At 45.4% G+C, this 288358-nt stretch overlaps 4 protein-coding genes and 3 non-coding genes across 31 annotated transcripts; 3 read left to right on the top strand and 4 right to left on the bottom strand.

Annotated features, from left to right (window-relative positions):
• Positions 1-5091: 5091 nt before the first annotated feature.
• On the top strand, positions 5092-5165 carry TRNAN-GUU. The gene has a single exon. It is a non-coding gene; the product is annotated as a tRNA-Asn (tRNA).
• A 16490-nt stretch (positions 5166-21655) lies between these two features.
• On the bottom strand, positions 21656-21727 carry TRNAA-UGC. Its single transcript has one exon. It is a non-coding gene; the product is annotated as a tRNA-Ala (tRNA).
• A 41196-nt stretch (positions 21728-62923) lies between these two features.
• Positions 62924-173860, top strand: RAPGEF1 (Rap guanine nucleotide exchange factor 1). Of its 11 annotated transcripts, XM_033138131.1 has the most exons (27): positions 62926-63267; positions 75212-75382; positions 127150-127289; positions 128946-129124; positions 130621-130777; positions 132667-132755; positions 133899-134051; positions 136353-136476; positions 137185-137368; positions 138710-139180; positions 140713-140915; positions 142090-142251; positions 151904-152194; positions 153519-153611; positions 156704-156792; positions 157629-157740; positions 159920-159995; positions 160910-160994; positions 163974-164066; positions 165078-165263; positions 165793-165877; positions 166909-167003; positions 168906-168984; positions 169598-169699; positions 171068-171165; positions 171680-171808; positions 172739-173860. In XM_033138131.1, the coding sequence occupies exons 3-27, from the start codon at positions 127182-127184 to the stop codon at positions 172887-172889; spliced, it is 3594 nt and encodes a 1197-aa protein (XP_032994022.1). In that variant the 5' UTR covers positions 62926-63267; positions 75212-75382; positions 127150-127181; the 3' UTR covers positions 172890-173860. The 11 variants fall into 11 exon arrangements, 10 of the variants coding, with proteins under 10 accessions (XP_032994022.1, XP_032994021.1, XP_032994020.1 ...); XM_033138130.1 differs by lacking the exon at positions 75212-75382 and having other exon boundaries at positions 142093-142251; XM_033138129.1 differs by lacking the exon at positions 75212-75382.
• A 6595-nt stretch (positions 173861-180455) lies between these two features.
• On the top strand, positions 180456-187914 carry UCK1 (uridine-cytidine kinase 1). 2 transcript variants are annotated; one of them, XM_033137650.1, is made up of 7 exons: positions 180456-180657; positions 181908-182067; positions 182753-182849; positions 183317-183459; positions 184948-185042; positions 186228-186276; positions 186519-187914. In XM_033137650.1, exons 1-7 carry the CDS (start codon positions 180517-180519, stop codon positions 186704-186706), a joined length of 873 nt encoding a protein of 290 aa, XP_032993541.1. In that variant the 5' UTR covers positions 180456-180516; the 3' UTR covers positions 186707-187914. The 2 variants fall into 2 exon arrangements, with proteins under 2 accessions (XP_032993541.1, XP_032993542.1); XM_033137651.1 differs by lacking the exon at positions 184948-185042 and having other exon boundaries at positions 186519-186698.
• Positions 187915-189221: 1307 nt separating this feature from the next.
• On the bottom strand, positions 189222-215040 carry POMT1 (protein O-mannosyltransferase 1). Of its 2 annotated transcripts, none has more exons than XM_033137577.1 (20): positions 214987-215040; positions 213712-213856; positions 212836-212942; positions 211938-211988; positions 210418-210564; positions 208655-208766; positions 206796-206861; positions 205300-205393; positions 204302-204457; positions 203421-203551; positions 202246-202341; positions 200565-200657; positions 199028-199124; positions 198059-198151; positions 197291-197411; positions 195986-196083; positions 194149-194262; positions 192547-192673; positions 191287-191464; positions 189222-189823 (listed from the first exon to the last, which is right to left on the bottom strand). In XM_033137577.1, exons 2-20 carry the CDS (start codon positions 213831-213833, stop codon positions 189649-189651), a joined length of 2178 nt encoding a protein of 725 aa, XP_032993468.1. In that variant the 5' UTR covers positions 213834-213856; positions 214987-215040; the 3' UTR covers positions 189222-189648. The 2 variants fall into 2 exon arrangements, with proteins under 2 accessions (XP_032993468.1, XP_032993469.1); XM_033137578.1 differs by having other exon boundaries at positions 215008-215040.
• Positions 215041-221318: 6278 nt separating this feature from the next.
• PRRC2B (proline rich coiled-coil 2B) lies at positions 221319-286127 on the bottom strand. 13 transcript variants are annotated; one of them, XM_033138400.1, is made up of 34 exons: positions 285872-286125; positions 270164-270331; positions 266854-267031; positions 264716-264818; positions 264456-264528; positions 264020-264163; positions 261322-261563; positions 261108-261229; positions 260147-260280; positions 259289-259379; positions 257482-257674; positions 256103-256415; positions 255609-255799; positions 254567-254768; positions 253429-253654; positions 249776-251956; positions 248009-248196; positions 246665-246810; positions 245439-245580; positions 244242-244324; positions 243275-243466; positions 242833-243027; positions 241528-241614; positions 240963-241067; positions 239653-239845; positions 234469-234561; positions 234265-234362; positions 232891-233018; positions 231729-231969; positions 228998-229189; positions 227899-227990; positions 223905-223963; positions 223546-223627; positions 222100-222228 (listed from the first exon to the last, which is right to left on the bottom strand). In XM_033138400.1, the coding sequence occupies exons 2-33, from the start codon at positions 270276-270278 to the stop codon at positions 223575-223577; spliced, it is 6795 nt and encodes a 2264-aa protein (XP_032994291.1). In that variant the 5' UTR covers positions 270279-270331; positions 285872-286125; the 3' UTR covers positions 222100-222228; positions 223546-223574. The 13 variants fall into 13 exon arrangements, with proteins under 13 accessions (XP_032994283.1, XP_032994282.1, XP_032994284.1 ...); XM_033138402.1 differs by having other exon boundaries at positions 229013-229189; XM_033138398.1 differs by having other exon boundaries at positions 223905-223966; positions 285872-286124.
• Positions 239152-239235, bottom strand: LOC117040533. The gene has a single exon (XR_004425861.1). It is a non-coding gene; the product is annotated as a small nucleolar RNA SNORD62 (small nucleolar RNA).
• Positions 286128-288358: the final 2231 nt, after the last annotated feature.

The following is a 288358-nucleotide window of genomic DNA, read 5'->3' as shown; positions in this document are numbered from 1 at the left end:
ATTTTCAGTAGGTTCCTGTTAAAGGAAGAAATATTTTGGTCTTGTAGACCTTGCAGATCTCACAAGTTGCAAAATGCCCTTTTAAGGAAGCAACTTAAATAACTTAAGGCAGGGGTGGTTTGTTTGTTTTTGCAAGCTAGGAACCCTCAGCAGGTATACATATTTCTGCTCCTTTTCCACCTTCCCCCCCCCCCAGCAAGTCTGAGAGTTCCTTTGCTCGCTCACACACACCACAAACCACTTTAATTTCTCTGCTGATATTGGACAAATGTAACAGGCTGGCTTTTTAATTTTCTGCTCTCAGGTCTCCCTTCACCCCTCATGCATTTTTCATACTGACTTTCCGCTCCTTCCCTGCCTGCCCTGTGAACAATATCGATTGGCTGATTAAGCCATCAAGCCACGGCAAACAACTTTTAATTTTCTAACCGGAGGCCTTTAAGTTTGTACTTGTATAGTTGCTGCCCTTTTGGTGTTTTCCATTTGAGCAAAAAAAAAAAAAAAATACAAACCCCACCCCAAAAACCTGAAAGTCTGAGGATCAACAGAATGCAGAAGTGATAGGGTGCATGATAGAAGTATATAAAATGCATGGATAGAGAGAAGTTTTTGCCCCTCATAATATTTGAACTGGTGGACATCCAATGAAACTGAATGTTGGAAGGTGTGATTCTATGAAAGTACTTCATAACACAGCTCAGAATTAACCAATGTCATTTGCCCCCACAAGGGACAGTGATGCTAACCAACTTGTGAGACTTTAAAAGAGGGTCAGACCAAGGCTAGCAATGGCACATGGATATGTAATCTCTCCATGCAGTATGCCTCTAAATCATGGGTCGGCAACTAAGGCCCGCGGGCCAGATCGGGCCCAATTGCCTTCTGGATCCGGCCTGCAGACGGTCTGGGAGTCGCCGTGTGGATCGCCAGCACATGCATTCTTTCCCTCTCCCTCTCCCTCTCCCTCTCCCTCTCCCTCTCCCTCTCCCTCTCCCTCTCCCTCTCCCTCACACGGTAGTGGCGCATCCTCCTGGCTTCTCCCTGCCCTACCTAGAAGAGGAAGGGGGCTGGGCTTTGTTGAGCTGCAGTTGGCTGAGTGCAATTTTAAGCAGCCCCTCTCCGGAGCCCTTTCGCGCACCCCTCATTGTCCCTCTGCTGCCCCCCAGCCCCTGCCACTCGCAAGACACAGGTAAGGAGCCCCCAGGGCTCGTGGTGCTCTTGCATCATTTTCCCCCACAAAAAAATACAGCCTGGCCCCCCACAAGGTCTGAGGGACAGTGGACCTGCCCCCTGCTGAAAAAGTTTGCTGACCCCTGCTCTAAATAATACCAGTTGCGACCAGTCACAAAAGGGAGAGTTGCTGTTCTGCTTGGGTCCTTCTTGCCAGCTTTCCTTTGGGGCACCTGGTTGGCCACTGAGAGAACAAGGTGCTGGACTAGATGGGTCATTGGCCAGATCCACCAGCGAGGTTATTATTATCTTCTCCCTCCTCTGTTGGAGGCAGTATGCCTCTAAATGCCTGTTTGATGGGAACCAAGGGTGGGGAGAGTGCTGTGCACTCAGGTCCTGCTTGTGGGCTTCCCATAACGGGCTTGACCACCATAAGGACAGGATGCTGGACTTGATGAACCACTGACCTAATCCGGCAGGCTCTTATGTCCTTTACTTCTTTATTTATAAAAATGATTATAATAATGATTATTATTTATTTATAAAAATGATTATATGGAGCCAGTGCGGTGTAGTGGTTAAGAGCGGTAGACTCGTAATCTGGGGAACCGGGTTCGCGTCTCCGCTCCTCCACATGCAGCTGCTGGGTGACCTTGGGCTAGTCACACTTCTCTGAAGTCTCTCAGCCCCACTCACCTCACAGAGTGGTTGTTGTGGGGGAGGAAGGGAAAGGAGAATGCTAGCCGCTTTGAGACTCCTTTGGGTAGTGAAAAGCGGGATATCAAATCCAAACTCTTCTTCTTCTTCTTATATAATGTCCACTCATATAGAATATAGAGGCAGTGTGCCGCAATATACACAAATAGAATGAAACGTAAGAGAGCATAAAGATTTGCAAATAATTGTTTAAGCTAAGCGACTGTCTCATCTTGTTTCCTGCTAAGCAGCTAAATACAGTGGAACCTCAGTTTTCAAGCATCTCAGAGAATCTGAACAATTCGGAACCTAAACACTGGAAACCTGCAAGTAATTGTTTCCATTTTCGAATGCACCTGAAAAGTCGAATGGCTTCAGAGGCGCGTTTCTCCATTTTCAAAAAGGAATTTGCCAACCGGCCTTGGTTGCCAAACGTTTTGGAAGTTGAACGGTCTTCCGGAATGGATTACGTTCAAAAACCGAGGTTCCACTATAGATCTAACCTGATACATGAAACCGGGGCTCACTTTAGAGCTGGCACCTTACCTGAGGTACTCTGCTAGAAGCTAGGTTCCTTGATCAGAGTGGAAATAAAAGGGAAGACAACCAGGATAATATCCAAAGTGATGCGGGCTCTTAAGCCTTTTGTCGTCGCAACAAAGACCCAACCTCTCTAAAGGTACAGAAAGGAGAAGCCCAGACAAAGTGTGCTCTGCCTTTTAAAGATTTACATTTCCTGCAAAACGGCAAGAAATCCCACCGCACAGACATCAGTGACACGTACGAAAACATCAAGGATACATCACCAATCTGGGGTGTACAGTAGGTCAGTCAGGTCAAAATTATAATGTGTCAATCAGGACAGTTATGGACTGCAGGTCTTACGCTTTTCCACATAGAATTTACATGAGGCATTGACATTCAGGAAAATTTCTGCAAGTTGCATTCAGAAGACATTGTGAACAACCAACAGGATGGTTACATCCTATTCATCGGACTGTCTGCAAAACATTGCTACATATCTTATCAGTCACCTCCGTCAATATCCTTTGTGTTGGAGAAATCCTGCCCAAACGCTTCCCCTGACAGGTTGCAGCCTACCTGCTCCCATGCTCAGGGGATTATTGTGACGGCAGCAGTTTCCCAGAATGCAGGAGCATGCATGAGATGGAAGTTAGTTACACAGAGTAAAGCATTTACAAACCGTTTCAAACAGCATTTCATTCATATGTACACAATTTCCTCAGTTAAACAGGCTTGACTAATTGTTTCTGGTTAAGATAGACAGTATCAGTACCCAGCTGGGCTGCTCGCTACATTTGCACAGCAGGCAATCCCATTCATGGAATTCAGCAGTACAGTATTGCCTGCTACTTCAACGGTGCAGCCACAAGGGGCGCTGTGGTGCAACAACTTGTAACAGCAGGGGTTTTGACAGCTTGTCCCTTTAAATTTCAACCTTATTACACAGTAACCTTATTGCACAGTTGCAAAGGAATTCAAATATGTGCAAAGGGACTGATGGGCCCATGATGAATCCAAGCCTTAGACGCAGCTTCATTGTTGAGTTTAGCACATTGGAGCCCTTTTCTCTGATTCAGGTGTGGAGGTATCCCTGACAAACACCACACATAGGTTAAATGCAATTTCCTCTTGGAGGTATTTTAAATTCCCACTGCGTTTGTGAACTTGGCCGGAGAAGAATCTCTCCCCTTCTCCCTCTCGCATTCATCTGGTATTCTTTGAAACAAATGATTATTTGAAAGGAAATGAAAAAGAGAAAAGGGGGTGTGTGTGCTTTATTTTATCCACGGGCAATGAGAAAACACATTCAGTCACTCCAAGAAGCCTGGTTTAGATTTGGAGTCCTGCTCATTGCCTCCCCCATTTCAAGCTGGTGAAATTATTTGATGTTTTCCTATTCCCTTCAATGCTGCAATTCTTGACCAGTTTGGGATGCAGATAATTATTCTCTGCGGAGGTTTTGTTGTGGTTTTCTTTTTCTTCATTGTCATCTTTGAATCAGAGAGGTGGTTTGCCATCCTCCCCTCTCAAGCCTCTTGGCATTAAACAAATAAAAAGATATTGTATGCAATCAAAAGGGGGAAATCCTCATTTGCTGTTCTTTAATATATGGAAGGCAAAAAGCTCTGCGTTGAGGTTGCTTTTTTAAAAGATCGGGTCTCTGAAGCCCAAGGTATCAACAGCAGCCAGTTAGCTATCAAATACTTGATTTTTTATTTTATTTTAAGGAAACTGTTTTATGAAAATACTTGCCAACTCGGTCCTGTCAAGATCTGGATGTTTTCTTAAAACAAATATATTATTGAAGAAGGAAAAAAAAAAGCATAATTCAGGCAAAGAAAAAACAAATATTAACAGTAAAATATTATAAATTTAACACAAGGGTTTTTGATATTAAAGTCAGAAGAAGAAGAAGAAGAAGAAGAAGAAGAAGAAGAAGAAGAAGGGTGTGTGAAATGGATAAAATTATTGTAAAATTATATATGGGGTATCTAAAAACTTATATTTTACAATTAAGGCAACAGGAAAACAGGAAAAGGTATTGTCTGTTTATAAACACCAAATAGACAGATAAATATTATTTATTAAATTAGTTTGTTGCTTTTTTATCACAGCAACTCAAAGCAACTTACAATATTTTAAAATAAAATTGCAAAGGTATTTGGCACACATGTGGATGCAATGTCATATAGCTAATAAATAGAGGTGAAATTGGAAGGATCAGCGTCACCCCTAGCTGTTCAACTATGACATGCCAATTTCTCTGACAGCAATGAATGTAACTTCCTTTTTTTGGTAAAGTTCCCCCCCCCATGTTATAATGTATATAAAACACAGGACAATTATAATAGTGGGCAAAAGTTTAAAGATGAAAAACAAAAACTGTAAAATGCACACACAGAATGAGTAGTTGCACATGAGTTTAAAATAGCAGAGTCCAAGTTAAGACTATCAACGTTATCAGATCATCAAGTCTTCTGTAGTTCCAGATTTCCCAGGCTTGTGGCGAGGGTTGTCTTGTGAATTATGGTTCCACTGTATACGTATGTCATAAAAGAAATATCATATACCAAGGATCTGGGAGGTTCTAGTCCTTGTTGAAATCTCAAATTATGTATGATTCCCTCCATTATAGCTATATTCCAGAATTAGCAGTACTAAGCATCTAGTGTAAGATTTTGGACTGTTTGGGGCTGTTTGGTCTCTGTAGCACAATGGGTCAGTACATCTGGCTGTTAACCAGAAGGTTGGTGGTTTGAGCCCACCCAGGGATGGCTATGGGCCAGATTCCTGCATAGCAGGGGGTTGGACTAGATGACCCTTGGTGTCACTTCTGACAGAACCAGTTCTGTGATTCTGTTATTCTAGGAATGTAACTTTGTTGAACCATTTATTTAAGGCAAAATAAAAAATTCCTTCCAGTAGCACCTTAGAGACCAACTAAGTTTGTTCTTGGTATGAGCTTTCGTGTGCATGCACACTTCTTCAGATACACTATATCTTCAATATATTTAAGGATCTGGTGACTTCTGTTTCAGTGTATCTGAAGAAGTGTGCATGCACACGAAAGCTCATACCAAGAACAAACTCAGTTGGTCTCTAAGGTGCTACTGGAAAGATTTTTTTTTAAATTTTGTTTTGACTATGGCAGACCAACACGGCTACCTACCTGTAACAGTTATTTAAGGGTATGTTATGAAGCCTACTTCCAGCCTCAATTGATTATTACTGTAATGGAATGACTACTAGAAGATATACCCCCAAAAAATCAAAATTAACCGTGGGGTGGGGTGGAATCTGACTGCTGTTTGGGCTTTTTGTTGTTTCTACTGGCCAGTAATCCTTTTGGCTGCTTTGATTCATGTTGTTGTTTTTATAACTGAATTTTAAGACATCCCTTTGGTCCCTTGAAGGCAGAAAGTTCAGAGCATTAAAGTTATGGGAGTGGGTTGGGCATAGCTTGCTGGTGGTGTTAATCACTAAAGAAATGTTTTATTTGATAAACATGTAGTGGACAGGGTTAGAAAGGGTAAACAGCCCAACCAGAGCATATTGGAGAAGAGTAAATAGGAAGAAACAAAGGGATTCACTGTTTTCAGGCTTGTTCCAGATAAAATTTGTGTGAGTCTGTTTTCTAAAGGGTTTTCTGCCCAGCCGGCCATTTTTCTATGCTTTTCCTTTTATATATATATCATTTTTAATTGTTTTTATATAAATACATTGAGAAAAACTTTCACATTTATCTTTCCATTCATTTAACATTTTGGCCTTTCAGGGCTGTGACTTCCCTCAAACCCTCCACATGATTTTCTAATATCTATTACTTTATACTACTTAATTCAATCATTGCTTTAAATCATCATACCCAACTTAATCACTATAATTTCATATTTACAACGACATTTCTTTGATAATCTACAAAGCTTCTTGCTGTCCTACCAAAGTATTTGATCGAATACCATTGTGCTTTAAATAATTCATAAATTTAGTCCAGTCTTTGATGAATTTCTGGTCCCGCTGTTCTCGGATTCTTCCCGTTATTTTATCCAATTCTGCATACTCCAGTAATGGGGGCCACTCAGAGCAGCCAATAAGGCCATATGTATTTACAATTTTTACTGTGAGGTGGTTTAATTTTTTAAAAAACAAATAAATAAATACTGGGCATGCAGGTATGTCATATGCAAAACTTCTCCCCCTATAAACCAGTCCAGACCCTGCGATCATCATCTGAGGCCCTTCTCTGTGTGCCTGCTCCATATAAGGTCCAGAGGGTGGCAGCACAAGAACAGACCTTTTTGGTGGTGGCTCCTGACTTGTGGAATCCTCTCCCCTTTAAATGCCAGGCAGGCAAAACATACTTTAAAAAAAAACAAAAAACCAGGCCTTTGGCTTTTAATTATCTGTGGCCTCCTTTCATGTGTGCCAGGTTTGCCTTTGTAAAATATGAATGTGATTTAGATTTTTATATGCTGTGTTTTGTGGTAGTTTTACTGTATGTTATTTATTTGTTGTTGCATGTTGCTTTGGGTTGCCCTGGCAAAACAGTGACTAATAAGTTTAATAAATGAACCATAAGTAAATATAGCATTCACAAAACTGTAAAGCTGAGTCTACAAGGTAAAAAATGGATTAAGGTAATACAGGATCTCAAATTATGGAGTCTCACAGTCAAAAACCTTTTGTCCTCTACCACTGAGGCAATATCTAAAAGTAGAAGCTGGTGAAGATGTTTAAAGGTTGCTCTTTGGTGCCCTCTGGCCAAAAAGGGAGGTGCTGCAGCTTGCTGCTCCCTGCCAGGCTAAATCCTATTAGCTGGCTAAGCAGCTTGTCAGGTGACACACGGGGCCAATGGCGTTCCCTCTTACTCTATAAAGGCCATCATTTCTGCTGCTGTTTGCTAACCAGCTTTGTCTCCCACAGAGTAGCAAGACTTCTGCTTCCCATCCTGCATGCTCCTTAAAACAGCAGTGGCTCCGATTCTCATTCCTGAGTTGAAATAAAATAGCTGTGTGGGCTATTTTTCTTCTTTGACAATTGTTATATGTTTATATGAAGCACCTTGGAGGGTGGGAATCAATATTTGCCTACCCCATGTTATCTGAAGCCATGAAAATGCTTCTTGATAAATTAGGGGTATATGAACAAAAAGGCCACACCTGCAGTTACTGGGCACTTAAAAAAGGCATTTGCTCTGCTTTCCTTAAAAACTCAGTGACGGCATCAGCAAGTGTGGGGAGGGAAGAAATGTTGCATGTTGATGTAAAGTGTCATTTGATAGAGCTGTAATATTGAGAAGAAGCATGTTTACGGGTAGAGGGAGAGGGAATTGTTTGGCAAGTAAAGTAATTTAAAACTGACTGACGGAACTATAACTCATGTGTTTCTTAAAACTCCTGCAGCTGGGGGGGGGGGGAATGCACCACTCCCCCCCCCCTCCATTTTTTTCTTTGGTAATTGCTTCCATTTACTTATTTTGGGGGAAAAAAGATGGAGGGTGAGTGAGGAAATAGAAACACCTCCCCCCCCCCTCTCCTTGTTTACTGTGTTTCTTTATTTATCTCCTATATAATAATAAAATAAGAAGTGCCCTGCTGGATCAGGCTAATGACCAGCAAGTCTAGTATCCTGTTCTTTCAGGATTTGTAGAGAAGCCTACAAACAGGACCTGAGAACAAGAGGAGAATCCCCTTCTGAGCTTCCAGAAAATGGTGTTCAGAACCATTACTGCTGCTAACTGTGGAGGCAGAGCCTAGCTGTTTTGGCTAGTAGCCATTGATATAGCCTTATCTTCCAAAAATTTGTCCAATCCTCTTATAAAGCCATCCAAATTGGTGGCCATCGCTGGAAAAGTAATTTGAAATGTGTTCATCTCTGTCTGCCTGTCTCTTCTTTAAATATTCACACTCCACTTGCGATATTGTTGCCCAATTTGTCATGATGGTTCCTAACATAGAGACTGGTCTATGTGTGGAAACTGTCAGATGCCATTTTGAATTAAGATCGTGGACTGAACCAAATTTGGCAGGGAACTAATAGGGCTGTGCACTGGGTTCAAATCCTGAACCAAATCAGGCTGTCTGGAGCCACTTGGAGCTATCTGGTACTCTTAGTATCTAGGGCATTGGGCAGGAAAATGGACGGCAGGCCATGCAACAGGGCTTCTAAACAGCCTCACATTGTGCTTAGAGTGCATACTGTTGAGGGTGGGGGAATGGATGGAAGAGGGGAATTTGATTCAGTGTAAATTCATATCTGAGGCAATATGTGAAGTGGGAGATTTCTGGCTCATAGCTTGTGCTCATTCTACACCAACTTTCTCCTTACCAACTTGCCTCTCTCTGCTTCTTTGACATGAGACACTTCTATGCAGATTCTTAATTCCTGCCTTTCAGAATGTTACAATCTTAATGCTCCTGAACTGATTTCCTATTAATCTCAATGCCTGAGCCCTCACAGCTTGTTATGGAAGAGAGAACCACACGTGCTTACTATGTGGAATGGGAGTGAGGGGCTAAATCTCTCTCTCTCTCTCTCTCTCTCTCTCTCTCTCTCTCTCTCTCTCTCTCTCACACACACACACACACACACACAATCACTTACACACCAGTGATTTATTTGTTACTTCTCCCTGCCACATTCCTTTTAAGACATGTGTCATAATAAATGATTATGGCCTGTACTCTGTATCCAGGCACTAAGAGCACATAAGAGCTATTCAACCAAGCATAATGAAAAATTTAAGTAACTAGTAATTATTAGGACTGTCAACCAGTTTAAGATTCTCCCCCCTGCCCCACCAAATCAATTAGTCATCTAGCTAGTTTTCAATTAATTTAGGCTCCAATCCTATATGGGAATTTACCTATCAGGAAGGCCACAACAAAGTTTGTGTCTGAGTAAACATGCATAAGGCAGGCTGTGTGGTATAGTGGCTAGAGTGTTGGAGAGCAGGGTTCAAATCCCCACTTGGCCATAAAGCTCACTGGGTGTGACCTTGGGGCCAACCACAGCCTCTCAGACCAAAGCCAACCTCACAGGGTTGTTGTGTGGATTAAATTGCCAGTAGGGGTGGGGGAGAGAGAACCATGTACGCCACCTCGAGCTCCTTGGAGGAAAAGGTAGGATAGGAATACAATAATAAATAGTAGGATTGCAGAGTTGACCAGTGAAATACCAGCCACTCCCTTTGATAGCTGTCATTGAGAAGGCCATCAGAAGGGTTAATGTCAGGCACCCTTCTCCCCATCTTGCCTGGATCCAACAGTAGCTGAGAAATGCATCCCATAGCAACTTGGTAGCAGAGCATCTACTTTACATGAAGACAGGTTCAACCTCCAGCATCTTCAGGTAGAAGTGTGTGTTTTTGCCTCACAATGTCTCTTCCTTGCCTGGGTGGAGGGTAGAAAGTGTGTGTTTGTGAATGCATGAAGCTAGACTACTGTACAAAGGCAAAATCTACAGTTGTTGCTCCACCCACTTCTGCCTCTGGTTCGACCATTGACACATCACACACACACACACACACACACACCGAAGTTTGCCAAGAAAGAAATGGAGTCCTTGGACTGAAAAAGATCCCTCACCCCAGATCTAAAGGGAAGAGAAAAGGTGGGTGCTGAGCATGCATGGAAATAGTTTCTGTGCAAGCCTCAAACAGAGAACTGGCTAAACTAAAAGGAGGATCAAGAGGAAAAGATCAGACTGCAGTGGGTGGCGTCCTCTATTTTTACATTGAACTTTCTGGGCTCTGTGTGAAAGGACAATCGCTGACTTCCAAAGCATCCCTCTGGTTCTCACCTATCGACTCAGAGACATTTAAAAGAAAAGGCTCCCCATTCTTCTCTCTCAGCTGTGCTTTCCTTTCAGCTCCCCACAATCACTAGGGTTTGGTTTATAAAGCTCTCTAAAGGAATATTCTCCCAAGTTTTGCAACAAACGTAGGCTGCTGCTTACACAAGGCAAGCTGCACTGCTTCTCAGTCCAGGAAACCCAAAATTCTGCTAGCGAGCAGGAGCAAGGGACCCATCCTGCAAAGGGAATGTACAGTGGTACCTCAGGTTACAGATGCTTCAGGTTACAGACTCCGCTAACCCAGAAATAGTACCTCGGGTTGAGAACTTTACTTCAAAGTGAGAACATAAATCGCGTGGCAGTGGTGTGGCGGCAGCAAGAGGCCCCATTAGCTAAAGTGGTGCTTCAGGTTAAGAACAGTTTCAGGTTAAGAACGGACCTCCAGAATGAATTAAGTTCTTAACCCGAGGTACCACTGTAATGGGGAAGAGCCATAAGTTCAGCGGCAGAGCATCTGCTTTGTATGCAGAAGACCCCCCAGTTTTAGTTCTGGTGCAACAGCATTTGGAACTGTGTACAGTCCTGGTCACCTCACCTCAAAAAAGGATACTGTGCAGTTGAGAAAGGTTCAGGAAAGGGCAAACAAAATTCTCAAGGGGATCAGGTCACTCCCCTATGATGAGAGGTTGCAGCATTTGGGACATTTTAATTTAGAGGTGACATGGTAGAAGCAGGGCCGTCTTAACTATATGTGGCGCCGTGGCACGAAGATCCCTCCGGCGCCCCTTGCGCTCCGCCAGGCAGGGCCAGGAGCAGTGGGAAGCCAGAGGGCGCTGCATGGCACCGAACTCAAACTATCCCTCTGTCTCCACCAGCGCGGCCGAAGCGGCAGTGCGGCGCGGCCATGAGGCTCGCCGCCGGCAGCGCCACTTTCACCTGCCTCTTCTCGGGCTGCGCAGCGCGACTGTCCAGGGAGCCCTGGCTGCCACACCAAGGGGAGGCTCGCCGCCGGCTTCCCCGCGATGGGGCCCACAGCCCTAGAAGAGGTGGGCGAGGGTGGCACTGTTGGTGGGGCTGGAGGGCAGCTCCTCCGGCAGGGAGGAGGCCCTGGGCACGGCACGGCATTGCGCCAGTAGCCTCTATGGCTAGGATGCCTCTGGGTAGAAGTTTGTGAAATTATGCAGGGTGTGGATAAAGGGGATATAGAAAAGATACTCTCCCTGTTTCATGACACGAGGATTCATGAAAATCCAATGAAGCTTAATGTTGAAAGATTTAGGAAGGATAAAAGGAAGTACTACTTCATGCAGTGCATAAACTATGGAACTCACTTCCACAGGAAATAGTGATGGCCACCAACCTAGACAGCTTTAAAAGAGAACTGGATAAATTCACGAGGGATAAGGCTATTGATGGCTTCTCGCCACAATGGCTATGCTCCACCTCCACAGTAGTGCTCTATTGCTCAAGTCCTGCTTACAGGTTTCCCACAGGCACCTGGTCATTGTAGGAACAGGGTGCCAGACTAGATTGGCCATTTGCCTGATCCAGCAGGTTCTTCCTATAGTTGCCGTTGACTGGACTTAACTGACCAGGGGTCCTTTACCTTTCTTGTAAATATTTTTTTAATTAGTTTTCCAATATTCCCCCCAATAATAGCCAAATTATAACAATATCAAATTATTATTGTTGTTATTATTAATACCCCGCCCATCTGGCTGGGTTTCCCCAGCCACTCTGGGCAGCTTCCAACAAAATATTAAAATACAATAGTCCGTCAAACATTAAAAGCTTCCATAAACAGCTTTAATGACACAGTATTGAGCAGGCTCTTCTTATGCTTTTATGTTCCAGTGCTAAGGTAGCTGGGAAAATTGTGTTCCTTTCGCCAGCCTCCAGATCGTCTTGTACAGACAAGGATGGAGAACTGATAGCCAGCCCAGATGTTGCTGGCTTCAACTGCTCTCACTCCCAAGCGCTGAGGCTGGTGGGAGCGGGCTGCATATACAGCATCTAAAGCACATGGCTTCCCCTATAGAATCCTGGTAACTGTAGTGAGAGCTGTAGAGAGAAGTGAGAGCTGGACCATAAAGAAGGCTGATCGCCGAAGAATGGATGCTTTTGAATTATGGTGCTGGAGGAGACTCTTGAGAGTCCCATGGACTGCAAGAAGATCAAACCTATCCATTTTGAAGGAAATCAGCCCTGAGTGCTCGCTGGAAGGACAGATCCTGAAGTTGAGGCTCCAGTACTTTGGCCACCTCATGAGAAGAGAAGACTCCCTAGAAAAGATCCTGATGTTGGGAAAGAAGGAGGGCACAAGGAGAAGGGGACGACAGAGGATGAGATGGTTGGCCAGTGTTCTCGAAGCTACTAACATGAGTTTGGCCAAACTGCAAGAAGCAGTGGAGGATAGGCGTGCCTGGTGTGCTCTGGTCCATGGGGTCACGAAGAGTCGGACACGACTGAACGACTGAACAACAACAAACTGTAGTTTACCTCTCAAAGAACTACAATTGCCAGTACCCTTAGGAGAACTACAGTGACCAGGATTCTTTGGGGGAAGACGTGTTCTTTGAATGTTCTTTAAATGGATGCTGTGCATGCAGCTATAGAGCCAAACAGCATCTGGTGTGGCCACAGGTTAGCCACACCTGTCTTGGGTTGGTGGGGGTGATGTAGTGCAACATTATGTTGCAGATCTCACTTGATTATATACAAATCGATCTGGTGGAGGAGAGGGGGGGGAAGGATGCTAGACAGCCCCTTTCATCTCATTTCATGGAGACGTTCCTTTTTCGTTTTTGTGCTTGATGAGGTGAGAGTATTTAATCCCACCACATTGGAAATCTTTACATGATCAAAGAATTATCCCGTACAGAAAGACTTCAGAAAGAAAAGGATAGGAGCCAAGAGACAAACTAGTACAGAAATAGATGTTTAAAAGGAGATGTTGGACTCATTGTGGTAGTGTCCAGCAGCGAAGGTTGTAAGGACATAACAAGAGCTCTGCTGGATCAGGCCAATGTGATCACAGTGGCTGACCAGGTGCCCCTATGGGAAGCCTGCAAGCAGGACCTGAGCACAGGAGGAACCCCCCCCCCCCCCCGCTTTCCAGCAACTGGGATTCAGAAGCACTGCTGCTTCCCATCCTGTCTAGTAGCTAATGATAGCCCTCTCCTCCATGAATTTGTCTAATATTCTTTGAAAGCCTTCTAGATTGGTGGCCATCACTGCCTCCTGTGGGAGTGAGTTCCATTGTGTTCATAGGTAAGCGAAGTGTTCACACACTATTCAGTTGTCATCTTCTACAATATTTATAAGTGTGCCATTAAAAAAATGGTTTCCAAGCTTTAAAGTCAGGTTACATACGCTTCAGGTTACAGACTCTGCTAACCCAGAAATGACGCTTCAGGTTAAGAACTTTGCTTCAGGATAAGAACAGAAATCGTGCTTTGGCGGCGCAGTGGCAGCGGGAGGCCCCATTAGCTAAAGTGGTGCTTCAGGTTAAGAACAGTTTCAGGTTAAGAACGGACCTCCGGAATGAATTAAGTACATAACCCAAGGTACCACTGTATAACACTTTAAGCCACACTAAGTGCACTTTATTGATTCCCCGCATCCTAATCAAATATCAGTTCAGCAACTTTCAGCCATTGGGAAAGGTTTTCAGGTAACTTTCATATATACTGTAGCATGTTAAATTACCGTGACACACTTTTAAATTTTTGTTTACCGAATGTAAATCAGATGAACATGCCAGGTTAGATCTCCATCAAATTAGGGCAGCAGAAATGTTTCTGGAAAATGCATGTTACTCTTGTGGGGCCAATTTCTCTCTTAATTTCCTCTCTCTCTCTCTCTCTCTCTCTCTCTCTCACACACACACACACACACACACACACACACACACACACACACTTTCACATCCTTACACTGCTGAAACAACAGTGGAGCTTGGTCCATGAGGACAAACAGGGCACTGCCACACCAACCAGTGTGCCCTCAACCAGCCCTCATCTGCTTGCCTTCTTACCTGCAACCTGTGCAGAGGGTGAAACTGCCTAGGAGCACCCTCCCTCCTCCTTATGTTTCAGCAGGGAACAGGATGGGGGACAAAAGTAGTTGTCTCTGCCTCTCATTGGCTCTAGCTCTGCCTGTCATGGGCTCTGGCTCCACCTGCTGTTGGTTTTCCTGCCTTCAGCCTCACCAATGGGCACCAGCCACCAGTGTGGAAAAAAAGCAGCCCCAGGAAACTTTGAGAAACTGCAGAAGTATGATCAAAGTTCATAAAGTTGTGTTTTATCACCAGGCGTCTACATGGGAGAAGGGAGAAGACCAAGCTGCAGCAATGACCCAGCAGAGGAGAGGAGGAGATGGCAGTGACTCTATAGTTCTCTCAGTCTCCTTTGGACCAGGGGCATAGCAAGGGGGGGCAGGCCACCCCATGTTCCATAATGGAGGGGGTGACAAATTATCAAGGAACTTTTTTTTTTGGAAAAAAATTAAATTTTATTTTGATTATTTTTTTAAAAAAATGCCTGCTCTGAAGGTCTTCTCTTACTATACTAGGGATTATATAGCTATATATGAAATTTCATGCATATCGGTTAATATCTTGACCCTCCTCCACCAAAATAGCTGTTTACTTGGCTGTTTTCCTACGTCGTGAAGGCTGAAATTTCAGTTCAGTGGAGCACTTAGTGTTCCCAACCCTAACCCTGTGGAAACCCATCTAATTAGACTTTAATTTGATTTTGAGATGTTTTTGGGAGGTAATTTAAATTATTGTTTGATTTTATACCAATGTTATGGATCTGATGTTAGCCACCCTGAGCCAGACTTCGGCCGGGGAGGGTGGGATATAAATAAAAGTTTATTATTATTATTATTATTATTACTTGTTATTATTCCTTTGTAAGAAAATAAGAAATAACGTAAAACCATTTTTGTGGGGGGGGGAATCAATGGGGGGGGTTGACAAGAAATTTTCCACACCGGGTACCACCTGACCTTCCCACGCCTTGGGGGGGGGGTTGACATTTTTTTTTTTTTGCCCCCAGGTACCAATTTACCTTCCTATGCCCCTGCTCTGGACATTTGCTGGGTTATTAGCTCCCTTTTGAGTGTATTGTCAGCCAGCTTTGGAAATGATCAGATGAGCTGCAGTTCTTCCTGGCTCAGCTTATACGGTTCTCTCTTGGCTCAGCTTCTGCTGCAGCTCAGGCTGAAACCCCCCCAGTGCCTGGTGCTAGTTGGGACATGTTGTGCTCCTTCAGGCACCTGGGTTCACTCACCATTTCGGACTATTAGCAGTCTCCTCCCATTTCAAGTTGGCTTCAGAAGCAGCCAGTTACTCTTAAGAACTCTTAAGAACAGCAATATGGGACCTGAAATTATCTGCTTCTGTTTTAAAACACTTGCAGCTGTGACCTGCAGTTTTCGAACTATCTTCAAAGGCAGCTCTATGTTTAATTCTCCTTTTCCAACTTAAGGGCTGCATTCCCTTCTGGGGAACCACATGCCCTTGGTGGGTGGAACAATAGGCTTGAACTTAACTCCAGCATTTTTGTCCACAAAATCAGGATGTCTAGAGGGACACAGCTTGTTGTCCGGTACTCTGGGGACCATCAGGAGGGTCGTCCCAGAGTGCTGAACCAGGAGGCGTCCTGGCCTGACCCTGCTGATGATCACCAGAGCACTGGATCAAAAAATGGGATATTCCAGGATCCGACAGAAGCTGGGACTGGCTTCTGTGATCCAGTATGTCCTGCTTAAAACGGAACACTTGGGAAGTCTGAGAGAGAGGACTGGAGAGCCAAATTAGGCCCCCCAGACCTTAGGTTCCCCGCCTCTGCTGCACCCCAGCAGAATGTTGGGAGAGTGATATGGGCCTATTTCCAAACTGTGTTGTGTATGTATGGGCAATCATTTCTGCTGAGTCATTCTTTCCCTGCTTGATTTTGATGACCCTGCATCTTTGTTCCTCCTGTCTGCCTCTGCCCTGTCCATTAGCTTGCTTTTCAATAACAAAAGGCTAGTATTCAATCAGGATAACTGTGTGTCAGCAGAAGTTGCACAGAGCACAAGTAACTGGCTTGATAAGGCGAGATCCTTTCTGACCACTTGTGAAGTGTGCAGCTTCTGTTCAGTAGACAGAGCAGTAAAACACCATCACTTACCTCCCCAAAGCCAGCTTTTCTTCCAAAGAGGAGAAACCCTGGAGGCTTACAGCGCCTTTGGGGGGTGGTGGGAATCCAAGATTAGTAAGAGGTGACAAGATAGAATTTTATAAAATTATATATGGTATGGAGAACGTGATCAGAGAAAGGCTCCCCTCCCCCCCCCCACTAGAACTTGTGGGCATTCAATGAAATTTTATGTTGCAAACTTCAAGACAGATAAAAGGAAGGGTTTCTTTGTGCAGCACAGAGTTAAAACTATGGAACTCGCTCCCCCAGGAGGTGGTGATGGCCACCAACTTTAATGGCTTTAAATGAGTAGACAATTTGATGGAAAAGAAAGCTGTTAATAGCCATGATGGCTGTGCCCCTGAGGACTCCAGGTAGGAAAACCAGAAACTCACCCGGGGCCAAGCAGGGCGTGGTCAGCAGTCCAACAGGGGGTCAGTCCGGCAAGGAGCAAGGCAGGAAGCAGGGCAAGGTACAGGTCGGGATCAGGTACGAAGACACAAGCAGGCACATGGTAGCAACTGTGTTGCTCACGCAACCTGGGGCTAGCTGGCTTTTATCTGCTCCGAGGCATAGGGCGGCCCCAATCCTCCGGTGACTTGCCTCTCCTTCTGGCCTGGAGGTGAGCACTCCTCCTGCGGCAGCTTACCGGTAGTTCCCTTCGCCTCTCTGCCCTGAGCCTCCGCAGCTCAGGAGAGGCTGGTGGGTTACCAGACCCAGGGACAGCCTCAGCTTCCCCTGACGGGGCTGAGAGTGGAGCACCGGCAGGCAATGAGTTCTCCATCGCATCAGGAGCCAGAGCAGGCTCCGCTGATGCCTGCACCTGAGGACCCAGCACAGGTGAGGACCCTTCAGACTCAGACCCTAGCACTGGCTCAGCTGGTTCTGGAGGCGCGGAATCCTGTGCAGGCTGGGATCCCTCAGGTTCAGCGTCTGAATCCCCAGCCATCACAATGGCTATGCTCTGCCTCCATGGTCAGAGGCAGTTAAGTGTTCTGAGTAGCAGTTGCTGCAAACCACAGAAGGGGTTCTGCTTGTGGTCTTCCCCTTGGGGCATTTAGCCAGCCACTTTCAGAACAGGATGCTTGACTGGATTGGCCATTAGCCTGATTCGGCAGGGCTGTTCTTATGTTATTATCTGATTAAAGGTTTGCGAATATGTGTCTGGAAATTTGTCCCTCCTGCTTTCATTCATTACCTTAAGTCTTTGCATAAGTTTTTCAGCTAGGGCAAGAGACCAGTCTTTGCATCACCATCGCTGTAATGAGAACTACATGGAGTATTTCCGGTGGTGCAGCTAGCTGAACAGCAACTATCAAATACGAGATTAGATATTTGTACAATAAGCCATTTGAGTTTTCCAGAAGTATCTAAGGAAGGGTATGCTCTGCTTGCTTCACATTGGGGCTCCTCCAAGCGCCCTGTTTATTCCACTTTAGCTGCTATTTGCTTGCACAAAATTTACATAGAGGTTAGATGATGTCCAGTCAAATAGTGAGCATTTTTTTCTGCTTTGTTTGCAGGGCAGCTCTACAATAGTAAATATTTGTCCCACATTTACATGGATTTGCTTGTGCAGGGTTTACACATCTTCTTGTTAACTTCACTCATTTTAATGCATTTCCCTGTCACCTTCCTAACAGCAAATACCTAAATGTCCAGTATGCTCTTGAATCCTTTCTGCAAAATGCTGACAGTCTGAAAGTGACCTTTGTATGTCCTTGAAACAAAATGCAGTATAAAAATAAGGTGGAATGAATGAATGAATGAAGAGCATTCCATGCAAATGAAGCTTTAAGCTGAGACAATTCTAGGCCATCTTGAAGGTTAGGTTAGATATACAATCTGGAGTGGCCCAACACTTTCCCCCAAGTGCAAAAGTGTCTATTCCCTCCCTTATTCAGGTTGCTCAAGCAGCTCTGTGTTTAAATAGCAAACTTGAAGCAAGGTCCCAGGATGAACAAGAAACTGGGAATCGGGAGTCTAGTTCACCAAGAAACCAGGAACCAGCTTCAGCCTCACCCTGTCACAATATATTTGTACCCTGCTAATTTGACAGCAAGTGGAAGAAAATCCACATATGTGAGTTTTTAATATGGTTTTTTAGTAATCTGACATTCACCTAGAACACAGGTTATCAGTATCCGGGGTGAGAAACCTCAGGCATGTGCCCCTTGGAAGGTCATGTAAAAGGTAATGTGGCCCTCAGGCTGAAACAGGTCTCCTACCCCTGATCTAGCAAATAACATAGGAAACGACCTTATACTGAGTCAGACCATTGATCCATCTAGCTCAGTGTTGGCAGTGGCTCTCCTGGGTTTCAGGCAGGAGTTCTTCCCAGTCCTACATGGAGATGCACCGGGGATTGAACCTGAGACCTTCTACATGAAAGGCAGGTGTTCTGTGGCCCTTCCCCATAGATGCTCCATGATAACCACACCAAACCCTACTGTTCTCTCTTCCTTTCAGCCAGACTTTGCCAACTTGGTGCCTTCCAGATGTTTTGGACTACAACGCCTGTCAGCACCAAGCCAGGCAGGACAACCTTACTTGCTGGGGTGCATGGGAATTGTAGTTTGAAACACCTGGGGAGCACCAGACTGGCAATGGCCACTCTCGACTGTGACTCTGAAAGCAGCTTCTGCGGACAACATTTCTGTACTCTGCCCTCGTCCTGTCCCAAGGGAGCCATTGATAGATTAATTTCCAACAAAGATAGATCAATGATTTATGCTGGGGTTTTCACTCACAACAGAACCCAGACAGACTTTGATGCACTTTGACATGGCCGGGCAACACCGCAGCTCGTAATTAAAACCTGATGCTGAAAATTAAAAGGTGGGGACGGTGCACGTGCTGCAGAATGCAGTATTGGCCTATTGGCAATCGAATCAATCTATGATCAGCGATGATGGATTGAATGCTTAAAATGCTGGGGGGGGGTGCTCAGTGAAGGGAAAGCAGAGCCTCAGCAGCCCAAGTCCCAATGACCAGATTAACAGGGTACATTAAATGTTAATACATTTATTGGCATTTGTGGTGTGGCCTGCCCTTTTGGCAGCAAGTGTTTTGTACAGTGGTGATGAATATGCTTGCGACCAGGGGATGGGGATACTGCAGCTGGAACCTTGTGTCGCATCCTGTCTCAAGAGGAGTGAAAGCCTTTGTGCTGAGTGGACTCCTCTGTGGAATGCTTACAATGCAATCCTGGGCATGTCTACTCGGAAGTAAGCCCCACTTACTTATTTCCTTAATAATATATATTTTTAAATATATACAGCTTGTTTTCTCCAGCTCCAGAGGGCAGGACCCAAACCAATGGATTCAAGTTACAAGAAAGGAGATTCCGATTAAACATCAGAAAGAATTTCTGGCAGTAAGAGCTGTTCAAAGGTGGAACAAACTCCTTCGGAAGGTGGTGAACTCTTCTTCCTTGGGTGTCAAATCCCTCCTCCTCCCCAGTCCACATTCATCTTGCCTGGCCTCCCTCTCAGGTGTGATGAGTGTGGGGGAACATGCTGGATGAGTATGGGGGAACATGTTGTCAGAGCATCTGACATAGGTTAAGATCCTTCTCTTGTTCCCAGTTTTTGTTTCTGGCCATGTCCAACAGCACCATGTGCTCCACCTCTCCAGAACCTTGGGTTGAAACTGGTGGGAGGGAACCCCCAATGGAAGAAGGCCTGAGGAGTGGTGGCGGGACAGCAATGAGTTGTCAGAGGGGAAAGACTGGGAGGAGGAAGTGTTGGAAGCTGAAGAGGAACAGGGCTTGGTGAGAAGGGAGAGTCTGTGGCAGAGAAAAGTCGAGAAGCAGAAGCAGGAGAGTGGGATGAAGGGGGCCACGAGGCAGAAATGAGTCAGGCAGGTGAAGAAGCACAAGTGTTTCTTCCTCTCCCTGGTCTCCTGGAACGCAGAGAGGCATGAAGCAGGAGAAGCAGAGAAGGCACTCAGGCACAGTTTCCGATTGCTTGGGGAAACCCCAGGGCTTAGGCAGTTGTGGGAAGGCCTAAGCCCTGGGGCAAGACCTACCGAAAAAGAGTAGGCCTAACACTCCTGTGCAAATCCTGTTTATTCTAATAAAGACACTGCCAATTCCATCATCTGTGAGTTGAAGCTTGCCTAACCCGTTTCATCTTTTGAAGCAGCTTCCTGGGTCTTTTGTTTTCAAATCTAATAAACGATTTGTCGTTCCAAGTCATTCCAAGGTTTGTGCACACAAACACAAGCACAAAACCCTGTCTCTTTTTTATGGTGTTGGTGGATGTGGAGAGTGCACAGCTTACATACTCTTGGATCGTAAAAGCTGACCTCAGCTATCTCTAGCGGAGCAATTTCCCCATCAATATTTTAGTTTGAAACTGTCACATTGCCACAGTTGTAACTCTGCTGAGTCACTTGGCTGCTCTTAAACTTGGCAGCTTACGATGGGATCCTCTCTTCATTTCCATGTGGCTGAAGTGAAATGTTGGTTGAAGTATACCCTTAAAAGTAAGTATACTTTGCTTAGGGGCAAGTAGAAGGGAAAATCTATTCTTCCAGTCCCAGCTGTTGGCTTTCAAACAGGCATTTGGTTGGCTGGATCTGAGAACAGGATGCTGAACTAGACAGTGGCATAGCAAGGGAGGGGTGAAAGGGGCGGGGCGCCCCGGGTTCCAGGGGAGGGGGGTGACACTCAGTGGCCCCTCCCACCACTCCCCAAGCCGAGACCCGGCACCCAGCACCCCGTCTGTGCTGTTTTACAGACGGCTGGGGCAGCCCCACAAGCCGCCGCTCGCTCGGCAGCTCACTCAGTTGCCGCGGGAGCAGCAGTGCCGGCCCGGACAGACCGAGCATGTGCGGCATTTCCACGCATGTGCAATCCATCCGACGTGACGCTGATGCCCCCGCCGCCAGAGGGGTGCCTCCGCGCAGCATTTGCTGCCCTGGGTGGCGAAGAGGCTTCCTACGCCCCTGGAACTAGATGAGCCTTTGTTCTGATCCAGCAGGGCTCATCCTATGTAACTGCAAGCAAGGGATTGCTGTTTTCTTCCAGCCCTGCCTGTGGACTTCCCTCAGGCATCTGGTTAGCCACTGTGGGGAACGGGAAGGAAGACTGGATATGCCTTTGGTCTGTTTCAGCAGGGGCTCTTCTTACGCATTTTGGGGGCCTCAATGAGAAGTCAAGTGTTGAGAAGACGGCCAACGCCAGTGCATTGGACTAGGGCCTGGGAGAGACAATCATGCATCGATTGGCAAAAACCCTCCAGCATTTCGGAAAATGGAACATTCCTAGTCCTGCCTAGAGATGCCAGGGATTGAACCTGGGACCTTCTGCATGCAGAGCAGATGCTCTACCACTGAGCTACAGCCAGGAGTGGCCCATCCCGCTTTGCTGCCTAAGGCAAAGCAGGAAGCTGCCTCCCTGTGTGCGTACCATACACTGCCCCCTTTCCCACCCCCGCCAAAGCCTCACATACCAGGGTTGCACAGCTGCAGTTATTGGTGAGATTGCACAAGAGTCCCATGACATACTGTGAGAGGCCCCTGGAGGCCCCTGCGTGATATCACTTGGGCTCTCACAAGATTTTGTGGGGCTCTTGCGAGATCTTGCCAGAAGCAACTTTAACCACCTCTCCTCACTTCTCTGGCAGCAGGGGGGGGGCACACTTCTTCTACCTGAGGCAGCTGCCATGGTCTGCCTTGTGGACAGGCTGGCCCTAGCTACAGCACAGCACTGTTTCAAATTCAGCCAAGGCAATGTTGTAGAGGAGACGAGAGCCCAAGGACTACATTCCTTGGAGGAGCGGGAAGGCCTTGCAAGGAGAGGGCAAGGTTGCTTCACATCGCCAGCCTTAATGACTCCCTGCATTGCTCGCCTCTTCCCCAAAGAGGTAAGCAGCGCATTGAAGTAATACAACGAAGCAATACCTTTCTTTAAACTTATCTTTCACAATACGGCCATCAAAAGCGATGGGGATGCAAATGGAGACAGGCGTTTTGCCGTAGCGTTCCGGCCCTCCCTATTAGAGCCGCTGCCTCCTCCTTTCAAACAAAGGCATGTTTGAGCTTCCTCCTTACTTATTTATTTCCACCAACCCTTTCTCCACCACGAACAAGGTGACTTCTCCCCCCCCCCTTCTTTTTTTGAAAAAGAGCGAGCAAGCTTTTTCTTGACATCAATTATTAACAGAGAGAGAGAGAGAGAGAGAGAGAGAGAGAGAGAGAGAGAGAGAGAGAGAGAGAGAGAGAATATTGGGATGAACTTGAAAACAGTTGTTATGTGTTGGGTATCTTTGTGTGTGTGTGTGTGTGTGTGTGTGTGTCCCAACTCTTTTTCTTTTCTTCTTTAAATTAAGGGCTTCCGGCAAAGGCACGGATGTTTAGAGTGAAGGGTGCGTCCGTGTGAGAATGTGGGAAGTTGGGAGGGAGAGGGAGAGAAAGGAAGGAAGGAAGGAAGGAAAGGTGTGTGTGTGTGTGTGTGTGTCTGTGGGCGCCTGGGTGCTGCTTTTGCCTCCGAACGGGCATCTCGTTAAGGTTGTGTGCGGAGGAATTTGAAAAGCTGTTTCCTCCCCTGCCAACCTTGTTCGAGCTTTGATTCCTAACTGACAGTGTGCTGAAGGATTGATCTGAGCGAGGATAAATAATTCATGAGCTGCTTTCCTCTTTTTCACCACGCCACTTGCCTGTTTTCTTTCTTTTCTTCTCTCTCTCTCTCTCTCTCTCTCCTCCCCCCCCCTTTGGAGCAGCTGCGAATGTCGAAAAGCCACATCCCGTTACAGCGCTTGGCCATTGGTGGTGGAAGTAAAAGACAGGTTGGAGCAGAAAACTGTATACATAGAGAGAAAGATATAGATCAATAGCCCTGTCTGGTGACATTAGCAATCTCTTAATCTCTTCCTGCCCACCACCCCTCTTGGACCTGATGTGTTCATCTTACTATTTGCAGGTAGTGGCAGCGACCATTTGAATGTCTTTCACTTTGGGATGCAATGGTCCTTCCAGAAAGGAACGTTTTTCAGCCCAAGGGTCATGTCCCCTCCCGGGGCTGCATGCAGGTGGTAGGCAGGGCCAGAGGCTCATGTTGGCAGATCAACAGGTGCAGCTCTAACTTTTATTCAGTGGCAGACCCTGTGCAACACCAAAATTCAGTGCTGTCCTCCACCTCTTGCCTTCCAATCTAAATCATAGTTGCAGCACCCCCTGCTGCACACACACACACACACACACACACACACCCCCGGCTCCATGCCCAGTCCATCTCTGCTTTATCCAATAAAAGTCCACCCAGGGACGCAAGAGACTTGATCACAGTGCAAATGCACGGTCATAACCACATACAAAAGAGCCCTGGTGGATGGGGCCAAAGGGAACCCGTGCAGTTTAACATCCTGTTCCCACAGTGGCTAACCAAATGTCCCAACGTGAAGCATGTGAGCAGGGGCCTGAGTGCCCACCAGCAACTGGCACTCAGAGGCAGACTGCCTCTTGGAGTGGAGGGAATGTCTGGTAGCTATTGATGGCCTTGTCCTCTATGAATTTGCATAATCCTCTTTTAGGGCCAGCCAAGTTGGTGGTCAGGCAAAATCACTTGATCCTGCAAATGGAGGCATGGACTGGTAAGGAACATGGCTGTCAGAAGAATCCTGAGAGCTAGATAGAGAGGCCTGGAAGACTGCATTCAGCCTCTGGATTTTCCTGGACATAACCAGGCAGAATTGACATCTGGGGGGATTTTTTTGGGGGGGGGAGGGGGCTCAAGAATTTTGGTGGTTTGCTAAGCTCAACAACTTTCGGGGTGTCCTGGCAACCCAACCTTACCTTGTCCTGCTATAGCACAGTGACACAGCATTGCAGTGTTGGGTACTCCGGCTGCCAGCCAGTCCATTCCATTTTCTATCCCGCTGTTGTGTCTGCAGCCCACAAGCAGAACCTGAGCACAAGAGCCCTCCCTCCTGCGGTTTCCAGCAACCGGTATTTGGAAGCATTACTGCTTTCAAATGTGCAGACAGAGCATAGCTTTGATGGCTAGTACCCCCCCCCCCCACCCATAGCTTGGTCCTCTGTGAACTTTTCTCGTTCTTTTTCAAAGCCTTCCAAGTTAACGGCTACCGCTGATTCCTGCAGGAGTGAGTTCCAAAGTTTAACTCTGTGCTGCATGAATAAAGTACTTTCTTTTATCTGCCCTGAATCTTCCAGCATTTAACTTCATTGTACGTCTTCTACATCTATGTTACATGAGAGGGAGAAGAACTTTTCTCTGCCACTTTCTCCATGCGTTGCACTAATCTATAAACTTCTGCCACGCCATCTCTCATCTTTTCTCTAAACTCCAAAGCCCCAAACGCTGCAAATTTCCCCTCACATCAGAGTCATTACACCCCCTTGATCATTGCCCACCTGGAAAAAAAATTCAGTGAATCCCCCCCCCAATCCTCTTCCTCAAAAAAATAAAAAAATAAAAATTATCTGCCAACAAATTGAGTGGTGAATTCTAGAGGCCGTTTTGCAAGCATATCTAAAAATCTAGAATATGGTTTCAGTCTGTCCTTTTAAATTTTATGTTTTTTTTACATGATGGCGTCATCTTAGTTAACTGGGTTTTCTGCGGTGGTGAACAGATGCCTGCCTGTGGATCTGAGGCTTTTTTTAAAAAAATGAGATTACAGCTCCCCACTTTCAAGAAGCCAGGCAGATTTCCACTGTTGTTGTTTTTAATTTCTCATCTTCCATGGATGAGCTGAAGCTTTGTTTATTTTATTTTTTCTTCTTTCCCCGCTCTGGTCCTTGCTCTCTGAAGCAGACTCTGTAAAGAACCCTGTCCAAGCAAACAACTGCTCATTACTGAAAGCTGAGGAGGTGGTGGGCTGGAGAAAACACAGCCCTATGGAGAAGAAATGTGTGTTTAGTTGGTGGGGGAGTGAGAAAAGGGGGGGACACAATGTTGTTTCTCTGTGTCTGTCTGTCTGTCTGTCTGTCTCTCTCTCTCTCTCTTCTTTCTGATCTGACTCATTAAACCCTGAATCCCAAGTATTTTGTTGCAGAGCTGGGTAGAACTGCATCAAACTAAGAGTAGGCCTTCCAAAATTAGGAGGCCTGTTTTGGACCACATCCATTCTATACTTTTAAAGCACTATGATACCACTTTAAGTACTCATTGCTTTCCCAAGGGGCTTGAGAGCTGTCCTTTGTTATGGGTGCTGAGGCTCCTATTCCTCCCCGCCCCCCAAAAAACACATGGCATTCTCAGAGTGGTTTGAACCACCAATCCCTACTCCTAGGGAACTCTGAGAAATGTAGCTCTATGAGGGGAATTGGGGGGTGAGAGCCAGTGTGGTGTAGTGGTTAAGAGCGGTAGTCTCGTAATCTGGTGAACCGGGTTTGTGTCTCCGCTCCTCCACATGCAGCTGCTGGGTGACCTTGGGCTAGTCACACTTCTTTGAAGTCTCTCAGCCCCACTCACCTCACAGAGTGTTTGTTGTGGGGGAGGAAGGGAAAGGAGAATGTTTGCGGGCAGCAAATATGTCCCTCCAAGTCTCCCTACCTGGCCCTTATATTAGAATTCTCTTGGGAAAGCTGTCAGTTGAGGGAGAATTAACCTCCCTCTCCATTCACTATACAAGCTGCAGTATAGGAGGACATGTTCAGCAGATTCTACAGATTCATACAAATATATGCATTCATTAACTTGGGGGGGGGGTCTTACTGAATTGTCCATGTAACGGTGCTGATGGCAGCCAGTTGAAGTATGCAAGAATAAGAATGTAAGAAAAGCCAGTTGGATCAAGCTAAAAGGCCCTCTAGTCCTGCATCCTGTTCTCACATTGGCCAACCAGATACTGGTGGGAAACTCACAAGCAGGATTTAAGCACAAAACCCTGCTGTGGTTCCAAGCAAATAGTATTCAGAAGCATTTCTGATTTCTGATTTCAGCTGTGGAGCAGCCACCCATAGCCTTCTCCTCCATGAATTTGTCCAATCCTGTGCTAATGCCACCTTAGTTGGTGGACACCATTGCCTCCTTCAGGAACAAGTTCCACAGTTTAGGTGCTGCATGGACAAATCTTTTATTTTATCTGCCCTGAATCTCTCAACAGTCGGTTTCATTGGCTGTCCATGAGTTCTAGGGTTGGAGATACATCCGTTTCTGCCTCTGTGGTGTTACTATGATGCCCCATTCATTCAAGTAAGTCCTCTCGAGGTTGCATTTGTCAAACAATGATTGTGCATGTATACAAATTAGCCCTATGTAGTTGCTGCATCTTAATCCTCCTCTCTCCCTCTTGGTCTCTCTGGGTCTCTCTCTCTCTCTCGGTCTCTCTCTCCTTTTCTTTCTTTCTTTTTACTGTTGAGTTTCCTCTCTCTCAATCTGCAACAGTCTGCAGGGAAGAAGGAACAGCTGTGCAGAAAGAAGAGAACTTCAAAAAACCCTTTTTGCTGCCTGTTGCAAAGAGATTATTATTTTTTGGTTTAGCGCCTTTCCCCCAAGAGTTGCAAAGATCACACAGAGAAGTTACCAAAAATAACATCTGTCTGTCTCTGTCTGTCTCAGAGGTGCACTTCTAAGTCAAGAATAATGTCGTCCTCTACCCCACAGATTATGATAACACATTATGTCAAATTAGGACTCCTTATGGACCATCCTTCAGCATGAAGCAAGTAGGCTACAATGCAAGGCAAACAAACGTATGAAAACAATATTATTCCTCATCCTCATCTGGGGTGGTTTGGAGCTGACTGTAGTAATGGTATGACTGAGAAACATGTGGCAAGGGATGGGGTGAATATATATATGTCCATATTCAAAGCATGGCTTTGAGAGAAGGCACTTGCCAATCTAGGCATCACAGCAAACTGCGGTTTGCCCACAACTAAGTTCTACACAGAGTGCACCCATTGAAATGAATGGACCTAAGTTAGTTGCACCCATCAATTTCAATGGGCCTGCTTTGAGGAGAACTAACATTGGATACCACAAAAAAATGTGCTTAAAATAAACAGAACTGTAAGTTACTTGTCTGAAAGAATGTATATTATTTCCTCCTTTTAAAAATAGCTTAACAAGCCAGGTTCTCCCCCCACCCCTTATGGTCTGTCTGTTTATGGCAAAGGAAACCCCATGTGGAACAATCCCAAAGCAACAGCAAGAAAATCTGTCTGCATGCACACGAAAGCTCATACCAAGAACAAACTTAGTCGGTCTCTAAGGTGCTACTGGAAGGAATTTTTTATTTTATTTTTTTGAGCAAGAAAATCTGTCTTTATTTCTTCGTGGTTAGTTGAAAGAAAAGGAAAGAAAATGTTGGCTACAGGAAGCACAAGTTCTTTCCGTTTCTAATTCTAACATGATGACAAAGTGCAATAGCATACAATATACAAAGCAAGCAAGCAAACAACCAATAAATAATAAGAGGAAGAAATGGTAACACACCAATATAAACCAAGACATCCATTGCACAATTTCTGACCTGGAAAATCATACCCTGAGTATTAGGTTGAAAATTACCCAGCACAGTGAAGAAAATGCCCTCTGCACAAGCTCAGAGGTAAGATGTTATTACATGGCAAGTGCTTGCTGCTTTGAATGGGTTTCATCCCATTTCTGTCCAATAAGTTTCACATGAATTTGGCATCGCCCCAAAGCATCTTCAGTTTTCAGGCATCCTCCCTCAGAATACTAGAACTGGAACTGAATGGCCAAAGGCTCAGGACAGACAAACAATGCACTTATGCAAGTAGTTAAACCATGGTGTTTGCTGCAAGAAGATGTGGTGATGGTTACAAACTTGGACAGATTTTTAAAAGGATTGGACGAATTCATGGAGGAGGGTAAAGGCTATCGGTGAATACACGAAAGCTCATACCAAGAACAAACTTAGTTGGTCTCTAAGGTGCTACTGGAAGAATGTGTGTGTGTGTGTGTGTGTGTGTGTGTGTGTGTGTGATGAATACTATGTTCTAGCTCAGTTGGTTAGAGCGTGGTGCTGATAATGCCAAGGTTTCAGGTTTGATCCCTGTATGGGGCAGCTGCATATTCCTACATTGCAGGGGTTGGACTAGATGGTCCTCAGGGTTCCTTCCAGCTCTGTGATTCTAGGAGTCTACCTCCAGGTCTCCGGATGCCAGTTGCCAGGAATTGCATGTGGGGAGAGTTGCTGCCGCACTCTGGTCTTATTTGTGGGCTTCCCTTGCGAGAACAGGAGGTTGGGCTAGATGGGCCCTCTTTGGCCTGATCCAGCAACCCATCTCTTCTTATCTTCTAATTATCCCCCCGTGCAGAGCATGATCCTGCTCTAGATAGACCCGAAATCTGATTCAACAGGGCTGTATGTATGTTCTCATTTACAACTACAAGGTTTTTCCTGTCTTTCTTTCTTTTTCTTTCTACAAAGACATACAAATTCTCCAGCCTTCTCTGGATCTGCCTGTGGCTGGTGGAGGAAGCTGGTGGGGGTGGACTAAACTATTCTGCTAACCAGACATTGCCTAATTGGCTGCCTCCCAGGGCTGCTTGTTGCTGCTGTAACTGCTTTATTTAATGTTCAGAAGACCCTGTGCTAACTTGCTGTGCACATTTCCTTGTTGGGGCCTCAAAGGCTTCCACATCAAACAGCCTGCCCAGGCATAGGAAAAACCAGCCTTCAGGAAAACAGCATCTCGTGCAATGCCTGGTGCAACCTTCCTTGAGGAGAGCTGAAAGGTATGGGAAGCACTGACCCATTTTGGAAACTGAGGGTGGTCCATCTTTGAAGGTCAAACGAGGTGGGGGCTCTCAGATAGAAAGGAATAGTGCATAAATTCTTGGGGGAGATCTCTTCCCTGTAATCTGGCTCTATCCATGTTATCTGGAAACATTTGCCCACTAAAACATCATTTTTTAAAACAACAACATTGTTTTAGGTTTCTAGACATCCTGGCCACAAGAGAGCTATCCGAATGCAATGTCTTGAAAATGGCAAAAGAAGTGGTGAGCATTTTTCAAGGACTTCTTTGATTCAGAGCTGGTCATTTGTTCTTTTATTATCTTACAATCTTAATGAACTTAATTAATGTATTAATTAATTACATTTATATTCACCTTGTTTCCTCCAAAAGGAACACAGGGCAACAAACTATAAAGGTTACAGCAGTTGTTGTTTTTCAAACAACTTTTAAAACAACTTAGTGTACAGCACCATATCTCTGCATATGAATGAGCTGGCTTGTAAACGTTCTTATAAAAAAATAAAAAATAGCAAGACAAATAGAAGCTAAGGTCCTTGCTCAGTGAAATAAAGCTTAGCCTGCTATTTTATGATCCTTGGGAACAGGGGCGTAACAAGGGGGGGTGTAGGGGGCGGTTCGCCCCATGTTCCATAATGGAGGGGGTGACAAATTATCAAGGAACAATTACTGCTCTGCTAGGGCGGTTCATTAAAAAACTTTTTTTTGAAAATGCCTGCTCCAAAGGTCTTATCTTACTATACTAGGGATTATATAGCTATATATGAAATTTCGTGCATATCGGTTAATATCTTGACCCTCCTCCACCAAAATAGCTGTTTACTTGGCTGTTTTCCTACGTCTTGAAGGCTGAAATTTCAGTTCAGTGGAGCACTTACTGTTCCCAACCCTAACCCTGTGGAAAGCCATCTAATTGACTTTAATTTGATTTTGAGATGTTTTTAGGAGGTAATTTAATTGTTGTTTGATTTTATACCAATGTTATGTATCTGATGTTAGCCACCCTGAGCCCGACTTCGGCCAGGGAGGGTGGGATATAAATATTATTATTATTATTATTATTATTATTATTATTATTATTATTTGTTATTATTCCTTTGTAAGAAAATATGAAATAACGTAAAACCATTTTTGCAGGGGGGGAATCAAGGGGGGGTGACAAGAAATTTTCCGCACCGGGTACCACCTGAGCTTCCTACGCCTCTGCCTGAGAAGGGCCCATGGGAAGCATCTACAGGCAGGGAGCATCTACAAGGTCTGCAGCAATAAAGGCTCCCCAGGGTCAGACTGGCCAAAATTTGGTGCCTCCCCGGTCTGCCCCAGCCCTAGCACCTAGCACTGTGCTGGGCTTTGGGAAGGAGATGCAAGGGCTCCTGCAGGGTCCTGGAGCCCTCCCAGATCCTTCCCAAAGCTGAGCGAGGGCAAACTAGGCTTTGAGAAGGAGGTAGGAGCAGTGCCAGATTTACGTATAAGCTAAACAAGCTATAGCTTAGGGCCCCACTCTCTCGGGGCCCCCCAAAAAAATTTAAAGGGGGAAAAAACCTGGATGTACCTTTCCAAAATATACGATAAGAAACAAATAAAATAAAACCTACATACAGCAACAGTGTTTTGTGATGTGTAGGCTTCTATGATGTAAGGAATGGGTCCCACCTGCTAGCCTGCTCCCTAAAATTTTAAAACAGCAATTTAACAATGAATCATGATAAAATTATATAGTTGAATGGATATTGGGTAGATGCATTAATAAAATTAGTCCTGTTAAATAATTTTTTGATATGCAGGTGTGTATAGTATTGGTATTATTTATGAATGTGACATATTACTAGAAATACCATCTTTTACACTCACTAAGTGTAACAGGGTACAAAAGTCTGCTATCCAAATGAACAGTGTGGACTACAATAGTGATCTTGATACTATATTTTTAAAAATGCATTGTATGAACTACAATTGCATTGTACAGGTAATAATTCCATATGAATAAAGCTATTTATCATTATGAGTTGTTTGCACCACATATTTAAACCTATCATTATTTCATGTTATAGCAAGTTTCTACACACTAGATGATGAGTCTTTGTAAATTGTGTTCCTAAAGGAACTTTTGTTCTTGCCCAATGCTGATGTGTTTGCAGTATTAAGTTTATGAATGAAAAATCATTTCAAGTTAGAGCTGAATAATTATTTCACTATGAATATACTTCTTAATTGTATTTCAGTTCAACAATGACTTTGATAAAATCCATCTTTTGTGATGTGCAAATGGCTTGAGATACCTATGAGGTCCATCAGTTACCATTGAGGGTATATTCAACATACAAAAAACAGTGACAATTTGTTGTTGACAAAGGACAGCTGGACATATAAAGGGCCCCATTACCTTCAGTAGCTTAGGGCCACAGCAAACCTAAACCCGGCCCTGCACACCACCTCACCTCCTCCTCCCAAGAGTCCCAGGGCAGACCCAATTCCAGAGTCGTCGGGCTCCTTGCCCCAGCTTGGGCAGCTTCACTTTGGGGGCGTCTGGTCAGCTCTGGACGTCAGGGGTCCTCAAGGAGGAAGACCTTCGTGGCTTCCCATGGATCTTTGTAGAAGACAACATTAAAGTGTGACATGTATTGTTCTAAAGAGGCACAAAGAGCGAAAACAGATCATATAAACATATTATTGAGATACCATATTGGCCAGAATATAAGACCACATCCACAAATAAGCTTCACCTTTAAAATTGAAGGCGTTTTTTGCAGGCACTGCCTGCCTCCCGGTACTACCGCCTCCCAAGCCAGCAGCACCCACTCCCCTGTCCCCCATTCAGAGGAGTAGTGTCAGGAGGTGGGCGTGCACCGCTTGGTTCCAAATATAGACCACACTTTTCACAGCTGGATTTTTTTTGGGGGGGAAGAGTGTGGCTTATATTCGGGCCAATATAGTATCATGCATGCAACCATATCATCCCACAAGCAATCATGATATAGGCATCATGAAAATCATACAATCATGAAATCATGATTGTGTGGCATTTTGTGATATATCACACAATCACAACATGATTGCATGATATTTTGTGATATATCACGCAATCATGACTGGTTTTGTGATATATCACACAATCACGACATCATGATTGTGTGAGATCACAATTTCATGATATCATAGCACGAGATCAAGATATCATGATTTCATGATCGTGTTGTCACAAATTGTGAAATCGTGATTCTGTGGCACCATGGTATCATGCTTTTGTGATTGTATGATATCACAATTGTGTGATGTCATGATTTTGTGATATCGTATCAGAAAATCGTGATATCATGCAATTGTGATATACGAGGCGTGTGTGTGGTGTTACGGGAGAGGTACCGTATTGGCCTGAATATAAGACGCACCCACATGTAAGCCACACCTTTAAAATTGAAGGCTTATTTGCGGGTGCGGCCTGCCTCCTGGTACTACCGCCCTGAACGGGGGACGGGGGGGCAGCCACTCCTGGCACTACTGCCTCCCGGTACTACCTCCCCATGCTGGCTCTGGCTGCCCCCCGCCCCCCGTAGTGCAGTAGTGTTGGGAGGTGGGTGCGTAGCACTCGGATCCAAATATAAGCCGCACTTTAACTTTTCACAGCTGGAATTTGAAAAAAAAATGAGGTTTATATTCGGACCAGTACGGTAATACCTCTGGTGGGGGACATGTCATGCTCCTTCTGGGTTAGTTTGTCCACCTTGGTCCCCACCCTGCACTTCGCTCTCACTTGTGGCTCCTTGAATAATAATAATAATAATAATAATAATAATAATAATAATAATAATAATTTATTTATGCCCTGCCCATCTGGCTGCACCTGGCTGGCTGGCTAAGCCAGGTGAGAGCAGCTGATGGGTCTCTAACCCTCAGTGAGTTAGATACTTCCCCTGCATGCAAAGGTGGGCTCAGGCAGACTGAGCAGATGAGACCAATAACTAGATCCAATGGTCAAGACAACAGTATCTGCATGTGCTGTGGAGGGAGAACAAACTGCATTGCCTTTAGTTTCATTGTTGACTTCTGTGGTTTGCTTCATGGAACTTGTCACAAAACTGAGATCCCACCGTGGTTTCTACAGCAGTTTGCCAGAATACAGCTGAAGCCACAGCTCCATCATGTAGAGCAATACCCTTTGCTGGAAATGAGCCCATTTCTTCCCCTTCCTTCTCCTCTAGCACTGCTGTGTTTTTTATTTATTATTATTATTATCATCATGATTATCATCATAATTATATTGCTAGATTTACGTATAAGCTAAACAAGCTATAGCTTAGGGCCCCACTCTCTTGGGGGGCCCCTAAAAAATTAAAGGGGAAAAAAACTGGATGTACATTTCCAAAATATAAGATAAAAAAACAAATAACATAAAACCTATATACAGCAACAGTGTTTTGTGTTGTGTAGGCTCTTGTAATGTAAATAATGGGCCCTGCATGCTAGCCTGCTCCCTAAAATATCACTGGTTTGCTCATTTCTATATACAGTGGTACCTTGGTTCTCAAACTTAATCCATTCGAGAAGTCTGTTACAAAACCAAAGCGTTCCAAAACCAAGGCACGGTTTCCCATAGAAAGTAATGCAAAACGGATTAATCCGTTCCAGACTTTTAAAAACAATTCCTAAACCAGCAATTTCTTCTTAATTGCATTTCACTATTAATATAATTCTTCTTAATTGTATTTCAGTTCAACAATTACTTTGATAAAATACATATTTTGTTACGTGCAGATGGCTTTAGATACCTATTAGGTCCATCAATTACCATATAGCATATATTCAACACAAAAGCCAGCGACAATATGTTTGTTGACAAAGGACAGCTGGACATATAACGGGCCTCATTACCTTCAGTAGCTTAGGGCCTCATCAAACCTAAATCCGGCTCTGGGTGGGAGGACTGTCGGAGCCCTTACACCTCCTTCCTGTAGCAGGGCAAGTGTTTACCAGGCTCCCACTCCACTCGGTGCCCGGTGCATGAGGGACCAGTCGCACTGCCCCAGAACCGCCTCTGAGACTCGTTCCCTAACAAAAGCCAGACTGAAACACAGGGGTCTCCTATGGAATGCTCTCAGCAATTGCTGTGGAGCATAATGGATCAGCCAGTCCTTATGGTACTAGGGGCCCAAGTTGTTCAGGGCTTTGCTTATGAAAGGGGAGGAGTTTCTGCAAACATAGGAAGCTGCCTTACACCGAGCAAAACTCACTGGTCCATCTTGCTTGGCATTGCCTGCAGTGACTGGCGGAAGCTCTTCTTGGTTTCGGGCAGGGGAAGTTCCCAGCCCCACCTGGAGATGCTGCCAGGTTTTGAACCTGGGACCTTCTGCATGCAAAGCAGATTCTCTGCCACTGGACAACACCCTTTTGCCAGGCTCAGCTGAGAGAGCATAGCTATGTCTGGGAATGTCCCCCTAACTGCTGTCTGGGAAGCTGTTTTCATTCAGAGGCTTTAATAAGGAGCTAGATGGCCTGATGGCCAGTCCTGCTGAGACAGCTCCCTATCTTCATAAACCGTGTATATAATTTTGTGTGTGTAGGAGAGAGAGCTACAGCAGAAGCAAGTTAAAACTCTTTTTTTGTGTGTGTGTGTTTGGGTTCTGAATTTGGACAGAAGCCGAATGCCACACAGTCTGGCAAGGTCTTCCTTTGAGCAGATGGAAATCCTATATGAGGCTGGTGATTCACTGTACTAAAAAAGAAAGCGGGGAAAGAAGAGGAGAAGAAAGAGGAGAAGTGGGGGGACGGGGACGGGCAGAGAGAGAAACAGCAACATGCCTGTTAGTCAATGTGCAAAAAGTGACAAAGTTGGGAGGGGGAACGTTTCCAAGTGAAGCAGGTAGTGCTGCTCGCATCTTGAGTGATGACCAGATGCCAAAGAGGATAGCAGAGCTCCTGCAGATTTCGTAGCTGCGTGGAAGATGGGATTTTGGCAGACGCTACTTGTCAAGGAAAAATCTTCACTTGCTAAGATTCTGCCCCAGCACAGATGCTTAAAAGTGCAGGAAAACACAGGGCCCTGCCGGATCAGGCCAGTGGCCCATCTAGTCCAGCATCCTTATCCAACCAGATGCCCCAAAGGGAAGCCCACAAGCAGGATCTGAGCATAAGAGCACTCTGCCCAGCTCTGCCTTCCAGCAACTGGTACTCAGAAACAGGCTGCTCCGACCGTGGAGGTAGTGCATTAGAAGAGGACATTGTAGAATCAGGACATTGGCACATCTTGCTTGGTCATGTCATGTCTGCAGCGGCTGGCAATAGTCTTCCAAGGCTTCAGGCAAGGGCCTCTCCCAGCTTTACTTGGAGATGCCAATGAGGATTGAACCCGAGACCTTCTGCATGGCAAAGCAGATGCTCTGTCACTGATCTGCTGCCTGGAGATGCTAGGAATCGAACCTAAGTATGTCTGCCTGCAGAGCAGATGTTCTGCCACTGGGCTATGGCACTGTCTGTTCTGAATTCTCCAATGTTCAGCTTCACCAGATGCTCCAAGATACAGAACAACTTCTCTTTATCTATTTCCTGCATGTCACACACACATTTCCTTGCACTTCCATCAGGAGACTTCTTTGAGTATCCTTGTTGATAGCAGACAACTGTGTGTGTGTGTGTGTGTGTGTGTGTGTGTGCGCGTGCGCGCGCCCACATACATGTGCTCTTCTTGAGGAGGAACAGGGCACAGAGCTGGCTCCAGAAGTGTCATCTGCTGGATCCCTTCCTACCTTGCAATTGCAGGCTCCAGTTCAATTTACTTGTGTGCTACTCTGCCATGGTAGACTGCTCAAAGCAGCTCACGATGAGAAGTTAGCATAGCAACATATCGAGATTATTCCCTAACAACTGCAAAAAAAGCAAAAAGCAAAGATTAATGCAACTATTAAAAGGCCAAAGAAGCGTCTCCTATTAAGGCACACTAAGATTAGACAATCCACAAATCACGTTAAGGCATAACAGTAGAAATACAAAAACATCAATGCAAATAGGAGCTAAAACGGTACACCTTAGGAGAGCACAGCAGGGGCTCAGTGGTAGAGAATCCATTTTGCAAGCAGAAAGCTCCAGGTTCAGTCCCCAATGGCATCTCCAGATAGGACTGGGAATGTCCCCTGAAACACTAGGAGAGCCCCTGCCAGTCAGTGTAGACAATACTGAACTATATAAAACAATGGTCTCGCTCAATATAAGGCAGCTTCCTAGGTCCCATCAGAATTAAACATTGCCTCTGGCAACAACCTCTGGATGAGCCAGATGTGGCCTTCAGGTCATCCTCATCAAGCCCACACTCTCCCCACTTGCAAGCAGACTCCAATTGGCTCCAATGACTTTGTTTATATAGGTGTGTGGGTGGATGTGTATGGATGTGGATATCTGTGTATGCATGAGAGAGTGGGGTGGCACCACCCACCACTGCAATGCAGCCCCCTGCAAGAGATTAGTTGCAGGAGAATGCATCTGCCTGGAAAAAAAGAAGTTCCATCAGCACCTTGATTTAAAGGTGAATGAATACAGCTGTCTTTCCAAACCTTGTGTCAAAATATGAAGACAACCAATGCGTTGAGCTCTGCACCTTGCCAAAGCAACTCATCTGCTGCCTTACAGCTGTCCGTAATCCTGAAGACCCCTCTTTTCTTACCCTCCCCTTGTCTTGCCTGCCTGCCGCTCTGCCTCCTTCTCCTGCAGTGACCTGTTGTCCTTTCTCAGCGATGCTGATCAGCTCCAGGCTACCACTGCACACTGTCTTAATGCTGCCGAAAAGGCCATTTAGGGCTGACCCCTGCACCCCAGCAAACCCAGACACCAGATGCTTAAGATTCATGGGTGTTGCCCAGGCATGGGGAACCTCTTTCCACTCAAGGGCTGCAATCCCCTTGTGGGTGTCCTTTTGCAGGTGGATGGGGACAGAGGCAAAACATGGCTGAGGCACTGAACGTGATTCCTACCTTTGTACAATAGGCAACATTCCAACCAGGCAAAGGCACCCAAGGAAGACAAAGAGCAGGGCCAGAGAGAGGGTGTGGCTTTTGGAGGGGGTGTGGTGAAGTGAGAGTCCCCAAGGGCCACATAGAAGGGCGCATGTGGCCCCTGGGGGCATGATGATCCTCACAGCTGGCATATCCCAGAGAATTTCAGCCTCTATCAGAGGAGCCATGGGTTGTATCAAAGTAAGTTCTGCTCAGAGTTGTTATCCTGAAATTAATGGGCCTGAGTAAGCCACGTCCATTATTTTCAGCCAGTCTGCTCTGAGTAGGACTAATTTATTTATTATTTATTTTGAAAACAAATAAAAGCAGCGCAAAGTGGCTGGCACTGGTTAAAAACCTGTGACTTTTGGAACATTCTTGGCCTAGTGCGAGCCTAATAGAGTTTGGCACAGAGCCCTTCAAGGGTCAGTGCCTCCATGACAATACCAGCTTGGGACAGCAAGAAATATTGGGGCTGGGGTGACTGGGTGTTCTGCCAAGGGGCAGGGTTCTTTTGGGATCTGGATCCAATGAACACACCAATGGAAGAAGAACAAATATGCTTTTATTCCTAGATACAATCAGCAGCAGACAAATGTAGCATACCTGATAAAAGCCCAAGCACAATCTCCTCTTCTGCCGCCCGGGGCCCCAAGGGAGCAGCGGGAGAGACCCCTCACGCCAGGAAACGCACAGCACCCAGTACCTGGTCTGTGGCGAAGCCCAATCAGTCCCCTCCATTCCTTCGTTTATATAGTTAACTTAATAGGTTTGATTGTTTCCACCTGGCTATCAGTTACCATTCCCGACTGGTCAGGCACCTGGGTGTGGCTTGGCTAAGGTCATAGGCAGCTGAAGGTGTTCTCAACTAATTGTATCTTCCTCACCAGCAACTTTACTTTGCTAATTTCAAGACTGAGGATGGAAAAGGGAGGAGGATATGCCACCTGACTCCTCGTGATTACAAAGATCTTCCACGAGTTTCCACTACACTGGGTGGGTGGGTGGCAGAATCCACAAGAACCCAGGGAAGATAGGAAGGCCTTAGCGCAAGGCTCCTCTGCTGCCAGTCAGCAGTTCTTCAAACCTCAGCAGGCTAATAATGTGCATATAATCGATCTAGCTTTTTACAGGGAGACATTTCCCACCACTGCCACCCCCTTCCCTTTACAGATCCTCCCACCCTCCTCTGACGCATTGCGCTTTTTAATCCATCCAGGTCACCACTTCCTCATCTCAGGCCAGCCACAGGGTCATTGCTAACAATATGCTAATGAGGACAGGCCAATCAATCCCACCCTTAATCAGGCAATCAATCAACACTGCAGGTGTTTCTGATCTCAGCCAACGAGGGGGGATGGTGGTGTGTTTTAATGCAAGCTGTGCTTTTGAACTGTGGTTGACGTTGTTGCGCTGTGGGCTCAGGGAGGCAGCCTGGGAAATGGGAGGGAAGCTGGGAGAGGGAAGGATCTTTTGAACTGAAGTGTTGATTCTAGCACCTGTTGACAAAATCAAAGGCCCTCGTCATGAATATAGCGTTGCGGCCAAGTCCTTAGATCTCTCAAACGATGACTCAGAAGAAGAGCCCGGCTGGTGGATCAGGCCAAAGGCCCATGTAATCCAGCATCCGGTTCTCTCAGAGGTCAGACAGATGACCATTACAGGAAGCCCACAAGCAAGACATGGCCTTAATAGCGCTCTCTCTTCCTGAAGTTTTCAGAAACTGGTGCTCAGAGGCAACTAGCCTCCAACAGTGGAAGTAGAATACAGTCATACCTCAGAAGCCAAACAAGATCTGTTCCAGAAGTCCATTTGACTTCCAAAACATTCGACTTCCAAGGCGTGGCTTCCGATTGGCTGCAGGAGCTTCCTGCAGCCAATCGGAAACTGCGGAAGCCCTGCCGGATGTTCGGCTTCCAAAAGAACGTCCGAAAACTGGAACACTCACTTTTGGGTTTGTGGCATTTGGGAGCCAAAACGTTTGACTGCTAAGGCGTTTGTCAACCAAGGTATGACTGTATGGCCATTGTTCCTTGTAGCCAATTGCTAGCCTTACTATCCACAAATTTGTCTAATCACCTTTTGAACCCACCCAAGTTGGTGAAAATCACTGCTTCTTGTGGGAGTTTATAAAATTATGCAAGGCATGGAGAAAGTGCATAGAGAAGAGTTTTGCTTCTTCTCTCAACACTAGACCTCATGGATATTCAGTTAACCAGAATGCTGGAAGATTTAGGGCAGATAAAAGTATGGCACCCGCTCCCACATGAAGCATCGAACTTGGTCCCAACTTTTCCCCAACAGTTGTCATGCACCTCCTGCCAAGCTTTTAAAAATGAGGTGGTGTGAGCTTACTTGGAAAACTCCCTCACCAAACACGTGCTTCATTGGGGTAGGTGTGTCTGATCACACCTATGGAGCAGTGTTAGAAATTAGGCAGGCATCAGGTGTGCTTTGTGACTGGTGTGGGTCTAACTGTGACCACATGGAAGTCTCAGGATGCCAGGTTGGCACCTGACATCTCCACCTGGCTGGCCCCATCAGCTTTCTTAAGCTTATTTGTTGCATTTATACCCCACCCTTTTGTCCAAGGAGTACATGGTTCACCAATAGGTGGCCTATTGGTCCATCAAGCTCAGTACTGTTGACACTGACTGGCAGCAGCTCTCTGGCATTTTAAGTAGGAAGTCTCTCCCAGCCCTCCTTGGAAATGCCAAGGAGTGAACCTGGACCTTTTGCAGGAAAGGCAGAAGCTCTACTCCTACAGCCCTTGCCAAGAGGTGGGAAAAGGTTCTTATTAAATGGTGGGTGGACATACCAGACGACACAGTGATTCTCCAAGCAGCTCTGTTTATTCTCAGGCTGGAACAGAACTGGACTGAAGGGCTCAGCAGCCTGCTTATATAGAACTCAGCTACAAGCAACAGTAACAACTTTCTGTAGTTACCCAATCCCTGAACGTCACTTTCAATCCCTCATTTGCATGTGCGGACCTGAGTGAAAACTGCAGCAGAATGAACTATATACACACACACCCCTAGTGGCCTAGGGTGAGAACTTCAATACATAACAGTTCTGCTGCAATAAAACAATAAAGCAATGGCACAGGTTTTAAAAGTGTGGGAGTGGTGAAATTGCTGAGCGGAAGGAAGCAGAGCAGGGGTATCCTTTGGATCTCAGTACCAGGGAGTGGGGGTCCAGTACTCAGATACTCAATTTATACCCAGCAGCTAGCCATATGGACATAAACAGAGCCCTGTTGGATCAGGCCAAAGACTCATCTAGCCCCCACACAGAGCTACAGCTCCCAGAGTTCTATGCATTCTCAGCATAGAACATGATAAACTACAACTTACTGATTTTGGTGATGAAACTGGTAAGTTTGAATCCAAAAAGAGCTCAAAAGAAACTGTCCTGACTTTGTAAACAGTGTAATGTAGCTATGATTCCCCTATGAGTGTTCTGTGTATTTGTCTTCATTAATTCCAAACTTACGAAAGTTTATAAACCATCTTTTAATCAGTGCTAAAATTTTAGCAATGTTCTACTTCCATGGAGTAGATAGGATGAGGTTTTGTTTCCGAAGAAGAAGAAGAAGAAGAAGAAGAAGAAGAAGAAGAAGAAGAAGAAGAAGAAGTTTGGATTTGATATCCCGCTTTATCACTACTCTAGGGAGTCTCAAAGTGGCTAACATTCTCCTTTCCCTTCCTCCCCCACAACAAACACTCTGTGAGGTGAGTGGGGCTGAGAGACTTCAGAGAAGTGTGACTAGCCCAAGGTCACCCAGCAGCTGCATGTGGAGGAGCGGAGACGCAAACCCGGTTCCCCAGATTACGAGTCTACCGCTCTCAACCACTACACCACACTGGCTCTCTCACACATGATCAGATGCTATTAAGTTTCCTAGCCCTGCACCTCCGGTTCCTTTAATCCAGGCCTGCCTTCCAGTCTTAACTAATGTCCATACTTGGCGGACCTGGAAAACAGGGATGAATATGTTGATTCAGTTCTCTTAACTCTTTAGTCTCAATGTCAGCTTAATAATAATAATAATAATAATTTAAAGTTTGTCAGCTTTTTCATGTGCATTTCTCCAATTAACATATATTTTTGTAGGCACTGTTGCCTCATCTACACATTTTTGCAAGCAATTTTGCATTATCATTAAGTATTATTAGTATTATTATTACTATTACTACCCCTACTACTACAATAATAAGAAAAACAAAAACAATTTTTTATATACCACAGTGCCAAAATAGGCTCCTAATGTAAAAACTCACTGCAAAGACAGTAAAATATAAACACTGAAAATTAAAATACGTAATGAAACGTCCCCATTAAAGTGTAAGCACCCATAGTTAAAATGCACAATAAAGCAGCTCCATTAAAATGAATACACATATTTCTGTACTCATTTTTTCCCCTTCACTTGGACAGCTGTAGGGCAAAAATCCAAAGGGCAAATTTTGAAGGATAGCAGCCTTTCTCTCTACATACAGTTCTGGAGAGTGTGGATTAGGTATGTTCACAAAATGAATCAAAATTTCTCCCAGTTCCCTGAAGACTGGACTCCTGATAATATAAGTGCATCTTCCCCACTCACAGGCTGCAAATGTTTCCTGATAAATCCATTTAATTTGTGCAAAAAACAAAAACAAAGAACCCACCACCTTTTTTTTTTAAATATAGGATTGCTAGTACCACTGGTCTTTGAAAATTGCATTGCCTATCTGAGGCAATTCGATATGAGAGGTCTTGTGACTTCCCCTCGTTAGCTGATTTAATTGCACTGAAGGCCAAGTGTTAATCAGGCTGTGGATAAGGGAGTTCTTGGCCTTGGCAGAAATGGCTGAGGATGCATGTCCCTGGTGGGAGTTTAATTAAAAGTCAGGCCCTACCATGAGGCAACCTGAGGCAGCCACCCCAATCAATGGGTTTAGGGCTCCATTAAAGGTGGCAGAGTGGGAGCAAGACATCCACTGATCAGTTCTCCCTCACTGACCCCCAGTGAAATGAACAGAAGCCTGTTTCTCCCTGACATGTAGTTACTACAAGTGGGGCTCTATAAAAACCAGTCCTCTGGTTTCTCAAAGCTTTGCTTCCTGTTGTTGTTGTTGTTGTTGTTGTTGTTGTTGTTGTTGTTGTTGTTTTAAGGCTTCAATTGTCCTGCCGCATTCTCAGGAGACTAGAATATCAGGGGGCATGGGGTTCTCAGCTTAGTTTGTCGTTGTGAGGTGACAGGAAAAAAATGGGAAGCTACCTTGTTCCATCTATCGCAGTATTGTCTACATTGATGTTCTCATAGTTCAAGAGCACTTTCCAGGATTGGTATGACAGAGTGTGGGAAATGATACTAACCCTTTAACACAACACTGTGGAGTCATGAGGGGTGAAACTGACATAGATAAAGTCCTTAAGGACTGGCTTCCTTTTATTTCATTCATTAATTCTTACCCAGAGGACCCCTGACAATGTACTATTCAGAACTCCCTGCCAGTTGAGATCAGGCAGGGACCCTGCACCGTATTCTTTGTTAGATGCCTACTAACAAGCCTACCCAGATATTTTGAACATTGACGCATGATTTAATCTGGGTTTTTTTTTTTTTTTACTTTTTTGAACATTTACAATTATTGTTGCTAACTCTTCTCATTGACAATTTCATTATATATATATTTTTGTAAACTGCTTTTGGGTTTTGTTTTGACAATTGAGCAGTATATAATTATTACGGATTTTTTTTAAAAAAAAACCCAACACTTTTTGGACAGGTTTGGTGTCTTAATTCTCGACATATTATCTCTTTCATTAATACAAGGTTAATTTTCGAATATGGATTGCATCCACAAACTATTCCCAAATCAATAGTCAACTCTGAGGACCAATTAAAATTTCTGCTGGTGGACGCTGACCCACGGATTTCCCACGTGGTAGCGGTCTTTGTGGCGAGGGCCATGAAAACTAGGGTAGGGTTCACGGACGATGTAGTGAGGGCCCTCTCATCGCTCTCCTAACATGTTGTTGTATCCTCTTTCCTGTATGGTGGGGGGATTTGGGTTTTGTCTCCTTTGCTGGGACAGCGCGGCAGGAATTTTAACTTATTTTAATAATTTTATTGTTTATCTTTTTAATAATGTTATATGGTATTTTGTGTAAAGGCATGGACCTCACAAATTTAATAAACTTGAACATAATAAACTTGAACATCTGTCTTAGTGTATTGCATCTTATTACAGGTACATCATTTTGTTTGGCCTCCTTTTTCCCCAACTGACGCAACAAGCCCCTCTTGCCTGATAAAAACTAGCAGAGGACACATTCCAAGCCAAACAAAGGCTCTCAAGGAGGGTGCTGAGAAGGGCCGGACACGGGGGCCAAGGGAGAGCTCAGAGGGCCAGGTAGAATGAAACATAGGGCCACATTTGCTCCCTGTTGCCTGAGGGTCCCACCTTGCCTTAACAGATGAGCTCCATCTTCACATGAGTCAAATGAATAACTCTCATTTGTTCTTTCCTTGTTTCACTTCTGCACAGTAAGCATTTTCCAAAGCCAGGGCGGGCATGCATATTACAAGCGCACAGGCTCCTCGGAAGGTTTATGGGCAGGAATTACTCATAAGCCTTCAGGATGAATCTGTTGAGCTGTAGCCTGGAGGTGTAGGGTGGTGGGGAGAGCAGAGAGGCAGGGGGAGGAAGGAGACAGTGGAGAGATCTTCAAATCAGCAGCAGCTGGCGCAGCTAGGCTGCAAATCCTGGTGGGGTAGGTTTTGGCCGGCAGTGTTTTCTAGTGGAAGCACCCAGAATCTAAGGAGATGCAAGCGGCAAAATGAGACCACAAGGCGTCGTGGGGGGCGGGGGGAGAGACAGACGTGAAATTTTTTGTTAGGCCAGACAAAATGTTCTTAAGTGGCGAGGCAGCCAAGCTGAGTCAGAGAGGGGAAGAGCAGAAGGTCCTGGGTTCATTCCCAACTGGCATCTCCAGGTAAGGCTGGGAAAGACCCCTGCCCAAAATCCCAGAGAGTCACTGCCAGTCAGTGTAGACAGCACTGAGCTACATGGGCCAATGGTCATACTTGGGCTTCCTGTGCTCCTATATCAACCAGCAATTTATTAATAATAACTATAATCTTAATTCATTTTTAGGGGAAGGGTCACAGCTCAATGGCAGAGCCCCTACTTTTGAAGACCCCGGGCTCCGTCCCCATCACCTCCAGGTGGGGCTGGGATGGTTTCCTGCCTGAAACCCTGGAGAGCCGCTGCCAGTCTAGATAGTAGAAGACAGCTTCTTATGTTTCTCTTAGGTCTGCTCAGGCCATTTCACATAAAGGAATACTTAAAACCACGGGAGTCACTGGAAGCACCGCGTCTTTATGGAAGAAAGGAAACAAGCTTGGACCACCCGACTTACAAGCACTTTGCTTGTTCATTGAGGGGAAGGGCCATAGCTCAGGCGCAGAACAACTGCTTTGTGTACAGAAAGCCTCAGGTTCAAGTGTAGGGCCTGGGGCAGCTCAATACATTTTGGCACCTGAGGCAAACCACAAAATGGCGCTCCCCTCCCTGCCAGGGAGAGTGAAGATCAGCATCAGGAACAAGGGAGGAATAAAGATTGGCATGTATAGGGTTGCCGTATGTCTGGAATGCCGAATTCCCGAAGCTCAACAGCTTTTGTATCCAGATTTTTACCTCTTGAAATATGGCAACCCCGCCCCTGTAGCTCCTGCCGCCTGAGGTGGTCACCTCACTTTGCCTCATGGGTGAGCCAGCCCTGTATTGGACATCTTGCCTTGAGGGGAGGGGAGAAGAAGCAGCAGCAACTTTTTATAAACAAACAAGCTGCCTCTTCCATTCATTCTCATATATATATATATATATATATATATATATATATATATATATATATATATATGATGCTTATTGCTGTAATCTTAGATAAATGGCTTTGTGAGGTCCACCTGAAAAGCAGCATATAAATACTATTATTAATTAATAATCCCCCAGTGCCATCACCATATAGGGATTTTAATGGGAACAGAGAAGTCTACCTTGTAGCAAGACATGCATTTATTTATTGCATTTATATCCCACCTTATTTTTCTCCAAAGAGCTTCTGAAGATGGTGCACATGGCTCTACCCCATCTCAATTGATCCCCACAAAAAGCCTGTTAGGTTAAGCTGAGAGGCAGTGACTGGCCCAAGGTCACACCCAATGAGCTTCATGGCCAAGTGGAGGGATCTGAACCCTGGTCTCCCCCAGATCTCTTCCACTCTAACTATTTACACCACACTGGCTGTCATTGCTCCACCCAGCTCAGTATTATCAACACTGACTGGCAGCAGCTCTCCAGGGTTTCCGGCAAATAGTCTTTTCCCAGCCTTGCCTGGATTGAACCTAGGACCTTCTGTAAGCAAAGCAGGTCCTCTGCCACTGAGTTATGTAACTTTTACCCATTCTGGAAAACTCCGGTGAATTGCTGCCGGGTCAGGATGGTTCCCTTGCAAAGTGGTGCTCATCCTTTTGCTTAGAAGCAGTTGACTTTCTCCAGGCCCGCAGGAGGATAATGGGCCCTTGCCGTCTCCCTCATCACGCAACTGTGGTTTGCGCCTTGGGTCCATTGTTCCCGCTTCAGCTCTTCATCTGAAATACGTGAGGCATTGTTCAGAACAATGTCAGATTTGCCAGAGGAGGGATCTCAACTCTCGAGTGACTTCATTAGCTCCAGTGCCTCTAGTCAGTTAAAGTCACCGCGATTCATTATCTCGCAACAGACTGGCTTTCCCCCCTCGCCCTCTCACACGCAGGATCCTCATTAGCCAGGAATACAGCACCAGTTAATGGTTCTATTAACTTAAACTCTTTGGACTTGTTTTTAACTTTTTGCTCTGCCAGAGGTCTCCTCTTTAACCTGATCAGGCTGCAGGTGGAGACTCTGGAAGGGAATTAAGTTGTCCTTAATTGCACAATCTAAGCCTCCCCACCCCACCCCCTCCTGCCCCATGCACACCCCATCCCCCCACCCCTGTCAAGAGATTCCTCTGAAAGTTGGTGGTTTTCGGTTTGCAAGGATTACCGGAGTGATTTGCAAAATACTGTTACACAGGGGTAATGCTGTTCTAGCACTTGGAATGAAGGTCAGCAGAGCATGTGGTGTCCTTAGGATATATGGTCAAATAAACAGATATAAACAGCCTGAGCAAAAGGTGGAAGGGCTTTCAGCATTAACATCCCAACAGATCTTGCATCTCCATTAGTCACAGTTTTGCATGCATCACAGATCAAGTATGTATCTGTGTCTCTAGCTTCCGCCCTGAATCCAGCTTAGCTCATGTTCACACTACCAGTGTGGTGTAGTGGTTAAGATTGGTAGACTCGTAATCTGGGGAACCAGGTTCGTGTCTCCGCTCCTCCACATGCAGCTGCTGGGTGACCTTGGGCTAGTCACACTTCTTTGAAGTCTCTCAGCCCCACTCACCTCACAGAGTGTTTGTTGTGGGGGAGGAAGGGAAAGGAGAATGTTAGCCGCTTTGAGACTCCTTCGGGTAGTGACAAAGTGGGATATCAAATCCAAACTCTTCTTCTTCTTCTACCTAGGAGCTAGGTGGAGGAGAAGCCCACTCATTAGCCTGGAGGGCACCATCACTTAGTTGTAGCTCTTGCAACCTAGTTCATCCTTTGGGGGTGCTGATGAGGACCCTTAACTGCCCAGGTAAGGTCATGTGTCTTACAAAGACTAGTTCAGCAACTTCCTCTCTTAGATTCCAGCCTCACTGGGTACAGAACTTCAAGAATTGGAAGGGACTCAGGTCATCATCTGGACTGACCTGCCACACCCAAAACAATGCTCATCCATCTTGCCTATGAAAAATATTGCTGTTATGTGAGCTACTTTCCAGCCCCATGATCCTCCTGACCCTATAGAAATATCACTTGTGATAATCTAGCTTTACTTTTAGGGTAGCCTACCTGGCTACCTGGCATGTTGATTTGCCTGCAGTAGCAAAAGTAGAGGATGCTTATTTCCCTGCTAAAACAGCAATGGGAGAGCCAGTGTGGTGTAGTGGTTAAGAGCGGTAGACTCGTTATCTGGGGAACCGGGTTCGCGTCTCCACTCCTCCACATGCAGCTGCTGGGTGACCTTGGGCTAGTCACACTTCTCTGGAGTCTCTCAGCCCCACTCACCTCACAGAGTGTTTGTTGTGGGGGAGGAAGGGAAAGGAGAATGTTAGCCGCTTTGAGACTCCTTCGGGTAGTGAAAAGCGGGATATCAAATCCAAACTCTTCTTCTTCTTCTCTTCTGGACTGCAACTCTCCTAATTCCTGGCTAATGCTGACTGGGGCTCATGGGAAATGGAGGCCAACATTTGGAGAGAATTAGATTCCTCATCCCGCTGCAGAATACTGTATATGTAAGTGAGTATCTGCCCACCTTGCATACTTCTTTCTTTCTTTCTTTCTTTCTTTCTTTCTTTCTTTCTTTCTTTCTTTCTTTCTTTCGCACCTTCAGAGTTTCATGTGAATCTCAACCTGCTTGTCTGGGACTGGGCAGATGAAGAGCAGTGGTGGAGACCACCTCCCCAGGAGCCCTCCAGAGAGGAAGAAGGGGCAGATAGTATAGATCCACAGGACTGGTTCGACACAGGGCACGTCCCAGAGGAAGAAGAAGAGGGAAGAAGTTGGGAAATAATGTGAGATGAGGAGCCAGGTGGCACTGAGGAGGCACAGCCCAAGCAGCAGCTGACTGACACGCTGTTGCATCTCCCAGAACCCATCCCGTCCCCCAAAACCAGACGTTCACTGAGAATAGCAGAGCAGAGGGCTCAAAGGCAGGTGGCCCTTAACAGCAACCATATGAGAGGGGAGGAGTACGGGGAAGTATGGAGAAGTGGGGGGCGAGGAACTTCACTCAGAGCAACGTTAGATACTGAAAGGTGCTTGGTTGCCTTGCCTTGGCATCTGGAATAATAATAAAAAAGGGACTAAAAAGCCTGTGGTTTTCTCTCTCTCTCTGCTTTCTTGGGCAGCGCCCGGACACTGCTGTCCTGCTACTAGTTATAATGGCTGTGCTCTTCCTTCGTTAATGGAGGCAGTATCACTTCTGAATACCAGCTGCTGCTGCAACTCACAAATCAGGAGGGTTGTTGTTGTACTTGGGCTCCACTTGCCAGCTTCCCATAAGGGGCTTCTCGTTGGCCATTGCGAGAACAGAGTGATGGACTAGATGGGCATTTGGTTTGATCCAGCAGAGCTCTTCTTATGTTTTTATATATGCTTGAGTGCAGTCTCAGAAACTTTTCTGTGGAGTCATTCATTACTAGGAAGTCACTTCCTAAAGGGTTTGAGAAGGACTCCTTCCTCTGTATCATTATAGTCACCAGCTTCAGATTGTTCCTGTCCTAGAACTCCCATCATTCCTGACCACTGGACCTCCTGCTGGGGCTGCTGGGAGTTGAGGCCCAATGGCATTTGGGGTGGAAAATTTCCCTACCCTGCTTTAAAACTTGTTGACAATTAACACCTCTGCTCTCCCATCTAAAATTTAAAATGGTCCACATGCACTTAACTTAGAAGGAAGAAGACAAGAACATAAGGAGAGCCTGCTGAATCAGGCCAACCCCCAGTGGTGTAGTGAGGGTGGGGTGCAGGGCACCCCGGGTTCCAGGGGAAGGGGGGTGACACTTGGGCCAGCCCCGCCCCGCCCCACCGGCGGGCCCTGAGCAAGCCACAGAGGCAGCCTCACCCGCAGCCTGCCTGCAAACCTGCTTGGCGGCCTGCAAGCAAGCTGCAGAGTGAGGTTGCTCCGCCCCGCGACCCATCCGGGGGCCGCCCACCAGTGCTGCTATGGGGCTGCCACGAGCGATCGGCAGCTCGTGGGGCTGCCTTGCCCCTGCTGCTTTTCATTCAGTGGCTCGCAAGGTCTCTGTGGAAGCAGCAGAGCCAGCCCAGACAGAGTGCGCATGCGCGAAATCCGGTGCATGCTCATTCCGTCGCCGGGCTGCCACTTTTCCTCTATGAATTTGTCAAATCCTCTGTGGCTTCCTGTGGGAGTGAGTTCCACAGTTTAACCATGAGCTGTGTGAAGAAGTACTTTCTTTTGTCTGTACCAAATCTTCCAACATTCAGCTAGATTGGATCTCCAGGAGTTCTGGTGTTATGAGGGAGTCAACAACAACAAAAAAACCTTTATCCACATTCTCCATGCTTTGTACAATCTTATAAACCTCTGCCATATCACCTCTTATTCTTCCTTCTCTAAAACAGCAAAGTTCTAAGATTTGTGTGTTCCCATCCCAGATCTGTAATAATGGATTGACTAGAGGGACAGACTTTTATTTCTTTAATCCTGCTTGTTCGAGTTCCTTTCTGCAGTATTTCACACCTCAGTTTTTATTCCCTGAAAAACACTGCTTCACCTTGATCTTTTGCAGAGGTCAGGGAGAATGGTCAGGCACAAGACGAGCGTGTTAATACTCAGCATTATAACCTTTGGAGATTCCTGTCACACTCTGGCCGGGCCGGCCTTCTGGGCCAGGTTCAATCCTGGGCTGGTCGCCCAATTGCTGCTATTGAGTCTGAAAGATCAGCGAGTAATCCCAGCCACTGTGCTGAAATGCATTATTCATTAGAGGGCCTCTTCTTGCCCTTATCATGAAAGATCAAGGTGGGTTCCAACAATATTTAAAAGCAGATTATTATTATTATTATTGTATGTTCAGGCATTAAGATTTAAAATCCCATCAATCCTAACAAAATGAAAATCTTGACTCTTTGGCCTTATGAAATCATTCCTGTGTCTCTGGATCTGCCAAATCCTTCAGACAGTGTGGGGAACCTCAGGCCCAGGAGATGGTTGTGGCCCTCCAGCCTTCTCTACGTGGCCCTCAGAACCCTTCCCCAGGTCATACCCCACCCTCACCAGCCTTGCTCGGTGCTGATGTTAATATAGACAGTTTTGGAAAGTCCTGACCTTTGCGTGTTGGTTACTATTTCTTGGGCCACTGATCGCTTGCGTTGCTTTTGCTTGGAACTTTTACCACTTCGGCAACATCATTTGTGCAATGAATGAAAATGAATTTGCAACTGAAGGTGAAAATGGACCATCCATTTAGATAACAGTCCCTAAAAAAAACAGACGGCTTCCATCTCAGAGGAATAAAGAGGTCAGAATCTTCTTTTGACTATAACGTTGCGTGCATTGTTAACAAATTGTTGTTTTAAACATTGTTACCTTATTACACCAGCTGTTTATTATTGATCGCCTTGCATGTCCTGTCCCTTGCCTGACATTCTCAGGACAGCATATGCCTGTCCCTGAGAGATGCTGCCTGGCCCAAAGTTATCGAGTAATCTTTGTGTGTGGATTTGAACCCTGATTTCCCTAGTCTAAAAGCCCAAGTCTCTCATACCTAATCCTGGACTGACACCAGCCATGGAGTACTCGACACCACTTGTTGAGCATCTTAACCAGCAGACAGAGTCTTCTGGTACTGGTGTTTGGGATCCCCTTGGGGGGGTGGGACCTCTGGGTTGGGACTTGCTGGAGAACCCCTGTAGCTGTTTGAGGAAAAGGTGGTGGTGCTCTGGTCCTCGAGAACATCAGCACCAAAAGTCCAGGCTGAACAACAGCATCATAGCATACATCTATGCGCCCAGGGTTGTTGTGCTACTCTTGAGTAAGGGGCCAGCTTGTAAGCAATCCCTGAAAGTTATTTAGTACTAGTGTCTGTGGCCAGTGCATGGTCCAGGAGGCCTGAGGTTCCCCATTCCTGAAGTAAGATTTAACTGTCTGTGTGGTATGTATCTCTGTGATTTTTTTTGTGTTGGGATGGGGAGGGGCAGTGTAATCTTGTCCGCCTCAGCCAGCAAAATGTATAGGGTCCAACATGCAAATCCATACACTGCTCTGGTCCTTTAAATTTTATTTATATTATTCTGGCACCTGTAACTGTGCCGGTTTCGCATATCGAAGTGGGCATATATGGCGACAGGCCATCTCTCAGGTAAACTGGCTTCAAGCTGTTAAAGGCTTTGTATACCATTGGTAATACTTTGAACTTGGCTGGTTAGCAAATCAGCAACCAGTTCAGGTCTCTGAGCACAGGTGTTATACACTGACAGGGCCTTGGTCCTGTCAGCGATCATGCAGCAGCATTCTATGCTAGCCTGCTTTGAATTCTGCCTCACACAAAAGGCCCATTCTAAATCAACCACTGAGTGACAATTAGCTCTTTGACAACAAAGAGACTTGTGGCGTTTTCAAGACTGGCAAAATTTATTAGGCATCAGCTTTTGTGAACTTCGATGGATGTGAGACACATTCAGAGACTGTATTGTTAATCTGCCGGGCAGTGTAGGGTTTAGTTTCCGGTGGATAATGTGAAAGGAATGAAGATGCCAAGAGGCGAAACCTTGAGTGGGGCCAGAATGAATGAGCCTAGTGGCTCCTTCCAACTGGGCTCGGTAGGAGCTCCCTGATGGCACAGTTGAACTCGATTAACTTTTCAAGGGTTGGGGACCTCCCGTGGCCATCGGGAAATGAAGGCACAACTGCCCTCCCTGCCATGCTATGGACACCCTTGCCTATTCTGGCCTTTGTTCCCTTTGTCTGATGAGGAAAAGGCTCTGTGTGTCAACAAATAGGCATTATGGAGGGCTTCTTTCCCTGCTGCTTCCTCTGAATTACCAAACGAAATAAATAAACAAATAAATAAATAACCTCCAAAGACGGAAATCTGGAGGCCAGGCTCTGAAAAGGAAAAAAAAAAAGGAAACACAGAGACTAAGCTGAGGCAGACATGAATTATAGAATTATACAACTGTAGGTTTGGATGGGACCCAAAGGGTCATCTAGCCCAACCCCCTGCAGTGCAGGAATCATGAAGAGGTGTGCTTAAGAAAGGAATAATGCTGTGGCATTTCTCTCGTTATCTGGACAATGTGCCCTGAATTTTTTAAAAAATATGTGGTCTGGAAGCAATTGCAAAGGCAGATGTGTTGTCTAATGGACCAGGCAGCTGAGTTAGCTTAATCACAACGTCGTGGGTTTGAGCCCCACATTGGACAAAATATTCCTACGCTGCAGGGGGTCAGACTGGATGGCCCTCGTGGTCCCTTCCAACTCAAGCTGGACTCAAGTTCTATGATTCTAAGAGAGATCTCCTCTTCTGCAGTCAGGAACCTCAAACCTAGGGGACAAATGCAGCCCTCCAGACCTCCCTGCCAGGCCTGTGGGACTTTCTAGGCTACACAGCTTCCTAGGTCACACCCCCTGTCCTCAGGTGACACACCTCAATCTGTACCTTCCCCAAGAGCTTCTTCTTGCCTGGGATGTGCCCTTCAGCTGTAATCATGTCTCTTGCTTGCCTGGATAGAGGACAGAGAGTGAGGGGAGGGGTATCTCTGAGTGTATGTAGAAACAAGTCTGGTGCACAAAAGTAAAGCGAGAATACATTGCTCCCCCTCACTTTTGCTTCTGGCCCTGCCCACCACCTTGGAAGGTTGCCCAGAAGGAAACATGGCCCTTGGATGAAAGGCTCCTGCACCCATCCATAGCACACGAAGCATTGTGTAAATACTAACAATGAACTCATTATTCAGGTGTGCCTCCTTAGTTATCCAAAACATCACCTTCCATCCATAAGAGGAAGGAATCAGAGAAACCTAAGGCCTATGTTAAAAAACAACACCAGTTTTTTTTTGTAGGGGGGAGAGTCGTAAAGGGAGAGAGGGGAAACCCAATGGCCACAGAATGCTGATTGTAGTAGGAAATGGAAAGCAGGGGATCAGGGTATGGAATGCAGTACTGCAGAGGAGGGCAGGTCCCATTTGAATTTCAGTCTTCAGGAGCACCCCCCCCACACACACTTCTTCACACACACCTTCCCCTCCCCTCCCCATTTCTGGTGTTACTGGTCCACTGTTAGCATCCAGGAACTTTGTGGGAACTTGGCAATATGGAGGGATGCTGTTTTTCTTGGCTCCAGAATAAACTCTGCATGCCCGGAACTAGAGCAAGGAGAAACGAAATTGGAGATCAGAGCTGTCATGTCTTGTAACATTTCTCGTGGGGGTCACCTTTCCTTCCAGAGCATGATTTTTTAGGATTTGACTTTGGGGTATTGATTTTGAATTTCCTTGTTTTTGTGTCCTGTTAATTTTCACTTGTTTCTTCTTCTTCTTCTTTCTGCAAAGCAAGCCCAGAGTCACCTTCAGCTCCTCTCTGATTTTGGATGTGGGGGAGGCAGGGAGGAGAGAACAACTCTGCCTTTGAATTTGCTGGTCATAGAAAGAGTTTTCAAAGGAACGATGGCTCTGTTGGTGATTATTTGACAAGAAAAACACTATGGGTTGCATGCTGAGATTTTATATGGAATGCCTCTCTTGTAGATGATCAAGGAAGCCAACTCAGTCTCAAACATGCATTGTACTGGCTTACTCTATGGCCTTTTGCCACACTCCTAACCTTTTCTCCAAGGAACTCAATGTGATGTATACACGTCTCTCCCCCTGCTACATTTTATCCTTAAAACAAGACTGTGGGGTAGGTCAGGCTGAGAGACAGTTGCTCAGACACCCAAAGTCACCCTTCATGGCTGAGCAGGGATTTGAACCCTGGTCTCCCAAGTCCAGCACTCAAAGGTAGCTGTGGACCTACTTCAGGCATAGTCTCATTCTACGGCTTCTTGGAGCCACCTTCGAGCCAGCTTTGTCTGGCTTTCAGCCAAGGCGTCACTGGGAGCTATCCAGGGTGCTGACCCATCTTTGCCTTCTCTACCTGGGTTTGTCTTCTGCTGTATTTAGCTTGGCCTTGCTGGGGCCTTGTTCTGCCTCTTGGATTACAAACTTGGTGCTAGCTGAAAAGGTGATGATGTTGAGAACCCCCTAAAAACTAGGCAAAACGTATACACACCCCAAACAAATGAAACACAGACATAAAAAAACAGGCAACAACATCCACTGCCCCTAAATAACACACAGCCCTAGGGAAAGTCCTAGCAGTGCTATGGAGCTTGAACGATTCGAGTGTTTTTTCTACTGTGGATTCTATCAATGGGTCAGATTATCATAGCTGTCAACTTTTCCCTTTTTTAAAAGGAAATTCCCTTATTCCGAATAGGATTCCCCGCAAGAAAAGGGAAAAGTTGACAGCTATACAGATTATGCATAATTTGTCCCTTTATGGGGCATTTTCCTGGTTGATCTTTAGAGATCCTTTTGATAACTTTCTTGAAAGGGGGGAGGGGTGGCAACATATTTGAATGTTGAGATATTTCTTCAACCTTCTATGACTGTTGATTCTTCTTCAGAGGCTATGATTATGCCCCCCCAATATATTAGGGGCTCTGCTCACCAACCCAGAGTTTGCCAATCCCTATTTCCCCACACCAACCCCACCTCCCTTTACACCTGACCAAACCCCCTCTTTTCACACCTCACTCAATGCTTACAGCTCACCCCAGCCCCTTTTAAAGAAAGGTAAGAAGCTACAGACAGCTACATGAACTGCAACATGATGGCATCCATTTGTTTTTATGTATATATGAAGATATTTGGCACTTTCTTTAGTGTTTGATAGACCATAACAAATATTTGATTGACAACTTTAAAAATTAGTTAAGAAAAAAACTTTAAAAGGAAAATATTGAAATGGGCAGAGGGAGCCCTTGGCGAGCAGCAAGGGGGTGTCTGAAGAGGTCAGGGTGCCTACACCTGGTTCTCCCCATTGACCACAACCAGGGATCAAGGTTAATCAAAGAGAAGGATTGTTCTCGTACTGTAATGTAATACTTTGGTAGCAAGTGGGTAGATCTTTGCTATGCTTCCATGCATCAGCCTGTTACACTGAATGCAGATGTCTCTGTTTAGAATCCTTTAATAATTAAAACTTCAATTATAACGGCATGTTTATTATGTCCCATGCAATGCTGCCCTCTAGAGAAAATTGATGGTATCAAATTATAACTTGTGTTTATAGTAGGCCTATTATTGAATAAAATAGGTTTAATCATGAATTGGTCGATTGATGGGTGGACAAATGAATGCTTAAAAGTTTTTGAAATGGAAAAAATGAGGTTGGAGCCAATGTTATTCCTAATCAGAGTAGACCCATTTGTTTTAATGTATATTTTAATCAGGGATGTTTTAATGCCTTGATGGATTTGTTATTACACATTTTCATTACATATTTATTTATTTATAGCTGTAAAACTGTTTTAGAGGCCATTATGGCATTTAAGTTGTGCATTAATTAATAAATAAAACAATGGACATAACTAACATGGATCCATTATTTTCAGTGGGTCTACTCTGAATAGAACTTAGCTGAAGACAACCTAGGATTGTCTATTCTTATGGAATTTATTTTTTGTTCTTGTTTTTCTCTGTCTGAATCTGTTAGATGCCTTGAGTCTCTTTTGTTCTTTAAGAAAAATACATCTAAGGACATAAATGAACTAAACTTTAAACACTGCCCTTTTAAAAGAGGACATTTTGGCCTGGTGTTTAACAGCATAACCACATATATTTGAAAGTATATCCATATACTTCAGTGAAGATTCCTGCCAGACAAAAACAATTTAAATGAGGTTTTAAAAATTATCAAAATGTATCAGAAATTGTGTTAGATTTATTACTTTGAATTTTTTCAGCCATCTGGGTGGCCACTATTATTTATTATTTCATTTATGAACAGCTTCCTGTGAGACATCTGGAAGTGAATTACAGTATCTTCACATATATTGCTGGAAACCTGGGGGTGCAGGGGAGTTGTTGAACTCGGGGTGCTGCTTGCAGACTTCCCATTGTGGCATGTGGTTGGTTCTCTGTAAGAACAGGATGTTGGATGAAGTGGGTCTTTCAGCCTGATCCAGCAGGGCTATTCCTATGTTTTTAACAAGCTGAAAATCACCAATCACGACACAGTTCCCTGGTGATGCCTCCCCCCTTCTTATATTCCTCCATTGTGTGACAACTGTCAACATAACCCTCCTGTGTTTCCTGTTCTTCAGCCAGTTGCCAGGAGTGGACTTTGGTCTTTCAAATTTCAGCAGTGCCCTATGCAAGGATTACTTTGGTGCCCGCCTTCCTCTCACCTTCTGTTCTGCTCAATTCACGATGTCATAGTTCAAGTGCCCCATGGCGCCCCTAGCCTCAGTGCCCAGTGTGGCAGAAGTGGTTGTGCTGGCCTAATTCTGCCTCTGCAGTTGCTGATCCTGATCATTCTGCATTCTCTTATCATAGAGTTACAAGGGACCCTGAGGATCATTTAGTTCAACCCCCTGCAATGCAGGAATATGCAGCTCTCACTTTCTGGGATCAGACCTGCAACCTTAGCATTATGAGCACCATGCAGTAACCAAATGAACTATCCTCTCATTCGGGTCCTCAGGTGGGTCCTCGTACCCCAGGGCAACAAGAGGAAACACTAAGCTGACTGCTACATTTATTCTGGAGTCTTTATTTGATGCATGGATTGAGTTAACAGGAAGACATTATATCTATCTATCTATCTATCTATCTATCTATCTATCTATCTATCTATCTACCTATCACCCGCCTGGATTTTTATTTTTTGTTCTTCTGCAGACTTTGGGGTTCCCAGAAACCTCTTGATTGCTCCCTGTTGCTTGTGCATTGATCCTGGTTAAATAATGATTGGCACTCGCCTCTGAACACCAGAATTAGCAAGAATACTGATGAGCAAGTAATGGAATGAAGTAGACCACCTCATCCTTGGAGCCATAGAACAAAAAGAGACACAACATTATACCCCTCTGGCCTAGTTTGATGTGTGTTGTGATTGATGCACATTAAAGCCCTCTGTTACACCTGTTGTTGGGAGCTGTCAGGGGCTCAAATGAATAACTTTTGGGTCTTTGTGCAGCTGCCCTGTGTGGTGAGGCACAGAGCTGCATGTGGCAGCAACAGCCTGGGCAATTTAGCATCCTTGGTCTCTGCAGTAGTGTAGCGTGGGTTGCCAGTGCCCAGTGCCAGTGGGTGGGAAACAGGTAGAGTATGTATGCACATTCAACTGCCTAACGCTTCACCTAGACCACAGCTGCAGAGATAAGAAGAGAGTTGTTCTGTTGTCTGGATGGAGAGGTCACTTCTGGTTTGCACAGAGAAGCCATTTTCAATGGAGCCCAGCGACAGAAACACGCAGTATTGAGGAATTGCTGGTTGTTGAAATTTTGCTCCTCTAACAATTTTGCACCTGGGGAAACCACCCCTGTGCCCACCACCACCACCACACTATGCCACTGGGTCTCTGCACCCACTCCATAATTGACTCTTCTGGACAAGAACAACAATAAGGGGTTACTGCTCCAGATAAACCTCGCTTGAGCTTATCTGCTTCATACAATTGCCCTTTGGTCTTGGCATTCTGGTTTGCCCCTCTACCCTGCCTCTTGACTTGCCCCTTGTTCCTGTTAGTGTGTGTGTGTGTGTGTGTGTGTGTGTGTGTGTGTAAATAGCACAGTGAAGTGCATAAATAAATAATCTGGTAAGACTGCTAGTTGGAAGGATAAAGAAATGTTAAGGTTCATCAAGTCTGGCAAACAAAACCAATCTGAGCACAAGCTTACATTTGGCCATCATGGAGTCATGAGGATGTGAAAAGGAAGATCCAACGCTGAAGAAGCAGCAGGAAGGAAGTAAAGCCTGAAGGAACAAATGGTTACTCAAGAAGGAATCGGTGAGGGAAGAATAGGATGCCTTTCTGTCTGCTGCCCCCCAATGGTTCTGGTAACTTATTGCAACTGTTGTTGCTTTAATTCCAGCATTTGCAGCCTCCTGGCTGGCCCTATGGTCCTTATCCACAGCTCCTGTCTCACTGCAGACCACTCCCCACAACTCAGTGCTAACTCCCTGGAACTCTGGGTGCACTGAGCTGACGGTAAGAAAATTATTATCTTAAATACCCCCAAAACAAATGCTGAATCTCAGTTATGGGAAACATATCTTGGCTGTGGATAATAACACCAGGGCTAATGACAACTAAGAATATAACGTTATGGTTGCCAACTGGCAGTGGGTGGGAGAGGCTTGGCCAGCTCCTGCAGCGTGAAATGCAGTAATTAGGAGGCAAAGCTTTTCACAGCATTAATGGGAGAAATGTGCCTACTTGGCACCCTCAAAACTCTGCAGGGGTAGAGGCCAATTAGAATGGCTCACCCCCAGAGTCTGATAGATCCAACTGTTTCTTAGTTAGCTCAGGGATGTGTGTGTTCCTGCTGACATGGCTTGTGGTTCTGTCAATGCCTTGGTCACCCTCTGGAGCTGGGAGCTTACTGGAACACCTGACCCTATTCTGCTTCATAAAGCCTATTCAACTCTGAGACAGCAGCCAGAGTGACAGTAGAGGGGAAACTGAGGCCACATGTGATTGAATGACAGCTAAGCATCCATTTCTGTTGTGTGCATTTACTGTTTTGGCTTAATTGCAGGTTTTTGGAGGAGAGCAGTGATGGGTCCTACCAGATGTTCCCTGGGAAGAGGGATTGATAAACCACTGTGGGAACTGTAGCTCCATGAGGGGAATAGGGATCTCCTAACAATTCTCAGCACCATTAACCATCCACAGCTCCCAGGATTCCTTGAGGGAACCCATAACTGTCTGAAGTGGTATCATAGTGCCTTTTATGTACTGTATAGTGAAGATGAGGCCTGGGAGGAGGACAGAAAACCAGAAGGGAGGAAGAGTAGCATATCATGGATGAAGTCATGAATGCCTGGACAAGAATACTCCATACTCCATACACAGCAAGATTTTGTTTTAAGTTTGACTTGTATTCCTTTAAAACAATGTTGTTTAGTATTATGAAAAACACAAGTTAATTTAATAAAAGAGTCGCCTTTCACATAAGTTTCAAGGTGATTTACAAGCATACAGCAAAAGCAACAAAAATAGGTTTAAGAGAAATACAAACACAAAGGTGTGTGTTAAAAACAACACAAACACCCTAGAACCGTGGTTGTACTGCTCCCCAGGGAGGGGATTAATTGGGGGGGCCACTGGAGGTGTAAATGACTTTGAAATCAACTTCATCAGTTTTGTTGAATTAATTAAATTAAATAGTTTTAGTTGGATTTTGAATAAACGTACAAATTAATTGTTACTGGTTTGAATTTTATTGTGTTATTATCTTCCGGAGAAGAAAAACATAAAGAGTAAACATTACAAAAATCTGGAGTCCCCACAGTTGGCTGGAACCTTGTATGCCAACTCCTGGAAACTCCTGGCAGCCAAACTGGTGCCAAACGTATTGCTCTGCTTTCCCTTGGACCACATCAGTGGTTTTATGGGCAGCCCATGACCTCCATGCACACTGCCCAGGCTTGCATCCTGGGGATGGCACTTTTGGTGCTGCTAATGCAGCAAAAACAACACAGAATGCAGAAGTTATGAATTACTGGTCTCTGCAGCCACAGCAGGCGCTGGGACTCTCTAAAAGTTTGACTTCCGCCCCAGAAATGCACTCCATTGTCTCTCGAGACAGATGGATGCCAACAATAACATTAGTTGTGCAAACAGGTGTTCTGAATCATGTTTTCTATAGAGCAGGGTAGGAGGCACTGGGGATGGCTTGAAAAAGTTTGGGAACCACTGCCCTAGGCAGAGACCTTGTTTTTTAAAAAATAAATAAATAATAAAAATAAGTCAACTGGAATGGTTTGTTGAAACATAAAAATTCTTCATTTGTTTTCAAAAACTACATATGTTGTTCCACAAAAACAGGGACTTCCTTAACATGGAGCTCTACAACAGTGTTTTTCAACCTTTTTTGGGCAAAGGCACACTTGTTTCATGAAAAAAATCACGAGGCACACCACCATTAGAAAATGTTAAAAAATTTAACTCTGTGCCTATATTGACTATATATAAAGTAATTCTCTTGAATAGGAATCAAATAAACAAATTTTCCCCACGGCACACCAGGCAACATCTCGCAGCACACTAGTGTGCCGTGGAACAGTGGTTGAAAAACACTGCTCTACAATATGGAAAAAAGCTTAGCTTAGGAACAGAGGGGGCAAGCCTGAATCTTTCCCACAATTATCTGGAAGCAATGGGGTTCTGTAGCAATCACACAGGGGGTGTCCAGAAGGCAACCTGGTGTGGTATGGGTTCCCTAAAAGGGTTAGAAAGTGTTGGAAAGTAATATTTTTTTTTAAAAGAAAATATTATGCCAGTTTTATGCAGCATTTCTTTCCCCACCACGACCACTAGAGGCCACCCACTCTCTCTGTCTGGCCAAAATAATTTCAGGGCTTTCCACTGGAACTGTCAAAAGAGTGCACCAATCAGGGTCAGGATTTCAACTGAAACAACATGAAGCCATGCCTTTCAGGCAGTTGGTTATAGAGAAGGGCACAGTGCCCAGTTTGAGGGGAGACTGTGTCATTTATTTATTTAACCTTTCCCTCCCAGTTACACTCGCATGATACCCTGTTTCCCATCATACATGGATGCACAGTCTCACTTTTTTAGGGGCTGGGGGGGACCTGTTTTTTGTTATTCCAAAGTCAAAATAAGACCCAATCTGGATAAAAATACAAGACTGTAAGAGCTGTTCAACAGTGGAACAAACTTCGCAAAGACTCTCCTTCTTTGGAGGTTTCAAGCAGAGGTTGGATGGCCATCTGTCATGAATAATCTAGTTGAGATTCCTACATTGCAGGGGGTTGGACTAGATGATCCTCAGGGTCACCTCCAACTCTATAGTTCTATGATTCTATAAGACCCATCTAGTTCAGCATCCTTTTCTCACACTAGCTAACCAGATGCCTCAATGGGAAGCCCCACATGCAGGATCTGAGCACAAAGGTTTTCTCCCTACTTCCACCAACTGGTATTTCTGCATTTCTGCCCCCTCAGACTGTGGAGGCAGACCATAGCCATTATTACTAGTAGACATTGATAGACTTATCCTCTGTAATTTGTGGAATCCTCTTTGAAAGCTATCCTGTCACTGTTCCTGTGGGAGTGAGTTCCACAGTCTTAACTATGCACTGTGTGATAGAAATATACTTGCATGCGAAAGGGAGCTCATAAATGCCAATGCGTTCTTATTCTGAAGATTAAATACACAAGTGAATGCAAGGCTGAGGCTTTGCATTGAGGTAAATTAACTAAAACCAGCAAAGGAAGGCTATTACCCATCTCTTAATCTCTCCATACCAGGAATAAAGCTTCACTTGAACAGAGATATTTAGAAGAGCAGGAAACCTACCCCCAGTTTAGTCTCTAAATCAGGGATGGGGCACCTATGGCCCTCCAGGTGTTGCTGGATTACAATTACCGTCATCCCTGACCATTTGCCAGGTTTTTCTTCTTAAATATTTATTTTTATTTATTTAATCAAAAACATATAATTCAATTAACATATTATCGTAAAGAAATAAAAGAAAAAACAATACAGTTGCATGAAAATTAAACACACACAATCCCTGGGATAGCTCAGTCAGCAGGGCATGAGACTCTTAATCTCAGGGTTGTGAGTTTGAGTCCCACATTGGGCTAAAGATCCTTGCATTGCAGGGGAGGTTGAACTAAACGATCCTTGTGGTCCCATACAAATCTTTGCTTTGCTGATATGGAGGGGGCAGTGAAAAATTGTTTTGTTCATAAATTGTTTTGTTTATGTCCTCAAGATCCTGCAATATTTTCACCTGAAGCTGAAAAGTGACTAACAATTATTAGCAGCAGGCATATTTCACATGAGGCATTTGAACTCTTGGCTATGTTGATGGGAGCTTGGAGTCCAACATCTGGAGAAGGCCATGGGTTCCCCAGTCCTGCTCAAAATGGGTACAGATTACTTTGCCTTTAGTTCTTATGTGATTTTCAGATTCCTCTTACTACATTTACTACAGCTTGGGGGGGGGAGCACCAGAAACTTTGGCTCTCTAGATGTTATTAAACGATGGCTCCCATTAGCCCTAGCAAGCACACCCAGCGGCCAGGGATGGGCAATTGTAGTTCAGCAACACCTGGAGGGGTAACAAAGCTTCCTTACACCTGGTCCACAGGCAACCCAATTGTCCCTGCATTATCACCTTGAAACTGTTTACAACTGCTCCTTAGTAGACACATGGACTGCAGTCCTATCCATGCTTACTTTATTAGCGTTATTTGCATTTATATCCCATTTTTCCTCCAAGCAGTTCAAGGTGGTGTATGTGGTTCTCTCTGCCACTCCCCCTCCCCCCCACATTTAAACCTCAGCCATGAAGCTCACTGGGTGACCTTGGGCCTGTCACTGCCTCTCAGCCTAATCTACCTCACAGGATTGTCATTAGGGTAAAATGGGGGAGAGGGTGACTTATTTATGTCACCTTGAGCAACTTGGGAGTAAAATAAAACCTATTATTGACGATCCTATATACGCACTTCCCTGGGAGTAAGCTTCTGCTGGACTCAGTGGGGCATAACACAGGATTTCCTTTAAGGGGTTTACTCCTGTGTAGGCAGTGTTTTGCCCTGAGGGACTGGACAGGACTAGGCTTGCCCTTTTTTGCCCCACTGAATTCAACGGGGCTTCCTCCCATGCAGGGTCACAGCCCTACTATACAGCGCCAGCTTCCCCAGAGTAAGGCTTGCTGAATTCTGTGGGGCTCCCTCCCTAAGCAGAGGGGCTGGTTCATGACCAGGCGGGGCGAGGCCTTCTCCCTGCCCCACTGAGTCCAGGGGGGGGGGGCTCCCAAGGCAGGCTGCCATCCAGCAGGGGAAGAGAAGGCGTGAGGCCTCTTCCTCCCCCTTAGCCACCGCCACCGGCTCCACTGCCTTCTCCAGGGCGGGCAGCAGGGCGCGCTGTGCGGCCTCCTCTCCAGCCTCTCTCTCTCTCTCTCTCTCTCTCTCACACACACACACACCGGGGCCCGGCCGAGGGAGGGGAAGCGAGACGAGGCGGCGGCGATCGAGGAGGAGGAGAACGAGGAGGCCGGGCTGAGCCGCTCGTCTTAGGCCCCGCTGCGGCGTCTTGAGGCGGAGCAGACTGGCTTCCTTCCCGCCCGGCTCGGGTTTTCCCCCGCGGCGGCAGCCTCGTCGTCGTCGTCGTCGTCGTCGTCGTCGTCTACCTCCTCCGTTTCCTCCAGCCGGGCTGGGCCTCTGAGCCCCGAGCTCCCGTCCCAAGCCCCCCTCTGCAGGCGGGCGGGATCGGAGCCCAGCCCCGGCGCGGCCGCGACATGTCCGGCAAGATCGAGAAAGCAGGTGGGTGGACGGCGGGAAGGCCGCTGAGAGAAAGTGGGGCAGGGGGAGGCCGGCCGCCTTTCCTCAGTCGGTGGGGCGGTACTTTGGGGACGGGGGGGGGAGGGAAATTGTGTGGGGTGGGGGCGCACTTGAGACCAGGGCTTTTCATTCACACACCGTTTTGGTTCCTGATTTCTTTCATCAGCTGGATTATATGGGTCTGAGATAGATAGAGAGAATTACACAGACACACACGCGCCCCCCCCCTCACCCATGCTCAATGGAGGCAGCCCCCACCCGGAAGGGTCTGGCCGCCCTATAGAATATAGTAACCCTCCCGCCCCCACGACAGAGATCCATTGAAGTTAGACTTTCCTCTTGCCCCCTTCTCCTTTTGTTTTTATTAAAAACGTTTTCCTCTTGCCCCATAGAATAGCAGCCCCATTTCTTTTCATTAAAAAAAAAGTCTTATAAATGCCAGAGAGTAGTAGGCCCTTTCCTGCCCTGTAGAAGAACAGCTTTTAAAAAAATGTAAAGGGTAAGGCTGCAAATCATAAATAGCAAATGTGAGAGGTGCACACACACATACCCACGCAGGAGCCCCATAGAAAAGGCTCTTCCCTACCCACTTTGGAGGAACACACCCCCTTTTTTCCTTTTTAAAAAAATGCTGTTTCTTATACTGTGGAGTAATAAGGGTTCCTGCCTCTTGGCACTGCTGTCAGTCCAATAGGACACATACGTTTGGGGACTAATTCAAACCATAGGTCCTGGGGATGCTCCTAATTTCCTCACATATAATGCTCTTTATTTTATGCATAGAATCAGAGCCATCTTCCCTAAATTCAATATCCCCCTGAAATTTGCATACAGCTTTTTTTCCTCCTGTGGAATAATCCCTATTGCACCCTGTACAGCTATTTGTTTACTCTTTCAGTCCTGTAGGAAGGTGCTATAAAACAGGTTTACTCCTGCCCCATGGAATAGCGGCTCTACATTCGTGCACCCCTGTTGTAAAAGACATTGAAGGCTTCTTGACCTATAGGGGGGACTTGCACCAAGTCTCACATACTACTGGGAGGGTTTCTCAAAACCAATCTTAAAAGAATGAACTGAATCCCCCCCCCCCCGACACACTTTATTTCTCTGGCCTGTGTGCCAGTTATGCTCCTCCCTCAGAACTATATAAGCTTCACAACTTCTTTCAGCTCAGAATCATGCAGAGTTCCTCGTATGGCAGCAGCAGCAGCAGCAGCAGCAGCAGCAGACCTTTCCCTGAAACTTCATTCAGAACAGACTCTTTCATATAATCATAGAGCTGTAGAGCTGAAAGACACCCAGAGGATCATCTAGTCCAACCCTCTGCAGTACAGGAATATGCTGCTCTCCCATATGGCAATCGAGTGGTGTAACCACTCTCATAGTGCAATACAGTAGATAATCTGTTTCCTGACCTGAACAATCATCTCCAGCTTCATAAATCAGATACTTCTTATTACTGTAGAATAGATGGTTTCCCCAATGCCACAGAGTATCTTGTTTTTCTTCCAATGCTATAAAATAAAGCTCTGTAAAACAAACTTCATTCCACTTGTAGATTAATACTTTTTATCCTCCCTGGCCCGGGCCTTTTAAATAAAATCTATAGTGTAAATTCATACTAGTATAGTACTGGATAAAGAATTGGTTCTTCCAGCTCCTTATTATTTATTTATTGCATTTATATTGCATCTTCTTTCCATGGAGCTCAAGGTGTGGTGTGCATGATTCTCCCCCTCATCATTTAATCTCCACAATAACCGTAGAAGGTAGAACAGGCTGAGAGGCAGTGACTGGCCCTAAGCCATCCTGTGAGCTTCATGCTGAGTAGGGATTTGAACCTGGGTCTCCCGGGTCTTAGTCTGACCCTTTAACCACTACAGCACATTGGCAACCCAGTGCCCTCCAAATATTTTGGACTCCCATCAGCCCCGGCTTCCTTGAGTCCGATAAAGCAGACTTTGTGGGGGAGCTTTCTCAAGTAGTGTTCAAGGGGGTGGTATTAATTTCCACTGACTGTATTCCACTAATAGGATTTGGTGGTACTGTATTTGGTGGTGTTGGGCTGGGACTGTGGAGGTCTGGATTCATATCCACACATAGCTATGAAAAGTTGTGTCTGTAGATGCTACTTCCCAAGGTGCTGGGTGGGCTTGATGAGAGTTGTTGTTAAAAATATCTGGAGGATATCAGATTGAGGATGTGTAGTTTACACAAATAACCTGTAGAAGACCTTGGGCTTTCTCCCACATCCTTCCAAACAGGGTCCTTTGCAGGTAGCATGGAACAAGGGAAGGAGGCTTCTTGCATTCATGTATATGCTTATCCTCTACTGATTAGCCTCATGAAAGTGTTCCTTGGCATTTTCTTGATATTTGCAGAAGCCCCACAGACTTAGAATTTCCAGAGTTTCTGCTCCTGATTTGTGGTATGAAACTGGTGGTGATTGGGGGAACTGGTGGGTGTTTCCAGATGTGACTGATATTGGGGTGTAGGTGGGGAAATGCCTGTCCCAGCACCCATTGAAGGGGGGATGGGGTTTTCCTGCTGAATTGCATTGCAATTGAAGTTTGAACAGAGAGGTATGAGTTGAGGCCTCTTGTGAGGGAAACTCCAAATGGCACTTTAAAGAAATTTTCTGCTCGTTTATATATTTGTCTTGCTTTTTTACATGTGTTGAAAGGGGTGCACTAGAAATGAGTTTCTCAGGTCTTTCTTATTATTTCTGAAAACTAATATCCACTGTTCTGAAAGTTGTATTTTTGCACGTTTATTAACTGAAAACAAGGCTGTTAATGAGTGGCATAGTTTTGTGCATAATGACTGATTTTTAAATTCTAAATGCCCTGTTTAGTGGAAAGAGTGAATTCTCTTAATATTCCTTCCCTCCTCTTCTTTGTTCTCCAGAATGCTGGATCTGGCTGGGATCTCCCCCTCCCCAGTCTTGAAAAGAGAAAGGTTAGGAAGACATTCCTCTGCTTGAAGCAGTGAACTGGGAAGCATTTAACTGGGATGCCTAGTGGCACTTCAGACTCCTAAAGCGTCTCCTCTGATTTTAAGCTGTAGCTGTTTATGGCTGCTTTTTGGTGTACCAGAGGTGTTATATTTAAAGATTCAATTAGTGTTTTGCAAATCAAGCAGTGAATTTATTTGGTTTCATTATGTAGCATTTAATTAGCAGAGAGAAATCAATGTTGTATTGTGTTCTGTGGTGTAAGGACTCTCTGGATATCTTCCTTGGGGGAATGTTGTGGTGTCGTGCCACTACCCTTTTCCCACCAAACAGGCACTGTTCAGACCTGTCTGTCCCTACTTGCTTGAAAGGCATGGAGAAATTTCTGAGTCTGATGATTTTTAAATGCTTTTTGTCTTGACTTCTGAGCTCTGTGCAGCATCTGTATCTGTCTTCCTGTGATAAGGTTTTGGAGGGACCCCTTGGGAATAAAAAATGACTTGGATTTCCTAGCAGCTGATTTTCAAGTACTATGCACTGTGCAAATCGTGTCTCCTGTACCAAGTAACTGTCTAAAACAAGTGAGCATCCCATTGTGTCAGAGGTCAGATTGTTCCCCAGATACTGATTAATTGCTGAGTAATATCTCCTGAATGCTTGGACCAGAATACTGTGACAGAGGGACACGGGTGGCGCTGTGGTCTAAACCGCTGAGCCTCTTGAGCTTGCAGATCATAAGGTCAGCAGTTCAAATCTGCCCAACGGTGGTGAGCTCCTGTTGCTTTGTCCCAGCTCCTGCCAGCCTAGAAGTTCAAAAGCATAGCAGTGTGAATAGATAAATAGGTACCACTATGGCGGGAAAGTAAATGGCCTTTCCATGTGCTCTGGCACTAGTCATGGTGTTCTGTGTGCCAGAGCTGGACTTAACCATCCTTTAAGGGGTACTTTACTCTTTTTATTTTTGGTGTGATGGATAAAGCAACTGTAGGGCAATACTTTTCAGGGGATCTCCCACTCCTTCAGTTAGGAGGCAAAGCAGTAGCCATGATCAAATACTGCCCTTTGGGCTTCTGTCCAGTCCTTAGCTCTCTTCCCAGGTTGCCATTCCCCTCTCAGGCTTCTTCCATGCCCTCCTTGAGTACTTTTGCTTGGCTAGGCTGTATCCTTATCTGTGCAGTTGCTACCTGTTTATCTGGGTAGAGGATGGAGACAGGCATGGAAAGGGAGTATAGAAGGCTCTGGCCTTTTGTACAGCTTTGATGAAGCCCACTGTGCCATTGTCAGAATTACATCTGTTGCCCTCCTACTAGTGGCATCTTGCTCCCAAAAAGTTGCCTATGAAGGAATGTGGACTGAAAAGGATTCCCCAACCCAGGGGTAAAGGAAGGACACAGGGGTTTGTCTGATGCTGTTGGGAGGCAAGGATCCCAGCAGCACTGTGGAGCACTGTGAACCTCTGGTGTAAGATTAACTGGCTATCCCAGCAGGTTAATTGGAGAAACAATATGTCATGTCATCCTGCCATTACAGGACAGCTAGACCTGGCTGTTCTTTCTCTTCCTGGCTGCAAATAATAAGCCCAGGTACTATATCTTGAAAGGCAGCTAGCAACTTTTGCAAGCTTATTTGCGAAGCTGCCTGCAAACCAGGGGCTTTGGAATCTTTTTCAAGAAGTAGGTATGGTAAAGGCAAAGGACTCCTGGATGGTTAAGTCCAGTCAAATTCGACTATGGGGTGTGGCACTCATCTCCGCTTTCAGACTGAGGGAGCCAGTGTTTGTCCATGAACAGCTTTCCAGGTCATGTGACTAGCATGACTAAACTGCTTCTGGTGAAACGGAACACCGTGATGGAAGTCAGAGCGCACAGAAATGCTGTTTACCTTCATGCCACAGCGGTACCTATTTATCTACTCATGCTGGTATGCTTTCAAATGCTAGGTTGGCAGGAGCTGGTACAGAGCAACAGGAGCTCACCCAATCGCACGGATTCGAGCTGCTGACCATACAATCAAGAAGTATTATCAAAGTTCAAGGGCACATTCCAGCCAAGAAATAACATTCAGGTGTGAAGGAGGGCCAGTGAGGGGTGTGGCCTCGGAGAGGGTGCATGGCCTGGGGAGTATTCCAAGGGCCAGAAAGAGAGGCTAGAAGGGCTGCATTTGGCTCCTGGGCCTGAGGTTCCCCCCCTCTGCTGTGGGATTTGGAATTTGCAAGGCTCATTTTGCACCTGGCTATTAGCCACTTGTGACCAAGTGAAGATGACCAAGTGAAGGGCAGCAGGTTGGCATCTGACATCACCATCTGGAGGTGCATGACTCGGGATCCTTGGATCTTGACTGTGTTCACACACTAGTAACACATCCTGTAGAATTCTATGGGTTATATTTTATCTGCACAATCCAAATGAATTTCAGTAACCCAAAAGTCATATTGAAAAATATGACTTTGGAGCTTTCTGGCCCCCAAAATGGCAACTAGGCATTTCATTTTGGTGACTGTAACCCTGATTTAAGGAGCCATTTGGTGCCTAGCTTATAATATTTGAATTTCTAACATTGCTCTGTTGAAAGTAACAGGTACTCTGTTGAAAGTAACATGAGACTGATTCTATGCATGCTTATTTGAAAGCAAGCCTTGTTGAATTTGATAGGATGTGTACTCCCAAGTAGGCATATATAGGGTTGCAGCATTTACATCATCATAAGGTTAATTAATCCACAGTAATTGATCTTACGCAAGCTTGCTTTGTCTACAGGAGTATTTCGCAAACTTTCGATAGTTGAGGCTTGCTTCTTCTAAATTAAAATGTGAGGTTCCCTCTGTTTCTTTTTCCAACAGGCTTACTTTTTAAAGCATTGAAGCAGCATCCCCTCCTGTGTTTTTGTCAATAGGCAACCACCTTCAAGGGCGGGTAATTCTGATGAGTGTGCGCACTGGGAGTGATTAAATGTCTCACCTGCTTCTAATGTAGAAACTTCAGAAGGGCAGTAGCTCAGTGGTACATCATCCCATATTCCATCCCTGGCATCGTCAGGTAGGGCTGGGAAAGACACTTATCCTGCAGACCCATTGCCAGTTAAGGCGGGCAATATGGTAGGGTTGTCATATTTTGAGGAGCAAAAAAGAGGACACGTTTGCCAATTTCCAAAGGATGTTCATATTTCAGCAAACACACTCCACAGATTTTTTTTATTGTTTATGGGAGTCCCATGGGATATTGCATTCAGAGGCTCTGGGCAAAATCTCATCTCTTAACCACACAGTGTTGTAGTGAGGGAGCTTAGGCTAACATCACTTTGAGCTTTTCAGACTGAGCCCAATTTAGATTTTTACAACATAATGTGTCAGAACAATACTAGCCCAAGTGCTTACTGCCTCTCTCTTTAAAAAGGGAATGATTTTCAGAGCAAAATGATACTTTCTTTCCCTTTCCAAAGAGATATAAATGAAATCTTCTACCATGAAAAGATTGTTTTTTTTTTGGGGGGGGGGAAGTAGACTTAAGCATAATGCATCTTCCTAAAGATAAACAAAGCTTTCTTGATTCGCCAAGAGCATCCCCTCTCCCACCCCCCCACCCCCGCTTCTGTAGAAATCAAGGGAAGTGGAAATTTGGGAGCAAATCCTGATGGCCCCAAACAGAAAGAAAAAAGCTGATTCTCTCCCCACCCCTATAATAGTAAATAACCCTCTTCCCCCACCCTAAAGAAAATTGATGTTTCCTCTCCCACCCATCCGCGCTCCCAACTCTCCCACACATAGCCATCTACTCAAGTTCCAGAAGGGCCGGTGCATCCTCACAGCCCTCGGTGGGCCAGATGGGGAGTCAACAAGTTCCACACCCAGCACACTAGGTCCATCTTGGTACCTCTGGTTACATACTTAATTCGTTCCGGAGGTCCGTTCTTAACCTGAAACTGTTCTTAACCTGAAGCACCACTTTAGTTAATGGGGCCTCCCGCTGCCGCTGCGCTGCCAAAGCACGATTTCTGTTCTTATCCTGAAGCAAAGTTCTTAACCTGAAGCGTTATTTCTGGGTTAGCGGAGTATGTAACCTGAAGCGTATGTAACCCGAGGTACCACTGTAATTGTAGGAAGAGAAAACACAGAGGCAAACATTTTCCAAAAATTAAAAAATCCACCTGAACAGTAATTTCATTTCACCCCTGAAAAAGAGGACATGTCTGGCAAAAACTGGATGTATAGCAACCCTACAATATGGAGGATATTAACCCAAGGAATCCGACTCATATATAAGTAGTTACCTTTTATGAGGTTGATGGTGGTGGCACAAAGCAGTAAATCATTTAGAGATGCAGAAAGTGGCCTCATCTGTGGGTGGGTTCTGCAGGAAGCTTTCAATATAGTTCTCTTCTGGCCCCAGGGATGTTATTTTTTAAAACAGATTTCTTTTATTAAGATTTCCCCATAATCTAGTAAATGACAACTGCAGAAGAAACAAATCAAATAAGTAAAATAATTATAGGTCCTTACCACCCACAGAGGACAGTAGTTCCTCCCAGCTCTCACCTGGAGTTTTTCCTTTCTCCTCCCAGTCTCTCACCCTGGGAGACCAAAATTTCCAGGGGTCTCTCTCCATCAACCATCTACCACCATACAATCTCCGGACCCTAATAAAGGCCCCAGACATAGGACTCCAAAGAAAGAAGAAAAAGAAGAGAAACAGAAAAAAGAAAGAAAATGACAATAGAAATAAATTAAGGAAGAAAGAGAAGAAAATGAAAAACAAAATTTTAGCAAAAGATACAAAAAAAAGAAATTTCAATTTTCCATCTGCCAGTTACATAAAAAAGAAATTATGATTATTAAAAATATTTAGTCCATACGAGCCTGCCTTCCACTTTGCTGTAGATACTTTAACAATTAGTTCCTTCTCTGTTTTCTCAACAACAGAAAGCGGTGCTCAAAGATTTTCAAATTTTAGATTTCCCCCACATAATTATCTTCTGTCAGTATCTGAATTTTGAGATAGTTATTCACTTTAAAAAGGTGTTTAAATTCATATTTTATGATGAAATATTTAAGAAATAAGTACACTGAGATAAAATACATGCTTGAGTATAAATTTCATTTTTTACAAAATAACATTTTAATATAGACATGAGATGGAGGTAATTTATGAATGGAAATCGAAATGGACAAGAAATCTGTATACATTGCACTCAATCCTGCAAATAACTGGCAGGCTTGCATTAACACTGTGATCAGCTGATTTCTGCTCTCAGGCTGGTGCAAGTGTATCTTACTGCTCACCACATGGCAACAAGCTGTATGTATGAAATGTACACCATGGGTGCAGTGCATAGCTTTTACATCCGGTAAATATTGAGTTCTGATGTGTAGTGAGGGAGAGCCGTCTTGGACATCTGAAGGGTCTGGCTCCTGGATCATGCCAAGGGCTTGTCTAGTCCAGCATCCTGTTCTCACAGTGGCCAACAAGAGGCCCATGATGGGAAGCCTAAAAGCAGGACCTGAGTGGAACAGCACTTCCCCAACTTGTGATTCCCAGCAACTGGTGTTGAGGGACAGGTTGCCTCTGATAGTGGAGGCAATTGAAAATAGTGTTGAAAATACTGTGGTTATATTCTAAAAAACAGTATTGCTAAAATAAACAAAGTGGCCAATGGACTCATTAAGGCAACACGCGGATGCCTGTTTGGGTATAAGAAAGGAACGTGTGTTTTGTGTTATTGGGATGGGGAGGGAGACAGCTGGAGTCTGCTGGAATGCAAGGCAGCTGGCATGTGACAACCAAAAAGCTGAATTTGGAAAGAATTTCTAAATTTATTTTCTGGGTGTGGCCAGTTCCTTTGGGCTCACCATGAAAGGGAAGAGGGGCTCAAAATCTGGCTAAAAATATATGTTGGTGCAACCCGGCAGCCCTTTTTGGCAAGAGATTTTTCTCCCCCATGTATCCTGAACCCATAATTTGCTTTTTCCAATGTAGTTGCTGCTGCCAGACTAACGATGGCAGAAAGGCAACGGTTAGTTCTTCATGTGGGATTTGGTCCTACATGAGGCAGTGATGGCCACCAACTTGGAGGGCTTTAAAAGAGGAATAGGCATATTCATGGAGAAAAAGGCTATTGCCTCCATTGTTGGAGGCAGTGTACCTCAGAGCACCAGTTGCTGAGAATCACATGTGGTAAGGGTGCTAATGTAATCAGGTCCTGCTTGTGGCTTTCCCTTGGAGGCAAGAGTGAGGAACCTATAAACTTCCAAATGTTGCTGAACTACAGTTCCCATCACACCTAATAAGCACGGCCAGTGGCTAGAGATGAAGGGAGTTTCAGCAACACCCGGAAGGTCAGAGATGATGAGTGTTAATGGCCCAGCAAAATCTGGATGGCCACAGATTGGCCAACAACAGTCACATAGTTTTGTTTTTGCCCTAAGTCACCAATTTTAACAACATTTGGCAATAGACCAATTTACACTCTTTCTGGCGACAGGTAGCTCTCTGCTAACTCATCTAGGTACTTAAGCTGTATTCAGTCTGGCGGAGAACAAACTCCCTAGCAGTGCTCAGAAAAAAACTTGACACTCCACCCCGAGGTTTGGAAACTACCTCAGTTCTTTTGAACCAATTTATGAGATTTTCAGAGCTTCCCAGTGCCACCAATGTGAGTCAGTAGCTCTAGGAAAACTACCATTCCCAGCTCTCCTTGCATTTGGCACGCACAACATTGGCTTGATGTTCTTGGCTATCCCACGATCATTCTGCGGGCCATCTGGGTGGAGCTTGTGAGCTACCAGTGGACTGCTGCCTCCACCTTTAGCTTCTCTGGAGTAGACACCTCTTTGGTCTGATCAAGCAAGACAGTTCTGTTCACTCTGAACCAGAATGCGCAATCTGAGGACTGCATGCAGCCCTCAGTACCTTTTTTTTGGGGGGGGGCCCTCAGCAACATTTGACACCCCCCCCCAACCTCATGCTGCCTTCCTAAAGCTGGGTGAGCAAGGCACTGTGCTTTGTGAAGGAGGTCGGAGGACTCTCGGTCCCTGCCATAGCCTTGTGCCTCCTTCCCAAAGCCTGACACCCTGTATAGCTGACTTTGGAAAGGCAGCATGAGAACAGGGTGGGGCATCAGATTTTGGACTCACTTCCCGGCCCCTATGCACACAACTGGACAGTGTGTGGCCCACAGGTTCCTTGTTGAAGTACTCTTGCAGCCCACGGTATGAAAAGTTGGACTGCCGTGAATCTGAATGATCTTCACTTACAAAGGGTTGTAGCAGGGTATTTCCTGCAGGGTATGACTTTTTTAGAGATATGCTGGTCATTAAAGAATTGCAACTGTGTGGGCAGCATAACTGTGAACTAATTTCATCCATTACTTACTCTGCAACTATCTTCAGCCCTGGTTCCTTTATTTATCCATTCATATTCTGTGTTTCCAGAAAACCATTCAAAGCTGATGACAATTGAAATCTGTAGAAAAGGACAGACACACCCCAAACAATCCATTGTGTACAATGGTCATGTACAATTGATTGCATTGAAAGGTTTCAGGAGTTTCTTTAGTGCCTTCCATGGGTTGTTTCGTCCTTGCGAATCTCTTACAGTTTACTGAAGTGTGTTTTCTAATCCAGTAAACCTCTGTACATGTGTGTGGTCTGAATGGCATTAAAATAGCCTGAGGAATGTACTCTGTATTTAGAAACCAGTTCTGTTTTTTTCAAAAAAAATGCCAACTGTCATGCAGAGAAAAGCTCAAAGGGAAATCAATAGTTTAGATAGGATGTACCCACTAGATTCAGGCTCATAACCTTCTGCCTAGCTCACTGCTTTCCAAGCTTCTGAAAAGTGAAGCTTGATTTAAAAATAATATTTGGAGACAATTTTCGTTCTTACGCTAAAAAAGCTTACTTTTAGAGCAAGGTGCGAGGAAATTGTGGCCCTCCACGTATTGCTGGACTCCAGCTACCATCAGCCTTGCTCATGTTGGCCAGTGGTCTGGAATAATGGATGTTGTTGATCTTATTATTGTTTTGCCCCGTCCGTCTTGGGAGACAATGGAAGAGTGTGCCTTTGGGAGTAAAGTCAAACTGTTGGAGAGTTACAGCTCCTCCTGTGGCTGTAGAGACTGTTACAGTTCCCCTGCCTACCTGGGGCTGCAACCCCATTACGGAATGATGCCTAACTATTTTTATGATCTGGTTACCCCATTACATCGCAGAATATTTATGTTGGTGTGCTTGAATGCCTTTCCGTCCGCTGTGTTATCTGGAAGGTTTAGAGGCACCCCTTTCCAGAACAGACTCTGCTCTTGTGGTCAGAATGTACCTGATTCTATTGACCACATGGTTTTGGACTGCCCCCCTTTTAATACCTTTCGTGAAGATTCTTCGATGTCCTCTCTATGGCTCAGGGCCCCCTCTAATAAACAACTCGTAGTCCGGTTCTTGTTGAGGGATGATGATCCTGAAGTCACTAGAGTTATGGCACAATTTCTGACCAGGATTTTTGAAGTAAAATCTGGGGCGCTCTGGCCTGAATAATAGCGGTTGTCGAAGACCTCTCCCCCTCTCCCCTCCCCCCTTATTTTACATCATATGTCTTAGAATTTTAGCATATACAGATATGTCAGGTGATTGACAGATGAGTTGTCCCCTTCACCTGTAAACATTGATGGTGGGGGGGGCGGGTTCGTGGGGGGGGGAGCCTGGGCAGGAAAAAGAGTGGAGGGAGGTAATCTGAAATCAGATGGGATGATGGGAGCAGCAAAAGCTCAGTTTGGACCTCTCTCAAAGAGCCACCTATTCCTCCAATAGCAGAGAGAAAAGAGAAAAGGAGTAGCTGAAAAAGAAAAAGGCGTGGCATGCAGTCTGAGGGCATGCAGATCTCAACAGAAAGGGTTCCTCACCCTGACTAGACTTCTTTTTTATTTTGAAATACTGTACTGCTTTCTTCTTCACTAGCTTTCTCTTTCTTCTCATCTTCCCTTTAGACTTGCTCACTTTCTGTCTCCACATCCTCTTCTCCTTCTGTTTCCTCTTCCTTGATGAGTTGCAACTCAGTGTGCCAGTGGGATGCCATGGAATGCATTGAGGCGATGTGGAGGTTCTCACTGTGGCGTTCAACTTGTGATGGCACACTGACACATGCCCTGCATCAGATGGTGAGGCCTGCATGTGTGAACATGAGACAAGGGCTTGCCCAAGGACATCCAGTGAGCTTTTGTGGATGAGTAGGGAGCCTGAACCGTGTCCAAGCTCAGTAAAATATCCACATGTTGTGCCTTTAATAGTGTTGTGAAAGGATTGTTTTCTCCCAATTTACTTCGTTTATGGCCTTTCATTTCTAGACTACCTTTCATCTATATAAATCAGGGTGGTGTGCAAACACTCATATAAAATTCAACAGCACATAACCACAACTGAAAAGAAAATCGAATGACAGTGTCGTGCATACTTTTAAAAAACTGGCAGTCATACAGCCTTTTCTTCCTACTTATCATCTCAAAAGACTGAATGGAAAAATATGCCTTCACATGGCAGTGAAAGATTAATATGGAGTGGAGCAGTCTTATTTCAAGTGGTGGAAGTTCCACAGTTGGGGTGCTGCTATAGTGAAGGCCCTGCCCCTACATCACCATTTAGTGAACTGCTTCTCTTGGGAGTGCCAAGAATAGGGCCACCCCCTATAGATGTCAAGGCATGAGTTGGTTCTGAGCCATTCAGAGCTTTATACACCAGCTGTTGGCACTTTAAATTGGTGATAGTCCTCACAGCCATAAACCTGCCTATGTCTTAAGATGGAGGTTTTGCTCAGTGGAACTGAGTATAGGAAACAGGGCCTTTTCTGTAGTGGTGCCTAAAACATGAGAATCCCTTTCAGGATAGATCCAACCAGTTCTGTCTTTTTGCTCACAGTTTGAAGGGCTAGGCAAGGCTACCGTAATTTCTTCCAGCAGACTTACATTCTGATCTTCTGAAGCAGGGTGGATTTGATTTAAATCAAACTGATTTAAATCATAGTTTTCTACATAAAGACTAATTCTTGCTGGTAAAACTTTAATATGCAAGTAGATGAAGATTTTTAGAATAACAACTTTTCATATTAGTTTTTTTATCCCCAGTTTAATAGGTTAATCATTCATATTTGGACAACTTTTCTGTTGTACTTAGGAAGGAGAAAAATAATCATTACCTTAATAATAACAATTTAAATAGATTTATTAGATCCATTCCACTCCAAACAATCAGAAAAATATTGTTTCCAAGAACAAACTTAGTTGGTCTCTAAGGTGCTACTGGAAAGAATTTTTTATTTTATTTTGTTTTGACTATGGCAGACCAACACGGCTACCCACCTGCAACTGGAACTATGGAAGGCACCACATTGAGCCGCATGAAATGGAAGTCCATCAACTAGGTATCTGAAGAAGTGTGCATGCACACGAAAGCTCATACCAAGAACAAACTTAGTTGGTCTCTAAAGTGCTACTGGAAAGAATTTTTTATTTTATTATGTCATGTTATAACATTTCTGCTGTGAAGAAGAGGCATGTGATCTCTGCTGAGTCAAATTCAGTTTTGAGAACTGCAAAAGTAAACCAAGCATCTGTGATAATATCTTGTAGGTAGAGAAACTGCCCAATAATCTTACAAAAACCTCTGGAAGAGCATAAATGACATTGTGAATGGATTAATGGAATTTATTTACAAAAAATAATAATAAACATATACAGCCTTATTCTACATAATTAAAAAACTAATCTTTATTTCATGATTGAATAACCTTTGGATGGTAATATATTTAACTCAAAAAGCATTTTATTTAAAAAAATCTGATTTAAATAAAAAAAAATCTGATTTAAATCAAAAAAATCCGATTTAAATCAAAAAATCCGATTTATTTTTTAAATCATTGATTTTTATCCACCCTGTTCTGAAGTCACTGTCCTGGTTGCTACCTCTGCAATTTTGATTTTGTGCATTTTCAACTTTTTATAAATGCTTCGCCACATAAGAACAGCTTGCTGGATCAGGGCAGTGGCCCATCTAGTCTATCTTCCTGTTCTCACCAGCTAGTTGCCTTTTATCTTTTCTGAATCTTCCTGCATTCAGCTTCATTGAATGGCCTTCGAGTCCTACTATTATAAGTGAGGGATGAAATCTTTTCTGTATCCATTTTCTCATTCCTTATAACACGCCTTTCTAAACTCAAAAGCCCCAGATGTCATGGCTATTCCTTGTGGAGTTTGTTAGTTGCTTGGAAACTTGACACTGATACGCAGGGGTTCAAATGCCTTGAAATGCTGAAATATATAGGAAGCCATTTTGCCTCCTGCCCTCCACTTTCCTCCAGCTTTCATAATTTATTTCCCAAGAGATATTTTTATTTTATTGGGGATTGGGCAGGTGAGGGGCCAAGCAGTTTGTCTTACAGATGACAACTGTGTTGAAAATATATGACCGGCTGTGGTGCATTTGAATATTCTTATCTTCCCTTGATTTGCATATTCATACAGTATCTTCATTTAATTTGTGCTACTGCTTTGATAAGCTGTGCAAATTGGCATTAAGAAGTGGAACATAGGCACTTCCAGACATGTTTTGAATTGGCTACACTCAGCTGTGAAGGAGCTTTGGCGGGGTTGATGTGTTCAAGACCATAAGGGGGACCCCCCCCCCCGTTCCCAAAGCACATCTAGTGTCTATTGTGCCTTACAATTCTTATTGCTCCTCCTGCCTTAGCTAATAGGGGTTGCTACAGCTCTAGCATCTGTTTTTCCAGGTGCAAAATGCCACTGGACCAGGGATGATTGGAATTGTTGCTCATGATCCTAGCAGGTGGAGGCATTGTGAGCGTGACCTTTTGTTTTCAGAGTACTGTACTGTCATGGGGAATAGAGGGTTTGGTCTGGGTAGACCTTTCCTCTTCTAAGAAGGAGCTTTTAGCTGATACCCACATGGTCCCCTTCCTAAGATAAGGATTGCGGTGTTCTCGGTGTGCTTGGGGTGGGTGAATGCATGAGCCGAACTGGAACTGACAGCTCACTTGAGTTGGGGTGCCCTCCCCTTCCCAGTTGTGGAAGGAGAAACTGATGCGGGATGCATTGCTAGTCAGTTTCGTATGGGGAAGGGCCTTAGCTCTGTGAACATCTGCCTTGTATGCAGGCAGCCTCAGGTTCTTTTTTAATAATTTTTGTTGAATTTTACATTATTATTCTTTTATCACAATTACATCAAAACAAATAATAACAAATTGAATTCCCCACTTCCTCCATGACTTCCCTCAACTTCCCCTTCTTGTTTTTTTACATATAAATTTGTCCTGCTTACAATACTATACTTCAATATTATATCCTTAAATTGAATGTTGTTATATTCTTATCATTTTAACTTCATCTTTATAGCTTCTATGTTTATATTATTAATTGTAAGTGATTACTCAAACGCTGCCAGTGAGTCCATTTCTTTACATTGATTCTGTAAATACAGCATAAATGGTTCCCAATCTTCTATCTATTGTCTTTGTCTCTGAGTCTTTCAGTTAGCTTCGCCATTTCAGCATATTCCATCAGTTTTTCTTGCCATTGTTCTTTGGTTGGCATTTCATCGCTTTTCCATCTTAGCCGCTGCTGTAGCGTACATGAACCATTTTTTTCTTCTCTTTTGGCATATCTTGACCTGAAATGCCTAATAAAAAGCTTCTGGTCTTTTAACAAAAGTTGTCTTAAACATTCTTTTTAATTCATTATAAATCTTTTCCCAATACTTTTAAATTAATTTACAATTACACCACATATGAAAGAATGTGCCTTCTTTTTCTTTATACTTCCAACACTTATTGGAGCCTGTTCTATACATTTTTGCCATTTTAGCAGGTGTAATATACCATCGATACATCATCTTCATGTAATTCTCAATAATATACAATTGGTAAATTTTAAATTTACTTTCCATAGTTTTTCCCAGTCTTCCATTTGAATATAATGTCCTACAGGCAGCCTCAGGTTCGGTCCCCATTAGCATCTCCAGGTAGGGCTGGGAAAGACTCCTTGCCTGAAACCCTGGGGAGCTGCTGCCAGCCGGTGCAGACAATATTGTGTTAGATGAACCTATGTTCTTATTTAATCCAGCCCTATATTCAGAACCTGGAGGACCATACTTTTACTTTACTTTTCAGGGAAAGGCCATTGTGCAGTGGTAGAGAACCTGTTTTGCATGCAAAAGGTCCCAGGTTCAACCCCTCCAGGTTTGGCTGGAAAAGACTCCCTACCTGAAACCATGGAGGGCTATGGCCAGTCATTGTAGACAATACTGAGCTAGATGAACTGAGGGGCTGGCTCTTTATCAGGCAACTTCCTCTATTGAGTACCCCTAATTCATGCTTGTCACCCATAGTGAGTAAGAATTGCCTTCAAGGGACCAGAACAGGAAGTTATTCTGCAATGGTTTTGCCTTCTCTTTCAAGCTGCTGATTTGCCACAAATACATTCTATAGATAGATACGTCTGAGAAGCAGTCATTTTTGTGGACGTTTGCAAAACTATACTGTTCATTTATTTATAGCCATTATATTTCGAAACAAAGCTTTGTAGCCACGATGACTTAGAAATTAAAGTTTGGCCTCCCAGGGTTTCTCTTCCTTGGTTCAGAAGAGCAAATGGGTGTGGGATGGGTTTTGTGGGCCTGCAGTGGAGACATGTCAAGAACACTTAAGCACCAGATCACCTCACCTGACACTGCATCTTGAGCGGTTGTTGTTTAACAGCTTTGATCCCAAGATGTCCCCAAACGTATGCAAGTTTAATTGACCTCAGAAACCAGGATTCTTTTCTTTTTCTTTTTTAGAGAGAGATTACATAAGTACCACTAACTATTGCATGTTTTAGCAGGTCTTATTTTCCAACTCTCTGAAAAATGCATGGTTCAGAGTCTGCATTGCCAGTTGTCTGACATTAGAAGCAGCTGTAAGGTGAATTATTCATCTGTGCTGGTAACTTCCAGTAGCTGGGGGGATACCTGTGGAGAGACTTGAAATGACTTGGCCTGAATGTTCAGGAACTTAGTGCCCGGGCACACAGAATTGCTTGGTGCCAAGCAGTTAGCTGCACCCTCTAAATAATTGGGAAAGTGGGGCAGAAAGTATTAACAGCCTGGCCTTCCTAGAAGGTGGGCTCATCAGATTTCTTTTTACAGATGAGAATCTGAAACTTGAGGGGCAATGTTCAATTTGTTCCTTGTTTCCAAATGTGCAGATCATAATAAAAAATGTCCAGGTAACTGTAAAGGTTGTGTGTGTGTGTATGTGTGTGTGTGTGTGTAGACAGTAATTCTTCTTAATACCAGTTGCTAGAAACCACAGGAGGGAAGAGTGCTCTTGTGCTGGGCTCCTGCTTGTGTTTTTCCTGCAGGCATGTGGTTGGCCGCTGTGAGAACAGAATACTGTACTGTACTAGAAGGGCTGTTGGCCTGATCCAGCAGGGCTCTTCTTACATTCTTATGTTTTTAGAGACCCACACACCCTTTTGCCTCTATTGTCCCAGAAGTCGGATCTCCCAGTTTTCATAGAAGGAGCCTCTTCTCCCTTGCTCCTCTTATTTTGGAAACACCACCAAAAATCTTAGTCTTGAAGTCCTGAAGAATTCCTGGAATTTGGTGGGGGGGGGATTGCGGGAAAGGAGGAGAGTTCAGATTCTTCCACAGCAACCAAATTCCACACATGTTTAGAAACCATCCAACTGTTGAGCTTCCAGTGAGACAAACAAACATTCTTAGAGCAGCCGGATTGTGTTAAGTGATTTTGTTTGGAAACTCATCAGTTTGACTTAGAAAAAGAATTGTTTGGAAACATTCTGCAATCTTAAAATAAAGCTGTCAGGAATGGAAACCAGGAAACAGATGACTGAAAGATCAGCACTTGGTGTTTACAAGGAGTGCTTTGGAAATAAACCGTGTTGAGGACAGATCATTTGATCTGAATAGGTGGAAGACATTACAGGCATTTTACCAATCAGTTCTGACCTGTCATTCCTATCACCTTTTAGGAAGACACACACCCATTCCATGGGTCTGAGAGGTAGGGATGGATGAGTCTTTTATCTGGTCCCTGCTCCTTGAATATGAGTCAACTGGCTGACTGTTCTATCCCAGCTATCGCATTCCAGGATTCTCCTCATGCTTCAGTAGTAATGTAGGAACTTCATATGATCATACAGGAAGAACTATGCTAGTGTCAATTCTGTGCCTGGGATTTTCCCTCCCAGTCGCTTTTCATTTTGTGTCATGTCTTTTAGATTCTAAACCTGAGGGCAAGGACTGTTTTATCACTGACATTTGTAAACTGCTTTAGGACCTCTCCCCCCTTTTTATTTTTGCTAGAGGAATGAATTAAACATGCTTTAAATAAATAGGTCTTCCCTACCCTGGTCCATTATCTGATTTTTATTTGTTTATTCTGACTAGTTCACATGGTTCCTCCCCTTTTAACTGCACCTTGAGTAAGATTTGGTAATGTCATCAACCGTGGGTGGTGGGTAGTAAATAAAACAGCTTCCAAGACTGGCTCTGGCCCTCAGGCTACCAGTTTAACTGTTCCTGCTGTTAATTGAAATGGGTGGAGGCAGGGAAGCTTCTAAGGCACAATAATAGACACATCTTTGCATGCTTTTTCTACTCAGTATTTTTTTCTCGCAGGAGAGAAGTTTGGGAGACAGCTCAAAAAGGGCGGTGGCGTGGGTGGTAATTGTCCCTCAGGGCTACGCTTCCTTGTCGGTGCAGGGGCAATTAGACCATTGTAAACAAGTTGATTTAGCAATGTACTCATCTGTCTAAACTGGAGCAGGGCATGACATCATTCTCTTTCTCTCTTTCTTTGGCTTGCATTAGGCTGCCATTCTTGGCACGGTGTTTGTGGAGGAGTCTGCTGCTCAAGTGGAGCAACGTGCTTCAGACTAGATTGGTGTGGGGCAAGCAGGGTGATGGCATATGATATCCCTAGTTCTGGGTGAATTACAACTCTCATCATCCACAGCCAGCTTAGCCCAGTGTTCAAGGATGGTGGGAGTTGTAGTCCACCCACATCTGGGGACCCACAGTTGAAGAACACTAGGTATGTAATATGATATGTTTTCCACCTGAAGGTTTCCAAGGTAGCTAAATATTTTATTTATTTATTTATTTCATTTATGAATCACTTCCCGTACAACATCCCCAAGCCCTTGATAGTAAAAACACCAAAAATGAAAAACATGTATGAAAACAACTTCTAATCCATTACAGATACAAACAAGGATAAGATTCTGCACTTAAATTGCTTTTTTAAATTGAAGGTCCTTCAGTGCCCTTTTAATTCCTTGTCCTCCTTTAATGACTGAGAGAAGCAAAAGAGATTACATGTATGTAGACAAAATGAATTTGTATCATTTATACTACCAGAAGCAAAAAATAAAATAGATAAATAAAAATTACTTTGTTCTTTACAGCAGGGGGTACATGCAGTTCTGACCACAAGTGTGTTGTTGAAATGCTAGTTAGCCCCTGCCTTTAGAGAAACTCATGTTTTTGTCTTGAGAGGAACAGTACACTTTGTTTGCCTGGAGCCCTCCTGCAGCTTTGCCCCACTGAAGAAATAGTGAACAGTGACAATGGATGGCTGACTACGCTGTCAAAGCAATGAAATAAAACAAACCTCTGCTCAATCATCAGTGCTTGTGCCTAACTGGAAAAATAAGCAGGAATCTAAAGCATTCAGCTTTACAGATGTGTTGAACCAATTAAAGCCAGAGCATTCCCTTGAATGCAACCCTTGAGCAGCTGAGGAATCTCTTGGAAAGCCGACACCTTTGGTGAGTGAAGGGTGTGCCTCTAGCTAAGATGTTTTGGGAAAGCAGCAGCCTGGGATGCCTTTGGCAGCATCAGCGGGAAGCTGAGGCAACCTTATTGGACCCTTATTTTAATCCCACAAACCCTGGCAGCTGTTGCAGCCCCCACTCCCATCTAAAGCCAACAAACGTCTTAAGTTCTGTACATGTGCATAAAAGCCTTGATGAGTAATTTGAGTATGACTTTGCAAAGGGTTGTATCTCAATGGTAGAGCATCCAGGTTCAATCTCTGGCATCTCCAGGCAGGGCTGGGAATGTCCTCTGACTGGAACCCTGGAAGAAGCCTCTATAGGTTATATTTTATCTGCACACTTCAAATGAATTTCAGTAATCAAAAAGTCATATTTAAAAATACGACTTTCAAGCTGTCTGGCCCCAAAATGACAACTTGGCATTTCGTTTTGGTGACTGTAACCCTGATTTAAGAGGAGCCATTTGGTGCCTAGCTTATACATCTGATTTTCTAACGCTAGGCTCACCTCAAAAAAGGTTATTATAGAGTTGGAACAAGAAGTTCAGAAGAGAGCATCCAAAACAATCAAGTGACTCCACTATGAAGAAAGGTTGCAGTGTTTGGGACTTGCAGATTTAGAGAAAAGGAGAGTAAGAGGTGCCATGACAGAAGTTTATAAAATTATGCATTGCCTGGAGACAATAGATAGGGAAAGGTTTTTCCCTCTCCCTTTCCCTCTCTGCACCAGAACTAATGGACATTCAGTGAAGCTGAATGTTGTAAATTCAGGACAGATAAAAGACTCAGGCTGGCGCCTCCATGGCAGCCAAGCTTAGATGTTGCTTCAGCAGCAGTCCCCCCCCCCCCACTGAGCCTTAAATAAGAACTGAAGCCCTGTCTTAGCTGCTGGCTCCTCCTTCAGTGGGAGGAGAATCTTCATTTAAAGGGGCCAAGCCCGCTTTAGCAGTTGTTTCTGATGGGGATTTAGGTTTCTCTAGGCCGGCTTCTGAGCTAGAACACAACATCCTTGGGTCAAATTGATACTGCCATAATGGGCTTCTTTTACTTAAGTGTTTTTGCTTGCTTATATACCACTGAGGGCAATTCCTTCTCCTGCTCCACATCCCTAGACTAATCTCCTGGAGAAAAAGAGCCTGGAGGTCAGGGTTCCACCCTTGATAAGCTTGCATCAAAAGGTTTGTTTGGGGAGTGAATGAGGTCAGAGCGTGGAATAATGCATCCTTTGAGCTCAGGAGTTGTTACTTTAAAAAACAAAACAAACAAAAAATTCCTCCCAGTAGCACCTTAGAAACCAACTAAGTTTGTTCTTGGTATGAGCTTTGGTGTGCATGCACACTTCTTCAGATACATTTTTTTAAAAAAAAAAATTAAATTATTATTTTTTAAGGCAGGAATGGGGAAACTGTGGCCTTCTAGCTATTGTTAGACTCCACCTCTCACCATCCCCTACCATCAGCCTTACTGACTGGGGCTAATGAGAGGGGAGTTCATTGTCATCTGCAGGGCCATGAGTTCCCTATCCCTGTATAATGGGAATGCATTTCTCATGATGCACTAGCTTCCCTTGGTGCACCATTTGAGAATCAATGTCCTCTTCCTCTTCACAGCACACAGATGTGCAGGGCACAGAGATGTGCAGGGCAAGACATGAGGACTGGTTGGTCTGCCAAACTGGTGATCTTCAGCATGGCTGTGTCACCTGAGGCTGATGGAAGTTGTAGTCCCAAACATCTGGAAGACACCAGGCTGCTGATGGCTGTATGGTTCAGGACTGGTAGTGTTTGTCAAGGCAACTTTTCAGTGTCGTCTCTGAGTGGCGTTGAAGATGCTTTTGTGCTTGACTCTCTTGTCACAACACTTGGAGCACTCTCTCCATGGCGAGTTGTGAGGCTGTTCTTTTAATAACAATAATAAAAATAATAAAGCCTCTCTTGTCATTTCAGTTGATTCAACAGATGCCATTTAATGTCATAATGTTTGTCCTGATAACTCTGTGTGACTGTGGCTGCATTGTGAGTGGGTCTGGGTTTTACAAGGAGTCCTTTGTGTGCTGTGTCTCGACTTGGATACCCAGACTGCGGAAGGGATTGAGTTTTGGGCCAAGCCATCCTTGCTCAATCCTTGTAGCTGTCTGCATCTGTGGACATTCTGGGAGCTTGTGTTGCCAGAGGTGGTCAGTGGTTCAGCAAGAGGCTGTGGATTTTCCATCCTGAGCTGAAAGGGCACAGCTTGATTAGCAAACATTTTTGTATGCACATGTCATGGGTGATGGATGTGTTTTCTGTTAAAAATTCGACCAATGGTCACCAAAACTATGTTTCAGGCAGCCTTGCAGGAGTCCCTTGGAGTCACTGTCAGGCTTTTGAGTTGTTGCCCAGTGAGGCATTAAGTGATATTGGACAAGCTTCTCTGCAAGACAGGTTAAGAACGTAAGAAGAGTCCTGCTGCATCAGGCCAAAAGTCCATAAGAACATAGCATAAGAGAAGTTGTCAGGGTCAGGCCAATGGACCATTTAGCGCAGCATCTTGGTCTCACAGTGGCCAACTAGGTGCCTCAATGGGAAGCCCACAAGCAGGAGCTGATTGCAAGAGCTTGCTCCCCACTTGTGATTTCCAACAACTTGTATTCGATTTAGAACATACCGGTAGTCATCATGGCTAGTAGACATTTATAGCCTTCTTCCTCCATGATCTAATCCACTTTTAAAGCCATCCAAGTTTCTGGCTGTCAGAACATCTTGTGGGAGTGAGTTTCATAGTTTAGCTATGTGCTGTGTGAAAGTATTTATTTCAGTAGCCATGAATCTTCCCCTATTCAGTTTAATTGGGTGATCTTGATTTCTAGTAGCTGGAGGGAACTGGCAGGATCCTTGCAGTTGTGCTGGACTCAGGGTGTGTGTGTGTGTTTGTGTGTGTGTGTCCTATTCAACTCCAAGCAGAGAGAAGGCTCTGCTGGCTGGACCTGATGGGAACTTTAGATATAGGATCATAGAATTGTAGAGTTGGAAAGGACACTGAGGGTCGAGTCCAACCCCCTGCATTGCAGGAATCTCAACTAAAGCATCCATGGCAGATGACCATACAACTTCTGCTTAAAAACCTCCAAGGAAGTAGAGTCCCCAAGGAAGACCATTCAACTGTTGAACACCTAATACTGTCAGAAAGCTCTTCTGATGTTTAGCCAGAATCTCCTTTCTTCTAACTTGAATCCATTGGTTTGGGTCCTACCCTCCAGAGCAGGAGAAATTAAGCTTGTTCCATTTTCCACGTGACAGCCCTTGATATATTTGATGATGGTGATCACATCTCCTCTCAGTCTCCTCTTTTCCAGGCTAAACATACCCAGCTCCTTCAATCATTCCTCATAAAGCCAGACCCTTGATCATCTTGGTTCCCCTCCTCTGCACATTCCAGCTTGTCCATTGTTGTTCATAGAGTTTCCCCAAAGTCCTTTTCCCATCTAGTTATCAGTGTAGTAAGTTGGGGAAAGCACCGGAGGACTGTGAAGGTTATTGCTGGTGAAGAGAAAGCATCCCTATATGGGAAACTCCCGCCAGAGTTTTCATTGTAAAAGAGGAGTGCCTTCCTCCTGAACCCCATCAGACAAGGAAAGTAGACTCATGCATGGAAACAAAACACCTGGAGGGTACCATGTTATGGAAGGCAAATGCATAAAGTGTCACAGGTGACCAGGCAAGTGGCTAAATGCAAGCCTACTCAAGCTGTGGTAAATAACAGTTTCAAGTTGAATCTGTTGCCAGTTAGGAACAGAGGGCTTCAGTGGTGCCGACTTGTGCCCCACACCATGAGTGCCCTTGTGCACGTGCCACGCTGTGTTGTGAAGATGTCACAGTGACATGATGTCATGGCCCTATTAGAGGCTTTGCGGCAGAGGTGCAGACCCAGGCTCAGTTGCCACTAGAGCGTCTGAGTACCAGAGGTAAGGTGGTGATGCGCTGCGGGGGGGGGGGGCGAAAGCTGGGCAGCAGTAGGGGGGACATGTACAACAACAAAAGTTGTAGGTTGTCCCCAAGGACCCCTGGAGTTGGCACCAGTGGAAGGCTTATACTACCTTATACTACATCAGACCATAGGTCCATGTACCTCAGAATTGTCAACATTGGCTGGCATCATTTCTCCAGGATTTCATGTGTGTGGATATGTTTCTTTCTCAGCTCTGCCCAAAGATGCTGGGTGTGGAACTTGGGATCCTGTGTATGCAAAGTATGTCCTGTACTGCTTGAGCTCTCTCTGCTCTGTAAAATTTGCTAAGACTAATGTCTTTGCTTAGAGAGTAATTTTCTTGTGTGAATTTTGAACAGTGGAGAAGGAAACATTTGTTTTCGGTTTTCTTTTTTGCCATCTGGAGTGTGTGTGTGTTTCTGAGATATTATTCTTATGCTGGAAACAATATCGGTCACACTCAAGGGACTTTTGGATGTCTACTTACCCTGGGAAACCTGTCTAAAACATTTTCCCTTTCAGCTCTCTTCCTTTTCTCCAGTTGTATAGAGGGTGTAACTGTTTCCTCGAAGGGAGCGCTGATGGCAGGAAGCCAGGGTTGCAAGACACACACACACACAAACCCGATCTAGGATCTGGATTGTTTTAAGGGGGGAAGGTTTTGACTTCCCCCTTTGTGTTCTAATACATTGATTTACTGTATATTTAAGCAAGGAAGTTGCATGTTGATTCTGACCCTTGCCAGAGCAGCTGTTCCTTATGAGTAAGCCACATGAAGCTGGAGGGATGGATGTGTGGAGAAATCTCGGGAAATCCTCAGCATCAATAGGAAGTGGTTACCGCCTTCATTGGCTGGCAGCAAAACACAACAGCTGCATCCCTCTCTTCTCTTTCTCTCTCTCTCTCTCTCTCTCTCTCTCTCTCATCTATCTCTCTCTCTCTCTCTCTCTCTCGCTTCTGGATTATCATGTAGATTAGAGAATAAATGTGGAGAATCTCTTTAGAATAAGCAATGCTAAGTAATCTTGTACCAGCACTTTCCTGATCAGTTATCCCTTCTATCTTCTGTGTGTTCTAACCATTTACACCAGATTTTCCTTTTTTTAATTGTAAATGGAATTGAGGGACACACACACTCTCCAACTTGGTTTTGGTCTCTTCTGAGCAGCGCCTTGGCCTGACAGACCCAGATGACACAGCAGTTTATCACGGATTTTAATTATTTTTAACTGTTTTAAATAGATGTTTTAGCTGTTCTTTTGTAACTGATGAAGGGTTTGTTTTTTACACAGTAAAGTGGTATATAATTTTTGTGAAATAAATAAATAAGTTATTAAGTAAGGTGGCTTGCAGCATTAAAAAATAATTGTTGTTGTTGTTCAGTCGTTCAGTCGTGTCCGACTCTTCGTGACCCCATGGACCAGAGCACGCCAGGCACGCCTATCCTTCACTGCCTCTCGCAGTTTGGCCAAACTCATGTTAGTAGCTTCGAGAACACTGTCCAACCATCTCATCCTCTGTCGTCCCCTTCTCCTTGTGCCCTCCATCTTTCCCAACATCAGGGTCTTTTCTAGGGAGTCTTCTCTTCTCACGAGGCAGCCAAAGTACTGGAGCCTCAACTTCAGGATCTGTCCTTCTAGTGAGCACTCAGGGCTGATTTCTTTGAGAATGGATAGGTTTGATCTTCTTGCAGTCCATGGGACTATCAAGAGTCTCCTCCAGCACCATAATTCAAAAGCATCAATTCTACGGCGATCAGCCTTCTTTATGGTCCAGCTCTCACTTCCGTACATTACTACTGGGAAAACCATAGCTTTTTTTTTTTTTAAAGATTTTTTATTATTTTACAATAAAACAAAGAAAGAAGAAAAAAACATTACATAAACATAAACACAATAAAAACACAATACATAATAAACAATAATCAAAATAGAAATAATAACAATAACAACAAACAAAGAAGAACATATACAAACCTTAACAGATATCTATCTTTGTACTTTTCTTGTTTCTGACTTATCTATTAGGGGACTTCCCCTGTTCCCTCCACTGCCTTTAAAATCATATATACTCTTTAGGTAGCTTTATATCTTTTTCCAATAACATTAACCAAATCTCTTAATACTCTTTAAAATTACTTAATCTAATATAAATCATCACTTATAATCAATATCTTAAAGTATTCTTACACCATTAAATCATTCACAACATAAATTTCTTCTGAACAATTTTTCTAATATTAACCTGCTACAGCCGATTCTTCTAGTTAATTCTGCTCAAATATTCAAATGTTCAATTTTACACACTTAAGTAAATAGTCCTTAAATTTCTTCCAATCCTGCGACACCTTCTCCTCCCTCTGGTCTCGGATTCTAGCGGTCAGTTCAGCGAGTTCCATATATTCCATTAACTTCATCTGCCATTCTTCCACTGTTGGGATCTCTTCACCCTTCCAGGTTCTTGCCATTAAAATTCTAGCAGCTGTTGTGGCATACATGAAAAATACTCTATCCTGACTGGGAATCTCTTCATTGGTCATGCTCAAAAGGAATGCCTCTGGTTTCTTACTAAAGGTAATTTTCATTACCTTCTTTAACTCGTTATAAATCTTATCCCAGAAAGCATTCACCCCAGGACATGACCACCACATATGAAAAAAGGTACCTTTCGTAGATTTACATTTCCAACACACATCAGACATTTTAGAATTCATCTTAGCTATCTTAACTGGTGTCAGATACCATCTATACAACATTTTCATTATATTTTCTCTTAAACTATTACAAGCAGTAAATTTGATACCTTTCTTCCACAATCTCTCCCAGTCATCCATCATAATATTGTGACCCACATCTTTCGCCCAATCTATCATTGTCGATTTAACCAATTCATCTTTTGTATGCCACTCTAGCAACAAGTTATACATCTTGGAAAGGTTTTTAGAGTTCGATTTGATCAGTTCTGTTTCCAGTTTTGATTTTTCCATTTGAAAACCAATTTTCTTGTCTAATTTAAATGTTTCATGAACCTGATGATATTGCAGCCAGTCGGGGACTTGACTTTTAACTTGATCATAGCTTTTTAGCTTAATTGAGTCTCCTTCTCGCTGCAATATATCCACATATCTTAGCCAACTTGCAGACATGTTCGGTCTCTTATAGGCCTTGGCCTCCACTGGTGAGATCCATCTAGGAGTCTTTCTCTCTAACAAGTCTTTATATCTTATCCAAACCATAGCTTTAACTATACGGACCTTTGTCGGCAAGGTGATGTCTCTGATGTAAAAAATAATAGCATAATTATTTTGAATAGGTAGAATGTATGACAGATTTTAAATAATCATTTTAGCAAAGGGGGAAAGTATTACTTGCCTGAAGCCACCCATAGCAGCTGAATTGAGATTTGAATTCAAAGCTTTCCAGCTCACGCTAGGTGTTGGTGTTTCTGGTGATGGGAAGGACCATAGAACATCAGCTTTGGATGCAGAAGGTTCAAGGTTCAATACCCAACATTTTTGGGTAGGATTAAGACAGACTCTTCTTTGAAACCCTGTAGAGCTGCTGCAAGTCATTGCAGACAATACTGAACTAGGTGGTCCAATGGTCTCATTCTGTGAATCATCCACTCCATCTAGGGGAAGGTCTGCAACTTGGTGGTAGATCATCTGCCTTTCATGCAGAATGTCCCAGGTTCAATCCCCAACAACCTCTCCAGGTAGGGCTAGGAATGTGCCCTTCCTGAAACCCTGGAGAGCTGCTGCCAGACAGTGTAGACATTATGGAGCTAGATGGACCCAATGGACTGACTTGGTATAAAGCAGCTCCCTGTTATCTTGCTCTGCACCAGTTCCAAGATCAACAGATCCCTTCCTGTTAGGAGATGATAGACTTCCTGTCATTCTCTGCTTTCAAGGCCCATACCAGATAGACAGCATTGCTATTTGGGTGGCTACATCAGCAGAAAACACCTGCCTTGAATGGACATCAAGTGCATAATTTTCTTGTAAGTTGACAAATGAATGTTGTGCTGCATAATTTTCCACTTATCTTTGCATGAGAAAATATCCCTTTCTCTTTCTCTTTGTCTGTCTCTGTCTCTCACTCACTCAAACACTCTCTCGCAGCAGGATGGTTATCTTCTTCTTTGAATGAGCAAGCCCAGCCAGAGAAGATACTAAGATACTGCCTGGAGCTCTAGGTGAATCACAGCTGTAAGAAATGCCTAGACTGCTCCTGCAGTGCTCATTCAGGCTAGTAAATCCTCACCTGCATGGTTGCCTTTAAGTAACAAATCCTCTGCAAAACAAAAAATAAAATAAAATAAAATCCTTCTAGTAGCACCTTAGAGACCAACTAAGTTTGTTCTTGGTATGAGCACACAAAAGCTCATACCAAGAACAAACTTACTGTAGTTGTAGTTGGTCTCTAAGGTGCTACTGGAAGGATTTTTTTTATTTTGTTTTGACTATGGCAGACCAACACGGCTACCTACGTGTAACTAAATCCTCTGCAGCCGACCAGGGAACAGAGTCAGGTGAGTCCAGGCCTGCCTAACTTCAAATCTTAGCACTCAGTCAGCACTCACTTAGAAAGCTGCCCTATACCGACTCAGATCCCTGATCCACCTAGCTTAGCATTGTCTACACTGAGTGGCAGCAGTACTCTAGGGCTTCAGGCAGGGCACATTCCCATTCCTGCCTGGAGATGCCAATGGGGATTGAACCTGGGACTTTCTGCATGCAAAGCAGGTGCTCTTATCACCAAACTCTTAATGTTGTCGGACTGCAACTCCCATCATTCCTTGACCCTCGGCTGTGCTGGCTGGGTCTTAGGGAAGCTGTAGATGAAAATGTCTGGAGGTTACCAGGTTGGTCTAGTGGGATCTCATTCTCTGTGCCTATCATTATTCTGTTTCTTGTATGTTGTATGGTAAGACCAGCCTTAATCTTCCCCAACACTTTAGTCTCCCTTCAATAGTTAGCCAGCCACATCTGCTGTGACATCTTCCTCTCGCCTCAAGGCTTCCATGTTTGATCATTGGGGTGTATACTGGTTCCATGATTTCAGTCGCCCAGTTTCCTCTTGGGTGTCAACTCCATTGCTGCAGCCAAAACTGTTACATGCATCAGCAGCTCCTCCAATGTGTGGTTGGTCCTGCGCATAGCACATAGTAGGCTCGGCCTCTTGTTGTGCTGAGAGCTTCCAAGCCTCCAGGCTGCAGACATCTGTTGTCCACTCCCTGTTAATTAGGGAGGCAGAAAGAGAGCTGGCTGGAGTGACAAGGCACCATCTCCCTCAGGCTATACATTTTGATCTGATTTAAAAGGACCTTATCAGAGAGAGATGGGGGAGGGAGACCTCCTTGCACCAGGTTGGACATTTGCAAACATGACTTTTAAAATCATACTTAGATTTTGGACATATTTTCATAGTTCAGAAGAATGAATCTGATGGGGACTATCTATGGAGGATAAGGCTATCAGTGGCTACTAGCCACGGTGGCAAATTCTGCCTCCGCAGTCAGAGGCAGCAGTGCTTCTAAATACCAGCTGTTGGAAACTGCAGCCTGGGAGAGGACGCTTGTGCTTGGGTCCTGCTTGTGGGCTTCACATTGAGGCATCTGACTGGCCATTGTGAGAACAGATGGACAATTTGCCTGATCCAACAGGCTCTTCTCATGTCCTCCACAGACTGTCAACCCATCCCCACTGGTGGTTTCTTGCTTGTAAGACTGAGAACACATCATACATTTGAAGTATGTGACTTCCCCCAAAGGATCCTGGGAACTGTATTTGACCCCCCTGAGATCTACTATTCACACCACCCCTTAATAAGTGACAGCTCCTAGGATTATTTAGGGGTAGTCAAGGGCTTTAAATTAGCTTTAAATTAACAGGGGCCTTTTTAGAGCTAACATTTGCTACAAACCAATACCAGCAACAATATACTCTCCCAGTTAGAATTCTTCTATTGGGAGGGTGGTGCTGGTGGGTGCTGGTGGAAGGCTTTTAGCAGCAAATAATTTTACAGCTTTCCTCCTTTTCTAGCATTTGCTCAAGTGGTTCCTTCTCTCACCCCACCCCCACCCCTCCATTGGAAGCCTGTGAGCATTGACTGCTTTTCCGAAGAGTTATGAGATCAGGGACCTTAAATGTTTTTTATTGCGCCTTGTGGGTAATTGGGTTCCTAATGAAAATTGCTTTCCAGGGGATGGGGTGGGCAGTCCTTGGAAGCCTCTACTCAAGTGCCCTCAGTTTGATGATTTAACTCTTGGACAACCTAAGAAGCAGCAATCAGATAATGCAAGCAAACAGTAGAGCTCAGGCTTGGAGGGGAGGCAGTGAAGAACTTTTGGCCTGTGGGTGACACAACTCTCCAAGGGGATGGGTGCCTGTGTTCTATTTAAGGCAACTGTTGTTGATCTGATTCTGTGGGCAACTGTTGAGTGGGCTCAGTGTCTTTTAAAAAGAAAAAAGGGTATTCCAGTATGTAAGCTGGTGAAGCATTTATTTAAAAAAAAATATGGTTGTTTTAAAAAACCATTGTAGCTATAATGCTGCTGCTTTGGTGATAGATACCTCCTTTTCATTTATTTTTTGCTGGAGTTCTTGATGTTGTCCTGTGGCAGGGATGGGGAAGCTGTGTTTCTCCAGATGCTGCTGGACTACAACACCCATGACCCATCTGGCCATTGCCTGTGCTGCCTGGCACTGACGACCAGTGCTTTAAAAAAGGGGGGGGGGAATGTTTAGGAGTTCTCTCATTTTCCTACTCATATTGAAATACTGTCACTCAATAAGGCCAAACTTAGATTCACAAAATGTTTAGGGGTATGAGTCCCCCCCACGTCTCCCCAGAAAAAAAAGCACTGCCACAGACTATTGGTGGTCCATGTAGCACAGTTTGTGAGGCAGTGGGCTACAGGTTCTCCATCCTTTTCCTCTGCTTTTGTAACTGATTCGCTGACTGGCCCCTTCCTCCCACAATATATCGTTGTCTGTGAGTCTTGCTCTCCCTTCACTCACTAAAGGAAAGCTATATTGTACAAATGGAACTCCGCGTCAGCCAGTTGTGAAAAGTTTTATTTATGTTGGCTACTTGTAAGTAAAAAAGCATGGAGCTGTAGGGAATGGCTATAATAGCATAGAAGGGGCATTTTTCTGCACTTGTGTTTCTGACCTTAGAATCATAGAATCATAGAGTTGGAAGAGACCACAAGGGCCATCCAGTCCAACCCCCTGCCAAGCAGGAAACACCATCAAAGCATTCCTGACAGATGGCTGTCAAGCCTCTGCTTAAAGACCTCCAAAGAAGGAGACTCCACCACACTCCCTGGCAGCAAATTCCACTGCTGAACAGCTTGAACCCTGAACATCAGACTTGCTTGAAAACTGTAGAAATAAAGATGTAAACTAGCTGTTTGGTGTTTGTTTGTTTGTTTGTTTGTTTGTTGCATTTTTAGTGCTTTTAAAAGGTGAGTTCACTGCATCTAAACTGATGGATTGCTAGGCTGAACCTTAGGTTAATGAGAACACTCTCCGGATATGATGGTATCCAGGCCTGACCTCTCTTGGCCTCTGACATTTCATGTGCTGTGATGCTAAGGCTGGGCTGTGGGGTTATTATTACCACTCCCCAGATGCCCTGTTGGCTGTCTTTCCCTTCATTTTGGGGCACCATCTCCTACTCCCCTCCCCTGTTACTAAGTTTATTTATATTTTTTTATTGCTCAGGTGTTCCGGCTCAGACTAATTAGCCTCCCCACCTGTCCCTCGGAGGTCCGTCAATGAAGTAAACTCCCTGGTAGATACAAAACGGGAGTATCTTAGTAACCGGAGTGTATTTGTCCAGCTGCCGCGGCCGTTTATAATCCTTGCTCTGGGCTTCAGGGGTTAAACACCTTATTGCCTACAGCCCCAGGGTCTCTCTCTCTAGATCCCTCACTGTAGCAGTCTGCTAAACCCTTTTAGCAACTCAGTGGCATTCACAATGTTTCAGCCCGCTAGCCCCTCCTGTGAAACCCCTAAGACACAAACTAACACCCCGCAGGATAGTTTGGACTCTTCCCTGGGTTCACCTCTTCATGAGCAGTTTATAACCAGCTGGACCCCAAAACTGACAACGACTGACTTATAGCAACAAAACTAGTCTTTGTTTTTCTTTATAGAGCATAACGGTTTCAGAGCCTCAAATGTTTAAACCTTTCTCTTTCACACTCACACATACACCACTACCACCCTCTTGCAATAGTAGAACTGCTCAGAACAGCAAAAAAATTGAGTTTTTTTGTACAGCAGCACAGCATTGGTTCCTCAACTGCTCTTGAGCCTGAGGGTAAAGCTGGTTTGGTTAGTGATATGAAGAAGGAGGTCCTCTTTCAGGAAAGTCTGTTCTTCTCCCACCCTCTAAAATGCATTTAGGAAGGTGTAGGAAGTTGTGGCCTCTGGCCCAGAAGGCTTTCAGTTGATGCAAGGCCTGTTTTTAGTTCACTTACAAGTGTCTCCCTATTCCTGCTGCCATTATGTGGGCTTTTGCTGGACTTAGTTTGCAGGAATGCTTCACACATGACACACACTGAATAAACTTCCATATGTTTCTACTGCCAGGCTTCAGAAATGCATCAAATTCTGAGCACGATTAGTTGCCTGAGTAGCCAGGTGCCTGGGAATTGTCTAACACTGGATCTCCTGGCTGAGTCTGGGTGATTTGTGACTGGTTCTAGTGGACCAGGCAGGAAGGATGCCACCAGGCACTCACAGTTGTCTTCAGATTGAGGAGCCAGACCGAGGTCAGAACTTTGTAGGATCGGATCTTCTTCTTCTTCTTTGGTGATCACTTGCAGCCAAGAAAGATTGTCTTCCATAAACATGGTTTTAACATTGAGCCCTTAAGTGACTGTGGAGGCCAATTCTGGATCTACATGTCCTTCCACAGTGGCGACATTGGTTTCCGGGCGGGAGTTGATCACAGTGTGGGTTTGCCAAGCGTGCCTTCCTCTTAGCACGTTTCTCCCTTGCTTCCTGAATTCAAGTGTCTTCAAAGCCCATGACACCTTTGGTAAAGGCTGTTCTCCAACTGGAGCGCTCGCAGGCAAGTACTGTTGGCTGCCTTGTGCCCCCTGGTCTCTGCCAAGCTACAGTGCCACCTTTGAGTTGGTGATGGTAGTGAAGCACAAGACAAGCCAGGCTACCCCAGTGGTACAGAGAGAGTAAGGTACTTGGGTCAACCTGCCAAAATCTCTTATTTGAGAACCCTGGTTCCCTTCGCTTAGTTTTGTGTTGCACAGTTGTGTACAAGGACTGTAGTTTGATGGCAGAGCATCAACCTTGCATGTGGAAGGATCCGTGTTTCATCCCTGGCATCTCCAGGTAGAGCTGCAAAAGACCCTGTACTGCAATGTTGAAGAGCTGCTGCCAGGCAGCGTGGACAGTACTGACCTAGATGGACCAATGGTCTGATTCATTATAGTGAAGGACTGTAGCTCAGTGAGAGCATCTGCTTTGCATGCAGAAGGTCCCAGATTCAATCCCAGGCATCTCCAGGCAAGGCTGGGAAAGATTCCCTGTCTGAGACCTTGGAGAGCCACTGCCAGTCAGCATATGTAACACTAAGCTAGATGGACCATTGGTCCGACTCCGCTTAAGGCAGCTTCCTACGTTCTGTGCACAGCTATCAAATCCAACTGTATATGCATTAATGTTGGAAGAGGTTTGCTATGTGACACTCAAAGGTCCATTCTGCTTTCCTTAGTGGCTAGCCTGCTACCTCTTGGGGAGCCTACAAACAGGGTGCAAAGGCAATAGCCCCTTCTTTTTGCTGCTTGTCCCCAACAGTTAGCATTAAGGGGCACCAGATTCTATCAATTTAACTACAGTATGTGTTTTGTCAATAAGTCATAGAATCGTTGAGCTGGAGTTAGTGCGCCATCTAGGGCAGTCTCCTGTTTGAAGCAGGAAATCCACAGCTAGGACCCCCGCCCAGCAAACAGACAATTGTCCAGCTTCTGCTGGAAGATCTCCAGCCAGAGGATGCACCCCCACCCATAGCTAGCTCCATTATTGAATAGCTGTGACCTTCAGGAAATGCCACCTAATGTTCAACTGAAAATCTCCCCTCCTGAAACTGAAGCTCACTAGATCTAGTGTGGGCTCTTCACCACAGCAGGCAACACACTTTTGCTGTCTTCTATGTGGCAACCTTACAGAGATTTGAAGACAATTATCTTGCCTTCCCCACCCAATTCTTTTCTTCCTTGCTAAGGATGTCCAGTCCTATCAACCGTTCCCCTGTTATCTTTGGCCCTACCAAATCTACTGCCAATCAGTTGTTGGATGACCCCCAAATTCTAGTCAGTCGTTGCACAATTTTATTGTCTGTGGTCATTTGATGGTCCCCTGTTGTCTGTCTGCAATCACTCCTTAACTTTGCCCTATCTTGGAATGCAAGTGTCCCTGAGGCCACTTGACCCATCCTTGGTTCCCTTGCTACACACATTTTTTTTTTAAATTGCTGTGGAAATCCAGCTTTATTTCCCACCTTAGAGAGCAGGGGTGGGGCTGCTGGGCTACAGATGTTGTTGGACTACAGTTCCCATCACCCCTTACTATTGGCCATGGTGACTGGGGATGATGGGAGCTGGAGTCCAACAACATCTGGAAAGCTGGAGTTCCCCCCATCTTTGTCTTGGAGTCTAAATGCCCCACTTGGAGCTGGCTTGTTCTGGAAGATCAACAGACAAGATGGAGAGATGGGTGATTCTTAGACCCCCAGATATGAAAGGGCCCTTGTGGAAAAGCCTATCTCCCTGGCCCTCTCAACACTAGTTTATAACAGTTGCAGTCTGGGATTGAGGGCTGGGAAGATAAAGGTTTTGAGAGGCAAGTCTGTAGGATTGGATCTGGAAATGCAGATGGCTTCTGGTGTCACCAAAGAGGACCAAACCTGGTGTTTTTGTTTTGTTTTGGGAGTTTCCCAATCTCTGATTGCTTCTGTCTTGTCCCTTGCCCCCATGGGGCACAATGAGGGGTGATGTACCCACCTTGTGTCCCAAGTATAACTTTAGGTTGCCCAAACCAGCATTTACTTAGTTTTACAGTGAGTCTTGCTTTTCACATAGCATTGAACACCATCCTCAGATGGGTTGGTGTTAGACATTTTGACTAAAAATGGCTGTGTTGTCAATATTTTCCATGGAAAATATCTAAAGAGGAATGAGGCAAAGTCCTGGAGGAGGAAGAGTCTGTCAGTAGTTCTTAGCTATGATATCTGAATAGAGCCTCCAACTTCAGAAGCAGTGTACCTTGCATGTCACCTACTGAAGATGCAGGCAGTATTTGGAAGGGGCGGGAGAAAGCTGCGATTTTCAGTCCTTGCTTGTGGGATTCTAGGAAGCATCTGGTCAGTCGCTGTAAGAAAACAAGATGCTAGACTAGGTAGTCCTTCATCCTGATGCGGGGGACTTGTCTGCTGCAAAATGTGTGTTGTATTGGTTTAGATCTATGATTTAGAGCAGTGGCCCCCAATTATAAGTATTACGGACTCCCTGTTTTTCAAAAGCCAAACCATTGACTCCCTACTTTTGAAAATGTTGATATCTCTATGGTAGTTTTTGTTATGTGAATGGCGCCACCATAACCTCCAATATGTCCCAGCACAAAACTGGGACACATGTTTTCAGGACCATGCATCCATGCGAGTCACATGACCCATGAAAGAGTACAGTGCCGACAAACGTGTTTTGGGTCACCAGAATCTTGGGTAAGATGTGCATCTGGCTGTGATCTCATGTGGTTTTGGGTGCCATGTTCATGTGAGAAGAGCATGGCTCTCAAAAACAGGATGTCCTGGACAGTTGGTGGGTTAATGTTTCAGATCCCTGGGTGGTTTACACAGGCAGCCTGATTAGGAGCCACTGGTTTAAAGCATTAGCCTTCACCAACCTGGTGTGCTCCAGATGTTGTTGGACTCTTGACTCCCATCATGCCAAACAGCATGAGCGATAGTCAGTGATGATGGTTTATCCCTGCCCTGCTTGAGAGTGTGAAAACAACTACAGAACGCTTCCTGTTCAAGTCCTGAAGAGATTTTCCAAAATAGGAAATGCAGAGCATTTGGTGACACAGATCATTCCACATGTATTTAACATGAACTAGAATGTTTACTTCCAGTTCCCGTTTTGGATGAGGAATGGACTAGTAATATCTGCAACAAAATGTTGCAGTGTCAGCTTCACCTTCTAGCTGGGTTGTTCTTGTTCAGGGAGCCAGCTAGCCAGTTTCCCATAGTGATTGGTCCCACCATGGGACTGTGCAGGGGATGAATAAGAGTTGAAAGGGGGTCAAAAAGGGCCTGGGCTAGTTTCTAAATTGTATTCTATACTGCTTAATGTAATTTATGGATATGTGGAACCCCTTTAAAAGATATGCGAACCACTTCCGGTTTCCTGCTGTGGGAAATGGCTGCCTCCCACATGAACGAACCCCAGCCGTGCCCATAATTCAGGGTTGATATGGGGGTAATTAGTCCTGGCAGACTCCCCAGGTTGGGGGAGGACTGTCTCACAGACCAGCAGATCGCCCGTGATCTGTCAGCTGTCATCAAGGTGTGAGCAGCTGGGGCGCTGGGTCTAAGAGCATGGCACAGCTGGCACCCTCCAGAGCCACTCCTCCACGCAGGAGACACTTGTTTTATAAAATAATAAGATTTGCATAAAAAACTGGCATGTTCCAGATGGAGGAGTAAAAAGAAAAAAAACTGCCAAATTATACAGTTGTTGGATGCTGAATTTCGGACTTTAAACGGACTCTCATCTTGAAACGTGGATTAAGGAGGTGAGCAACCGCTATCTTTCCGTACTTGCTATATTACATCACGATTTGGCGAAGCTCAGCCAGAAAGAATTTAATTACTTAAACGAAACACAAGAGGCGAAAATTTTAATCGAATGTGTAACGCACAACCCTCAACAGAGAACTCTAATGAAAATTAGAGCTGGCAAAACATGATCAGATATGGCATCTCGGGCTGAAGATGGAAACAAAATGGCAATCATAATAATAGTTTTATAATTGGAATATATAATAGGTAGTGTTATTGTAATTTGAACTGATTTGATTCAATTTGTCATTAATTGGAAGATAGCTATTGAAAATTAATTTAAAAAATTAACAACAACAAAAGATATGCATACCAGCTATCGGCACACAAATTCTTCCCAAGGATTGGAATAAAATTTGGGAATTGTGACCCTTAAAATCTGTTTCCAGAATAGCTAGGGGGGAACTCCTTAAAATTACTACACAGTTGGTATTGCACTCCTTTGCAAAATTTCAAAAATGTTTTCTACTATATCACTTAATTGTTGGAGGGGTTGCAATAAAGTTGATACATATTATCATTTGTGGTGGGAATATCAGTTGGTGCAAGGTTTTTGGAATTTAATTGTGACAGAAATAATAAATATTACTAAATAAACTCCAAATAAAAAGTAAATAAAAAAAATCCAAAATTAATGTTACCAAATATTTTTTGATAATACCAATGTAAATACATCGTGAAAAGAATTGGTCTTATATATGATCTTGTCAGCATGAATAGTAATTGCAACTCAGTGGAAAACAGCCCAAAATCTTACATAGGAAACTTGCTGCCACTCACTCTGGAATATAGCTATAAATGAAGGAAATCACACATACTTTGAGATTTTGACAAGGACTAAAACTTCCAGACACTTTGTACGGTGGACGCTCGGATTGCGAACGTGATCCGTGTGGGAGGTGCATTCGCAACCCGCAGCGCCGCGTCGCAATTCGGCGTTTCTGCACATGCACAAAGCGCCGAAACCCAGAAGCAACCTGTTCAGGTACTACCGGGTTCGGCGCGGTGCACAACCTGAAAACGCACAATCTGAAGCGTCCGTAACCCGAGGTATGACTGTATATGATTTGGCATTCCTTTGTACAGTGGAACCATCATTTTCAAGACAAGTTTCTGACAAGTTTCAAGACGAGTTGCTTGGCATCCATCTTGCTTGGTAGACAATGGAGGAGTACACTTTTGCGGGTGGAGTCATACTATAGGCAGGTCACAGTGCCTGCTGTGGCTGTAGAGGCTGATATGGGAGAGAAATGTTTTGTTATTATTATTTTTTTCTGGTTTTTTTTTAACTTTATTTCTTTCAAATTATACACAAACCACAGACAAACAAAGATTTATCATAACAACAACAACAACAAAAAAATGTGCATCACATAAATTACCATATCATTACATCTTATTACAACTTATTCCCAGTTCGGTCCCTCCCCCCTCCCTCCGTTCTTTCCTCCCCTCCCCTCCCCTCTGCTTCACAGTTTACCTTACATGTTGTCCTTAATGTCTGTTAATCTATCCGCACGTCCTTTTATCTATCCAATTTTCTTTTACAACTTATTCATTTGGATCTTTACCATTCTGCCAAGAGGCTGGCTCTCTTAACATATAATTTAAAATAGTTTTTAAGCGTTTCCCAATTCTTTTCTATCTCCAATTTGCCTTTCCCTTGTAATTCTTCATATTTTACTGCCCAATTGTAGTAAGTCAATAATTTTAATTGCCATTCCTCTTTTTCCGGTACTCTTTGTGTCTTCCAATTTTGCGCTACCAACAATCTCGCCGAGACCGTGGCATATAGTAATAAATGTCTATCTTTAGCCTGTATTTCATTTTCCATCATTCCTAAAAGAAATAACTCCACACTTTTTTTAAAAGAATATTTAACCATTTTCTTTATCTCCTTATATATCATTTCCCAAAACACTTTAATTTCTTTACAAGACCACCACATGTGCATGAATGTACCTATTTCTTTTTTACATCGCCAGCATTTATTGTTTTCGTTCTTGTAAATTTTTGCCAGTTTGACCGGCGTGAGATACCATCTATATTGCATCTTCAATAAATTTTCCTTAATGTCGTAATTTGGGGTTAGGTGGTTATCCCTCCTCCATAATCTTTCCCATTTCTCCAGCATTATTGGCCGGCCTAAGTCTCGGCCCCATCTTATCATGGCTTCTTTAATTTGTTCCTCCTCTGTCTCCCATTGCAATAAAATTTTGTATAAATTTTTTGTATGGCTTTTTTGCGAATCCAATAAAATTTCCTCTAATTTTGATTTCCCTTTTACAAATCCAATTTTTTTATCTTGTTGGAATTTTTGGTTTATTTGGAAATATTGGAGCCAACTAGTTAAGTAGTCTTTCAAATCATCATATGCCTTTAGTTTTAATTCTCCTTCTTTTTCTTCTAATAAATCTCTGTAGGTAGGCCAATTGGAGTCCATATTCCTTCTCTTCATTGCCACCATCTCTAGGGGGGATAACCACCACGGAACCTTTGTCTCAAAGTATCTTTTGTATTTTAACCAAATTCCAAATAACGATCTCCTAATTATGTTGTTCATAAAGATGTTTTGTTTGTTTATTTTCTCTTTCATTAGGTACCAATGCCAGCCAAACCCCAGTCCTTCTCCCTCCAAGTCTAACAAATCGTTATCTTTCAGTTCTATCCAGTCCTTGATCCAATATAGTGCTGCTGCATCGTGGTACAATCTTAAGTCTGGCAATCCGAAACCCCCTCTTTCTCTACTGTCTATTAAATTTTTGTGTTTTATTCGGGGGTTTTTCCCGTTCCAGATAAACTTTGCGATGTCTTTTTTCCATTCTTTAAAGTAGTCTGTCCCCCCTATTAATGGTAAGTTCAGAAACAGATAGTTCATTTTAGATAGTACTCCCATTTTCACCAGTGAGATTTTTCCAAGTAGTGATATTTTTAATTTGGACCATATTTCCAATTTTCCTTTAATTTGTCTCCATATTTCTCCGTAGTTTTCTTTTAACAGGTCTAAACTATTTGTTGTTATTGAAATGCCTAGATACTTTATTTTTTTTGATATTTTTAATCCTGTGAGTTCCTGTAGTTTTTCTTTTTCTTTATTTTCCAAATTCTTTACCATCATCTTTGTTTTCTCATAATTTATTTTTAAGCCTGCTAGGTTGCCATATTCTTTTATAACTTGTAAAGCATTCGGGATGCTATCTATGGGATCTTCTGATGTTATAAGTATATCATCCGCGAAGGCTTTAATTTTATGTTTCGTTTTCCCTATCACCACCCCCCTTATTTTCTCATCCTCTCTTATCGTTTTTAATAGCACTTCCAAAACCATTATTAAAAGGGATGGTGATAGGGGACAACCTTGTCGCGTTCCTCTTGTAATATTTATACTTTCTGTTAATTTATTATTGATCAGTAATCTCGCTTTTTGATTCCCATATATAGCTCCTATTGCCCTTTCAAATTTTTCTCCGATATTTATTTCCTTTAGTATTTCTTTCATAAATTGCCAGGAAACCCTGTCGAAAGCCTTTTCCGCGTCAAGGGATATTATTGCCGCTTTTTTGCCTCTATTATTTTCTAGGCATTCCATTATGTTTATGATGTTTCTTATATTTTCTTTGGCCTGTCTGCCTATCACGAAACCTACTTGGTCTTTGTGTATTATATCTGCCAATATATTATTTAATCTATTTGCTAATACTTTGGTGAAAATTTTGTAATCGCAATTTAGAAGTGATATTGGTCTATAATTATGCGGTGATTCTAAGTCTGTTTCCTGTTTTGGGATTAATGATATCACTGCCTCTTCCCATGACTTTGGTATTGTCCCATTCCTCATAATATTGTTCATTAATTCCTTCAGTGGTGGTAATGTTACCTCCTCCAGGTGTTTATAATATTCTATTGGTAATCCATCTGGGCCCGGTGTTTTTCCTTTTTTCATGCCTTTGATTGTTTCCTTTATTTCTAGTATAGTAATTTCTTTATTTAGCATATCGATTTTTTCTTGGGATAATCTTGGGAGTTTGTGTTTAGTAATATATTCCTCTATATCTTTCTTCGGTGCTTCTTCATTTTGATATAAGGTTTTATAATAATTTTCAAAAGCTTTCATAATCTCATTGATATTATTTGTAATCTTTCCCTCTGCTTTAATTTTATTTATTAATCTTTCATTTTTTCTTTTTTTTCTTTTCCAACTGAGTAATTTACTAGGTTTATTTGCCCACTCAAAATTTCTATATTTCCATAGTTGGATTTGATATTCCATTTCTTGTTCTATGATTTTTTGATATTGTAATCTCAAAATTTTTATTTCATTTTCTATTTCCTTTTTCCCTGACTTATATAAGTTTTTTTCTTTAATTTTTATCTCTTCTAATAATGTCTCTTTATGTTTTTCCCTTTTCTTTCTGATTATGGCATTTTGTTGGATAAAATACCCTCTTGCCACCGCTTTCGCTGTATCCCACACTATTTTCGAATCCACCTCTCCATTATCGTTAAGCACAAAAAATTCCTTCATAAGCTCTAGGGCTCCTTTTTTAATCTCGTCATTATTCAATAGAAATACATTTAATCTCCATTTCCTGTTTATCTCTTGTTTCCCTTCTTCTAATACTATTGTTACCGGGTTATGATCAGAAAAGGTCTGAGGTCCAATCTCTACTTTTTGTATGTGTAGGGTCAGTTCCTTGGGTATCCAAATACTATCTATCCTACTTGCAGTTTGATGTCTGTTTGAGAAGAAAGTGAATTCTTTTTTTATGGGAAATTTATGTCTCCAGGCATCTACCATATCCAGATTACTCATCATTTCTACAAATAGTTTCGGTAGTTTATTTCCTCTCTTTTTTCCTGCATTTGTTGTCCTATCCAACTCAGGGTTGATGACTCCATTTAAGTCTCCCATAATTATTACCCTCTCTTCCACATAGTTCATTAATTGTTTTTCTAGGTTTTTGAAGAAAGTCACCTTACTTCCGTTGGGTGCATACACCCCAACCCAAAACCACCTTTTCCCCTCTATTAATGTCTTAACTATTATTACTCTTCCCTCTTTATCCCTCCATACTAGTTCTGGTTCCCATTTATTTTTTACGTATATTACTACTCCTCTTTTTTTCTTTTGGTGTGAGGATATAAATTCTGACCCTAGTTTTTCGTTTTTTAAAACTCTTTCATGTTTTTTATTTACATGTGTTTCCTGGAGGCAGATAATGTCCCAACCTTGTTTTTTTAGTGTGTGAGTTATCCTATTTCTCTTCTTTTTATTATTCAGGCCATTTACATTCCAGCAAAGTGATTTTATCTTCATCCTTTATTAATACTATTATCAAATTTGAATGTATGAGGTTTTAAGGATTCGTTCAAGTGGATAGTGTGCCGATTGAGTAAAAAAAAGAAAAAAAAAGGGAACCACAGATGTGTGTATATAGTTCTTACTCCTCCCCCTTGTCCTCTGCTTCTTCTTCCTCTTTTCCCTCTGCTTCGACCTCTTCTCCCTCTACGTCAGTCTCTACGGCGCCTTCTTCTTCTTCCTCTTCCTGGTTGTGTCGTTGTTCTTTTATCGACTTCGTTTTGCCTCCTCCCAGTTCCTGTAGATATGTTCTTTCAAATCTTTTAGCTTCCAACACAGTCTCGAACCTTCTCCTTCTTCCCTTGAATGTGAATGATAGTCCTTCTGGGTATTCCCAGCGGAAGCGGATTCTTTTGGATTTTAGGGCTTTTGTCAAAAACTGATAGTTTTTCCTCTTTTGAATCAACCTGGGAGGAATTTCTTTCAGGATTACTATTTCCTCTCCATCTATTCTTAACTTCTTCCTTCCTTTTGTTTGTAAAATTTTATTTCTCATCCATAAAGTTGTAAAAGTCACTAAGCAGTCCCCAGGCCAGTTGTTGATTTTTGCTTTTTGTGAGTTAACTCTGAAGGCCTTTTCAATCCGTATTTCAACTTCTTGTTCCTCTAAGTTCAGCCATTTCGCCAGTTCACTAATTATTTTTGTCTCTATTTCTTCATTAGGGTTTTCTGGTATATTTCTGGTATATTTCAGAAATGTTTTGTTATTATGATGATGTTTTGTTGCAGGTGCAGGTGCACCATCCTGTTTCTTTTCCTCCCAGCAATGGAAAATAAGTTTCTGAGTTATAATGCAGACAATCTAATTAGATGCGGGAAATTTAATTACCGGTAGGAACTATGAGCCTCAGAAATCAAGAGCTTGAGCATGTACAGAAGGCATCTGCCTTGCCATTAAGGAACATCTGTATTTAATCAGATGATTCCACAATATAACAGTATTCTCAGGCCATATTTCTTTCTTCATAGCTCATAGAATCATAGATAATTTGATTTCCCCCCTTTTGAAGATGGGGGCAACATTTGCCCACCTTCAGTCTGCAGGGACCTCACCTGTTCTCCAAGAATTCTCAAAGATTATAGACAGAGGTTCTAAGATTACATCTGCAGGCTCCTGTAGTACCCTTGGGTGCAGCTCACTAGGTCCTAGAGATTTGAATGCATTTAAATTAGCTAGGTATTCCCTTATCACCTCTCTTCCTGTCTTGGGCTGCAGGTTGGGCATTGCGTTCCTAATGGGTGAAGACAAGAAGCAAAGTAGGTGTTGAACAGTTCTGCCTTCTCTTTGTCACCATGTCTCCATCTTCTCTACACAGAGGCCCTACCACTTGCTTGTTCTTCCTCTTACATGTAAAACTCAAAAAATTAGAATATTGTGGAAAGGTTAATTTCTTTCAGTAATTCAACTTAAAAAGGTGAAACTAATAGATGAGATAGACTCATGACATGCAAAGCGAGATATGTCAAGCCTTTATTTGTTATAATTGTGATGATTATGGGGTAAAGCTGATGAGAACCCCAAATTAACAATTTCAACTTTGGGGTTCTCATCAGCTGTACACCATAATCATCACAATTATAACAAATAAAGGCTTGACATATCTTGCTTTGCATGACATGAGTCTATCTCATATATTAAACTCCAGTAGCTAATGAAAACAATTGCTTACATAAATGGACTTTTCAACGATATTCTAATTTTTTGAGTTTCACCTGTACTGCAAACAAGAATTGTAGGCAGGTTCAAAGTTTCACTTTTTAAACAATTTCAAGCCTATAGTCCAGAATTCGCAACTTGCTAGTGGCTAAAGTAAAGTTTACCAGATTTTTTTCAGTGAATCTGGGGACACTTTTCAACTTCCTACTAAATAGATGGATTTTGTCAGGAGATTGATTTGTAAATCCGGGAACTGTCCCCAGGAAACGGGGACGTCTGGTAACCTTAGTAAACCCCACCCAGGTGCACCCATCTCATCAGAGAATATTAAAAGTAGGGTATCATTTCCCCCCACTTGTTTTGCTTATTTATTTTCTTCCTACAGATTACAAATCCTAGTAATCGTGGTTGGTAATAAACAAGTGTAGGTGATATATTTATTTATTTATTTATTTTTACTTTATTCAATTTATGCTTCTAAGAATCTGAGTTGGGTACAATAGCAACTTTTGCAAAGGGTCATTGAACTCACAATTTTGGGAAACCCTGGTCAAGCCCTTCTTCGAGCTATTCCAGCCCATTCCCACCCTAATTTTGCATTTCCAGCCCATTCCATTCTGTGGCTACTGAGCCTGCTCAATTCTCATTGGAACCTGTTCTCATTGGAACCTATGCCCTTTAAAATTTTGGTGGGTTTTTTGGGGGGGAGGGGTATTGGGTTGTTGATTTTATTTTCATTGTGTATTTTGTGGTTTGATTTTGACTGTGAACCATCCTGAGACTTCTGGGTATAGGGTGGTATATAAATTCAATAAATAATAAATAATAAGGCCCCCCCTTTAGGCATTCATTTATATATATTCTGTACTGCTTCAAATCTCAGCATTTCCCTGAGCATGGCAGTACCAGCTCTCTTGTTCTCAGTGCTTTTATTCTGACTCCATTTATGTTGGCACTTAGTATTGGAAGATGCTTGCTTTTTTATTTTATTTTATTTATAAAACTCTCTGTGGAGTGCCTTACATCTGAGCTCTTGAACCCTAGGATAGCTTGTTGTTAGCACTGGTGTCCTCCACAGCCCTTCCCATAATTGTGTGCCTTACTGGTGAGAGGCAATGACATCACCCCTGTTGCCTTGGCAATGGGTAAACAGCCCCTGGCAACATGGGGTTCTTTTTAGAAACCTGTATTCCAGCCAGACAAGTCGCATGCCTTGAAATCCAAGCCTAAGTTGCGAAGTTCGTTTTCCTTTCCCCCAAGAGGGTGGGGGGGCGGGGCAGACGCTGAACCTTCCAAAGGGAAGTGACAGGCAGGTCAAACAAGAAAATGGGCACAATATCAATGTTTTACGCCCTTCCACTGTTCCTCCAGCTTGAGGCTGGTGCCTTGTGGGGGATGGGAAGGGTCAGAGCCTTTTGTTCTTTTCAGGAGGATGTGACTTTCCAGCCTGGAAATCCAGCCACTGAAGGTGCTTCAGACCTTAAGTGCCCGAGCTATTTGTTATTAGCCTTTTCACACTAGGATTTTGGTATAATCCAGTAGCAGCCTTGGTGGTCCTTTGCGCCCCTCCCGCAACATCTGCTGGGCTTGCCTGCAAGCAAGAGATGGGTTTCTGCATGCTGGTGGAGGGGGGCCTCCAGGCAAGCCAAAATAGTGCTTTGTAAATTGAACCTGGACAAACTTAAGCCACATGATATAAGTTCAGCTTCCTGTACTCCTTTGGGGTTTTAGTTTGCTGGTGCAGGTAGCCTTCTGTCAGCTCTGACTTTTTCTATTGGGAGTTGGGGGGGGGTATGCAGATTACATTCCCACTTGATACCTTTCTGGCCCCATGCTCAGGACTGCTATGCTGTTGGCCTGACACCAGTTACTTCACCCTTTTGAGGAAGTGCCACTAGTAGAGGATTTGTTTTGCAAGCAGAAGGTCCCAGGTTTAATCCCTGCCAGCATCCTCAGGTAGGACTGAGAGTGCTCACCACTTGAAAGGCTGGAGAGCTGCTGCCTGCCAGTGTTGATAATTCAGAGCTAGATGGACCATAACAAAGAGATTGATGGATTGAATAAGAGGTGTGCATTTACATAGGTTTAAAAAAATCTAGTGTAAACCCAAGGATGGTTCACCTGTGGCTATCCCTAGATTGCTGGACTATATCTCCCATCATCCCTGACCATAGGTCAGTAGGTTTTATAAAACTCCAGCATCTCTAGGTAGAGCTGGGAGAGACCCCTGCCTGAAACCTGAGACAGCTGCTGCCAGTCAGTGTTGAAAATACTGTGGTAGATGGACCAACCCTTTGAGTGATAGCCCTGCAGCTAGGAACACATTGACTGCTGTTCCTTAGGGTAGGTGGCTAGGATTCCAAATGAAACTTCTCCCTCTGCATTTTTTTGCTTTCTCCACCAGCCCCTATAGGAGACATGGAAGGTAATGACATCTGTGAGTCATGGAGCATTCCCCTGGCCAGCAGAGGAAGGAGAGAGGGCCCTCCCTTCTCCAAGCTTCAGGTGGTGCCATTGCCCTCCGTTATGAGCTGCCTGGTTCAGCCCAGCCATTGAAATGTCAGTGAAGTCAAAAGTCGCTGCTGGCTGCCTCTGCTTCCTGAGGGCCAAGCTGCTTGGGAAGGTGACCTGCAGATCAAGAACAAGTTTCTCCCATCAATCTGGCTGGACTGTCTGGATTCAGCCCATGCCTGCCCACCACCTCCGCCTTCTTCCACTGAATCATGGCTGCTTTCCTAATCTGCTCATTCCCTACAGAGTCTTGGGACTTGGGACAGCTCCACCCAAGCAACAGAGGTTAAGGGTGGGCCAGTTTCCTGTATGTTGAAGCTTCTTCCCTTGTCTTTAGAAAGGAAATGAGCCTAGGCTGCATTTATACACAATCAAAGGATGTAAAAAAGGGGGTTTGTAGGGCAGCCTGCCTTGACCTGGTGCCCTCCAGACATGGTTGGACTCAAATTCGAATAAGCCTCAGCCAGCATGGCCGTGTTTGGGGATGATGGGAGGTGTAGTCCACTATCTGTAGAGCATAAGGCTGGGAAGGCTACAGTAGGACTAAAATTTCTCATCAGATTGGGAAATTTCCCACCGGCCTCGAGGGGAGTGCATTTATATTGCAAAAATACACAACAAAACTATTAATACAAATTAACTAATAAATAAATCCTAATGTAAATCCCTTCATCCGACCATTTTCTGCCACTCCTTCAGACACCCGGCTCTCACACAGGACCCAAACAAACTCACAGATCACTCCACTCCCAAAGAAGTTTCCTGGAATCTGCTGGCACCACCCTAGTCTTTCATGCTGGGGTTTATGGACAGGCACCCAGGTCTGATGGTGCTTCCTTGGGCTACCCACCACTGCATCCCATTCAGCTCTCAGATTAGCTGTACTGCATGAACCCAGTTCCAGGCGGCAGCAGGTTTGGTTGGGTGAGTTTCCTAAGAGGTCCAAAGGATGGCCAATATGACATCCATCCACTTACTGTTCTTTCTGTGGCCTCTGCAGGGGTAGTGGTGGTGCAAGCAATGCAAGCAGTGAGCATGGTTTCTCTAGAACGTTGATTTTGAAGATTTACTACTGCCCTAAATTGATGAGAGATCTGATTTAGTATCTTTGACTTTTATAAACAAAAGCAAAAAATAAAGAAAATAAGCCATGTTAGTTTTTTTCATGCTATCTTGACAAGTTTTCCCAAATAATAATAATAATAATAATAATAATAATAATAATAATAATAATAATAAAATTGAATTGGAATTGGGACTGGGGTGGATTTAATCAAATGAGAGTAGAATGGCTTAAATGTTTGAACCAACAGTGCTTTACTTGGAAACTATTTTTATTGTAGGACTTGTAAATATTTTAAGACAGGAAAATGCAATAGCATTTACTTCTCTTCTATTGTTTAGAATTTAAGTGGGTGGTGGTTAAGACACTAAAACTGTTAACAGACTAATTTTAGCATGCCTGAATAGCTCTGGGCATAAATATGTGATTCCTAGAGGTAGTCACCAGAATAAGTGACTTACAGCTTATACATGGTCCACCACAACATCATTAGGGACAATAAATGGGAAATGATGGCCATTACACACTTATAAAAGTACTAGTGGTTTAAGCCCGTTAAAATAACGGGCGCTAGAACAGATGGTGGAGTGGTGGCATCCAGTTCACCTCCTCTCCAGCCACCACAATTCCTTTCTCCCCACACAAAGGGATGTGTGGGTCTCTCTCCCATAGGAGACACCCCATCCCATCTCTTCCACCCCCTCACCCCATCCTTCACTCCAGTTCCCCCAACACACCCCTCACCTGCCAAGCCTTTCTCCTCACAGGCCGCCATGACGCGTAGAGGGGGGAGGAGAAGGGGGCGGGGCACACGGGGACACCAGAAGCGGTCTGAACGGCGCGCGTGGCGGCGGCGCTGGGAGACCGCGGAAGGCGGGGTTTGCGTGTGAGGGGAAGCGGGGAGCATGCGCACCCGCGCGCTGAGAGGCGAGCGAGAGAGAGAGAGGGAGGGGGAGGGGGAGCCGTTGTGGAAGCCCGAAAGCCTCGCAAAAGACGGCCTGAGGCACCAGCGAGGTCCCCACACCCCTACACCTCACCTCAGCTTCACGCCGCGGTTTCTATCCCTTTATTTTCTTCAAGCACCTTTTTGAGCTTCATCTCAAAACTATGTGGCTCAGTCACAGCCAGCATGTTTCAAACGTTGAAGTTCAGAGTGGTTAATTGGAAGTCGCCCATTAAGTCCTCCCCCCCCCCAGCCTGAAATGTTCTGTATCTCATTTGTAGAGAACGCACTTCCTCTGCCGACAGACAACCCTCTCAGCTTTTCTTTACGTCCCCACAGCTTTCTTCCCTCTAGCATGGCATACATAATAAATGCATCACACTTCTGCCTCTGTTGCCAAATGTGTTCCATGTCATTCCAGTCCTTCACTATGCCGTGCTCCATAGGGTAGCGGATGGAAAGAAGGCCTCTGTGGGGCGGGGCACACGGGGACACTGGAAGCGGTCTGAACGGTGCGCGCGGCAGTGGCAGCGCTGGGAGAAAGTGGGGTTTGCATGTGAGGGGAAGCGGGGAGCATGCGCGCCCGCGCGCTGAGAGGCGGGCGCGTGAGCGAGCAAGAGAGAGGGAGAGGGAGGGGGAGGGGGAGCCGTTGTGGAAGCCCGAAAGCCTTGCAAAAAGACGGCCTGGGGCACCAGCGAGGTCCCCACACCCCTACACCTCACCGAGTGAAGGGTGGAGCGCGCGCATGGTCTGTCCAGGGCGGGGGATCCCTGCCTTTGTTTGTCACATGGCCCTTGGGGGAGGCGCCTCCTTCTCTGCCGGTCGGAGATGCAGCTCTCCGCCCGCTTCTGCTGCTAAGCCGGACCGCGGTTGCTGGGGAGGGGGGGAGGAAGGGGGGACGTGAGCCCAGCTCTCCTCAAGTCTCTCACAGCGCGCCACATATTGACTCGCCTGTCCCGCTCAGTGCCCCTTTCCTCACGTCCCGCCGCTCTAGACCCTCGTTGCTTGGGGGGGGGGGGAAGGCTGCCGAGTCAAAAGGGTCTGTGAGCCCGCCCTCAGCCCATGCCTGCCTGAGGGGAAGCGGTGTGGGTGCCGGCCAGCTGAGCCTGCGCCAAGTCCAGCCTATGCCCGGAGCCACCCGGTCCAGAGAGACACTCAGCCTCCTCAGCAGCGGCTCCTGGAGGCGGTGGATTGGCAGAGGGGTGGCCGGCGGCAGCGACCCCGACATGCTTGGAAAGCAGCCCCCTGTACTGACTGGCAGCAACAACAACCGGCTTTCAGCAGCAAGAGCGGCAGCGTGGCCTCCCTTCTCAGACTCTCTCGTCCTATGGAGCGCCAACATTCCACTCCAACCGCCAATTCAACTGCTGCTGCTGCTGCTCCCGGCCCGATGTCTCTCCATCCAATCCCTGTGTCCCTGGGCCACATGCGCAGTAGTGCAAACCCAGAGACACACGGACTGGACGCAGAGACACTTGCATTTTATATATATATAGATAGAATTGGAAGAGAGCTGAGAGACTGTTTAGTTCATGCTTTGCACATGTATCCATAGGCTTGGTGGAGTGAACTGGTAGCAACATGGAATGGCATGCAGGTAAAGTGTGCAGACTGGAGCACTCTATCCCTCTGCTGCACTCAGCATAGAAATGAACACTTACTTGGCTAATGGAAAAAGGGGTGGCACTCTCTTTCTCTCCTTTGCCAGCAGGCTAGTAAACATTATTTTGCAGGCTAGTAACTTCATTTATAAGGGACCCAGGTGGCGCTGTGGGTTAAACCACAGAGTCTAGGGCTTGCTGATCAGAAGGTCGGCGGTTCGAATCCCTGCCACGGGGTGAGCTCCCGTTGCTCGGTCCCAGCTCCTGCCCACCTAGCAGTTCGAAAGCACATCAAAGTGCAAGTAGATAAATAGGGACCGCTCCAGCGGGAAGGTAAACGGCGTTTCCGTGCGCTGCTCTGGTTCGCCAGAAGCGGCTTTGTCATGCTGGCCACATGACCCGGAAGCTGTCTGCGGACAAACGCCGGCTCCCTTGGCCTATAAAGCGAGATGAGCGCCGCAACCCCAGAGTTGGACACGGCTGGACCTGATGGTCAGGGGTCCCTTTACCTTTACCTTTTAACTTCATTTATACATCTGGCTTAAAGACCCTAGAATCCTCATTCCCAACTGAAATTTAACCTTATATAAATAAGAAAGTGTGGATTTACATTTCTGAACCACCACTTGGTGCTAACAAGGGCCCTCAAAGCTGTTTACAGAAAATTACATCTGAGGGATACAGAACCTCTAAGGTCCAAGAGCCACATCTGGTGCTCCAGATTCTTTATCCAGCTTTTGGGAGTCTCTAGGCCATGTCTCTTCTGCAAGCAGCGCCTTCCCTGGCTCTCCTCCACACCTTCCTTGACTGCTTTTGCCTGGCTGGAATGTGTCCTTGAGCTGTGATAATCTCTCTTGTTTGCCTTAGATGAAGGGTGGGTGTGTATAGAAATCTCTTACTTTTGCATGCATGGAATGTAAACAAGCTATACAAAAAAGTAATACGGAATCATAGAATTGTAGAGTTGGAAAGGACTCCAAGTATCATCTAGTCCAACCCCCTGCAATGAGGAATCTCAACTGAAGCATCCATGACAGATGGCCATCCAGCCTCTGCTTAAATTCCTCCAAGGAGGGAGAGTCCACCATCTCCCGAGGAAGCCCAAGCCCAAGTTCTGCTATTGAGCAGCTCTTACCATCAGAAAGTACTTCCCAATGTTTATTCGTAATCTCCTCACTTGTAATTTGAAGCCATTGGTTCAGGTCCTACCCACCAGAGCATAGCCTTTCTTGAAAGCCTGAGTTCGTTCTTAGCTTTAGCCCACCTGACATTCACCCTGCAACTGTTGGCTACTCATCTATACTCTTCCTTTGTAATTTCCCCTTTCTTGCATTTCTTATACATGCCCTTCTTAAATCTCAGCTCATCTGTAATCTCCTTATGCAGCCACACTGGTTTCTTTAGATGCCTCCCATCTCTCTTGTTGGAATTGTCTGTCTTTGTGCCTTCAATATTTCACCTTTAAGGCGTAGTTAGCGGGTGGGGGGCACTGGACGGCACACTGCGGGGGTGGCACTTACTGCCTGAGCCACGTGTCTCTCCTGGGAGTGACACGGTGGATCGGGTGCCTACAGGCTCCGCGTTGCCCAAAACAGCAGTGTAGGGCTTGTGTCTGCCCACCACCTCCTGCAGGCTCAGCCAACATACAGCTGAGGGGGAGGCAGTGAGCGGACTGTCTGCAAGCTTAGTGCTACTTTTTTGAGCAGCACAGGGCTGGCATCTGATAATCACTTCCCCCTCAGCTGTAGCGCAGCTGAGGGCGAGCTGGTGGGCAGACGGCAGCATGGGGCTTGCTTCTGCCCACTGCCTCCCCCTCAGTCGCCCTACTGCGGAGGGGTAGGGGGAGGCTTGGCTCTGCACAGCTCACCCTGCCACGGCTTGCCCCGCCCCCATGGGCAACCTGCCCTGGGCGCAGGATGCATGTGCTGCCTTGGGTGCCTGAGCGGCTAGCTATGCCGCTGACTCCCATTCATTTCTCACCATGCGACTTCACCCAGTAGTTCCTTAAGTTTTTTGAAATCAACCTTCTTAAAGTCCAGAGTGCATGTCTGACTACACTCAGTTTTCCCTTGCCTCTGTATTATGAAACCCAGGAAGACAGGATCACTTCTTCCCAAGTTTTCGAGTAGTTCCACTTTATCAATCAGTTCCTCTCTCTCGTTGAGGATCCAGTCCAAAATAGATGATCCCCTTGTTGCTTCTTTCACCTTTTGAGGAAGAAAATTGTAAGCGAGGCAATGGAGGTGTTAGTTAAACCTTACATTCTCGGCAGAGGTTGAGTTCCAACAGATATCAGGGAAATTGAAGTCTCCTATGAGTATTATCTCTCTCCTTGAATGTTTGGTAATCTGCTCTAGGAAGTGCATCCAACTCTTTAGTATGGCTTGGCAGACACCCGCAGTAAGGTCACTGTTGTTTCTTTCTCTTACAATTTTTACCCATATACACTTCAATCATCTTTTCATGCTCCAGGTCATGGATATCTTCACAAGTGTACATTTTACATAAAATGCTGCTACTCCTCCCTTCCTATTTGGTCTATCCTTTTGGACAGGTTTTACCCTTCAATTTCTACATTCCAGTCTTGAGTCTCATCCCACCATATTTCAGTAATGCCTACCAGAAAACAAGCTTACACTGTCTTCCATTAGACAGCACTTTAGATACAGTAGTTGAAAATGGCTTTAGATATTGGCAAATCACATCTCCTCTTATCCAGATGAAACATACACAACTCCCTCAACCATTCCTCATAAGGCTTGGTTTCCAGACCATTTTATCTTCTGTGTTACCCTCCTCTGCATACATTCCAGTCTGTCAATATCCTTATTAAACTGTGGTGCCCAGAACTGGACACAGTACTCTAGGTCAGTGTTTTTCAACCACTGTTCCGCGGCACACTAGTGTGCCGCGAGATGTTGCCTGGTGTTCCGTGGGAAAACATGGGCTGGCGGTTGCGGCACTGGCGGGAGGTGGCGACGCTGCTGCTAGCGGCAGGTGGGCTGGGCGCGTCTCCCCCTCGGCCCACGGCGGCGGCGGGCGCCTTTGACTATGAGCTGCTCCTCCTGCGGCGGAGCCCGCGGAGCGCCTTCCTGCCCAGTGCTCACGTCTTCGCGGGCGGCGTGGCGGACGCGGCCGACTTCTCGTCCGACTGGCTGCAGCTGCTGGCAGGCGGGCCGCGCTGCGGACTGGGCTCGGTGCGGGGCGAGTGCCCGAGGGCGCCGCTCTTCGCCGCCGAGTGCCCGGAGCTGGGCTCGCCGCTGCCGGGAGACATGGCCTTCCGCCTCTGCGCCATCCGCGAGGCCTTCGAAGAAGCCGGAGTCCTCTTGGTACTGCCCGGCCCGGTGGCTGATGCCGCCGCCGCCGCTACCACCGCGGGCCCGGCCCGCCTGCTGCCAGCCGAGCGCCTCCCGCCGTCCTCGGGACTGGCTGAGTGGCGGCTGCGGGTGCAGCGGCAGCCTGGCAGCTTCTTGCAGCTGTGCCAACACCTGAGCTGCGTGCCCAACATCTGGGCACTGCGCGAGTGGAGCAACTGGCTGACCCCCGTGGGCCGTGCGGGGCGAGGCGGCCGCCGCTACGACACCGCCTCCTACCTCTGCTGCCTACCTAGCATTGGGGCATCTGCTGCTACCAATGCTATTTTTCTAGAAAAAGAGGTGCTGGAGCCTGGAACTCATCACGGACGCCTTCCCTCGTTCTCTTATAATGGCGAAGGCGCCCACCTGAGAGGTGCCAGAACTGAGTTCCTGTGGCTGGGGGGAGAGTCCTGACTAGTACTATAGTTGTTATTTATTATTATTAGCCTGGTGGGGGCGGGGCAAGGTGCGCCATCTTCACATGCTCAATTCAGACATGAGAAGAATTATCATTTTTATTATTACTACTACTACTATTATTGTTATCTAATGGTGGTGTGCCTCGTGATTTTTTTCATGAAACAAGTGTGCCTTTGCCCAAAAAAGGTTGAAAAACACTGCTCTAGGTGTGCTCTAGCCAAGGTGGAATAGAGCAGTATTATTACTTGCCTTAATTGGGAAACATCCATTGCTCCACCCACTTTCTGTCTCTGGCCCCCAGCACAGCACCGGCCCAAGACATTTTGGCACTTGACGTGAACCAAAAAATGCCAGCCCCCCTGCCAGGGAAGAATGGGTGAGTGCAGATCTACATCAGGAATGGTGTGTGTGTGTGTGTGTGTGTGTGTGTGTGTGTGTGTGTGTGTAATGAATGTTACCCCATGGCTGAAGTGGGACTCAAAGGCCGGCACAGATGGAGGGAAGGGGCTCACTCAGAATCCTGCCAAGCAGGTGCATAGTCCAGGAGACCCTATAGTACGTTGGCTCCCAGTATGTTTCCGCGCACAATTCAAAGTGTTGGTGCTGACCTTTAAAATCCTAAATGACCTCAGCCCGGTATACCTGAATGAGCGTCTCCACCCCCATCATTCTACCTGGACACTGAGGTCCAGCACCGAGGGCCTTCTGGCGGTTCCCTCACTGCAAGAAGCCAAGTTACAGGGAACCAGGCAGAGGGCCTTCTCAGTAGTGGCACCCGCCCTGTGGAACACCCTCCCATCAGGTGTCAAAAAAATAAACAACTACGGTATCTTACTTTTAGAAGACATCTGAAGGCAGCCCTGTTTATGGAATAATCTGATGAATTATTGTATTTTAATATTTTGCTGGAAGCCACCCAGAGTGGCTGGGGAAACCCAGACAGATGGGCAGGGTATAAAATTTTATTATTATTATTATTATTATTATTATTATTATTATTATTATTAGCAACCCTGCTATTTCCTCCCTAAATTTGGAAGACCAGCAGTGCCTCTTAATTGCCAAGAGGCCACTGTAGAGGTGGCATGGGAGAGCAGATCCAGCCTCTAAGGAGTTCACTGCAGCAGCGACTGATGCATTCCTCTGAGGACAGATCTGCTGCCCTTGTGGATCCTGCTGCCTGAGGTGGCTTCCTCACCTTGGCTCAGGGGTGGGACAGCCTTGCCCCAGCAGTTACCTATACAGGCAGAAAGATGCTCTCCATTCCTGAATAAGCAATAAAACAACTGAAGCAGATTTAAACACTTAAACCAAAATTGAAGCCAGTGAGTTGAAAAGAGAGCTCCATATTCTTCTTCCTTTATTACTCTTCCTTTTCCATTCTTTCCATCCCTTTCTGGCCCACACCTGTCAAAGCTTACGTTTTAAACCCTCTTGTTTCAGGGACACCTACCCACACACCCTCGTTGCACTTTTGCAGAGCTTAGGAAGTGGAGTCATACACTGGTATAATGTTAACAGTATGCTTTGGCCGCTAAAGCCCAAGCTTTCTCTTTCATCTGGAGTTCATCCTTCTGCTCTACTTCCACCAAAATCCTCACGCGCACCCCCCATCCCCATCCCCATTGGCCTGGGCTTTAATTGAAGCTTTTCTGTCTTTGCCACTCACTCTTCAGATGACAGAGAGGCGCTCAGTGAAGAGGGAAATGCCATTTTAATGGGCAGCGTTGTGTAACTCGTTACATAAGTCACCTCTGTGCTCAGAAGCGCTTTGGAAGAGTTCTGTTCACTCAGAGGCGCTTTGTGGCTTCATTATCAGGTGGGAAGAGAGGACCTTTGTTGCTCTCCCTCTGGTAGCTTTTGGGATGCTTCCTTCCTTCCTGTCCCCTTAGGCCTTTTTTGAAAAAGAGTGACACAGCTTGTTAGCCCTCCAGTTGATTGCACGATTCTTAAATTTTGAGAGTTCTTTCAAAAGCTGTGTCTGCTTCCAAGCATCATTGTCACAGTGGGGGAAATAAATGTTTTGACTGACCTGGGGCTTTTTTATGTGTGTGAAATTGTCCGCCTGGTCTTTTAAATGAATCATTTTTTAAAAAGCAGTTTTTGAAAAGCATCCTTTGAGGAAATCAAGGGCTTTGGGTTTTCTGATTATTTATATCTAGGCTGGATTGGTCTCAGTCCCTCTAATAGTGAACTCATGTGGTGGGTGCCACTATGGCCGTATGCTTCCTCCTGATTCACTTGCACAAAACTTACACAGGAGTTAGATTGTGGGTAATAATCCAAGATTCGTCCTACTCAGAGAAGACTCATTGAAACTGATAGACATGACTAACTTAGGTTCATGAATTTTGCATGGTCTACTCTTAGTAGAACTTTGCTGGCTACAATCCACAAGCAGCACACTACACTTCCCCCCAAACAAAAGAATCACTTGTTTTATTTTGCAAAAAAGTAAGCGTATTTTTTTCCTGCTGCTTGGATCCTGCTGCAAGCCTGGGGCCAATAAATCCTCCACTGGCTCCTTTTTTCTGCCTCAACCTGCCCCTATGGTTTTCAATAAATAAAAATAAAAAATGGACCTCCTTCACTAGGTTTTAATGTTCTGCCTTGGCCAACTGACAAAGGCTTTGCTCAAGCAAATTGCAGTGTGTCGAAATGTCGCCCAGCTGCTCTGAGCTGCTCCAGCAGCATTCGAAGGTGACTCAGAATTGCTGGTGCTCGGGGCTGGCTTTGTGTGCCTGAAGGCAGTTTCCCAGCCAGGGCACTCTTGCCTGGAAGTCACAGGCTGGTTTTTAAATGTTTGTCAGTGTGTGTGTGTGTGTGTGTGTGTGTGTGTGCGCGAGAGAGAGAGAGAGAGCTGTGTGTGTTGTCAGGAGTTAGGCACGCGCCGACTTGTGGCAAGGCAAGCTGTAAAGCCAGCATAAGGCCATGACTCAGCAGCTGGACCACGTTCAAACCCAGCCTGGTAAGGCACATTCGTCTTTGCCAAACAGATGAAATGAGGAAGGTTTGTATGCAGGCTTATGTGTTAGATTTTCTCTCGGGGAAGTGGAGAGGAGGCAAAGGCTGTGGCCCAGAGATCTTGGTTAGGGGCGGGGGCTCTGTTGTTAACTATTTTCGAAGGCAAGGAAGCATCCATGCAGATGAAATGCAGGTGCCCATGGGAGGCTGTTTTGAGAGGTTTGAGGTTAGAGTAAAAGGGTATAAAACTATGCATGGCATGGAGAAAGCAGTTAGAGTGACATTTTCCCTCCCCTTCTCATAACACCAGAACCCCAGGATCATCCCTTGAAGGTGAATATTTAAAGATTTCAAGACAGGCACAAAGAAGTAGTGCTCCACACAACACATAGTTAAAACAGTAGGATTTGCTGCAGCAGGATGATGCGACAACCAGCAGTTTGAATGGCTTTAAAGAGGACGTAGACAAACACATGGAGCAAAGACTGTCAGTGGCTGGTAGATGTGATATGCTTGTTTATGCCTCTGAATGCCAGTTGCTGGAAATCACCTGTGAAGAGATGGCTGTTGCACTCAGGTTCCCACTTGGGGGTTTTCTTAGGCCTCTGGTTGGGCACTGTGAGAACACGATGTGTGACTAGATGGGCCATGTACCTGATCCAGTGCACCAGGCTCTTCTGATTGGAATTCTGATCTCTGACAGACTTAACCGCTAAAAATAATGAGCAAGCTTTCAGAGGTTCTCCATAATTCATCATCACACCTTAATGACTATAGCAGTTCGCTTTCCGGTTCATTTTTGCTCTTTCCCACTCTCCCTTGCTGTGGACATCTCAAAATGCTATTTTGTGACATTTTGATAAGTTGGATAGCAAATGTGTTGCCTAGTTATGGATTTTGGAATTGTAAAAATTGAACATTTTCATATCATTTACAGAAATAAAAGCTGTAAATGTGAAGAACTATTTTCACATCATATCGATTGCACCACACACTCTGGCATGGGGTAGGAGGAAAGAAAATGTAACGAGGGCATTCCTAACCATACACATACATTTATTTGGTTTTCAAATTAAAATTTTACAACCACAAACATACAACGTAAACACAAGATTCCAGAGAATCTCCTGGACTTCCCTCCTCCCCTTTGTGGGCCCTATTATTAATAATTTCCTCCTGCATCTTTTATAATAATCCAAATCTTTTCTATCTCCATTACAGGTATATCAAAAATTCACCATTAAACTACAAGTATTACTCAAATCCTACTAACGATTTTAACTGTTTACAATGGTTTTTAAGGTAAATTATAAAATTTTCCCATTCCTTATTGATCTTCCTGATTTCTTATTCTTCTGTTCATTTTTGCCATTGAGGCATAATCCCACCAACTTGATCTGCCATTCTTCTCTGGTAGGGATTTTATCTTCTTTCCATCTGTGGGCCAGTAATATCTGCACAGCTGTGGTTGCATACATAAACAGACTTTTCTGCTCCCTTGGGATTTCAGCACCTAGAACAGTGTTTTTCAACCACTGTTCCGCGGCACACTAGTGTGCCGCGAGATGTTGCCTGGTGTGCCGTGGGAAATTACTTTATATATAGTCAATATAGGCACAGAGTTAAATTTTTTAACATTTTCTAATGGTGGTGTGCCTTGTGATTTTTTTCATGAAACAAGTGTGCCTTTGCCCAAAAAAGGTTGAAAAACACTGACCTAGAATTCCTAAAAGAAAGGCTTCAGGGTTTTGTTTTTTGTTTTAGAAAAAAACATAACTGTACACAGTCTTAGCTAGGAGTAAGTCCCATTAAACTTGGTGGGAATCAGGACCCATCTGCACTGTACGTTAAAAACACTATCATACAAAAACACTTAAAAAAAATTAAAAACACTTTAAACAGTCATTGTCCCCCCCCCCCAAAAAAAAGCATCTGGGGAAGTGTAGCTTGTACAGGATGGTGAGAGTTTTTAGGAGATATCATATTCTCTTCCCAGATCTACGATTCCCAAAGATCCCTGGGGAAGAGGGTTTAGCTGTTAAAACCACTCTGGGAATTGTAGCTCAGTGCAAAGAAAAGGTGTCATCTAACAACTCCCAGGACTCTTAACAAACTACAGCTCCTATAATTATTTTTGGGGAAAGCCATGACTGCAAAGTGGTATAGTAGTGCTTTAAATGTTTGATATAGATCAGAGGTCGGCAACCTCCGGCCCATGGGCCAGATGTGGCCCACGAAGACTGTTTTAGCAGCCCACAAGCCACCCGTTCGGGAAGTCCCCTGCGCGTGTTGCCGGAAATCACTTCTGCGCAGGCGCGATTTTCGGCATCTGGGCATGCGCAGAAGCGATTTCCGGTGCCACGGACATGTGCAGATGTGATTTCTGGCATTGCACTGCGCTAGTCCAGCCCACGGACGATATTCATGGGATTGATGCAGCCCATGGCCGGTAAACCTTGCCGACGCCTGATGTAGATGAAGCCTTAATTCTTAGTAAACATATATATAATTTCCCTCTCAGTTACTTACTAGACAAGAGGGATAAGGAAAGCTGAGCGTTGGAGGAAATGTTATTCTTTCCGTGATTGCCACCCAATCAAATTTAATCTCATTCAAAAGCAGAACATGGTGAAGGCGGGGTAAACCCATCTCACTGTGGAAATACTAGAATTAGGCCTGTCACCGATTTTAAAAAGCCTTGGCTAATCTGATTGTGTGAATTTTAATCCATGGAAGGAATCTGTGTAAATTTGCATAGAAATACAAAAGAGTTCTTTCCGTCTTTGTTTTAGACCAGAGGTCTAAAACCTTTTCAAGCCTGTGGGCACATTTGGATTTTGGAGTGAACTCTGTAGACAGCATCCCCTCTGGTCACTTCAAGATACGCACACCCAAAAAGACACTCACTCATCACTTTACTAAGAGTTTTGGGTAGAAGTTGGATCTACTAGAATTAAACTGAGCCTTAAAAATGTCATCCTTCCAACTTCCCCTTTCAGCTCTATGTACTTTTTAAGGGAGAAAAAGCCTATCTCATGGATCATGCAGCAAATTATCCTCCTACTCCTCCACAGGGGAGGGGTAGGACAGGTCCAAATGACAAGAAGCAGAATTTTGACAGAACATTTAAAAATTCAGAAGGCAGCAGACTTACCTTTGCTAAGAGATTTTCAAGAAGAGGCCACCTTCCAGGGATATTGGACCAGATTATCTTTGACGACCCCCCCCCCCCCCATGTCCTATGCATCTTTGGCACACTGTTATTTGGATTAGGAACACCCAGAGCACCATTTATGTCATGGCAATTTGTTTTGATGTTGGACAGTCACATATGCTGGAATATAAAAGGCTAAACTTAGCATTTATCATTGTTAGAGAGAGAAGGTTAGTGTTGAAACAGCTGACAGTCATAAGGCAGTAATTTTTCGGCTAGCACAGAGGGAGTTTTGCATAGTGACCTCAGTAGCAGACTGCAAGTACAGTCTGCGCATGAGCGTGACGTCACTGCACGCGTCTGCGCATGCACGACCTGCTGAACCCGGAAGTACTCTGTTCCATTACTTCCAGGTTTGGCGCGTTTGTAACCCGTGTTGTTCGCAACCCACAGCGAACGCAACACGAGGTATGACTGTAATGCTTCTGAATACCAGTTGCTGGAAACCACAAAAGTGGAGAATTGCCCTTGTCCTCAGGTCCTACTTGCAGGCTTCCCATTGGGCCTCTGGTTGGCCACTGTGAGAACAGGATGCTGGCCTAGATGGGATGTTTGCCTGTTCCAGCAACCAGGCTCTTCTTGCATTCTCATGTATTCTGTTTGCCTAGCCTAACTGCAGGCAGATAGACATAACAGCCGGTGTGATTTATAAACTGAGGCAATCGCATCTTTGAACAAGCTGAAGGAACAGATTGAGAGAGCCACTGTTTATTTTTGTCTGATAATGTACTTGAAGGCCAGGTGGTTGTTTTCCATCTGCCTTGCCTGCCCCGTCGCTCAGCTCCCCCTGTTGTTGTTGTTTAAATTTATATACTGCCCTTCATCTGTTGTAACAGCGGTGTCAAGATTCCAGTGGATGCAAGCAATTTTATCCTCAAAAGCTTTGCAAACAAGTCACAGTGAGTTGCCATAGGTTCCGCCACCTCCTTTGGGCCAGACTGTAGAAGGCTGTATACTCATAGCTGTCAACTTTTCACTTTTCTTGCGAGGAATCCTATTCGGAATAATAGAATTTCCCTTAAAAAAAGGGAAAAGTTGACAGCTATGTCTATACTACCTGGAAAAGCTCTGTTGGACGGCACAATGAGGATGCAATGGAGGCAGCAGAGTAAGGCTTCTTTGCAGGCTTCACTGCTTACTAGGTATACTCAATGATGAGCTCCCACCAGAGTTTGATTGCATTCAACCAGATTTTTCTTCCACTCAGGTTCGAACCATCTCCTAGCCTCTTTCCTCGCCAGGGGCAAAACTAGGCTGTATTTCACCTGGGTCAAAGACCAAGTTTGGCACCTCCCTGTGCATATTTGCATACACAGAGAGAGAGAGAGAGAGAGACACTGGGAGCCTCAATGGTGCCCCTCTGGAGCCTTCACCCGGGGCTAAACACCTGGCTAGCTCCCCTGTAGCTATAACTCTGTTTCTTGCTCTAAGCTCTGGAGCAGGGGTCAGCAAACTTTTTCAGCAGGTGGCCGGTTCACTGTCCCTCAGACCTTGTGGGGGGCAGGACTATATTTTGGAAAAAAAATGAACAAATTCCTATACCCCACAAATAACCCAGAGATGCATTTTAAATAAAAGGACACATTCTACTCATGTAAAAACACCAGGCAGGCCCCACAAATAACCCAGAGATGCATTTTAAATAAAAGCACACATTCTACTCATGTAAAAACACGCTCATTCCCAGACCGTCCGCGGGCCGGATTTAGAAGGCGATTGGGCTGCATCCAGCCCCCAGGCCTTAGTTTGGGGACCCCTGCTCTGGAATATATCAGGGAGCCAAACACTCCACCAAGCAGGAGAGGGCGCTCAGGGGTGATCCTGTCAACAGCCTGAGCCATTCAGTTGTTCCAGAAGTCAGCCAGGGCCCCAACAGGAAATCTCCCACAGCACTCTGGAAGCCCACTGGATCCATCGGCTTCTAAGGGCAGACCATCTAACAGGTCCCCCACCGCAGTGGAGGGGAAAAGGTACTGAAAGCCTACATCTCAACAGGAAGTGACCTGACAAGGGACTGATGTCAATATCCCCTACTTTTAGATCACCCTCTTCCTATCCAGTTGAGAAAACAAGGTCCAGAGTGTGGCCTGCCACATGCGTTGGGCCGGTGACAGCTGCATTGTCATCACTGGAGCCATGATGTTGAAGAGCAGCATAGATATACATACATATGAACATGCGCACACACACACACATATACAAATGAAGTCCTGAGCCACCCCAGAATCAGTCGCCTCAGTATGGATGTTGAAGTACCCCCCAAACCAGTTGTCTGGGAGTCCCAAACCTCTTCTGAGACCAGTTGTGTCAGATCAGGAAGGAGACTGCCAGCAGTAGCTTACTGTGAAATCACCCGGACTTGTTTCACTTTGAAGTTTAAGTGGTTACAAATATGCCTGCTGGTGTTAAAAAGGTACCGCTTCTTCTTTGCAAGGGCTACAGACCGTGAAAAATGCATTGAAACTAAAATAGCTCAGATGAAAATGAGGGTAGAGAGGGGGAAACCCCTTACATGATTATGCTTCCTCTCCTCATTTAAGCAGCCAGTTTAACAATATATCATTACAGTGGTACCTTGGTTTACAACCATAATCCGTTCCGGGGGTCTGGTTGTAAACCAAAACAGGTTGTAACCCAAGGCACACTTTCTCTAATGGGGCCTCCCCCCAAAAAATTGGTTGTAATAATAAAAAAGGGTTGTAATCCAAAAAAAGGGACACACACTTCTGTATTTGACGTGGTTGTAATCCAAAACGGTTGTAATCCAAAGCAGTTGCAAACCAAGGTACCACTCTATATCCTTTTCCGCATTTATTCCAGTTACCATGGCCTCCTCCCATATATCTGCTGGAATGTTGGGTTGTATTCAACAGAGGCCACATTCACATTGTACTCTCAAACCATTATGATGCCACTTTAAACAATTACAGTTTCTGACAAAAGATTCTGAGGTCTTTAGTTTGTTAGGGGTGCTGAGAGTTGTTAGGAGACCCCCTATTCCCCTCCCAAAGCTACATTTCTTGGAGCGTTTTAACAATCCTTCACAGGGAGCTTTTGGAATTGTAGCTCTGGGAGGGGCACGGGGGGTGGTCTTGTAACAGCTCTCTGCACCCTTATATTGGAAAAACTGGGAGAAGTTTAAAGCTTTAATTTTGAAAATATAATATCATGAAAGCCCATATTGATCCTGTACTATTATTGACAAATTATACTGAAGACAGGGAAAGAACACAAAAATCTTATTGGTAACTGCAACAGCTATTCTTCTTGCAAATAAATAGCAGTCTTGACCCTCTGCAAATCAGGTGGAGTTTGCTGTAAAACCTTCTGGTGAAGGCAACATCTGTCATAAGCCTATCTGCTTCCACCCACGGTCTCCACTCAGCACCGTTGAGGCATATTATTTAACCTGGCAGTGTTTTCCTTCTAGAAAAAAAGGTGTTGGTACTCACCATGAAGTTGTTAGAGTAAGTGCCACACTTTTAACCAGTGCTTCTGGGGTGGGGGGAGGTGCTGGCACTGTGGACCAGAAAAAAAGAAAAAAGCACTGCTTTCAGGGGTCAAATAAATTGGGGTCAAATACTGTAAAGGAGAATGTGAGCTGCTTTGGGACTCCTTCGGGTAGTGAAAAGCGGGATATCAAATCCAAACTCCTCTTCTTCTTCTTCTTCTTCTTCTTCTTCTTCTTCTTCTTCTTCTTCTTCTTCTTCTTCTTCTCCTTCTTCTTCTTCTTCTTCTATCTGTTACTGACCAGTGGCAGAGCATATCCAGGTAGAGCAGGGAAAGACTCCTAGTCTGACACCCTGGTGAGCTGCTACCAGTCAATGTTGACAGTTCAGGACTAGAAGGGACCACCAGTCTGACCTGCAGATGGCAGTTTTCAATGTACCTATTTGAAGATTGTAATATGCAACACCTGCTATAATGGTCAGTTTCTCATTTGTCATCTTGAATCAATAATAGCTAGTTCTTCTGAGGCTGCTGTATTGCTGTATATCATTTTGTATTGCTGTATATCATGTGCTCTGTTTCAGCATCAGCCAACCATAAAAAAGATTTGATTTATGGATATGGGCATATTGCTTAGTGCAAGTTGGATTCCATCCCAATCAGATAAATATACTCATGCCCCTCTTCTTCTTTTTTGTAGATTCTCAGCGCTCCCATCTCGCCTCATTCACCATGAAGTTGAAGGACAAGTTCCATTCTCCCAAAATAAAGCGGACACCATCCAGGAAAGGGAAGCAGCCTGACCTCATGGTGAAGACTCCCGAGAAGGTGGTGAACAAGGTAAGTGGGTGGGTGTCATGCCCCCCCCCAAAGGCAGAGCCCATGAAAGGCGGGTGGTGCAATAGAGGCATTGTTCTTAAGTAGATATGTTGATCAGGAAGCAGTGGAAGTAGGGAGGTCCACCACAGAAACTTCCTTGCATCACAGGCCTGCAGGCCAGCCTTGCTCCTTGGTCTGAGTTGAGTCTTTGTGGATTCCTGCCTCCCCCCCCCCCCCCGGTGCATTTCCGGTGTTGATAGGCCAACAAGGCACGGGGCATAGGTCCCCAGTGTGGAGGCCCCACTCCAGGTGTCCCTGGACCAAGACCACCACCCCCACTCTGCCAGGCTTGAACATTAGATCCATCTCAGGTGTGAACATCATGCTGTATGTCGGAGTCACCAGCAAGCCTCCTTGTTGGTGCCACTGGTCTGATGCACCTGGCCAGTCTCCATCCTGCTTAGTCTGCTCCTCTAGGTTGGGGTCCTGGCAGAGGGAGAATGAGGCAGCCTGCAGCATTGGGTGAATTTATTTATGAGGCCAAGTGTTTAAGCAGAGAGACTTGCACAACAGTCAGTCTTTGTGGGGATTAGCTCCTAAGCAATGTTAACTATTGTCTTCAGCCAAATGATTAGCCGGAAGGGATGCAACTGATCAGGTTCACAGTGCAGGCAAGGAGGATGCGGGTGGCCCATGGAAGGCTCCCCCAAGATTTTATGCAAAGCCAACATGGGTGTTTCAGAGCAAGCTCTGTATTATTTGTCCTGTATCTGTATATATTTATTTTGGCCAAGCCTGGTTAACCATTGATTAGGGAGAGTCTAGCTAAAGCGGAAATGGAGTCGCCAAAAGTAACATTGAAATTCCTGGGTATGGTGCAACACCCGCCCCCCACCCACCCCGGAAAAAAAATTCTCAACCCAAAACAGAGTTTTAAAAAACCCACACCTGCTTACTTTTAACAGAGCCCTGTTTGTCTTGTCCTAAATTTGATTCCCAAGGCTTGCTGCAGGAAAGTGTCCCCAAAACATTCCATGTTATTTCTGTATCAGGGAGAAATAAAGTGTGCCTTTCTGATACAGCCCACCAGTTGCTAGGGCTCCAGTTTCTTGGATTGTGTAGGTGTGAGTCGCTCATTTAGTTTTTTGAGAGAGTTGTGGTGGTTCGACTCTTCTAGCTTTTGTGTGGTATATTCCCCTTCGTGTAGCTGGAGGGAGGCACATCCCTTTGGAACCCCCTCCTGTTACATATCAGCCAGGCACCATTTCCAAGGGCCTGCTTGGCTGTGTTGAAGATGCTCCTCTTTCAATAAAGTGGGGGTTGTTTTTTTAATCACAGTTGGTATTCATATTGGATTCGAAACCATTTTTAAAATAGATGTTTTTCTCGCATTGTGAAATACCTTCAAGGTGCTTCATCGGAAGTAATCCATAATTGAATTCTGCCAGGGATTCTTTTAGTTGTGATTCCTGCATTGCAGGATATTGGAATGGATGACTCTTAGGGGCCCCTTCCAATTCTATAATTCTGTGATTCTATGAATAATAACAACATGCAAGTAGACACAGGTAGCAGTTAGTTGACCCAGTATTTTTTGTGATAGCTCCTTCCTTCTTGTATGGTCACTGACCAAAACAGTAAATGTTTCCCTTTCTCCTTCCTTCCATTCCTCCTCAGAATCTCACTTGGCTGGAGGAGAGAGAGAAGGATGTAGTGAGTGCACTACGCTATTTCAAGACCATCGTTGACAAAATGGCAATCGACAGCAAGGTGCTGGAGATGCTGCCGGGATCTGCCAGCAAAGTACTGGAAGCCATCTTGCCACTGGTCCAAGCAGAGACGCGGATTCAGCAGAGGTGAGTTGCTGCCAGGGGATTAACCAGGAACAAGGAGGTTGCTGCTGCTGCTGCTGCTAAAAACACATTGCAAGCAATTACAGCTAATAACAACCTTCCATCCAGTGACCACAGAGTTCCCAGGTGATCAGTTAATGTCATTAAGGTAGATCTATTGGGTCTGCACTCAGTTGGGTATGCCATTGTGATGTGGAATATATTCAGTTTTGAAAGGCTCAAACCCTGCCTACCTCCAGCCACATGATCACCAAGAAATTCACCAGCTGAAAAGTCACCACAGCAGTGTGGTTGACGTCAAATGCCTGCAAACTCAATGCTCCCACTACAAGGCCTTGGATCTGAACTCATTTTCAGGATGAATGTGGACCTAACAAGGTCAAGAAAGTATTGGCAGGGCAAGAGTTATCAGAGCCTATGAGAAATGTCTTTGCTTGGGACACTTCCCATTGCTTGCTGAGATAAGTTCTGGAGCTGCACAGCTTTGTTCTCCACCGCCAACACCCCCAGGTCAAGACTGGATCATTAGTATAATCCAGCCAGACACTTCTTGCATTCACTAGGGAATATATGATCCACTCCATTCATATATATGGCATGCAATAACTTTCATATAATTTTGCCTTCCTGACACATGTGTCTAGATTTATTTCTCTCTCCTTCTCTCCCTCCCGTTTGAAGCCAACACATTTTGCATCATCAACAGGGAAAGCAGAACTATAACAAGAAACTGCTTAGTTCTACATTTTCTCATGAACGGTGACCATAGTGTGCTGTTTTCAGAATTGGGGAGATGTGGCTGAATGTTGTTTCCTTATCTGTCATTCATCAGACCGTGCAGCAGAAAGGGGGATGGGGTGGCATGGATGAAGCACAAATCCAACAAATTCAGGTCGCACATGGCATAATTAAAGTCTATAAGGAGGAATTCGATGCCAGGCTGCTATTATTGTTCTGTCAGGGCAAGCATTCCCATTTGCCAGATGGAACAGTCTCCCTTGTCCTCCCTCTGCATGCTGTCCTGACCCCCACCACAAGCCAATTTGAGGAGGCCAGGGGGAGCAGGAGGAAGCCTTATTGCAACATTGTGCCAGGGAGAGTAGGGAGAAGCCCCATTGCAGCCCTGTTTAGGAAAGTTTTTAATGTTTGGTGTTTCATCATGTTTTTAATACTCTGTTGGGAGCCTCCCAGAGTGACTGGGGCAACCCAGTCAGATGGGCAACTTACAAATAAAACTATTATTATTATTATTATTATTATTATTATTATTATTATTACCGTGTTTCCCTGAAAATAAGACATACCCATAAAATATGAGCTTATCTTGACTTGCTTATTAAATATAAAATTAATAGTCTTCAAATTGGGTACCAGGTGAGTCGTACATCAGAATAAAATGTATTGTGACAAAGGATTTTTTCAACAGTTTTCCTTTATTGAAACACCTCTCTCCATGTATTCCCCCTGCCAATGCATTATTTATTTATTTGCTCCTACAGTTCGGCCATCTCTTCCTGCTATAGCCGTGTGTACCAGAGCCTGGGCAATCTGATACGTTGGTCTGATCAGGTGATGCTGGAGGGCTTGAATTCTGAAGATAAAGAGGTGGTGAACACAGTGAAAGGAGTCATCAAGGCTGTTCTGGATGGAGTCAAGGTACAGTGCTGTCTTCCCAGCCTCTGACCATACCTCAGACACCTTGCTCCCACCATGAGAATGGGCTGTCTCAAAACTGATGGTAGCAATACTGAGGCTGGGTTCTTCTGACACACTTCTATAGATGCTTAGTTATAGTGCACACCTCAAATGTATCTGCACTCACAACTTGTTCAGAAACAGTAAAATTCCAAGGGAGCTTCCCCCACCCCAATAAAGCATACCTTTCTCATTTGAAATCCTGATTTGCAAGGTGCGTCTGTCGTGGTTTATTATTATTATCATTATTAGAGCATAGACAGTTGTGTTCTACTTAAGTCATCTCCAGACCATCAGTAATTTGCAGGAGGAATTTAAGCATGTACCGGAACGTTAGGTTTGTGCAGTTAAAATGGATTAAAACTCTCCGTTGCTCTGATGCAACAAATCCACTTTTCAAAGGGTTTTTTTGCACTTAGTAAAGTGATGGAGGAATGCTCTACAAAGTTTCAGTGGGTCTACACTGAGTAGAACTTAGTTGGATGCTGCTCATATAGTCTAACCTCCAGGTAAGCTTTGTGCAAGGAAATCAGAATTGCTCTGTCATCTGGAGGAACCCCATGTCTTCCGGTGAAGCGCCATACTGGCCGGTCGGGAGAAGCCCCAGCTCCGGGGATCTCTGATGCCTAGCTGGAATGTTGTCTACTACTATACAAAGGAAAGAGCCACACCCATTCCCCCCCCTGACCCTGCTCAGCACTTTGGTGTTGGTGCCCTTTCTGAAAGTCCAGCAAACCTCTTCCGTTCCACTTCCGCTTTCCAGTAGCCACTTCCCTCTTTGATATATCTTGCGTTCACATGAAATTTCCATGCATACATTTCAATACACACGTACATTTCAATGTAATACACCTTTGTTTGGAAGTCTTGCTTGAACCCTCCTTATTTTTTGCATTGTGGTAGATAAGAGTTCAGAAAAGAGACTGTCAGTGCTATGATCTATTCTACAGTGAACCAACCCTCGAAGCCTGCTTGGAACACAAACCCAGGCAGCCACCAGTCTGCATGGAGAGAGCTATTTTCCATGTGTATATTACCTTGCAATGCATGTGTCACTTCTTGCTTGGTTGCCCCATGCAAGCGCTGACATGGTTACACACAGGTCTCAACATCTTGAAAACATACGTTACCCTGTAAAAGCCAGCAAGCTGCTAGCCCTCATGGACTCATCAGCATGTGGATGTTTGCCGGGGGGGGGGGGGGGTTAGAAGCTAGAGAGGTTGGGGTAGTGGTGAAGCAGGCTTACCGGCATTAGAGGGTGTGGCTTAATGAGGCATAGTCCCCCCGCTTCTTATGAACAGCAAAGTCAATGAAACTGAGAAGTGGCCCCTCTACAGAAAGTTGGGATTTAGAAGAGGGGCCCCAATCTGAAAAGAAAGCCGGCTGTCCTATGTTATTACACTTCTCTAGTTCTCAGACCTCTTTGTGGCCAGAGGGTGGAAATTGCAAGGGAGCAGATTTCAGCTCACTATTAGGTGAAATGTCAAAGAGGCCGGAGCTTTTCTCAAGTGGACAGGACTGTCTCCTAGGTTTGCCAGACTTTCTGTTGCAGGAGGGGGTCTTTTAAGCCGAGGTTGGGCTGGTCTTTCTTTCAGGGTTGCTGTGTTTACACCTTGCAATGTAAGCTATTCGTGGATTAGACCACTAAGGCATCTTTCCAATTCTCACATTCTTCTGTTCTATTTCTTTCCGCCCAGGGCATTGGGTGAAGGTTTTAGAAGGGGTTGGGGGATTTGAAAAATCCAAAACTTTGAAGCAGAATAGAAACAAGTTTTCTCTGGTGGAGAATAAAGTTGCAGTGGCCTTTGACTGAACCTTCCTTTTTGTCCTGTATTCCATTTTATGATTAGGAGCTGGTGAAGCTCACCATCGAGAAGCAAGAACACCCGTCCCCCACAAGCCCCGTTAAACCCAGCATACCTGCTTCTTCAACGGACAGGTGAGTCACAAAGAGTGTCTGATGAAGCAGTCAGAAACTAAAGCTACTCATGGGACAGGCCACGCCTGTATCAGTTGCTTGCAGGGTACACACCCAAAAGAGAAATAGTGAAGATGAAGGGAGGAAGCAGCAGCAAGTTCAGTGGGGTTTCTTGCTCTGGTTTGCTGCTGAATCCGTGGAACATAAGGTCACATTTTCACCATACATTTAAGGAACATTCATAGCCCTTTAACTGTTGTGAATTCCCCCACCCAAAAAAATCCTGGGAATAGTAGGCTTTTATCTGATGTGAATCCTACTCAGAGTAGACCTATGGAAATAACTGGGAATGACTAATGCAGGCACATTAATTTCAACATGTCTGCTTTGAGTAAAACTCAGTTGGCTACAAGCTTAAAAGTTTATCCCCCTCAGAGCTACAATTCCCAGCACCCTTAGCAAACTACAGTTCCCAGGATTCCTAAGTGGAAGCCACAGGCTTTGAATGTATGGCATGGGTGTGATCAAATGCTCGTGTATTGTGATACCCTCTTATCCAGTAAATTACAAGACTAGTGTTTAAAAAATAGTACCCTGCCTATGGGGTTAGTAGTTAATTAATGAACTGATTATATTTGGGTACATTTATATATTACGGTAGATAAATAGTTGTATGAGCAAAAGGAATATAGGGAGAGGAACTGAATTAAATCATATCAATTAATTGTTAAACATGCATGTGGGGAAAGGTGCTTTCTTAAAGGGCCAGAGAGAGTGACTGGGTCTTCCAAATACTTATGTGTTCTACACAGGGCCTGGCGTCCTCTCTGGGCCCCCAGTGCACAATGCCAAATGAACCATAATGCTGCAAATGCTGTGAAGTGATCTACCCCCTTTTGGGGTTCAGGTCAAAGTGGTTGAGCTTTTTTTTAGGAAGGAGGAAGGCCCATGGGGGGGGTTGGGTCAAAGTTGTTGGGGTTTTTTTTCAGGGAGGAGGTAAAATGTTGAGCTTTTTTTAGGGGAGCCACAGTTGTTCAGCTTCTTTGGGGGGGGAGCCCAATGATCTACGGCAGACGTCCAGTGATCTGCCGATAGATCATTATCTACCTGTTGGACATGCCTGCTGTATACAAAGCAAGCCATGTTTTTTTCCATTCTTCCCAGCCCTTCGGAGCTTCCCCTGACGGATCGTGAGATGGAGATTCTCAACAAGACAACAGGGATTGCTCAGACGGCGGAGATTTTGACGGATCCTATGGACGAAGAAGTCGCTCCTCCCAAGCCTCCCCTTCCCTGCATCCGGGTCGCTGAAAACAGGTAGAGCTGGAAGAAATGAGTTCAAGAGTTGCCTCGATAGCCTCTTGTTGCTACAGTCAGGTTTGAAATAATTAACTAGTTGTCATTCACAGGTTTTCAGACTTTACAGAACCCTTTCCATGTCAGCTTGTCAGGCAGAGAACCATCACTGTTCTGGGTTCATGCTGCTGTTTTGTGTTATGTGAGTGGACTGTAGAACTCCAGTAGTGGCTGGTGCGGTACTTCTTGGGGCTGGTAGGGCAGAAGTAAAAGGCAGCATTTCCTGCTCTGGTGACAAGAGGCTGGAAATGATCTGTCTGTCTCTGTGTGTGGTTTGTATCTGTACAGTGTGTGCATATCTGAGCAGGCATACATTGGCCACACTTAGCACTGGTACTGGAAAACATTCTGATTTCCTAAGCAAGGTGAGATTAGATCAGGGGTTGGCAACATGCGGCCCATGTGCCAGATGCGGCCCACAAAGACCGTTTTACTGGCCCACAAGCTGCCCCTGAACCGAGCTGCCTGAGTGGCGAGTCCCCAGTGCGCTGCGCTAAACCAGCGCAGTACAGTGCAGGGACTCGCCGAGCAGCACCAGAAATTGCGTCTGCGCACACGCAGATACTGGAAATCGCGTCTGCGCATGTCCAGACATGGAAAATCACTTCTGCACAGGCACAATTTTCGGTGTCTGGGCATGTGCAGAAGCAATTTCCAGTATCTGCGTGTGCGCAGATGCAATTTCCGGCTTCGCGCTGTGCCAGTCCGGCCCACGATCTCCATGGGAGTGATCTGGCCCATGGCTGGTAAACCTTGCCAACCCCTGGATTAGATGCATAAGTTGAGTGGGTTTCATGGAAATGGGGGTAGAGGGTGTGGGGGGGGGAGCAAAAAAAAGGTGGAAGAAGACAAAGCAAAACTCTTGTTATCGTCCTTAAACAGCAAGCACACAAAAGCTCCTAAATTGTGGCAGAGGTGGCCACAAACTTAGATGGCTTTAAATTACCGGTAGGACTGGACAAATTCATAGAGTAGAGGGCTATGAATGGCTACTACCTGTAGACATGGTGGCTTCGTTCTGCCTCCATGGCCGGATCCAGTAATGCTTCTGAATACCAAGTGCTGAAAACTGCATGAGGAGAGAAGTGTCTTGTGCTTGGATCCTGCTTATGAGCTTCCCTTAAGCATCGGGTTGGCTACTGTAAAAACAGGGTGCTAGACTGGATGGGCAATTAGCCTGATCCAGCAAGAGTCTTCTTACATATTTTTGAGAAGTTGGGTGGGTGGGTGTGATATTTCTTATGACCCTCTACCCAGCTGTTCAGGGTTGTTTAAGAAGAATGGCAACACCTTGCTTGTTGAAGTGTGTGATGGGGGATGCAAACAAATACTGTGTGGCTTGCTAGAATTGTGTGAGATTCTTTTCCTTTTGCAGGCTCTGTGGTCACTGGTATGAGTTGGCTGTGCAGCTTTCTCACTGTTGAAGGGCTTTGACATCAAGACACCCTCTGGGGCAATGGGTGTGCCCCCAAAGCAGAACAATTTGCAAACATACTGGCATCTAGAAAATCTTGCCATTATCTGGTTGCTTGGGGTGTTCTTTTTTTGGTCAGCCCCATGAGGAAAAATAAACTCCCCCCCCCCATCGAATGCAGAGGAATGGTTGGTTTGGGTTTTACCACCATTTTCAAACTTCATGAGAAATTCCATCCTTTGAAGGAAATAGCAGCTAATGAGGGAAAGGCTATATCTCAGTAGTAGAGCATCTGCTTTACTTGCAAAAGGTCCTAGGTTCAATCTCCAGCATCTCCAGGTAGGAGATGCCTACCTGGAGATTGCCTCCCTGAAACCCTGGAGGACCTCTGCCGGTCAGTGTAGACAGTACTGAGCTAGATGGACCCAGCGGTCTATCTCATTAGAAGGAAGCCTCTTAGGTTTTCCTGTTTAAATCAGTACTTTATTCAGAACCCTGAATAAAGTTTTTAGGGGAAGGGCCTAGGTTCTCTCCCCAGCATCTTCAGGTAGGTCTGGGAGAGACTCCACATCTAAGAAACAACTGGTCAATCTAGTTCCATCTTGTCTGCACTGATTAGCAGCAGCAGCTCTCCAGAGTTTTGGGTGGAGGGTGGTGGTCTCTCCCAGCCTTACCTAGAAATGCCAGCAGGGATCAAACCTGGGACCTTATGCATGCAAAGGAAATGCTCTGCCACTGAGCTATGGCCCTTCCCCAATCTTCTTAGAGATGGTTATTGTGGCTTTTGATCCAGAAGTACTTGATTGAAGCAGTTGTGTTCATGTTTTTCTTTGACCCACCTTTCACAGCCCACCTCCTGCACTGCCGCCGAAGAAACGCCAGTCGGCACCATCTCCCACTAGAGTGGCTGTTGTGGCACCCATGAGCCGGACAACCAGTGGGTCCAGTTTGCCAATTGGAATAAACAGGCAGGTAAGTTGGAAGTTGCCTCATGCCGGTTCAGACTGTTGGCCCATCTAGTTTTCTGCTCTGGGTAGCAGACCACTGGCTTGCCAAGGCTGCACTGGCAGCCTCACCAAACCCAATTTAATTGCTGGTGGTGGGACATGAAAGTGCAGAGTACCAGTGGGCACTGCATGATGTTGGGGTGTGTGTGTGCGTGTGCGCGTTTGCAGCTTTTTTGGGGGGGTGGGGAGAGAGGTGAGATAGTTTTATTGCAAAGGTTGAGAAGCCTAGTTTCTTAAGTAGATAAACATGGTGGGGGTTATATACTTTACATAAAGCTGGAAACAGCAGGCGCTCTCCCCATGTGTGTGGGAGGTCTTTTGGCTCCACCCTTGCCAAATCGCCCTCCTGCCCCCACCCCCACAACTAGGAAAACTGTGTACAGCACATTGAGCTCCTTGGAGGAAAGGCGGAATATAAACGAAATAAATAAATAAAACTCAGTTGCAACAATGAAATTTCCAAACATTCCAAGACAACGAAACCTTAACTTTTCAAAACATATTAAAACCTGAAAGCATTTTATTGATGTTTTCACATTATATCATCCCTTTGTTGTGCTCCGCTTTGTTATTTATTTTTAATGAAAGTGTGGCTTGTAAATATTTGAATAAAATAAATACCTTGAATAAATGAAACAAACACAACTCCCCTCCTCTTCTTCTGTGCCTCCAGGATTTTGATGCAGACTGTTATGCGCAGCGGAGGCTGTCAGGAGGCAGCCAGTCCTATGGCGGGGAATCCCCCCGCCTCTCGCCATACAACAGCATGGGCAAGCTCAGCAAATCCGATGAGCAGCTCTCCTCGCTGGACTGTGACAGCGGGCAGTGCTCCCGCAACACAAGCTGTGAAACGCTAGGTAGGGAGTGGGTATTCTTGCCAGAGGACCTGGAGAGGGGAAAGGGGACAGGGTACATGCACCCTGCAGCTTGGGTTTTGAGGGCCTGGTGTTTAGAAATGCCTCTGTATCATCTAAGCTGATGGTGATTGATTAGTAGCTCCTTTTCGCAAATGTGAACTCAAAGCAACTTACAGAAACAAACGTTTGGAGAAAGCCTAGAATGATAAACTTTATGTTATGTTTTATTCTACTCGACCTACCCTGCTAAAAAAGAAAGAAAGCAGAAAACTAAGGGCCAGAAGCCTGGGTGAATAAAAATGTTTTTGCCTGGCAAGTTACAGGTGGGTAGCCGTGTTGGTCTGCCATAGTCGAAACAAAATAGGAAATTCTTTCCAGTAGCACCTTAGAGACCAACTGAGTTTGTTCTTGGTATGAGCTTTCGTGTGCATGCACACTTCTTCAGGTATCTGAAGAAGTGTGCATGCACACGAAAGCTCATACCAAGAACAAACTCAGTTGGTCTCTAAGGTGCTACTGGAAAGAATTTCCTATTTTGTTTTGCCTGGCAAGTAAGACCAGATAGTGACAGCTGCTACTGGAGCCTCACTGGGAAGGGACTGTTCTGCAAACAGGAAGCCACCACTGAGAAGGCCCTTTTCTGGTCTTGCTTTTTGTGTGCAGTTTAAAGAAAAGGCAAATAAGAGGGAGATGTAATAGAGGTGTATAGTACAAATGATGCATGATGTGGAGAAACTGGATTGAGAGAGGATTATCCATTGAAGCTGAATGCTCAGGACAGAGTGGCTTAACAGCCACTCCCTCTTCACAGGGATCTCTGGGAAATAGTAGTTGTGTGAAGGAAATTAGGTTCCCTTAACATCTCTGGGCACCCTTACCAAGCCACAGTTTCCAGAATTATTTGGGGGAAGCCATGGCCGCTTAGAGTGGTATCATAGTACTTTAAATATATGGTGTTGATGTGGCCTTAGTTGACTCTGCCTGTCATTGTGTGTGGAGCCACCTACTGTTGGCCTCCTTGACTTCCTTCAAGTGGCAGACCCTGGGGTCTCAGTGATCAGCAGTGCCCTTTGCGATGCCAAAGTTTGGCACCTACTCCCCACCTCTTGCCTTCTATACTACATAATAGTTGTGGTGCCCTTGATGCTCCATGCTCAGTATGACTGAACTTGCCGTGCTGCCTTAAACCCACCTCTGCTTCTGCCCCACCAGTCCCAAGGGGCACCACCCACTGCTAGTCTGTCCTGATGTGTATCAGCACCCTTCTGACCTAGCAATTGGGGCTCACTGTTGCCCATCGGCTCAGTCTCCTGATGGTTGCCTCTCTTCTATTCTCCACAGATCATTATGATCCAGACTACGAGTTCCTGCAGCAGGACCTCTCGAATGCCGACCAGTTACCTCAGCAGGGGCCCACCGCCCTCAGCCCTTTGCCAGAATCTCTGGGGGAGGCCGGCTCCCCGTTTTACGGACGCACTTTCCAGCTGCCAGTGGCAGCCGCTTTGGCTGCTGAGGTCCCTCCGGCTCTGCCAGAGAAGAAGAGGAGGGGGACAGTGAACCCTACTTTTGATACCTCCGGCTGCCGTGTCTTGTTCGAGAGGCACCCCTCGCAGTATGACAACATTTCAGAGGACGATCTGCACAACCCCACCCTGCTCCCCTCTATGACCTTCACGCCTTTTGCCACCGTGCTGCCCTTCCAGCCAGGCAACTCCCCAGCCCCTGTTGAATTCCTCACTGACTTTCTCATTCCGGACTCCATGAGTGACTCTGAGAAACCGCCACCTCTGCCAGAGAAGAAAAACAAACACAGTAAGTATATGAAATTGATTCAGTTTCTCGTGGCTCATTTGCCCATTGCAGCTCAGGAAGGGGCTCCATGTTAGCAGAGTCACTTAAAATAATGCAGATTGAGTCTAGAGCAAAAAGACCTGATAATACTTCCCTGTGGAAATCAGAAAATACTGTGTGAAGCTTGATGAGAAAGGAACAGAGAGGTTTTGTCTTTTTTTCGTTCACTTCATGTACATAGCAGGAAGACATACAGTACATCCAAATATACAGAGGAAAACTCCCTTGGAACCACATAGCCAATCATACCAACTGAATGATCCCTGCTGTTGTACTTCCAACATTCCACAGTGGTAGAGCACATGATTGCATGTAAAAATTCTAGGGTGAATCGCTGCCATCTCCAGAAACGGCTGGGAAAGACTTCTGCCTGAAACCCTAGAGAGGCTCTGCCAGTCAGTGCAGACAGTAATGACCCCAGATCACAGGTATGGTGATTATGGCCCTCTGCATATTGCTGGACTACATATCCCATCATCCCTATTGGCCATGTTGGCTACAGGTGGAGCTAGAGTCTAGAAGTTTTCTCTCAGTTCATTTTTCCAATTTTCAGTTATCCACATTTCAACATCACTTTGCATTTTTTTTAAAAAAAAGTCATTGGGATGACTTCTCAGCATTCAGGTGTGCACATTTCTTTCTCTCGACTCACACATTGTTGTATTCAATTTTCTCTAATGCACATATTTGTTTAAGCCATTTCCCCATATAGAATGCATTTTTGTTCATTATTTTCACTAATATGCAGTTTTATGCACCTTTCCCCCTTCGATACACTTTTTTTTGGTACACATTTTTGGGGAATGGGAAATGTACAAAATGTGGAGGTGTTAATCTGGCAAAATGGCTACATTTGGATGCACTTACTATTTCAGGAAATGGGAATGAGCTCATTCTTTGCTATGATGTAACCAGACCAATTTCGCACATCCTCTCCAAATGGCAAATCCCCGGATTCCTCAAGGGAAGCTGTGCTCCCCCCCCCCCCATATAGAACAGCAGTCGGGAACCTCCAGCCCATCATCCACCAGTATCTTGTTCTAAGTGGCCTACTTAGGCTATAACTTTGCCTGTGAGGCTGTCTGCACCTGCAAACCATTCCAACCTGGTTGAGAACTGGCATAAGGTGTTGGGCTTGCTGATGCCACAGATTAAATCCCTGTGCCTTTGCCTACATAGGTTCATTTCCAAACCACGCAAGCAGATAGAAATGCTTCCCCTGACCTCATGGTGATGTCAGACGATTGACAGGTGCACAGCTGCCATAATGGCCTTTGGAGGATTGGGGTGGGCAGATGTAAGGATTCTTTTCCCCTGCTATAGGATGAGCAAAATCTCATTGGTGGTGATGGCTACCACACAGTTGAAATGGCAATGCTAGCTTGGATTGGTTCTATACCTTGATCCATCGATGCAGCCAGTGGTATTGGAGAAGGGAAGGGTCCCCAGAAGCCTCCCAGGTGGGTAACCATCCTGTGTCTTTTCTGTTCCAGTGATGGCCTACATGCAGTTTGTAGAGGACTACTCGGAACCGCAGCCTTCTATGTTCTACCAGACACCGCAGAATGAACACATCTACCAACAGAAGAACAAGCACCTGATGGAGGTTTATGGGTTCAACGACTCCTTCAGCAGTGCCGACTCTGGGCAGGATCTTGCTCCACCCCCTGCCCTCCCACCAAAACAGCGGCAGTTGGTGAGTGCTCCTTTCCTCCTCTACCTGACCCACCAGATGTGATGCATTTCAGATCTGTTTATCCACCTTGCCGAGGAGACAGGCCCCATTAATTGTATTTCTTCTTCCCCCGCCGAATGTTTATAGATGTTTTTGTTTTTATTTTACTTACTTGGGTAATTTATAGGGCCTTGACCATATGACCTAAAAGCCACCAATGAAGGCATTGGATTCGAACATCGGAAGAGCCTGGCTGCTGGATCAGGCCAAAGGAGACCTGTCTAGTCTGGCATCTGGTTCTCACCATGGTCAACTAGATGCTCACAAGTGTGACCGGTGTGCAGCAGTGCTCTCCAGTTGTTCCTCATCAACTGGGCATGGAGGTTGTGCTATCACCGTAGACCTCCAGACCAGGCGCCAATCTAGTCAAGCGTTCTGCTCTCACATTGGCGAACCAGGTGCCCCAGTGGAAAGCCTGTGAGCAGGACTTGAATGCAATAGCTCTCTTCCTGCTTCCAAATCTGGCATTCAGAGGCATATTGTCTCTGACAGTGGATGCAGAACACAAGAAGAAGAGCCTTGCTGGATCAGGCCAAGGACCCAGGACCCAGCTAGTTCAGCATCCTATCCTCACACTGGCCAACCAGATGCCCATTATGATAATTGCATAATAGTTAAATAGCAGAAACTCTCAAAAATGGTGAAACACTTTCTTTGGTGGGGGGAGAGGGGTAGTTCTTGTTGGACAATCTCCCTTTCTTGGTGTTTTCTAATTTAAAGTCGTAGCAGACTTTTTGTCTGCAGAGAGAGCCCAGCTTTACAGTTAACGTGGCAAATCTAACACAGGCTCATCTGTTCATTTCCTGCCCCACAAATGTTTCAGGTGGGAGGCCATCAGAGAAACGCAGCCAGTTCTGCATTTTAGATGTTTCCTCATAAACATGCGCTGCAAGACAATGAAATGAAACAAAGCTCCTGTTGCAGATATTCCCTTCTTTTCTATAATTTCGTCTATTTCCTTTAGCAATGTAGAAGAATAAGAAGCTATGCAGGTCTCAAAAGATCCTGCCCCTGTCAGTTGTTTGATCTGAAAGCTTGCAGCGCCTGGCTTGAAGCCATTCTTTCCTCGCTTTCTTCCCTCCTCCTCCTTTCTTCCTCTTTCTTCCTCTTCCTCTCTCATTCTCTCTTCCTCCAGCAGGCCTCTTTTGCTGCTTCCTCCTCCTTCTCCTCTGTCTCCTACTGTGTCCAGCCACCTAAAGTGCCCATCGCCACCGAGGACATCGGCACGGCTCAGGGCCTCACTATGTCCATCTCTAATTCCTTCCTCCACCAGCATAGCACCCTTCCTGTGCACTCGGTGAGTTACTAACTTTGGACTTCTTTTCTTGTCTTGCTGACTTCTGCTATCTCTTTGGTGGGGTGGCGGCGGCTGTGATTTACTGCCTCGGATGGCGATGGGGTGTGTGTTGCAGGGGGGGGGGGGATTTGTTTGTGACTCTTTGGGTGCCAAATATACCGGCCATAACTGCACCATACATTTAAAGCAGTAACAAGCCACCAGAGGCATAGTGTTGCAGGAGATCGGGAGGGGTCAGAGATCCATTGCTATTTCCACAGCAAGAATCCCTGTCTCCAGCATTCTAAAGCTAATTGGCATGAAAGAGGAGCTTTTTGGCTACTGAGAAGTCTTCTTACCCTTTGTGCTTATTGGAGCCAATCAGAGTGAAAGGAGATGAGCCAGCCACTGAGGATTGACTCCTAGGGAAACTCTGGAGAAGAACACTGAGGAGTTGTTGTTATGCATGCACCAAACCTAAGCATTTAGGAACACTGACATCACAAAGGGCTTCAGGTGTGAGGGGGCATGGCTGTGGCTATCGTGAAGGGACCCTGCACTTCTGAATTTGCCACTGCCCTACTTTGTACCACTTTAAACAGTCATGGCTTCATCCACAGAATCCTAGGAACTGTAACTTGTTAAAGGTGTTGGGAGTTATTAGGAGACCCTTTTACTTTCCGCATGAAACTACAATTCCCAGAGTTCCCTGGGACAAGGCATTGATTGTTAAACCACTGTACCATACAACATTCCTAAAACACTCATCCAACTAGTGGGACAAGTCCTACTTGACCCCTCTCAATGAGCACCACAGTAGAGGCTTGCTTCACTACCAAGGGTCTGAGTAATACAAAACTGTCTAACCTGAGGCCTGAAAGCTCCCTAGCAAGAGCATTCCACAAACTGGGAGGGTAAGAGCAGGCACCACTGAAAAGGGCTTCTCATGGGATCACTCCATACCTGCCTCAGTCAGAGCACACAGAGAAAAGCCTCTGATGAAGACTGCAATGTATGGGCTCACACAGGTAGTCCTTCAGGTAAACTCCACACCTTGCATCCAGCAGGAGTATATGGGAGGGAGGGGAAGAGGTGGCTAGTAGCTGACAGGAGTAGGGACATTTGCCAGGGAGTCCCATGATGAGAAACACCCTTAGCCAATGGGGAGACATGCTGGGAGTTGTAGTCCAAAAACGTCTAGGGATTCAAGGTTGAATGGTACTTACCTAGCCTATTCTGAACAACGACACCTCTCCAGGGTCCACTGCAGGGGCCTATTCTAGCTCTGCTGCTTGCAAGCCTTGAAATTAAATTTGACTCTTAGGCTTTCTGCATCCAGAACCACGTGCTATATTTCCCATCCATCCATTGCCTTTGAAAATCAACTGTGTAATAAATGAGGGTGCATAGAGGATCTTTCGTAGCTCCTTCTGCACCGTTTTATTTCCTTCCCTGGTGATGTTCAGTTGATTTTTGGGAATATTTTGGAATATACTTTCTTCCTTCTCTATCAGGACTAGAATCTTTCAGCCTCCCCCAACCTAGCTCTCTGCAGGTGTTTGCATAAGCCCCAACCTGCACAAGCAGTGGTCAGGGATGATGAGAATTGTAGTTCAGCTGCTTTCCCTTAACCTGGTATCCTCCAGACATAGTTAGACTACAGCTCCCATCAGCCCCAGCTAATGTAACCAATGGTCAGTGGTGATGGGAGTTGGAGCCCTGGCAACTTCTGGAGGTACCATGATGAGGGAGGCTGCTCTGTGGCAGCAATGGAATTCAGCCACTGAACATGAGTGTCACTTTTGCTGGCTCTCTGAAATAAGGCCTCATCTTCACTATGCATTTAAAGCAGTAGTGTTCTTGTGAAGAAGGCAGGGGAGAGAAAAGTTCCAGGAACTGGTTCTACATAGGGATGGAAGAGAAATACTTTCTTGTTTGTTTTAATAAGAAAATACCTAATTCCCACTTCTCCAAATTTTGCAATGCCGTTATCTAGTAAAATAATACATACAAAAACATACAAAAAGGCTGTATATTAGGAGAAATTGCTTGCAAAAAATATGTTCATTAGACAAAAACTGCATACAAAAAAATATAGTCATTTGAAATTTGCGTGAAAATATTGATGAATTTTCTTGAGGAGAACTGATCTTGAAACTTGAAAAATGAAGAATGTAGAAAACCAATATGATAGATTTGGTTTATTTAGTAGAGGATAGTCTCCTGACCCATTCTGCTTGTGACAACAACAACAACAACAACAACAACAACCAGAACAAAATATCAGCCTCAGCTCCTTAGGTTGGTAGTGAAATGGAACTATTACCCTGGAGGTGAGTGAGCAGTGCCTTAAGCTCACCCTTTCCCCCTTAGCAAAAAAGGGATTGAAGCTGAGAAAGAGAGTGATTTTCTTGGGAGCCAGTGGCCAGACCCGTGTTTTGAACCCTTATCCAGTTCCAGGGTGCCTCCAGATGGTCAGTGATTTTGTGTGAGGGATTCAGGCCCATACCAGAACTTTAGGTTTGTGTGATGGTTGTGAATTAAAGCACTGTGTTGCCCTAGCCTAGCGCAACAAATCCACTTAAAATACAACAACTTAGGAAAGTGATGGAGAAATGTGCTGAAAAGTGTGGGATGAACAAATGTTTAACAGGAAGACATAGAAACACACTCGAACGCCCTAGCAAATCAGGGTGGATGCTTGTTGTTGTAAAACTCCCCTGCCCAAGCTCAGACTGAATGCTAGTGAGTACCATGCAGCATCTGGCCTCTGCGTAAACTTTGTGTGAGCAAATGAAGGTAAATCAAGGAAAAAGGACTTCTAGCCTGCACTGTTTAAAGCCAGTCCTCTTAAGTTGGGAGACTTAACACTTTACCTTGCTCTCCTTGGAGACATACTTTTAGACATCCTCACTTAAGTTACCCACTTGCATTCTAAGTTCTGGCATTGTTCTCTACTGGTTATTAAGACAAGCAGGTTATTAAGGATTTGTTCTGGTTTGTTTGCAGGGATCTTAGACGGCATTGGCTATTTAGTGAGCATTCATTCTGGTTCAATTGCAGGAAAGTTAGGTGACATTGTGTCAGAGCCAAATGTCACCCTGCACTTTCCTGTGTGTTTTCCTGTCACTTACAGTGCCATTTATGTTTTTTTAATCTTTTGGCAAAGTGGGCTTATTGCCCAAGACCCTCCCAATCAGCTATAATTATGCAACCTGAATTGGGCAGTATGAATCATTCCCCAAAGTAACAACTGTTGGTCTTCATTCAGCTAGCTTTCTTTTTAAAACAAAAACAAACACACAATCTCTTCCTTTGACCCTAGGCTGATTTTGGCTGACCATTTCATCGTTATTATTTAAAAGCCCTTGTCTTCCAAAGCTTCTGTTCTGCATTGCCTCGGTTCTGCTTTCCCACTGGAGAATTGCTCACTTGACAGAGGAGCCCTTGCTGGGGGGTTTCCAGGCCACAGTCAGCTGTTGGCTTTAACCCATCTGACCCTGCAGGAGGCAGAGGAGGGGGAGAACCCACAGGCGCCGGACAGCTTCCAAGTTTAAATCCTCAGCTGCGATTTGTTAAGCTTGTAGCAATTCTGTGGACTGGACAGTCCCTCTTCCTGGCTATTGGATCCTTCAAAGAAAGAAAGAAATGTGGGCTAGGGGTGGAAGCACCAGTGTTTTCTGGAGAGGTTTGCTTTGCTTTGGTTTATCAGCCGGCGATCAGTGAGGAGGAGATCCAGGTAGACAAAAGACATAAAGTCTTCTCAGCCACGCCACGCCCTCCGGCACATATAGACACACGCATATTGTTAAATACTTGCTTCATAATTGGCACTGGTCCCAGCATGACTGCATAGTTAAGATTCCACTGCCTGATTCCAGACACGCTGATCTGCTTCAAGGAGGGGTGGGGACAGCCCCTCGAGAAATCATAACAGTAGCCTCCTTCAGGAAATAAAATAAAAAATTGTACCCAGACAATGCAGTGTGTGTGTGTGTGTGTGTGTGTGTGTGTGTGTGTTCTGCAAGCTCAGTAAATTTTGCAACCACATTTGCATAAATTCTGCAACAAGTCTGCATTTAGCTCTGCAGCATTGTTCTGAGTTTGCCAGGTGTGGAGGAGGGGCACACCGTTAGGCAGAGGAGCAAAGCTCCCACCTACCCCCAGCCCACTAAAAATTGTATTTGCACACACCGACTAAAAACATTTTTGTTTAAACCCAAATGTTAGAAAACTGATGCAAGTTTTAATCTGTTTTTAGTCTATTCTTAGTTTAACTTTTCAGAAGTCTTAAATTATTGTTATTTCTCTTATTGATAATTTTATTGTTTCATCTTTTTTGGAAAATTACTTTGAGGGTTGTTGGGGTTTTTTGTTTTTTACAATCCAGTATTGTATACATTTTATTAGATGGAGGATGGATGGCTGTCATTGAGATCTCAGCAGACATTGACTATATATTTTCCAGTATCTGTTGACAGGTATAAGAACTAGAAACCTGATTGGAAAGGAAAGGAAAGGAAAGGAAAGGAAAGGAAAGGAAAGGAAGAAAGCCAGTTAAGACTGGCCAGATTGAACCCTTTGTGGCCCTTCAGTCCTGAATTGATATTTCTAACTTGTTTCCTTTTATTCTTTGTGATGATGCTGGTTCTATTATCCGTTCCATCTTCCATTCCTGGTTGCTTGGGACCAGCTAAAACAGAATGGACATTGATGGACAGCAGTAGCTCTCCAGGGTCTAAGGCAGGGGAGGGGGAGTCCCCAGAGCCAACTTGAGTACCATCAAGGGTTGAAACTAAGATCTCCCTCACACAAGTGCTAGATTAAGCAGAAACCCAATAAGTTGCTTTGTACCAAGTCAAACCATTGGTCAATCTAGCTCAGTATTACCTACCCTGACTGGCAGCAGCTTTTCAGGGTTTCAGGCAAGGGACCTTCCCAGCTATACCTGGAGATGCCACTAGGCATTGAACCTGGGACCTTCTGCATGCAGAATAGGTGGTCCATCACTGAATTACTGTCCTTCATCTAAATGTAATGTAAGACTATAGTCTTTATGATCCTGAATAAAAGATGCTGGGGATTGAGGCTGGGTCCTTTGGCATGCAAAGCCAGTACTCTTAACTACGGGAGCTTTCCATGAAAACAGAGAGTAAGAGAGCATGTGTGTGCAGTGAAATAACTAGATCCTGAACAGGACACCCTCCAACCTGCAACTTCCACGAATCTCTCCCCAGTAGGCTGATCACGCCAAAGGTATCAGGCAGCCTGGGCCAACAGAATGGGATTTGCTGAGCTAGGGTGATGTCATGAGCCAGGAGTCTTAACTGGGGATTTAATGTTTTCGGGCCGGGCAGGCATGAGAGACTCTCCAAACTGCTGTCCGTGACCCAGAATCAATATGGAGATTAGGGCTGTCGGGGTTACTGAGGCAGCACCAAAGGCTGATGTTGCCCTCCACCCACCCCCTGCACACACATTCCCACTGGCTCTGCTCATCTGGAACAAAGCAGGCAGGGAGGGGCAAGAAGAGCCTCATCTGGAAACCAGTATCTTCCTCTTATGGGCACAGGATGCCTCTCCTTCCCCCCTCCATACACCTTTAGTTTCAGCCACCAAGATTACCCCCACCCCCACCCCCACCCCTACCCCCCTTACCCTCTTCTCAATTCTTTATGCATGGAAAATCCAGTCAAGTCCCAAAGACGGGAGATGGGAGACGGTCTTGGGCAGGCTGCGCTCGATTCGGGAAAGGGGAAAACTGCTCCATCAGTAGACGGTTGGGAGGTAAAGTGTGAGCCGCCGGCTTCTCTGCCTTGGGTGGGACCTTTTTTTAGCCTAGTAGTGGACTGCATGTGGGTTTCTGTCCAGACAGTGGGCAGGAAAAGAACAATGGATCAAGGAAGATAGCAAGGGGTGGCTGCCAGCAATTTATTTATTGATTGATTGCATTTCTTATAGCACTTTTTACTCCCAAGGAGCTCAAGATTTCTTTCTTTATTTCATAACATTTATGTAGATTATCTGCAAAAGCAGCTATTTAAAGCATTCAGAGATGGTGCCCATGGTTCTGCCCCCTCCCTACTTTATCCTGTGAGGTAAATTACCCTGTGAGGTAAATTAGGCTGAGTGACAGTGACTAGTCCAAGGTTGCACCCAGGGAGTTTCATGGCCGAGTGAGGATTTGAACTCTAGGCTTCCAGGTCCTAGTCCAACACTAACCATTATTCTGCACTGGCTGCCCAGTTGCAATTAGATGTACTTAGACATTTGGGAGTGAGGACTTAGGGATAAAGCCAAATGTGGGTTTGTTTTTTTGAAAGTGCAGAACTACCCGGTAGCTATTTTACAAGACCTGTACATTGTTTGCTTTTCATTTGCAAGTAATCAGTCTCTTGAGTGTTGCTGCAACTATTCTATGGAACTCCCTACCTGTTGGTGTCAGACAGGAGCCTTCCCTGTTTCCTGTCCCTGCTAAAAACTTATTTTGCTTAGGATAAACCTATTTAGACACATTGTGTGTGTGTGTGTGTGTGTGTGTGTGTGTGTTTGTACACACTGTTGGTTTTACCTATATTCTGGTAATCCTTTTATATCTACTGGTTTTTAAATAGTCTCTTATTGCTAGTTTTTAATGAATATATTGTGCCATAGTTATGTAAAGCTTCTTGAGATTTTATTATTATTATTATTATTATTATTATTATTATTATTATTATTATTATCATCATTATCATCATTATCATCATTATCATTATCATTATTATGATGTGGTACATACATTTTGCTAACTGAATGAATTAAAGAAATAAAAGTTGGGTTTTGAGGGAGGGATTTGAAGTGGAGGGAGCAAAATAACATCATGTAGGAAGTTTTGGGGTGGAGTTGCAGGCATAAGGGGCAATGGCGGAGGGTGGGGTTTAAGGTAATAAATTACAGCTGTTCCTGATTTGGGGTGTGAGTCATGTGCCAGCAAGTTCTGGTTGTACTTACTGGTAGATTTGTACTTAGATTTGCAGAAGCTGACCCCCTTCCACAAAAGGTCAGACTTTTGTGATAAGGAAAGTGAGGGGGAAATGCACCAAAAAGTGTGGGGCAACCCAGTGTCAGCTAGCCTCCCTGTAAACGAATTAGAATGAAATAGCCAAAAAAGCCTAATGTCCTTAGCAAACCAGGATGAGAGCTCAATGGACAGGTTGTCTGTTAGCAACCTGCTTTAACTCATAGCCCCATGAAGTCTTGCAAATGCTGGTTTTACACTCGGGGCAACTTGTTTGAATACTTTTTTAAAAGTGTGAAATTGGATCACTGTTTGTGTGTCCACCAGAATGCAGATTAGCTCTTTGTGCAAATGTTGTTTTATTTTTGCCCTGACATTTCACAGATCAAGAAACTCCTGTGCCAAGTGTGCTAAGAGCCCAGCCCAACAACAATTCATTTATTTCATTCATGTATTACCTTCCTTTCTCTAAGGAGATCAAAGTGGCATGTGTGGTTCTTCCGCCCACTCATTGAATCCCCATAACAACTCTATAAGGTAGGTTAGGCTGAGAGGGGTAGTGACAGGGCCCAAGGTCACCCAATGAGCTTCATGGCCAAGCAGAGATCTTTCAGGCCATGGTATGACACTCTAGCCACCATACAACACTGTCGGCACTCTCCTTTTTTTCTTTTCTCCCCCCCCCCTTTTTTTGCCAGTGGCAAGCACAGTTGGGAAGGCCCAGTGGTCTCTGGGACTGATCTGGCATGGCTCATTTGCCTCTTTCAAAACCCTGACACTTTCTTGAGGTCTTGTTCTGAGGTGTGCATTGTAAAACCAATTACTCCTTAACCAAGAGAGGTTACCTCTTTCTTTCTTTCGTTCTTTCTTTCTTTCTTTCTTTCTTTCTTTCTTGCTGTCTCTCTCTCTCTCTCTCTCTCTGTGCTGAAATTTTGAGCTGTGGAGGGAGGGAGATAGAGAGATGATCCTGCGGGCTGACTGAGGCTGATGGGAGTTTTAACATCCGGAGAGTGCCTGGTCGACAGAGACATGTCTCAGCTCTTTTAATTCCACAATTTTCATAAATTATACAAATAGAGCAAATGCCATATCATCTGCTCTCCACTGTTTTTAGTAAGTTTGCATAATTTCTGCTTTTTTGACAAGTCAGTTGGACAGGCTAGAGGCTAAGCTTGGCACTGAAGACCCCCCCCCCCCTCCCTCCGATCTTACCCAGCAGTCCCCCTTCTGGCTTCTGGTATCTTTGCATCAATAAGGATTGGAGCCTTCTTTTGTTTTTAATAAATCCTTAAAATGTTGAATGTACCATTCTGGTGGAAGTTTGTCTTCTTAGGGTAACAGCAGAGGCATGAATTGCTGAACTCTTTTTGATGCCTGCTGAAAACATTGTTGTTTAGGCAAGCCTATCAATACATTTTCATAGATTCCATTCCAAGCTTATCCTGTTTTTATGTAATATGGGAATTGCCCCCAGCCAGCATCAGGCTCTTATCAAGAAGAAGATCCTAGCTCCCACTATGGACACATCATGTCAAAAAGAAGACGATGCCCGGGATTTCATGTGGGTACAGTCAAGTGTTTTGCCACGTGCAAAGGAAATAGTTACTTCTGTACCAAGGAAAGCAGGTTTCTATGAATTCTGTAAAAATTCTTATTATACTTAAAGTTATTAACCCTTGTGGTTGCAAAATTAACGGCAAGCTTGTAAGTGTATGGGCAGTGCCTGTTGACACATCAGAATCCAGGTGGTTTACTGGACAACAATATCAATGGTCAAGAGTAAATGCTTCCTGTGTAGCTAAGTACTGTTCAGTAACAACTCCTCTTGTTCACCGTAGATGACTGGGAATTTCATGCAGGCAAGAGAGCAGGCTGGTGGAAGAAGGACATATCTTTCCATTCCTCATCAACTAGTCAACTTGGTTTTGTGCTGGCTACAGATGAAGGGAATTTTCCTCTCAACTCTGTCTCTCCTCCACCAGTCTGCTAGATAGAAAGCATTTAAAGAAGCAATTAGTAGTCTGCTAAGAGGTTGATATAAATTTCCATGCTGGCTACAAAAGAAGAGGACTTCCCTCTCTTCTGCAGCCATCATGAGAACACAAGCTAGTAAAAAGAACAAGAAGGAGTGGGCAAATTACTTACTTTTTTGAGTTTATTTACAAGCCTGGCTCACTGGCTTGTGAAATCTAGAGTGCTTTTGTTTGTTTTGTTGTTTTGTTTTCTTTCGTTTTCTTTCGTTTTGTTATTAAAAAGCAGAATAGATTGTGCAGAATAGGAGATGAATATGTAGATATTCTCAATTTGCATCATGGTATGTGGACTGCAGAATGCCACTTCCTGTGGTGCGGAATGTTTTGTTTATTTGTTAGTGCACACAGTCCCGGCTATGCCCTCCAGTTCATTTTTTTTAATTAATTTTTTTGGCACGGTAGGAACGTTAAAAGAATAGAAGGGAGGAAGGAGGCTGATGTGATGGTGTCGCCTTGGCCGTGGACTGCTTTGCCTAGAGCTGACATTGTGACTTTGCCTAGAGCTGCTGTTGATCTAATTTCTTTTCTCTTTTCTCTGTCTCTCTTCCTCTCCTTTCCCCCTGCTCCCCAAATCCCTCCCCGTTGGCTTGGCCCTTTTACTTCTCCACCACTGTTGCTGTCTTCTCCCCACCCACTGCAGTACAAATCGGTGTTCAGGTCTTTCTCCCAAGACTTTGTGCCTCGCAGCCAAGTTTCCATCCCTCCTTTTCTCTCATCTGCCTCTGCCGCCTCCTCCCTGCCTCTGTGCTTCCCACCTGCACACCAGTCTCCGAACTCTGACCTGGCGGCAGGGTCTGCCGCAGCCGGCCAGCCTCTCAGCCTTGCAGATGGCGGGGTTACCTCTTCCTCTCAGGAGAGCAGCTTTAGTGGGACTGCTTCTGTCTGCCTTCCTTCTGAAACCTCTTTCACTGATTCTCTCCAGACATCTTCGGTGAGAACTCCTTGGCCGTTTGAGGCACCCTCTCTGTTGTAGGCTGCTTAGGTTGCCTTGTGCACTGTGTTGATCATGATGGGGGGGGGGGTTGTTGCGTGTTGGATGGCTGGAAAGAGAGCAAGGTGGGCATACCTGAAATCAGTCGTGCAAGCGTAATCTGCAAAAGCTGCCAGCCAGCTCGCCAGCACTTTGGCCACACCCGTCTAGTAGCAGCAATGGTTGATGCCCATTGAGACTGGTGGGGTGGAAGGCAAGGGAGCACAACCTGCAGGAGAGGCCACAGCCCAAAGTGATCCTGATTATTTTAATTTTGAGAGTCTGGTGGCTCTTGTTTCTTATGCAGGTTGTCTTTCCTGCTCCCCTCTCTATGAATATTCAGCTGCATGCCAAATTTGGAAACCAAGAGACTAATCGCTAAAACCGTTTACCTTGATGTGGGGGGGTAGGATGCTTAGAATATCCTAAGGCACGAAGGGATTCATTCCCAATCTGCGTGTCATGAGAGGCCCTGTGGGTCCAGAGCACCTACCCATAAAAGACCCACTCGTCACACTTTTGTATGAGTTCTTCTGTTTGCCTCCTTCCAGTGAAGCAGTACATCCCAATCAGTGCCGCTGTTAAGTAATTTTAGAGTGGTCTTAGGGATGCTCACCTCTTTAGATGGCAATGTTGTGCATTAGGTCACTTGCTGTAGGCTAGAGTAATCTAACACCGGTGCTTTTTTTTTGAGGGGGGACGTCCTGCTCAGTCTGCTGATTGGAACCCTGGGCAACTCCCCCAAAGCCATAATGACCAAGACCAGTAATGCATGCAGGAACACAGTGATGGCAGTAGGAGGGACACTTCCCTGAATGCGGGGAGGGTCTTGCCCTTACACATTCTAAAAGTGAGCTTTTTCATGTAACGATGTGAAGTCTCCCTCCGAATATAATTCGGAAGGAACGTTCATCTCTGCCATCCGAAGCTGGTATCTACTTGTGTCAGCCCTCCACACAGATTAGTCACTTGGTTTTCAAGAGACCCATTTCCCGACTGTGATGCTCCCCACCCTTGATTGCACACTCATTAATGCGTCCTGAAATATATATATATTGGGGGGGGGCAGCTTTTACAAGGTGGAAAAATGCTCCGTTGCAAAGACCCTGAAACTGAATGAATGCTGTAAATTCTCTCCGTCTGCCACCTTTAAGTTTTTTTGGGGGGAGGGTCTCAGCCCTGTGAGCCCAGACTGCTCGCTTTGCTGAATGGACTGTGCTCAACCCATAAAGCCCACCCACCCACCAAGCCAGTCACCCACTTTCTTCCATCCTGTCTCCTGTAGAGTGAAAACGCCAGTGAGGAGGCAGGGGAGGGTGAATACGTCAATCTGTATTCCTCCAGTCAGAGCAACGGGGAACTCCCTCACTCTGAAGGAGTAAGTAAAACTGTGGTTGGGGGAGACCTTTTTGCCATTATAAGTGGTGGGGCCTGCATGCTGGCTGGGCTGCTGTCGGAGAGGTGAGTGGCGCTTCTTGCAAAGCCTTTCTCCAGCCATGCGGTGCCCTGGGTTACTCCCAATTAGGCCTGTCTGTTGGTGTGTGGGCTGCTCAGCGCTATTTGCTGGTGTCGCGCATGGCTCTTAGGGATCTGGGGAGCGTTTTTTTCAAACAGGCCTTATGTTCTCCCCCTCCCCTTGCCACTTACCATGTGCTTTTGCGGTGCCTCCCCACCCCCCATAAAACACTATGATAATTGGCTTCTGTTTTTATTTGATGAAATACATGGATTTGAAAAGAGGATGCTTTGTACCTGCTGTCCTGTGCTCAACAGAGATGTGCCCAAGTTGAGTGTTGAATGAATCAGCTAAATGGGGCCACCTCTTTGGAAAACCAAATAATCAATCCAAAACTGTATTTTAACACAGTTCAACTAAGTGACATCATCTGCAATGGAGGCAAATGAAAAAGGTCTCAAGCCTTCAGAGCCATAGAGGAGGGACAGCTCACTCATTTTCAACCCAGGTGTTGTTGTTTTTCTGTTTTACTAGGAACTCCCAAGATCCAAACATAGGCAACAGACATTTAGAGTTGAAAGATCCTGAGTCTAGGAATTGGTTTTGAATACCAGTACTGAACCAAGGCCACGCACCCACCCCCCAATCCAGCTTATGGTTATCTTCCCCTGTTCCACCTGTAAGCTTCCTACATTTCAGCAATATAATATAACGATGGAGGGGGGGGGACACACACGCCACATTTTGTTGTTGCCTTTGGTAAACAATCCTTTCTGATCTGCTTGGAATCAACCAGAGATTTGCCAGTAGATCCCAAACTACCCCCATCCCGGTTTAAGCATTGTGATGACGTTCTGGGGCCTTGAAATAATGTGATCAGAAAAGAGTCCAGTCGCTTAGTTGTTATATCATTATCTGGATACTAAAAGTGAACTCTCAGTGTGTGTGGGGGGGGGGGTGATTGAGAGCGTCTGCATAAACAAGGTGTCACTATCTATGCCCAAGTGGGAGGCAGGGTGGGGAGGGGGACTCTGAAGATTTACAGAAGTATAGAAAATTTTGGTGGCGGGGGACGGGGGACGGGCTCTATTCAGGAATGCAGAAAGAGAGAAGACCTAAGCATTCTCAGCGGGCAAATATTATTAAATAATAAAAAGGATGGGGGTGGAATGGAGTACCCCAGCAAGTGTATGGTTGGCTGTTTGGAGCCCTTTCTCCACCCCATTCCCACTGTGATTGGCCAATGCCCTTCTCTATTTCCTGTCCGAACTTCCTCTTCCATTCCGTGCACCAAAGTGATTCACACTTGTGGTTCGTGATACAGTCATAGAAGACGGCCTAAAGAAGGCAGGTGTGCCCTGGCTGAGGGGTGTGTGTGTGTGTGTGTGTGTGTGTGTGTGTGTGCAGAGCCTCAGTCACCCTAAGGACCACTCCTCGCCATGTTTGGGTAACTAGTTGCAAAGGAGGAACTGCAGGGAGGGCTATGCTTTTAGACAGTATGAATGGAAGAGGAGATATCAGGAGCTGCACTTTTCCCACTGCACACCTCTGTGTTTCTAGTTGTGGGGGTCTAATCCAGCACTTGAAATAAAGTGTAACCCTTTGATGGCAGCAGAGACTTGTACTTTCTACTTCCTCCTGTGCTTTCCTGCTTAGAGGTGGCCTGCAGCTGTAGTCCATGTCCACAAATTGGGAGGGGCCCTCTGGTCAGTGGCAGAGCCTCATGGATGCAAGTGAGGAGAGAGAATGAGGCTGTGCCTGGTGGCTCAGCCATGTCCTAATGGACTTTTCAGTACAGAGATGATAGCTAAGGATCTCGTCAAGCCAAGTAGGAAGTAATCTCCCCATTCCTGCTACTTAGTTCTGGCCCATTGCCCTGAGATGGAAGCTTATTAACCCTGGAACTTGGCACTCCCAAGTGGCAGGGGGAGGGGGGTGTTGAGGGGTTTTCAACTTGCTCCAAATGAGGGATTTGTTTATGCATGACCCTGATTTCTGCTGGGCTGGGAAACAGCAGCTCTTCACTCTGCTCATTGCTGTCAGATAACACCCACCCATCTACTCCATGATGCAATTTTAAAAGGTACATTGATGTGGCTCGCCCATGGCTGTTATGGACTTTGTTGAATATTTGCACAGCCAATGTGTTGGCACCCAGTTGACAATGATTTTAAAACTTGCCAGTGGCGATTGGCGTTAGATTTCATGTCACAATGACTCAAAGGAAACAATAACAGCATGTGAGTCAAGAACAGAGAACCTCTAGCCATCCAAATCTTGCTGAAATATGAATGGCAGTTCCCATAATCCCTAAACATTGGCGATGCTGACAGTGGCTCATGAGAATCTCTGGAGGGACACAGACTCCCAACCCCTGTTAGGTGACCGGGAAGCATTCTGATTTCCCCAGGTTGGATTCAGTTATGTTATACTTGAGGGTAGACCCATTGACACCAGTGGGCTAAACTTCATCCTAGCTAATGATTTTAGTGGGACTGCTCTGAGTAAGACTCAAGCTACATCCACATCATGCATTTAAAGCAGTATCATACCACTTAACCAGTTATGACTCCTTCCCAGCCCAAGAATCATGGAAAGTGTAATTTGTTTAGGATAAAGTGTCATTTATTTACCGTAGTTCTAACAACTACCACTATTTCCCTCACACAGCTTCAGTTCTCAGAGTTTTCTGGAAAGACAGATTGACAGATAAACCACTCTGGGATTGGTAACTCTGTAAGGGCAATATGGTTGCCTAACAACTCTCAACACACTTTACACTTCCCATGATTCTTTGAGGGAAGCTGTGACTGTTTAAAGTGGTTTGGTAAAACTTTAAAATGTATAGTGCAGATGGGGCCTTAGTTGGATACAACCCCCATTCTAACTGAGTTGTGCGTGTTCTGTTGGTGTATTTAATTTGTACAGGTGGGTTAATTAGACACTGCACATTGAGTTGGCACCCCTGTGAGAGGTCCTGTGTTAATAACGCAAAGCTTGTTTCTCTTTGGCAGGAATCCCCAGCAATAAAAGACGGTCATGCCAAGGACTCTGCTTCTCTGAGCAGCACCCAAGGGAAGGAGAACCAAGATGAGAGTGAAAGGTGGGACTCCTGTTGCCTCTGCTTATATGTTTAGGGTAATCAGTTTGCTGGATTTATGCATCTTCTCCCACAGAAAATAAGTCCACAAGAAATTTACAATGCAGTTTTGCAAAAGAATAAGTATTATTTACCAGCTGGCTATGTTTTCTCAAGATGCAACTCATGCCTTCATATATTTGAAAACTGCCATACACAACTGGAGATGGAATCTTGGTTGGGATGATGATGATAATTATGCTGCCCATTTGACTGGGTTGCACACCTGACAGGGCTGCCTTCAGATGTCTTCTAAAAGTCATATAGTTGTTTATTTCCTTGACATCTGACAGGAGGGCATTGCACAAGGTGGGTGCCACTACCGAGAAGGCCCTTTGCCTGGTTCCCTGTAACCTCACTTCTCACAAAGAGGGAACCGCCAGAAAATTTGCTAGAGGGGATGTAGGGGTGTCAAAAAACTTTTATCCTAGGGTTGGCCAAACCTCACAACCAAGGGCTGGGAAATGGAAGGAGGGGGCCTGGGTTTAAGTCCCATATTCTTGAGTATAGAAGCTTGACATTTCCACTGAGTCTGTATCAGTCAGCTTGTCATCATATGGCAGGCTTCCCCCTCATAACACCATGAAGAGTAGAACCTTTTCTCTCCCCCCCCCACTTTTCTCATGTGTGTTCATCTCCTTCCTTTGTTAGCTTTGCCTTATCTCCACCCATAATCAATATGTTGATTGTGACCTCCTTTGGTCAGAGACCTACCTCTTGCTTACGTTACATTTCTTTGAAACACCAGCTACACTGTGGGCTAGAAACTTGGCAATAACAATCTCTTGTTCTGCACCCAGGCAGCAGAAGTCAGCAGAATCTTCAGAGTCTTCCCAACTGGAGGAGGAAGTAGATGAACTGTCCTTGACTGACCACAATGAAATCATGGCCAGATTGACATTGAAGCAAGAGGTTAGTCCAGCAGCAGCATGGCTTTTATGCTATCATATTCAGGCCCGAATCAAATTGGATTGAATGCTAAACCAAATGTCATAGCTGAACCCTTGAGCTAATATTTTCATGTTAGCAAGCAGCACAGCTGAGTGTCCTTTCGTTCCACATAGAATCTTACTGCTGGATGGGACTTGTAGTCTTAAAACAGTAAAACAAGTTACTAGACCTTAGGCCCGCTGCAAGTTTTGAAACTCTGAAGAAACTTGTATTGACCTGGAAAAATTTCATTCGTGGCCTGGGGAGTGAAGAGTTAACATCATCATAGGCCCAACCCCCCAAAAGCGTGCTTCTGCCATCACTACTGGTGTAAACTTTCTTTTATTGTAAGTGTTCCTCGGCAGCCGATTGTCAAGCAGAAAAGTGTTCTGCGTTGGGTGCTGTGAACACACACTTTGAAAGTTATCTCTCTCTCTCCCCCCCCCCATTGAACTAGAAACTTTGCTTTCTTTTAAAATGAAAGCTGAAGTTCTTGGGGTGCCACAAACTGCATGCTAGCACACAAGCAATGCTTGACAAGCAGCCTTGATTCCCAGTTATCCCCCTAAATGGCTGCTTTGGGGAAAGTGAGAGGGGGGGAGGAGGGAGGGAGAGAGAAAGAAAGAAAGAGAGAGAGAAAGAAAGAAAGAAAGAAAGAAAGAAAGAAAGAAAGAAAGAAAGAAAGAAAGAAAGAAAAAGAAAAGCCCCGGTGGGTCCTCTGCCAGGCAGCCTGGCTCACTTGCTTTCCTGGGGCTCCAGGGAATGAGGCTGGGCCTTTGAAGCTCTCAGACTGTCAAGAGGTCCTGTCTGGAAGAGAGCAGCAATTGATCATTTGTGGGCACATGCTGCATGTGTTTTTGGAGCAGGAGGCGAGAGAAGCGCTCTGGCCAGCCACGATCCGCCAGCAGGCAGGGAGAAGCCATTACTCATATCTTAAGTGGAATTCCAGGAGCCTTGCCAGAGAAATAGCTCAAGGATTGTGTCATGAACATAATTTCTCTGATAGATGCTGGTAGCTATCCCCCAGCCCTCCTGGTGTTCTTTTCTATGAAGAGCCAGGCACCATTTTGACATCTTTTGCACATGTAACACTTTAAAGTCAGGTCTGTGTGGTATCTTCCCCCGCCCCTCAAAAAAATCATTCCTCTTAGGCAGGTGTGGGGAAGCTATGATCCTCCAGCTGTTGCTGAACTACAATTCCCAACAGCCCCAGCAAGCGTAACCAATGGCCAGGGATAATGTGGATTGTAGTTTGAGGGCATCTAAAGGGTCACAGGTTCTCCCAACACCTGCTCTAATGCAAGGATGGGCAACCTATGGGTACCTTCAGAATGTCTGAATGTAATTGCTGCATCCCTGTGGGGTCTACATGGGCTTTCCAAGTAACACCTTTATAGTTAATCCTTTTCGCTCAGCCTTTTGATGTACACCTCGAAGATCTGATCAAATTGTTCCTTGTAGTGGTGGGATCTGGCTCACGATACACCAAAGCCCACTCATGCTGGCCCCCACATAACCTCCAGTGATACACACATAGATTTTCCTTCTCCTCGCAAGCCTCAAGAGTTCACAGGTGTCTGCCCACTCCCTTTAGTCTGACAAAACAAAATCAAGTTTGGGCTGGAGGTCACCTCCAGGGTGATAGCAAGCCCAGATGTCTTCCCACCCCCCAGCTCAAGACTCAGCATGCAACGTGAGGAATTTCTGTGTGGCTTACTAGTCTGTTCAGGCACCAGGGTCTCCCAGAAGGCAAAGGCAGGAGTTCAACTCACTTTGCAAGTAGAAGGCCCCAGGTTCAATTCCTGGTGTCTTCAGGCAGGCCATGTGTCCTCTTTTTCCAGGGGTGACATTTCAGGGGTGACATTTCAGACAAATTGCATTTATTTGCTTTGAATGGCCATCATAGCATCCTTTTTTTTTTTTTGCTCTTCGAAGTATGGAAACCCTAGCCGAGAGAAACCCCCTACCTGAAACCCCAGAGATCTGATCAAAGTTGGTCTTGAGCTCTTGGATGATGGTCCGAGGTGGTATAATGCAGCTTCTTGTCACAGATGACAATGTTGAAAATGGACCAATGGTCTGACTTGGTGTAAAGCAGGTTTCCTTAGTTCCTGCGGAGCCACCTGAAGCACAATCTCCATTTGTTTTGCTTCACATACAGGGCGACGACGGACCAGATGTTCGTGGCGGTTCGGGCGACATCCTCTTGGTCCACGCCACAGAGACCGACAGGAAAGGTATCGCAGAAGTGAGAGTGGCTTGCTGAAAACTCCCCACATCACTGTCACATTTTGCAGATTAGGGCAGGCAGGATCCTTGAATCAGGGGCAACACACAAAGGAGGATTCTGCTTAACTGCAATCAGACAAGAGATAAGATAACATTCGCTGCAACAGTTATAGTTGTGTGCATCTGTGGAGGGGAGCGTGTTAGCTCCCTGACTGCAAGTGGAGCCACTATGGATTTCATTGGGGTATATGTGGGCTTGTTGTTTGCATATTGTCAGTCATTTCCATTTACGGTTCTGATTGTTGTTTTTGCTTAGTAAGAGCTTCAAAGTTGACTCTGCACTGCTCACATATTAAATTCAACTGCATTCTATCCAACTAGGTTCCACTCAAGAATTGGCTCATTGAAGTTAATGTACCTAAGCATCTTATCAATTTCTGTGGGTCTGCTCTGAGTAATACGCAACCCACTGAATGGTGACTAGATTCCCATGCAACTGAACATGCTGAAGTTTCCCTTCTTTACTGTGATATTGTTTGCTACAACATCTCTTGTCTTAATTGATTTTGAGAGTTGTATTGGAGAGTCATGATAAATGAAGAGTGGGTAAGAAATTTAATAGATACAGTTGTTGTTGTTATTATTAGCAGCAACAACAGCAACAACACACTGTGGTTTGGGTGTTAGGGTTGTGCCTTAGAGTCATGTGCTCCAATTCTCTCTCTGGCTTCCTGACCCCCTAACCATGATCTGAGTAAACAGAGACCATGTGTTTATTTGATTCTTCCCCTTAGGCATGTTTGCTGGGACGGATGAGCGTTGTAGCCCAAACCACTGAGAGGGCACAATATTGGGTGAAAGCTGTTCTGTTGATTGACAGATGTCTTATCTTTTCTTCTCTTCCTCCTTTTGTCCTCAACAGATTTGGTGCTGTACTGTGAGGCCTTTTTGACCACTTACCGCACGTTCATCACACCTGAAGACCTCATAAAAAAACTGCAATACAGATATCCTTTCAAACACTCAGCAAATCTCCCCACCCCTCTCTCCCCTGCCCAAATTGTGCAGTGTGTCTACCTTCCAAGAGGCAGAACCCCTAGTCAGTTTAGAACAGTGTCAATGTGGCCCTTCCTAAGTGCATTGGCAGAGTATCTGCTTTACATGCAGAAGGTCTCAATCACCAACATCTCCAGGTAAAAGACTCCTTCTTGAAATCCTAATAACTGATGCTGGGCCCTGTATTGTCTAGTTGGTCTGACCTGGCATAAGGCAGTTCCTTAGGTTCCTATTTAAAATCTTTTTTTTCTGGAACATGAGGACCAGATCCTTGCTTTCATTTTAGGGGAAGGGCCATATCTCAGGGCACCCGCTTTGCATGCAGAAGGTCCCAGGTCCATTCTCCATCCTCTGCAGGTAGGGCTGAGAATGTCCTCTTGCCTGAAACCCTGGAGAGCCACTGTCAGTCAGTCTGGGCAGTACTAGGCTCAGTAGAAGGCAGCTTTCTATATTGCTTTGGGTTGTCAGTTGCACCCAAAGATTCCAAACAAGGTGATGTGAAGAAGCTTGAGGTTTCTCTCTTCTTCCACCCCCCAGGAACCAGGTTGTATATCAGAAGAGGAATTTGTGAAGACTGGAGTCTTTGGACAAAAAGAAGGGAATATTTAGACTTCCATTTGAGCTGGAAGGGGACCACTGCACTGTGGCCACTCCCTGGATGCCGTCGTGTTTTCTCTCCTTAGGCATCCATCACATTCACATGCTGAAACACAACTTTATTTTGAAATTTGCACTTTTCTGAATTTTGTGATGCAGTTCTCCAACCCAGAAGCAGGCACAGAAAAGAGGGGGGGGTTGGGGGTGGGAGACCGCCACCCTATGGGCGAATCTTGACGCACCAAGGGGGTCCATTTTTGCCTGCAAGGCCATTTCCCCACAAATAAAGCCCACCTACTGTCTTCACTGGTGATGTCAGCTGATGGGCAGGAACTTCTCCTTTAAGTGAGCTGCAGGAGAGCAAAGAAAAGGCTAAAGAAGCCTGTGAAATGCAGGCTTCTTACCCATTCTCTCCCCACCACCTGCTTCAAGGAGAAGTGCTTAGTGGGACCATAGCAGAGAACCTGCATACAGAGCTACATATGTGCCAGGAGAAATGTGCATGAAAGTCGCTTGCTGTTTTCACACAGACTTTTTTTTGGGTGGGGGGGGGGAGAGAGAGATGTGTAAGTAGATGCAGGAATGGGTCGAGCTGAACCTTAAAAACGAAAAGCTGAGAGTAACCAGAATTGACAGATTTATCCATCAGCATCTTTCATAAGGGCTACTGTTTCTCTTTAAGGTTTCAGGGTAGATGGCAGTTCTTGCCAATCCCTCTCCTCCCTACAACCATCTTCTTCAGTTCTGGGGGCCAAATGAAGCCCCCCAGGCCTCTCTTTTCTGACCTTTGGAACTATCTCCAGGTCACAACTCTTCTCTTCAGGACACACACGTACACCTCTCACTGGCCTTGCAACAAAATCTGAGTGCTTTCACCAAGCTGGAATGCATCCTTGAACTCTGATAGTGCCCCTTGCTTGCCTGGTTGAAGGATAGAGGGTGTTGGGGGGGGGACTGGCCTAATGTACAAAGATAAATGTTACATCCATTCCTCTGTCCTCTTTTGCCACTGGCCCATCCATGTGGCCCCCACAAGGTATCCCAGTAGGGAATATGGCCCTTGGGCTGCAAATGGCTTCCTGCCCCCAATCTTTCTGCAATGGTAGGGGTGTTTTGTGTCTCTCATTTGCCTCTCCCCCCCCCTTCCCTTCCACTCCTGCACGCAAAAGGAGTGATGCTTTCCCTTGGTGTTGCAGAATGCCATCCCTGCTGCCTTTGTCCTAGGGCGATATATTTTTCTAAACCACCCACGTTCTCCACTTGAGCGCACAGGCCTTGAGTCGTGTGCCAGCGTGTTCCAGAGGCATGTGCCACATCTGGCTCATCACTGCCACCTGCTGCCAAGAAATGGCCCCTGCTGCTGCTGATTAATGTGACGCAGCAGCCTCTGCACTGCCCTCCTCCCAGCTGTCGGTGGAAATCCTTTGCTCGTGGCCAGAAGCTGTAAATCTATGCTCCCATCTGCACAGGCAGGAATGAAAGCAGCAGCATTCTCTCAGGCAGAAGGCAGGAATGAATCCGTGTGTGTGTAAAGCCCCTGTTCGCTTTTATTTCTGCATCTCCTTTCTTTCTGTGGCATCTCTCAGGGATGTGGGTTATTAGATCTGTACCGTTATATTGCTTTGCCTTATAGGTTTCAAGCTGGATGAGAAGCAGAAGCTTTGGAATTATTATTATTATTATTATACCCCATCCATCTGACTTGAGCTTCTCCATCCACTCTGGGCAGCTGGAAGTGGCACTGTGCCGTGGGAATAGGTATGGCCAACAGACTGCTGAGCTTTTCCTCTGTAATTATGACGACTAGCAACTGGCTTTTATTTTTGCAGTGTCCTTAGGTGCATGTGAATCCCGGCATGTCAGCCAGGAGCTCTGGGTACAAGTCTTAGTAGAATGGGGTCTTTGAGCTCTTTGGGAGAAACTGGATCTTACCTTACCTGGGAGCATTTACAGCCAAGCCAGGCCAAGGAGAACCAAACAGGCTTCCTAGGTGGGCAGAGTTATCCTGGAACCAGGAAGATAACGTGCAGCTGTTTCTTCGTAGCCTGCTGCAGCCCAGGAATTGGGATCCCTTGGTCCTCCAGCTGTTGCTGGACTCCAACTCCCATTATCCCCTGCCAGCATGTCCAGGGGTGATGGGAGTTGTGGACTTGTGTCATCTGGACTGGCAACAGTTTTGTGATGCTTGAATTTAATGCTTCTCCCTGAGGCTGCTCCTCCAGGTTCAGAGATGGAGGGTTCATTGTAAAGGAGAGGTGCCTTAAGGTGTTCTGCATTGGTTTGGTCCCTGCAACTCAGCTATATCATGTTAGTCCTTTAACTTGCCCCTCAACATATGAGAAATTCTGCCACTGTCCAGACACCTTCAAGAAGCGAGTAAGCAAGAACACCTTCTTTGTCCTGGTCCGAGTTGTGGATGAGCTGTGGTAAGTGAGTTTTTTTCTCATTTTCTAAGCACAGTTGCGTGGATCTGAAATGCCAGTCATTGCACCACATGGAGGAGATGTATCCCCACCCCCTTTGTGAGGTTACCCAGGGCAATGGACAGAAGTCCCTACAGAAGTCCCTGATGAGAAACTACTACAACCCAGTCACCACTACTGCTGGTCTTTATGTATTTTTTCAAAGCATTAAACATGCATTAAGACAATTGAGAAGTTATTAGATCTGCACCATTTAGCTGCTTCACAGCACAGATTTTGGGGCAGATGATAAGAGCAGCTGCTTCAGAAGTGGCACCATGCTTCACAGCAGATGCAGAAAACAGGCTGTTGAACTTTTTCTGCTGTGATCATGAGGACTAGCAGCTGGTTTTCATGCCTTTTAAAAAATAAACAAAAACTCACATCAGAATGAAGAGTTTTCATTAAATATGACCATGGCAAGAGTTGGCCTGGAGATTGTCACCAGCTCTGCTCCTGGATCTGATGTTGGGGGTGAGGGGAAGTATTTTTGCTCTTTATTGAAAGCAAGTTGGCTGTAAATCCAGGACCTTGTGCTTGTATTTTTCCTCCTCTCTTTTCCTCATGTGCCATGTCTTTTTAGACAGCTTTTTTTGGGTAAAACACTGGTTGTAAATGGTGTGGGTGAGTGCAGCACATGTACATATATACTGGCTGAAGGGGACTTGCCCTGGGTTTCTCACACATTTTCTTTCTCTTTTTTTAATGAATATTCCTTTATTAACAATATTATCAACATTTACATAGTTTACAAATTTACAAGCTTTCCATATCATACCTTTCCATTCCAAATACTAATAAGTCGTTTAAAACCAAGAACAATAATGATGATAATAATAATAATAATAACAGTGAATAACAAAATACAAAACAAACAAACAAAACTAACATATATATATACTAATTAAATAAATAAAATAAATAAATAAAAAGCAAAAATTAAAATTAAATAAATTCACACATTTTCTTTCTCAGTTTGGTAGAGCTGACGGAGGAGATCCTCAAGTTGCTCATGGACCTTGTGTTCCGCTTGGTCTGCAATGGGGAGCTCAGCCTTGCCAGAGTCCTGCGCAAAAACATCCTTGACAAAGTGGATCAGAAGAAAATGCTGCGATACACCAATTCGATCAAACCTCTTGCAGCCCGATGGGTGGCAGCCAGGTGAGATGATGCTGTTTTTGGTCTCTGCCCTCAAATGTAGGGGGAAACCCAATCCCAAGCCAAGGATCCCAAAGTCTTTGTGAAATATATTTGCTCAAATATCTTTTGCAAAATGTCTGGCACTTGCAAGGTTCAAATTGCTTTTATTTATATATAATTTCTTGCAAGCATTCAATGCCAGAGTAGAATGCAATACTTGCAGTTCGTTGGAGTAAATTGCACCACACTTGAAGTGCTTCTTGGTGCCCACATTATTGTGTATGATTTCTTTTCCTCGCTACTCTGGAGTACTTTTAGGTCAAAAAGGAAAGCAGTCCCATTGAGTGGGAACCTGCTAAAAAAGTTCAGGAAGCTGGGGGCGGCACCTATATATTTATCCTACCTTACTAGTTTCTGTGATGTCACCAAACGTGTGCAAACCTCCCTCTGCAACTAAAATGACTAGAAACTTGGGGAGGCCTAAAAAGGAAGCGCAAACTAAGACAGTCCAGAGTTTGTGCATCACCTTTTTCATTCTTTCCTTGTCCAGACCGGGGACCCTCCACGATTTCCACAGCCATGAGATAGCAGAACAACTGACCCTCCTGGATGCAGAGCTCTTTTATAAAATTGAGGTATTACAAACAACGTGTCAGAGTTGGCCTGTATTCTTGTAGAAGAAGCACCTAAACTGTACTTAGTGGGAGAACAGCTGCTGCCCCACAAAAAATACATTTTGTGAAAAGGTGAAAGGCTCCTTTTAGCCCAAAGCACCACTCATAGGTGGTTGCCTGCTAACTCCACGGTTTTCTGGTTCCTGGGGTCACATTCACACTTAAAACACATGGCTTCCCCCAAGGAATCCTGGGCACTGTTGTTTGTTAAGGGTGCTGGGAATTATAGCTCTGAAATGGCTAAGCTACAGTTTCCAAGGATGCTTTGGGGAATCACAAGACTGTTAACATGGGATTGATGTGCTTTAAATATATGGTGCGGATGTGATGTGTGCTGGCCTCCCTCCTAAACAACTTTTCCAGGGCGGGGTGCAGTTTTTTAATACACACTCAGAGAGAGAGCTTTCTTTTTTAAATATATGTTCTTATTATTATTATTATTATTATTACCCATACCAAACAATTGCAAAAGTAATATTGATTAAAGTATTAATGTAAATTAGCCTTCCTCTCGCCTTGAGCTGGATTTCAGATTCAGATTCCATTTCTTTAACGCACACGTCCTATTCTACATATAGAATTAAGAATCTTCCACTTAACATAACATGCAATCTACTGTGAAATACAGCACTAATGTTCCCTTTACAGCATTCATTGTTGTTGTTTCTATAACCCATCATCAAAACAATTGACTCCATGAATTGGATTTGCATTCCATTTTTCTTCATTCATCTATCCATTCTTCAACTGATCCTGTTTTTACCTTTAAAAGACCAAACCATTTTATGTATAGTTGGAACCATCCTACTAGATTCCTGAATATTTATAAAATAAGTGAGCAGTTACACGCATACACATTTTGACAGTGCAGCTTGGGCAGCTCTCAGTGTCAAGGGGAAGCACTCCCTTCCCTGGACGTAGCTGTGTTTTCAGTGGCAAAGGGGACAATCAACCTTTGTCCCCTTTGTCACCTTTTTTCTTTCCCTTTGCAGATCCCTGAAGTTCTACTTTGGGCAAAAGAGCAGAATGAAGAGAAAAGCCCCAACTTGACACAATTCACCGAGCACTTTAATAACATGTCCTACTGGTAAGAAAGAAGACAAAAGAGCAACAAATCTCACTTCCTGTCTGGTTTCGGAGTTGCATATTTTGTTGGGAGGGGAAGCTGCATTGATGACAAGAGGGTGTGTGTATTTTGAGGGATCACAGGAAGGGCTGTGGTTCTGAGCAATGCACAAAGGAAGTCCCTGGTTTGTGGCTCACATTTTTTTTGCCAAGAGGCAGGCTTTGGAGGTCTAAGAGGTTCATTTTTATTCAGAGTAGTGCCATGAAGTGTTGTTTATTTGTTTACTGCATTTCACTTTTCTGAACGCAAGGTGGCCTATACAGTTCTTCCTCTCCTTTCCTATATTTTATCTTCACAACAGTCCTGTGAGGTAGGCTAGTGACTGGCCAACATTCCAGCATTCTAACCACTACACCAGGCCATGCTAGATGTGATCTCCACGCAAAACATCCTCCTCCCCATGAAATCTAATCCAGCTTGTTCATGCCCTCCCACCATGGTACTTTGCATTTTCCCACACCTGCATTAATTTGAGGGAAATAAAGTAGCTCTGGTGGTGAAGTCCCTCTTCTGAAACCCAAGAGAGCTGCTGCCAGCCAGTGTAGACAATACTTCTTTTCTTTTTTAATAAATTTCATTAAAATTTGGAAAAAGGAATACAAAAATTAATATCAAATATCTTTTTATCAAAGCTAATCTAAATAAAAACACAGGCCAGGAAAGAAGAAAAAGAAAGAGACTGGAAGGTAGAGAAAGCTTACAGGAAAAAGGAAAAAAGAAAGAAGGGAACAGGAAAAAGGATTTCTGATTCTTCATTTGATTCTTCATATAATATTGAGCCCTTCCCTTAGAAATTGCCTTTTCCCCTCTCACCAACCAACCCACCTTTTGAGTTAGCACAATCTACTAGTCCTCAGGAAAGGTTGCTAGGGATGACACAGCCTTCCTCAACCTGCCAGGTTTTGGGGTGGTGGTGGGAGATGGGACAAGGCTGACATTGGGGTCCCTGCTAGGAAAAATATAACACACTGACTCACAAACATCAAGAAAAGTGTTCCACTGTCTGCTGTTCTTAAAGTGAGTGCTGAAGATTAGTTCCTGTGTGTAGGAGGTGCACATGTTTCTTGGTAATTGAGAGAGAGAGAGAGAGAGAGAGGAAAGCTTTTTGCGCAAGAGAGCAATCATTTTAAACCAGGGGTCAGCAAACTTTTTCAGCAGGTGGCCGGTCCACTGTCCTTCAGACCTTGTGGGGGGGCCAGACTATATTTTGAAAAATATATATGAACAAATTCCTATGCTCCACAAATAACCCAGAGATGCATTTTAAATAAAAGCACACGTTCTACTCATGTAAAAACACCAGGCAGGCCCCACAAATAACCCAGAGATGCTTTTTAAATAAAAGGACACATTCTACTCATGTAAAAACACGCTGATTCCCGGACCGTCCACGGGCCAGATTGAGAAGGCAATTGGGCCACATCCGGCCCCCGGGCCTTAGTTTGGGGACCCCTGTTTTAAACAATAAACAAAACACCAAAAACAAACAGTAAAAAAACAACAACCAAATGTAACAATTTCAACATAGAATCATAAGAGACAAAAATTAACAGCAACACCAGCAACAACAACCCCCCCCAACAAACCCCCTAAACGGCACCCCAGCCCAAGATTCTGTTCCGCAGCCTCAGCTTCTGTAGCTGGAGACAGGATGCTGCCCTCCCAGGCCAGGTGGGAAAAGGCCTGCAAGGCAGGGGGCAGGTCTTCCAGGACTACCAGCCAAGATGAATCAGGAAGCCAACATTACTGGTGCTTCAGCCAGCGCTTAGCAGCTCAGCAGGGATTCCTGGATCAGAAACCTGCTTGAACTGTTTAATCCTGATGGCTGCGTTGTTGCATCTCTCCCAATCTGCAAACTCACAGGGTCCGCTCAATAATTATGCAGCAGGAGAAAGCCCAGGACCGAGAGAGGTTGCTCCTGAAGTTTATAAAGATCATGAAGGTAAGTCCTGCAAAGGGTTGCTATTACCACCACCATCATTGTGAGGGCCCAGGGACTTGGAGGCTTGAACCTCATTGATGTCACAGCCTAAGACTGAAGCCTGATCTAGGGATACACCTGTGTGGGTCAGACTGGAGATGCTTTGTGAATTTTGGCAGGTCCAAATTCCAAAGCAGACTTAACCTGATCCACAGTTCCAGGACTAAGGTGTGAAGAGGAAAGTGACCCCTTACGAAATCTGTACTGTTAGCAAATTCCAGGAGGTTCTACATCTGCCCACAGCACAACCCTTTGCCCTGACAAGTGGCCTTTCATTTCATTTTGTTTTCATGTTTTTATATCCCACCTTTCCTCCAAGGAGCATGCGTGGTTTGCCCCCTCCCCATTTTATCCACACAACAACCATGTGAGGATAACCTTGTAGTTGGCTAAGCAGCACAGTGACTGCCCCAAGGTCACAGCTTCCTGCCCAATTGGGGATTTGAATCCTAGTCTCTCCAAGGCGCAAGCCCAGCATTCTAACTACTATGCCACACTGCCACCTTCTCCCCCCACCCCAGAACACCTTGGAACACCTCCAACCCTTCGTCCTCTTTTTTCCGTTTTGCTCCAGCACTTACGAAAGCTCAACAACTTCAACTCCTACTTGGCTATACTCTCTGCCCTGGATTCAGCACCCATCCGGAGGCTCGAGTGGCAGAAACAAACCTCAGAGGTCGGTTTTTTAATATATATCTTTTCAAAACTGTTTTCGTCCTGTGTTTCCAAAAGTTAAAAGTCCAGCACTAGAAAGAACAAAGAGCAAACATGGCTGCCTTTGTTTCCTCTTGACTAGTTAGTTAGCATAAAACTACAATCTTTTCTATCCATGTTAATGCACTTCCTAAAATAAGCAACTTTGCTATTTTTACTCTGCTAATATTTCTCTGTGTGGGATTGCAAAAGGTAAAGCCAGCTGTCTAGCCAAATTCACAAGCCACACTCTGCATACCACAGAGGAGCTCACTCCCGCTTTGCTCTTCCCTGGTACGTTTAGCTCAGTTTTTGCTCCTTGAAGCAGATGAAGATGTTTTCTATCAACAAAGCCTTCCAGATGTTGTTAGACTCCTCCACCACCCCATCAGGCCTAGCCAGCCAGGGATGACAGAAGCTGTAGCCCAACCACATCTGGAGGGTACCGCATTGGCTAACACGTACACCTTGCCTTAAAGGCAGTGCTTTTCAAAGGAACCACTCAATGCCTTCTGCTGCCGGTTGTCAACTCGTTTTGGGTTTGTTTGTTTTTTGGTAAATAGCTTCTCATAGTATTTTCAACAGTGACAGTACATAAGAAATGACAACAGGAGCATAGCAAAAGAGAAGAGCAAAACGGAAAAAGAAAGAAGGGAGAAAGAAGGAGTGAGGTGGGGGAAGAAGGGAGAAAACCATAATAAAAAAAGAAACCAAATTAAGCAACTTCCCTGTTCCTGCCACCCACATTATAAAACAACAAACCAAACATTAAAGTTGGGATCACCACAATTTCAGTATACATGAAAGAGAAGAACACAGCATATTACAGTCAGGTGTAATTCCAAATATCCCAAGCTTGAGCAGACAGTTGTGAAGAGAAAGTTTCACTCGCTGTGTAAGAAATAAAAGAGTGCAAACCATTTGAAAAGAGTCTGGTGCTGCTGATAACCCTCCTTGTCAATATTTTGGGATGTGCGTGATTTCTCCTGTATAATCTCAGTATTCCATAAAAGGTGGTATCCCTTGTCTAGCGCAAGTTCTTGAGTTTCTTTCCAGTGGATTGCAGTAACAAGACGGGCTGCCGCCAGTCATCAGCTGTTGATGGGAAACACTGTGTAGTAAAAAGTTTTCCACCACAAACATGAGAGCTAGTAGCCACTTGCTTTTTCGTTTTTTGTTGCTGTTTGGCAGGAATGAGGTTCTTGAGGTGCTAGATGCTTCTGTGTCCCATAGAAGAATACAGAGAGGTGCATCTTTTGTTTCTGACCCACCTGGATTTGTGGAGCATCCAAATGTGTTCAGTCTCTCAGACAATTCATGCTATGTCTCCATGTTTTGTGTCTCCTGCCAGGGTCTGGCTGAGTATTGCACTCTGATTGACAGTTCTTCCTCCTTCCGGGCATACCGAGCTGCCCTCTCAGAGGTGGAGCCGCCTTGCATACCATACTTGTGAGTAGCTCACACAGGCAAACATTCTCTGGGGTTTCACTGCTGGCTGCAGGGGAGTCTTGCAATCAATCTGGTCCACCTCACCTGTTGCTCAGTTTGGGGAAGTCCAGAGGAAGGTCATCACCAACAGATGGCTGGCCGAGTCTCTCACAGCAAATGAGAGACCACTATCCCTCCAGGTCAGGAGCAGAGATCCCATCAGACTGAGTAAGCATGACCAGTTGCCAGGGATCATAGGTGTTGTAGTTCAGCAACATCTGGAGGGCCAAAGGCTCCCCACGCCTGCTTTAGGTCAACAGTTCCCTTTTAAAACTGTTCTTCCCATCAAGACATTTCTCCTGATGTTCACCAGGAATCTACCCTCCTGTAACTGAAGTCCTGCCCTCTGGGTTGTACCCATAGATATTAATAGGCTTAAGTGAACACATTTGTCATTTCAAACCATAACAGAAGGCCTTCCTCTTCCACTTTCACATCTCTCTCTCTCTCTCTCTCTCTCTCCCTCCCTCCCCAGAGGTCTCATACTGCAAGACTTGACCTTTGTCCACTTGGGGAATCCGGACTACATTGATGGCAAAGTCAACTTCTCCAAGCGCTGGCAGCAGTTCAACATCCTGGACAGCATGAGGTGCTTCCAGCAAGTGTAAGTGGCACCCACTGCTCTCTAGCATTGTGCACACCTATGAACACTTGAGGACTAGGAGCATGCTATGTGTGACTATAGCAAAGAACAAGAAACTTGTCTAGACTGGCATTTTATGAAACGGTGGGGGGGGGGGGTGGAGAGTTACACTTCATTTCACTGTTCACTCGATTCAAGCCAGAAACTATTAGCCACAACTTTGCTGCTGGTCACCAACAGCCATTTTCAGGCAAGAGACAGGGAGAGAGGTTGGACAAATCAGACAGCAGGAGAGTTTTTCTTTTGTCTCTTTGCTGGTTGAATGCAGCCATTTAAAGAAGAAGCCATGGGGGGGGGGGGAGAGAGAGAGAGAGAGATCATGGATTAGAAATGTTCCCATAAGAGTCAATGGAAATCATGGACTTTCCTAACAAACAATTTCCAGGAAAGTGCCTGGTAAGCAGGACCTGCATGTATATTGGAAGACAGGAAATACCTCTTGGTGTGTGAGGGGCGCCACCTTCCCCATGCACCGGGCTGCTTGTCATGTTGTAGACATTTGCAGGATTACGTCTATAGTAGCCTTGTACAGGATATCATTGAGCAGGCAGAGAACCAACCAGCTTTTTATTTTAGCCTAACCATTTGGGGACATTTATTGCAGCCTCAGAAGCAGCCAAGGAAGATAGTGAAGGAGGGGGAATTAGGTGAATCTGCCCAATTTATACAGACCACAGTATCTGGCTTCTCGTAGCACAGGATTTGGGATGCTTGGATTGCAGAATTTTTAATGTTCTGGTTATATCAGTGAGCCTTGCCTTTTGGGGTGGGGAGGCAGTGAATTGAACATTGTGTTCTTTTGGCTTCGAGCTAGGGGGCAGTCCTGAATAAAGCGGCACTTTCTGTTATAAAACACCTGTCTCTCGTTCTCTCTCTCTCTCATTGCTGCAGGCATTACGACATCAAACGGAATGATGACATCATCTCATTTTTCAATGACTTCAGTGACCACCTGGCGGAGGAGGCCTTGTGGGAACTTTCGCTCAAAATCAAGCCTCGAAACATAACAAGGCGGAAGACAGACAGGGAGGAGAAAACCTAGGGGGGAAGCAAATGAAGGCCATGGGCGAAAGGATCGCTGGGCGCCTGCAGAGACGGCAGCTATGAGACTTGGACCTGTGACCGGGCCACATCCCCCCACCTCCTCCCCTCCTGGGCCCCAGCCCAGGGGTTGAGTTGTCTCAGCGGCAGGCGTGGGCTCCCTTCCCATCAGGCTGCAGGGGAGAGTCACCAAAGCAGCGTCCTGCTCTCCTTCCTCAGTGCCATAGATGAGCTTTTCTGCCTGAAAAGGGAGCACACAGGAAAAGGGGTCAGGGTTTGTTTGTTTTTTAGTGCCAGAGTGTTCCCACTTTTGCCAAATCTGAACGTTTTTTTTCTTGCGCTCCTCGCACTGCTACAGGAAGAGAGGGAAGCGGAGTTGCTGCATCTTGCGTTGAGCCACATATTGACGTGCCCATGGCCTCGCCCAATGGGCACTTAGCATGCGTGAGGGATGAAAAATGGATTGCCATCAAGGTCAGACCCGAGGAGAACCATTTTTCACAGTGCTTCCCCACCCACAGACACTGGGAGGAAAGGAAAAAAGAGTGAAATAACATTCTACCCTTGCAGAGTCTTACATGTTTACAGGGATATTTAATCAATCAAACGGCCCCCATCACCAATGTGGAAAAGGAACGAGATGGGCAGCTGCCCTCTGGACAGTATGTCCACCACCGTCACCCCTTCCCCAAATTCACCTGGATCTCCTCATATTAAATCAACCAGGAATCTCTTTGCTCTTATTTGACTCAGGAAATCTGGAATTGTTGAGGTTCTGTGACATCCACCCCCTTGTACTTGCTATGGGGGCCCCTATATTGTAGCAATGGTACTAGCTGTTAATGCAGTAAACTTGTAGAAAACGAGACCGCCTGTAAATACGAACCTCTAGGCAACATCATCAGTTTCCTTTCCTTTTTCTTTGGATGCATGACTGAGTGGCCCATGGGGTTTTTAAGAAGAAACTTCAAAGTGCTAAGCAATGCGTAAAGGAAAACAAAACAAACAAAATACTTGGCTGTCTGGAGGCATCAGGCTGAGATGGGGGGGGGGGGGTTGTCAAAAACCAAAGTGAGAACTTGGGGTGGGAGGGGCACATCTATGAGGAGCTGTGGCGCCATCCAGTTGGGGCAGAACGGTTGAAAAGCAGCCTCAAATTAAGCGGGTTGGAGAGACCTGCATCAGAGCACTCCTTCGCATCTCCCGTTTATTTCATTGATGCTTCTGTAGAAGAACTTCCCAATGGATTTTCTCCTCCCCATATGAGTCGTATCTATCCACCTCACTCTGCTAACCCACCATGGTACCTGAAATCAACCTCCTCAGGCCAGCGGCTTCACCTTATATAAAACAGCTCCCAGGTCACACTGGGTTCTTGGTCTGAGCAACAAGAAAGCATCTCCTTGTCAACAGGTCGCCTTCACAGGAGCTGCAGCTGATTTGGGGGCCAGCTCAGAGATAATGATCCTGGTTTAATAAAACTTTACTGGCCTGGCAATGAGTGCTGTGCCCACTTACTTGCTCACTCCTGTGCCTTTGACCCTTCCATCATGTTATTTTAGACCAGAGTTTTTTGTTGCAGCTGAAATATTACCGTGGCCAGGATTTAATCCTGTTTTTTTTTTTTACAACGAGTTTGGAGCCTGAGGATTAAACCACAACATTTTGGAGTCAACAGGAAGCATTGGGTTTTGAAGCAAGCATGGGGAACTTGGGGGTCTCCTGATGTTGCTGAAGACAATTTTCATCATCTCCAGCAAGCATGGCCAGGGATGAGGGGAACTGTAGTTCAGCAACATCTGCAGGGCCAAAAGTTTCCCAAGCCTAGTTTAAAGGAACCATGATGCACTGCTGGTTTAGCAAATTAGGATTGTTAAATCCAAACCAGCCCACATTCTCTCTTTTTTAATATAATATAAGGGGCCCTAAACAGAGCAGTTGTTGTTGTTTTTCTTGATGCCAAATAATCTTGAAAGCAATTTGTTGAAAGTTGGGCTCAAGACGTGGACTCCTGACTTGCCTGCCCAGGATTTGGGAATGACTTTTGCTTTTCAGTTTGTTAACTGTAGCCAATGGCTTTGTTATCTATTGAGGCAGAGGCTTCTTTCTCTTTCCTTGTCCTGTGACTAAAACTGGGAGGAGGAAATCCACTGGGCAGAAGCAGACTACCCACCTGGCCCCAACCTTCTCTGCAGAATCCTCCAGCCTAATACTGTGCAGCTCATCTTGTTTTGTTTTGTTTTGTTAATTTAAAGGGTGTTTGCAGCAGGCAATATGTTGCCGTTTATACCCTTGTGTGTGTCTTTCATTTCAACTTGCCACAGATGGGCATGCGTAGGTGAACCTCCTGTGCAAGTTGCCGGTGACATCAGGAGGCCTGGGGGTGGGGGTGAGAAGAGTTTGGTGAAGGACTCCCCTCCCCCCCCCCCCAGTAAGAAAATATTGGATGTTTTGTAATTGCCCTCAGTCTTGCAGCTAAGGTAGGCCTAAAAAGGTCCTTGCATTTCTACCGCCTTTGGAGGGGGTTCTGGCCCTCACCAGAATCTGCAGCTTTCATACCCTGGCAGCTTCAGAATGATACCTATTAGTCACCTAATTGCACTTCACATTGGGGAGCGAAGGGTTAGGTGTGCCTTTGCCCCTGTGTCTTGGTTCATGAGTAAGTGGATAGAGCCAGGGACGCCACACCAGTTGTAGTCTAGCCTGCTAGAGGTTGTCAGTCCACAATTCCCATCCGCCCCTAAAGCCAGCTTGGGGTTACATGGTGGTGGTGGGTAATGGGAGTTGTAGTCCAGTCGCATTCAGAATTTTCTCTAACCCTTGCTCTGTTCAGAATTCGGTGGGCAAGGTAGGTGAGAATTTTAAATGATTGTTAACCTAGGCATTGGAGCTTTTTAAAAAAAATATATGCTGGAATTTGAACCCATAAAAATTGCATTTACTGCAAAAAATACCCAGCTTCAGAATCCGACTGTTGGTTTGTGTTAATTTCAGCACTATTTACTGTGGTGCTCTCACAGTCATTCCCTTGGCAGGGATGGGGTTTTAGTTAAATTGGGGGGGAAGGGCTGAAGGCATTGGGGGCAAAGGGAAGAAGAGGTGGTGGGGTTTCCCCCCCAGTTCAAGTTGTGACTGTCAGCTTCTAAAAACATGGGGCGTTCCTTGCATTTTCAAGCTTGCTGAAAAATTTCCTTGACTTTGCTGTTCTGCCAACCAGCCTCCCTCGGTCTGATGGTGTATATTTATGGTTAACCCTACCCACCCTGAATCCTGATTGTAAAAATGTCCAAACCTGTTACTTTTTTATATATTAAAGAGAAAGGGGCGGGGAAGACAAACAAGTGACAATAAATGTGGTTAAAGAACCCAGCCTTGAATATCATCCTATTTTACAGTGCATGCCTTGGTCAGCCAAGATTAAAGTGACAATCAAATCCAGTTTCTCCCATTGGTCTGGTTTCCTGCTTGTCTACCATGTCTCTCTTCCTGGTTCCTGTTGGTTGGCCTGTTTGGGCCATTAGCCTGATGGGAGATGGGGGGATCCACAGTGGGAAATCCCACGCCAGAGAACCAGGTGGTAGGCGAATTTCCATGGCCAGCTTCAGAATCAGTATGTCCCTGAGTAAAGTTTGAGGGCTGTAGCTCACTGGTGTAAGCATCTGCTTTGCAAGCAGAAGGTCCTAGGTTCAATCCCCAACAGCTTCAAACAGGACTGGGATAAGTCTCCCTGCCTAAAACCCCGGAGATCCACTGCCAGTTAGTGTAGACTATATTGCACTGGATGGACACAATAGTCTGGCTCAGGATAAGGCCAGCTTTCCAGGTCCCGACTTAAAACCAGCTTTTCAGGACCAAAGAGACTAGAACATTACTTTATCTTTGCAAGTAGACTACAACTACTATAAGTGGTATTGTGCTTTTTTTTATGCAGAAGGTCCCAGGTCCAACCTCCGGCATCTCCAGGAAGGAATGGAAGAGATCCCCTGCCTGAAAGCCTCTACCAGATATTGTAGACAGTACTGAGCTGGATGGCTCAATGAGTCTGATTTGGGTTCCTAAAGTTCCTTCTGGTCTGAGCCATCTTTAGGCATCTGCATGGCAGTGACAGCAACACTGCCCTCCAATGATGTCCGGGAGCTGATTTTTTAATTTCTCACAGTGCCCAAGGGCACCCAGTATAGCGCTACTTTGTGGCATTCTGCAGTATTTAAATTGTGACTCACAGAACAAACGGGCCAGAGGCTGGTGGGCCCTCCTGGGGTCTTAGAGTTTTGCAGCCCTACCAGGAGATGCTGGGGGTAGATGCTGGGACCTTCTGCTTGCAAGGCAGATGTTCTACCAGGGAGCTATGGTTCTTCAAAGAAGGTCATCCCATGTTGGGACAACACACGCTTCATTCATGTGGAAGCCATTCCCTTTGTGGAGGCAAAAATGTGCCCAGACATTTGTATCAAAAACAGCTACCTTTCTGTTTTGCCATACCTTTCTGTTTAGCCAAAGGCCGATGGATCTTGACACAAGAATACCAGACCCTGCTTTACACAAGGATACAATAGGAGACAAATGGCAAAGCCCTCCTTTCAGCTGCAGAAAGCCCCAGGGATGTAGCAGCAAAGTACTGCACTTTTCCATGTATAAGACTAGTTTTTGGGTTTTTTTCTTATACAGTGGTACCTCGGGTTAAGTACTTAATTCGTTCCGGAGGTCCGTTCTTAACCTGAAACTGTTCTTAACCTGAAGCACCACTTTAGCTAATGGGACCTCCTGCTGCCGCTGCGCCGCCAGACCACAATTTCTGTTCTTAATCAGAGTTCTTAACCTGAAGCGTACTTAACCCAAGGTACCACTGTACATGGATAGTGCATAGGGTAGGCGCTTGATTGGTTGTTGCTGCGGCTGTCAGCAGCTATTGGGCGTGCTACTGGTTGCTGCGGCAATTGGGCAGGCTACAGGCCACTTCTGCTGGTGAGGGGACAGAAAAGAGGCACGGAGTTTGGGGCATGCGGGTGAACAATTTTTGGTATCCACCCCCTTAAAAAAGCTCAACAACTCTGTGCCATCTCCCCCCCCCCCCATTTTCTTAAATTTGAGTCCCCCAAAATGTTGTTGTTGTTCAGTCGTTCAGTCGTGTCCGACTCTTCGTGACTCCATGGACCAGAGCACGCCAGGCACGCCTATCCTTCACTGCCTCTCGCAGTTTGGCCAAACTCATGTTAGTAGCTTCGAGAACACTGTCCAACCATCTCATCCTCTGTCGTCCCCTTCTCCTTGTGCCCTCCATCTTTCCCAACGTCAGGGTCTTTTCTAGGGAGTCTTCTCTTCTCATGAGGTGGCCAAAGTACTGGAGCCTCAGCTTCAGGATCTGTCCTTCTAGTGAGCACTCAGGGCTGATTTCTTTGAGAATGGATAGGTTTGATCCATGGGACTCTCAAGAGTCTCCTCCAGCACCATAATTCAAAAGCATCAATTCACCAAAATTGGGAGTATCACCAAAATAGGGAGTGTCTTATACATGGGGGCATCTTATAGACGAGAAATTACAGCATATTTCAGTCTGGCCAGGCTATGCAGCACATATCAGCAGTTTAGAACTGCAGCAAAGCTTCCCTTTCTCTAGGTTACCTTCATATGACATGGGGGGGGGGGTCCCATGATCTAGGTCAGCAAAGCAGTCAACCCACAGCTGGGCCATCTTAGAACAGAAGCGCTCCTGCAAGCAATTAAGTCAGCAGGAGTCAGCATTAGACAAAGGGTGAATTGCACAAGGACACCTATACCACCTCAATTGCAATTCTTCTGCATTTCCACCACATTCCACCCCTTTGCTTTACGCTGTCTTCCCTTCATATCTTGCTAATTGCTCCACTCTCTCAGCCCCCCATAACAGTTTGCACTTTGGAATGTGACTGTTTCTCTGTCACATCACTCTTCGGTTCTAGAAATGAACTTGCTGCTTCCATTAAATGCTTCTTTCCCTCCTCCATGCCCTGTTTGCCCCCAAAAAACAAAAACAAAATTGGTTATATACAATATGGGGAACATAATACACACAAGATAAAGGACTGTATGACACAGGTAGTGTGCCCAGTTATGCTTCCTCTAGGCAGGCCAAGAATCCTGTTATTCCTGCACCTTACTTAAGCTGTATGCAGATAAATTGGGCAAGTGGTGTTAGCTAATACCATCCAGTAAGTAGCTCCGGCTGATCATCTCATCAGGTTGGTTGGGTTGTTTGGGATAAACAACTCATACCTTCTGTCCTGGTGTTAACTCGCAGTCTGTGGATCCGAAACCTTTCCCCCTTCTCTTGGTGGCAGGCACACTGACTTCGGCCCCACACTGTGGGTACTCTGCACGCACCACATGTGACATCACATTGCCACATCATTACGCGCAGCGCACAAGCGTGCTCCAGCACTGCGACAGCAACTGGGCCAGGGCCTGGGCCTCTGCTATAGAGCCTCTATTGAGGCCTACTGCGGAAGCACTCCAGAACCACATCCGTGGCTGCAGCAGGCCTCAACAGAGGCCCCACAATGGAGGCACAGGCTTCAGCCCAGTCACCAGGTGGCAGCAGCAGCAGGGGCGGAGGCTGGGCACCCACAGCAACATTTTTGTGGGTGCACAAAAGCCCACAGGGCCCCTGGAGTTGGCACCAGGGGTTGGTGGGCTGCCCTGGCTCTGCTCCCTGCTGGATGGCAGTTATATCCAGTTTTTCACAAATCAGCTGGGCTATGCGCTGGCCACCCAGATGACCATATCCTCTGCACTGATATTAAGTAGCAACACCTTGCAAATCTGCCCATAGGTGCCTCATAGAACTATGTTCCCTTCACCTAGGCTCTAGGGCACTGTTATGCGCTTCCTCCTCTGGTGCTATAAGATCCTGCACTATTGGGTGTTGCCTGGAGGCGCAGCTTGCCATTTGGCTGAGCCTTCCGCACCTTAAGTTGTTTCACAGGTGTAGGTTCTTCCAGTCCTATCATAATGGTGCATGGGCAGTGCTCAGTGGACGGTTGCTCTGCCACTGCTGCCCCAGCTTTAGAATGTGATTTGGGGTTAGCTGTTTTACTTTCTGCTGCCAAGTCCTGTTCAGATATTCAGTTAACCCTGTAGATACTGGTAATCCCTTGACAGTACTACTATTCCCAAAACCCTTAACAAACTGCAGTTCCCAGAATTCTTGGTGGTGGTAGTGAATAATGCACTTTAAATGTATGCTGTGTACTCAGCCTTAAGTGTGGTGCAGCGCAATGAACAGAATTTGGTTGAATGTACTGTAGTTGCTCGGATTTCCAAGTCTTTTAACTTTTTTTTTTCATCCTACGATGCAGCGCTTTATTGCGCCTCCTTCCCAGCTTCAGTCCCGCCTCCTAACCCCGAAAGCCCCGCCCCCTGCGCCCCCGCCCCGCCCCTTGTCACTACCGCCTTCGTGCGCAACCGACTTTGCGCAAGCTCTCCGGAGGCGGATAAAGAACTTCGTTTCCCAGCGTGCCCTGCGGCCCGCCCGTGGGCCGACCGAGCGCTCACCGCCGCGCTATGCTTGCTGGGAGATGGAGTCTGCGCCCTGGGGCAGTGGCAGCTGCTGCATCTGGGACGGGGCTGGCCCTTTCTGCAATGCCCAAGCCATGGCCACTACGGGCAGCAATGGCATCGGGTGCAGCGGTAGTAGTAGTAGTAGCAGCAGCCTGCCGGGCGCCGGGGAGGCGGAGCGGCCGCACCCGCGTCCTTTCCTGATCGGGGTGAGCGGAGGCACCGCCAGCGGCAAGGTAGGTAAGCGGGGGGTCCCTGGCTACGTGGGCCGCCGCGCCCCTGCTAGAGGGACGGCTTAGCGCAGCCGAAGTGCAAAATAAAAATGCAAAAACAACAACAACAAAAATAACGATATTGCAAGCAGAGCAACAGAATGTCAGTTAATTCTCCTGATTGTATTGCATTGCACTGCGGACCAGTTTAAACCTGTCCGCGATTCTTGCAAAAGCTTCAGATCCCTGAGAATTTCCCCTGTATCTCTCCTGACACCTTTAAACATCCCGGATGATGATGGTGACGCTTATATTGTATTTATTCTTACATTTGTATCTCATCTTCCCCCCAAGGTGGTCACGTGCATTGTTCTCCCACCCACCCATCCCCGCGCCGCCCCATTTTATCCTTACAACAACCCCGTGAGGTAGGTTAGGCTGAGACACTTATGGAACTGGCTCAAGGTCACTCGGTGGGCTTCGTGGCTGGAGTAGGGAAGTTTTAGAGCCTTGATCTCTCCCAGGGCCTAGTCTGACACTTTTTAGCCCCTGCTCCGCAGTGTTTTTTGCCTGTAATCCTCGCTCCACAATTCAGGGGCAGATGATGATCTATTATGAAACTATTGAAACTTAATCTTCAGAGCCCCTAATCCCAGAGGGGGCGCAGAAGTGAGTTTAGTCCACATAGCTTACATTTTTTTTTCTTTTAAAAGGACACCCCAAATTTTCCCTATTTTTCATTCCCTCCCCCCATAACTAGAAAGCATTAAGGCATAGGATTTTTTATTATTATTATTCACACCAGTGACTTTGACATGCAAGATAATCTAGTACAGCAATTCTAATCAAAATGTGAAATGCAGTAGTTACAATTTATTTGAAAATTGTTGTGATCTGTTGTGGAACAACCCACTGAAGAAGATAACAATGGTTACCCGACCTCGTTGCTGGTTGGGAAGGGGCCACCATAACAGTTCAAGCTTCAGGGGCCCCCAAAATGTAGGTCCACCACTGCTTCTTCCCCCCCCCCCCCCCAAAAAAAATCACCCAAGTCCCTCATTACTTTTTATGGTAAAGCAGGCACTGTGAGGTTTCTGGCTTTTAGGGTCTTCTCCTTCTGTTCAGTTTAAATTCATGGTTACATCTGCCTCTTCCTTCATGGACTTTGGTGCTATGTTCATTGTTTTAGGCATGTTAGGCTGAGAAATTTAAACCATGTTCATTGGTTTGTTTGTTTTTCTGATATGTTCCAAAATTCTCCCTCCCCCGGGCAGTCGACAGTGTGTGAGAAAATCATGGAGTTGCTGGGGCAAAATGAAGTGGATCACCGTCAGCGGAAAGTCGTTATCCTCAGCCAGGATCGGTTCTATAAAGTGCTTACGACGGAGCAGAAGGCAAAAGCCCTGAAGGGACAGTACAACTTTGATCACCCAGGTATACCCAGTGGGGCAGCCGGGTAATTTTTAGACAGTGGACTTAGCAGTCCTATGGGTGGGAAAGACGGTCTCCCTCAGAGTAGACGTCTCCCCCCCCCCAAAAAAAATTTTATGCTTATGGCATCCAGCAGCAATCTCACTCTGTGTTTTCCAGCCTGTGATCTGGAGAATCTTGGGAACAAATATTGCCTATATTTAAAAAAATAAAATAAACCCAGCATTCATTCATTTATTTATTTTATTTAAAAAATCCCTTTGCCTTTGAAGATGCTGTTCATAGATAGCTTTATGTTGCGGCCAAGGTAAGCCCTGTTCAGAGTAGACCCGCTGAAATTTAAGCACCTAAGTCAAGGCCATCCATTTCGGCGGTTCTACTCTGAGCAGGGCTAGCACTGCACAGAACCATCTGCTTTTGCCCCCTTGCGTAGGTGAAATTGCCTCCACATCCCACCTGTCAAACAGGTAATAAAGCCCTATTTGTTAGTTGCTGCTGTGATACGGGACCAGTAGTTCACATCGCCTGCATGGGTCCTCAGTACATGAGATCAGACGGCGTGAAAGCAGCTTTTGTGCCACCGTCGTAGTGCCTGACTTGCAGTGCATATTAAATCTGAAACTGCCTCTGCTGCTGATCCAGTTCTGTTTGGCCACACACAGCCCCCCCTTTTTTTTGCATTGCACAGATGCTTTTGACAATGAATTAATGCAAATGACGTTGAAGAATATTGTGGATGGCCAAACGGTTGAGGTTCCAACGTACGATTTTGTGACCCATTCCAGGTCAGTATGTATTTCCTGTCTTTTGTGCAAAATGTGGTCTTACGAGTTGGAAAGGACCCCAAGGGTCACCTCGTCCAACCCTCTGCAATCGCGGGGATCGCAGCTAAAGTATCCCTGAAAGACGACCACGTCCTGAGGTAGCTCGTTCCACTGGCGAAGGGCTCTTACCATCAGAAAGATATTCCTAAGGCCATTTGAATTCATTGGTTTGTGCCCTGCCCTCTGGAGCGGCAGAAAACAAGCTTGCTCCCTCTTCCATGTGACAGCCCTTCAGTTCTTTGAAGATGGCTATCCTATCACCTCTCAGTCTCCTGTTCTCCAGGCTAAACATCTCCAGCCCCCTCAAGCATTCTAAAGTGCTGAAACGGGAAGCATGACATTCCAGATGTTCTCCCTGGGCATTTGGAACAGTCACACTGGGACCTTTCTTAACCACATCTTGCCATTCCATGTCATGTCCACTGCAGGCTGCCTGAGACGACTATGGTCTACCCTGCAGATGTGGTGCTTTTTGAGGGGATTCTGGTATTCTATACTCAAGACATCCGAGACATGTTTCATCTCCGTCTTTTTGTTGACACGGACTCAGATGTCAGGCTCTCCCGGAGAGGTAACCCCTGGTTCCTTGAATTTATTTAAACACTTTTACCACAGGGGTCAGAAACTTCCCTAGATGTTGCCTCCACCATCCCATAAACCATTGGCCATGCTGTCTGGGGCTGATGGGAGCTGGAGTCCAACAACATCTGGAGGGTCACAGATGGGTCACAAAAAAGATCTCTTTTCTCATTAGGAAATGCTTCTTCTAAGGTAAAGGTAAAAGGTAAGGGACCCCTGGACCATTAATTCCAGTCAAAGGCGACTATGGGGTTGCGGCGCTCATCTCTCAGGCTGAGGGAGCCGGTGTTTGTCCACAGACAGCTTTTCGGGTCATGTGGTCAGCATGACTAAACCGCTTCTGGCGCAACGGAACACCGTGACGGAAACCAGAGTGCACTGTTTACCTTCCCGCCTTAGTGGTACCTATTTTATCTACTTGCACTGGCGTGCTTTCAAACTGCTAGGTAGGCAGGAGCTGGGACAGAGCAACAGGAGCTCAACCCATTGTGCAGATTCGAACCAAGAGACTCAGTGATTTACACCACAGCGACACCCGCATCCCTATGCTTCTAAACAGAGGCGTTGAAGATGTATGCTGCTACAGTGGTACCTCTGGTTGCGAACGGGATCCATTCCGGAGCCCCATTTGCAACATAAGCAGCATGCAAGCTGAAGTGTTGTATCTGCGCATGTGCGACGTGCCGAACCCGGAAGTAACCCGTTCCGGTACTTCAGGGTTCGGCATGTTCATAACCTGTGCCGAACGCAACCCGCAGCGAATGCAACCAGAGGTATGACTGTACTTCAATCTGGGATGGGGAAACCTAAGGCCTTTTGGATATTGCTGGACTCCCAACTCCCGGCATCCCTCTTGGCCATGCTGGCTGAGACTGATGGTAGTTGGAGTCCAACAACATCCAGGGGGCTGCAGGTTCCTCATCCCTTGGGTATACAGGAAGCAATGTTCTAAATATGTTAGGGAGAAGTAGAATGGAGACCATGGAAGTAGAACCTAGACATTGTGACACATAACCATTGATAGCCTCTCCTCCACAAATTTGAAGCCATCTAAGGTGGAGGACATCACTACATCTTCCCCAACCTCCAGATGTTCTGGACTAAGAACATAAGGAGAACCCTTCTGGGTCAGGTCATTTGTTCATCTAGTCCAGCATCCTGTATTGATAATGGTAAACCAGAAGCCGTAATGGGAAGCCCACTAGAAGGACCTGAGAACAACAGCACTTGTGATTCCCAGCAACTGGTATACCAAGGCATAATGTCACCAACATTGGAACACAGAACATAGACATTGTGGCTTGTAGCCATCAATAGCCTTATTATTCCCCATGAATTGGTCCAGTCCTCATTTGAAGCATTCTACATTGCTGGCCATCACTACATCTTGTGGACTTGAGCTGTGGTTGTAATTCTGTGCTGCTTGAAGAAAGACTCTTTTGTCTCTTTAAACTGCCCTGTTTGGTTCCTCCGGCTGTAGTTCTCCGGGATATGAAGCGGGGAAGGGACCTGGAGCAGATCCTGACCCAGTACACAACGTTTGTCAAGCCTGCCTTCGAAGAGTTCTGTTTACCGGTACCAGAATCTTTTATCCCCCCCTCCCTCTCAAACCCATTTTGGAAGCATGGAAGGGTGGTAGAGGAGCATTTCCTCCTCGCAGCATCTCTCTGGCTGTCTCAAGAGAGGCTCCATTGACATTGGCTTGGAATCAAACCTATGGTTTCTTTCCCCCTCCCCTTCATGTTAGGAACATAGGAAGTGGCCTTAAACCAGGTCAAACTGTTGGTTCATCTAGTTCAGTAGTGTCTATTCTGACAGCAGATTTCCTGAGTCTCAAGCAAAGAGGAGGTATTTCCCCCATCACCTGCTCCCTGGTCATTTATTTTAGCTGGAAATGCTTAACTGGGCCTTTCTGTGTGTTAAATTGTGTTATTCCACTGAGCTTACCGTAATTGTGTGGTTCCCCGCTTTCTTCTGGGACAAAGCCTCACCTGGGAATGGAACCCAGAGAGAATTGTGCCTCTTTGACAGCCTTCCCCCAAACCCTGGTGCTATCCAGATGTTCTGAACTACAGCTCCCATCCCTCCCTGGTTGCTGGCTGTGGTGGCAGGGGCTGGTGGGGCGTGTTCTCCAAAGTAGCTTGTGAAAAGTCAGCCCTGGGAAACTGTAAGCCTTGCAGGCGTATCAGGCCTTCAGAACACTCCCCCAGGCTACATCTCTCAATGACCCTGCTGCAAAGCGTGTCTTTCCCTGGCTGGAATGCCTCCCTGAACTGCACTGATGCCTCTCACTTGTCTGGGTGCTGGAGTTGAGCGCATCAGTGTCTGTATAGCAGGCTAGTTCCTACAAAGGTAAAATTTACAAGTTGCCCCATCTGCTTTTGCGTCCGGTCCCACACATCACTGGCATGTGGCTCTTGGAGGGTTGCCCGGAAGGGAACGGGTAACCTGATCTGAGGAAGGTTCCTCTGTCATAAATGACACCAGTAACAAAGAGGAAACATCTTTACAAATTCCACATGGACTTAGCCTCCTTGCTCCCCTTCTGGCCTAAAGGCAGAGGTCAGGTGTCTCCAGATCAGCCTTCCTTCGCCTGGAACTCTCTAGATGTGGTTGGGACTCTAGCTCTCATCAGACTGAGCCAGCATGGGCAAGGTTCAGGGATGCTGGGAGTTGAAGTCCACCAATGTCTAGAGGGCACTAGAGGCAGCTCTGGAGGTATGTTCTTAGACTCACAGTTGTTCTATTTCTTATCTCCAGACCAAGAAATACGCCGATGTGATTATCCCTCGAGGAGTGGACAACATGGGTAAGAGGCATTTTTGCCGTTCTAGGCTCCTGGAGGCTCATTTTGTATATTCATTTCAGGAGAAGATTCACAGACTTCTGAAATGATGGTTATTAGCTGGAATTTTCCACCACCTGCCCTGTGATTCCTTTGTAATAATTAGCAATAATGTAGATGCCAGACTCTGTGCTTAGTTTGCCACTGACCTCTGGTCCCTTCCCATAATTAATTCCTCCACCCACCTCTTGCCTTTCTTCCGGCAGTTGCTATAAACCTCATTGTGCAGCATATCCAGGACATTCTTAATGGTGACCTCTGCAAGTGGCAGCGTGGGACGATGAACGGGCATGGACGCTCCTCCAAGAGGCCCTTCACTGAGCAAGGAGACAGCAGCCCCCTGCTGGCTCCCGGCAAACGGTCCCACTTGGAGTCCAGCAGCCGCCCCCACTAAGGGGGCCAGAAGCCCTTCCCACACCAGCTGGACTTTTGAGCGGATCCCAGGTTCCCTTTGGATGCCTTTCAGTGCTCCGTATTCTCTTCCAAGAGGTGGAGAATCTGTGGTTGTAAACTGCCTTCTGTTTTTAGTTTCTCTCTTTTCAGATAGTACCTAAATCTGCCCCAGAAGTTAAAAAGAGAAGAAAAGTTCTCATTATTTTTTTTTGGTGTTCTCTCTAGTCTTTGACTGCCATGGTTTTTAATTTTCTGGGAAAGGAAATGGGTCTGCCACAGGCAAGCAAATTGTCTTTGTGCTTAAATTTCTCCCTATTTCTCCCCCCCCCCCAAATATAATTTGACACAGGAGTGATGGCCAGAAGGCTGCTTTTCAGAGTCAAATTTATCTCCCTGCAAATTCATTTCATTACAGCAAGACTTTTGCATAATATTTTGAGATAGGAGAGGGCTATATGGAATTGTGTGCAATTTCTCTTCTGCCACGTATTGTGTCTCTGCTAAGGGAAAGAAGAAAAGGGTGGCCATTGGCTTAAAAAGCCAGAATCTTTGTAGTACAACAGCATCCAGCATCACCATTATCTTCTGGCATCCATGGGGGTAGCCTGCCCCCTTCTATCTCTCAATTATATGCTGCTTTCTCAAGGGAGGGCATAACTTTGGTGTTTTTATGCACTCCACTAGGTAACAAAGGGATAGACTTAGGAGGATGTGTGTTTTTAAAATATAAAGCAGCTGCCTTTTCACAGACTGCATCTAGCTAACATAGAGAGAACTGACTGAGCAGTTCTGCATTCTCTATGTAGCAAGACAAGGGGCAACCGCTGAGATCAGCTATGGGCAATGGCAGAATCCATCCCTTTATGGCTTCCAGTTGGCTTGTAGTTTTAACGAGTGGTAGATTCTTCTTTGATCAGTAATCACCACCAAGTAAACAGTGTTTGCCTCATCCAAAATGTTTTTTCTATTAAAATGCATTTGTGCTGCTATCGCTGCCACTACCAGGTGGCGTTTTTCAAAGTTCGGATATCTTGTTTCGACGTTGGAAATTACCTGGACAGTGGTTTTTATAGAGTCATTTTAACCCCCAGGCAAGTGGTAAAAGTGAGGCCTTGCCAGCTCTACATTTTCTAAAAGCAAGGCTTGACTCGGTTAGTTGGTTTGTTTTGGCTTTGTTAATAAATAAATAAATAAAACCTGGAAAAATGACACATGGGTGAGTTGGTTTTTTCCCCCCTTCCTCCATTGTGTGTGTGTGTATCCATAATATGATCAAAAGGAATATGGTCAGTGCAAATCCCACCTTGGCTTCAAGTACACTAATGATACAGTAGTTGCCAGAATTTGTTCAACAGGAACCATCCAGGTTTATTGGAGGCTCTGTTCAGCTGAGAGGAGACAGTGAACTGTCCAGCATGGTATGGTGGTTAAAGACCTAGGAGAACAGGGTTTGAATTCCTGCTCGGCCATGAAGCTCACTGGGTGACCTTGGGCCAGTCACTGCAAGGAGGGAAGAACCATGTTCGCCACCTGGAGCTCCTTGGGAGGAAAAGGTGGGACACAGAGTCATGGGGAAAAGAAAGTACACCCTCTTTGAATTTGGTGGTTTTACATATCAGGACATCATCATCATCATCATCATCATCATCTGTTCCTTACCAAATCTTAAAATTAGATAAATACAACCTCAGATGAACAACAACACGACATACTACACCGTGTCATGATTTATTTAACAAAAATGAAATCAAAACGTGGAAGCCATGTTGTGAAAAACTTAAGTACATCCTTACTGCTTCCATAGGACTTAAGTGACCAAGTAGAAGGCAGGTCCTGCTAATCAAATGCCCCTGCTTAATTGATCATCAGCAGGTTTGCCCACCTCTATAAAAGCTGAAGTTTTCGCAGTTTGCTGGTCTGGAGTATTCAAGTGTTTTAACACAGTGCCACAGAGGAAAGGCATCAGCAATGCTCTTAGAGGAGCAATTGTTCTAATGCAAGTAATGATACTGCCTTTCTCTACACGGCAACATTCCTACTTCTCAACTCAGCCCTTTTTGGTTCCCACTCTCTGTTGCAATACTAAGCTACCCTGCTCCTAATGTGGGCATGAGTAAGTTCTGGCCCTCCAGAGTTTTCTGAACTACAGTCCCATCAGCCCTAGCAAGGAGAGCCAGGGCTGATGGGATCGGTGGGCAACAAACACCTGGAGGGCAACAGGTTCCCTATCACTGCTTGAGATGAGCTGGAGTGCTTTCAGAATCTGAGCAGACCCCTGTTTGGCAGGGATAGGTGCCACTTCTGTTATATCTGTAAGAGAAGGTCCTCCCAAAATACACTCAATAAAACAGTCCACTTCAGGGTGAAGGGCAAAAAAAAGTTCATTAAACTCCTTCCTTAAGGAGGAAGGCTCTATCTAAAAGGCAGGGTTTAAAACAAGAGCATGTTGAAGATCACTCTGTGACATCTGCTTTATTAGCACCCTAGGCCAAGTTTCAGTTGTTACTATTTTTAAAAAAAGCTGCCCAGCTTCCAATTATTTCTCCTCCCTTGTCTACATTTTATTCACTGATTGTGCTCCACCCTCATTCTAAAACGATACATACAGTTCCAACAAGGAAATAAAATAATTTACAGTGACTAATCACAGAACGCCAAGGTGAGACATTGCCCAGCAGTGTCTCTGCACTCTTCACATTCTCTGGAGACCATCACCCTTTCCTCTTGAGGAACGAGACTGCCTGTGCCGCAGAATCACAGAACTTGATCCGGGTTCAGCAAGAGATGGACTCTGCTGCCAACCATATTCAACCTCCTGGACTCTAGTTTACCAGAAACAGAGTGTTCTAAGTCCTCACATCAAGCAATCAGAGTACATGTGTTTGCAGACACGATCAGTGAGCTAAGTTGCCCAGGGGGCTGTTCGTTGCCCGTCTTGCAAGACTAGTGTTTGCTGATCAAGATGTCCCAGCTGTCCTTCCAGCGTAGGTCCTGGAGCTGACTTTTGGTGAGTGGAGGCTTCCCATAGGTGAGCGGTTGGAATGTGTGGTAGGTCAGGTAAACGGAAGAGAACCAGGCAACCACAAGAGCACTGTGCATGCTCTTTGAGAGTCTGGATCTATAAAGAATAGACACACAGGCTGAAGCAAACATGGACCAGCAGTTTAAAGGAAGATTGTCTCAACCAATGAATTTCTGCCCCTCCTAATGTTGCAATAACATCACTTGAATTTATATAAGTAGTGACCGTTATTCTAAGCATAGCAACCTGCTTTATACAGAGTCAGACGCTTGACCCATCCAACTCTGTGTTGTCTGCACTGATTGGCAGCAGCTCTTCAGGATTTTGGAAAGGTGTCTTTCCCAGCTCTACCTGGAGAGGATGGGGATCGAACCCGGGACCTCCTGCATGCAAAGCAGGTGCCCTACCGCTGAGCTACAGTTATCCCTCTGGAAGTAAGATTCTACTCTGTATGGTTCTGAATAAAGGGCTAATTTAAATAAGTTGCCGGATTATTAAGTCAGGCCAACGGCTCATCTAGCTCTGTATTGTCTACATGGTTTGGCAAGGTTTCAGGCAGGGCTAACTCACAGCCTCATCTGGAGATGCTGGGGACAGAAGCGGAGACCACCTGCAAGCAAGGCAGAGGAGTCTTTTCCAACACTGAGCCTTCTAATGGCTCCCAACACAGTTGCTCCCTTGGTAAGCCATAAGGCTCCTCCACAGAATGTGGAAGAAAGAGCTTTTATTTGATCCAAGCCCCTGTTCAGTGCAGGATCCACAGTGCAAGATGACCCCTTAAGGTAGTCAATTCCACTGCTAAACAGCCCTTATCTCACAATGGAGAGCTCAGAAACAGAGTTCACTCCACTGGCTCGGCTGCGACAGACAGGCCAGCCCTCCTGTCCTTCAACTGTCATCTGGGGGAAGTCATTCCATCAGGCTGTCTCAATGGGAGAGAGAGGAAGAAGAGCTTACACCATCAGCTGTGTTGGAGGTCCAACTCTACCAGGCACTTCCTGCCTCTGAACTGTGGAAACTGGTCAATATCAAAACAGCTGTCTAGAAATTGGTGTATGAGTTTTGATTTTCCTTTTCCCTCCTTGTCCCCTTTCCCTTGTGTGTTGTGGGTTTTTTTTTTTAAATATTGTAAACCTGCAGGTAGGGAGTGCCTTGTTTTGATATTATGTAATCCGCTCTGGGAGCCTTTATGGCTGAAGAGCAGGGTACAAATGCTATATATAATAAACCAACCAACAAGCCAACAAATAAGTCTTAACTACAGCCTTCTTGCCTGCTGTTTTCACCACTGGATCAAATCCTGATCTCTGGAGTAACAAGAACAGGGCAGTTCCATCTTCTGTGGAACAGGCCCTTCTGATATATGAAGTCAACCATAATGTCTCCCCTTAATCTGCTCTTCTCCAGGCTAAACATACACTGAGCCTTTCATTTGCTGCTAGTAGGACTTGGGTTTTCAGACCCCGCCGTCAACTGCCTCTGGACATGCTAAGCTTTGTCAACACCCCTGTAACATAAAGCCTCCTGGCAGAGAGCAATCCTGGCAAGAGAAGTCATACCTGCAGAGGTATTCGCTGGTGTGCTGCAGGACAACAGGGATCAGGAGGATCTGGAAAGTGAGAGCAGGCAAGTAGTGGTAGAGGAAGAGTGTCTTCTCCATCAGGAAGAATGGGAGATAATTCATGGCCCAGCCTCCCACGCAGAGGCCTCCTGCTGACACCCACTGCCACCATGCCTCTGTCAGGATAAAGGGGCAACACAGAGAGCTGCATTAAACAGACCATGGCTTGATCTAGCTCATTGCTGTCTACACAGACTGGAAACCTCCAGGATTTCAGGCAGTGACATTCACAGGCCTATTTAGAGAAGAAGAAGAAGAAGAAGAAGAAGAAGAAGAAGAAGAAGAAGAAGAAGAAGAAGAAGAAGAAGAAGAAGAAGAAGAAGAAGAAGAAGAAGAAGAAGTTTGGATTTGATATCCTGCTTTATCACTACCCGAAGGAGTCTCAAAACGGCTAACATTCTCCTTTCCCTTGCTCCCCGACAACAAACACTCTGTGAAGTGAGTGGGATTGAGAGACTTCAGAGAAGTGTGAATAGCCCAAGGTCACCCAGCAGCTGCATGTGGAGGAGCGAGGACGCAAACCCGGTCCCCCAGATTACGAGTCTACCGCTCTTAACCACTACACCACACTGGCTCTCTCTCTCCCCAGAGAGGCTGGGAATTGAATATGGGACCTTCTACATGCAAATCAGGTGCTCCGTTACTGAGCTATAGCTTTTCCTCTAAAAATATAGGAGTCTTTGTTCACATGTTCCCAGTAAAGTGCTGAATTAAGTAAGAATGTAGGTCCATCTGGTGCAATACTGTTTGCACTAACCGGCTGCAGCTCTCCAGGGTTTAAGGCAAGGGACTCTCATCCCTACGTGGAGATGCCAGGGATTGAACCTTCTCAATGCAAAGCAGGTGCTCTGCCACTGAGCTTGCAGCCCTTACTAATAAGGGAGTGTTAATTCCATTCCATTTATATTCTGACTTCCCTCCAAGGAGCTCAAGTTCTCCCCAATCAGTTTTATGCAGGTTCAAATCCACTGTCGGGCGCGTGAAGCTGACTGGGTGATCATGGGTCAGCTTCTGTCTCTCAGCCTAACCAACCTTGCAGGGTTGTTGCGGTGGTATTTTTTTAATTACAGTTTAAATTTTTTTCTTGCTACTTTGCAAGCTGTTTATGGGAATATAAATTTATGTTTGAAGCTGTGAGTTGTAAAACAGGTCATGAAATAAACAAACAAGAGGTGGGATGATAGTCGAAATATCTGACCTTCAGGGATGTCACAGATATTCCGTCTCCGCCGGAGCAGGTACCACAGGAACAGAGCCGTGTATGCAGCAGTGGCTGCATTGGCAGACATCCAGGTGACGATGTTCCCCAGAAGGTGGATCTGGGCCTAGAGGACCAATAACCAGCAATGTTGAAAGTACTGCTGTGGAATTTGCCTTCCCCATCCTGGCGACTCCCCCACCACTGATGCTTTAAACTACAATTCCCATTATCCTTGACATCAATTTACCTTCATTTCCCCCCTAATCCAGGAGAGGTGCATTAAAGCCATTTTCATCCAATGGAGAGAGAGAAAACAGCTCTTGAATTCTGAAATTTCCAAATATATAGTCCACACACTTCCAAGCAAACTTTCACATCCATTAGGACCAAAAGCCTGGGTTCTTTTTTAAGTCCCAGGAAGCTGGGGTCTGCATTCCTTACTACATTACCTTTTTCTGTACTCCCACAGAATCATAGGGTGCATAGGTAAAGGTAAAGAGACCCCTGACCATTAGGTCCAGTCGTGTCCGACTCTGGGGTTGCGGTGCTCATATTGCGTTATTGGCCAAGGGAGCCAGTGTACAGCTTCCGGGTCATGTGGCCAGCATGAATAAGCCACTTCTGGCCTAAAGGGCGGATCCCACATTTTCAAAGGCCTGGCCACCTGGGAGCAGTTTTCTGCTTGCCACAGGCAACTGGCAAGTTGCAACCTTGTACAGGCAGGTTCCTCCTTAGTTTTTAAAAGCCAGCCCCCCCCCCCCACACACACACAAATGAATGATGCGCTCCAGTTTTCAGATGTGAAGAAACAGATGCAAAAATAAAATAAAGACGGAGCTGTGATAAGACACTTCTATGGGCCTCTTCACCTATTTATACTTTCTGCCAAGAGAAGCAAAAATTAATGTATTGTATGCACCCTATGGGGACGCGGGTGGCGCTGTGGGTTAAACCACAGAGCCTAGGGCTTGCCGATCAGAAGGTTGGCGGTTCGAATCCCCGTGACGGGGTGAGCTCCCGTTGCTCAGTCCCTGCTCCTGCCAACCTAGCAGTTGGAAAGCACGTCAAAGTGCAAGTAGATAACTAGGTACCGGTCCAACGGGAAGGTAAACGGTGTTTCCGTGCGCTGCTCTGGTTCGCCAGAAGCGGCTTAGTCATGCTACCCACATGACCCGGAAGCTGCACGCCAGCTCCCTCGGCCAATAAAGCGAGATGAGAGCCGCAACCCCAGAGTCATCCGCAATTGGACCTAACGGTCAGGGGTCCCTTTACCTTTACCTTATTGTCCAGTTCTGTGGCTCTCTGTCCAGCTGCTCTCCAACAGGGCTTTTTAGTCTCTGTTTTAATCTTTCTGGTTTTAAAACTTGGAGCTTTATTGTATTTTTTAATGTATCAGGAGGACCAAAGCTCAGCAACAGAGCATCCTGCTTTGCATGGAGGACCCAGGTTCACTTGCCAGTCTGTGAAGACAATACTGAGCTAGGAGCACCAACGGCTGGATTCAGTGCAAGGCAGTTTCCAAACACTGAAACCAAACAGACAACATTTCTTTTGTTGGAAGACAATATATAAATAATGCCAGTTAATGGATTAACCTACCCCCGAGGTGGAGTGGAACCAGTAGGCGATGTTTGTGTCCAGGGTAATCCATTCCAGGGGAGAAGAGCTGTATTTGTGCTCTGTGTCTTCATTTTTCAGAGTAAGTATCTTCCACTGAGAACAGAACAGGACAACTAAGAACTTCTCAGAGCAATACAGCTACAACCAGTTCCCTGGCCTAATCCTGATTAGCACTGCAAACTAATGAGCAGGGCAATATATTTCTATGAATGAGAACTTACTTACTCACCAGCAAATCACTTTTGACGATTTGGGGGACAGGCAGGTTACAAAGTTCAGCAACATCCCCTGGTGTAGTGGTCAGAGTATCAGACTAAGACCTCAGAGACCAGGGTTCAAATCCCCACTTGGCCACAGGAAGCTCAGGGGAGATCTAGGGCCAGTCACTGTTTCTCAGCCTAATGTATCTCACAGGGTTGATGTGGGGATTAAACGAGGGGGGGGGGACAACTGTGTATGCCACCTTGATCTCCTTGCAGAAACAGGAGGAATATAAATGCAATACATAACCAAACAAACAAACAGGGGATAACCATGTATGCCATCTTGAAGTCTCTGGAACTACAAATATTTATAATGTATTTATCTGGACAACTTCTATACTGCCTTACTTACAATCATCTCTGAAGTAATGTACAAGAAATGCAATACCACAAAAAATAAAAATCAGTTAAAATGACAGAATCAAGATTCAGTTAAAATGCTTGATAGAATTTAAAGGTGAGGGGGGGAAATAGTCTTCAGTGGGTGCCAGAAGTTCAACAAGTCAGGAGCCTCTCGCAGATTCCATAAAGTTTGGCCCACCGTACTGGAAGCAGATAAGCATGAGCTGGGCATCTGAGCCATAGGGGAATCCCTGATCTCCATGATTTGGTAAATGTAATAACAAAGTAAATATAAAGTAGACTAATAAACAATCAGAGTCAGCAGCTATCAAGGCATCTCAAGTCCTTCCCAGGCTGGGTACCTGAGATCCTTTCGGGTGAAGATACCAGGAATGAAGCTGAGGATGTATGGATACAAAGGAGACACAACCCATTCCCACTGTCTGCTATCACAGACAAGAGTGTTTGCAACCCTCCTGATGATGCTGGACCCTCCAGGTCCCATCAACCTTAAGGGAAGGGAAGGAGTTGCAGTCCAGAGACATCTGGAGGGCAAGAGGGGCCTCTTCCCTGGCCCTACGTCTTATACTGAGCAAGACCACTGGGTCCACCCAGCCCAGTGCTGTGTCTCTGCTGATTCACCATGAGGTGCTTGGCTTTCAAGTGAGAGGATTTCCCAGCCCAGGTATCTCACATCCTTTAAATGGAAATACCAGGTACTGGGCCTGGGGTCTTCTCCCTCCAAAGCAGCTTGTCTGGCCCAACCAGCCCCTTCTGTGAGTCACACACAATGCCCAATCTATTCACCTTACAATCGCTTTTCTACCTGCAAATGAAACAGCAATAATAAAACATTTTAAAAATCTATTTGTGTCAGCCTGTGAAGCTGGAGGGAGGAGGAACCTGCGGCTGTCAGGCATCTTGTTGGACTACAACTCCCATCATCCCCTGTTTGGGACTGATGGGAACTGGAGCCCAAAAACCTCTGGAGGGCACCGGGTTAGAATACAACTCCCATCAACACTGTCTGGAGGTTTTCCACAGGTGAGCTCAATGCCAAGCTCTCCTATGGGAACAGGCTGGTCTTTCTGTCTTCTTTAAGGTGCAAGGCTTCAATCCGGAAGCCAACTGGGTGGCTCCTGCACTGGGCTTCAGTGGGGAGATTCCTCCACTCTACTCTTTGCTGCCTCCAGCCTCTCCCTGCTTCTCACCTGCAGTTCTGTGAACTTGGCCATGAAACTGAGGTTCTGGCTGATGCTGATCTGCGTTGGGGAATGCAGTTCCACCTCCCTCTCCTTCTGTTCCTGGCCTGGAAGAGAAGCCAAAACAAACTGGTCTGAGACATAACCCAATTCGTAAGGGGGTAGGAGAAAGAGAAGTGGTAAGCTTCCCTACAACACTTTTTAAAAAAAGTTCTAAAAGCATGCAGGTCCTTGGATGAAACTCGTTCCAAAGGAACATGGGAAGCTGCCTTATACAGACCATTGGGGTCCATGTAGCTCAATACTCTGTACTCTGGCTGGCAGCGGCTCTCCAATGTTTCAGGCAGGGAATCTCTCCCAGCCCTAAACTGAGATACCAGGGACTGAACCTGAGATCTTCTGCATAAAGGGCAGGTGCTCTGCCACTGAACTATGGGCCTTTCCCTAAAAGTAAACACAAGGTACTAGTCCTCATGGTCCTGAATAAAGATCTGTAGTGTCAGAGAAACAGGCACTAGGTGGTGCTTCTCCTGTCCTCTGATGCAGCTGTAGTTTCTATTGTTTATATATTTGCTGTAACATAAGTAATGGCAGAAGTTCAAGGATGCCAGCCAGAGAATATAACAGGAAGATCAGGAAGAGGACAACTTCAAAGTGTGATCTCCAAGGACATACCCTTAGAAGTGGATGAGAAAACGATGGCATCATGAGCACCTGTATATCAAAGACTACATAATCTTGGCACAGGACCTCTACAGATGCAGGTATAGGGTGGTATATAAATTCAGTAAATAATAATAAATAATAATAAAAATATACAAGGCCCCAGCCCCAGTGATGAGATTTCAGCTTAGACAGGTAAAGTGTCAAGCATATTTTGGCCTAAGTAAGAGTGGAGCTGTCACTGGTTCCGGGAATCTCACTGGCAGAAATGATAGGTGCTGAACTAGCTTAGCAACTTTATCTTTAAATTTATATCTTTTAATTATCTTCACTTTGTACACTAACACCTGTTGCTGTTTCTATGCTTATTATTATAGCAGTTAAAAAAGCTTGTTTCTGCTCCTTAAGGGTTTGTTGCCCTCCATTTACTGAGAACCCAAAGGACCTTGCTGCTTAGTGATTGCTCCTGACTGGGGTAATTCTTGAGCAAGCATTATAAAAGCTGGTTTTAAATAGGAACCCGAGTCAGACCAATGCTACATCAGCTCAGTGCTGTTGGCACTGACTGGCAGCAGCTCTCCAGGGTTTCAGACAGGAGACTCTCCCAGGCCTGCATAATGGTCTTAAAGAGTGTTTAGCTTTTGAACTGACTTTTCCCATATCTGTGTTCTTCCACATTCCACAGCATGCTCTGGTGGTAGCCTTTAGAAATCTTCTCCCCAATTATCTCCAGCTGCCGATAGCCCCACTCGGGTAGAGATGCGCCACTGAGCTGCAGGATAGTGAAAGAAGAGAAAACTGATTGTGCGGGAGAAGGCTGGTTAATATGCCAGCTGTCTTTCATTCCCAAGCCAAAACCTGGTGCCTTCCAGATGCTCCTGGACTACAACCTCCATCATGCCTCACCACTGGCTACACCGGCAGGGGCTGATGGGAGTTGTACTTCTTCACACAGCACTGAGTTATAGCTTCGGAATTCACTCTTGCAAGAGGCAGTGATGATGACCACGTAGCCTTAAGAGAGGACTGGACAAATTTATGGAGGAGAAGGCTAGCAATGGCTAAACGCCATGGTGCTTGTGTCCTATCTACATAGTCAGAAGCAGTATGCTCTTGAATACCAGTTTCTATAAACCACAGGAGGGGAGGGTTGTGCTCAGATCCTGCCTGTGGGCTTCCCTTTGGGGAACAGGATGCTGGACTAGCTCAGCCACTGGCCTGATCCAGTAGCCAAGCTCTTCCTAGTCCAGAACAAGAGTTCCAGGTTGGGCAAGGCTGAGTTAGCATGTAATAAATCAAATGAATAAAGGCTTCCAGGAGCCCAAAGTAGCCAGTCATGAAGGGGGTTGCCTGCTGTGCCTCTGGACAATTCCTGGTGGGAAGCTCCCCAGGGGTGGGGAAACTCCAAAACCCACATACCTTTAGCACTGCCGAGGTGTTCACATGGACAAGCCTTACTTCAGACAGGATTGTTTTCCAGACATCTGTATCCGAGTCTCGGTTCACAATTTCCTGCAACAATAGCAAGTTAGCACTTGAATTTCGATCATTTTTATAGTTGAGCGTGTTTGCAGCTGAGCTGACTTTTCCAGCCAAGAAACACAGCCTGCGGGTATTTAATGTGGGTTTGTTTGAGAGACTCCTTCCCTTTCACCTCTCCCCCTAAAACTGGGCTGGGAAAGCCTTTTGAGCAAGCTTCTCTAAGGGACACATGCCAGTAGTGAGCGGAGCCATGAATGTAAATTTCACCTTTGTACAGGAGGATATATTTATTCCAGTGTTACACACACAAATGCCTGTTCTTCATTTTGGCAAGGAAGAAACTTGATCACAGTTCAAGAACACATTTCAACCAGGCAAAGCACTGAAAAGGGGCATGGAGCAGGACTAAAGAGGAGTGTGGCTTAGCAAGAGGGGGTATCACCTGACAAGAATCCTGATGACCAGCCAGAGAGGTCTGGAGGTCAACATTCACCCCCCAGGCCTGAGGTTCCCCACAACCCTGTTCTCAACGTTTAGGTTTAAATGCACAACATGTTAATTCTATGTTTGCATTATATAATCATTGGAAGGATGGTAGTTTAACGTCACCAAGAATGCCTTGACAGTGCAAAGCAGGCAGGATTGGGCGTGAGTAAAGGAGTACATGTGTCTGGGTCTTCCTCCCACTGCAACATCTGGGTGTTTCAAAAGAGAGTCTGCTCCTCCCACCTGTGCACAAAGATTACTGAACTGAATGCGTGAGCCATCGCCGTGATGCGAAATAAGGAACCAAAATTGACAGGTTTCTCCATCCCTATTGTGAGGACAGTCTTTAAGAAGCCTTGCTCATCTCAGATTGGAGAATATGGGGCGTGTGATTCCCCTTCCCTCCGATCGACAACTCACCACTCTCCAGAGGTTCTGAGCCACCATGGAAATGTTGTAATCAATGTAGCAGGAAATCTCTTGGGAATGAGGGCTCAGGGGTGCAGCAACGTCATGTCTGTAAAGGCAGAGGGATAAAAGAGCTGCTGCAGATTCCTTAAAGCCTCTCCACGGGGCTACTTCAGCACCTGACCTGTGCTGTTCCTTGAAGCTGCTTCTGAGAAACTGCCATTAAAGGGGGGGAAAGTAGCTGCTCAATTACTTTAATGGCAGTAGGGCCATGTGATTGTTACACTCTGTGCTTTGGCAATTTGTACTGACCCCACCCCCAAACCAGCTTCCCAATGCTGGTTTTGACCTTTAAACCCCCTTCATGGCTTAGGAGCAGAACTTGCTTTCATCAAGATTTAGTGGTGGCTCCCTCTTCTGGGAGAAAATTTATAATGAACTTAAAAAAGTGTTGAAAAGCACATTTATTAAGAAACCAGAGGCCTTTCTGCTGGGCATGACCAATCATGAGATCCCCAACAAAGATAGAACATTTTTTATGTATGCCACGACAGCTGCAAGGATTTTAATTGCTAAAAACTGGAAAACTGAAGAACTACCAACAGTGGAAGACTGGCAGATTAAGTTGATTGAGCATATGGAACTCGCAGAACTGACCGCGAAACTCCGAGACCAGAGGGAAGAGAAGGTGCAAGAAGACTGGAAGAAATTTAAAGAATATCTGAAACGACGTGAAAAGTTAGATATTTGAATTTGAAATCAGTGGACATTATAGGCGATAGCATTAAAATGTTAGTTTAAAATAGGACATAAGAAGATATAATTGTGATTTTTATATTTTCTGTATTTTGTTAAGAATAAGGTGATAGTTATAAGATGATAGACAATGATTAAGATTAGTTGCTAAAGTAGATATAAAGCTACTACAGTATATTTGAAATGAACGCAGAAGAGAGGACGTGAGGAAGTCCCCCAAGTAAGATTCTAAATAAGATTAAAATAGTTAAATAGGTGTTTTGTTGTTTTAGATGTGTTTTATGTTTTGTATAAGTTTTTTTTTTTTGTATTTTGTCGTTTGTATTTTGTATATATTTCTCTTTTTCTTTTTCGTATTTTCTTGAAATACGAATAAATTCATTTAAAAAAAAAAGATTTAGTGGTGGCTCCCAACTTGGATAGCTTTAAAAGGGGAGTTGACAAATTCACAGAGGATAAGGATACTAGTAGCCACCACGGCTATGTTCTACCTCTGTTGTTGCAGTAAGTATGGTTCCGGACACCAGTTGCCAGGAATCAGGATGCTTTTGGCCTGATTCAATAGCTAAGTTCTTCTTATCAAGTAGAATCATGGGGACTGAACCTGCAACCGTGGCATTGTCAGCACAACACTCTAACCAACTGAGCTATGTTCTTGTTTACCTGCACATGCCTGCCAGATCTCCCCTCTTTTTAAAATGCTGGATGTCTACTGTAAATTACCACCTGAACAAAGCTGAATCACTGCAGCTGGGGGCAGGAGCAACCTTGCTGAGAGCCAAGGGCTACTTACGTGTTGAGGTAGCGAGTTGTGATCCCGTGAACAAGCTGCACGATGCTGCCGTGGCGCACAGGGCGAGGGGGGTTGCTCACCACCAGCTGCTGCCTGTTTGGAGAGATGTGCAAAGATGATACAGGGGGAGTTAGCATGCCTGGAAATACCAAAATGGAGCAGGTCCAAGTAATTAGCCAGGAAAGAGGTAAGTGAAATGTTCAAGAAAAGAAAGAGAAAACCAGACCTAAGCTAAAAAACCAGGAGAAATATGTCTGAGGGTGTCAAGCAGTGGAGGGTGGTCCATTAGGACAAATAAGGGAACTGCCCCACCAGTTTCAGTCTGCTCTCAGCTAGCCCCTGCCTGCCTGTTTTTTTTACTTACAACCAGCTCAAGGAGTGGTTCTGCCTGTCAGCTTCCTCCTCCTCAGTCTCCGTATTGCCCCTTGTAGAGGATGGGGTAGGGGGACAGAATTGGTGGGCTCTGCCTGTCATTTGCTCTGCCGCCATCTACGGTTCCGCTCCCTGAATTCCTCCCTATGAGTCCCAGTGGGCACCAGCCACCACGGGAGTCAAGCAGTGCTGCAGTCGGCTTGGGACTCAAGTACCTAAAGGAGTGTCTCCTTTAACATCAGCCATCTTGAGCCCTTTGACTGGCAGGGGGAGGCACTGTTGGTGGTGGTGCTGGATGCTGCCTGGTTGGCATTGACCAGTGACAGCGTCTTTTCATTTCTGGAATGAGGTACACCTGCCTCCCTATTAACATTCAGGAGCGATTCAAAAACTCTCACCATTTGATGGCTGAAAGGATATTGTTTCCAGGCAGCTTTGAAATTAGTAGCTGTGAGAGTAGGTAATTTTCAAAAACATTTCAAAATGTTTTAGCTATGTTTTTATTTTACTCTTTGGGAGGAAGGGTAGGATGTACATGGGATAAATACAAGAAAATAATAAAGACACCTAAGAGAACTGGTAATCCAGAGGAAGCTCAAAATAACTGCTGGTTTTACAAATATCAGAGAGCAGTAGAAGGATCATCACAATTATCATCGTCACTACTGATTCATTACCCACCTTTCACCCTAAGGTTCCAGGGCAGGTTGCAACAATTTTAAATATAACATGAAAAACAGTTTAAAACCAATTTGACAATCACAAAAATAGGGTGGGTCCTAAAAATATGTATCCCCGGTGTCAAAGGCCAGGGTAAAAGAGGCGCGCCTTCAGCATTTGCCAAAAACTGTATAGTGAAAGTGCCAGGCACACCAATGCGGAAGGAGTGGGGATTCCACAACTGAGGGGCTGCCACAGAGAAGGCCCTTTCCTGGGCCACCACTCCAAGCTTCTGAGTGAGGCAAAACTATCACAAGGGCCCCTCTGTTGATCACGACATGAGGTGCTGGCCACTCTCAACCCATTAGATAATATCTACAATTTCAGCTTATAAACACACCTGGCGTGATCCTTGTGCTTAAAAAAACCAAAACAAAAAAAACCCAAATCAAAATAAATCTTGCACCCCCATGCCGATCCCAGCTCAGTTTTGTTAAAAAATGCATAAAGGTTGCAGATCAATATCTGTTGTTTTTTCCTCTCTTGCATAGTTTGGAAAGGTTGCTCAGAAAGAGAATGCAGTCCTGGGCCTGAAAAGGGGGCTTCCAACCCTCCCCCCCCCTTTTTAGAGAAATGTCTGTCTACTTACATCCCAGGGTCCTTCACGATCCACCAGTTGTTGACGTCCTTGAAAGGGTAGCAGGTGACTTGTTGCTGGTGGGAGCTTCCACGGCCGTTTTCATACCTAGGGATCAAGAATGGAACTTGTGGGAAAGATTCACTCCCAAAGCATCACATGAATCAGGCAATAATTCAGGAGTTAAGAACATAAGAACAGTTCTGCCACATCAGGCCACCCTCCTGTTATCACAATGGCCAACCAGACACCTGAGGAAAAACCCACAAGCAGGAACTGGGCACAATGAGCCCACTCCCTTCCTGTGATTTCCTGCAACTAGTATTCTGAGGCATGATTGCCTCTGGTTTGGATACTAGGAGTAAATCTCAATCAACAGCCCAGCCGAGGGGGGAGGTGTGACCCCTCGCTGCATTAAAAAGGCTGGCTTGCTCTGGTAGTGGGGGTAGTCAACACAATTTCTGAAATTCCTGTGATCCTGTGGATTACACAGAATAGGAGCAAGGGATCTGGTGCCCTCCAGATGTTGCTGGACTCCAACACCCATCAGCCTCCAGCCAGCATGACTAATAGTCAGGGATGACAGGAGTTGTTGTCCAGCAACACCTGGAAACCAAGGATACTCCATCCCCTGATCTAACAACTAGCATTATCTGCAAGAGACAGAACAATGCTTCTATTTAGAAGAGACATTCCTCCATGGAAAGAGGTAATGCTTAGGTAAGGCTGGGGAATCTGGAAGATCTCCAGATGTTAGTGGGCTCCAGCTCCCATCAGCCCCTGCAGTCAGCATGGCCAATGGAAAGGGGAAGATGGGAGTTGTAGTTCAGCAACACAACCTGATGACCTCAAACTATTGTTAGACTCCAACTCACAAAAGCCCCTGCAGCCAGTATGGGCAACTGTCAGGAGTGATGGGAGTTGTAGTCCACTAAAAGCAGGAAGGAACCACCCAAAGTCCCCTTCCCTACTACACACAGTGCAAAAGAAACCTATTCCATGATTGCAAAACTCACAAGTCCAGAGGCAGTTTGTTCAACCCAAAGGCTATTTTGGAAATTCAATGAAACAAAAAATCTCACTAAGGTATTGCTCCAGATATTAAAGTAATTAAGAGACACCAAAGTCAGACACAATGTCCTCTGTGTCACCCTGACTTAGGGCAAAGGATCTCTCCTCTCTCTCACCTGATAGGGTAAGTATTCTTGTGAGAATGCAGCCAGCAGGGCATGGGTTTCCCCAGGATGTTGCGCAAGGTAATCTGGGAGCCATATGCCACCTCCAGAGGCTGGCCTTGCGTGATCCGAGCGAGACCACCCTAGAAAGAGCCGCAAAATGTGGAGAACAAATGGAAACACCTGATTTTAATGTTGTCCTTTGCTATTCCCAAGCACACACCAGAATCTAAGTAGCCTCTATTTGGGAAGGGCCACAGATCAGTGACAGAGCATCTGCTTGCATTCAGAAGATACCTGGTTCAATCTTCAATGGCATCTCCAGGTAGGGGTGGGAATGTCCCCTGCCTCAAATGCTGGAGAACTGCTGCCAGTCAGTGTAGAAAACAACTGAGCTAGATAAACCAATGGTCTGACTTGGTATAGGAAAGCTTCCCATGCTTTAGGGAAAGGGCTGTAGCTCATTGTCAGTAGAGAACCTGCCTTCCATGCAGAAGGCTCCAGGTTTATCACCCAGAAAGGCTGGGAGAAACTGTTGTCTGAAATACAGTAGAGACAATGCTGAACTAGTTGGATCAATACTGAGCTAGAAGGAACAACAGTCTCACTCGGTGTAAAGCACGTTCCTATGCATTTCATGAATATCCTCATTGGTTGAATCATTTGTAGATGGGACTGAACTCATTTAAAACATAGCTCAGGACCCAGAAATGGTTGCATAGTTAACAGGGCTCCCATGGAGTGTATTGAACTGATTTCCCAGCAAAAAGGAAAATGCCAATAAAAGCATGTGAACAACAATTATTCTTTACAAATTTAAATCTTAGTGCATTCTTTCTGAAACAGACCCCTCCTCTGCCTCTGCAGCCCCTGCCCCATCTCCCATTCCTTACCTCCAAACTTGCTTGGAAAGCACTGCTCATGATCTGGTCATGTGGCCCTGAGCGATACAGCAAAGCCAAGTGGATGTAGAAGAAAGACATGTATGTGGCTACTGGGAGGATCACCAGGGCCAGACCTCTGGCTAGCAAGTGGCACAGCAGAGACATCTAGGAGGAAAGAGGAAACCCCCCCCCCCAAAAAGGTTGCTTTTCACACCTAGAAACAAGAATGGACAACTCAGAAGAGCCCTATGGGATGTGACTGAAAACCTCTCATTCCAGCTTCCTGTTTCCCACAGTCAATCTTATGCCTCCAGTACATGCACAGGCCGGGCAGGAAGGCAATAGCCCCTCTCCCATTTCTGTTCTGCAGTAACTGGAGTCTGGAGGTAATACCAGCAGCCATGGATAGCCTTATCCTACATGGATTTGTTGCTTTTGTTTTAATTATTTACTTGTGTTTTTATTTTCCATTTTATTCTGTGAACCACCCTGAGATCTTGTGAGCGGTATATAAATTTAAATAAATAAACAAGTCAAATCTCATTTTGAGGCTGTGAAAGCTGGTGGTCATTGTGACACAGGATGGACTTGGTTCCCAGAGGCGAATTTCTTTCCAAGGTGGCCCTGGAAACTTTAACAAGTGTGTGTGTGTGTGTGTGTGTGTGTGTGTGTGTGTGTTTAAAATCACAATGCTGTCCACGGTTTCTGTCATATTTTGTATAACTGTTGTTTTAAATTGTGTTGTTTTAACACTTTGATGCCTGCTCTCCTTGAGTTCCTTTGGAAGAAAGGTCAGGATACAAATTTAATAAATAAAAATTAAATTTATTCATTTGATTTGATTTGATTTGATTAATAAATAAAAATAGCTCCAAACTTCCGTGGCCATTGGGCTTTGCTGACTGAGGCTGATGGGAGTTATAGTTCAACTACATCTGGAGGGCCCCATGTTGGCTATTCCTGTTCTAAAGGCAGGCAATGCATACACAAGGCACTTTGCTACTTACATTGGGCAAGTTCTGGTCACCAATCAGTTGCCAGGAGTGGACTCCTGCAATGGCCAAGAGCAGGATGTACGTGAAGAGACCCATATATTTCACCCTGTGAATGCAGCAATCAATAAATAAATAAATAGCACTGAAACCACTCAGACCTACCAAAATGTAAATTATTTAAAATGTGTGGAATGTTCCCAAACAGAGCAGAGCTGAATTCAGACCTTTTAAAGGTCACTGACAATCTAAGAGTAAAGTCCAAGAGAACGGTCTCCTGCGTAACTCCCTGGAAAATGAATGGAAGATGTATGAAAGAACATTTCTTGACATTTGTCATGCTCATGCCTGTTCACGAAGAGCCCTTGAATTTGTGCCAAATTAGTCCCACAGGCACCAAGTTACCAGTCTCTTCAATATGAACAGCTAGAAATCAAGGTACTTGCAACTGTGCCTCAGGCTGGGGAACAGCTCAATGAAAAAGGGAAACAGCTGTGTTTGCACATAGCACTAAGCTATGGTTTAGCATTACAAAGAGGAGACTTGGGCTTGTGTGCAACCATCCCAACCTCCAACTCTGCCACACGGGATGTTTAAAAGCTTCTGCTTCTGCTTTGTTGTTGTTGTTGTTGTTATTTAGTCATTTAGTCGTGTCTGACTCTTCATGACCCCATGAACCAGAGAACGCCAGGTACTCTTGTCTTCCACTGCCTCCCGCAGTTTGGTCAAAGCTTTATAAAGCTTCTGCTTTAGACTAACCTAAAACCTAAACTGACCCCAAGCATAGAAGTCAATAGAGTGTGTTATTAAATTGTAGTAAAATAATGCTGATCCATTCCAAGAAATCCTGTAGCATATTACCTATCAATTGCATACAAAAAGAAAAGATAACTGGGGACTCTGTCAATGGAATCTGAATACATTGCGAAAGCTTCAACTATCTGTGACGTGGCCTCTCCATAAGTAATCATTTATAAAGCTGGCTTGTTTTCACTAATGGTGGTTAAGATTAGGCACAGTTTAGATAGTAGATGTAATGTTAAACTGTGGTTGATCTAAAATATAGCTGGAAACTTGTTGCGGCCCCAGAAGAGAGGGAACAACATGTGAGCACAAGGTTTATAATAGATTGTTCTCCTAACATTAAATGAAGCCACTGTTTGCCTTCCAAATGGGCTTTTTTATCAGGCCATTGACATTTCTCCATAAAGGAATCCACCCCACCTCCCCAATTTTGGATGGCCGCTATATTTTCTAGTTATTGTGTTCTGTTTTTATTGTCTTTACATTATTTTAATTCCTCATCCTGCTCTTGTAAGCTGCTTTATAAAGAAATGCTGTAAAATTGGCACATAAATATTTAACAAACAAAACAAAAAACACAACCATAAATAAGGAATTCAGGAATCATCACGAGGCAGGAAATTTAAGATAAATCCTACTCAAAGCAACTTGGGGGAGAATTACTGTACAATAGAAAAAGGAGACAGAGGAAAAAAATGAATGCTTACCCAACTGCACAGGAGCAACAAAGTCCTGTTAGCAAGAGCCAGAACCACCATCTTGCGGAAAAGGGGCTTGAATAAGAAAGACAACATTAAAACACACACACACACACACACACACACACACATATATAGCAAACAGTTAAACCCATCACAATTAACTGCTTCTGAATAAGTGCTTGATGAAATGCAAAAGTCTGTGGCTGCTGTGAAATTTTGGGCACTCTGGCTAATATCAGCCCTCCAGGACCACCACTGAGTGGCAAAGCATCTGCATTGGGTGCAGAGGGTCCTGAGTTCAATGCCCAGCATTTCCAGGGAAGGCTAGGAATGTTCCGAGTGAAGAATTCCTGGAGAGCCACTGCTGCCAGTCAGCAAAGACAATACTGAGCTAAAAAGGTCAAAGGTGTGCCTTTGTATGAGCCTGCTTCCTATTTTCCTGGAAAGGGCCATAGCTCAGTGGAAGACCATCTGCTTTGCATGCAGGAGGTCCCAGGTTCAATCCCGGCTGGAATCTGGTATTATTATTATTATTATTATTATTATTATTATTATTATTATTCATTTCTATACCACTTTATATTTTTAAGGGGGGTGGTCTCAAAGTGGCTTACAACCTACCTTAAAACACCAAATGAAACAATCCAGAATAAAACATTACTGAAGCAAGTCAAGTATACACACAAAGCAATATAATTAACTGGAAACTAAAATATTACCTTAAAAGATTTCAAAACAAAACATTACAAAAGATGTCAACCACACAGAACAGAATCATAAAGTGAGAAGGGACCCCAAGGGTCATCAAGTCCAACTCCCTGCAATGCAAGAATCTCAGCCAGATCATACATGCCTGATTGCTCCTTTAACGCAGCAAGGTCAACCCCAACATTTTTTTTATCTTAGAACATTTCAAAAGAAATCGTTACTAAAGGAAGTCAGATATAACATACACATTTAAAACAGCGTAATTAGCAAGTGAACAAAATAATTATCATAAGCACAGAACATATCTGCTGTTGCTGCTGCCATCCTGCCATTGGTGGTTCATGGCAGGCAGCGGCTGTGGAAGCTCAGGCTCAATGACCTGGGTCTCCACAAAGAGACAGCCAAGGTGGTCTCTGGCCTCTTCAGCAGGCTCAGCTTTTGTAGCAAGGTAGGGCAAGGAGGGGCCCCTGCCTGAAATCCTGGGGAGTTGCTGCCAGTCATTGTAGGCAGCAGATGGACCTAAGGTCTGTCTCAGTGTAAAACAGCTCCTTATGCTCCTAGTCTAGCTTGCACACCCAGCATGGTCTAAACAGGTGTCAGTCATGTCCCTCAGACAAACACAGGCACAGTGGCCAAGTGGGCAATGAAGACCAGGATATACTTTTATAATAAACAAGTTAGAGACAGAAGTAAATACATCCTCAGGCTAGAAATCTGACTGGATGAATAAAATGAATTATGAGTGTCAATTCAGTCCCTCCACACCCCTCCAGCCAATGCTCAGGCACCACACAGAACCCTTCTAAGCAAGGCAAGATATCCATTGCTATATATTTATTTATATGCAACAGCAATTAGCACAAATTAAAAACCTCAAGATGTGCACACCGGCCCAGTTTGCGTCAGTGTGTCCCAGCTTATTAAGTCAAGATATGCACCAGCTTCACTTTGCTCTCCTCTTTGCCGGGGAAAGGAAGTAGGAATCCACAGCTACTCCTTGCTTTTACAATTGGCTTCAAAAATCCCATCTAACTCAGAAAACTTCAACCAAAGTCTCCACTTTTTCTGGTTGGATCAGCCAACAATGGTCACTATTATGTCTCACTGTCAAATTATTTTACTTTATTTACTAAAAAGAATTCTGTGCCACCTTTTACCTTTGCTTCTGCGAGTTGTAGAACTTCAGATAAGATAAAACTGCCAGCAGGATGAAAAAGATTAAAATGGACTCCAGTAGCATCAGCCTGGACTGAGTGATCAGGGAGTTCTCTGTTACGAAATGAGGAGGAAGAGAGAACACCTTAGCTGGAATAAAAGTGATTGACCCTCAGTCAAAAGTGGTGAAAACAAGTCAAAATGAGTCTTTAAATCTGGGAAAACAAAGCATTCCAAGAACCTGATGCTCTAAACCAGGGGTCCCCAAACTAAGGCCCACGGGCCGGAGCCACTGCCTGCTCTTACCGGCACGGCACGGCTGCCCACTTCCAGGTCGGCGGAGCACTGGAAATAGTTTGTGCGCATGTGCAAGCATCATTTCCGGCACACTTCCGGGTCGGAGGAGGCCTGTGCGCAGGCGCACAAGCTATTTCCAGTGCTCCACTGGCCCAAAGTGCGGCGGAAATAGCGTGTGCGCATGTGTATGGGCGCGCACTCCCCCACCCTCTGGCCCTCCGCGCAATTGGCGCTGGAGGAACCGGCCTGAGGCCTGGTAAGTTTGCCGACACCTGCACTGAACTGGACAACATGATGCCCTCCAAATGTTGTTGGACTCCAGTTCCCATGATCCTCCACCACTGGCCATGCTATCTGGAGCTTATGGTAGTTGGAGACCAACATTTGGAAGGCATGCCATTGGCTACCCCTGCTCTAAACACACAGTGCACAAATTGTTAGGGTATCCCAAGTATAGAACACCCTCTTCAGAAATGTTTGCCTGATGATCAGGCACCAGGAAAACACTGGCGATTTGCTAATCTCATTCAATGGGATTTGACTGTCATATTCAAAGAAATAAAAAGCTTTACTTAGAACTATTTGCACTGGGACACTCATGCATACCTTCCTCATAGAGGACAACTCAGTTGTATGCACTTCCCTTGCATTATTTCAAGAGCAGCCAACGTGATATACAATTCCTGTCATCCTGAACTACTGGCCATGCTGGGGCTGATGGGAGATGTAGTAATCTGCCTTACATGCAGATGATCCTAGGTTCAATTCCCGGCATCTCCAGGTAGAGCTGGGAATCATCCCGTGCCTGAAACCATGGAGAGCTGCTGCCAGCCCATGTAGGCAGTACTGAGCTACATGAATCAAAGGTCTGGCTCAGCAGGAGGCAGCTTCCTATGCTCCAGAACCAGTCTAGTACAGAGGCTGCAGTGTCAGATTAGGACCTGGAAGACCAAGGTTCATATCCCCCACTCAGCCATGAAGCTCACTGGGTGACTCTGGGCCAGTCACTGCCTCTCAGCCTAACCTACCTGACAGGGTTTTTGTAAGGATTAAATGAGGAGGGGGAGAACTATGTACACCACTTTGAGCTCCTTGGAGATAAAGATGGAATATACATACATACATACATACATACATACCATGTGGGCTACCCTTGTTTATGACTGTAGCTTGCATAAAGCTCTGTGAAAACCTACTAGTTTGAGCATGAGTAAAGAGCTCTGAGTATAAACAAAGAGTGGCAGAGCATCTGCTTTGCATGCAGAAGGTTCCAGGTTCAATCTCTGGCATCTCCAGGTAGGGCAGCGTGAAATTCTGGAGAGCTGCTGCCAGTCAATGTAGACAACGTTAAGCTACATGGACCAAACAGTCTTGACTCTGTAAAGGGCAGCTTACAAAGTGTGCATACTTTCTAGGGATGGTGACCAGCACCCAATAAGGAGAATAGCTGAAGGGGGAAATTCCTTACCCAGCAGAAACAGCAGGGCAGCTCCAAAAGCAACGAAGTGTGAGTAATGCAGTTCCACAAGGATCTGGTATGCCAGAGGAACACACAAGGCACCAGCCAAGGCTGGTAGCAGCCGCAGGGCCCAAACTGGCACAGTGGGGTTGTATTCTGAAACAGAGCAGGACACAAGCAAGAGTCAGGAATTACTGAGCACCACATGGCCATCTGCCTCCCCCTTGACCTGACACCTTCCAGACTGCAACCACCACCATCCCCAGCTAACACAGCTGCTTTTGGACCACAACTCCCACCATCCCCAGCCAGTGATGCAAGGGCTGATGGGAATGCAACAGTGCTGGTTGGGGTCATTTATTTATTTCATAAAATCCATATGCCGCATAATTACAAACAACAACTGCTTGAGGTTTACAAAAAGAATAAAACAATAACACTATCGATAAAATAGTTATTTGAAAAATTCAAAGAACGATTAAAATGATTAGCTAAAAACAGATTTACATTTACATTAGCATTCTACATATCTAGTTAATGGAACTTGCAGGTGGCAACATCTGGAAGAAACTGGGTTGTTTGGGAAGGGTGTGCTAAAAACAACGAGCTTAAACTTCATACCTAGTATTTTGGGCTGTATCCAATGCTGGTCCTACTCAGAGCACAGCCACTGAAGTTGCTGCTCCTGAGTTAGCCACACCCATCATTTTCAGTGGTTTTACTGATACTGCATACAACTCACTGCCTTTTGCTCACAATTAGGATTGAACAAGAAAGCTTCCTTTCCTGAGATATCCGTCACTGAGCTCTCCTTCATTTAAGGTTTTTAAACAGAGGTTAGATGGCTGTATGTCAGGGATTCGTAAATTGTGATTCCTGCATTGCAGGGGGTTGGACAAGATGATCATTGAGCTCTCTTCCAACCCTACTATGCTATATCTACATCCAGCTACCATTCAAGAGTGCCTGCAGATGAACTGCTTTGGAAGCACACCTGACAGACATGCATCTTCCTCCACAAAATCTGAGGGATGGGACAGCAGCTGTTCTTCTGGTTCAGTGCAGAAACACTTTAAAAAAAAACCAACTAGCTACTCCAGAAGCAGTTCCACCCCCTTCTCAGAGCCAGACTGCAGAGAGTGTTGATTAACTGGCACATGTCAATCATGAAGCAACTTCCCCCTCATGCTTTCAAAATTAGGCTGTGCACAATCCTGGTGTGGCTCTTATGTCAATCAGGAGAGAACCCTGGCCTCTTATCAGAGTATATTTCAAAGTTTAAAAGAACGGTTGTCAGAGGCTGCAAGGGGTGGGGGAGAAGGCAAAGATGTACTTTCAACCCAGAGGCTGAGGGGTGGAAGAACAAAGCTTTTCGACAACTGGAAGAAACAACCCTATACCTGTTCCTCTTTCAGGCGTGTCAGTTGGTAGCTCGAACTAAAAAGCTATTGCCAGGTGTACCCTTCCACAAAAGGAATTAACTTCCAGCTAGCTCTGACATACTATGATGAACCAGATACACCTCTTACCTGCGCCAATTCTGTTCCACAAGAAATTGCCATCAAACCCACCCAAGTAACCTAAAATGGAAGGGAGGAAAGAGGATTTCAGCCACACACACAAAGGTTACAATCCTGAAAATACTTATGCTAGGGAAACAATAGGACTTGCTTTTGATGCGTAAAAGGGCACTATTAAAGAGCGTGTACAAGTCATTGGGCATTTGGTGTAAAATTGTGTAAAGTGGCAATTCAACAGAGCCCAAACTATTTTAAAATCAAACAGATCAGTCATATATATCAGTATATTGGTTTACATGCAAGTTCCCCCCCCCACACACACACACCTCATATTATTCATGACAAAGGGAACACTTTTCTAGAAACTGGGTATATAGACATAGACCGTTTGGATTCACTGTTTGGTGTTCTACTTTTTTGTTTTATGAAGAGCAGTAGAAGCAGTAAATGGAGAGGTATGGATAATCATAATATTAAGAACATAAGACAGGCCCTGCTGGATCAGGCCAGTAGTCCAGCAGACTGTCACCACAGTAGCTAACCAGTTGCCCCCACAGGAAACCTGCTAAGCAGGACCAGGGTGCAACAGCACTCCTCCTACCTGCGATACTCAGAGGCATGCTGCCTCCTACAGTATATCACAATGGCTAGTAACCCTTGATAGCCTTATCCTCCATGGTTTGTTTAATCCCTCTTCATAGACATCCAAACTGATGGACATCACTACATTTCATGGGAGAAAATTTCATAGTTTAACTGTGCATGGTGTTAAAGAGGTCCCCCCTCCCCCTTTCATCCATTCTGAATGGTCCATCAGCTAGCTTCTAAACCTGTAACGCTGTTTCCTTGTGCTGATCCTTCACAACTATTTTTCTCATGGCAAAGGAGAAATGAGATCCATCCCTACCTCCGAAGGCCAGAAGCAGGTGACCAAATGGTGGGCCACTGTCATCCACAAAGAAGATCCGCTTCATATATAGAGAGAGGAACTGGCCATAGTAAACTTCGTCAAAGCTGAAAGGCCACAAGCAAGCAGAAAGCAAATGAACTTCTCAGCAGCTGGGCAAGGAACTGGGTTGTCAGTGTGAACGACTGCGGGTTTTGCAGCAATCTCAGCAAAGGACAACAAATTTGCTGGCAGGAGGCCCCAGGTTCAATCCCTGGCATCTCCAGGTAGGGATGAGACTCATGTTTAAACCCTGGGCAGTGGCTGCCAGTTAATATGCACAGTAACTGAGCTAGATGGACCAATGGTCTGACTTGGTATAGGGCAGCTTACTATGTTTTAGGAAGGGCAGTAGCTCAGTAATTGTTTGCTTTGTATGCACAAAGCCCCAGGTTCATTCCCCAGCATCTCCAGGTAGTGATGGGAGAGACTCCCATCTGAAATGCAGCAGACATTCTGCTGAGCTAGATGGATCAGTGGTCTAACATATAATAAGGCAACCTCCTATGTAACATTCTATTTGACTGGGTGGGCTGCAAATTGCAAAGAGGAAGAAAACCCTGGAGAAGATGGAAGGTGGGGCAGTGTAACCTAGGCTGCAGATTTAGGATGTAATTATTAAAGGATAGCAAACCGCCTGTTATTCAGTTGATTTATTTTCTTTATTCACTCAGTAAAATATGTTTAGTCTGCCTTTCAACTTCAGTGGTGGCCTCCACAGAATGTGACACCGTGTTCTTACACGAAGGGCAAAACAAAACAACTGAGTTGGATCTTGGGGTGCAGGAGAATCACTGTCATTAAATATATATATAAACAACCAAAGAATTTGCTTACACCACAGCACGAGGGTAGGTTAGGGCCCACAACCGGCTTAATAATCCCAACACAGCCAAAACCACCAGATTCATGTTGATCTCCACGGAAAATACAATTGGGTGCTTCAGGAATTCTAGCATCTTGCCTGGCAGTTTTGTCAAGTCTAAAAGTAAAGAGAGCTGTTGTCATTATTTAAAAGAATATCACTCCGGGAGTGGGGAACCTCAAGTCCAGGGACCAAATGCAGCCCTTGAAGCTTGTCTTCCTGGTCTCAGGATTCCTCCAAGTCATACCTCCTCTCCAGGTCACATTTCATTTCACCATCCCTGCTCTGTAACCTCCTTGGGTGTTTTGGCCTTACTAGAATGCATCCTTGAAAAGTGATGCCTCTTTCTTGCCCAGGGGTGTGTGTGTGTGTGTGTGGAAACCTATGCTTTTCCATGAGTCACAGCCTCCGGACTGTCCATCCATAAAGGCAGCTTACTAGAAAAAGGCAGAGATGAAGCAGGCATCTGTGAATGGACGCTTTGGGCTCACCTTTTAATTCATTAAATCTGCAATCCATATGCATCACTTAATTCAGTGGGCTCACTTTTAGTAAATATGCACAGGAATGCACCCAAACCCTTTGACTGATAAAATAATATTTTATGGTACAGAGTTTGGAAAATTAGATAACGGTGAGCTAGATGGACTACTGGTTCGACTCTGAAGGCAGCTTTGGATCTCTGACATCCTCATCTTTTCCCTTATTTTTTCAGCCCCGGTCATTTTATTCTGCGTAGGGCCCCCTGAAATTAAATTAGTCGTGCCCATTCATTTCAATGGGTCTACTTATGACTAACACTTGATATAATATACAGCTACACACACAAACACCCCAGCAGGTGCATATTTTATGCAAATTTATGGCCCTAAACAAAAGACACCTCCTACTTCAGGGTTTCCCAAACTTGGGTCTCCAGCTGTTTTTGGACTGCAATTCACATCATCCCTGACCATTGGTCCTCCTACTAGCTTGGGATGATGGGAGTTGTAGTCTCAAAACAGCTGGAGACCCAACTTTGGAAAACCCTTCCCTTACTTCTCTGTTCCCTCAGCATCAAATATATTCTGAACAAGGAGGCTCCACTTAGATCTTTCCTCTTCCCTGAATTGGCCTCTTCCCTATGTCCCCCTCCAGGATTAACCTCCCTTTCCCCTCTACGTACGTCGCTTTCCCCCACCCGCGCGCATTTTATTTTTAAAAAACCGTATTTCTCGCCCCCGTTATGGAAATTTAATTTCACCCATACAAAGCCAGCAAGCGGCTACCTTTTCTTCCTTCCTCTCTCCGCTCTTTCCCGCCCCTCACCCCCCCCCCGCGCAAGAAATACTGCCGTCCTCCTGCATTTACTGAAGGGCGGAGATGGGCCGTACCACTTTTAATAAAAGGGAGGGGAGCACGAGAGACGGCTCACGTCCATCAGAGCTACCAAGGAGGACGCGAGGCAGGATGTGACGTCACCAGCACTACCCCGAGGTGGGCGGGATGGGAGGCAAAGGGAGGTTGTTTCCATAGCAACACAGAGATACGACCTAATATACCTTCCGCGCAGAAGTTGCGCACTTCCCAAAAATTCATGCGTACTGTAGTTTATTAGAGTAGGTGGGAATCATCTATTAGAGAGGAACTACAGTTCCCATGATCCTCCGGAGGGCGGGTATTCATGCTCTTTAAATGTATGGCATGAAGCTTGCTTAAACGGCTGCTGCTTGTATTTAGATCCCGTGGAAATCAATAGGACAAATTAGTCATGACACCATCCCATTGATTTCAGTGGGGCTCAAAATAAACCCAATTTAAGAGCTGTATCCCCAATGAAATTCTTCTCTAGAGCAGAACCACTGACATTAAGCAAACGTTGAGTTTGTCATCATGTTCATCAATTTCGGTGGGTTTACTCTTCGGAAGACGCGGATTTAGGGAGTGCGACCAGTTTGGGAGCGCTGCAGGGGGTGCCGCAACGATTCAGAAGGAAGGCCGAGGGAGGGGTGCCCAGAAATTTGGTGTTGCACAGGGCAGTTGCTTCCACTCTGAGGCAATTGGCTGAAATTGTAGAACGGGAGTGCTTTTGTACTCAGATCTTGATCTGGTTGGCCTGTGAGAACAGGATACAGGGCTTTATAGTCTGTACCTGAAGGCTCTTACGATCTTCATCCCACCAGATGTAAACAGAGCCTGTGGAGGATGCAGAGATTCTTGCATAGCTGGGGGGTTGGACTCAATGGCCCTTAGGGTCCCTTTCAACGCTACAGTTCTACTATGCAAGCATTTTGAAGCAAAATAAGGAGTGCAAAATGCCTGCTGCTGCTTGTGAGAGCTTGACAAATACAAATGAATACGGAATGTTAGAGATTAGTGATATGTATGATGTGCAGCCTCATATTATAACATAGTTTGAATCAAGAAAGTAGGGCTTGAGTCAGCACTGAGCATGTGCAGACTACAAATGACAAATCAGGTCTATGCAAGGATGAGCAGAGAACAAAGAAATGTAAACAGCAGAAGAATGCAATTCATTTTTTTCTGTTTATAGAAAAGGACTGGGGTTCTCTGTTCAGGGCAGTTCGTATTAAGACTCATTCTATGGGGCTGTCCCTTGCTGCAGTAGAGAATGAACAGGGTGCCTAGCTGGGTGCCTTGCTTCTTGTATCTTGTGCTTGCATCTTTTTTTTTTTAATCCTACCTGGGAACAAACACCTACATTGCGGGGGGTTGGACTAGAAGACCATCAGGGTCCCTTCCAACTCCACAGTTCTATGATTCTACAGTTAACGCAAACAGAAAGCAGTAATGACCACCAACCAGGATGGCTTTGAAAGAGGATTGGAGAAATTCATGCAGAAGGCTATCAATACCTACTAGCCTCGATGGCTTTGCCCTGCCTCCATGATTGGAAGGCAGTAATACCCCTGAATACCAGTTGCTGGAAACCACTGAGGAGTGCTGTTGTGCTTGGCTGCTGCTTGTGAGTTTCCCACAGACATCTGGTTGACCACTATGAGAACAAAGTGCTGGATTAGATGGGCCATTGGGCTAATCAAGCAGGCTCTTGTGTTCTTGTAAAATTTACCTTTGGTCTGACACAGCAGGGCTCATATGGTCTGACCCACCTGTTAACCATGAACATGTGCCAATGCTGACAAGTGCACCATGTGGTTTTTTTTTGGTTTTTTTATTTAAATAAGGAGAATTCTTTCATATGGAAAGAGCTAATACAATCACATATTTGAAAGGAGAAACCATAGGAACTGAAATCAAGAAGAGGAAAGAGAGAGCTCGTTGCTGCCACCAGCCTGGCGATTTCTGTCATCAGAGACATCCAGTCCATGTTAAAAAGTTGTCCCAGAAAGGTTTGGGGGTTTCTTTTTAAGGGGGGGGGGAAACCACGTCGAACATTAAAAGATATTTTAAGTCGTCAGTTGTCATTTCAAATATATGGTCTACATGAAAAGACAAATAGAAGGAAAGGCCCAAAAAAGAAAAAAAAGAAAGTTTTACTGTACAGTTTGTGAGGTTAAAAGGAGTACAATACCCTCTTTCAGAAACGGCAAATGCAATTTATACAGGACGAGGGGCAAGGGGTGGGTGGGGAACTTGCTGCTTAAGAAATGTCTCAACATGCCAAAGCGAGTACCACACTGCTGTTGCAATTCCCACATAACTACTCAGATGGTTACATCTTGTTGAAAAAAACACTGGACACAAGTAGGTCTTAAGTTACAAGCATACTATATCCTAAAATAGGACCCAAAACCAGTTTCATTCTTCCCACACCTAGCAGTTCCGCTGCTTCAAAATGACATTAAGATGATTCTGCTTCATCTCATGAGCTTGTTTATCCATCCACACTCCCAATGGAAAAGGAGTTGCATATTTGCATAAAATCAGAGGCTAACCATCACCACCACCCTGCATGCAACTCAAAGGAGATGTAAGGGGTCCTTGCTGGAAGTGGGGGTGCAGCTGCCAATTTAAAACAAAGAAAAAGGAGGCAACAGCTGAACTGCAAATCTGTTCTTTTAAAAGTATAGCAAAAGGGGGGGAATTACATCAGTTTGGAGCAGTCTTTCAAGAGGGGCAGAGGGAGGTCTGCTTTAACACAAGCATGAATGAAATTCAGCAGGCAGAGAATTGCATGGCTGCTGTTCTCATGGTGCGCAGGAGCTAGCCATGGATTATTCAACTTAAGGACTGCTTCACTTGCACCTGTGCAACTTCACCTTTAATTTTAGAGGGATGTGTTGCAGCCTTTTCTCTGCTCCATAACTGGCCACAAAACGTGGCGTGAAAAGTAGCTAAGAACTCACAATAGGGTTTTCAGGAGAAGGGAACCACTGCACAATGCAATGGAGGCGTAGAATCAAACACTATTTACACATGACCGTAGCCTTAATAAAGCCTGCAGCTATGCCAGCTGGTTGGAAAACACAGTGCTGCATCAGCTGTCATTGGGCTTAGAGCATGGCTGCCCCTTCTGCATCAGCCTCAGGAGTAAGACAATCCTGTCTCTGAGTGAAACATCTTCCGGAAGTAGAGGATGCATGCAGTCAGTTCCGGTGATAGGGGAGACTGAGGCAAGGCCCAGTCTTCTCTTCCATTGAATGGCCACAAAAATTACCCAGTTTGTGGAAGAGGAGCCCACTCACAGAGGATATCTCATCTACAACTGGTTTATTTCCATGGGTCAGCTGCCAGCACTATCACCAGAACTGACAAAGTAGCTGCATAAAAATATAAGGAGGGAAGCAGAAGGCCACAGAGGTTTTATGAATCTGCTACCTCTTTCCAAACTGGTTATTATCCCCACCCTCAACTGAAGAATGTAGCACTGAAAGAATCAAGAGACAAATTTCAACTTCATATTATTGATCCCCAACAGGTACTGTAAAAAACACAAAGCATCTCTTTCTAAACTGGAAGAAAAACAAGAAGACGTGGCAAAGAAGGGACATCATTTGCATTTCTGAAAAACAATGGTATAAGGAGACAGCTTTCCATGTGAAAAACAAGTCCTGTGAGCTGCAGGTAACAGTAATAATGCAAATTAAACCTGCCTGTCCCCAAAAAGAGGCAATGAAAAGAGGTTGATTCTTGGCCTCTCCTTCACAGAGTAAATTCAGACATAATATATAAATAGAGCAGTGAAACATTTACTTCTTCTTTTTTCACCTAGACCTACAACATCAAATACGTATAAATAAATTCTAGTGTTTTGTCTTGTTAAAAGAGGGTGACTTCCCCCACCGCCCCCCTCAATAGTAAGTACTGTATTTCTGTTTAAATTTACACCAGGAGTTTCTGTAATATTTTGCATCTAGCAATAAACTCGAGCTCCACCAATGCCACCCTCCCTCTGGCCTTGCGATTTGCAGGACCACCTGAAAGCCATATACAAAAGGAAAAAAAAGGTGGTGTCTTCTTTAAAATAAAATTAAAAGGGCATCACAAGAGCGCTAAAGGTGCAAAGCAATATGCTGGTGAGAGCAGGATCTGAGTTGGTTGAAATTTAAAATCAGTCGCAGCCCACCCACCCACCCCTAAAAAAATCCAAGGAAGCATTTTTATAATTGCTCATGATATTTCGAAGTAGCAGAGGCATCATGCAGAAGAAGAAAAAGAGCAAGATTATTCTGGAAATATTAATGTCACCGTCTTTGAAAAGGTGGAGTGGGGACAGGGTGATATCCAGGGGGTGAGGAAAGAACTCCTGCAACTCCAATATTACTAAACTTTAAATCACTCTTAAGATGGTAGAAGCATTGGGGGCAGCTCTGCCATCAAAGCTAGAAACCCAAGAAATAACCCTCTTGCTCCCCAGGAATGGCAATTTTATAAATTTATTTAAAAGCACCATCTATCTCAAGCCGCTTCCACGGTTTTCTATGAAGGAAAACAAACACGCAGACACACACAAAACGGTGAAGAGGAAACATTGCTATGGCTGAGTTAGAAGAAGCTTAGAAGTCAGGACTAAAGCTGTCCTATAAATGTCACGGTTTTTACCAAGCTTAAGAAATTAAAAACTCTCTTTTAAAAAAAAGAAATCCAGGAGGGTGTTCCAAATCTTGCAAATCCTCTCCCCACCACCTCTCACAAATCCTTCTTAAATACATTCTTTGTTCAAAACATGTGTCTTTGGAACCACCAGCAGAACCACCACCAGCAGAAAAAGGCCGTTAGGACAAATTTTCAAGTTACTGTCTACAAAAGAAAGAGGAGAATTTTCCTTCTCCACTCTCGTGTTTTTAACAAGACAAATCTAAACAGGAAACAAGTGGAAGCAATTAGTCCACTTGAGACCTCTAGCATCTTTTAAAAACACAAAAGCAGACATGAAAATAGAATCCAGTATAATCCTGCCTTTTCAGAGCATGGCAGCTCTGCAAGTTATGAAGAAGTTGTGTTTGTGTGGATATGAGAGGGGAGAAGGAAGGGGGAAGGAAATACAACTCTCCCGCACACAGCGATTTCTTTCATTCATAAGGAATCAAGCCTTTGATCTGCTGTTGTGTGTTGTGCAGAAGGCGGCTTCTACCATTTTGCTTTAGTAGTGGGCATGCATCTCAGCTACCAAAAGAAGTCCACTGGGTGGTATTGAACAAAGTTCTAATCAGAACAGACCAACTGAAATTAGTGTGCTTAAGTTAGTCAAGTCCATCAATTTCACGAGGTCTAACTGAAAACTGCTGACACTGGAATCAACCCAATGGCTCTAAATTAACGCAGATCCCAGCAAGGCAAGAACTTTCTTGTGTAGAATCTTGAGGAGACCCCCTTGCAGCAAATCTAACTGCTTCCAGAATTTTTGTTTTAAAATATAAACAAAAACACCCCAACTCCACACAGATGATGACCAGATCGGGGTAGATCTCATGGAATAAACGTGCTGGCATTTCTGAAATGAGAGCAATGCTGGTTTTCTTGTTCTTTTTACACTGCAGGGGGCAGGCAGGAGAAGAGACACCAACTGGAGCAGCTACTGGACCTACTATAAATGCCTTTCGTAATGGTTTTTACTTTTAATGCAAGCTCTGCTTCTAGTGTAACAAAGGAAACTCAAGGGTGGAGGGAGGGAATGAAGCATGCCATAAACCGTCAAATGCCTTTACCTATCCCAGGTGCAGGGAACCTTTGGCCTTCCAAATGTTGCTGAACAACAACTCCCATCAACCCCAGAAAGCATGGCCAATGGCTAGGGATGATTATGGGAACCGTCATTCAACAACATCTGGAGGGCCAAAAGGGTTCCCCACACATGATCTATGCTATATTTTACTTGAAACGATTTTAAAGAGCCACGGGCTAATCCTTGCCTATTGAGATCAAGCAGGCGCCTTCACTGTACTCTTTTCGGCACCTGCTAAAAACATTCGTGTTTAGACAAGCCTACCCCGGTGCTTAGAAAGTTGAGGTAATTTTAATATGTTTTGAGTATTTTAACTTAGGGTTAAAATGGTTTGTAATTTTGCCTCAATTTCATTGTTTTTGTTTTTTTACCTTTTATAAACCGCTTTGAGGATTTTCTACAATCAAGCGGTATATAAATTTTATGAAATAAACAAGTAAGGGCTAAGCATTGACACAGCCTCAATTTAAAAGAAGTGTAGAAAGCTCAACATATCACACAGGAACTGTTTTCCCTACATCCCCTCTGCCCAAAGTGGGAGCACCCAGGAACATGATTTAGATTTGGGGGGGGGTGTCATTTTTCAGAAGGCAAAGAGTAGAAGACAAGAAGAGAAGGAAATGCAAGTGAACTTAGAAACATCCTGCTATAAAAACAAAGACACAGCATCCTGTTTTGCTTTAAAAACCTTGGAGGCCTGTTTTTTTTGTTATTAAAAAATAAAATAAAATCTCCCAGCACACTCCTGATCTCGTTACCGCTCAGCTGACACAAGAGAAGGGCGAGCTCTATCCCTCCAAAAGTGGTCACTGCTATTTGCAAGTGGGAGCAAGGAAAAGGAAAGAACAAAAGCCACCAGAGCCACTCAAGTCATTTTCAGGGAGGGGGGGGCAGCAGCAGCGGTACAGCAGGAATGGTTGCCTTTTGTTGTTGTCATTTGAAAGCAAGCAGGTCCACATCAAAATCCACGGCTCAAAAGAACTGCTTTGTTGGGAGGAGGACTCTGACGAGACCAACGCTTCAGGCAGCTGACAGATAAGTTGCAGTAAAGCCGGGGAGGGTGGAAAGGAGTCTCAGCACAGCCGGTGGCCAGGGTGGAAAATGTGGAGTGATTTGCAGAGCCTTCTCACTCTCTCTTTCTATGGTGTGTGTGTGGAGTATAACAAAGCTGACTGGCATCCTGGGGCTGGGGAAGAGGGTGGGTTGGTGGCATAGTTGCTTAGGCCTTGCTCTCCTCCACTTTGACCGCCTGAGGCTTGATGGCTCCCGTGCGCACCGGTTTAATCAGACTGGCAGTAGGGGGCTCTGGTAGTTTCACCACTCCAAGGCTGCCTTTGCTTTCGTCCAGTCGCTGTTTTGCCTGCTGGGATATATGAGGGAGAGAGAGGGGGAGAATATGAAAACAAAGGAAGGAATTGGACACCTGAGAGATCATGCTTGACCTGCGAGCGCACTCAGTGCACTGAGACCCTCCAAGCCTCTGCAATGAAAATATTTGCTTAGAATATAGTGATGCAGGTTAAATCAGCCTTGCAAGTAAGTCTGGCATTTTTTAATTACTCACCTACTAAGAGGCTAGTAGCCTGATAGCCGCAAAGGGGGAGAAACCCCCTTCTCCGTGGCTAGCATGGAAATGCAAGCTAATTATTAAAACAACAATAATGTACCCCTTCTAGCTAAAAAATGCTTTATTTTCTGTGGCTAGCATTGAAATGCCCACTCACATAATTATTCATTTATATGTACATTCAGGTTATTTGGGGCAGAATGCTCCTAACCTTCAATCCACTGAGCTGAAGGATATTACTACTAATAACAACTTCATGTATATCTCTCTTTTTCCTCCAAGTTCAAGGTAGTTACCCTTCCTCATTTATTCCCCCCCCCCACCCCACACACACAGCCTGGGAGGGTAGATTAGGTTGACAGGCAGTGAATGACCCAAGGCTACCCAGTGAGCTTCATGCTTGAGGCAGGGATTTGAACTATGGTCTCCCAACTCCTAGCCCAACACTCTAACCACCACACCACACTGGCCCTCAGTGGACAGATGGGAGTGCAGGTGTCTCTGTCAGGAGTGGGGGAGCCCACTGACAGAAGGTGCCCCCATAGCACCTGCAATAATAGCAGGTGGAAACTATGGCTGCTGGTACCCCTAAACAGGCAGCTTCAGGGGTGGAATGAAGTTCTGGGATGCCACAGGACCCAGAATAACGACTGCAGCTGAAGGGTTTTCAGGTGTCGCAGGCCTTCGATCAGGAACCCTGTGAAAGTCATATCCACAGCATACATATAACACACATTGAAAGAACATAGCTTCCTCCCCACAATCCTGGTAACGGCAGTTTACACCCTATAAAGCTACAATTCCCAGCACCCTTAACAAACAACAGTTCCCAGGATTCATCTGGGGAAGTCATCATCCAAGTTCCAGGTGAAAAGAGGCAAGAGTAGGCCTTTCCCAGAATCCTCCTGGCCCAGAAAACCAGGTGACAGCAGAGAGCCAATCTCAAGCCACCGGTTTCTGCTGCTTGCCTCACGTCCCACCTGCCCTCGCCTCATTGGTCCCTGCTCACCCCTTGGCCTGACAGCCATTGTGAAGAGGAATGTGGCAGCCATTGTGGCAGCCATTTTTGTGAGGACTACATACATACGAGGGAGCTTTTGCCTTTATCCTTACCTGCTGAATGTAATGCCCCTGCACAGAGTTCATATTGATGGCCGATCCAGAGGGCTTCCCACTGGGGCTGGCAGAATTAGGCCTGCAGGGGGCGAAAAGAAAACACACACACGCACACACACAGACAGACACATACACACACAAAAGGGTTAAGACAGAGCAAGCAAAGACAGAGGGAATCACCACCTCAAAAATCAAGAACGAGCTCAGCAGGCAGGCCCCGGAGGGGGCAATCACAATTAAGAGAGGGTTGCCTGTGGACTCCACAATTTTTTTTATCCACCTCACAGATGTTCAAGTGTTTGCCAGGAGTCAGGGGCATGTTCCCCCCACCACGAGTCCTGTTTCATTTTACCTACCTCCCCACACTTCTGGAGCCCCGACATGTCCAGCACAATGCTCACCAACGATCCTTTCTCTGCTGAAATGTCAAAATTCCACCACAAAACAAAACAAAAATCAAATCAAATGCCGGCTGCCGGAACTGCGCAAATCCAGTGCCTCAGAGAGTCAAGACCCTTAATTTTATGTAACGCATCCCACAGACAAACAAAGTGCAGGAATGAAACACAAATAAACTAAACAGCCCACAAGAGGCAAGGAAGGAGGCTCTTTGTCTCACATCCACACTGTACATTTAAAGTGCAATGATACCAAGTCATGGCTTTCCCCCAATGATTCAGGAGAGCTATTTATCAAAGGTGCTTATAGTCTTTATGATACCTTCCCTTTCATTCCCCTCACAGAGCTACAATTCTCGGAGTTCCCTTGGAATAGAGATTGAGTGCTAAACCACTTTGGGAATAGTAGCTTTGTGAGGAGAATTAAGGGTCTCTTAACAACTTTCAGCACCCTTAACAAACTACAACTCTCATAATTCTTTTGGGGAAGTCATGGTGTTTAAAGTGCTATCATAATGCTTTATATGTAAGCTGTGAATGTGGCTTCAGTTACGGAAATGCCTTAAGCAACTCAAGAGGTTGACATAACATTACTGAGTAAAATTCCTAGAAAATGTGACATTTGGGGTTGGATAATGAATCTCAGACCCAGAGGCCGAATGCAGTCTCCAAGGACTGGCTTTCTGGCTCTCAGGACTTTCTCCAGGCCACATCTTCTCAGTGGCCTTGCCCTGCACCCTCCTTGAGTCTTTCTGCCTGGCTGGAATGTCCCTTGAACTGAGATTGTGCCTTTGCTTGTTTGGATGGAGGATGGAGGTGTTTGTGCATGCGGAAATTAGTCAACTGTACAAAAGTAGTATTTATATTCATTGCTCTGCTCCCTTTTGTCTCAGGCCCTGACTACCACCAGTATGTGGCACCCTGAAGGTGCTCCGTAAGTACTCAGAATAGGTCTACTGAAATCAATGTAACGTTAGTCGTGTCCATCAATTACAATGGGTCTATTCTGAGTAGGACTAACACTGGATGCAAGATCCCAAGAGGAGTGCCCTCATTCAGCCTGTTAACAGTAGCCATTGAAATCTCTTTGAGAATAAAATATGGGCCATGATGGGAATAATTTCCTTTGCCCAGCCCACTTCTGCTGCCCATGAGGAAATGTGGCCCCCACCTCTGATTTAGCACTCTGCTGTGCATGAGCCTGAATGTTAGGTATGAAGTATACCTTGTGGCTTAAAAACCAAGGGTTGCTTTCAGCTAAGCCCTACCCACGGTAGACCCATTATAATTAATGAACCTAAGTTAGTCATGTTTATTAACTTCAGTAGGTCTACTCTGAGTAGGACCAGCACCAGATACCACCCAAATTCCTGTTTACTGAGCAGACCAGCTTCATAAACTATGGGTTGAAGCTGGCTTGTTAAGAACCTGACTAGGGTTGTTTTAAATCAGTCTGTGGTCTCTATGCAAGGACAACCCAAGCTTCATGGAAAACGAAACTGCAGAAAGCTTTCTCCTGGACACATGGGAGGAGAGAGCAACTGAGCTTGAGTTTACTTAGGCTCATTCCTGCTCATGCATGTAGTACTAAACAATGGTGAAATGAGAACCAGCTCAGCCCAACTGGCTCTTTTAAATCAAGTGTAGGGGGACCTGTAGCTCTCCATCAACCCCAACCAACCAAGTTAAGCAGGCAAAGGATTATGAAGTCTAACAACATCTGGAGGGCCTCAGGCTCCACACTGCAGCATTACAATTTTCCCTCTCTCCATCTCTTACACTAACACTCTTGAAGTCTGGCTGGCTTTTGTTGGTTTGCTTGCTCTTAATTTGCAAATTTCTACACTTCTAGAGAGTCAACTGCATGATCAATTACATCTTCATAAATATGAATGGGGGACACACGACTGGCTGAATCTGAGCATTTAGTTCCTCACTGAAATCAATGGAATTTGATTCATGACTAACTTCTCCCATTTAACTTAGGCCCCATTTGAGCTATGCAGTCATACCTCGGGTTACAGCTGCTTCAGATTCGGATTGCGCACTGCGCTGGACCAGGAAGTAACGGAACGGATTATTTCCGGGTTTCAGCGCTCGTGCATGCGCAAAAGCACTAAATCGTGCTTTGTGCATGCGTAGAAGCGCCAAATTCCGTCACACGCGTGTACAAACGCAGCGGCACAGGTTGCAAATGCGTCTCCCGCACGGATCGCATTCACAACCCGAGCGTCCACTGTGCATTTATAGCAGTATTATATCACTTCAAAGAGCCATGGCTTCCTCACAAAGAATCCTGGGAAATATAACTTCCTAAGAGTGCTGAGAGTGGTTAAAGGTAAAAGGACCCCTGACCATTAGGTCCAGTCGTGTCTAACTCTGGGGTTGTGGCACTCATCTCGCGTTACTGGCCGAGGAATCCGACATACAGCTTCTGGGTCATGTGGCCAGCATGACAAAGCCGCTTCTGGTGAAACAGAGCAGCGCACGGAAACGCTGTTTACCTTCCCGCCGGAGTGGTACCTATTTATCTACTTGCACTTTTACGTGCTTTTGAACTGCTAGGTGGGAAGGAGCTGGGACCAAGCAACAGGAGCTCACCCCGTCGCAGGGATTCAAACCGCCGACCTTCTGAGCAGCAAGCCCTAGGCTCTGTGGTTTAACCCACAGCACCACCCGCCTCCCACTGAGAGTGGTTAGGAGGAGACTCCTATTCCACTCACAGAGCTACAATTCCAAGAATCCCCTGGGAAGGACTGTCCAACCACTCTAGGAACTGCAACTCTGAGAAGGAAGTAGGGGCCTCCTCACAACTCTCAGGACCCTTAAAAAAAACTACAGCTCCCAGGATTCTTTGGGAGGGAAGCCATGCCTTTCCAAAGTGGTATCATACTGTTTTACATATATAGTGCCAATGGAGTCTTAGCCTGGATCCAACCCAATGGATTTGAAGCAAGCTTTTTAGATTAGGTGTGGGGAACCTGTGACCATCCAGATGTTGCTGGACTACAACTTCCATCATCTGAGACCACTCTCTGTGCTTGGCCGGGGCTGATGGGAGTTGCAGTCCAAGCACACAGCTTCTCTGTCCCTGTGCTACCAAAGTAAATGTGCGAGAAGCATCCCCATCCAGGTAAGAGGAAAGGCAAGCTGCCTTGTACAGAGTCAGAACACTAGTCAACTTAGCTCAATACTATCTACACTGAAAGGCAGTGGTTTTCAGACAGCGAGTCTACCTGCCATCCTTACCTGGAGATGCCTTTAGGAATTGAACCAGGAACCTTCTGCATGCAAAGCAGATGCTCTGCCCCTGAGCTAGGATCCTTAGTCAAATAATCCCAGCAATATCCACAGCAATATATACAGCCAATTAAAACACAAGCAATCATAATTGTTGACAGCAGGACAGGGGAAATGGTTTCAGAAAGGGAATCTTTCACACTAGAGATGCTGGGGATTGAATCTGGGACCTTCTGCATGCAAAGCAGGTGGAATATTATTTACCCAGTCTTTCCCTTCTGTAAGCAAAAACGGCGGGGATGTCTTTTTAAAGTTAACTTCCCCTCTGCAGATTTTATGACTGTATTAGAAATAATAAAATTAAAAATCTGCAAATGAGAAAATCAGGGGGACCTTTTTAGGAGATGATTAAAATAAAACCTGATTAAACTAACTGTATCTCACTAAATGCAACTGAGAGTAGACCCAATGAAATTAAGGTTAGGCATGCCCATCAATTTCAGTAGATTGACTCTGAGTAGGACTAACACTGGATAGAACCCCTAAATAAACCTTGTTTAACATATAAGTTTCTTAAGATTAGAATTAAATTAACAAATTTCATAGGCATTTATACATGCAATTTTTTTTTGGGGGGGGGGGCTTTTCCCTTGCCCTGCTCTCTCTCCATCCCAACAGAAATAAACCTGCAGCAATCAAAACTGTATTTCACCTGTATGTGTGAGGCGATGGAATAGACCCTGCTGTGGGAGCATTCTGTTTTGCGTCTGCAAAGTGGAATCCTTTCATTTCTACATGCGAGGACTGGAAGGAGAAAGGAACAGGTTGCAGGGTTATTTCCTTTTCACATAAATACTTCACCACCTTGAGGATGGGGAAAAGATTCTGGCTCAGTTTCAGACATTATCCCAAACCATAGGCCCCAGCTGCACTATACATTTAAAGCAGTTATCATGCCATGTCCAACAGTCATGGCTCCCCACAGATCAAAGAATCCTGGGAGCTGTACTTTGTTAAGGGTGCTGAGAGCTGTTAGGAAACTCCTGTTCTCTTCTCAGAGCTACAATTCCTAGAGTGGTTTAACAGTCAATTCCTCTTTGCAGGGAACTCCAGGAACTGTAGCTTTGTGGAGGGGAACTAGGGATCTTCTAAGAACTCTCAGCTCACTTAACAAACTACACTTTCCAAGATTCTTTGAAGGAAAAAAAGACAAGATATGCCTTAAATGTACCGTGCAGAGGGGACCCAACAGTCACAATTACAGACCAATTATCTTCCATGACTTTGTCTCATCTCCTTACCACATTGTGGAGAAATGAGCTCTACATGTTAAGGATACATTGTGTGGCAAAGTACTTCCTACTATCTGTCCAGAATCTACTGCCAAACAGATTCACTCTGGATGACCTCGAGTTCTACTGCAGTGGCAGAGGTGGGATTTGAGTTTCTCATTCATGACTTTATAAACCTGTTTCACATCTCTCTCTCTCTCTCTTAGTCATCTTTCTCTATTAACTATGGACACACACACCCCAACCTCTGAGATAAGTAAGAAAACCCAAGTTGCTTGGCAAATGACAACTGCAAGGTAATGGGAAGCCAATGCAGATCTTGTTAACATGCTCGCCACACTCCTAAATCTGCCAGGAGATGAGATGCCATATGAACTGATTGAAGCTTCTGGAATGAGTTCAAGGGCAACTCCATGCAGGGTGCATTACAGTAGTGTAGCCTCGAGGTTGTGAATTTGAAAAAGTATGTTAATAATAGAAATAAGTTATTTTAAAAAGTCAATTAACATATATACACACCCTGTGGGTCCTTACCTCCCTGCTCGAAGCAAGGACAGGCGGCTGAGAGCCAGGCGAGAGAATTCTGCGAGGAGCTCCAACAGACAGGTTCTGGCCTTGGGGGAGCTGGATGGACTGTGGCAATAACAGGGGCTGTTGGCCAGAACCGTAACGGGCCATCGGGAGCTGGGAGCCCGGCATTGACATTGTTAGCTGCGTGTTAATGAGCAGACAGTTACTTGAGAGGCAATGATGAGAAGTAGCCACAACGCTACTTCCCAGGGACCAAAACAGTTTTGGCGTTGGGAATAGCTAATTCCCAAAATAAAACATTTTTATCTTTTGAGAAGTGCCTTGGGGACCACCCCCTCTGGTCTCTTATCACAAGCCCCTCCCCTGGATCATCCCACCCAGACAAAGAAAGCGCACGCACACACACACACCTCTTTTCCAAGGAATCTGGCAAAATAATTCACCTGAACCTTGAAAAGCACATAGAGATGAAAGAGGAAATGAGAAAGAACATTGTTCTTCCAACTTCCGCCTTCTGTTCTATGCACTTTTCACGGGGCAAAAGACAACCACCAGCACTACCTCATTTTTTTTTTTTTTTGCTGCAGTCACTTAGTAGCCTTCTATCTCCTATAGCAATTGCATTTATTCTCTGTATAGATTACTATCAATGAATTGTTTGATTCTTGTATTTTTGTCTTATATGAGCTATGTACTGAGTGAACCTACGAACTACTAAATTTCTAGCTTATCTGTCTCTGAAGGATTGTCTGCATGAAGGAAAGGTCATGTAGCAGAGCAAGACAGTTTTAACCCCTTGACCTGTGGCCTATCTTTCTGTATGCGTGCTATGAGCTCATGACATATTGTGTTTGAAAAAACCCTGAAAAAGCATTGTTAAAAGGTGCCTCGGGGGCAGTTCCCTAAACTGGTGGTTCACTGAACAACTGGTTTTGGAGGCTGCCCTATTGCAACAGCTCCTCTAACAAATTGGGTCCCTACCGGATGCTGAGTTTGTGTATCTCTCTTGGTTGCGTTTTTCTTTAAGGTGTTATTCCCTTGCCTGGGCATGAACCATTAAGAGGTGGCTTACAAGTAAATTCTTACCACATCATGACCAAAGGAGCAGCAAGAGGGGAGGGGGCTAAGAGGCTCTGTAGGGACCAAAGGAAGCTCTCAAGGGCGCCACTGGGCACATGGGAGCACCACTGGTGACCCCTGGTTTAAACCATGTTTCCTGGATCATACGCAATGACGAGCCAGGAAAGTGAAATTAAACCATGGTTTATCCGCCTTCCCAGCCGCACATGAGGAAGAAATGAGGGGAGAGCATACACAGAATGCCCAGCCACTAATTCCTTCCTCCAGCCAACGGTAATGTTTGCCGGTATTTAATACTTTTCACAAAATACATGCTTTGTAGTGGTGAAAGGATTCCGCAGGGATAAAACCTCCCCTCCCCATCTGCCTCTCAGTTTCCTCCAACCATGTCTACAAGAGTATCTCATCCTGAAGTCTTCTGCTTGCTATAAAAGGATTAAGCCATGCACCAACTTTCTGCCAAATTATCTTAAGTGCTTCAATGCCAGATGGCCTTTCAAAGGGGCTTCCCAAACCTGTTACGGTTCATTTCCTGAAAGCAATGAGAGTCTTGAAGAGCCACATTAAAAACATGCTTGGTGTTGCAGCTGGATCAATTTACGCCTCATATATTCCAATTTTAAAAGGTAAGAGAAGTATAGCTCAGAGACACTGGTACTAATCTGATGTATGAACAACTCACACAGGTAAAACTGGGGTGTTCAGTTAAAAGCAACCAGGTCTATACAAGGGTAGTGAAGCCTCAGGCTCAGGGGCTAACTGCAGCCACCCCCCACCCCCCAATCTGGCTCTTGGCTCCCTCCCCAGGTCACCAGTCCTGTTGCTGCAGTTCTTTTGTTTGGCTGGAATGTGTCCTCGAGTCATGGTTATGCTGGATGGCAGTGGGGGCGGCAGAAGACACACACCCCAAACACACATACACTTCCACATGACTGGAATGTAGACTATTATACACACAGGCCCTGCTTTTCAAACATAATGTGTTCCCAGGAAATTGTTCATTAGGCGAGCTGATGTTTTCCATTATTTCCTATGGGAATGTTTCTAGTACATGCTTTCTCCCTCCATACTTTTTGCCTGAAGCTGCTGCAAAAGCCAAACAAATAAAAATTGGATTTGTCTGATCTCCCTCCCTCAATGGTTTTTGCCCGAAATGGCTGCTGCCGACCAGCCATTTGGCTATCTAAATCAGCCATTTGTGTTTGGCTATCTAAATCAGCCATTTGGGTGTTAATTCTTTGTGTCTGGATAACTAAGATTTCAGAGAGCAAGTGTTCTGGTAGCGTGACCTGCATGTACAAAGACCCACACACACACAAAACTGGAGATGCTCCCCAACCCCACCTCTATACTTCTGTGCCAGTTCTAAAACAGCAAACTAAGTAACTTTTGAAAACCATCTGTGTCCACGAAACCCCTCTGGTGCAAACAGAAGAATATCAGCACCTGCCTACTCTACTATCTTTTTAGATATGCGCAAACGCAAGTTACATGTCTCAAGCCACATTTCGGCAGAGATTTTTTCCAGACAGGAAGCTAGCAACTCCTTATCAATGTAAACACAGGAGTGTGGGGTTGGGAAGAGACAGAATGATACGCACACGGAGCACCAGCCTCATGACAGCAGCAGAGCCCTGACCTGTGTAAGCTGCGATTCCATCATCTGTGAGGCTCCCATACCGGGAGCCTGGTTGATCTGGCCTTCATACACCAGGGTCTGGCTCCCGTTAACTGGCTGATAAGGGGATCCGGATTGAGTTTTCACCATTTCCAAAGGCTGCATGCCTGGGAAGGCGGAATATGGAGGCTTCAGGGCAGTGCCCCCAGTCAGGACCACGGTGTTGGGTTGGGAGAGGCTGGGATGCATGTAGACCTGAGACCTAAAAGGATGCAAGGCAGATGTGCACAAACCTCAGTGTTTGCCTTGAGTTTGCTGATACCTTCCTTTTGTGCATAGGTGGTACTGTTTAGGTCACGTCTGAGTGAAACATTGGGGTAGGATTTAGGAATGTTGGCTGCCAGCTCTGGGTCTCTGCTATTCATATCCAACTTCTATGCTCCAGGTTATGTACACAGTATATTTTACAACTCTATAAAGTCCTGTGCCAAGAGGAGAATTCTGTATCCTGTGCAAATTCATTTAATTGTGTTTTGCCCAGCCTTCTTGGGCCTCAGGGCCCTTTTGTGTATCTGAGAAACTGTTGTGGGGACCACAACATTTCACAGAAGGAAAAACAGGTAACTCTAAGAACCTTCTCTCTCTCTCTCTCTCTCTCTCTCTCTCTCTCTCTCTCTCTCTCACACACACACACACACACACACACCACCACCACCAACATAAACAAGCATCCTATCTACACACTCAAAATAAATAAGAGACCAAAAAGCAGGGAATGCCTGCACCCCATAAAAAAAACCCAAACTAATGTTGTTGTTGTTTTTAAAAATGGGTGGTTCAGAGCAGAGGGGCCAAGGGGGTAGTAGTTTAAGGGTACCAGTCTGGGCTCCCCAGATGTAGGGTTGTAGTCAATGCTAGTCCCACCCAGAGTAGACCTACTGAAATTAATAGTCGTGATTTAAGCCCACTCATTTCAGTGGTTCCAAACAATCAATCATTAAACATTTATATAATTTCCATTCTGCTTCCACTACACTAAGAAAGCCTACTGCTAATTTCCCTTGCTTATGTGAAACGGGTTTCCCCTCAGAAGCAGCATTTCATTCTCTGAAGAAGTCGATTGAACCCTAGCTGACTGAGGTGGTGGTGGGGAGAGGTAGGCACTTGCTTGGGATCCCATTACCTGAAGGGCTGGATTGAGCTATAGATCTCCTGGGACTGTGAAACAGGAAGGCCGCCTCTCAGACTGAGTTGAGCCTGGGCTTGCAAGGATGTGTGAAGAGAGAGGGGGATCTGCTGAGCAGCTGCAGCCTACAAAGAGTATGAAAAAACAACAAGGTGAGATCAAGGCAGCAAGCTTCCTAGACCAAAAGGGAAGATAAGCATCTTGTGGCACAGACTACCATTTCTGCCTCCATGAAAACCTGCTGCTTTTGACTCCATTTCTCTCTCTCTCTCTCTTTGGGTTCCGTCCCCTCTATTATTTACTGGCAAATACCCATCAGGTGATGGCATTCATGGCTTTAAGCCTCTTGGCAGGCAGTTGGAATTATTCAAAAGCAGTCAAAACCCTCTGATTTTGGCAACAACAGGCAAAGAATGAGATACAGCTAGGTGCATGCAGCAGAGCTAACACTCTAATTCTGATAAATGCCAACTTTCACCTGTGAGCACTGCCAATCCCACATAGAATTCTGCAAAAGTCTAAAAAGAGGTATATCTATTTCTTCACTTTTAGGCAGATAGCAGGGGAGGCTGCCACTGTAGGTTTCAACATTCATCAGCACCATCTTAGTGTTTTGCGACAAGCCCCCAAATCTGCCTGGCAGCTCTGTCATCATGCAAGATTGTCAAAGGTTTTTATTCCTTTTTGTTTTTGCACTTGTCTTGCTGTTTGTTCTGGACTCATTTTGGAGGAATGGCAGGGTAAAAATTCAGGGCCGTATGCAACACTCTCTGTCTGCCAGTGGACAGGCGAGCTTTAATGTTAAGCAGAGGAGGAATCCAACACAAGAGCTGCAACAGTAGAAACTCGCCAGGGAACAGGCTGTGCAATGTTTTGTGCAACTAAGTCACCAGCAGCCTGCTTGGGTGCATTCTCTTGCACAGCAATGTTCCACCACTGGTGCAGGACATTTTTGCCAGTGGAAACACACATACCACTAAGAGGATTTAACTCAGTGCTACATTGGATAGAACTCCTTAGAATCAGCCATCATCTTTTCCAGGCCCAGGATCCACCTTTAACCCAAAAATGTATCTGAGGACCTGTTTCTTAATCTCCTGCCCCTATGTATCTGTTTAGCAGTGGTGCTGCTGCCATGACCTACCACAGAGAGGACCACAGCCCAGTAGTGGATCTCAACCCACCTGTCAAAGACCAATGCCTTAGATTGTGATGATTATGAAGATAATAACACTCCTTGATAACACATTTGCACAAACTCAGCAATAACAACAACTTCCCTTAATAATATATATGCACAGGCCCAGCCATAATAAATGAAATTAGTAACGTTCCTGGATAAACATATCTGCACAAACCCAGTTGACTTGCCTGCTGATAGCTCTGCTGTTGGGGTATTGTCTGGGGGACGAGACGTGGCTGGCTGGCAAAGACGTGTCCATCTAGATACAGGGGTGGGATGTGGTTACCTAGAATCATTTTTTTTTTCAGAGAGAGGGGGGGAAATGGCAAACAGTTAATCCCATTCACTCCAGAGAGGCGGGGAAGTGGGTAGAAGAAGGCGTTTCTGCTCACCATCTCCCTTCCACCCGGCCATCAAAGATACAGGGGTCCCACCCCATACTGAACTCCAGAATCCTACTTCTGCACTCCTTTGCCATAACGGTCCTAAATGCAAAGGGAGGCAGGTTAATGGGGCAGGAAAAGAAGGGGGAAAGTGACCTACGAAAAGGGCACACACGTCTGTCCTCTCTTTCCCACCTGTTTTGAGTATTCCTAGACTGCCCTTCATATGACTGGATAAAAAGCTTTCAGGGAATACAAGCAAAACCAAACACACTCCCACATTACTGATCTCAAAGGGCTGCAAATCTGATGCTGGTCCTACTCAGGGCAGACCCACTGAAATGAATGGACATAACCCATTTAGTCTTATTGATTTCAATGGATCTGTTCCAAGTAACACACAACTCATAGCAAAGTATTACTAGAAATCATGGCGTAATTGGAATGGGTTGTATCCTACTAGCGGTCATGCTCAAAGCAGACTCATTGAAATTAATGGACATGACTAACGGAGGCCCCATCTGCTCAGTACATTTAAAGCATTATGATACCACTTTGATAAGTTATGGTGTCCCCAAAGAACCCTCAAACTGTGGTTTGTTAAGGGTGCTGAGAATTGTTAGAACAGCCCTATTCCCCTCATAGAGCTACAATTCCCAGTTTCCCGAGAAGAGGGACTGACTGTTAAACCACTCTGGGAATTGCAACTCTGAGAAAGGAACAGGGGTCTCCTAATAACAAACTACAATTCCCAGCATTCCTTAGAGAAAGCCATTGACTGTTCAAAGTGGTATAAATAGTAATGTAAATGTAGAGTGCGGAAGGAGGCTATTTTAGGTCTGTTAATTTCAATGGGTCTGGTCTGAGGAGGACTAGTATTGAATACAACCCGAAGTATTCTATTTGAACATATATATGATAAAAGGATATAGATATGACCAATACAAATATATATGACCAATATAAAATCTGTTTACATCTTATTGAAATAGACACAAGTATAGACCAGATGGGTTGGAAATAGTAGGGGAAGGTGATAACATGAGGCAAAACATGGACATTTGTTAATACCCAAACAGCTAGTGTGGTGTAGTGGTTAGTGTCACACTTGGACATGGGAGACCAGAGTTCAAATCCTCTACTCAGCCATGAAGCTCACAGGGTGACCTTCGACCAGCCATTATCTCTCAGTTTAACCTACCTCACAGGGTAGTTGCAGGGATAAAATGAAGAGGAGCCCGCTGGAGGAAATGTGGGATATAAATGTAATAAACAAAATAAAACAAAATACGGCAACAAAATAAGAGGTGGCTTGAAACTTTTAAAACTATAAAGCAGAGTAAGTAACATTAATTTAAAATGCCTAGGGAAATAATAATTTAAAATAAATATTGTGACCTGGGAATGAACTGGTGGCAACGTGGTACCAGTCGTAGTACCTCACTGGAGAGGATACGCTAAACTTGAGGGCGCCACCACAAAAATGGCTGTTTCCTTTGCAGTGACATAACACCCTTCCCTGAGGGAAGGTACTCAGAAAGAGACAACATTAGGACACCTTAAGGCCACTCAACTGACCATCTTAAGACAGGGCAGGCTTATTCGGGAAGGGATGCTATTTCAGGTATTTGGGTTCCAAGACACATACAATGTTAATAGGTAAATGCCAGCATCATGCACTGGGATCAAAAGCGAATAGGCAGCCAGTGCTGTTTTTTTTCAAAAGTGATGTGACATGAATTCATGTGGTTGAATCAGTTAAGAGTCCGGCAGTCAAATCCTGCACTCCTTGAACCTTCCATCTTGTCTTCAACAGCAGACGCACATAGATTACATTACAGTAATCCAACCAGAAGGTTACTGGAGCACAGATCACTGTGACCAGGTCATCCCTGTCTAGGAAAGGCTGCAGGTAGCAAACCAGCTCAAGCTAGTAAACCAGTGCCTCATGCTACCAAGGCCACCTGGGCCTCAAATGACAACATCGGAACAGGTTTTGCAAGTCACTGAGTGTCTGGATTGAGGTCAAGGTTACTTTTTATATCTCTATCTCTCTATCTATCTGAACACGGAACTCTTAGTAATTATAGACCACACATATGTTTTATTTTCAACTTGATAAATCACATATCTGCATTCTTTATTTCTTTATTGACAACTGTGACAACTAATCTCTTTAAAAAAAAATAAAACTCAATAAAAATATTTGGAAAAAAGTATAGTTCAGACTGATCAATCAACTCAACACTGCATACCATATATATATATATACTGACACCGAGAACCCAACTCCCCATTTCATTAACTCAGGTATTTTTGTGTTTTTTTTTAAATGCAAATGAAGCTCATGCAGCGTGTGAATGCAAGTAAACAGTCATTTCAAGCTCTGAATAAGCATCCCTAGTAAATAACTACTGATTCAGGGCAACTGAATCACAGCAAATTCTTAAAGAATAATTCTGGGGGAGAGTGGGTGTGGCTGATAGTGAAAGACACTGAGTTAGGTGACACTCTCTTCCTTAGGCGGATATGGCTCAGGTACAGTATGTCTATAGATAGGTGTGCACTGAAGTATTAATAAAATTATGGTAAAATCCTGGCTTCTGGGCGAGAGGCATGGTGATTCAGAGATCGTTCTGCTAGCTCTGGGTGACAGAAGATAATTACTTGGTGATAGATAATAGCCAGACAGATAGTCTGGCTCTTTTAATCACTCTGGAGATACAGTGATCAAAGAAAGTTAACCTCAAGACATCTGGATCAAAGCAGTTTTTCTATGCCTCACAGCTCAGATGGGAGCACCATCATCCCCAAACTCCACACATTCAATTGAAAACAGGTAACAGAATTGCACCCTCTTTTTAAAACCCTTTAAAACATGTTTGGGCCAAGGAAACTGTAATGAGAAATCCCTCCTCCATCTGCTGGGGAAAACCTACAATCTGAAAATCTTTGAATACCACCTTCTGTTTCTGGAAAAACTGAAAGGAAGTTAACTGTTTAAGTGTCTAAAGTGAAGTAGAAAGCTTGATCTGCAGTGGACAAGAAAGATTAAAACGAGACTGTAGAAATTCTGGTATCTTTTTCCCCTTTTTTCTTTTCTTTTCTTTTCTTTTCTTTTCTTTCTTTTTTTTTTTTTTTGTTCCCTGCCACTCACTAAAGAACTCAAGAAAATGAAAGTAGAGTAATTATCATCAGCTGTGAGAAAAATATTTTGTTTTGAGATAACAGTCAGAGAAGCCCAAGATTGTAGTTTTGCAGGATATATTTAGGTGGACGAGAAGCAGTGAAGGATAGGCGTGCCTGGCGTGCTCTGGTCCATGGGGTCACGAAGAGTCGGACACGACTGAACGACTGAACAACAACAACAATATTTAGGTGGATTCAATGGCCATTAATAACCAGAAACATTAAAAGCATTCAATAGGGCTCAACCAGTGATTGTTGGTATTGTTCAGCCATTGATGGCTGAACAATTAACAATGATCAGCTCGATATTTGATGAAGGAAATGAGCCAGATGATGAAGGAAAAAAGAAGCTAGGGGAATATGAGGTAGAAAATGGATATGAGAAATATGCAGAGGCCACAGAACAAACTGATGAAAAGTTGGCAAAACTGGATCAAGAAATAATCAAATGGATGATCATGTGGAAAAGGAAATGACCTCCATACAAGGATTTCAGGGAGAAGTAAAAGATAAAAGTCACAAATGATTTGGATATGGTGTTGATGGAGTGGAGAGGGGAAAACGCTTTGGGACTTCAGTCCTGGTATTTTTTGAGTTCTAGCAGAGAGAAAGTACTCTGCATACAATTTGGAGCAAATTCAGAGAATGTTGTGATTACAGCTATGCTACTACCTCTGGAAAAAAAAAATTTTTAATTTATTAAAACGGTCTCAGACCAGCTCCAGCTGGAAAAAGATTCAAAACAAATTAAGTAGAAGGCCTTGAGGAGAAGATCAGGATACCATCATAAATACAAAAAAAAAAATGGGATACAACAGGAAATGCAACTGAACATATGGATCTGGACATGAACAAGAGGAAATATAATGAGGAACAAAAGTGGAATATTGGCCCAATGTGTGATCACAGTGGAGTCTTTAATATGGAAATGGATGAACAAATTTATTGTTATTCAATATGAAGTAATTGTGGTGGGAATTAATAGAGGTAAAATTAAAAGAAAAAATATCATTAGCATTTATTAAAAACAATAATTAGGAAATATCTTGGACTTTTTATGGGAAAAGGAAAACGAATGATTCTGAGAGACCTTAACTTAAAAGAAATACTATTTAGCGCAAAGTGGAGAAGATGGGTGTTGGCATGGACTGAAAGTTTTAAACAGTCAGATTTTATTCTATTATGTAAATGGTAAGTGGAAAATCAGAAGTTCTTCAGTATTTATTTATTTTTGGCTAATGTTTCTTTTCTTTTCCTTTCTTATTTTATCTCTCTTTTTCTCTTTCGTCTCTTTATTTCTATTGTTCCTTTCTTTTCTCCTGGTTTTCTTCTTTTTAATTTTTCGTAGCTGTAATTTTACTGTATTATGGGAAAATCTTATTAGAATTAAAATCTTTCATCCAAGAAAATGAAATTCTGCCCCAAGAGAAGATTAATTCTGCCTAACATAGTCCCTAGCACAGTAGCAGAAACATGCTGGTCCAGTGACAGGCAAGATTTGAGTCTCTCAGCCACAGGATCTCTTCAAATGCCCTTTGCTCAAACAGCATAGGATTCAGTAGGATCCATTGCAAAACATCACAGAGACTGAGGGCACGCAAGGAGGGTTCTCCCAGAATGGCTTGCTTTATGTGGGAAAGCACACACAATGCTAGCTCTCCACACCACACTTTGCTATATAAATGGATACAAGTCATATCCAACAGAATTAATCTGAGCCTTGAGAAGCACATGGAGCTGAAATATGAAGTTGTAAACAGCGTCACTCTTTCCCCAGCTCTATGTACTTTTCTTCTTTGAAAAGTTAACCACCCTCACCATTTCATGACCAAGAGGAGGGGTCCCTCTGTGGATATGTGGGCACCACTGTGTGAGAAGCTATGGTCACTAGTAAGCACACCTGGTACAACTGTCAACAACAGCCAGTTTTATTTCACCTCTAGAAGGGAAGGAAAAGCAGGGGACCAGCAGGCAAACAGAAAGGAAGGAAAGCAAACGGTGTACCTGGGATCGAAGCAGATGGTGCCACAGATGCCACAGGCATTGGCGGTACAGAAACGCCACCAAAGGAGCTGTAGCTCACGCCGTTGGAAGCCCCAACACTGGCAGGAGGTTGGATGCCGGAGCCAGCACCCCCAGGAGAGCTCTGTTCCGGGAGACTGGGGGAGTTTTCCCAAGCTTTGCGGGCTGATTCCATCTGCAAGGGCAGAGAGGACAAGACTGAAAACAACCCAAGACATTTCAGGTGCAAAGCGGGTGCATAGCCACTGAACCCCACAGCCCTTCTAAAACAAGGAAAAAACATGTTCCCCAGAGAGCCATAGCCAGAGTTTGCAACTAGGAAAAGAATGGGGGGTCTTGTTCATGTGAAAGCTTCGTGAAACAGCAGGTGCTCTGCATTCAGAAAATCCTGAGTTGTTTCTGACTAAGTTCTACTCAGAATAGATCCACTGAAATGAATGGGCCTAAGATAGTAACTTCTCTCAGTTCCAACAGGTCTACTCAGGAGCAAGATTAACACTGGCTATTACTATGATTGATCCAGGGTATGGCTTAGGAAGACCATGCTTAAGACCCAATAGCTGCTGCCAGTCAGTGTAGACCAGTGATTGTCAAACTTGGCCCTTCAGGTGTTTTTGGACTATCATTCCCATCATCCCTAGCTAACAGGACCAGTGGTCAGGGATGATGAGAATTGTAGTCCCAAAACAGCTGGAGGGCCAAGTTTGGCCATCTCTGGTGTAGACAATGCTGAGGTAGACGGACCAATGGTCTAACTCAACATAAGGCAGCTTCCTGTGCTGAAGCCCATACCACCTCCCCCCTTTCTTGAATTCCAACTTACATTAAAATACACACACCTTTCCTTATAGATCAAAGGAAAAGTAGGTAAGAGCCCTGATGGATCAGAGCCAAGACCCATTATGTCTAGCATCCAGATCCCACAATGACGAATCAGATGCCTCGGAGGAGCTCACAAGCGCAACAGCACTTGCCCCACTGGTCTTTCCCCTGCAAATGGTATTCAGAAGCTGACCTCACCTCTAATACACTGCCACCTTGACTACTGACAGCCTAATTCTCCTCCATAAACCTCTCTCCCCCACCCGTTTTAAACCTATCTAAAGTGGGGAACCATCACTAGATATCTCATGGGATGTGAATTCCATAGTTTAACAACGTGCTCTCGAGGTCTGTGGGCTTAGAAAAAAATCCTCCACCCTTGCTGGATGTGAATGGCTGTTGTTTCTTTCTAAGCTGTCCCTGCGGCAAGTACCCTTATCTGCCCCACTCCCGTTAAACCCAATGTTTACTTTAAGAGTGAGGTCAGTCGTGGGGTAAGACATGGGATTCAGGCCGATGCACCGCGGAAGGTGGTGGTCTCTTCGGAGCACAGGGAGGGTTTGTGTGAGCCCAGCCTGCAGAGACACAAACACAGAGACAACAGGTTTTGTTTTTATTCTGGGGAAACTGCATACCACTCTTCTTATTTAAAAAAAGAAGTCAGGGCTGACAAAAGCTTCATTAGAGATATAAAATACAATCAGCATAAAGAAACAACAACAAAAATCCCATGAGACACTAATTAAAAAAAATAAGACGAGCTCTACAATCACTAAAGTACTGGAGAGAATAAGTAAGAGGTCTATTTAGTGCCAAAAAGTTGCGAAATAGATGTCAGGAGGGCCTCTTTGGGGATGAAGTTCCAAAAGGAGGGTACTGTAGTTCAAAAAGATCCCTCCTTTGTCATCATCCACCTCCAATGGCAGCAGGAGGAGGATCTGAAGAAGGGCACCAGCAGATGATCTTCCCAGCTGGGCAGGTCGATAGGCAGACTGGAGGCCAATAGGAAGGAATGCAAAAGGCAGGTCTACTTACGTTGCTGGCCAGGGCGTCCTGAAGCTTTGTGACCGAGTTAGCTGCGGTACTGGAGGCCGGTCCAGGGGGCAGGCTGAAGTCTGAATCCTGCAAAGAGGCAGTTTCTACATAACCCCGTACTCAACATTTTAGTGCAGAACTTACAGTCCTTTTATGGTTGCTGGACTCCCAACTCCAATCATGTTCCCAGCCAGCATGGCCAAGGATCAGGGGATAATTGGAAATGTAGTCCAGCGACATCTGGAATGCTGCAGTTCCCCAGCCCAATCTAGATGCAACCCCCCCCCCCCCAAAACAAAGTGAGGCTATGTGAAAGACAGGGAAGGAACGACACAGGGGGCAGCTGGCTTGATATTTTAATGGTCAGGATTAACAGGAGACAAGGTTAGCCCCCTAACCTAGCAGAGCCTCCAGTGCCTCCTTTAACTTTTCCCCATAGAAATGAAGGGTTGAAAGAAGTAGGGAAATTAGCTCCTATCATTGGGAAAGGGGTGGGGGAGTGAGAAAGAGATTTGGGCCCGTATTGAAACTTAGGCCCCACCTGCAATATACATTTAAAGCACTGGGATACCACTTTAGCTGTCATGGCTTCCCCTAGAGAATCCTGGGAAGTGTAGTCTGTTGAGTGTTGTTAGGAGATGCCTTATTCACCTTACAGATACAGTCTGCCTGAGACCTGTTGCCACTGTAGGCAAAATGCCCTAATGCCTCCCCCTGCAGGTCTGGTTCCCCACTCTGCCTCACCCCCCACTGCTACTACCACCACTAGCCAGAATTGTGTATTTACCTCTGGCGACACCCACACTGCTGCCACAATGCAGCAGCAGCGGTGAGGATATAGAGGGGGCAGTGGTTAGGGTATCGTTGTTGTGTTAGTGGCACAGGAAGCCCCAGAGGAGCTGGCAGTGGCGCAACAATGGGGGTTGGATCCACTGCTTGAGGCAAATGGTTTCACCTCATCTCATGCACAGACTACCCCTACTCACAGAGTTCCCTGGGAAGAGGATTTGACTGTTAAACCACCCTGGGAATGGCAGCTCTGTGGTAGGAATAATGGCATCCTAACAATTCTCATCACCCCGAACAAGCTACACCTCTGGGGGAAGCCATGACTGTTTAAAGTGGCATCATACTGCTTTAAATGCATGTCATGACTGTGGTCTAAGAGAGCACACACACACCTGCCCAAACAGATGCTAACACCCAAGAAGGTTGGTAGGGATGAAGGCAGTCCTTCAGATATTTGGGGCCTAAGCCCACAAAACCGTAACAGGCAGAAATAGAAGCAGCAAAAGCAATCCTTACTTTAGGGTTTACTCCGAATTCAATGGGAGGCACAGGAAGGACCGATTCCACGTGGATCTCCACTCCATTGACCGGGGGGACGCTGCCTTCAAGGCGTTCCGCTCCTTCAGAGCCTTTCCGGTTTTTCAGGGAACGCTCATTGCCAATTGGGCCGGGCTTGTGGTCCTTGCTCTGACCCAGGCTTTGCTCTGAATCCTTAGCAGGGAAACAAGAGAGGCTCAGATTTAAAGGGAGGGAGGAAGTTCAGCTCCCAGCATCTCCAGGTCAGGCTCAGAGTCCCCAGCCTTAAACCCAGGAGAGCCGCTGCCAGCCAGTGTTGACAACACTGAGCTAGAAGACTTCCAGAATGCGCCTGACAAAACCTGACCACCCTTGGCTTCCAGCAGCTGGATCCAGATGCTGGACAACACATCTGGTGCCAGTGGCAGTTAAGCTAGGTTACCTTTTTATCTGACTGCTTTGGCGCTTGCTCTTTCTGGCAGTCAGTTTTGGGGTCCACCAGGCCACCTCCACTCATCTCTTCAGGCTTGAGAGTGCCATATGGAGAGCTGCGCTGGGAAGAAGTGGCAGAGGATTCCCGCGACTCGGCGCTCAGGTCAATGCCACTATCCCCCTGGCTGCCTTTAAATCCCTGCTGCACAAAGCGTGGAAAGTGTTAAAACCCCTCCCAGCAATACAAGTCATAAGAAACATGAGGTGGCCGCCAAAATTGACGTTTCTTTGTCAAAGTCATCACCATATCCACAGTGTACAACAGCGGTTGCTCTTCATGCTCAATTCCTGTCCGCACCAGCTCAGCCTCTATTACACTAGACATTCCCGCCGGGACCACATAACACCGGTCCTGAGAGATCTGCATTGGCTCCCAGTACGTTTCCGAGCACAATTCAAAGTGTTGGTGTTGACCTTTAAAGCCCTAAACGGCCTCGGTCCTGTATACCTGAAGGAGCGTCTCCACCCCCATCATTCAGCCCGGACACTGAGATCCAGCGCCGAGGGCCTTCTGGCGGTTCCCTCACTGCGAGAAGCAAAACTACAGGGAACCAGGCAGAGGGCCTTCTCGGTAGTGGCGCCCGCCCTGTGGAACGCCCTCCCGTCAGAAGTCAAGGGAATAAACAACTACCTGACATTCAGAAAACACCTAAAGGCAGCCCTGTTTAGGGAAGTTTTTAATTTGTGACTCTGTATTGTATTTTGATATTTGTTGGAGGCCGCCCAGAGTGGCTGGGGAGACCCGGCCAGATGGGCGGGGTATAAATAATAAATTATTATTATTATTATTATTATTATTATTATTATTATTATTATTATTATCTTTACACACCTACATTTCATTTCATTGGATGGCAGGACTGGATACCCACCCTCCCTTCCGCTCTTTACAGAGGAGAGGCTTGGGTGCCACTTACCTCGGTGGAGCTGGATTCGTTACTGGTAAAGGCATTGACGGGTTTGCTCCAGGAATCTGTGCTAGGTGACTGAACCGAGAGTGCTGTAGCAAGAGCAGATAAATGGGGGTTAAGATGCTTCAGAGACGCCTCCCGGGCTACTTCTCATGTTACATATATCACCTTTTCTCAAACATGCATGTTGGGGAAGCAGAATAAAACTCAAACAGTAAGGGGAAATACTATCCTTTGGCTTTTAAGCGTATGGAATGGATGGGCTTCAGCAGTTTGGATTTGGTTTTACCTGATACCTTTTGTGCATGGGAACATAAGAAGCTGGCTTATATCGATTCAGACTGTTGGTCCATCTGGTTCAGTGCTGCCTACACTGACTAGGAGCGTCTCTCTAGGATTTCAAGCAGGGTTTTCTTTCATCCCTACCTGGAGATGCCATGGGGGACCGAACCTGGGACCTTCTGCATGCAAAGCAGATGCTCTACCACTGAGCTATGGCCCTACCTCCATCTTATGTTTTGAGGAATTTTATTTTGAATTTAGTTAATAGATGAAGGGGTGACTGCATTCCCTTAGCAGTAATCTGCCAGGCACTGGGTATACTAGTGTTTGGCAGGCTCACAGCCAAAAGTGAGCAGGACCACCGCTTTCCATCTTTTTCTACCATCCCTGTTTCTCTCTCCCTACTCTGCTCCATTTCTGAGACTGCCTGGGGTCTGACGCATTTCCAGCAAACCTAGAGAGGGTAGTGTTGTCTACAGTTTCCAACACTACCCTCTGGGTTTTCTGGAAATGGAGTAACTCACAATTGACTCCAGACCAGGATGGTGAATCTCAGGTCTGGGGCCAAATGCAGCCTTCTCTATCTGGCCCTTGGGACTCTTCCCAGGCCACATGCCTGAGCAGTCCTACTTCATATCCTCTTTGTGTGTTTCTCCCTGCCTGGAACGTGTCCTTGAACTCTGGCAATGCCTCTTGCTTGCCAGGATGGAGGACAGAGGGAGGTGTGTGTGTGTGTGTGTGTGTGTGTGAGAGAGAGAGAGAGAGAGAGAGCGCATGTGTACAAACTGGCCTACTGTACTAAAGCAAAATTTGCATTCACTGCTCCACCCACACCTTTGCATCTGACCATGCCAACTACTGGCATGTCCAGGAAGAGAATGTGGCCCCCACCCCACCCTGGCCCAGACACACCTGACTCACCTGGACTGTTGGTCTCCCAGATCTCCGTGCCCAGGCTGTTTCCAGAAACTGAAACATCTCCTTGCTCAAGGCACATGCTGCTCTGTTTCTTGGCAAAGCGAGGTGGGATACGAGACTGAAGGACGCGGCCCTTGGCTGGAGCCTGTGGGAGAAACGAGGGAAACCCAAGGGCGTCAGGACTCCTGGGGAACACTGGAAGGGTTTGACCCAGTGACAGAATCTCAAGGAAACATTGGTTTTTGTCTGGCCAAAGTGTGAACCTCTTTCTTCCAACTCAAGGGGGTGCTGAAGAGAGGCAGTTGTGCAGAGACCCTAATCTGCCACAGCAGCATCATGGGGCAGGAAGCAAGAAACAGTGCTGGGCTAGATCTGTTATAACACCGACAAGCAGGGGCATCGGAGAAGTCAAATCTACAGCACAATCTTCAGGCAAGATAGGAGCCTGACACAGATTTGGCAACAACACCCACTGTAAAAGTGGCAGCAGGACCTTGGAAGGGCTGCATGGAACACACCAGAGGGCCACACATGGTTGCCCCTTTTCTGCTATGAAGTCTCCAGGTTGGGATGGGGATTTGCCTGGGAAAGAACAGGATCAGCTTTGTCCAGCTTTTGCTCCAAGATTGGTGGTGGCGGCAAAGTTGTCCTTGCCTGTCATTTCTGATGGTTTAGAAAAAGTGTTGCCAATGAAGCGCCCAAAGGACCCAGAGTGCCTACCTATAAGTACCTCCTATGGCACCTGAGAAAGGTCTCAGTAACTACTCCCTCAAATGTACACAGTGTACAACCAGAGATGTTTGCTCTTCCTCCTCAGTTCCTGTATGCACCAGTGCAATGGGAAACCCCCTCCTCTCTTTAATACACCCTCATTTCATTGTATGGCAGGATTAGACACTTTGTTCCAGCTGCTTTGTTCCTGGTGCCCGTGGCACTCTCCCACAATTCCAAATGTGCCTACTGGCCCCCAAAAAGAGTTTGGTTTACAACAGATGAAGGGAACTTTTGACCCTCCATATGTTGCTGAGCTGCACTTCCCATCACCCTTGTAGTTCTGCAAAACGCCTGGAAGGCAAAAGTTGTTCCCACACACCCCTGGTTTAGAATGTATAATGCCAAGATATGAAACCCAAACCCTGGTTTGTTAAGACAGCTGCCTTTATATGTGGCGTGGGGGGTTAAAAATGGATAACTAGATTCAGGGGGCACTCCTGCCCCCAGGTGCTCACCTGGGCTGCTTGCTCTTTTTTCCGTCGCTCCTCCTCCAGCAACCTCCGCTGCTTCTTTGTCAGGACCTCAATGAAGCCTTCGCTCCCAATCGGTCCAACTTCCGTCTCGTCAGCGGGGCCCGAAAGCCGTCCATCCATGATACCATCTGAGAGTCAGTTTAAAGACAACTTCAGCTTATTTCCAACTTTTCCCTGGTTCTCACTAGACTAAGAACTTGACATTGGGGCTGCGGTTTCATCCAAAACCTTTAAGGTTCAAAGCACAGAAGGTGTAAAGCATGGCGGACCAAGCTCTGCTGTTGTTCTAACAATCAACACCCACCCCCCAAAGGGCTCCTGCTCTAACGTGGCAAGCAAGAAGTATCTTTAGACTGAGCAAGCAGACAGACACTCCCGCAAAAGGGCTGGGTCCGAGCTGTTTTTGCTGGTGCTCATGTCCGGACAGGAGGCAGCACTGGCTTGAAGCCCAAAGCATCTTCAGACGCCTCCTCTGCAGCCAGAGACTTGCTGGCAAGAGCAACAGGAAGGCCGCCATGACAGAGGGGACAAGATAGAAGCACCAGGAAGCATCTGGGTGGGTCCTCATTCTGATATCCTTCCTTGATGCCCATGGCATCCTCCCCAGACAACTCTGAGATGAGACCTCTCCAGGTCCAGGTGTGGCCCAGTCCAGCCCACTCAGTCCCATCCCAGGATCATTGGATGCCAATTCTTTGAACTACTCCCACCACTCATCCTGGTCTGGACAGCCATTCCAGGATGTCTCTTTAGAAGAAGCTTCACATCCTGCCTTTAAGCTGCAGGAGCCAAAATGGCTTACAATATAAAATGAAAATACGTTTGCCACAAAAACCACAATACCACACATTTTGGGGGAAATCAGAGCAGCAGCAAACCAATTGGGATTAAAACAATCCCAAACCCTTGCAAAACAACATATTGACCATTCACTTAAGGGCTACATGACAGCAAGCCAAACAAACTTCCTGAGGAAGGGCACCACTACAGAAAAGGCCCTGTGCCATGACTCACCCAACCGTTTCTAGGCATGGAGAGGGAATTCATTTGGTCCACATCTTGAAGTGAACTGATCTAATCCACTGGTCCTGGATTTATATCCAGATTGGAACAACGACAGACTGGAACAGAGCTGTCTATCAGATTATGCACTTCTCTGAATCTTTGACAAATCAGAAACCACTGCATCTTCTCTCCATAGACACCTTCAGGTGGTTGGGAACAATCACCTGAAGATGTTTCCAAATGCACAGAAAGCGGACAGACAATTCCCCAAACTGCGTATCAGAAGCTCATCCTCTATTGGATTAAGTGAACAGGACTTACTTCCGTAGCTCAGCTCAAACTGAGAAATGGCCTCTCCCTTCTCTCCCATCTGCTGGGTTCCAGACTTGGGCTCCCTCTCTGGATTCTTTCCCAGCCCTTCGGTGCTGTTCAGGTTAGCATGGGAGCCGTAAACAGAATGGCTGCTCTCAGGACTGCTGGGGTCAAGCCCCCCACTGTCTTCAGGAGATCTAGAGAAGAAAGCGAAAGAGCACCAGCTTCAGGGAAGATCATTTCATGCAAGGATGGGAAAACCTCTTGCCTGGGGGGCTGAATGTGACCCTCCAGGCCTCTCTTTCTGGCTCTTGGAACTTGCCAAGCCACACTGGTCCTGCTTCACAGCCTCAGTATTTTTTTTTTTATTGCCTGGCTGGATTGTGTCCTTGTCTGGATGGAGAATAGTTAAGAGAAGTGTGTGCACAAGTATGTGCAGAAAACAGAAAGGTAAAAGCTTTTTTCTTGGTTGCTCTGTTTGTGCCTCAGGCTCCACCTGTCACTGGCATGTGGCCCTCGGAAGATTATTCAACAGCGCTCTTGGACTGCAAAAGATGACTGGCAGTGACTCTTTGGTTTGAGACAGTGGGCATTCCCAGTCCTACCTGGAGATTATGCCGGAGACTGAACCTGGGATCTTCTAAATGCAAAGCAGGTGCTTTATCACTGAGCCATGGCGTTTGCCCACAATGTGACAAGCAAAGCAGTTGAATTTAAGTGCAGTGCAGCACATCCTTACCTGCAAGGTCACCTTATGCTACATAAGCCCACTACTGCCACCGTTATAGGTACCATGTAATACCCATTCTCCATTTGTAAGAAATCAATATTCTACTGTGGCAGCACCTACACACTGGAACTCCCTGCTTATAGATTGAAGGCAGGCGCTTTCACTGTACTCTTTTGGGCACCTGCTAAAAACATTTTTATTTAGACATTCCTATCCAGATGTTTAGAAAGCTGATGTGAGCTTTAATCTGTTTTGAGCCCATTGTTACTTTATTTTAACATTTTGAAAGTCTCAAACTATTATTAATTTTCTTATTGATAATTTTATAGTTTTATCTTTTTCGTAAACCACTTTTGAGTGTGTGTTTTTCTACAACTGGGTGGTGTACAGTACAGTTCCGGTTTTCAGAGCTCATGCATGCACAGAAGCGCTAAATCGCACTTCACGCATGCACAGAAGCACCGAACTACAACCCGCGCGTACGCAGATGCGACGCTGCGGTTTGCGAACGCGCCTCCCGCACAGATCACGTTCGCAACCTGAGCGTCCACTGTAAACTTAAACAACGGCAGTTTTGTGCAGGTGGGGGAATAATAATTGAATGGGTGGGGGGAAACCCACCATTCCCGCTCTCCATTTATTTATTCCCCCACCCAGTGTGTTTTCCTCACTTCTCAAACTTTGGAAAGGCAGTGCAAGGGTTCTGGCAGCATCCCAGAGCCCTTGTGCCTCCTTCCCAAAGCCTGGCATGTCGCTTCCCAGGGTGTCTAAGGTCACAGGAGCTCCCAGAGCCCTCATGTGACTTTCCCAGTCCCTGGTATGCAGTCCTGCCTTGTGGGGGTGGGGAAGGGGGCAGTTCTGGGGGCACGATTTTGGCTTTGCACAAGGGACTCCCAGAACTGAACCCTCACATAAGTGGAAGGCCCACCATATCAATTTTACAAAATGAATAAAGCAAAATCTTTGTTTATTAAGCAGAAGATCTGATTGCACAACTACAGTCATTACTTTGGGAGGTGGGAGGACATTAAAGCTGTGAGGCTTACCTTTTGGTTTTTATCTGTGCCCCATTCATCTGCTGGCTTTCGTAGCAGGAGGCTGCTCCATTCCCACCAGCTCTCACAGCTTTCTCCCCAAACCCAGTCGAATCAGCTTTCCGGCTCTGCCGATCCACTAAGGGTCTCTGGCTGGAGAAGCTTCTCTTGGCCAGCTCCCTCTTCTCCCCCATGCCACTGCTGGAGAGATTGCCGTCCAGCTGGGCCTCGCCCTCCGAGATGGCACTGCCACCGCGCCTCTCCCGCCTCTCGCTGAAGTCGCTGCTCTCAGAGGCCGTCTCCCACTCCTCATTGGCATGGTCAGAGGAGTTCTGGTAGGGCAGCTCAGGAGACCTCCTGGTAGTGGCACCACCCCGATCCATCATGGTCAGCTTGGCTCTCCCTGGCCACTGGCAAGCTAGGAGGTTGGTTCCGCTGTCTTCCGGGTTCCACTGCCCCATGGACTCACGCTCCTGCCTCAAGCGCCTGAACCGGGGAGGCTTGTCCTGACGAGGTGGGCGGCGGCGGCGGAAAGGACGGTTCTCAGCATTCTCGGGATCACCCCCGTAATCCTCCTGGAAGTAGTGCCTCTTGTCTAATGGATCCTCCTCAATGGCCTGCCGGGTGAAGGAGTCTGGGTGCTTATATGAGTCTTGGCCATAGTCCCTCTCAGACAGGCGCCTGGCCCCAAAGGTGTCCAGAGGTGTGCCGTGGCTGTACTCCTGCCACGTGTTCCCCCCATTCCGGCCCTGCCACTGGGAAGGTTCCTTGGAAGCAAAGCCTCTTCGCCCATACCCGGAATTGCTAAGTCTCGGGGGTAGCGAGCGCCCGAAAGCTCGTGGGGCCCTCGCTCTGGCATCCAGGGTGCCTTGGTCATCCGAATAGATCTTGTTGGACCGCCAGGAGTCGCGGAAGTCTCCCTTCTTGAGGTCGCTCTCCTCCCTTTCTGCAAGGGAGCCCTCATTGCTGTTTTCAGAGCCCCGCTGGCGGCGGCGCTTGGGCAGCTCCTCATACTCTGAACCTTCGCTGTGGGTCTCACTGGCAATCCTGCGCCTAAGCTTCCCTCGTGGGAACTCTTCTGGCTGGTTGAATTCCCTCAGGGGCCGCCCTCTGCTACTTCGCTGAGCACTGCAGACGCCAGTGCTGTTGCTGTTGTAGGCAACCCGGCTACTGATGTTGCCACTGCCACAGCCCACAGCATTGCCACGGCCTCGGAAGGTGAACTCCCGGAAGCCACGACCACGTCCCTGGCCCCTTCCACCGAAGGCTTGTTCCTCATCAATAAATATCCAGTTGTTTCTTTTGGTGGGGGGCAAGTCGCTGGACTCCCTTGACTGAGGCTTGGCCTCCCAGACTTTCCCGTTTTTCTCCTCCTCCTCTTCCTCTTCCTCCTCTTCCTGCTCTTCCCCCTCCTCCTCCTTCTCCTCCTCCTCACATGGCTTCTCAGCTTCTTGGACCACTGTCCGAGAGGGGTACTTCTCGTCCAGCAAGTGGAAGCGGGCAGAATGGAGCAACGCAGCAGAATCATGGTCATCCTCCTCCTCCTCCTCCTCCTCCTGAGCCTTGTGAATCGGGGCCTTCTCCTTTGGTGGGGGAGGGACGGCCTCTTCACCATCTGCTTTCACCTTTTCCAGCTCTTTCTCCTTCTCTTCAACTTTGAGAGCCTTCAGGACCGGCTTCTTAATCGGGCCAGATCTTCGAGCCCTCCCTGTCTGCTCCTGGTGCTGCTGTTGCTGCTGGCTGCTGGCATTTCGGCTCTCAGAAGCCCACCCTGGCTTGGCAGTTGCCTGCTTGCTGGCAGGCCCGTCTTTCTTCCATGCCTCAGCACCAAAGGATTGCTCATCTCGGCAGGCCTCTTCATTTGCAGAAGCCGTCCCATCCGAGGATTTCTGATAATGGCTGGTATCCCAGCCATTGTACTCTGGCTTCTTATCGCTGTGGGCCAAGCTGGCTTCCAAGGAGGAGCTCCTCAGGTTGGTGTGGTGAGGGTCCGCAGTGCTAACGGAAGGGGCACACTCTTGATGTGGGAAGAGATTGTCTTGGCTCAGCCTTTGGGTGGAGCCGATGTAGCTGTCAAAATTGGCCTGGGGCTTCTTGTCGAAGATGTTTAAGTAATCTTCCCTGGAGGACTCCTCAAACAGGTCACGTGCAGGGTTGATGCTGGGGCTACGCGATGAGTAGGAGCTGTTGTTCCTGAAAAAGGAAAACGTCCCCCCACAAAAAAATTAAAAAATCGGTCAACAACTTGCGATGGCTTTAAAAGACAAGACAGGTTCATGGAGGATATGGCTATCAATGGCTACTAGCCACAACGGCTATGTACCACCTCCCCTGCTGGAGAGGATACACCATTTTTCTTGGACTCACTAGTGGAGAGAGTGTGGCTGGGTTCATGTCCTGCTTGAGGGCTTCCCATGAGAGCACCTGGTTGGCCAGCTGTGAGAAGGATGTTGGACTAGGTGGGCCTTTCATCTGATGCAGCAGGGCTTTCCTTATGTTCTTATCCTTCTAATATTCATATTCCTCTTCTCTCTCTCTCTCTCTCTCTCTCTCTCTCTCTCTCTGCATCCAAGATGCAGTGGTGGCCACCAACTTGGATGGTTTTAAGAGAGGATCAGACAAGCTCATAAAAAAGAAGGCAATCAATGGCCATGAGGGCTATGTTCTGCCTCCGAGTACCAGTTGCTGCTGCACCCCGGGCTTCCAAGCAGAGCATCTGGTTAGCCGCTGTAAGAACAGGATGCTAAACTAGGTTGGCTTTTGCTAGAGTTCTGTTTCAGCAAAAGCAAAGTGCATCCGCAGTTGGTCCAGATATTGGAAAGCTCCCAAGACCATCACCTGCCACTCTCACTCAATGCAATGAATGCTTATGATTTCAGGGGGCTGGGCCAGATGACCCTTGGAGTCTCCCTTCCAACTCTACAATTCTATCATTAATATGCTGTAATTATTGCTTTTCTTCTTGCCATCTAGGCACTGGGCACTTCTCAAAAGTGGAGTTCCCAGTTACTGGCAGAGCACATAGCGCAAGGGAGGCCTGCGGTATAGGCAGGCGGTGGAGGACTCGAATCCAGAGGCAATTTAGCGAAACAGCTTATTTTTTTAATTTAAAAAATGTTTATTGTTGGGAAAATCAGGATCATTCAGAATTCAAAAATATAAACGTCCCTACAGACTCCTTCTCCTAATTTCTCAGTGCTGGATAAACATGTTTCCCTTTCCTCAGGCAGTTTGAAAAGTCTGGAATATCATCACCATGGGGTGTATATCCAGTAGGTTGCAGCCTGATCCAAGCAAGGTGCTTCACAACAGGAGCACTGCCACCGTGCCAATGATTTACAAACAATCCCAGGTTCAGTCCCCAGCATGGCTGGCCTGAATCCCCGGAGAGCAGCTGCTAATCAGTGCAGGCAGTACTGAGTTAGGTGGACCAATGGATCCGACTCGGGATAAGGGAGTATCCTAGGTTTTAGGGGAAGGGCTGTAACTCAGTGGCAGAACTTTATGTGCAAAAGGTCCCAGGTTCAATGGCATCTCCAAGCAGGGCTAGGAGAGATCCTCGTCTGCAACCCAGAAGAACAGCTGCCGCATCAATTAAAACAATACCAAGCCCAGGGGCCTGAGTGTCCTCATGATGAGAGCACCTGGGCAGGTTTCCCCCTCACCTGGCGTGCAGTCCTTCGCTGGCCATGCCCTCTGTCTGTTTCAGGCGGGAAATGGGGCAGCCTTTGCCCTGAGAGGGAGTGTAGCTCTCCTGACCCCACACTGGTGGAGCGGTCTCCCCAGACACAGCTTTCCTCTCCTGCTGCATGGAGGGCTGGCTGTTCTGCTCCTTCGACAGGCAGCTGCTATTGGTCAGGGAATCCTGCTGGACCGCCGGCTTCATGGCCCCTGTTTAGGGACAGAAGGAGAGATAAGGAGAGGAGGCAATGGGAAGCTTGGGAGCCCAAACTGGGTTCTGAGGTAGAGGCACCCAGGAGGCCCCAGGATCAACCCCCAGCTTCTGTGTGTAGGGCTTGGAGAGACAGATGCACATGCACAAACCCCCCCTGTTGGTCAGTGAGCTACATGCATGAATAGTCTGACTAAGGTAGCATCCTGTGCTCATCTCACCCCGATGTAATGCCAGTCCCGAGATGCCCTCTACCTCTTTCCCTGGGGAAGGCATGAAGGCTAGCAACCTTTGAATAATTAACTGCATTTTGGAAAACAAACGAAGAAACCAAACCAAACAAACGAAGAAACCAAACCAAAAACTATTAGAACAGTGACAGCCACTAGTTTGCATGGCTTTAAAAGAAGATTAGACAAATATCTGAAAGATAAGGCTATTGATAGCTACTAGCCATAATGGCTACCTGCTACATCCAGTGTCAGAAGCAGTATGCCCCCAAATATTAAACATTTCTCAACGACCCTTACCTCTAAGGCTTTAGTGGGGAACAGGATTCAGCTGGAAGGCTTAAACCTTATCTCTCCCTCCCCCCCCCCCAATATCCTGCAAGTGGGTTTAACAAGTGGGTGGTACCTGTCAATCACCTGACCCTTACAATGACATCAGTGGACCAGCCTTTGCTCACATGGATTATCAGCTCATCACCATGGTTTACAAAGAGCTATAGAAAATGGAGTGTACTGGGAGCAAGAGGAAAATGAAAGCAGGCAATCAGCTATAAACCATGGTTTGCCTGTATGAAAGCTAAACCATAGTTGCATTCTAACTCCTGGTTAGCACAAACTGTGATTTGATGCAATTTAACTACCGTAAGCACTGGTGTTTTCTTCCTTTTAAGAAAACATTACCTGAGGGATGAAGGGCTGAGGGGTAGAAATCCACCGGGGGGTGACCCTGGACCATGCGAGGGTCCATGTAGGAAGGCATCATCATCCAACGGGGGTCAAAGCCCAGCATCTGTGGATGTGGTGGATAGAAGGTCCGCTGAGGGTGGGAGGAGGGAGGATAGACCTGGGACTGCGGCCAGCTCTGCATTTTGTACAGCTGGTCCTTAAGAGGGAGAGATAAAAGTAAATGGGCATGGAGTGCAGTTGCCTGCATAGCCCCTGAATAGAAACCATGATGTTGGACTCCCTAATCCCATACTTCTATGCCTCTGGGTTAAATCAGGTTAAACCCCCATTGGCATCTCCAGTTGGCAGAAAGTCTCCTTGCCTGAAATCCTGGAGAGGCACTGCCAGTCAGTGTTGACAATACTGACCTGGATGGACCAATGGTCTGGCTCTATGAGGACTGAAATCTTACTCTATTTTTAGGCAATAGTCAGGGCTTTGCATGCAAAAGGTGCCAGAGTAGTTTAACAATCCACCCATACTCCCAAGCACTTTGAACTTTCATGGCTTCCCTCAAAGAACTGTAGTTTGTTGTTAGAATTTATTCCAGAGCTACAATTCCCAGAGTGGTTTAACAATCAGTCCCTCTCCCTAGGGAACTCTGGGAGTGGTAGTTCTGTGAGGGGAAAACAGGGGTGCCCCTAACAACTCTCAGCACCACTAAACTACAGTTCCCGGGATTCTCTGGGTGAAGCCATGACTCTTAAGGGTTGTGAGAGTTGTTATGATACCCCTACTCCCCTCAGTGGGATACAATTTCCAGAGTGGTCAAGCCCTCTATCCCAGGAACAGGGAGGTGGTCTCCTAACAACTGTCAGCACCCCTTAGCAAGCCACGGGATTATTTGGGGGAGGCCATGACTGGTGAAGAAGTACCATAATGCTTAAAATATACAGTGCGGCTGTGGCAACATAACATGAGAGAGAGTTCTCCCCTGTGGTGCATAGACACACCCCTCCAAGATGAACGGCGTGTTTGGCGCAGTGGAGGTTCTTACATGCTGTTGCTGCTGCCGCTGGAATCGTGGGGGAAGCAGTTTTGGGTACTTGCTGAATTCCTGTGCGGGGGACACGGCTTCTCGGAGCTCCTCCTCACTGCTGCTCCGGTGTGCTGCCGACGTGGCCAGAGTTTCCTCCTCCAGGTAAGCAGGAGGGGAAGAAGTTTCCTGGGCATGAAACTCAGGGTTTGCTGAGGAGGAGGAGGAGAGAGAAAAGTCCTCTTAATAAAGATTCTCCAGGTGAAGCACCTCTCGGTTGGCCCAGTTGCCCTCCCCTCGCCCCCAAAAGCAGGGTATCTGTTTTGCACGCAAAGGGCCCTTGGTTCAATTCCCGGCATCTCTAGGTAGGGCTGGCTGGGGAACATTCTCTTTCTCAAACTCTGGAGAGCTGTTGCCAACCAGTGTAGGTAATACTGAGCCAGAGGGACCAATGGTTTGCTTCAGTGTATGATAGCTCCTATGGCCTCCCATGAATCCAGCCAGTGCAGCCCTACCTCTCCGGGTGGCATGGCTGTTCTCTGGCGGGCTGACCATCTCCACGATGGCGGGCCTGGGCTCTTCGTTCTCCACGTGCTTGTGGCTATCTCCAGCTTTCTGTGCCAGCTTGCACTTCTGATCCAGCTCCTTCAGCTTGGCAGCGCAAGCGGCCAGTCGCTCCTCCCGCGCTCGCCGCTCCTCCTCCTCCCGCCGCCTACGGGCCCGTTCGACAGCCTCGGACATCTCAGAGTGGACAAACTTCTGCCTCAGGGGGAGCTTCTCCTCTTTGTCCTCAGAAGACTGCTGCCGGAGGCCCCCCAGTGAAGGTTTCTAGCACAGGAGGCAGGGAGGGGGGTGAAGAGTAAGAAGGTCCTTATAGTGGTGAACCGCAGTTCAAAGGCACTCGCGCCAAGGAGAGGGAAAATATGTACCAACATCTCCACGCCAAGCAGGAGAAATCTGCAAAGCTGGGAAATGTGCTCCCTTCTCTTATGTTTATTTGTTCAGGTATCTATACACCACATTTTTGTACCTTCCTATATACACAAAAATGAAAGGCTGCATCCCACAACCCTCACTGGAAAATCTGTAGTGCCTGAATTTGCATTAAGTCAGGGTGAGGTAGGGGAGCACGGCAGTGAGGGAAGGAATGCGGAAATACAAAAGGGCCTGTGGAACAGAAGGCAGGTGGCTTCATAACGAGGCGGAAGACGAAAAAGGTGCTCAGTAGTTGCAAAGTGTGGGAGGAGGAAGACGCAGGTCACAATGAAGTTGGTTTGTGTGCGGGGAGAGTTGCAAAAAAGGGATTGGGAGGAGGCACAGACGTGGGGTGAAGGTGAAAACAGGGGTGCGAAGTAGGATTGCAAACCAGAAGAAAGAAGTGGCTTCAAAAATAGGGCTGGGAAGGTGAACAAGTGGGTTCAGTAGTTACATGGGAGCAGGAACGGAAGCTCTAGGGGGTTAATGTGGAGGGAGTTGCAAGGGGGTTGGTGAGCAAAGCAAGCAGGGACCCAGCCCCTAGTATAACATACAAGCATAATACTGTGGCACAGAGCATAAAGTAATAGCAACCCATGTATGTATGTGATAGCATGTTCATACATGTGCACAGCTGAATGTGCAGTGAAATGAGCAATAGATAAATAAGTAGGTTGTGTAACTGATTTATATATACTGAATATTCTTTTTTCCTGTTCATTTTTAATCATTTTTGCATTTCTACTTTCTATATTGAATTTGTGTAGTAAAAACGAAAAAAAAAGAACAAGGGGGAAACTAAAAAGAACAAAAACAACATTGCAATAGCGTCAATAAAAATGTTCAGTCAAAAATGAATGAATGGCACACTAACATAGCAGTTAATAGCAAGCCACCTTGCTGAGCAAGCCCACCATACCTGATAGTCTGAAAGGGGAGCCCAGCCATTCACTTTCCCTGAGGGAGGCAAGTTATCTGGTCCTTTACGGATTGGCCGAGACAGGCCAACCAAGTCGCCCCAGTTCTTTGCTTCTTCTGGGGGGTGCCTGGCCTCTGTGCTGTCTGCCGAGCTCATGGAGAGCTGCCGCTGCCTTCTGGGGTCCCAGGTGTTCCTGCCAATTAAGGCACACTGGATGTTAAAACAGCACCAACTGGACTTCAAGCTCTCTCTCTCTCTGGACTTCAAGCTCTCTCTCTCTCTCTCACACACACACACACTATATCTATCTATCTATCTATCTATCTATCTATCTATCCATATCTACACATATATACACCCCATCAAGCCATACAGAGGCTCATCAGGACCTAAAGAGAAGTGGAAAATCTTCTTCAAACCTGCCACTGCAGAGAAAGGCAAAGTACAATGGGGCAGAGCATCTGCTTTGATTGCAGAAGGTGCTAGGTTCAACTCCCAGCTTCTTTAGGCAGAGCTAGGGGGGGTCCCTTGTCTAAAAACCCTGGAGAGCTGCTGCCAGTGAGCATAGACAATATGAAGCTAGATGGACCCTTTCTCTGACCTTCCTGTTTTTAGCCAAGAAAGGCTGTAGCTCAGTAGCAGGACATCTGCTTTGCCTGCAGGAGGCCCCAGGTTCAATCCCTGGCTTCTCCAAATAAGGCTGAGAGAGGCTCCAGCCTCAAACCCTGGAGTTGCTGCCAGTCAGTGCAGATAATATGGAGCTGGACTGACCATTTCTCTGAACAGGTATAAGGCAGCTTCCTATGTTCCTATCAACTGCAGTTGTTGGGGACAGGAGTGGAGGAGGCCTTCTACATCGGGGTGGGGGTACCTCAAGCCCTTAGGACTCTCCCAATGCCACACACTCCTGTTCCCCATCCAATCATACCCCTCAGCTGCTCTGCCTTTGACTACTTCTGCCTGGATAGAATGTCCTGCAACTGTGATAATGTGGCTTGCTTGCCTGGTTGGAAAGATGGGGGGGGGCAGTGTATACGTGTAGAGACGCCTCTGCAAGGCAAACTCGCCAAGAAAGGTGAGAGTCACCTCCATTGCTCTGTCCACTTTTTCATATGGTCACATGCACCCCTGGCATGCAGCCCCCAGAGAACTGCACATAAGGAAAGGCTGCAGCATTTGGGACTTTAGAGTTTAGAGAAAAGTCAAAGAAGAGATAACATGAATGAAGTTCATTAAACTTTGCATGGCATGAAGAAAGTGGGCGGAGAAAAACTGTTCTCCCTCGTAACAATGGAGGCATCCAATGAAGCTGAATGTTGGATGAATCAGGACAGATAAAAGACCTTCACAGATCACACAGTTGAACTATAGAACTTGCTCCTGCAGGAGGCAGTGGTGGCCACCAATTAGGATGGCTTTAAAACAGGATTGGACAAATTCATGGATAAGAAGGCAATCAACAGCTGTGGTGCCTCTGCTCTGTCTCCATGGTCAGAGGCACCAATGCTTTCGAAAATCAGTTGGGAAACCACAAAAGGGGAGAGGGCTCTTGTGCTCAGGTCGTGCTTGCAGGTTTCCTCACAGGAATCCAGTTAGCAACTGTGACAAAAGGATGTCAGACTAGATAAGACAAATGAGAGCATGGCCCTCCGGCTGAAAAATACTCCCTCCTCCTGCTCTAAGTGCAAAGCAGGCCTCACTACCTACTGCCTCTCTCATCCACATTCATGGGCACAGCAACCTCTCTCTGTGTTGCTTGAAGGAGGCCCACTAAGCTGCGGATTCCCTGTCCCACCACTGCTCTTACCATTTTGGCCTCCCGTCCTTATGAGTCTCCTCCTCCTCTTCATCTTCACTGAACTTCAGTTTCTCAGAGTAATCCACTTCGTCATGGATCCCTGCAACAGCAACAAAAGAGATAGAGGGTGGTTAGCTCACTTCCCTGAAGTTATATTATGCACATCCTACGTCTGGCTGGACCTGTCACTGAAAACCAACAGGACACAAAAGGCTAAAGATCTCAGAAACCAGCTCTGCAGTAACTCAGAGGAGCAGGGCTTTTAGTATAGTGCCCATGTTCTGTGGAATAGCATTCCTCTTACTATACAACAGGCGCCCGCCATCTCCACTTCTCAGAAAGAGCGGAAGGCATTTTTGTACCAACATTCTTTCCCAGCTGGATAAAAGGGTCTTTACTACAAATGTTCACTGATTAAGGGTTTTAGTCTTGTTTTAAATGTATTTTTCATTTCTATATTTTTAACTTCTTTAATTACCTTATGCGTAAATTGCCTTGAGCTGGCAATTTATAAGGCGGTTAATGGTAATAATAACAAAAAATATCAGCATGGCCCCTGGATTCCCTCCCACTGCATATAGCGTGCACTGCTTAGGGACTGTTAAAATATTAAGCTGTTCAGAAATGCTTTTAAATAAACAAACAAAAATAGTGAACTACCCTACTGGTTTGGCACTAGAGAAAGATGTCACCACCTTCCACCAATACAATGCTTTGGGTTTTTTATTTTTGTTTTACTATAATCACGAGTGGGCAGAGGGAGAAGGGACCCATGTGAGCCACCAAGGGAAGGGGGGGAAGGGGACCCAGAAATTGAACACTACAGCCTGGCCACAGAGCCCAAACTCACACAAGCAGGCCTTTTACCTGCCCATCCATCGTCTGCGTCATTATCAAGTTCATCCAGCCCCTTCAGGTTCTCTGCGTTGATGATAGTGGGCCGGGGAACCCGCTCCCCTTGCGGCCGGGCAGGGCGCAAGACCCCAAGCCTGTTTTCTTTTCTGTGGAGTGCAAGGCAGAAAGACATTGTGTGACTGCAAAGGAAGCGTGCACAGCTGACAAAGGTACAGGGTGAGCCGCCTGAAGTAAGCGGCGAGGGCTTGTGCAGCAAACAAGGAACGCTTCAGCCTATGGCATTTCCGAAACGTAAATAGCACCCACCGCTTGGAAGGTATCATTGCCATCATCATCAATCATCATTATAACCCCTTTAATCACATGGGATCGCAGAGTGATGTACAAACAAAACAAAATACACAAATGGGATGTGAGCAGCAGGGTTAAACCCTCTTCCCATTGCCATGGCTGTAATTCAATCACCTTCCCCCCCCCCCCATTTTTAACCAGAGAAGAAGTATGTAGTGTCTCTTTTCTTGGCCAACCTGGAATACTCCAACACCTATCAGTCCTGGCCAGTATGGCTATCTTGGACTACATCCCTTAGCCCTGGCTAGCCCAGTCATTTTTGGACTAATACTCCCATCAGTCTTGACCAACACAGCTGTCTTGGACTATAACTCTCACCAGTCACGACCAGCGCTGCAAAGGCTCAGCTGCTGTGACAGATGAGCCAGTTGTTCTGATAATGCTCCTTGCCTTTAAAGAACTTAAGAAAAGCTTTGCTGGATCAGGGCCATGGCCCATCCAGTCCAGCATCCTCTTCTCACAGTGGCCAGCCATATTCCTGTGGGAAACAGGCAAGCAGGACTCAAGCAAAAGAGCACTCTCCCTTCCTGTGGTCTCCAGCACTACTGGTGTTGGAAACAGAACACAGCCATCATAGCTGGTAGCAACTGACATGAATCTGTCTAACTAGCAACAGCCTTACCCATCTTGGTCATTGGTCTGATATTGTCTGAAAGGGACACGGGGCTCCAGGCGAAACTGTGGGAGGGGGAAGGACCCGCGGTCCACTGGCCCAGGAGTCTCAGATGGCTGGTTTGAGCACATCTGGAAAGAAATGAACAAGAGTTCAAAGAGTTCAAAACTCAAAAGTTCAAAACACAAGTGTCAAAAGAGACATCAAGAAGGAGAAGACTCACGAAAGCTGGTAGCATGTCATGGTAAGTTGGGGGTTGGTAGGCATTGGCCGTGAACTGCGAAGCCCCCTTGCGGATCGGCTGAGTTGAGCGGAGAGAGGGCTCCTTAAGGTCACTAGAGTTTGCTGAGGAGGGGGCTCCGTCTCCTGCGCTGGAGGTCTTGCAGCCCAGCTCAGCCAGGGAGGCGGTCAAAGATGCAGCAGGGGTTATATTTCTGCCACCGCCCTCCCTCCAACTCGTGACATCTGTGTGGAGGGGAAAACACAGTTCTAAGATGAACGTTATTATTAATAATAATAATAATAATAATAATAATAATAATAAAAATTTTGTATACTGCCATATACCCACAGGTCTCAGGGCAGTTCACAGGATAAAATCACAATATAAAAACACAAAATACATAATCAAAATAAAAACAAAGAGAACCTGATAACCTCCCTCCCTAACACATTTTAAAAGGGCATTGGATGTGAATGTTAAAGAGGAATATTTCTGTCTGGCTGCTGCAGCTGCTGCTCCTACTAGGAAATATAAAGAACAGTTTGTTTGCTTTGAAAATGAAATGGTTGCATTGTTACTACTTATCAACTCCCATGCTCTTAACTCAATCCACAGGTAACATTTGAAACATTAAGGCAGTGTTTGCCAGCCTGGTGCCCACTAGAAATTTTAGACTGCAACTGCCAAGACCCAGCCAACATGGCCAAGAGTCAGGGTTGATGCGGACATATAGTCTACAACATCTGGAGGGAATCAGTTTGGGAAAGGCTGCTTTATAATGGAAAACAGCAGCCATGGACCCTTATATCAGAGATGGGGAGCCAATGGAACTCAAGATATTATTGGACTATAATTCCCATCATCCCTGGCCATTGAGGGCTGATGGGAACTGGAGTCCAACAGTATCAGGAGGGCTGCAGGGTCCCCACCTCTGCCTTATATGAATGTATATGAAAGCCTTGAATCTTGCAGGGAGTACGGTGGAGATAAGATATGTTGAATTCAGAATGTTGGCTGCTATATTAATGGGAAATGTCAACTCTTGGGAGTTCCACATTGTGAAAATGGCAAATAAACTCTGCTTCAGAACTAGCAAAATATACCACTATCTGGACACACAGCTGAGTTTTTCAAAGGTTCCTATCAAGGGAAGCTGGTCAGCAGGGAAGGTGGGGCAGAGCCCTACCAGAAGCATTTTTTCTGTACTATAATCCACAGCATTAGCCCAACAGTCCTGGGTCTCCACCCTCCCCACCCCAGCCCCAGCCCTATTCATACACTTCCTATAATTCAGAGACTCCCTGGAGTATTTGCTGTCCATTTCCTCTGCTGGCCAATAACAGCTGTGCACAATACAGTAAATCACAAACATCACTATGGCCAACAGGTTCCACCTTTCACTCTTGTCTCCAAGTGGAGAAGGGGGAGGTGGAGGTGCCAAGTGTCCACCGTACCCTTGTAAGAGACGAGGACAGGGAGAAAACACCAAAACAAGCCAGTTGTCCCCTAGGCCACCCACCAGGTCCATGTTCCTAGTGTTGTCTTTTCCATCTTACATTTCCATATCTTGTGTTCCAGTACTCAACAAAACATTTCCACCTCTCTGCAAAATCAACAACCTGAAACCTTCCTTCTCTTCTTTGAACAAGTTTGATTAACTTATCCATTTCTGTCCGATTCCATATATCTTATGAACAAATTCCTTTCTTCTTTGGAGCTGGCTGGCACTTCTGTTTCTTGGTCCACACTGGGTTAGCAGCTACCAACAAGATGTATTCTTATGATTTCAGGTTTGTAACCATTTCATCCCCAATTACATTAAAACAGAATCAATACTGGGCTGAGTCTCAAGAGTGGTTCCTATTACATTAGAGTTACAGCCTATACTATCTGCCTTCAATGATTAGTTATGAACGGGCATTCCCACCATGTATGGAGAAAAATGTGCATTTCCAGCATTTAAATCAATTTACTGTGAATATTCCATTCAATCTTGCAAGTGCCAAGTACCACCTTCAGGAGCAATTTAGGCCCTATCCACGCTATACATTTAAAGGAGCATCATAGCACTTTAAACAGTCATGGCTTCCCCAAAAGCATCTTGGGAAGTGTGGATTGTTAAGGTCGCTGTGTGTTGTTCAGAGACCCCTATTCCCACACAAAGCTAAAAAATACCAGAGGCTTAGTAATCAGTCCCTCTTCCCAGGGAACTCTAAGAACTGCAGTTTTGTTATGAAAGTAAGGGCCTCCTAACAGCTCTCAAAACTTAACAAACTACAGCTCCCAGAATCCTTGGGGGGAAAGCCATGGTTGTTTAAAGTGGTAGGATACTGCTTAATAAATAGTGCAGATGGGGCATTATATTGCGTCACTGAGGTGTTTGAACATCTATGTGCACATCTGAGGCCAGGAAATGAGTCTGCTACAGTGAGAAGAAGAGAAGATGAGTTTGGATTTGATATCCCGCTTTATCACTACCCGAAGGAGTCTCAAAGCGGCTAACATTCTCCTTTCCCTTCCTCCCCCACAACAAACACTCTGTGAGGTGAGTGGGGCTGAGAGACTTCAGAGAAGTGTGACTAGCCCAAGGTCACCCAGCAGCTGCATGTGGAGGAGCAGAGACGCGAACCCAGTTCACCAGATTGCAAGTCTACCACTCTTAACCACTACACCACACTAGCTCCTACTGTTTACATACTCTGGGGGCGGAGGCTTGGTCCGGGCCCATACGACGGATCTAAGACGCCCTTTTCTTTGCCAGCCTTGTCCTGCTTGCCAGCTGCTTTCAGCGTTGGAAACTCCTCGGGAGAGAAGGATAACTGTCGGCTTGAGGCCCTTGAACCTGATGAGAGGGGAGACAGAGGGACATGGTGATCAGGCAGAGAGGTTGGGGCTCCATGCTCCAAAAACTATCCCTCCTTCTTCGCTGGAGAGACAAAACCAGAAGAACAAAATACGCACAACGGCCTATATGTTATGGCAACTTCCGTTTCATGTGCTTTTGAGGCACGTGTAACCACTGACAAGCGTACCCTTTTCAGCCCCAGAAGGGGGTAGGGTTATGTGCGCCCCACCAACATGTGCAATGACCCAGAACACAACCTCTGCGCCAACAGGGAGTTGCCTATACTTACCACCTTCTGGTCCGGCTGGCTTTCCATTCAGCTGTGCCCATGACTTTGGTCCACCTGGCACTGAATTTGTACTCTGTGGAAGAAGGCAAAAAGGGAATTAAGAAGAGTCCAGCTGGATCAGGACCTGACAGCTTTGGGACAACATGAATGGGCAGACTAGCAACCCATGTCCAAGAGAGTTGAGCAGACAAGAAAAGCAGCACTTTTCAATCAAAGATGTCATGTGCATGGGGCATGAAAAACCAGTATGATTCTCTCACCTCCTGGCTGATTGACTGCGTCAGCTTCTGTAAACTGGAGACAGATTTCTGCAAATCCTGCTGCGGCAGCAACTCCTGCGGCTGTGCGGCCGTGGCACTGGAACTGGGGGAAGGCAAGAACAGGGGAGAGTTAAAACACTGCACATGCTATGTGGGCCAAGCCCCAAAATCAAGACCAGCTCAAAAGAATCTGCCATTAAGCCACAACTGCAGCCTAAGCCCTGAACACTGCAACCAAGCCCTGAACAACTTGGTCCAGGATACCCACAGAGACTGCCTGAACCCTTATATCCCAGATCAATCACCAAGATAGCCTGCAAGAGCATCTCTGGCCATTCCCTGAGTTGGTGAGGCTCATTTGATGACCATGAGAAATTCAGCTTTTAGTGTCACTGCCCCAGTCCTGTGGAACAGGCTGCCAACTGAGATTCAGCTGGCACCTGCTGTGCCAACTTTTAAATGCCTGCTGAAAACATTTGTATTCCGTCAGGCCTATATAGGCAATTAAGAGTATATCCATCACAATGATCTATTGAAGTATGTTTTTCTTAAAAAGATTTTTGGTTTTTACTTTTTTAATTGGTTTTACTGCACTGTTTTATATTGCTGTAAACCGCAGTGATGTATTTTTATGATGCAGCAGTATATAAATATTTTCTACAAACAAAATAAATGTGTGCAATTCAGTCTATTATTTGATTATTGATGTAAACCTCCAAAATGTATTTTGTATAGCTAAGTTTTTACCTCTATCTTCAGTACATCTTATTTTATTTTACTGCTATGGCTAGTGGCTGTTGCAAATAAACATTCTTCTGATCCGATCTGCGCTGCAGCAGTTTAGCAGGCATGATGAAACTCCAGCCTTTTCCACATCTTGGAAGTTTCAGCAGAGAGTTGGAACTGACCTGGCAGTTCTGTGGTGGTCCTCCATTCCCAGCTCAAAGTCTGGGAGTTGCTTGGACACTTGCACCACGCAGCAGCCAGAGCATCACAGCAAGCTCCCACCACCCTTCCCCAGCCCCAGAAGCTCGAGCCACTGTCCAGTGTGAAAGGAAAAAGTCTATGCCAGTCTTGGGCTTGCATGCCTCACACCCATCCTCTTCTAGTGCAGCTTCAAAAAAGGGGGGTTGGAAAAATATTGCTTCTGTTTTTTATTAACAGCAGCTGACCACACTGTTGGCAAGCAATGGACTCAGCATTAGCTGTGGTTTGCTTGAAACAAAGCAAATGGAGCCAATATTCCATGGGTTCCTTGCGATTAGGGATAGATGGTTAATCTGCTCCGTTCCAAAAATCCTCTGGGAAGGAAGTCATGACTTTTTAAAGTGGTATTGTTGTGCTTTAAATGTATGGTGTGAATCGGGAGTAACACTGGATACAACTCAATGCTGGTTATACTCAGAGCAGACCCATTAATGGACGCAACTTAGCTCTATTTATTTCAGCAGGTGTACTTTAACGTCTGTTAACTATGCTCTGGTGACCTCTATGTTAGATTACTGCAACAAGTTATATGTAGGGTTGCCTCTAAAGACAGTTCAGAAACTTCAGCTGGTGCAGAATTCAGCAGCCAGGCTGTTCACTGGGGCAAGATGGTTTGAGCATATAATGCCCATCCTGGCCCGTCCACACTGCCAATTAGTTTCTGAGCCAATCTAAAGTGCTGGTTTAGAGCTATAAAGCCTTAAAAAGCTCAAGATCACAGTACCTCAAGGACCACTTCTCCCCATATGAACCGACCTGAATCCTGTGATCAGGTGCCCCCCTCTATGAGAGGTCTGGAGAGTGGCAACACAAGAACAGGTCTTTTGCAGTGGCTCCCCATATGTGGGATGCTCTCCCTATGGAGTCTTCATTACATATCTTTAGGCACCAGACAAAGTTTCCTATTCTCCCAAGCCTTTAGCTGATTACATAATCATGGGCTTCTAAACCAGGGGGGGTGTTTGTTGCTTTGTTATTACTTTATGTATTTTTGTGTTTTTATACTGTAAACCACCCTGTAATTCTCGAATGAAGGGTGGTGTAGAAATTAAATAAAAAAAACAACTTGAGCAGAAGTAAAGTTGGATGCAGAAGGCACTGCCTCCCACAAGCAAAGGACCAGGGGTTGAGGGTGGTGCTCCTCCTCCTACCTCTTTTGGTCTGGCGGGTCCTGCTTGTTTGCCCATCCTGTGCCGTCCTTGGGTACGATGATGATATTAGGGTCGTTTCCTTTGTTCTCAGACTTCAAACTTGGCAAATTGGCAGGAGGTGGCATGCGCCGGGCAGCAGCAACTTTCCCAAGACTCTGTAAGCCATGTCTAGGAATAACTGGAGAGGGAGAGCTATTTCAATTTCTATTATTATCACTATCATTACCAAATGAAACCATCAGCCCTTCACACTAAGTTCCCAGGATAGGCTGCAACAATTAAAACGCAACACTAAAAACAGTTTAAAGAGAACTGTGAAGTCACAGAAACAAGGTGCAGCCTAAAAATATACATTCGTCAAAAGATGAGATTTCAGCATTAAAAGGAAACTATATGGCGAAGGTGCCTCTGTGGGGAGGGAGTTCCACAGCCCAGGGGCAGCCTCAGAGAAGGTCCTCTCCCAGGCCATCACCTGCCCTGAACTTCTGAGGGATGCAGAAGCACTAAGAGGGCTCTCTCTGCCAATCTCAGCACCTAATAAAGTGGGTAGGGAAGGACACAGTCTTTTAGGTATTGGAGCCCTAAGTTGTTTGGGACTCAGATAAATGAGCAGGGAGTTGTTCAAAAGAAAAAAGGGGGGAGGAGATTGGGCGTTAATAAAGAAAAACCACAAGAATTAGCACACTTTCCAACCAAATGTACAGCATCCATAAAGATTTTAACAAAACAAAAAGAAACTGCACATATAAATATAAAGCTTATATTTCCAATAACACACCAGGTAGATTAATTAAAAACAAAAACAAAAATGAAGACAGTACCAGGACAGAGGTTGGGGATCGATGGTATCTAACATCGAGTAAACTGGCAAAAATGTATAAATTTAAATCAAATACGTGTTGGAAATGTAAAGAGAAAGAAGTTTCCTTTTATCACATGTGGTGGTCTTGCAGTAAGGTTAAAGCTTACTGGGAAATGATATATAACGAAATGAAAAGGATGTTTAAAATAAGCTTTGTAAAAATAAAAATAAAAAACCAGAAGCTTTTCTTTTGGGAATTACAGGGACAGAACTATCTAAATTGTATAGAAACTTATTCATGTATGCTACTACAGCAGCAAGAATCTTACTTGCCCCAAAATGGAAAGAAGCCGTCCCAGGAAAGGAAGAATGGATACAAAAAATTATGGAATATGCAGAAATGGCAAAAACTTACCGGAAAAATAAGAAATCAAGGTAACAAACTTTTTTTTATAAAAGAATGGAAATGGTTTATTGACTTTTTACAGATAAAAACATTGGCAGGATTATTGTAATAAGCTGCAGTTTCATAAGAGTATATATTTAAAGAAATGAATAAATGAGCAAATTACTGTAAGTTACCGTATTTTTCGCTCCATAGGACGCTCCGGACCATAGGGCGCACCTCGGTTTTAGAGGAAACCAGGGAAAAAATATTTTTCTGGTTTTCCTCCTCTAAAACCCATGTTTGTTTTTTTAGAATCAGCTCAAAGTTTTGCAGCTTTTTTGCAAAGGGAAAAGCCCTGCTTTTTGAGGATCAGTTCTGATTTGTGCAGCTTTTGCAAAGGGGGAAAAGCATTGCTTACAAACCAGTAAGCACCAGTACAAACCAGTACAGACCAGTAAGCACCAGTACAAACCAGTACGCACCAGCAAGTAATAGGGAGCAAAAGGAAAGCGAACCAGTACAAACCAGTAAGCACCAGTACAAACCAGTACACACCAGTACGCACCAGTACAGACCAGTAAGCACCAGCAGGTAATAGGAAGCAAGAAGAAAGCAAACCAGTAAGCACCAGCAAGTAATAGAAAGCAAGAGAAAAAGTAACAGAAAGCCCCAAATGGCTGAAATCCTCAATTTCCCAGGATCCTCAGCCCTCCCAAAGGAACTACTGTGCAAGGGGCCTGTGCAAGCTAGCTCCCTTATCTCCCTCCCCGATCTCTTGCAATCAGCTGTTGAGCGGGTTCCTTTCAACACTCTCTTTCCCCTCTTGTTAGCCTTTAGCTCTTTCTAAAACAGAAAAAGCAGGATCTGCCTTTCCCCCCTGGGCAATTTGGCTCCAGGGACCATGTATTCGCTCCATAAGACGCACAGACATTTCCCCTTACTTTTCAGGAGGAAAAAATGCGTCTTATGGAGCAAAAAATATGGTAATTTGGATATGCAGAAGATATTAAAAAAAATAAATTTAAGGAACTGCAGAAAGAGGCGGAAGGAAGTCAAATTTTGAAATGTCAAAATGATTGTGAAATTAGTGAAATGTATAAAATTAGTGAAATGTATAAACTTGAAAAGTATTTTTTTTTTAAAGACAGGTTGGGGAGGTATAAAAAGGCACTTAAAATATAATACTTGAGAATCAACTTAAGTTATCCCTTATTTTTGCAGGGGTGGGAGGAATGATGACTCCTGCAAACTCGCCCACTAGTGCAATTATTCGACTGAATCAGCCAGATCCATTTAAATGCAGCTGGGGTGACTGGCCATGTTTCATATTATAAGCGTACTCAATAAAATCATATCAAATAGAAAAGAAATATTCTTGCTTTGACCTCTAAAGATGCTCAGTTTATGCACTGATCTTTCTAAAAGAGCAGTCTCCCAGACCTTGGAGGGATTAAACTGCTTCAAGTCATCCCACACTTGCTTTCATAGCTACGAGCACTGGCCTTGGATGCACAAGCAGAAGCACAAATGCCCTACCACCCAGCTCACTGTTATCTGCAATGATCGGTAGACGTCCTCCAGGATTTGAGACAGTGAGTTCTTCTGCAGTCCCTGTCTTGAGATGCCAGAGAATGAATCAAAGACCTTTGGCATGCAAAGCTGATGCTTCGCTACTGAGCTATGAACCTTCCTCCTACCAGGCTAGTAACTTTTGTGAGCTTATTTGCAAGGGAGCTGTTATTGCACAGAAGACTGTCCATGAATCCAAAGCCTCTAGCCCAGGGGTCGGCAACCTAAGGCCCATGGGCCACAAGCGGCCCACAGGGGTCGTTTAACCAGCACATGAGCCTCCCCTGAACCGAGACACCCAGTCAGTGAGTCCGCGTGCGCGCTGCGCTAAACTAGCACAGCACAGTGCAGGGACCAAAAATCTATATCACACATGCGCAGACGCTGGAAATCACATCTGTGCAGACACTGGAAATTGCGCACACGATTCAGCCCACAGAGGCATCTCCACTGGAACGAACCGGCCCAGGCGAGGTAAACCTTGCCGACCCCTGCTCTAGCCCACAGTTCTCTCCCCGCTTCCCCAAGTTCTCTCCCCCTTCCTTGCTTACCTGTGGTCCTGATAGCTTCTACTGACTTTCCTTTATACTTATCAAACAGGCTGAGAGTGGAGTACTTGCTTTTCCCATCCTTTCCCTTGGTAAGTTGCCCCAAACGATCGGACATTGCGATGAAATGTCATCTAGTAAAGAAATTTCTCTGCGCCGCTCCCGATCTGCCTGAGTTGCGGGGGAGGAGAAAAGCAGTGCATTAAAAAAACAACGTTTTTACATAAAGGACAATATGAATCTGCATTCTAAGTATCTTATTAACCTGCTTTTGTTGTTATTATTTATTAAATCTGTTGGTTTTTTTGTCATAGCACCTCAAAGCAATTTACAATATTTTAAGAAAAATACGCATATTCATATATTACTATTATTCTTTATATCAAATTTGTATAGCACCCTTCATTCAAAGATCGCAGGGACAACATAAAGAATGAAAATACATAATAAAACAAAAACCAATATTCCCCTCCCACAAACAGATTTAAAAGGCCATAGAATGTTAATCACCCAGAGGCTCAGTTATAAAGAAATGTTTTTGCCTTGCACCTAAAGATGTGCAATGAAGGCACAAAGTGAGCCTCCCTGGGGAGACCAATCCACAAGCATGCCTGTTCTCATTCTGCCACCTTCCAGGCTTCTCGTGGAGGGGACACATAAAGAAGGGCATCAGATGATGATTGCAGGGTCCGGGTCGGTTCATGTGGGGAGAGGTGGTCCTTGAGGTATCGTGGTCCTGGGCCGTTTAAGGCTTTATAGGTCAAAACCAGCACTTTGAATTGAGCCTGGAAACTAATTGGCAGCCAGTGCAGTTGTGCCAGGATTGGTGTAATGTGCTCAAACCGCCTAACCCGAGTGAGCAACCTGACCGCTCAAGATTCCAAACCTTCAGAGGCAGCCCTACACATTTCACATTGCAGTACAGTGGTGCTGCGGGTTACAAACGCTTCAGGTTACAGACTCCACTAACCCGGAAGTAGCCAAGCAGTGCTTCTGCGCATGCGGCGAAACCCGTAAGTAAACACTTCTGGGTTTGCCACGTTTGCAACCCCAGAAAAAACCAACCCGAAGCGAACGTAACCCAAGGCATGACTGTAATTCAGGATGAGAACAGAAATTGTGCAGCTGCAGTGGGAGGCCCCATTAGCTAAAGTGGTACCTCAGGTTAAGAACGGTTTCAGGTTAAGAATGGACCTCCGTTCGTAACCAGAGGTACCACTGTAATCTAACCTAGAGGTTACCAGAGCAGACAACAGAAGCTAGGCTATCCCTGTCAAGATAGGGGGTCAGCTGGACCACTAGCTGAAGCTGATGGAAGGCACTCCACACCACTGAGGCCACCTAAGCCTCAATCAAAAGCAAAAGATCCAGAAGTACCCCCTAGGTATATACCCGCCCCCGCCCCCCGCTCCTTCAGAGGGAGCAGGCAACCTCCCATCTACCCATTCTAAGGAACCACCCACTAACGGAGCCTCCGTCTTATCTGGATTGAGATTCAGTTTTTTGGCTCTCATCCAGTCCATTACCAAGGCAAGACAACGGTCCAGCACACCCACTGCCACAGCTGCAGACGTAACAAGAGAAATAGAACTGTGTGTCTTCAGCAAACTGCTGACAACGTACTCCAAAACTCTGATGACCCCACACAGCGGTTTCATGAAGTTGTTAAATACATAGGGGATAAAACTGAACCCCGAGAAGCTCCACATTGAAGGCTCCACAGGAAAAGTGCACACACGCACACACACACACACCACCCTTTGGAAATGACTAAAACTAGCATTTTAAAAAAATTCCAAAAAGACATTCCTTTTTATTCAGGTGTTTGGCTTTTAACTATCTATGCCCTTTTTGCATGTGTGGGGGATGTTTTAATGTAGCTGTTATTGTGTCTAACAGAATTCATAGAATCACAGAATGGTAGGGCCCCTCCTAACTCTACAATTCTATGATTCTATGATTCTATGAATTCTATTAAGAACAACAACACCTACATTGAAACATCACATACATGCAAATAGGCCATAGATAGTTAAAAGCCAAAGGCCTGATTAAAATGAATGTTTCTGCTTGGTGCCTAAAGACAATGGTGCCAGGTAAGCCTCCCCAGGGAGAGCATTCAACAAGCAGGGAGCCACCACTGAAAAGGCCTATTCTTGTGTTACCACCCTCTTGACTTCCCTGTTTGTTAGCATCCAGGCTAATAAAGCCAGATACTGGAAATTCTTAAAGGGTTCAACACTGATTCAGCTTCTCTGTAAGCTTTTTTTGAAAGGAAAGGGAAAGAGAAAGGGAAAGGGAAAGGGAAAGGGGAAGGGGAAGGGGAAGGGGAAGGGGAAGGGGAAGGGAAAAGGAAAAGAGAGGAGAGGAGAGGAGAGGGAAGGGGAAGGGGAAGGGGAAGGGGAAGGGGAAGGGGAAGGGGAAGGGGAAGGGGAAGGGGAAGGGGAAGGGGAAGGGAAGGGAAGGGAAGGGAAGGGAAGGGAAGGGGAAGGGGAAGGGGAAGGGGACGGGACGGGACGGGACGGGAAGGGAAGGGAAGGGAAGGGAAGGGAAGGGAAGGGAAGGGAAGGGAAGGGAAGGGAAGGGCAGGGAAGGGAAGGGAAGGGAAGGGAAGGGAAGGGAAGGGAAGGGAAGGCAAGGCAAGGCAAGGCAAGGCAAGGCAAGGCAAGGCAAGGCAAGGCAAGGCAAGGCAAGGGGGATCTGGCTTCTTGGATCATAGTCTTCGTTTCCTTGAGGTAGGACCTCAGGCAAGAGATGGACTGCACCTCACAGCAGTTGGCAAGAATGTGTTTCCCAAGAGTCTTGAGAATCTGATCAGGAGAGCTTTAAAGCTTAAGAGGGAGGGAGAAAACAATACAAATGACAAAAGAGCACCTGGCACTGGGGATAATAGCTGCACTGATGCACAGGAAACTGAGGTGGTGCTCCTGCTAAAGGGCAAGAAACTACAGGAAAGAAGCAGCTGCAGGGAACAACTCATGGTTTCAGTTGTCTCTATAAAATGCACAGAGTATGGGAAACAAACAAGATGAACTGGAGTTTTTAATACAGGATGGCAGGCATTACTGAATGGCAGGCATTACTGAAACCTGGTGGGATGAGACCCATGACTGGAATACAGGAATTGAGGGGTATAACCTTTTCAAAAGGAATAGACCAAATAGGAAGGGAGGAGTAGCAGCATTGTATGTAGTCAGCTGTTAGCAACAACTGCTGCTCTCCAGAGTCGGGGGGGGGTCATACTTTTCTTTGGACCCAGGGTGTAGAACATTTTGGAGCAACATTTCACACCCACAAGAACTGAGCTCTTTATGTTGATTCCTCCATAAAGAAAGCCTACTGCTTTATTTAAAACAGCTAAGATTCCAGGAGGATAACTTGTCCTGTGGGTTCTCTTTAAACAACCATTCCGTATTAGAAAAGGATTCCACTGAGGTTGTTTGTGTTTGTTTCCCAGGTTTATTAAGTTGCTTTGCTATAGTTCTAGGCTGCTGGGACTTCATAAGGACTTGTCGTAAGAATTTCCTATTTCAGACTGCTGTGTGTGTGTGTGTGTGTGTGTGTGTGTGTTGTGGGGGGGAGGGAGGGAGGGAAGCAGTGGCCAAATGGCACTAGTGGGTGGGCCAGAAATAAAAGTAGGTAGAGCAACAAATTTAAAATTCACCCTTCTACAGTAGGCTAGTTTCTGCATACACTCACAAACCCTTCTCCATCCCCCATCTAAGCAAGCAAGTGGCAATTTCAGAGTTTAAGGACACTTTTTAGCCAAGCAAAAACACTCAAGGGAGGTGCAAAGCAGGGCTGGTGAGAGGTGTGGCTTGGGGAAATTATGAGGGCAGGACAGAGGGGTCTGGAGGGCCACTTCCAGCCCCTGGGCCTGGGGTTCCTCCACTCTGACTAGAGTGAGGCAAAGGGTGATGATGAACCCATCACAAGTCCCCTTTTCTGACTGACGGTCGAATAAAGAATGATGATGATCACAAGTCCCCAAGTACAAGAAGACTTGGCATGCTCCCCAGATTTTAATCAGCAAAACAACATTAATGCAAATTAAGACCCGAATAATCTACATATTTGCAGTTGTTTTTTCCTGTTGTGGCAATATCAGTTCAGTCTTTTCTGCATAATAAGTTAGTGCTACTCATTAGGTCTGGATCGCTGTGGCCTTGGCAGCAACAAGGATGTGAGAAAGGCCCAATAGCGACCAGCCTGCGCTTGGCAATTTAACTGAATCAAAGCGATTGCACGTATACACAACAGGAAAACAGTGACTCATCAACCTGCACACTCTGTGCACTCCCATTGACAACACCATTCCCCAGATCCTTGCAGGAAGGGGAACATTTGCAGTAGCAGATGTCAGATGGTTAACAGAGGATGGAGGAGGAGGAGGAGGAGGAGGAGGAGGAGGAGGAGGAGGAGGAGGAGGAGAAGAAGAAGAAGAAGAAGAAGAAGAAGAAGAAGAAGAAGAAGAAGAAGAAGAAAGGAGAGAGCAGGTGGTAATCCTTCAAGAAAAGCCAGCAAAACAGATCACAGTCTAGAGATGCCGATGAGAAACCCTAGCAACCAGCCTTTCTCGCAATCCCAGTTCGCATTGGAACAATGACAGAGGAAGGAATAAACAACTGCCACATCTCAAGGAAGGATGTTTGGAGTGTGTTACCATCAAAAAGGTTTCTCAGGAGCTGCTTGGGCTGGATCCCCTCATGCCTTTCCAAAAGCAGCCCGGCTCCAGTCACATGTAAAGAAGGAAGGCGGTGAAATTTAAAGCACAAAAGGTGCACAGGCAAGAAAGGGGCCTGCCCCATGGCTGCCTGCCCCCCTCAAGGCCATGAAGCTCACTGGGTGTGCCCCTGGGCCAATCACTACCTCTAAGCGTATAACGTACCTCACAGGGTTTTTCTGGGGATTGAATGGGGGTGGGGAGAGAACCTTGTGTACCACATTAAGCTCATTGGAGGAAAGTGAGAAAAATGCAATAAAATAAGTAAATAAATAAAATAGTACTAGAAAGCTGTTGGTAGGAAACTGGTTAGGGAAAGGGTGTGTAGAGCAGGGCAACAGAAGGAAAACTACCAAGTGGGTGCTTGTCTCCCACCCTAGTCTCACACTCCCACCCTTTTACACATGGCTGAAGGATAAACCGGTGTTTAAATACTTGGACCTGCCACTACCCTGTGACAAGGGGTGGGAGATATGTCGCCCTCAAGACATTGCTTTGGCTCCACCTGCCATCAGCCCCAGCCAGAGTGGGCAACATTCAGGGATGGGAGTTGGGAGTTCTGCAAACCACTGCTCTCAACAGTGCAAACCTAGAAATAGTTATTAACCCAGTGGAATATCTAGGCAAGCTGCAGAGGAAGGGGCTGCTTGCTCCTCAGCCCCACCCTGCTGGGCATGAATGAAAGGCACCTGCTGGAACCAGCCAGACTGACTGAAGCACGTACAGTTCCTATTCTTATTCTCTATAGCCACAACTTTCACATCAGCTCTGGTTACCCAGATGCTTCCAGAAACAGTCGAAGTGCTGGTGATTACCTTGAGAGCTCTACATCATAAGGTATAGCCAACACAGAGCCCACCAAAGGTTTATTTATCAGTATTTATAAAGCACTTCATAATTTAAAAGCCCTACGCAATATACAGAATAAACAGCAATAAAATACCGTCTTTCACAAAGAACAGCAGCAACATATAAAAACAGGAATTCAGAGACAACATGGTCCAGTCTTATGGACCACCAGGAAATTCAACGGGAGAAGCTGTGTGGAGGCAGTCAGAAACGGGGGAAAGACGGAGAGGAGCAACGGGAGAAGCTGGGTGGAGGAAGAAACGGGGGGGGGGAAGACGGGGAGGAGGCGGCAGGTGGAAATTCAACGGGAGAAGCTGTGGGCATGGCCAATTTATATATATCTTCCTTTTCCATTTCACAAAAAAGCCACCACAATGCGTGGCCGGGCCAGCTAGTAAATAATAATAATAAATTTCACTGGGGGGGGGAGAAGGCACCTAGGCAAGGTTAACCCTCTTTTAACGCCATTCAAGGTGGCAGCCATCACTACCTTTTGAAGCCAGCACAGCTGATGGTCAGATATAATGGACACTGTAGTCTAATGCCCAAAGGACACCATATGAGATACCCACACGAGAGAAGACACAACAGCCACCATGAAAGACATAGTTGCTGTCACCTTGCAGAAGCCAATGAGGTCTGATATTAGCAAATGTCTAGAACAGAGAATGGCTAACCTAGCTTTGAGGTGCTGTGAGGGTAGCTGTAGGCTGGATTTCAGTGGGAAATGAAGGAAGTATTCCCCCAGTTTTTCTGCAGATCTTCCATTTTGTAAGCTAATGAGTATCATGAACAGATGCGAAGTGCAACAACACAATATTTAGACAAGTCTGGCCATTTTAATTTATTTAATTTTTTTATTTGTTTAATAAGGACAGTAGTACCTCGGTTTAAGAACTGTTTTGGTTTAAGAATGGACTTCCACAATGGAGGAAGTTCATAAACCGAGGTACCAACGTACAAGCAAAATAAATGTGCTGAACTGGATTGCTCCCTGGGGGCATCAGGTTATCTTACAATACAAATTGGCCCAATTTACATTGGATTTTCCCCCCACTTTCAAACCATGGTTAATGACCCTGGCTTCAAGAAACCATACAGTTTTAAACACAACCGTTTGGACACAATGAGACATTTCCATTAGTAAAAATGGAAGCAATGCCTTCCAATTTCCATCTTGCAGCTCACAAAAAAATTGTGCAGATCAAGGGTTGGAGTTCTTAAGGTCCACACTGCCTTTGGGATAAATCTGTCAGGGGGCAGAACAAAAAGTGTCCTCCCACCTTTTCCCTTTCACCATGGAAGCAAAGCATATCCTCTAGCACTGATCTTGGTGCAGGGTGCAAGGGGAGTGGAATCAACGGGGAGCGAACAGAAAACAAATAGAGGTAACCTAAGAAGGTTATTTAATTGTACTAAATATTGCTTAAGATTTAAAAATAAGGGCTTAGTTCTTTGCCATTGGTGGCCAAAACATTAGTAGCCCAGAAAAAAGGAAAAGGTTAAAGTCTACACAAGCAACTGAGCACAAACTGTCGGTACACTTTTTAAAATTCATATCCACGAGGGCTAGCAACTTGACTTTTTAAAATGTAAGCTGGAAATTCAGGAAAGGAGCACACAATGTCCCTGAGGTATCCAGCTTCAAGGTGATGAGGGAGAGTCTACCAGGTAGGACAACATTTGGAAATCAGAGAAGAGACAGTTATTACTTCTGTCTCCCTGAAGGCTGTTGATGGGCAACAAATGATTTGGCAGAGGTGCATGTGGACAGGTGGGTAAAAAAACACCTATGGGCTGATTTTGCAAGGTGGCAATTAGAAAACACCCACCCACACATTATCGACAGTCTTTAGAAAAATCCTAACCCAGCAGTTCAGAACTAAGGGCCACTTGCCAATCTCACCCGAAACGCTTGCCAAAAGCAACAGCCAGCAGATGCAGAGGAAACACTGGAAACTGCCTTATATTAGCCTGACATTTGCCCATCTAGCCTGGTATTGTCCATTCAGTGGTGGGAAACCTCCAGCCCATGAGACAAACTAGACCTGCAAGGCTGTTTTCCCAAGCCCCACACACCTGCCCCATGCCCAATGCTAACACAGTACAGTCATACCTTGGTTCTCGAACAGAATCTGTTCCATAAGTCCGTTCTACTTCCAAAAACATTCAAAAACCAAGACATGGCTTCTGATTGGCTGCAGGAGCTTCCTGCACTCAATCGGAAGCCGTATTGAATGTTCGGCTTTCAAAAAAAAGTTTACTAACCGGAAAACTTACTTCAGCTATTCCACATTCATGCTCTAGGTGCTTGGGCAGAGAAGGCTCTCACCTGCTACCCTGATCTTATTAACTAGAGAAGCCAGGGGTGGAACCTGGGAACTTTTACATGCAAAGCATGTGCTCTGCCACTGAGCTATGATCCTCTCATCAGAGAGAATGGAATGGAATGCCCGGGTTTAAATCTCTGCTCAGCCATATATGAATAAGGTATCTTCCTCACACCCATACACAAAATTCAACTTCCAACCAGGGAATGGAAATGATAAAATTGCCAACTCTCACAGAGCCTCAGTTCAGATGGAATGCCAAACCATGGTGGTTTGGAATCCTGGTTTGGAAGCCAAGCTCAAACCATAGTTTGCTAGTTCACATGCAACAAGAAACTTTAAAGTATTTCATTGAAGCGGAGCAAAGAAAGAGCCCGAGTCTGACACTCAGTCCTGTGACAGTGGCATTGCCTGTGAAATGATCCCACTGCTTCCATGTCCCTCATGTCTCATTTCGGTGTCATGTGATTGCCAGGTGGGGGACACTGCCCATCTTCCAGATTTGGCCCATCAGCTATGTGTGGCCAAATCCCATTCTCTACCCCTTCTGCTGCTAATGAACTGGAGCACAGAAGCACATCCACACTGCCCTGGCATGTATCCAGGTCAGAAGTGGAAGCTTATCTTCACAACTGTTGAGATTAGTGGCAAAGGAAAACAAACACAAGGTTTAAGATGGGGGCAGGGAGAGAGAAAGGGTTATATCCAGTGCTAGTCCTTCTCGGAACCGAGTCAACATTTATGCCTATCTTGACTAACTTAGATCCATAAATTTTAATGGGTCTACTCTGGATACAACCCAAAATTCCTATTGCCAAGGCTTTAGGTAATCCTTTATACCCAGGAGGAGAATGTTTGGCGCCTGGTATTCCAATGCAAAAAACAGTTTGTTAAGAGGGCATATGAGAAGAAAAGCAATGGACTTTCCTTCACTGAGGTTTTTAAGTAGAGTTTGGATGGCTATCTGTCATGTATACTTTAGCTGAGATTCCTGAATTGTAGGGGTTTGGAATAGATTATCCTTGGGGTCCCTTCCAGCTCTACAATTCTATGATCCTATGGAAGGTAGATATAAGGAATTAGAAGAAACATTAAAACAAAATATAAATACTAGACCTAAAATGGTAATCCACGAATATAAAAACCAAAATATTTTAAAAGACAAATCCACCTCAACCCCACTAAAAGGATGAACGGGGGGGGGGGGGAGGCCATAGATATAACCAATTACTTTGCAAACCAAGGGGTAAAGGCCTGGGTAAATAAAAGTATTTGTGCCTGGTGCCTATAAACAGACAGCGATGATTCCAGTAGGGCCTCCCTTGGGAGAGCATTCCACAATCAGGGAGCAGTGTTAGAAACAGATATTTCACCTAATCGCAAAATGGCACCTTAAACCTGGGTGACAGTCACAATATATCTACGGTAGGTACCTTTTTTACAGCAGGGATTTATTAAGAATTATTTAATTTCTGTACCTAATAATAATAATAACCCGCCCATCCATCCAACTAGGTTTCCCCAGCCATTCTGGGTGGCTTCCGGCACATATAAAAACATAATAAAATGTCAAATACATAAACTTCCTGATACAGGGCTGCCTTCAGATGTCTTCTAAAAGTTCTTCATCTCCTTGACATGGAGAGCATTCCACAGGGAGGGCACCACTGCCAAAAAGGCCCTCTGCCTGATTCCCTGTAACTTTACTTCTTGCAGTGAGGGAACTGCCAGAAGACCCCAGGAGGTGGATCTCAGTGTTTGGGCTGAACGATGGGGGTAGAGACGCTCCTTCAGGTGTACTGGGCCAAGGCCACTTAGGGATTTAAAGGTGAGCACCAACACTTTGAATTGTGCTCAGAAACGTACTAGGAGCCAGTGAAGATCCTTTAGGACCAGCATTATATGGTCCAGAGGCCACTCCCAGTCACCAGTCTAGCTGCTACATTCTGGATTAGCTGTAGTTTCCAAGTCTCCTTCAAAAGTAGCCTCATGTAGATGACATTGCAGTAGTCCAAGATGGAGATAATCAGAGCACGTACCACTATGGAGAAACAGACTGTGAGGAGGTAGGGTTTCAGCTGGTGTACCAGACATGGGCGTAGCCAGGGGAGTAGCTGCCCCCCCTAAATCAATAAAAATAAATAAAAATACATAGCAAACTGAGATTCTGCCCCCCTAACAAAGGCCTGCCCCCCACAGCAAAAATCCTGGCTACGCCCATGGTACCAGATGGAGCTGGAAGACAGCTGCCCTGGAAACAGAACTGACCTGTGCCCCCATGGACACCTGTGAGATCAAAGTGACTCCCAGGCTGTGCACCTGGTCATTCAGGGGCACAGTTATCCCATTCAGGAGCAAGGAGTCCCACACACCCGCTCACACCCTGTCTTCCAAAAACAGTACTCCTGTCTTGTCGGGATTCAACCTCAATTCATTAATCCATCCTCACACAGGACACTCACACAGGACATTCACTGCCTTCACTGGTTCTGATTTAAAGGAGAGATAGAGCTGGGTATCATCCGCATTTTAAAAGAAAAAAATCTCAAAGCAGTTTACAACACATTAAAACAACAAATGAAACAATCCAGAAGAAAACATATGCAAGCTTCAAGGAAAATATTGCAGATCTTTCTCTAAGTAACATTTTGCTTTCCCCATACTTATTTACCTACCTAGCTGCCCCATAGCAGGAGGACTCTAGGGAACTACTGATAGCCTTTTACCTCCACGAGATTGTCTAAATAAGACAGATCTGCTAATTAAGCTCCTTGGTATCAACACTCTTGTCCATCTTGATTGTTAGCCTGATGTTGTCAGAAAGGGACACAAGATTCCAGCAACTGGTATTTGGGAGCATCTCTGACTGTGAAAGCAGAGCATCGCCACCACAGCTAGTAGCCACTGATAGCCTTATCCTTGATTCATCTGTCAATACTCTTTTAAAGCCATCCAAGTTGGTGGCCACTACATTTAGGAGCAAATCATGTCAAAGGCCCATCAACTGCAGGATTTTCTCTCCAACAGTGGCCAACAGCGAAGCCCACAAGCAGGACATACGGCCAACAGCCCTCTCTTCTGCTCCTCCTCAGCACTTCATAGTTTTTCTGATTCTGGAGGTGGCGTATGGCCACCATGGCTAGCAAACACCGATAGCCTGATTTTCTGTGAATTTGCCTATTCTGCTTTCCAATTGCTACTAGTCATGCTTGCTGTTACAGGGCCTTCAGAATGAGAGGCAGTGTGTCCCTGAATAGCAGTCACTGGGCAACAGCTGCAAGAAAAGGGCATTGCTCTTATGTCCAGCTTGTGGGCTTCCCACTGGGGCTTTCAGCTGCCTGCTGTGGAAAAGAGGATGCTGGACTAGATAGGCCTTTGATCTGATTCAGCAGGGCTCTCCTTATGTTCCTGAAGCTGGTGGCTACCAAATCTTGCGGCAGAGAATTTCAGTTTCCCCATTCTTGATCCTAGCTAGGTCCTGGACAGGAGGCAGGAGCAGCAGGGAAACCTCTCAAGAGTTATCAGAAAACCCTATTAAATGGTTGTAGCTCATTGGGGGAGCATCTGCTTTGCATGCAGAAAGTCCCATGTTCAATCACCAATGGCAACTATTCCAGGAAGGGCTGGGAAAGTTCCTTTTCCTGAAATCCTGGAGAGTTCCCGCCAGTCTGCTTAGCTAGATGGGTCAATGGCCTGACTCTGTATAAGGCAGTTTCCTAGGTACTTGGAAAGGCCAGAGGGTCACAGGTCCCCTGGCCCTGCTTATAAAATGTTTTCCTGCTGCATCAGTGCAGCAAATTCAGCAGTCAGCATTCAACAGCAGCCATCCAGATACACCTAAGCCCAAAACCTGAGCCTAAAGGCAGCAGCCTTTATGCAGTTTGTCAACAACACCTGATATTGAGAGGTATACTGTGCTGAGCATGGAAGTTCCATTTGACTATCATGAATAATAACCCTCAATAGACTCATCCTTCCCCCCCCCCAAAAAAATGCTCATCTATAAATTTTAAGGGCAGGATTCAACTCAAACATCCCATCAGTGCAAGGATTTGGCTACTAGCCATTATAGGTGTGCTTTGCCTGCACAGCTGGAGGCTGTAATACCAATTGCTGGAAAACGCAGAAGGGGAGAGGGCTTGTGCCCGGGTCCTGCTTGAAGGTTTCCCACAGACCTCTGGTTGTCCACTGTGATAACAGGATGCTGGAATAGATGGAATGCTGGAATAGAACCCTGCAGGGCTCATCTTACATTCTTATAATTTCTGCTTGTGCAATAGGACTTTCCATCCTCTTTTCCTTTTGCACTCTCAACAATTCTGCTCCAGAAGGTTGGGGGAACCCCTAGGGCTGGTTTTGGGGAGTGAGAATATTCTGCTGTGCAAACAAATTCCGCATGTAGCACAACACTGGATATAACCCTAGGTCTAGGGAGGGGAAAAAACAAAGAAAATTTTCCCCATACCATTCCATCACCACCCCAGGACTTCACATCTCTGGTCTTAACTGGTCTACTTTAATACTGTATTTCCCTCTGTTTTGGAGCAACACATCCAGTGTTAGAAATTCAGATATATAAGCTAATAAGGCTCAGCATGGCTCCCCATTTGGCCCATGAGGCTGTTTCCCAAATCACACCCACCTGCCCCACCCTTCACATCACCTGTAACATAAGGTATGGGGAAGGGGAAGATGCAGCTGCCATTGTATGATCAGGAGCCTTAAAGTGCACTAACAAGGGAGGCTTGCACTCCCTGTCAATCAGCTGATCAGTGGCAAGAGCAGGTCACCTGGGATCAGATATATTCCTGAGTTTCCCATGGGAGCTCCTCAGCACAGCTGGACCCAACAGAAAGCAGGGCTTGAAGTTAGTGCTAGCAACTGATAGGCACTGACTTAAAGCTTTCTGGGTCTGGCTGTGCTGCTGTGTTTCCCATGGAAAATTCCATAACTGGTCAATCCTTGAGGGGGCTTACAAAGAGCCCTCCTTAGCGCTTTGAAGCATCAACAATCTTTTGATTGGCAGCACTTAAAAGCACTAAGCGCTCTTGGCAAGCCCTGAAGTCACCTGAAGTCAATGTGTTATGAGGTGACTGACAGGTGAGCAGCCTCACCCACCTTACCCAGGGAAAGGTATGGCTTAGCACCAGTGTGACAAACACCTGAGGCCCTCCAGCTATCATTGGACTACAGCTCTTATCCCATCATCTTTGACCATTGGCCATGTGGATTAATGGGAGTTGGAGCATAATGACATAGAGAGAGGTACAGATTTAGAGTCATGCCCAAACTATCTTTAACCCCAACACACATAGGAGGAGCCATTTCCAGACAGACCATAACATGGACCAGGAATGGTCACAAGGCAGATGTGCACTGTTCAAGGATACCTTCCCAATTACCAACCAATTTCAAAACTGGGATATTGATAACCCTTCTATCACAAAAAGCAGAGGGCAGAGGAATGAAGTGTACCCCACATTGGATAAACTCCTTCCAACCCATCCCAAAAATCAAACATTTAGCACGCTCATGGTCCAAGGTATCGTGATTACAAGAAAAAGTCCAGAAGAGAGACTTTCATCTCTCTCTACATGGGGAATATACCCCAAATACTAGGTTAGGGTGGGAGCAGGGGGGGAGAGGAACTTTCAAGCTTTAACCAGTAAAAGAACATGTATCTACATCTGCAAAAGGCAAGCACAGTTTATTGATATTTATAGACAGTTTCATAGCCTACCCTTCTCAATTTTACCTGTGGTTCTGAATCTTTAAATGCTTGACTTTGGAAAAATGTGTGAAAGCTAGGTGCTAACAGAAATCAATGACTGCCTGTGACTGCTCAGCACTGGAGAAGAGATCTAATGTAACATGCAACCAAAAAAACACCCCAGCAATTCTACCTGCTAGAAGCCACCTCAAGAAAATAAGAACTCTTAAACGCAGGCCATCATCCTGAGAAAAAAGTAGCACCACCTTTTGTGCTTTTCATCATGCCCCCCAAAAAGCTTAAAGAGGTACAGTATTGATCAAAGACGACAATAAAAAAATTGGGATTGTCACAATCCTCATTTTGTATTACAACGACAGCCATTGACAGTAGAATTCTGGATGCGACACACAGTGACCATCTTGAAGGCATAGACAGATCCAACTTCCCAAATGTTCTCTTCTTTCATCATCACCATTTCACAGCTGGGAAACTGCACAACTTTGGGAATGAAAACCAGGATTTGTAGCCCCAAAAAGACATAGGAAAGAGGGGCGTGTTCTCCCTACAAACCTATTAATGTACAGTTCTTAAAGAACAGATTTAAAATTCTAATTTGATCTACGAAAGAGTGCGGGAGTGATGGACCACATCAGAAAAACTAACAGCCATACACACGCACCAGTCTCATAGATGATAACATCGCCCAACAATATACTTCCAACATTCATTACACCACACACACACTTAATGTCACTCATTTCTCAAAGCAAGACTTTCCTTAATTTCCTCTCTTCCACTTTTAGTCTCTGGGCCAGGATCCTGCCCGCCCCCCATAAGAAGCCGCAACAGGATCACAACACAACCAATGAAAAAGATCAGACCCAAACTTCTGAAATCCCATTGAGATTCAAAATTCTTTCTTTTTTAAAAAAAAATTAAAGAATCCCCATCTTTCTGCATTTGAAATAATAATAAAAATGCTAAGTCCATTCCACATTATTACCCTATTTAAAGTGTGCCTTCCCCCCGCCAAAAATGCCAATTTCTGTATACAATCAGGTGTGTCGTAATGGAAGAGTGATGTCGGTTGCTATTTTAAAAGATGCCCATACACACACACACACACACCTTTTACATGTATGGCATGTCAGAGGTAAGAAACAGTTTTGCAGCTTTCAATCACAGTGGGGACACACACACACACACGTATGTAGATATACATATCCAGGCCTTCCACAACGCACGGCCAAAACAATGGAAGGCAGAGATGGATTTAAAAGCAAAACAGAAGCCTGGGCAAAATGGCAACGCTGAAAGGCAACACACTAATTAAATAAAAGTCCAGACTCCCAATCCAGCGCACCCGAAATATATTCAGTCATTCTCAATTATGTTTTAGTTTTGGAGCAGCGGGGAGTGGGGGGGGGAATAGAAAGAGGTGGGTGTTCAACTGGCCCACATCTTCTTCAAAACCAAGGACAAACCTCTATTCTCCATCCATGAAATCAGCATCGCACAATTTTGCAATAATAACGATAATTACAATTGCACGGTTTGTTATTGAAACTTCAGAGGGGGGTGGGGAACCAACGCCCTTTCATCAATTCTCCCTTGCAAAACCTTCCAATTCCCTCTCTCCACCACAAATTAATAATAACAGAAATAGAAAGGAGCACCTAACAATAATTTCATAACCCCTAAAATGACTTAAACCCAATGCATATTTGGGTGTTGCTCTTGCTTTTTTTATTTTCTTTTGCATGGAGGCATCAAAACTGGATGGAGGTCTGCTTTGCATTTGCAAAACAAAAACAAACAAAATGGGGTCAGCAGAGTCTCATATAAGTCAAATATGGAAGGGGGGCCCTGCGACCCCTTTAAGGGCCAAATGGGGGGGCTGAAGAGAGCTAAGGGGCTTGTTGGGGGGCTGGTAAAAAAGCATTCCCCTCCTCCCCTGGGGTGGGGGAAAACCTGGCCTACTTCACTCCTTCACTCGCTCGCTTTCCTTCCTCAGTCTCCATTTTATAACTGCCCGGCCTCCCACCTCGCCCCACAGAAAAGCCCCCGAACTGCATCCTGAGCCCCCCAATACCCACCTGTTGTGGTTGTAGGGAGCCAAATGTGCCTGGGGAGCCGGCTGGCGGGGGAGCTCGGGGGCTCGGGGGTCAGGATGGCTGCGGATTGCAAGGCAGAGGCGGCGGCGACCTGCCAGGCTTCTCACGACTGCCTCTCAGTGTCTGCTATGGTTGCCTCCGCCTCCTCCGCCTCCTGCGAAAAGGCCTGTCAATCCCCGGGCTGGAGTGAGCATCTCAACCCGCAGCGGCCAGGCCCGCGAAACGGGACAGCGGCGCCTGCCGGGCCCGCCGGGGAAAGCAGGGCGCTTTGGCTGAGGAGGGATGAAGGAAAAAGAACAGAAATAAATAAAAAAAGGAAAAGGAAAAAAATGGGTGGGAGAGCAGATCAGAGAGGGGGAAAGAGAAAAAACAGAAAGAATGGACCTGATCCCAACAATATTAAGCACTTAAGAGTGGTTGGTTGTTTTGTTATTTGCCCTTCACCCTAAAGTCCCAGGGTGGGTTACGATAATTTAAAATACAACATTAAAATTGTTTTTAATGTTTATGTTTATAATGTGTTTTAGTTGTATCTGTTTTAATTTATGCTGTGAACCTCCTCTGGCCTTTGACTAGGAGAAAGGTAATGTATAAGCAAAATTCATCAATTAAAAACAGTTCTAAAAACTTACAATAAGAATAAACCCACTGAAAATTAATGGATGAAAGTGAGTCATGTCCATTTTTTTGCATTGGGTCTGTTTCTGAGTAAAGCTAGCATTGGCTGTGGCCCTTAATTTACATTAAAAACTAAGGCTGCTGAATCCTTAGCCTGGGAACAGGACCCATTGCATTCAACAGGACTTTCTTTCAAATATACATGGTTAGTAGAGAACTGTAAGGCAACAGAACAGTCCCAACCATAGGAATATAAGAAAGTGCTATACAGGTGAAACTCGAAAAATTAGAATATTGTGGAAAAGTCCATTTATGTAAGCAATTGTTTTCATTAGCTACTGGAGTTTAACATATGAGATAGACTCACGACATGCAAAGCGAGATATGTCAAGCCTTTGCATGTTATAATTGTGGTGATTATGGTGCACAGCTGATGAAAACCCCAAAGTTGAGATTGTGAATTTGGGGTTCTCATCAGCTGTACGCCATAATCATCACAATTATAACAAACAAAGGCTTGACATATCTCGCTTTGCATGTCATGAGTTTATCTCGTATATTAGTTTCACCTTTTAAGTTGAATTACAGAAAGAATTTGGCTACCTCATGAGAAGAGAAGACTCTCTAGAAAAGACCCTGATGTTGGGAAAGATGGAGGGCACAAGGAGAAGGGGACGACAGAGGATGAGATGGTTGGACAGTGTTCTCGAAGCTACTAACATGAGTTTGGCCAAACTACCAGAGGCAGTGAAGGATAGGCGTGCCTGGTGTGCTCTGGTCCATGGGGTCACGAAGAGTTGGACACGACTGACCAACAACAACACTGAAAGAAATGAACCTTTCCATGATATTCTAATTTTTCGAGTTTCACCTGTATACTAGCTCAGACCATTGGTCCAAGTAGCTCAGTATTTTCTACAGCTGTGGTTTTCAACCTTTCTGAGTCCACTTCTCCCTTGACTAACCACGTTATTTCTACAGCACCCCTATGAGAGGCGCTTACACTGGGGTTCTGTTACAGGACATGTGTAAGTGGGAATTCCACCATTCTGCCCCTGGGGAGTTAAACATGGGGAGATATGTATATATGCAGGAAGTTAATGGGTCACAAGTTACAGCTGCTGGCTCCCCATGATGTTTCTTGGAGAGAGAGAGATAATGCAGGAAGATACGGGCTGCAAGTTAATGAAAGGACGGCCCACTGGGGCCCCCCAAATGTTCCTCAAGTCACCCCAGGGTGCCACAGCACACTGGTTGAAAACCACTGATCTACACAGACAAGCAGCTGCTGTCCAGGGCTTGAGGCAGGGAGCATTCCCAGCCTACTGGGAGATACTGAGAAACCTGGCACCTTTTGCATGCAAATCAGATGCAGTTTCACTGAGCTAATGCCCATCCTCATACCAAAGGTATGATACAATAGAGTTATTATCATTATCATTATTTTATATATTGCATTTAAACCCCACCTTTTTTCCAAGTAGCTCAAAGTGGTGTACATGGTTCTTCCCTTTTTCATTTAATCCCCACAACTACCCTGTGAGGTAGGTTAGCTTCAGTGACAGGGACTGGCCCAAGGCCACCCAGTAAGCTTCATGGCCAAGTGGGGATCTGAACCCTGGTCTCCCAGATCCTAGTCTGACACTGTATCTACTACACCACATTGGTTCCCACCTCTGCTTTTTAAAGAGCCCTGCTGAGTCAGAAGGCCAGTCTAACACGGCATTTTGGGCTGAACTTGCAAACGTTTCCATCTAAAGCCTGCACTTGGCCACAGGGCAAGGACCTCTCTCCAAAAGTGACTGACTGACAGGATCAAATATTTGCAATATTTATCCAGTTTGCATTGAG

This window comes from Lacerta agilis, chromosome Z, assembly GCF_009819535.1.
Source record: "Lacerta agilis isolate rLacAgi1 chromosome Z, rLacAgi1.pri, whole genome shotgun sequence".
Lineage (NCBI taxonomy): Eukaryota > Metazoa > Chordata > Lepidosauria > Squamata > Lacertidae > Lacerta > Lacerta agilis.
This window is presented reverse-complemented; position numbering and strand designations above follow the sequence as displayed.

What these genes read in the sequence shown, in the direction of transcription:
- RAPGEF1 (XM_033138129.1), top strand. Translation starts at nt 63,243, where the DNA reads ATGTCCGGCAAGATCGAGAAAGCAG. An exon ending in CACAAGCTGTGAAACGCTAG is followed by an intron (nt 137,369 to 138,709) that starts GTAGGGAGTGGG and finishes TATTCTCCACAG; the next exon opens with ATCATTATGATCCAGACTAC. An exon ending in GATTGACATTGAAGCAAGAG is followed by an intron (nt 157,741 to 159,919) that starts GTTAGTCCAGCA and finishes CTTCACATACAG; the next exon opens with GGCGACGACGGACCAGATGT.
- UCK1 (XM_033137650.1), top strand. Translation starts at nt 180,517, where the DNA reads ATGGCCACTACGGGCAGCAATGGCATCGGGTGCAGCGGTAGTAGTAGT. An exon ending in TGTCAGGCTCTCCCGGAGAG is followed by an intron (nt 183,460 to 184,947) that starts GTAACCCCTGGT and finishes CTCCGGCTGTAG; the next exon opens with TTCTCCGGGATATGAAGCGG. An exon ending in TCGAGGAGTGGACAACATGG is followed by an intron (nt 186,277 to 186,518) that starts GTAAGAGGCATT and finishes TTCTTCCGGCAG; the next exon opens with TTGCTATAAACCTCATTGTG.
- POMT1 (XM_033137577.1), bottom strand. Translation starts at nt 213,833, where the DNA reads ATGCTAGAATTCCTGAAGCACCCAATTGTATTTTCCGTGGAGATCAAC. An exon ending in CCTGCTTCTGGCCTTCGGAG is followed by an intron (nt 211,989 to 212,835) that starts GTAGGGATGGAT and finishes CTTCCATTTTAG; the next exon opens with GTTACTTGGGTGGGTTTGAT. An exon ending in CTCAGAACCTCTGGAGAGTG is followed by an intron (nt 198,152 to 199,027) that starts GTGAGTTGTCGA and finishes CTATTGTTGCAG; the next exon opens with GAAATTGTGAACCGAGACTC.
- PRRC2B (XM_033138391.1), bottom strand. Translation starts at nt 270,278, where the DNA reads ATGTCCGATCGTTTGGGGCAACTTACCAAGGGAAAGGATGGGAAAAGC. An exon ending in GCCAGCCGGACCAGAAGGTG is followed by an intron (nt 264,164 to 264,455) that starts GTAAGTATAGGC and finishes CCCTCTCATCAG; the next exon opens with GTTCAAGGGCCTCAAGCCGA. An exon ending in TGGAATCGCAGCTTACACAG is followed by an intron (nt 229,190 to 231,728) that starts GTCAGGGCTCTG and finishes ATTAACACGCAG; the next exon opens with CTAACAATGTCAATGCCGGG.